The sequence below is a fragment of the Bufo bufo genome, chromosome 6, assembly GCF_905171765.1.
Source record: "Bufo bufo chromosome 6, aBufBuf1.1, whole genome shotgun sequence".
NCBI classification, from domain to species: Eukaryota; Metazoa; Chordata; class Amphibia; order Anura; family Bufonidae; genus Bufo; species Bufo bufo.
The window spans coordinates 78735025-79023382 of record NC_053394.1 but is presented as its reverse complement, the minus strand read 5'-3'; the positions used below and the strand labels follow the sequence as shown (position 1 = coordinate 79023382).

The window sequence follows — 288358 nt, the reverse complement described above, 5'->3', positions numbered from 1 at the left end:
CAAGGGAGAGGGAAAGGTGGTGACCCCTAACTCACCTTGCGGCTGGCACCTGACTGCCCTGACGTCCCTAGACGGGTTCCTCACCCGTGCGGCGATCGCGTGCCTAAACCCTGGCTTTCCCTAATATGAGCCCTGGATAGTGAACAGGCCGGTGGGATCGCTAGTCCACACCACTATCACTAAGAGGGAAACACCAGGGAGAGGACAGACAAAACATACAAACACATACACCCAGGTGTGCGACCACAATAAACCAAAAAGGTCCAACAGGGATCTGGAGGGTAGCGTACTGGACCAACTACCAGCGAACGCAGCAACACAGCTCCAGAAGGTCAGAATAGATGTCCAGGCAGGAAGCTCTATCTCTGGCAACCAGAGAAGTGTGAGAGAGAAATATAAGGAGGTCTGGGAGTGCTGGACAAGGAACAGCTGAGGAGAAGGAGCTACGGATCCCTGAGTGAGCCAAAAGGGTTTGCTAAGCAAACCCAGAAAGCTACCATAAGGAAAACAGCCCTATCTTAAATAGAGCGTGCAGCCAACCGCTGCGACTTCCTGACCCCGGGTATAACGGAGTCAGGCGTGGTCCTCGACACCCTCGTGACACCCTAGCAATTACCTCAGGTGATATGTCCCTTCATCCAATAAAGTTAGGGTAGAGACTATAGCTGACCATAAAGACCAAGGAACCCTACAAGGCACCCTGGGCCCCCTTCAGCAGGCTTAAAGGGGATTTACCCCAACACAACACAGCCTTAACGGGATTTTGTGTATATTGCTGAGGACATGGGCTGCTAGATGGCCACTAGCACATCCGCAATACCCAGTCCCCATAGCTCTGTGTGCTTTTATTGTGTTAAAAAACCGATTTGATACATATGCAAATTAACCTGAGATGAGTCCATGTCCTCAGCTCTATACACAAAATCCCGGTGACAGGTTCCCTTTAACCTCTATCCACAGCCATGATGGTGGTTCGATTGCTGGGACCCCAAAATCACAAGAATAGGAGTCCTGTACCCCAAATGGATAGAATGGTAGCTTGTGTGTTCTTCTCCCTGCCACGCTGAAATCCAACCTCCAGCAGCCAATCACAGGCCGCAGCAGTGACCTGCTCCCCTTGTGTCACATGACCTTTGTTGTGGCACTAGGTGAACAAGTCACCGCTGCAGCATGTGATTGGCTGCAGTGGCCACTCCCCCCCCCCCCTTCCCAATACAATGCTTTTCTATTTCCAGCAGTCCCATAAAGAGCAGCTGCAGGAATATGCAACCTCAACCTGCATTTCCTTTCATGTGTGGGAAAACCTCTTTAAGAGGCAGGCATTCTATATAGTTTCCCTTTCCATTGGAGACAGCACCTTGCACTTGCCCTTTACTCTTATGGTGTTATATGGTCCCTCTCCTAACTTCCAGTTCCTACCTGCATCTCAGAAACAGTCCACTAGTGGGATTACGGATGCCAGTACCAGTAGCATATTTTATCTGATGTTTGCATATGCTTCTACCCTCTGTGGTGCTATGCTTTTAGCTCTTCTATACAATGTATCTTAAGAGATGCAGACTTCCAATATTGAGTCCTTTCCTCCTTGAAAGCTCTCACCTGGGCCCTTAGGCTCCCCTTGCAAGCACATGCCTTAAAGCACAATATATATTGTGCCTTGTCCTCCACATGATGCTGTACAATATCTTAGACTATCAAAGACTAGGACGTGGCAATCTGTTGTGCAGTTCTTGTCTGTCTATGAACATTAGCCATCCCATGCTCTCTAAATCTACAGTCATCTGTAAATTGTCTTCCTACGTTGGTGAAATGTTGTTCTGTGTAGTCAAAACTACATGGATCAGAGCCCGGCCAACAGAAATATGAGATGGCTCAGTACCCATTCAACATCAGCAAGTTTAGAGGCTTTGCCAATCTCCACCTGATTGCCTTGATGCACAGTATATTTGGTATAAGACAGTCCTCCGTATGGGACATGCAGAGCATCGCTACAGTTATTCAACTTAATGGGGGAGACTTATAAAAACTGGTGTAGAGGAAAACTTCTTAGTTGCCCATAGCAACCAATCAGATTCCATCTTTCATTTTTCAGACCGGTGGAGAGGTGGAATTTGGTTGTTATGGGCAACTAAGCCCGTTTCTCTTTACACCAGTTTGATACATCTCCCCCATTGACTTTAATAGAGCAATGTCCAGGTCAGTGTTCAGTCCTGCTGTTGTCCTTTCTACACTAGGACAGCACCCAGAGGGATAAGCACTACGTGGTTAACTTTAGTTTGCATCAGGTTTTATTCTGCAATATTCATTCTTTCATTTATTTTCATATTATTTTTTTTGATAGGCAGTGTGCAACCTGCTACTAGTTTTAAACCTTTCTCATGCGGGTATTTCCAAGCAAGTAGTACATGCTGGATGTGAGTACTGTGGGTCCAGTGGGTCTAGGATGCTGCTGCCTCTTTAGCCCTCTTCCTCATCCTGCATAGTCTCTCCTGGGTGTTCTCCTTTTCTCCTTTCAGTCTACAGGTGTGTGTGTGTGTGTGTTTGGTAAGGAGCAGGGCAGTAATGCACAGGGTATTGCTTGATATTCACAGATGCCCAGGAAAGCTGCAGAAAACAGTTCATCATTCAGAACAAGTAACCAGACAGATAGCAAGCTTCTCACGGGAAAGTACCGTATCTTTAATGCTGCAGAACAAGCAATTTTTCCAGGATCATTGTGCCCAGTTGACAATGGTGCCTTGTTCCTATCCAGAGCTTTAATCAATTGCACCTTACTTCCCTGCTATGGGGGTGTATTGGCTTAATTGGCAGAGCCTCCTTAAGACCTGCTACTGCCAGAGTTCTCCTTGCAGCTCTCTGATTTCAGTTGCTATGAGTATCTGCTGTCTAACTTAATACCCCTAGCACCAGTCCAGCTCAAATGGATACAAGTAAAAGGCCATGGCCACAGCAGTGACGTACCTCAACAAGTGATTGCCTGGTCTTTTCCTGCATGTCAAGAATGCAACACAAAGAAGAGACCAGATTGGGACCCGGCATGCATTGGAATGGGAGTAGTGAGGGATTTGAGGTGATTATTGCTTGGTTTATTTTTTTCCACACATCAGAGATTTCTGTAAGAGATTTGCAACCCCTAGACAACCCCTTTATTATTCTCGACTTATTAGATCAAATTGTCTTGTAAATATATGTCTCTGAGTCCACTATTTAACCCCCTCCTGTACTCGAATCTAATAGTATGTCAAGGGTCTTAGGTAGTTGAGGCACCTTGACGTAATAGTATGTCAAAGTGTATAAGGGAGGGGAGTCAATGCTTACTGAAGTTATTTTTGGCCCTTGAGTGGTATGTGTGGCTCCCCACCCTAGGATGGCTGAAGCAATGCAGTCGGACACAGGTGGAACTTGCAACAAGAATTTCTACTTGTCTGGCAGATGCCTGTGACGTCATTGCACATCCCACCGTGATCTCAATACACACAGAACGTTGCACCCACATTAGTGAACATTATATCTGCTTACCATGCTGGCTTCTCTCAGTGTTCTAAGGCACATAATATGACATATCTCATAGCATGACAACATGGTGTAGCATATAGGGTGCAATGTTGCAACAGCTTTGCCCTCTCCTACTGTGATTCTCCCATACCATGTAGATTGTGTAAGCCATGTACCGGGGTGGGTTCCCCAGGATACAGTGAAGTCACGAATGAGGAAAGCTACCCCAACACCAGCTTTTGCCAAAACAGAATTTTACTTAAATGTGGCAATAGACACAACCACAAATGCTGAGAACATGCAATCAATTTACATACACCCAGCCCAAAGGCTGAGGCCCTTGTGCTGCACAGCACGGCGCCCTCCGATGGATGCAGGAGGAAAGGGCAGTAATTTACCTACTGGTGGGCACAACTAAACTGCTACACCTTACCTGTTATTACCCTAAAAGTACAAGAATCACTGCATGGGTGTGTGGTACAGGCTGGCCTGCGGTGCAGCACAACAGCTTACAATCTTATACAGATCTACAGTACTCCCCCTCCCATAACTGGTCCTGTAGAGCAAAATGCCAGCCTGGCTTGAGTTTGTGGGGATTTATCAGCTCTCCAATGTGAAATGTCCCTTTAAGTTATGGTCCTTGCAATGAACAGTATTAACACTTATGGCTTGACACAAACAGAAACCCTAACTAACTAACTAACTACAGGCTTGGTCTCAGTCTTTAGGCGCCAACACTGTGATGAGGTGTGTGCACGATCTTACTGACCCGGGTCTGCTTCGCATCCGCTGATGACTCTGAACAGAACAAACGTCTCTCCAACAAGCATGCGGTACCGCAGTGTATGTTGCTTTGTTCCTCTGCTCTCATCAGCGTTCCTGGCCACAATCTTCCTTCCTCTGGACAGGATCAGGGTCTTGGACACTAGTGTTGAGCGCGAATATTCGAAAAGCAAATTTTTTTTGCAAATATCGGCACTTTGAGAATTCGCGAATATTTAGAATATAGTGCTATATATTCGTAATGACGAATATTAGTTTTTTTTTGTTAACACAGTACATTTCAGGTGATCATCCCCCCCTTCTTCTAGCTTGTGGGCCAATTAGAAGGCTTTGTCACAGCTTAGCAACATCCCTAGCAACCAATAGAAAAGTTGCCTACCCCACGCTGATATTTTGGGCGCATTACGCAAATAATACATTGCCGATTTTCGCGAATTCACGAATAGATTACGAATATTCTACAAAATATTTGCGAAATATTGTGAATTCGAATATTGCCCCTGCCGCTCATCACTATTGGACACGATCAGCTTCACTCAGCTGCAGCTCTGGTATCTGAAGGTTGCTCTCACACCTGGATGCCATCAGTCTCTCTGCTCACACAACCCCTTAGCTTCACTTCCCTCTAAAATGGCTCCTCTGTCTTTTTTTTTTTTCCTTTCAGACCTTGTGTAAAAACCCCACCTCTCTCATGAATATGGAGACATATGTGCAGTCTGTAGCTGTGTTAGAAAACAGCGGCATATTGTGCCCAAACAGCAGAATGTCAGTCCAGAACATTTAATTTAATCACACAGTGTTCAGACAAGAAGAGCTGTTTCCCCATCTCACAATTGTAAGCCCTCACGGGCAGGGCCCCTTCTCCTTCTGTACCAGTCTGTAATTCCTCTTGTTCATGCTTTCTTGCAATTGTCTGTATTATGTATGTGCACCCCTTTTCATATGTACAGCGCTATGGAATGAATGGCGCTTTAATAATAAATAATATATAATAACTTACATGTCACACTTAAAGGGTAATTCCCCTCTCAGACAATTGGGGCATATCATTTGCTTTCTTATTGGCTATTTTCGGCGGACCCATAGAAATTAATGGAGGGCAGCCGCGCATGCACGGTGCTCCTTTTGGGACTTTGCCGGCTCCGTTTACGAGATAGGTGTGGATCGAGGAGGTAGAACTCCCACCTATCAGACAATGAGGGCATATCCTAGTGATATTTCCCCTTTGTCTGAGATGACACAACCCCTTAAAGTGCTGGGAGATATAATATAGCATGCACAAACATCACATAAATGTATTGCTGGTGTGTCCCCAGCAATAGTCACATAACAGTATACCAGTTCAACAGAGTCAACAGTAACCCACAGCAATCAACACAGAAACCTATATGAAACGGGAACTGCCGCTATGTAATCACCAGTGAAGCAGTTGAGCTTCTCAATGCTGCAATCCAGCCTGGCCTGATCTCAGCACTGTATAGGTGGCTCCTCTCCTCTGACCTCTCCTTGAGCATCTCAGCTTGACCTTCAGGTATCTACCTATATATGCATATGGAGAGATCTGTCAATCAAGCAGAGGGGCCAGAGGGGAGCCACCCAATGACCACTGCTCCCCGTGAACCACTCTTTTAAACCTGTTTTCTCTGAGTAAAAGATAGTTCTTTATAATGGGACTAATAATGTTAATATTTCATGCTGTCTGTGGTTAAGGCGGCATGAGTGTTCTAAGGCGTGGGACGCCCATCTATGAGCCAGAGTGAAGAACTAATATTGCTTGAGGTATCCTGAGCTGAACCTCTGCTCCAGCTGCATCGGCTCGCCTCTCACATTAAAGGAGCTGCCTGAGGCGAGACAACCCTTTTAAATAGATTTAGTCTCGAAAATACCCTAAAGCTATTAAAACAGAATACACTGAAACTGATAGCATTGTATGCTTGACAGACTAGTCTTTGTGTGGTCCCTATGTACTATAGCTGCTTAAGCCTGGTAGGGTTTACAGTTTATATCCAGTACGTTAGACAGCATACAGGTGTGCAATATAGAGACTGATTCAATACGTGACCTTATTTTTTATTACAGGTCATCACCCATTCCAGAGACGCTCTCTTCTCCTCATACTCTAGCCTAGTATGTGTCTGGTCCCTATGTACTGTAGCTGCTTTGGCCCGGTAGGGTTTACAGTATATATCCAATACGTTAGAGAGCATTCCGAAGGAACAGGGGTTTGCAATGAAGAGGCTGATTCAATATTTGACCATCAGGGGCGTAGCTATAAGGGAAGCAGGGGAAGTGGCTGCTTTGGGGCCCATTCTCAGAAGGGGCCCACTGAGAATGAGGATTAAAAGATTTTATTGTAACGGCCCCCTCAACAGTATGGTTTGAGAGAGTAATCATGACTAGAGGATGCACAGGAGTAGGGGGTTGCGAAGAAGTTGCTTGGGGGCCGGGGCCCCGTTCAAAAATTTGCTTTAGGGACCAGTCATTTCTAGTTACGCCACTAGTGACCATATTCTTTATTACAGGTCATCATCCATTTCAGAAACTCTCTTTTCTCCTAAATACTCTAGCGTACACTAGTCTTTGGTCCCTACGTACTATAGCTGCTTCTGCCTGGTAGGGTTTACGGTATATATCCAGAGCATTCAGAAGGAACATATGTGTGCAATATAGAGGCTGATTCAATATGTTTCAAATAAAAGAAAAGGTATCCCACGGTGTATTCCACCCAAGAGTTGGAGTGATATAGGTTGATCATTTATTTGAGCAAGTGGTACAACGCGTTTCGGGGTTTAACCCCTTCTTCAGGTACAATAGGCTTGCACCTGAAGGCTGATTCAATATGTGACATTATTCTTTATTACAGGTCATCATCCTTTCCAGAGACGCTCTCTTCTCCTCATACTCTACCGTAGACTTTTTATAGGGAAGTATTTAAAAATCTTTAAAGTGAAGAGCTGAGACCATGAGGGGCAGAGGAGCACTTGGTCACTGTTCTGCACAAATATTTGGCAGCATCTTAGAACTGTTATTCTTGTCTATGTAGCAAGCAGGGCGTGTTGTCTGTCCCAAATGAATTGCGGCTTAGTGTTTATTATGTTTAGACCCTTGCTCTTCCCTTCGTCTGAGGGCCTCACTTGTCACATTCTCTTCTCCCGCGCTGTTTGTCATACCAGTGATTCTCAGATGCTCATCACTGGCTATTTTTAGTTGTGTGCTCTTGCCTAAATAAAAACCGTACATGGGGAATGAAAGCCCCACCTCTGTCTTGAGCGAGTCCACATGTACGGTAATAGCTGGAAATGCAACCCCACGAGGTGGACGAGCAATGACACAATAGATGAAACTCTTAAAAGTATCCTGATACATTCACCTTCTACTTGAAGGCATGTAAAAAGTCATTGGTTTAATCTTCTCTGTAGAAGGCCACCACATCTACACCAACAACCTTGACATTCAACAACAATTATATTTGTATCTTCCACGGCTGCCGCTGACATTGCTGAGATGCAAGGCATTATTTACTGACCATGTACTTCAATTAAAGGTCATGCTAATGAAGAAACTTGGCTTGCCCTCAAAATACACTACAGGATCTGATTTGGAATAAGACTGCACAAAGTGCTACGGATGATGGATTCTTGAGGCATCACAAGCCTGCTGAAGTCATTCTGGAAGCTTTGGATAACAGGTGCACTGGCCTGTATTAAAGGAAGGCATGTGGAGGATATTTTAGACATGCTGAATCTTCCTTTGTGGATTTTATTAAAATAACATAATACGGAAAAAGACATGTATAATTATCAGTGTCTCAGGCTCTTAGGGTGGTTTTTAGTCTTCTGTAGATTAAAGGGGTTGTCTCACTTCGGCAAATGGCATTTATCATGTAGGTAAAGTTAAAACAAGGCACTTACTAATGTATTGTGATTGTCCATATTGCCTCCTTTGCTGGCTGGATTCATTTTTCCATCGTATTATACCCAGGGGTTACAGCCACCGCTGTAGCACAGTTACGACGTGAGCTGCTGTGAATGCAAGCCTATACCAGAGAGGCCGATGCTTTTTCCTATACCGTGCAAGCTCAACCACCCCTGCCGGAGTGCTGGGTGGTCATACCTGCTGGGTACAAGCAGTGTATGATGTGATGGAATAATGAATCCAGCCAGCAAAGGAGGCAATATGGCCAATCACAATACATCAGTAAGTCCCTTGTGCTAACTGCATCTACATGATAAATATATTTGATTTTAGTTGGAGGGGTATTCTGGTTTACAGAACGTTATCCCCTATTCACAGGATAAGGGATAACTATTAGATCAGTGGGGGTCCTACTGCTAGGACCCCCACCGATCATGAGAACATGGATATAACTGAGCGCTATCTCTGGCGCTCCCATAAAAATTAATGGAGCAGTGGTGTATATTTCTGACCTGCATCTCCATTTATCTTAGAGGGGATCTATGGGGTATGGGGTCTCAGCGGTAGGACCCCCACTAATCTAATAATTATTCCCTATTCTGTGGATAGGGAATAACTTTATGTAACCGGAATACCCAGACTCAGATCAACATTGTGAAAAAGTAACTGCCCCCTTAAAAATAATAACAGCGTTCACCTCATTTAGCATGCTGCGTTTTTCTTTCCATTAAGGGATGCGGAGCAAGACGGATCCATCATGACCCACAATGCAAGTCAATGGGGACGGATCCGTTTTCTCTGACACAATCTGACACAATAGAAAACGGATCCGATCCCTAATGACTTTCAATGGTGTTCACGAGGGATCCGTCTTGGCCATATTAAACATAATACACCCGGATCCGTTCATAACGGATGCAGACGGTTGTATTATCAGTAACGGAAGCGTTTTTGCTGGTCCATGACGGATCCAGCAAAAACGCTAGTGTGAAAGTAGCCTTAAATGGTTACTTCAACACACTTTGCATAAAATCCTAGTAACAGCAAACATCAGAAATTTGCGGTCTTACATTTAGACTTTTTTCTGCGCCTAAAACCGACGTATAAAATGGTAAATAAGATGGGCCTACCGGCCTGTCCCCGCCCACAGTTTTAGACCTGGCGTGAGCGGCAAGAGGTCGCAGTAATTTGTGCCTGAAATACACCTAATATAGGCGTATTTCAGCATAATAAATGACCCCCAAAGACCCTGCTGCTCCTGATTCTAGTGCTAGCTACAACATTCAGTACTAATGTATGCCGTTTTCCATGCTGTTGCTGCTTCTAGGTGTATGTATGAGAGAGTTAGGGTAGCAGGATATCCTCTTCTTCCTCATCTGCACATGCAACATCTTATTTTGAAATGCCAGGTTAATGGGACAGGTCCTTTTTAAAGATATTTTCCCAGAATTAGCATTTTTTTCACTTATCCACAGGATAGGTGATATGTGTCTGATCTCCCCACCACATTGTCATTCTTGTTAAGGCATTTGATTGTGATATCATTTATGGGCTGTATACCAATAGTACTTGAACACTGTGTGGCCACATTATTTGGGATTTTCATAGCAATTTTATATACACTGTTCACTCTGTGATAGTACGATTCGCATTGGGGGACATTTATCAATAATGGTGTAAATTTCGGCAAAGAAATACTAACATTACAAATCGAGAGTGCTGATTTGTTTCACCTCATATATCAAATGGTGCACGCCACTTTAAAATGTGACTTTTTTAAAATTTAAACTTGATTATTCGCCTATTTCTCACGATTTGCGACATTTGAACGCCAATGGCACCAAAATGCGACTTTTTTCAACAGAAATGTGCCATTTCAGCCAATCCTGCCTGACCACACTTGCGACTTTTGAAACATATTTGTGACTTTAGAGGCATATTTACGAAATTTCCAGTGGTAAATTGCAACTTTTATCTCAGAATCGGGACGTTTTTGTCATTGTTTTGTTTTTGTTGAATGTCAATTTACTGAGAAAACCCTGTTGTTTAGCTCATTTATATTAGATAAAAATAAATACATCCTGTTTTAATACTTTGTCACTTGTTCCCACAAAAAGTCGCATCTTTCTGCCATAAATGCGACTTTTTACACAAAACCCCACCACAGAAAACTGGCTTAATTGTCCGCAACAATTTGAGCCATTTCTGCCGATAAGAGGAGGATAAATGAGGTGTAATATGCGCAAATTTAATAGCCCCGCCCACTTTGACATTTATAGCTTATTTCTGGGGTTATGCATTCTTTATGATGAAAATTCTGGAGAAAACAGTTGATATATTTGGCACAAGTCAAAACACCATTCTTTTTGGCGCATTTTACGCCATAATTCTGGAGCAACATGCTTAGTTAATGCCCCCCATTGTGTGTGCAAATTAGTATTTCTGACTTTGATGTTCAAACATCCCTAACGTGCCCTTTACACCCCCAGATTTTCCCTGTCCCTCTCCATATCTTCATTTTCTTCTCCTTTGTCCCATTACCCACCTTTCTCTTTTCCTAAGCCTCTAATACACCTTTTACGACTCCACAAAAGATATGATCATGATCATACTCCTACTAAATCCTAAACAGGAGGAACACTTTTTTTTTATAAATGGAGGTAAAACCATATTACGAGTCAGAAGAATCCAGCTTACTGTGATTATTTCTCCAGCCAGAACAAAGTGGCCCCAAACAATAACTTTGAAATCAGTCATTCTTACTTGTCTAATTGGCATTCCCAATAAATTTTCTTTAGCCAAAACTAAAAACATTCGCAGTTCTTTGGTTATTATAGTGGGATATGTGTGATTTCCTTGATGAGTTGTCCCAGCGCCCGTTTAGTAATTCTGGCAGGACAGCTGCTTCTGAGAATATATACAATTCTGGGGAGATTTATTAAACTGTCTAAAAGAAAAGCTGTCTTTGTTGACAATAACAACTAATCACCAGACACCTTTCATTTCTTATTCTGCTGGCAAAATATTAAATCTGTGCTGTGATTGGTTTCTAAAGGCAAAAAAGCCAATTTATCTTTGAGACAGTTTTCGTGAGGCTCAATGTATTAAAAGCAAAAGAAACAGCTTGTAGCCCATTACAGATGTATGTATCAGTCTAGATACTGTATATTTGTTGGCATGTCTTTTGAAAATCCCAAAGTTTTCCCACGGAAACACTGTTCTGACTACTTTACCCCTGTATTAAAGGAAACTTGTCACATTGAAAATGTGAACTGATCTGCAGGCCTCATGTTATAGAGCAGGAGGAGCTGAGCAGATTGATATATAGTTTTGTCAGAAAAGATTCAGTAAAACTATTTCATTCATTTAAATTCCTGCTCATTCTGGGCTTTGAAGTCCAGGAGGCGGTCCTATCAGTGATTGACAGCCTGTCCTCTATGACTGTGTATGCAGGGAGAGCTGTCAATCACTCATAGGACTGCCTCCTGGACTTCAAAGCCCAGAATAAACAGGAATTTGAATGAATAAAATACAAGTTATACTGAATCTTTTTCCCATAATACCATAGATCAATCTTCTCAGCATCTCCTGCTCTATAATATGCTGCATTCAGCTCAGACACCATGTTCAATGTGGCAGGTTCCCTTTAAGAATCACTACATAGTCAGGTTTAGTGTAAGCCGTGGTTTAGAGAAGGTTGCGCTTCTGCCCGGTTGAATCCTGAGTGGCAAAAATATATGCAAAATAAATAGTTTTTATGAACTTCATAAACAACCTATAATTGTTCAAAGGTCACATTATGGGGGAAGTTGCGGTAAGGTGGATGCACACAGTTAGGGAAGAAAAACGTTCTTCATGGATCTCACTTTTATCACACTTCATAAATGACTTTATGCTGTATTTCAGAAGATGTAAGAAACTACAGAAGAATTAAGGTTTATTATTTCTGGCTGGAAGTGTAAAATTCGAAATTACTTTTCTAGTTAAACTACTCAATAAATTTACGCTTTTTATGAAAATTCTTGGCACTAAATGAAACATAGTAGAGCACCACACCTAGGTTAACTTGCCTGAAACAATGGAAAATAATAGAGCTTATGCTTCATTCTCATCGTCATAGGACGTTTTCACATATTCCATAAAAAATGCTGGACAAAATTACCAACGCAGTCTAGTGGAAACCAGATGACCCCAGTGTAGTCAGTCCATCAGGTGCTACTGGTACCTGTCATATCACAGCTCCAGCACTGCCAATAATTTTGCTTTTCTGTTCCTATTATGAAAGTATGGCACATATGTGAACCGAAACTTTATGAGTATGTATAGAAGCTTAAATATACATAAATGGTCACTAACTTTTCACACAACTTTGCATAAATCAATAGTACAAGTGACTGTAAGAAACTTTGTGATATATCTCAATCCAGGAGCAACTCACTAAGAGATCAGATTACACGTGTCAATACTAGTCTATGGAAACGGAGGGGGGGGGGGGAGAGCAGAAACGCAGAGACACAAGAGAGACACAAATAGCCAAAGAGACTAGATACACAGTTTCTGTCTCAGTCAAAATGCTTTATTCACATCAGTATGGGTCAGTACTTCTCTGTAATGTCTTCTGTGATCCTGGGGCTGCTTTTCAGTGAATGTGATAAAGTTAGAAAGAAGATTCTCCTCTACTTTCTGTGTACAGTGAATGGGTGCTGGTCTCTACCTACCAGATCTGGGAGAACTTCAAACTAAAGTTGTATCATACACAGGAGAAAACTGCTTAAAATGCCAGATATAAGTCATATAATTGCCTAATTCTCATGTACATACACTGTACTATTGATTTAATACAAAGATTGTTAAAAGGATAGGTACACTTTGACTCATTTTAATGTTTTCTTTCTTGATGAGCAATTACTTTAAATACCACAGTATCTTGTAGATTAACCCCTTAGTATTAATGCAGTGGTGGAATTTAACAACCAGTGCGGCACATGAGCTATGGTTACTCAAATATGCCCTTGCACTGTGATGTTTCATAACACAGACTAGTATAAAAATATATATATATATATATATATATTTCTCTATAGAGCACAAAATTGGGACCTCAAATGCCTTTTGCTATTGTGAAAATTTAGTCCTGATTCACAGTTATGCTCACAGCTAACATAACTGAGGACTATATAAGCAGGACATCTAACTCACAAGTTTCACATAATGAGATGATTAAATAATTTTTCTTCTAATAGTGAATGTATTATTTATATCTATATCTTGGTGTATTTTTAAATCTTTCATGTCGCTATCTATTAAAAAAAAAAAAAGAAATACACTAGCCACTCACAATAAGCTGACACTTTCTATTTTGTACAGATCAATTTTCAGCTTGGCTGCATACACTGAAAATGTGGTCAGCAGTCACCTCATTACCATTACAGACAGGATTACAATGAAAGGTAACTCCTCTGTTATACAGCTGGATGCAGATCACATAGGATCAACCAAAGAGATTACTTCTGCGCAGATCACAGAGCATGCCCACAGCACACTCCGACAGAGTCAAAGAGACATTTTCGGTTTTCAGTAAAGCCAATCTCTGCATCTGCAGTTTGCAGTTTAGCAGATGGCTGCCCACATAATTATGTAAAGAAAGTAGAATAGAATAAAAATTGAAAAAACAGAATAAAAATACATTAAAACAAAAAGACAAAATACATGATACAAGAAAGACTAAAAAAACTAACAGTGTTGGCTGGGTATTTGACCATCATACCAGGACTAGGTAGGTTTAAATTAGGATTCCAAACAATAATGGCTGCCTGAAGACCATCAGTAACAAAGACTGGGGAGCTGGTAGAGGTCATAATGTATATCTGACCAAAATAAAATTTTCATGTTTGAGCTGGAGACTGCATACAGTGAGCAATAATCCACATATTTTACATTCAGCAATGAAACTGTGAACATACGATTTTGATGATAGTTGCCGGCCAGATTCCTTTAATTGTTTTACTTTCTCTAACACATCCCTCCCTAATTCTTGGCTTAGGTTTAGCTGTTCGCACCCACCTATACTTTCCCAAAAACGCTCTATGAACCTCTCAATGCTCCCTTAAAAGCAAGGTTTTGCCAAGAATGTAAGGATATTAATCTTCTGCTGGTATTCAGAATGGGAGGGACCCACATTCCAGTACAGACTGTCCTACAGGTTCCTTCTTCTATTTCTTTGAAGCAGTACAATTATTTGGATGGACTAAAGCGTAGTTTAATAAAACCTCTAGGAAAGACTGATATTATATAACCAGACAGTGCTCAGAGGGATCCGTGGAGGCTTTAAATGAAGGCATTTCATTGTGACATAAGACGTAAGACCCAGGACCCCCACACCATTCAAAGGAAACAGCACACCGTTCAATGCAGTAAATTTGGCAATGATTCAGGACACTTATTAGGATAATTATTATATTCAAAATAGTAAGTCTTTTGGGGTGTTCCCTGCATGCATTGGTTAATAACTACTAAAACTAATGTAAGGAACGACAATCAATGAAAGAGCAACAGGGTCCTGGCAGCTCATTTCTTAGGGTACTTTCACACTTGCGGCAGAGGAATCCGGCAGGCAGTTCCGTTGCCAGAAATGCCTGCCAGATCCGGCAAAATGTATGCCAACTGACTGCATTTTAAGACTGATCAGATCAGGATCTGTCTTACAAATGCATTTCAAGAACGGATCCGTCTGTTTGTTTTGATTTTTGTCCGTTTGGATCTGGCATTCCGGTATTTTGAATGCTGGATCCGACACTAATACATTCCTATGTAAAAAAAATACCGGATCCGGCTTTCTGGCAAGTGTTCAGTTTTTTCGGCCAGCGATAAAACCGTAGCATGCTGCAGTATTATCTCCATCCTGATCAGTCAAAAAGACTGAACTGAAGACATTCTGATGCTTCCTGAGCGGAATGCTCTCCATTCAGAATGCATGGGGATAAAACTGATCAGTTATTTTCCAGTATAGAGCCCCTAGGACGGAACTCTATACCGGAAAAGAAAAACGTAAGTGTGAAAGTACCCTTACTGATGCATTTGGGGAGCATGTCCAATTATGTAATTTTTATCTTCATACTGGCTTACATTCCGACACTGTGCACCCACAAACCAGCAGTAAAATGTTTTGAGGGAACTCCTCCTGCTTTGGTGTCCTCTCCATTATGTCTATTATGAGTTTGCGAGTCCTCTCAATGCATTTTACAGGTGGTTTGTCAGAGCACAGAGTCAGAATGCAAGCGAGTATAAAGATAAAAGTTAACGTAATTTACTATATACCGCTTACTCTAGTTGGTGGGGTGTTTCAGAGCTGACAGATTACCTTTAACCCCTTCAGGACCCTGCCATTTTTCACCTTAAGGACCAGGCCATTTTTTTGCAAATCTGACATGTGTCACTTTATGTGGTGATAACTTTAAAACACTTTTACTTATCCAAGCCATTCTGAGATTGTTTTCTCGTCAGATATTGTAATACATGACACTGGTAAATTTGAGTCAAAATATTTCATTTTTATTTATTAAAAAATACCAAATTTACCAAACATTTAGAAAAATTAGCAATTTTCAAAATTTTAATTTCTCTGCTTTTAAAACAAATAGTGATATCTCCTAAAATAGTTATTACTTTACATTTCCATATGTCTACTTCATTTTTGGATCATTTTGTAAATGATATTTTCTTTTTTTGAGACATTAGAAGGCTTAGAAGTTTAGAAGCAAATCTTGAAATTTTCAGAAAATTTCCAAAACCCACTTTTTAAGGACCAGTTCAGGTCTGAAGTCACTTTGTGAGGCTTACATAATGGTCCATTTTAGAAACTACACCCCTCAAGGTATTCGAAACTGATTTTACAAACTTTCTTAACCCTTTAGGTGTTCCACAAGAATGTAAGGAAAATGTAGATGAAATTTCAGAATTTAACTTTTTGGGCAGATTTTCCATTTTAATCCATTTTTTTCCGCTAACAAAGCAAGGGTTAACAGCCAAACAAAGCTCAATATTTATTGCCCTGATTATGTACTTTACAGAAACACCCCATATGTGGTCGTAAACTGCTGTACAGGCACACGGCAGGGCGCAGAAGGAAAGAAACGCCATATGGTTTTTGGAGGGCAGATTTCACTGGGATAATTTTAAGTTGCCATGTCACATTTGAAAACCCCCTGATGCACCCCTAGAGTAGAAACTCCCAAAAAGTGACCCCATTTTGGAAAATACACCCCTCAAGGTATTCAAAACTAATATTACAAACTTTGGTTACCTTTGAGGTGTTCCACAAAAATTAAAGGAAAATGTAGATGAAATTTCAGAATTTCACTTTTTTGGCAGATTTTCCATTTTAATCCATTTTTTTCCGCTAACAAAGCAAGGGTTAACAGCCAAACAAAACTCAATATTTATTGCCCTGATTCTGTAGTTTACACTATATATTACACCCTATATGTGGTCATAAACTGCTGTACAGGCACACGGCAGGGCGCAGAAGGAAAGGAACGCCATATGGTTTTTAGAGGGCAGGTTTAACTGGGATAATTTAAGTTGCCATGTCACATTTGAAGACCCCCTGATGCCCCTAGAGTAGAAACTCCCAAAAAATGACCCCATTCTGAAAACTATGGGATAAGGTGGCAGTTTTGTTGGTACTATTTTAGGGTACATATGATTTTTGGTTGCTCTATATTACACTTTTTGTAAGGCAAGGCAACAAAAAATAGCTGTTTTGGCACCGTGTTTTGTTATTTACAATGTTCATCTGACAGGTTAGATCACGTGGTATTTTTATAGAGCAGGTTGTTACAGACGTGGCAATACCAAATATGACAACTTTTTTAGTTGTTTGTTTCAGTTTTACATAATAAAGCATTTTTGTCTCCATATTCTGAAAGCCATAGTTTTTTAAATTTTTTTGGCGACTGTCTTATGTAGCTGCTCATTTTTTTTCGGTATGAGACTACAGTTTGTTTGGTACTATTTTAGGGTGCATATGACTTTTTGATCTCTTGGTATTGCACTTTTTGTGATGTAAGGTGACAAAAAATGGCTTTTTTGAAACCGTTTTTATTTTATCTTTTTTGCGGTGTTCAACTAAGGGGTTAGATCATGTGGTATTTTTATAGAGTAGGTTGTTACAGACATGGCAATACCTAATATGTATACTTTTTTAAAAAAATATTAAGTTTTACACAATAACAGCATTTTTGGAACAAAAAAAATCATGTTTTAGTGTCTCCATATTCTGAGAGCCATAGTTTTTTTTATTTTTGGGAGATTGTCCTAGGTAGGGTCTCATTTTTTATGAGATGAGATGACGGTTTGATTGGTATGATGTTGGGGTGTGTATGACTTTTTGATCGCTTGGTATTATACTTTTTGTGATGTAAGGTGACATAAAATGGCTTTTTTTTACACCATTTTTTTTATGTGATATTTTTATACAGCAGGTTCTTACAGATGCGGCGATACTTACTATTTATACTTTTTGTATTTATTTTTAAGTTTTCCACAATAATATCATTTTTGAAACAAAAAAAATAATCATGTTTTAGTGTCTCTATAGTCTGAGAGCCATAGTTTTTTTATATTTTTTGGGCGATTGTCTCACATAGGGGCTAATTTTTTGAGGGATGAGGTGACGATTAGATTTGTAGGGTATAATTTTTGCACTATGAGATGACGGTTTTTTACTTTTTTACTTTTTGATCGCTTGCTATTACACTTTTTGTCATGTAAGGTGACAAAAAATGGCTTTTTTTACACCATTTTTATTTTATCTTTTCTACGGTGTACACCTGAGGGGTTAGGTCATGTGGTATTTTTATAAAGCAGGTTGTTACGGACACGGCGATACCTAATATGTCTACTTTTTTATTTTTTTTACATTTAACACAATAAAAGCATTTTTGAAAAAAAATAAATCATGTTTTAGCGTCTCCTTAGTCTGAGAGCCATAGATTTTTTTATTTTTTGGGTGATTGTCTCACATAGGGGCTAATTTTTTGAGGGGTGAGATGACGGTTAGATTTGTACTATTTTGGGGGGCATACGCCTTTTTCATCACTTGGTGTTGCACTTTTAGTTATGTAAGGTGACAAAAAAAGTTTTTTTTTAGCACAGTTTTTATTAAATTTTTTTGACGATGTTCACCTGAGGGGTTAGGTCATGTGATATTTTTATAGAGCCGGTCGGTAAGGACTCAGCGATACCTAATAAAAAAATAATTTTTTTCCCTATTTTTCACAATTTCTTTTACTTTATTTTGGGAAAAGGACACTTTTGTTTTTTTACTGAAAACTTTTAATTTTTTTGTAAAACTTTATTTTTTTAACTTCTTTTTTCACTTAATTTTTTTCGGGTCTGATCCCCTTTACAATGCATTACAATACTTCTGTATTGTGATGCATTGGCTGTAAGTGTATTACACAGTGTAATACTCTTACAGCTTCCTAAAAGAACGGGGGGCACTCAATCTGTACCAGTAATATAAACCCTTTTATTCCCAAAAAAGTTAGAAACCTATAGACAATAAAATGGACTATATCTCATATCAATACAAACCTAAACCAATTATAAACCATAGATAATAAAACAAAAAATTAAAAAAAAAAAAAAATTATTTAAACATTTTTTAAAAACTATTGTTTGTGCGGTCTTTATCAACTATCTCCATATATATATATTATGAGTACTGCACAGTGTGGTTCCAAGTTGTATGAATAGACCCCTACTATTGGGGTATAATCCTCCCACAAATATTGGGGGTACTGGACTGTGTAGACTCAATTATAAATACATAGTATCAACCAAATAGATGCACATCCAATGATCTTCTACTTAGACTATCCACCTCTGTATGAGTAGCTTATTGTGGCAATATACCAGGTAAGTTTTTTAACTTGTAAATGTCTGTTATCCAGACTGCATTCATCAAGGAGGTGATATTTAGTTGCAGCAATCTTTAGACCCCCCCCTCTGTAGTAACTTCATCCACTCTCCAATTATCACGGTTAACAACAAGATAGAAGATGTACGGGCGGTACCTGAAGTAAGACCAGTTCAGTGCAATGAAGGATAGATAATTAGAGGCTCTCAATACTGTAGACCATTAATATTATATTAAGATCGGGAATTATATCTCTAATCAAAAAACGCATAGGAATCGCACTTGCGTTTTTCTGTGTTGCACTGTTTTTTTGTACATCAATTAGATTTTTATACAATAACTATAGTTATATCTACAGTGGGATGCGAAAGTTTGGGCAACCTTGTTAATCGTCATGATTTTCCTGTATAAATCGTTGGTTGTTACCATAAAAAATGTCAGTTAAATATATCATATAGGAGACACACACAGTGATCTTTGAGAAATGAAATGACGTTTATTGGATTTACAGAAAGTGTGCTATAATTGTTTAAACAAAATTAGGGAGGTGCATAAATTTGGGCACCACAAAAAAGAAATGAAATCAATATTTAGTAGATCCTCCTTTTGCAGAAATTACAGCCTCTAAAAGCTTCCTGTAGGTTCCAATGAGAGTCTGGATTCTGGTTGAAGGTATTTTGGACCTTTCCTCTTTACAAAACATCTTTAGTTCATTCAGGTTTGATGGCTTCCGAGCATGGACAGCTCTCTTTAAGTCACCACAGATTTTCAATTATCTTCAGGTCTGGGGACTGAGATGGCCATTCCAGAAAGTTGTACTTGTTCCTCTGCATAAATGCCTTAGTGGATTTTGAGCAGTGTTTAGGGTCGTTGTCTTGTTGAAAGATCCAGCCCCGGCGCAGCTTCAGCTTTGTCACTGATTCCTGGACATTGGTCTCCAGAATCTGCTGATACTGAGTGGAATCCATGCGTCCCTCAACTATGACAAGTTTCCAGTCCCTGCACTGGCCACACAGCCCCACAGCATGATGGAACCACCACCATATTTTACTGTAGGTAGCAGGTGTTTTTCTTGGAATGCTGTGTTCTTTTTCCTCCATGCATAACGCCCCTTGTTATGGCCAAATAACAAAATTTTAGTTTCATCAGTCCACAGCACCTTATTCCAAAATGAAGCTGGCTTGTCCAAATGTGCTTTCGCCCACCTCAAACGGCACTTTTTGTGCTGTGGGCGGAGAAAAGGCTTCCTCTGCATCACTCTCGCATACAGCATCTCCTTGTGTAAAGTGCGCCGAATGGTTGAACGATGCACAGTGACTCCATCTGCAGCAAGATGATGTTGTAGGTCTTTGGTGCTGGTCTGTGGGTTGACTCTGACTGTTCTCACCATTCGTCGCTTCTGTCTATCCGAGATTTTTCTTGGTCTGCCACTTCGAGCCTTAACTTAAACTGAGCTGTGGTCTTCCATTTTCTCAATATGTTCCTAACTGTGGAAACAGACAGCTGAAATCTCTGAGACAGCTTTCTGTATCCTTCCCCTACACCATGATGGTGAACAATCTTTGTCTTCAGGTCATTTGAGAGTTGTTTTGAGACCCCCATGTTGCTACTCTTCAGAGAAAATTAAAAGAGGAGGGAAACTTACAATTGACCCCCTTAAATACTCTTTCACATAATTGGATTCACCTGTGTATGTAGGTCAGGGGTCACTGAGCTTACCAAGCCAATTTGAGTTCCAATAATTAGTTCTAAAGGTTTTGGAATCAATAAAATGACAACAGTGCCCAAATTTATGCACCTGCCTAATTTTGTTTAAACAATTATAGCACACTTTCTGTAAATCCAATAAACTTCATTTCACTTCTCATATATCACTGTGTGTGTCTCCTATATGATATATTTAACTGACATTTTTTATCGTAACAACCAACGATTTATACAGGAAAATCATGACGATTAACAAGGTTGCCCAAACTTTCGCATCCCACTGTGTATTCATGGAAAGTATACAATATGTATTCTTGTTGTGATTGTGTATTTTTTATGCATGGATATTTTACAACTACCAACTGGTGGTCCTCATTAGAAGTCCTATGAGAATTGGACTGCCTGTACCACTTAGAACGATCCGGTAACCCAGGTTCATGCAAAATCCAAACTCCACACATTGAGAATCTCTCAGTGTCCCAGTAAGCATTGCTTTATCCCTTACACATCTATAAAAGGAAGCTCCAAGACACTCACTGTTCTACCACTGAGGAAGGGGCAAGTTTAGCCCCGAAACGCATCTGGTACAGGACAGTGAAAGAAATATCAGTGCCGATACGACTCCAATACGAATATATCCTGTGGACTTTGAAGTCACTATAGGCCAGGACTAACAGATACAGCTGCTTCATTTTCCGGTCCGGACACTAGGACCTAGTGAACCTTCACCTGCCTCCGTCACGTGGGACGCCACGAGGAGGCCTGCGGACCACGTGGGACGCAGTGTAGGTCCTGGCAGAGCAAAGGAAAAATACATCTCTTAGGAGGTTTCGGACATTAAAGTATAACAGAGGACGGAACAGGAGTGGTAAAGTACTGAATATACAGTTGCAACTTACCGTATTTTAATTTCACATATATACAGCTGATTGACCGTACATTTTGGTATACCTACGGCATAAAGATTGCTGCAACTAAATATAACCTCCTTGATGAATGCAGTCTGGATAACAGACATTTACAAGTTAAAAAACTTACCTGGTATATTGCCATAATAAGCTACTCATACAGAGGTGGATAGTCTAAGTAGAAGATCATTGGATGTGCATCTATTTGGTTGATACTATGTATTTATAATTGAGTCTACACAGTCCAGTACCCCCAATATTTGTGGGAGGATTATACCCCAATAGTAGGGGTCTATTCATACAACTTGGAACCACACTGTGTAGTACTCATAATATTTATATCTCTCTATAAGGAGATAGTTGATAAAGACCACACAAACAATTGTTTTTTTTTTATTTTTTATTTTTCGGCTTTATTATCTATGGTTTTTATTTGGTTTCAGTCTGTATTGATCTGAGATATAGTCCATTTTATTGTCTATAGGTTTCTAACTTTTTTGGGAATAAAAGGGTTTATACTACTGGTACATTTATAATAATCCATGTATTACTAGTTATTGAGTGCCCTCTGTTCTTTTAGTTATTTATTCTTTTCTTCTCTTACGGCATTGGGGGTGCCGTGGGGTGCGCATCGGTCCATTTTCTGGTATCTGGGTGAAGCCGCGAATATTTCATTTATTAATCTTACAGCTTCCTGCCTGTGAGATCCAGGGGGCTGGATCTTGCAGGCTGTCACGGAAGGCAGCCACTATGCCTAAGGAAGGCATCGGGCTGCCTTCCCTGCCATCCCCGTCACAGCATCGCAGGTACCCGAAGGCCACCCCGGACCATGCAGGATCCCACACGTGACTACCGGACCCCTGCCTCTGATCGGGCGCAGCTCCTGCACCTACCCGATCAGCGCACTGTCCATGTACGGCGCTGGTCCTTAAGTCACGTTAACCTTTTAAGGACCCGGCCCGGGTCCTTAAGGGGTTAAAGAATCTTCTGCTAATGTCTTGGTGACAGATACCACGGGACAGATCCAACATCTTGTGAGTCAAAGCTGCTTTGGCAACACAAGGGAGACCTAAGCTGATATACAGAGCAATGATCGAGAATGAACTACCATATTTTTCGCCCGATAAGACACACCGGCCCATAAGACGCACCTAGGTTTTTGAGGAGGAAAATAAGAAAAAATATATTTTGAACCAAAAGGTGTGCTTTGGTGCGCTTTGAACTAATGGTAGCCTGTGAATGACACTATTATGGGGGATCTGTGGCTGACAATGTTATGAGCGTCTGTGGATGGCACTGTTATGGGGGTCTGTGGATGGCACTGTTATGGGTATCTGTGGATGGCACTGTTGTGGGGGTCTGTGGATGGCACTGTTATGGGTATCTGTAGATGGCACTGTTGTGGGGGTCTGTGGCTGACACTGTTATGGGGGTCTGTGGCTGACACTGTTATGGGGGTCTGTGGATGGCACTGTTATGGGGGCGTCTGTGGATGGCACTGTTATGGGGCGTCTGTGGATGGCATGACACTGCCATGGGGGGGGATCTGTGGATGACAGATAAATAGCATCCCATGTTATGTCATTCACAGATCCCCCCCCATAACAGTGTCCCTGTGAATGACTCCTAATACAGGTGGTGGGGGCTGGCAACTACAGTAGTTTTGCAATGGCAGCGGGGCCCAGTGCATTCATTGTATTCTATTGCACAGGGCCCCGCTCACTGTACTAATCGTATCTAACTGCAGGCAATGTTTAACTATAGAAAATCTTTAATCCAGCAGCCTGTACTTACGTCCGTAGCAGGCAGGAGGCTGGGCGGGCGGGCACTGGCAGCGTAACTCACTACGTCACGTGCCCGCGCCGCCTGCTTCATTCATAAAGTGGATCTTCATACATTTTTCCCAGTAACCCAGAAGAACATTCACTGGTTTATGATACTCCTCATGCATAATCGGTACCTTACATAAGATGAAATGCTACCCCAACCAAGGCCTCTCGGACGGCCAAGCAAAGTTTCTTTGCTCAGCAATGTTAAAGGGTAGTTATCCAGAAAGAGCTGGATTCCTGGTATGAGTTTTTTTTTTTTTTAAATAAGCTAGCTTGTATGTTATAAGCATTATGTGGTGATTCGAACACAGCACTATATAAATATCTTATTATGAGAAAGCACTGATTGAACAGCTTGAAGCTACCACAAAAAACTTAGTAAAAAAAAAATAGGGGAAAATTGAAAGCACGGAGACATATATTCAATTTTATAAATTTGAAATTCATTTTGAGCTTTGTAAAAAATTTGGACTTGAGATTTGAGATGAGCAAACTTCAAATTTTACAAAGGAATAAGGGGGCACACCTACATCTGGATTCACACAAAACACTAGCCAATATATTAAAGTAATTTATTTAATATAACAAGGTACCTAATTAATCACACTAAAATAACATAAAATACAATGGTTAAAATAATGTCACATAAAACCACACTAATGAATTGGTTTGTAATTGGATCACAAACTTCAGTCCTAGATGCAATGTCTAGTTCAAAGTTTTGGATTTCAACAAAAAAAATAATAATATAGTGAGTGCGGTTTCTTTTAATGGTCTGCAGTATACCTGCGGTTTATTCAATATAAACGATTCCACTATTTTAGGGATTACTGAATATAACAGCCTCTTGGTTTGTGGTATATCGTTTCTCACTGTTTTGACTTTGGTTTAACAGTTACAGCCTTGCTGTGATTGGTTGCAACAAGTTACTCACTGTTTAGCAGCGATGGAGTATTCGTCTTTCTGTGCTTAGCGTGGCGTCCCACGTGTTATCAGCACATGCGGTCTTACCTCCGATCAGCTTTAAAAACAGTTTGTAAGCCAGGAAACAGTCCGCTTTAACGCCGGGGTCAATAGGTGGTTGGACCCGCTTTAAAATCCAGCGTACCTTTGTGTCTTTTTGAGCAAGGCAAGGCAGGACTTTCGTTTCTTTTTGCTGTAGGTATTTGGATATTTTTGCGAATCCCAAAGCGGTGCGCAGAAGGTATGCTGCGGTTTTCTTCTTAGCTTGGAGACTTGTGTACACCAGACACGTTTCGGAGTTAGCAGGACTCCTTCCTCAGTGAACGTGTCTGGTGTACACAAGTCTTCAAGCTAAGAAGAAAACCGCAGCATACCTTCTGCGCACCGCTTTGGGATTTGCAAAAATATCCAAATACCTACAGCAAAAAGAAACGAAAGTCCTGCCTTGTCTTGCTAAAAAAGACACAAAGGTACGCTGGATTTTAAAGCGGGTCTAACCACCTATTGACCCCGGCGTTAAAGCGGACTGTTTCCTGGCTTACAAACTGTTTTTAAAGCTGATCGGAGGTAAGACCGCATGTGCTGACAACACGTGGGACGCCACGCTAAGCACAGAAAGACGAATACTCCATCGCTGCTAAACAGTGAGTAACTTGTTGCAACCAATCACAGCAAGGCTGTAACTGTTAAACCAAAGTCAAAACAGTGAGAAACGATATACCACAAACCAAGAGGCTGTTATATTCAGTAATCCCTAAAATAGTGGAATCGTTTATATTGAATAAACCGCAGGTATACCGCAGACCATTAAAAGAAACCGCACTCACTATATTATTATTATTAGATTTTTTTTTTTTGCTTGAAATCCAAAACTTTGAACTAGACATTGCATCTAGGACTGAAGTTTGTGATCCAATTACAAACCAATTCATTAGTGTGGTTTTATGTGACATTATTTTAACCATTGTATTTTATGTTATTTTAGTGTGATTAATTAGGTACCTTGTTATAATAAATAAATTACTTTAATATATTGGCTAGTGTTTTGTGTGAATCCAGATGTAGGTGTGCCCCCTTATTCCTTTGTATAATTTAATTCTCCTAAAGGTTGGGGTTACCTTTTTTAGGGGGAGCACCCATTCCCTGCAATTTGGAGGGTGAGGCATTCCAATACATCCAAACTTCAAATTTGTTCCAATTCTTCAAACTTTTGGAGAGTTCAATTCAGACCCAAATTCTGGACTAATCAAATATGTGTCAATTAGTCCATTTTTTTTTTCTAAAAAGCCGTACCAATTAAGCATGAGAGTAGAAGAAAGACCAACCCCACCCAATATTCAACTGAACACGATACATTCAATCCAACTTTCCATTAAAAAAAACTAGAATATTCCACCAGAATTACACTTCTTTCAATGTGACATGCTAACTTTCCTTACAGAAAACCCCAAAAAACAAAATGTTTCAACAGAAATTTGCCTTACTTAGCTGACTGGCCTTCGGAAGTACTTTTTGTGGTGTTCTTTATCATTAGGGAGACCAAAACATATTAATGATGATTATGTATGCCAGGCAACACTACTCTTGGTTTCTAGGAAGAATATATGCAAATTTGCATATCATGTCTAATGCCAGCAGATTTAAAATATGCAAATTTGCATCTATTCTTTCCAAAAAGTGGAAGCAGTGTTGCCTGGCATACATACTCATCAAGAATATGTTTTGGTCTCCCTAATCATAAAGAGCGCTACAAAAAGTGCTCCCCAAGGCAAGTCCGCTAAATAAGGTAAATTTCTGTTGAAAGACAAAGAAAAAAAAAACACACAATTTTTTTTTAGAAGAAAGAGTGTTAGTCGAAAGTACCTTCTTGGGGGTCCCCAAAAGGTCTTAAGATAACAAGCAAGGCGCCCCTGGGGGGAAAAAAAGGGTGGTGTCAGGTGTGTATAGGGAAGTGTACAGAGGGAAAGGCTGCCAGTGGTGGCTGAATGAGTAGATAAAACTACTGTAAGATAAATGAAGAGAGAGAAAAAAACAGAACGGCACCAAATTCTCTGTTATTCACTACGTAAAGACTATCAATCTAAGTAAAACCAGAATAGCAGTAGTGGAGAACCTTTAGAACGGTCCAAGTAAATTCAAGTAAAAGCAAGTAAAGCTCTTGGTAAAATCAAATTGCATGTATTAAAATAAATGGAATGACTCACTTCACTGAGGAGGAGGTCTATGGAATAAGCTCAAAATACCCATAGACGCAGCCTCCCCCGCCAGGATTGCTCGTAGTTTGACAGGAAAAACACGGCAGTGTCCAAAGGTTACTTCTGGTGATTTCCTTTTTTATTCGTATCACAGGTGGGTTAAACGCGTTTTGGGGGTTCACAAAAGTAAATATAAAAACATCAGAGAATGGTGTCATAAATATGTCACTTACCAATAGGCCTTAAATACTCTATTTTCCAGGGCCATGTGGTGAGGGTGGGGGAGATAGAACACCATTTCCGGAATCAGAACCGGAAGTATTCGTTCCAGCATGGAACGCATATTTAAATTGCTAATTTATTGGTAATGGTAGCTGAAAAAATGTATAAAAACATTATAAATAGCAGTAGCCTGATTCATAATGTCCCCATATGGCAGGGGATCGCAAGGCAAGTGGGGGAAACTGTAGAAAAAATAAGTAGTGAGCAGGATGGGCCGGCACTTCCGGTCCCGCTCGCAATGGAACGCACCGGTGTAATGCAAGGAACTTCCGGTGTGGTAGAGCGCGCGGAAGCGGCTGAGCCTGAAGTGCTTCCGTGAAACGCTCGGAACAAGCGTCTGATCTTCCCTGCTGAATGGATACCATATTCTAGGAGGGAGTGGAACTATATATGAGGGAGGAAAATATCCCATGATGTGGGAGTATGGGCTTATATATGGCATATTGGTAATTCAATAAATATATGTATGACTACAATTGTCAGTGCATAATGCAGGTGATACAGGGAATAAAACTCAGCACATAAAGGCGGCGAACGTCCGTTTCGCGTCGTGTGACACTTTCTCAAGGCCTGTATCGTGCACTGAATTGAATAAAAAGCACTTTCTATGATGGGGTGAGTGCCATGGGTATGTTTTTTGTTTCTCAGTATTTCTGTTATGGAGACCAGTTAATATATGTGATGAGTGATGACTATTGTAGACTAGGCAATGCTCCTCTTAGTTTCAAGGAAAAATATATGTAAATTAGCATGTCTAACATCAGCTTGCATCAGAAAGAATTACCTTTCTCAATCTTTTTGTCAGAAAATACATTTAAATATTTTCCCCAAAACAAAGTTATGCAAATTTGTTTTCCCCACAAAAATATATTCTTCTTTCTGATGCCAGCTGATATTCGACTTACTAATTTGCATATATTTACAGTAGTTTCCCAGAAACCAAGAGGTGCATTGACTAGCCTACAATAGTCATCACATAATAAAAATAGTATCTAGTGTGGGGGTTTGCTCTGGTAGGCAGATTTGCGGATACAGTACAGAGGCAAAAACAAAGTCTTTGACTTAAAAGGAGTCTGTCACCTCCAGATGGCCATATACAGTGCTTACATGGCTTTGTAGCACACCTATACAGGATTGTAACGGTACCTTTGTTCTTCTCTTTAGGGCTTTAGGGCCTGCTTCCCAGCAATGGGGCTCTCAGCCCTTTAGCACGGCACACATCATGCAGATCCCAAACCACAGAGATTCCACAGATATTCACTGTGAAATGGAGGATAATCCACACCCAGCTGAGACTGCTGGCTGGGTTTTATATACCTAACCAAAACCTGGCCTGGAACGTGGGGAACAGCCACCCACCCTGCACTTTGGCTGCTCCCAGTAAGAGCCGGCCCGGATTGGCTTTGCAGCCACACTAAATAACCAATAGTGTCAGTCAGCACTAGCTGCCACTGACAATTAAATTTACCGTCTCTTACCTCACTGAGGCCAGGAACCTCGGTGACACATATCTTCTGTGTCACGGTAGGTAAGATAAGGGAAGGAAACAGAACAAGGCAAACAAAACAACTGACTAGGCCCCAAATGCTAGGGAACAAAGGGGTCACCTCCTAGCAATCCCTAAAACACTTTCCCTAAGCTGCTATGCCCATGTGCATATCTCGATGGAAGATATGCACATGCACATGCCCACAAACCTAAGACTGTAACACACTGAACCAACCCCTCAGCTGTAGGGAAGAGGGAAAGAGACACCCAGCTCCTTCAACAACCGAAGGAGCTAGCGTCACCCTAGAGGCCTAGTAAAAACAGAAACAGAAGGAAAAAGGGAAAAGGACTTATCTAGAGATGTGTTGGAGAAAACGATCCACCAAACTTCCAGAGCTCACACAAGGCAGAACTATAACCCGCAAAGGCTATAGGGAGAGGGAGGAATAAATAGCCTCACCGATTACCTAAAGAACAACACCTGGGAGGAGGTGGGATTCCGTTCAAACCCACAACAAAACAGACTGTCAGATCGAGTCACGTGCAGCAACTCTGACAGATCTCCTCAGAACACCCACAGGGCAGGATGTGACAATACCCCCCCCCCCTCTACGGGTGACCTCCAGACACCCAGGTCCAACATTATCTGGGTGTGCCCTGTGAAAGGCATTGTCAAGGCGGCTACCATTAACATCGGTAGCAAGAACACACATTCTTTCTTCTGGACTGTATCCCCTCCAATGCACCAGGTACTGAAGGGAACCCTGAATAACACATGAGTTGAGAATTCTAGAGATCTGAAACTCCAGATTACCATCAACCAAAACAGGAGGAGGAGGCAAAGGAGATGGTTCGGCAGGTTCCACATATTTCTTCAACAAGGACCTGTGAAACACATTATGGATCTTCCAGGTCTGCGGAAGTTCCAGACGAAACGCCACCGGATTGACACTGGCCGAGATTTTGTAAGGGCCAATAAATCTTGGACCCAATTTCCAAGAGGGTACCTTCAGCTTAATGTTTTTAGTGGACAACCACACCAAATCACCCACACAGAGGTCCAGACCAGTCATATGTCTCTTGTCAGCCGTTTATATCTTTCACCCATTTTTTTCAAATTAACTTGAATCTTCCGCCAGATAGATGACAAAGAGGAAGAGAATCTCGGTCCCATAAAAAGTACCAAACTGAGGGTGAAAACCATATGCGCCAAAAAATGGTAACTATCAGTTGACTCCTGCCTACGGTTATTCAAGGCAAACTCAGCTAAAGACAAGAACGAGGACCACTCATCCTGATTCTCAAAAAACACCTTTTAATGGGTCTACAGGTTTTGGTTAGTGCGCTCAGTTTTGCCATTCGACTGAGGATGAAAAGCCGAAGACACCACATCAGAGGGAATGCCATGTAATTTCACAATGTTATCAATAAAAACCTGAGCAACAGTTTTCGCATTGGGCAAACCTGATAATGGTACAAAGTGAGCCATCTTGCTGAAGCGGTCCACTACCACCAACTCGGCAAATCAGTAATGAAGTCCATTGACAAATGCGTCCAAGGACGAGATGGGATGGACAAAGGAAGAAGAAATCCTGATGGCTGAGTGTGAGCCACTTTCGAGCGTGCACAGGTCTCACAAGCTGCTACATAACCCTCAACACTTTTATGCAACCCTGGCCACCAGAATCTCTGGGAAATAAGATCTACAGTGGATCTACTTCCAGGATGTCCCGCAAGGACAGTATCATGATGTTCCTTGAACACCTTGTATCGCAGTTTAGAAGGAACAAACATCTTGCCTGGAGGACAAGAATCAGGTGCCTCCTCTTAAACCCCCAACACTTCTGTCTCCAGCTCGGGGTAAAGAGCGGAAACCACCACCCCATCAGCCAAAATCGGAGCAGGATCCTCTGAATCTCCCCCCCCCCCCCCCCAGGAAAGTTACGTGACAATGCATCCGCTTTGACGTTTTTAATCCCAGGGCGATAGGTGACCACAAAATTGAGCCTAGTAAAAAACAATGACCATCTAGCCTGCCTAGGATTTAAACGCTTTGCTGATTGCAGGTAAGCTAGATTCTTATGGTCAGAAAATACCGTAATCGGATGGGTAGCCCCTTCTATCCAATGCCGCCACTCTTCAAAGGCCAATTTGATGGCCAACAACTCTCTATTCCCAACATCATAATTTCTTTCGGCGGCTGAGAGTTTCTTGTAGAAAAAAAGCACACGGGCGCCATTTGCTAGGAGATTGACCCTGCGACAAGACTGCTCCGACTCCCACTTCTGACGTGTCAACCACCACAATGAAGGGTTGAGACACATCAGGTTGCAGAAGCAAAACATTTCTTAATAGCAGAAAAAGCCAGTAATGCCTCATCCGACCAGACAGAGAAGTCAGCGCCCTTCCTAGTCATATCTGTCAAAGGTTTGACAATAGTGAAATAATTCAGGATACATTTTCTGTAGTAATTAGTAAATCCTAAAAACCGCATCAGGGCTTTCTGAATCTCCGCCAGTCCCATTCCAGTACGGCACTGACCTTTTCGGGATCCATACGAAAACCGGAGGCAGAAGGCAAGTACCCCAAAAACGGCAGCTCCTGAACTGCAAACACACATTTTTCCAACTTAGCAAACAATTTATTCTCCCGAAGGATCAATAGCACTTGTCTCAAATGATCCTGATAAGTTTTCATATCGGGTGAGTAAATTAGTATGTCATCGAGGTAAATAACAACGAACCTCCCCACCAAATGATGAAAAATGTCATTGATAAAGAGCTGAAAGACTGCTGGAGCATTAGTTAAACCAAAGGGCATGACTAGGTTCTCGAAGTGACCCTCGGGGGTATTGAAGGCCGTTTTCCATTCATCTCCTTCCCCGATTCTGATCAGATTATAAGCTCCTCATTCAACTTAGAAAACACCTTGCCACCAACAATCTGATCGAATAGATACGGAATCAAGGGAAGGGGATAAGGATCACGGACTCAGTAATGAGATTCAGTTCCTGGAAATCTAGGCACGGTCTAAGGGATCCATCCTTCTTCTTTACGAAAAAGAAGCCAGCGGCCATAGGAGACTTAGATGGTCTAATATGTCCCCTTGCCAAACTCTCGGCAATATACTCCCGCATAGCTAATATTTCGGGTTGAGAAAGATTATATAACTGAGATTTTGGCAATTTTGCTCCGGGGATAAGATTGACCGGACAATCATACTCTCAGTGGGGGGCAACTCCTGAGCTCCACCCTCCGAGAATACGTCCGAAAAATCAGAAAACACCTTAGTGGACACCCCTGAAATAGAGGCACTAAGACAGTTGTTCATACAAAATTCACTCCAATTACTGATTTGTCTTGTTTGCCAGTCAATGCTAGGGTTATGTTTTATTAACCAGTGTAAACCCAGAACCATCGGAGCAGGCAAACCTTTCATAACAAAGCAAGAAATGAAGTCAACATGAGAATCACCCACCCTCAAATGAATATCCTGAACAATATGAGTTAGACATCTTTGCGAGAGGGGGGCGGAATCTATAGCAAACACTGGTATCTCTTTGCTTAATGCGCTAGTTTTAAAACCATGACTGAGGAGGGACTGATTCTCCACCAGACAGCACCCCCTTCGCGAAGGGAACTTTGCATCTCTCCCTAAAACGTCTATCAATCCGTACGGCCAAAGACATGGCCGCCTCCAAAGAATCAGGTTTTTCATGAAATGCAAGGGCATCTTTTAATCTCTCAGATAGCCCCTGACAGAACTGACTACGGAGTGCAGGATCATTCCACTCCGAGTCAGTCGCCAATCTTCTAAATTCAGCACAATACGACTCAGCAGTACGTTCTCCCTGGCACAAGCTGCGCAACTTAGATTCAGCCATAGAGACCCGGTCTGGGTCATCATAAATCAGGCCCAGGGCTCCGAAAAATTTATCCACCGACCGGAGGGACTGTGAACCGGTCGGCAGAGAAAAAGCCCAAGACTGAGTGTCACCTTTTAGCAGAGAAATAATAACCCCTACTCTTTGGTTTTCGTCTCTAGATTAAATCGGACGCAGACGAAAATACAGTTTACAGGACTCCCTGAACCGAACAAAGTTATCACTTCCCCCGGAAAACCTATCAGGGAGAGCGACCTGGACAAAAAAAAATGGCTGCATGCAACATTATTTTATTCGGTAGAATGGTGGAATGCATAACGGAAACCCAGATCTCAGTATTATCAATGGGATCCAGTAGGTACCATAGGTGTCCGCCATGTGCCATATCTGCAGTTTTTCCTCTTATACCGGAACAGAAAAACTGAACGACACCACAGATGTGAACCTAGCCTAAGAGGAGGTAAGTGTATTAATCCAAAACACACAAAGAACTTGCAAGGCTACCACTGTCTAATAGAGAAACTGGCCTAATTGCAGTGCAGCTTTCAATTCCATACAGTAATCTACAAAATGATTTGATTAGTTTATATGGGCTATAGGGTCATTTTTATGTTCAAGATTTTTTTTATAAATTATGTGTTAACTGTTTAAGAATATGTTCCCTATAGAACAAAATGTTACAGTATATACATACTCTGTACTGAATGTATATCATCTACATAAGAGGTTGAGTACGCACGTTGTAAATGTATTGCATTATATATGTATACCGAAAGCATTTTATTAATACATAACATGCTCCGAGTCTGGTGTTTTTCTGGCATTTCCCATAGGTCTCTCCATAGGCCTCTAAAAACACCCAAAAAATGTAAGCCCCCTTATGTTCAAAATGTTAAAAACACCTCTATGGGTCACAAACTCATATATATTGGAGTTGTCCACAAGGTGGCGATATGTACACATTCAGATAAACACTTGCGTTAAAAGGGTCAAGATTGAACTATTCATCATTTTATATATACACTGCGTGCAGAATTATTAGGCAAATGAGTATTTTGACCACATCATCCTCTTTATGCATGTTGTCTTACTCCAAGCTGTATAGGCTCGAAAGCCTACTACCAATTAAGTATATTAGGTGATGTGCATCTCTGTAATTAGAAGTGGTGTGGTCTAATGACATCAACACCCTATATTAGGTGTGCATAATTATTAGGCAACTTCCTTTCCTTTGGCAAAATGGGTCAAAAGAAGGACTTGACAGGCTCAGAAAAGTCAAAAATAGTGAGATATCTTGCAGAGGGATGCAGCACTCTTAAAATGGCAAAGCTTCTGAAGCATGATCATCGAACAATCAAGCGTTTCATTCAAAATAGTCAACAGGGTCGCAAGAAGCGTGTGGAAAAACCAAGGCGCAAAATAACTGCCCATGAACTGAGAAAAGTCAAGCGTGCAGCTGCCAAGATGCCACTTGCCACCAGTTTGGCCATATTTCAGAGCTGCAACATCACTGGAGTGCCCAAAAGCACAAGGTGTGCAATACTCATAGACATGGCCAAGGTAAGAAAGGCTGAAAGACGACCACCACTGAACAAGACACACAAGCTGAGACGTCAAGACTGGGCCAAGAAATATCTCAAGACTGATTTTTCTAAGGTTTTATGGACTGATGAAATGAGAGTGAGTCTTGATGGGCCAGATGGATGGGCCCGTGGCTGGATTGGTAAAGGGCAGAGAGCTCAAGTCCGACTCAGACGCCAGCAAGGTGGAGGTGGAGTATTGGTTTGGGCTGGTATCATCAAAGATGAGCTTGTGGGGCCTTTTCGGGTTGAGGATGGAGTCAAGCTCAACTCCCAGTCCTACTGCCAGTTTCTGGAAGACACCTTCTTCAAGCAGTGGTACAGGAAGAAGTCTGCATCCTTCAAGAAAAACATGATTTTCATGCAGGACAATGCTCCATCACACGCGTCCAAGTACTCCACAGCGTGGCTGGCAAGAAAGGGTATAAAAGAAGAAAATCTAATGACATGGCCTCCTTGTTCACCTGATCTGAACCCCATTGAGAACCTGTGGTCCATGATCAAATGTGAGATTTACAAGGAGGGAAAACAGTACACCTCTCTGAACAGTGTCTGGGAGGCTGTGGTTGCTGCTGCACGCAATGTTGATGGTGAACAGATCAAAACACTGACAGAATCCATGGATAGCAGGCTTTTGAGTGTCCTTGCAAAGAAAGGTGGCTATATTGGTCACTGATTTGTTTTTGTTTTGTTTTTGAATGTCAGAAATGTATATTTGTGAATGTTGAGATGTTATATTGGTTTCACTGGTAAAAATAAATAATTTAAATGGGTTTATATTTGTTTTTTGTTAAGTTGCCTAATAATTATGCGCAGTAATAGTCACCTGCACACACAGATATCCCCCTAAAATAGCTAAAATTAAAAACAAACTAAAAACTACTTCCAAAAATATTCAGCTTTGATATTAATGAGTTTTTTTGGGTTCATTGAGAACATGGTTGTTGTTCAATAATAAAATTAATCCTCAAAAATACAACTTGCCTAATAATTCTGCACTCCCTGTATATAGTGTTTATGCAATTTATTGTGAATTTTTCTCTATTCAGATGGCTTCCTGTCATTAAGGTTGCTTGGAAATAATGGGTAAGGGAAATCCTGCACTCTCTCTTGAAAGATTGGCTAAACGGTACTGTAGGTTCCTGTCTAGTACTAAGGGTATTATATGCCCGCTTCTATGCATATATATGCCTGTGAAAGGGCCGCATACACCCGCAGAACCAGGGATGGAGACTGGATATAGATGATGCTTCTATCCCACTTGAGGCCCATCTTGGACAACTGGACATCTTGGGCCATTTATATAAAGCTATCATGCACCCCTCAGCCTTCTCTTCTCCAGAGTAAACATGTTTACGTTTGATAACATTTCTTCGTAACTCAGATGCTCCATGTCGGGGGCGGATTAGGAACTTAACCACTTCCCATCTGGGCCCTTTGCCCCCTTCCTGACCAGGCCAAATTTTGCAAAACGGACATATCTCACTTTATGTGGTAATAACTTTGGAACGCCTTTATTTATCCAAGTCATTCAGAGATTGTTTTCTCGTGACACATTGTACTTCATGATAGTCATAAATTTGAGTCAAAATATTTCACCTTTATTTATGAAAAAATCCCAAATTTACCCAAAAATTTAAAAAAAATCGCAATTTTCTAAATTTCAATTTCTCTGCTTTTAAAACAGAAAGTGATACCTCATAAAATATTTATTATTTAACATTCCCCATATGTCTACTTTATGTTGGCATCATTTTGGAAATGTCATTTTATTTTTTTAGGACGTTAGAAGGCTTAGAAGTTTAGAAGCAATTCTTCAAATTTTTAAGAAAATTGCCAAAACCCACTTTATAAGGACCAGTTCAGGTCTGAAGTCACTTTGTGGGGCCTACATAGTGGATACCCCCATAAATGACCCCATTGTAGAAACTACACCCCTCAAGGTATTCAAAACCGATTTTACAAACTTTGTTAACCCTTTAGGCGTTCCACAAGAATTAAAGGAAAATGGAGATCAAATTTTTAAATTTCACTTTTTTGGCAGATTTTCCATTTTAATCAATTTTTTTCTCTAACACATCGATGGTTAACAGCCAAACAAAACTCAATATTTATTACCCAGATTCTGCGGTTTACAGAAACACCCCACATGTGGTCGTAAACTGCTGTATGGGCACACGGCAGGGCGCAGAAGGAAAGGAACTCCACATGGTTTTTAGATGCCATGTCCCATTTGAAGCCCCCTGATGCACCCTTACAGTAGAAACTCCCAAGAAGTGACCCCATTTTGGAAACTAGGGGATAAGGTGCCAGTTTTATTAGTACTATTTTTGGGTACATATGATTTTTTGATCATTCAATATAACACTTTATGGGGCAAGGTGACCAAAAAATTGGTTGTTTTAGCACAGTTTCTATTTATTTATTTTTACAGCGTTCACCTTAGGGGTTCAGTCAAGTGACATTTTTATAGAGCAGATTGTTACGGACGTGGCGATACCTAATATGTATACTTTTTCTCATTTATTAAAGTTTTACACAATAATAGCATTTTTGAAACCAAAAAATTATGTTTTAATGTGTCCATGTTCTGAGAGCTATAGTTTTTTTATTTTTTGAGAGATTTTCTTATGTAGGGGCTCATTTTTTGCGGGATGAGGTGACGGTTTTATTGGTACCATTTTGTGGGACATACGCGTTTTTGATCACTTGGTGTTGCACCTTTTGTGATGCAACGTGACAAAAATTGCTTGTTTTGACACAGTTTTTTTTTTTTTTTTTTTACGGTGTTCACCCGAGGGGTTAGGTCATGTGATATTTTTATAGAGCTGGTTTTTACGGACGCGGCAATACCTAATATGTATACTTTTTTTTATTTGTTTCACTTTAACACAATAATAGCATTTTTGAAACCAAAAAAATTATGTTTTAGTGTCTCCATGTTCTAAGAGCTATAGTTTTTTTATTTTTTGAGAGATTTTCTTATGTAGGCGCTCATTTTTTGCGGGATGAGGTGACGGTTTTATTGGTACCATTTTGTGGGACATACGCGTTTTTGATCACTTGGTGTTGCACCTTTTGTGATGCAAGGTGACAAAAATTGCTTGTTTTGACACCGTTTTTTTTTTTTTTTTTTTACGGTGTTCACCCGAGGGGTTAGGTCATGTGATATTTTTATAGAGCTGGTTTTTACGGACGCGGCAATACTAAATATGTCTATTTTACTTTATTTTTTCTATTTTAATTTTTTTTTTTTATTCCTAACTTGGGAACTTTTTTTTTTTTTACATGTGAAACTTTATTTTATTTTATTTTTTCAACCCTTTATTTATTTTATTTTTTTTTACACTTTTCGTCCCCCATAAGGTCATACAAGACCTCTGGGGGACATTTGCTTCACTTTTTCTTTTTTTTTTCACAGTTGATTTCTCCTGTAACTGGGGCTGAGATAGTAGCCCCAGTTACAGGACAAATACACCCCTAGAGAGGCTGTACAGCAGCAATCCTGCGCTGTACAGCCTCACAGCAGGGCTGATCGAGGTCTCTGAGAGACCTCACACAGCCCCTGCACTCTCCGGTCACGGCGGTCACATGACCGCCGGGCCGGAACAGGAAGCGCACAGCGCTTCCTTCTCTGCAGACACAGCGCTCGGTGAGCGCTGTGTCTGCAGCGATCGTGAAGGCAGGGACACCTGGGAACTGTCCCTGCCTTGTCTTAGGGTTGCCCTGCTGTCACTGACAGCGGGCAACCCGATCAGCAGCTGCACGATTAGCGTGCAGCTGCTATTTCTGACAGGACGTTTTAAAACGTGCTGTCAGAAATAGACGTCCACCCATAGGACGTTTATATCCTATGGGCGGACGTGAGGCGGTTAAAGTGGATCTGGAAAAAATTTGGTCGGGTCCAAATTTAGGGCCAGATATACTGTATTGTGGCACACTATACCACCCCAACAGAGCCGAATACCACAGTCCATCACAAAATACTGCCAGCAGCACAAAATACATCCCCAAAAACTTCCACTGTCCGGCTGTGAGGAGGGCTCACTGTAAGGTCTATGGCCAATCCGCCCCTGGCTCCGCTCCATGTCTTAGTGTTGAGCGAACTTGTGGTTTTAAGTTCGGCGTACAAGGTTCGCTCAACACTATCCATGTCTCCTATTAATTTGGTTGACCTTCTTTGAACTCTTTAGCTCTGATATCTTTTTTTATGGACTGGTGACCAAAACTGAATTGCATGCTCAAGATGTGGTCAAACCAGTGCTTTAGGGTCCATTCACACGTCCGTGAATGTGTCCGCATCCGTTCCGCAAATTGCGGAACGGGTGCGGACCCATTCATTCTCTATAGGGCAGGAATGGATGCGGATAACATTTCCGCAGCGTGCCCCCGATCTTCCGGTCCGCGGCTCCGGAAAAAAATCGAACATGTCCTATTCTTGTCCACAATTGTGGACAATAATAGACAGTTCTATGGGGTGCCGGCCGGGTGTATTGCGGATCCGCAATACACTACGTACGTGTGAATGGACCCTTATAAAGGGGTAAGATAATACTTTAATCTCTAGAAGCTTTCCTAATACAAGACAATATCTTGTTGGCTTTTGGGCAGCAGACTGGCATTGCATGCTAATTTAAATTATGATCAGCAATTACAGTCATCCAATTGTGATCCATCCAGGGTACAAATCGCCTATTTATTTTTTCTGCAAATGCATAACCCTATACTTATCAATATTAAACCTCATCTGCTAGTTTGCTGCCCATGTGGCCAAGATGTCTAGGTCACCCTGTAGGGACTGGACTTCCTGTACTGTATCAATTACACGACAGAGCTTTGTGTCATCTGTGATTGCAGAGAGAGTGCAATGAAGTTCAATGCCTGAATCAACAGGTTAAAAAGTAAAGGTCCCAGTACAGACCCCTGGGGCACTCCGCATGTAACCCATTTATGACCCATCAACGACACGTTACGCTGAAGCCAATGGTTGGCTGTGGGGAGCACGTGACCATTCCCAGCCAGAAGTAAAGCTGTGGACAGGAAGATGGGCATGCATGAGCAAGCACGCAAGACCGGAGTGGTGGGGATAAGTTAAAGGGATAGAGGATTATTATTATACGGGTGGGGGTCCCAGCAGTAGGACCCCACCGATCTGATAGTTATCCCCTATCTTGTGGATAAGGGATAACTTCTAACAACCGGAATACCTCTTTAAAGGGAACCTGTCACGAGTTTTATGGTGTCCTAACTAAGGGCAACATAAATAAGTGACTGATTCTCTTAGCAAAATGCTGGGTCACTTTCTTTAATTGACCCAGTCAATCTGCCAACATCTTGTATTGAAAAGCTCCACCTGATAATGATGAGTCCTGAATATTTATGAGCTCCTGACTCTCCCCGCCCACCTGCTGCTGCAGCAGGTGGGCAGGGGAGTGGCTATAGCTCTGAATTAAGTATACGCTGGACTCAATGACATCACGCTGGACTCAAGTCAGCCCCATTAGTATGCGGCATCTTTGTGTGTATATTATGAGGTAACCATCTGTCACACCAGTAAGTGAATACATCTAAGGTACTTTTTAGTAGTTAATGATTGTATATAATTAGTTAGATTATAATCAAATATGCAGCAGGTGGGCAGGGGAGTGGCTATAGCTCTGAATTAAGTATACGCTGGACTCAATGACATCACGCTGGACTCAAGTCAGCTCATTAGCATGTGGCATCTTTGTGTGTATATTATGAGGTAACCATCTGTCACACCAGTAAGTGAATACATCTAAGGTACTTTTTAGTAGTTAATGATTGTATATAATTAGTTAGATTATAATCAAATATCCACATGACAGGTTCCCTTTAAGTATGAATCTTAAAGGCAGACTGCAGGCATCCCTGAAAAGTAAGTTATTCAGGGACAACCCAGTTAAGTTTGCAAAGCTGCATCTGAACAAACCACAAGACTTCTGGAACTGTGTTTTTCCGATGGACAAGACCAAATTTGAGATGTTTGACCATAAAGCACGGTGCAACATATGGTGAAAACCAAACACAGCATTTCAGCACAAACACTGCATACCAACTGTCAAGCACGGGGATGGATGAGTGATAATTTGGGCTTTTTTCAGAAACCATAGTACCTGGGCACCTTGCAGTCATTGAGTTGACCATGTTCTAGAGTCAAATGTGAGGCCATCTATCCAGCAGCTGAAGCTTGATAGGAACGAGATCATGCAACAGGACAATGATCCCAAGAAAACCAGCAAATCTCCACAGAATGGCTGAAAATGAAAAGAATGAAGATGCTGTAATGCCCAGTCAAAGTCCAGACCTCAACCCAACTGAAATGCTGTGGAGGAACCTTAAAGGAAATCTCTCACCTCCAGTGAGCCCTAATAAGTACAGTAATAGATGTAGACAACACCCGCCACTGACTCGGGGTCAGTAATTTGTATGTTGATATGCACCTCATTCCCCTGCTGTTGCCCATAAAACAGTCATGAAATGCATTAAGAGGACTCCTGGGCATGCAGACATAATGGAGAGGACTCCAGGAGAATGCCTTTCTATGCATTTCACAGTGGGTTTGTGGACACATAGAAGGGCAATGGGAAGTAGTATTGACATACAAATTAATGATCTGGTGTTACTTTCAATAGAGGCAGACCACGCAATTGCTATGAGGCCCGGGGAGTAGGGCGCAGGCCTGGCTCTGAATCCCTTTTTCTTTGCCCAACAAGAGAACACTGCATTTTCATGCAGCCGCCACTACAAGGAGCTCAATGCCAAGAGATTATTTGAGCTTTCGTTTCAATAACTGGCAATTGTCTAAATTCCTATACACTGAGCTCCCCCTAGTGGTGGCTGTAGGCAGCCAGCTTTGATAATAGATGAGAAGCAGGAGATTTATCAATGTATTTATGACAGTTGTCTGGCGTGAATACATTGAGAAATATGGTGGTATATTTCTAAAGCACTTATTCCACTTTTATATACACAGAAATTGGATAAAGTGGAGGTGGAGGGTGACTTTTTTTATTCCATTTTTTAATTAAAAAAATGTTTCTACTTAATAAAAAAAAACATAAATTGATCAGATATCAGAGCTAGAGAGTTCGAAGAAGGTCAACCAAATTAATAGGAGACATGGATAGTGTTGAGCGAACCTTGTACGCCGAACTTGAAACCACAAGTTCGCTCAACACTAAGACATGGAGTGGAGCCAGGGGCGGATTGGCCATAGACCTTACAGTGAGCCCTCCTCACAGCCGGACAGTGGAAGGTTTTGGGGATGTATTTTGTGCTGCTGGCAGTATTTTGTGATGGACTGTGGTATTCGGCTCTGTTGGGGTGGTATAGTGTGCCACAATACAGTATATCTGGCCCTAAATTTGGACCCGACCAAAGTACCGACCCGGTACTGGCACATTGGGTGGGGAAGGGGGGCCCATAGTACATTTTAATATGAGGCCCTATGAATTCTGCGTACGCCCCTGGCAGTAGGTGTTCTATACGTGTATTATTGTACAGGACTTGCCAGAGGTGACAGATTCCTTTTAAAAGGGTTATACCATGATTAAAGGGGTTATCCCATCATAATGATCACTGTTAAATCTGTTAATGATTTGACAGTGATCATTTTTGTAAATATATTTGATTAATCAATTCCCACTGTTTAGGAGAAAATTCATCCCCACTCACCTCATTGTTGTCATTCGGTCTCCCCTGGTTACGGCCACGGCTCTTCTCCGGAATCCCGATGGCCGCGCTTGCGCAGAAGACTCTTTTTCTCCCGGCCGGGCCGCTCGCTGTCCTGAACGTGCACGCCGCCGTGCATGCGCGATGGTGACTTCTTCCTGGCCAGAATAGTACAGAGCCGCGAACGTGCACGCCGGCTCTGTACTATACTGGCCAGGAATAAGTCACCATGGCGCATGCGCGGCGGCGTGCGCATTCAGTCCAGCGCACGGCCCGGATGGGAGAAGATTTCAATCAAGATGAAGCCCGCCCTCAGCCAGAATCCTGTAAGTACAGGGCGCACTGGCAGCAGGTAAGGGTCCATTCACACGTCCGTTGTTTCTTTCCTGATCTGTTCCGTTTTTTGCGGAACAGATCTGGACCAGATCTGGACCCATTCATTTTGAATGGGTCCTAAAAAAAAAACAGACATTGAGCTGTCCGATTTTTTTCAGGACCCATTGAAAATGAATGGGTCCAGATCTGGTCCAGATCTGTCCTGCAAAAAACGGAACAGATCAGGAAAGAAACAACGGACGTGTGAATGGACCCTTAGTGTGAAAATGCGAAATGGGATAACCCCTTTAATGTACAAAGCTGGAACCAACCCTATGCCTCACATGGATTCAGAGATTTCCCCATTCGTTCTCCAACTGGTCTATTCAATTTATTTCAAGCAGGTAGTTCAGAGCGTGAGTCCTTTATCAAGGGGTGTGTCCTTTCTGCTGCAGCTCTCTCTGCCTATAATTGTCACATCTTGGATCATGGAATTGAGTATGTCCAGGTGGCACTATACAGATATTGACTGAGTTTGTATACTAAATTTTTAATTTAATTTAGAAGAGTCTGGAAAATCTGGGTGTTGTGGTAACCTCGCGGCACCTGCTGGAGAGCAGCCCTAAGGCTCCATTCACACGTCTGCAATTTCGTTCTGCATTTTGCGGAATGGAATTGCGGACCCATTCATTCCTATGGGGCAGCACGATGTGCTGCCCGGACACGGAATTGCGGGTCCGCACTTCCGTTCCGCAAAAAAATAGATTGCGGACAAGAACAGGCATTTTCTATTAGTGCCGGCAATGTGCGGTCCGCAAAATGCGGAACGCACATTGCCGCTTTCCGTGTTTTGCGGCTCCGCGGCTCCGTGTATCCGCAAAACACGTTGCGGACGTGTGAATGGAGCCTAACTCTGTGGGGCACCAGGATGCTGCGTCATGACACAGGCCCAAAATCCAACACACACTGAGGTGGCGGCACAGATGCATGTAAAGGGGCTAACTTAAAAAGGGGGTGGTCTATGTCCAGAAAAAAAAGTGGTGATCTCATCCCTTCCTGAAAGCTCATCCAAAATGTTGGTAAGTAGGCACATGGTTGAAGCATATGACTTTACATGTTTCACCTGTACTTGCCAGGTTGCTGAAAACCACATGGCAAAACTGAGGCAATTTGCATAGTTTTGGCTGGGAGATTCTAGGCAATATGGCAAAGATTCTACATGTACCAGCACCCTCAGACTGTAGGAACACACTTTAATCACAAGGGAAATGGTAATGCAAAGTTGTCTATTTATGCTTTTCAGGTGGAATACCAGAGGAACAGCACAATGCAGAGTACTAGGAAAAGATGCTCCAGAATTGTTATCCCATGGGGAATTTAAAGGGAACCTGTCACCTAAAAACCGCCTCCCAACCCACCAGCATTACCTTAAAGTAGCCAGCAGTATGTTCCTAAAGATCCTTTTCTTCCTCCGGCCAGATGCACCAAAATCTTGAAAAACTAACTTTAATCCCCTGCACGCGCTATGTAACAGCAGAGTTTGAAGTCAAGGGGGCAGCGGACTCCTCGCTTCAAGTCAAGCTAAGCCCGCCCCTTACCCGCCCTCCCTTCACTGTGATTGACATCCTGCTGTGAGGCTGGGATCGTGCAAGTCTTGCGCATGCGCGGTGCACTCCTTGTCACTGCGCGATCCTGTCTTCTGCTCCCGCACTCAGCCGGCCGCTCTTCCCAGTCTGCGCATGCGCCGGGCACGCGCGCACGATGGAAAAGCCTGGCGCATGGGCAAAGAGAGGAAAGCGGCCGGCTGAGTGCGGTAGCCAGAGACGGGATCGCGCAGTGACAAGGAGCGCATGCGCGAGACTTGCACGATCCCAGCCTCACAGCAGGATGTCAATCACAGTGAAGGGAGGACAGGTAAGGGGTGGGCTTAGCTTGACTTAAAGCGAGGAGGCTGCTGCCCCCTTGACTTCAAACTCTCCTGTTACATAGCATTGAAATTAATGGGTCTGCATCTTATCTGCAAAAAAACTAAACGGAATGGACACGGAAACAAAATACGTTCGTGTGCATGAGGCCTTAGGCCTCATGCACACGACCGTTGTTTTGGTCCGCATCCGAGCTGCAGTTTTTGCGGCTTGGATGCGGATCCATTCACTTCAATGGGGCCGCAAAAGATGCGGACAGCAAAAAAAATATAACCTGTCCTATTCTTGTCCGTTTTGTGGACAAGAATAGGCAGTTATATCAATGGCTGTCCGTGCTGTTCTGCAAATTGCGGAACACACACGGACGCCATCCGTGTTTTGCAGATTCGCAATTTGCGGACTGCAAAACACACAACGGTCGTGTGCATGAGGCCTTAGGCTACATGCACACGAACGTTGTTTGTCTCCTTGTCCGTTCCGTTTTTTTTTTGCAGATTGGATGCGGACCCATTCATTTCAATGGGTCCGCAAAAAAAGCGGACAGCACACCGTGTGCTGTCCGCATCAGTATGTCCGTTCCATAGCCCCGCAAAAAAAATAGAACATGTCCTATTCTTGTCTGTTTTAGGCATTGTTACAATGGATCCACAAAAAAAACGGATGCCATACGGATGTTATCCGTTTTTGTTTGCGGATCCACAATTTGCGGACCGCAAAACACATACGGTCGTGTGCTTGTAGCCTAATGCCGTGCGCCGAGCGGTGTCCAGAACAGAGGATCACACACGGAGCGTGATTTCCGGAATGCACACACTCGTGTGAAAGAGCCCTAAGGCTACATGCACACGACCGTATGCGTTTTGTGGATCCGCAAAAAAAAACGGAGGCCATCTGTTTTATTTGCGGATCCATTGTAACAATGCCTAAAACAGACAAGAATAGGACATGTTCTATTTTTTTTGCGGGGCTAAGGAATGGACATACGGATGCAGACAGCAAATGGTGTGCTGTCCGCATTTTTGCGGACCCATTGAAATGAATGGGTCCGCCTCCTATCCGCAAAAAAACAACTGAACAGACCCGGAAACAAACAACGTTCGTGTGCACAAACAACGTTCGTGTGCAAACTGGTGTAAAGTAGAAATGGCTTAGTTGCCCATAGCAACCTATCAGATTCCACCTTTCATTTTTCACAGCTCCATTGGAAAATGAAAGGTGGAATCTGATTGGTTGCTAAAAGGAACTAAGCCATTTCTACTTTACACCAGTTTGATAAATCTCCCCCCAAAGTCTTTACTAAAATAATCTTATCGGGATAGATGACAGGTCCTCTTTAAAAAGTCATGCAGCCGAACGCCTGGACTGCTCTGCCTTATACAACTGTTTATCCCTAGCAATAACTAAAACAATACATCATTCTGGGCCCCGGACTGAGTTGAAAATAACGTCTCGCCCCCTGATTTTCTGTTCCTGTTGTCCTGTTATAAACAGGGACGTTAAATTGCCTCTCTAAAGATCCATCCATCGATGAAGCCGCACGTATTAGACTGGGGCAGCTGTCCCTTTACGTGTCCGCAGATACAATCAGGACGCCTTCCAAGGGAATGAACTCACGGCGCGTCTTTTTGTGCCAGGATAAATTCATCTTAAAATGTGACGCTTCTGTAAAGTGTCCCAAGTTCAAAAAAGGAGGGGAAATGTTTTTTTTTTTTAAATTTTTTTTTTTAAACTTCCGTCTGCACAGTAGGACATCTGAATAACACTTTCCATAAGGAAAATACAATTCTACTCATTTCTGCTCATGCATGGATATGAAAATACAGTTTCCACTTGTGGTGACGAAGCTTTCCAGATGCTGAAGCTGCTGGAGTACCTGCCCTTGGGTTTATACGCCAGGGTAAATATTCTTCTCCTATGCAGCCCACACTTATACTTAGTGCATGTTTTTACAGCGTCCCGTATATATATGGGTCCCACACACCCTCAGTAGGAGCACGGGTTATAAATACGACGTTAGTCACACAGGATGACTTGATGTCTCCCACTACTGAGGAGAATGAGCGGTTCTATTGCCTTTGGCTGGTCAGGATATGAGCACAGGCTGAAAGTATGTCATCTCCCAGCCTGTGCCAATCTGCAACCCCTCATAGCAATTAGTGCAATGTCCTCTCTATGGGGGAAGATACAATCCTCAGACGTGGTATGGAAAGGGTGAGGACTTCTGGCCTGGACCCAGGATGAGCCGGCTGAGCTATCATCACATGCTGGCAGACACATCTGCAGGGAGGGCCCTACACAGCAGCCTCCAGATCCTGTTACACGCGTTCCCTATTCACGAAAGGAGCCTACGCAAGGAAATGCAGACCTCCCAACTTCTGAAAAGCCCAAGGAGGGACAATAGCAGCCGCGCACGTAAAGCACCACTGGAATTGTTTTTAAAACTAAGCCACGCCTCTAACTCCGCCCAATGCTTATCTATACACACCCCAATCCCACCCAGTCCCCTTAGTGTCCCCTCACAGTAGTGCTTCCCCCTCACAATGATGTTGCCCCCTTAGTGCCTCCACACAGTATTTCTGCCCATATGCAGTAGTTATGCTCCCCTTACAGTAGTGCTGTCTCCACAAAATAATGTTGCCCCCTTTACAGTAATGCTGCCCCTCACAGTAATGTTGCCCCCATGCAGTAGTTATGCCCACCTCACAGTAATGCTGCCCCCTCACAATAATGTTACCCCCTTAGTGCCCCCACACAGTAGTTATGCCCCTTAGCACCCCCAAACAGTATTTATGCACGCTTAGTACCCCCACACAGTAGTTATGCTCTCTTAGGCTACTTTCACACCTGCGTTAGGTGCGGATCCGTCCTGACTTTCAATGTAAGTCAATGGCACAATATGGTGCAATTGAAAACGGATCCATCCGTTTGGCTCTGCATCGCCTGGCGGACACCGATCCGTTTTCTCAGACAACATTGCTATGTTAAAGATAATACAACCGGATCCGTTCATAAAGAATGCAGATGGTTGTATTATCAGTAATGAAAGCGTTTTTTATGAACCCTGCCGTATCCAGCAAAAACGCTAGTGTGAAAGTAGCCTAAGGCCTCATGCACACGACCGTATTTTTTTGCGGTCCGCAAAACGGGGTTCCGTTTTTCCGTGATCCGTGACCGTTTTTTCGTCCGTGGGTCTTCCTTGATTTTTGGAGGATCCACGGACATGAAAAAAAAGTTGTTTTGGTGTCCGCCTGGCCGTGCGGAACCAAACGGATCCGTCCTGAATTACAATGCAAGTCAATGGGGACGGATCCGTTTGACGTTGACACAATATGGTGCAATTTCAAACGGATCCGTCCCCCATTGACGTTCAATGTAAAGTCAGGAGTTAATATACCATCTGATCAGAGTTTTCTCCAATCCGATGGTATATTTTAACTTGAAGCGTCCCCATCACCATGGGAACGCCTCTATGTTAGAATATACCGTCGGATTTGAGTTACATCGTGAAACTCAAATCCGACAGTATATTCTAACACAGAGGCGTTCCCATGGTGATGGGGACGCTTCAGGTTAGAATATACTAAAAGAACTGTGTACATGACTGCCCCCTGCTGCCTGGCAGGTGCTGCCAGGCAGCAGGGGGCAGTCCCCCCCCTGTAGTTAACACATTGGTGGCCAGGGCGGCCGGCCCCCCCCTCCCCTGTAGTTAACTCATTGGTGGCCAGTGGGCCCCTCCTCCCTCCCCTGTAGTTAACTCGTTGGTGGCCAGTGGGCCCCCCCTCCCCCCCTTGTAGTTAACTCGTTGGTGGCCTTCTCCCCTCTCTCCCCCTCCTAATTAAAATCTCCCCCCTATCATTGGTGGCAGCGGAGAGTACCGATCGGAGTCCCAGTTTAAACGCTGGGGCTCCGATCGGTAACCATGGCAACCAGGACACTACTGCAGTCCCGGTTGCCATGGTTACTTAGCAATTTGTAGAACCATTATACTTATCTGCGAGCTGCGATGTCTGCGTCCGGTCGGGAGCTCCTCCTACTGGTAAGTGACAGGTCATGTCACTTACCAGTAGGAGGAGCTCCCGGCCGGACCTGGCCACCAATGAGTTAACTACAGGGGAGGGGGGGGGGGGGGGCGGCCACACTGGCCACCAATGTGTTAACTACAGGGGGGGGCTGCCCCCTGCTGCCTGGCAGCACCTGCCAGGCAGCAGGGGGCAGTCATGTACACAGTTCTTTTAGTATATTCTAACCTGAAGCGTCCCCATCACCATGGGAACGCCTCTGTGTTAGAATATACTTTCGGTTCTGAGTTTTCACGAAGTGAAAACTCAGCTCTGAAAAAGCTTTTATGCAAACGGATCTTCGGATCCGTCTGTATAAAAGTAACCTACGGCCACGGATCACGGACACGGATGCCAATCTTGTGTGCATCCGTGTTCTTTCACGGACCCATTGACTTGAATGGGTCCGTGAACCGTTGTCCGTCAAAAAAATAGGACAGGTCATATTTTTTTGACGGACAGGATACACGGATCACGGTCTCGGCTGCAAAACGGTGCATTTTCAATGGGTCCGCGAAAAAAAAACGGAAAACGGCACAACGGCCACTGATGCACACAGCGGTCGTGTGCATGAGGCCTTAGTTGCAGTATGTTTGATTGCTCCATCTTAGTGGACATAACTAGGTGGGGGTCATTATATATACTAGGGAACTATGTGGTGGGTATTATATTTACTGGGGAACTATGTGGGGGCATTATATATACACTCACCTAAAGAATTATTAGGAACACCTGTTCTATTTCTCATTAATGCAATTATCTAGTCAACCAATCACATGGCAGTTGCTTCAATGCATTTAGGGATGTGGTCCTGGTCAAGACAATCTCCTGAACTCCAAACTGAATGTCAGAATGGGAAAGAAAGGTGATTTAAGCAATTTTGAGCGTGGCATGGTTGTTGGTGCCAGACGGGCCGGTCTGAGTATTTCACAATCTGCTCAGTTACTGGGATTTTCACGCACAACCATTTCTAGGGTTTACAAAGAATGGTGTGAAAAGGGAAAAACATCCAGTATGCGGCAGTCCTGTGGGCAAAAATGCCTTGTGGATGCTAGAGGTCAGAGGAGAATGGGCTGACTGATTCAAGCTGATAGAAGAGCAACGTTGACTGAAATAACCACTCGTTACAACCGAGGTATGCAGCAAAGCATTTGTGAAGCCACAACACGCACAACCTTGAGGCGGATGGGCTACAACAGCAGAAGACCCCACCGGGTACCACTCATCTCCACTACAAATAGGAAAAAGAGGCTACAATTTGCACGAGCTCACCAAAATTGGACTGTTGAAGACTGGAAAAATGTTGCCTGGTCTGATGAGTCTCGATTTCTGTTGAGACATTCAAATGGTAGAGTCCGAATTTGGCGTAAACAGAATGAGAACATGTATCCATCCTCTGATGGCTTCTTCCAGCAGGATAATGCACCATGTCACAAAGCTCGAATCATTTCAAATTGGTTTCTTGAACATGACAATGAGTTCACTGTACTAAAATGGCCCCCACAGTCACCAGATCTCAACCCAATAGAGCATCTTTGGGATGTGGTGGAACGGGAGCTTCGTGCCCTGGATGTGCATCCCTCAAATCTCCATCAACTGCAAGATGCTATCCTATCAATATGGGCCAACATTTCTAAAGAATGCTATCAGCAGCTTGTTGAATCAAAAGGGGGTCCAACACCGTATTAGTATGGTGTTCCTAATAATTTTTTAGGTGAGTGTGTATATATATATATATATATACTGGTGAACTATGTGGGGACCATTATATAAAGTAGGAAACTAGGCGGGGGCTATTATATATACTGGGCAACTATGTAGGGGCCATTATATATACTGGAGAACTATGTGGGGTCCATTGTATATACAAACCGGATTCCAAAAAAGTTGGAACACTAAACAAATTGTGAATAAAAACTAAATGCAATTATGTGGAGATGGCAAATGTCAATATTTTATTTGTAATAGAACGTAGATGACAGATCAAACATTTAATCCGAGTAAATGTATCATTTTAAAGGAAAAATACGTTGATTCCAATTTTCACTGTGTCAACAAATCCCAAAAAAGTTGGGACAAGTAGCAATAAGAGGCTGGAAAAAGTAAATTTGAGCATAACGAAGAGCTGGAAGACCAATTAACACTAATTAGGTCAATTGGCAACATGATTGGGTATAAAAAGAGCTTCTCAGAGTGGCAGTGTCTCTCAGAAGCCAAGATGGGTAGAGGATCACCAATTCCCACAATGTTGCGCAGAAAGATAGTGGAGCAATATCAGAAAGGTGTTACCCAGCGAAAAATTGCAAAGACTTTGCATCTATCATCATCAACTGTGCATAACATCATCCGAAGATTCAGAGAATCTGGAACAATCTCTGTGCGTAAGGGTCAAGGCCGTAAAACCATACTGGATGCCCGTGATCTCCGGGCCCTTAAACGACACTGCACCACAAACAGGAATGCTACTGTAAAGGAAATCACAGAATGGGCTCAGGAATACTTCCAGAAACCATTGTCAGTGAACACAATCCACCGTGCCATCCGCTATTGCTAGCTGAAACTCTACAGTGCAAAGAAGAAGCCATTTCTAAGCAAGATCCACAAGCTCAGGCGTTTTCACTGGGCCAGGGATCATTTAAAATGGAGTGTGGCAAAATGGAAGACTGTTCTGTGGTCAGACGAGTCACGATTCGAAGTTCTTTTTGGAAATCTGGGACGCCATGTCATCCGGACCAAAGAGGACAAGGACAACCCAAGTTGTTATCAACGCTCAGTTCAGAAGCCTGCATCTCTGATGGTATGGGGTTGCATGAGTGCGTGTGGCATGGGCAGCTTGCATGTCTGGAAAGGCACCATCAATGCAGAAAAATATATCCAGGTTCTAGAACAACATATGCTCCCATCCAGACGTCATCTCTTTCAGGGAAGACCCTGCATTTTTCAACAAGATAATGCCAGACCATATTCTGCATCAATCACAACATCATGGCTGCGTAGGAGAAGGATCCGGGTACTGAAATGGCCAGTCTGCAGTCCAGATCTTTCACCTATAGAGAACATTTGGCGCATCATAAAGAGGAAGGTGCAACAAAGAAGGCCCAAGACAATTGAACAGTTAGAGGCCTGTATTAGACAAGAATGGGAGAGCATTCCTATTTCTAAACTTGAGAAACTGGTCTCCTCGGTCCCCAGACGTCTGTTGAGTGTAGTAAGAAGAAGGGGAGATGCCACACAGTGGTGAAAATGGCCTTGTCCCAACTTTTTTGGGATTTGTTGACACCATGAAATTCTGATTCAACATATTTTTCCCTTAAAATGGTACATTTTCTCAGTTTAAACTTTTGTTCCGTGATTTATGTTCTATTCTGAATAAAATATTAGAAGTTGGCACCTCCACATCATTGCATTCAGTTTTTATTCACGATTTGTATAGTGTCCCAACTTTTTTGGAATCCGGTTTGTATATATATATATATATATATATATATATATACATACTTTGCGCAAAAATGTAAACGCAACACTTTCGGTCTTGCTCCCATTTTGCATAAGCTGAACTCGATTTGGCAGTACATCCAACCGGCATCACAACCGCAGACCACGTGTAACCACACCAGCCCAGGACCTCCACATCCAGCATGTTCACCTGCTGATCGTCTGAGACCAGCCACCCGGACAGCTGTAGCAACAATCGGTTTGCTTAACCAAAGAATTTCTGCACACACTGTCAGAAACCGTCTCAGGGAAGCTCATCTGCATGCTCGTCGTCCTCATCGGGGTCTGGACCTGACTGCAGTTCGTCGTCGTACCTGACTTGAGTGGGCAAATGCTGACATTCAAAGGCGTCTGGCACGTTGGAGAGGCGTTCTATTCACAGATGAATCCCGGTTTTCACTGTTCAGGGCAGATGGCAGACAGCGTGTGTGGCGTCGTGTGGGTGAGCGGTTTGCTGACGTCAACGTTGTGGATCGAGTGGCCCATGGTGGCGGTGGGGTTATGGTATGGGCAGGCGTATGTTATGGACCACGAACACAGGTGCATTTTATTGATGGCATTTTGAATGCACAGAGATACCGTGACGAGATCCTGAGGTCCATTGTTGTGCCATTCATCCACGACCATCGCCTCATGTTGCAGCATGATAATGCACGGCCCCATATTGCAAGGATCTGTACACAATTCCTAAGCTGAAAACATCCCAGTTCTTGCATGGCCAGCATACTCACCGGACATGTCACCCATTGAGCATGTTTGGGATGCTCTGGATCGGCGTATACGACAGCGTGTTCCAGTTCCTGACAATATTCTCCAACTTCACACAGCTATTGAAGAGGAGTGGACCAACATTCCACAGGCCACAATCAACAACCTGATCAACTCTATGTGACGGAGATGTGTTGCACTGTGTGAGGCAAATAGTGGCCACACCAGATACTGACTGGTAAGGCAAAAATGTGCACATTTCAGAGTGTCCTTTTATTGTGGGCAGTCTAAGTGTACTTTCACACTTGCGGCAGTGTGATCTGGCGGGCAGTTCCGTCGTCGGAACTGGCCGCCGGATCCGCCGCTGACTGAAAGCATTTGTGAGACGGATGCGGATCCGTCTCACAAATGCATTGCAAGGACAGATCCGTCTCTCCGCTTGTCATGCGGCCAGACGGATCCGTCTTGTATCTTTTTTCACATTTTTACCGGTCTGCGCATGCGCAGGCCGGAAGGATGGATCCGGCATTCCGGTACTTTAAATGCCGGATCCGGCACTAATACATTCCTATGGGAAAAAATGCCGGATCCGGCATTCAGGCATGTCTTCAGTTTTTTTCGCTGGAGATAAAACCGTAGCATGCTACGGTTTTATATTTTGCCTGATCAGTCAAAACGACTGAACTGAAGACATCCTGATGCAAACTGAACAGATTACTCTCCATTCAGAATGCATGGGGATTTGGCTGATCAGTTCTTTTCCGGTATAGAGCCCCTGTGACGGAACTCTATGCCGGAAAAGAAAAACGCTAGTGTGAAAGTACCCTTAGGCACACCTGTGCAATATTCATGCTGTCTAATCAGCACCTTGATATGCCACACCTGTGAGGTGGGATGGATTATCTTGGCAAAGGAGAAGTGCTCACTAAGGGTACTTTCACACTTTCTTTTCCGGCATAGAGTTCCGTCACAGGGGCTCTATTCCGGAAAAGAACTGATCAGTTTTATCCCCATGCATTCTGAATGGAGAGTAATCCGTTCAGGATGCATCAGAATGTCTTCAGTTCAGTCGTTTTGACTGATCAGGCAAAAGAGAAAACCGCAGCATGCTACGGTTTTATCTCAGGCGAAAAAAACTGAAGACTTGCCTGAATGCCGGATCCGGCATTTTTTCCCATAGGGATATATTAGTGCCGGATCCGGCATTCAGAATACCGGAATGCCGAATCCGTCCTTTCGGTCTGCGCTTGCGCAGACTGAAAAAAAGGTGAAAAAAATAAATGCCGGATCCGTTTTGCCGGATGACACCGTGTGCAGATGAAAGCTGTGTGCAGCGGGTGCCCCGGAGACTCTGAATCACCTGTGCCAGGTGGAGGTGGGAGACACTCCAGCGGAGGCTCTGTTGGACTCATGGAGTCTGGTGACCCTGGTAAGGGCTCCCCTGGTACGGTCCACTGAGTATACTGGCCGGAAAGTCGGGGTCATGTGTATTCATGGAGACTTAAAAGACTACCCCACTGCTATGGTGTCTCTATCCACGGTTGCCGGCAGGTGGACCCACGAGGTGGCTGTCGCCACCAATCTACACTACGAACTTATAATAAGGAGAGTCTTCCCGGGCTTCCCGGCACTGTGGCCTGCTACGAGAGTGACTGATACCCATGAGACAGGGGTAACCCTAGCAGAGTGGCCCGGTTCAGGGGGGAGACCAGAACCCTGGGAAACTGAGTCCGAAGGGCCAGCGGTAGGGGTGACCGCCACTTCGGTGGAAGAGGGGGAGACAACCCCTCTAAGTGTGATGGTGGGAGACATGGAGGACTTGCCGCCGGGTCCTGAGCTGGCAGACCTCAATGTCTCCGCGGATAATTTTGGTACCGCCCAACACTGGGACCCAACCCTATCCCGAGCCTGGGAAAATGTATTAAGAGTAGATGGTGAACCACAACAACCAGGGGCAGAGTCGGTGTTCCCCTGTTTTGTGGTTCATCAGGAGATGTTGTACCTGGTAAACCAGCTGCGAGGTGAATCCATTGAACAGTAGGTGGTGCCCCAGGCTTATCGCAAACTCGTGTTAGAGTTAGCCCACCAACATGTTCTCGGGGGTCATCTGGGAATGCAGAAGACACAGGACCGGATACTACAACGGTTTTACTGGCCCAGTGTGTTTAGGGAGGTGGAAGAATTCTGTAAGTCTTGCCCGACCTGCCAGGCAACTAGCCCCCAGCACTTTTTTCGCAGTCCCTTGGTACCTCTTCCGATCATCGAGGTGCCGTTTGAGCGAATTGCTATGGACCTCGTAGACCCAGTACCGAAGTCTCCTAGAGGACACCAACACATCTTGGTCGTCCTGGACTACTCCACTCGGTACCCGGAGGTGGTGCCACTGCGACATACATCGGCGAAAATTATAGCTAAGGAGCTAATGGAGATGTTCTCCCGAGTGGGGCTACCTAAAGAGGTTCTGACTGACCATGGGAATCCTTTTATGTCCTAGGTCATGAGGGAACTCTGTAAGTTGCTGCATATCAGACAGTTACGAACGTCCGTGTACCATCCGCAAACGGACGGTCTGGTAGAAAAGTTTAACAAAACTCTAAAAACTATGTTAAAAAGGGTGGTATCTAAAGATGGGAAGGATTGGGACCTTCTTCTGCCCTATCTCATGTTCGCTGTGCGAGAGGTGCCCCAGGCTTCTACTGGGTACTCGCCCTTCAAATTGCTTTATGGTAGACATCCTCGTGGTCTGTTGGACGTAGCCAAAGAGGCGTGGGAACAGCAACCCACTCCGCATAAAAGTGTCCTGGAGTATGTTATCAAGATACAACAGTGGATAGAGACCGTTTTGCCTCTTGTCAGGGAGCATAATGAGGCTGCTCAGCGAGCCCAGAGTCGGATCTATAATCGGCAGGCTCGGGTCCGGATCTTTAACCCGGGTGATCGGGTTTTGGTTCTGGTACCGACCGTGGACAGTAAGTTCCTGGCTAGATGACAGGAGCCATACGAGGTACTCGAGAAAGTTGGAGAGGTAAATTACAAGGTACACCAGCCAGGGCGGCGTAAGCCGGAGTAGGTTTACCATGTTAATTTACCTAAACCTTGGAAAGATAGGGAGACCTGTACTGAAGATAGCCTGCGGACGGGTTTTCTAGGGGAAGAGATTCCGGCTTCTATGTCTGATGCAAGGGAAGCGGTTGCCACAGTAAAAATTGCTGACAGCCTCTCCTTTAAACAGGCTCAGGAGACCAGGGAGTTTGTTAGTCGGAACACGGATGTGTTCTCGGATCTCCCTGCACGCACTTCCGTCACTGAGCCTCAGGCAAAAGTCAGGTTAAAGCCATACCGGGTACCCGAGGCTCGGCGACAAGCCATCTCGGAGGAAGTGCAGCTCATGCTGCGGCTAGGCGTCATCGAGGAGTCTAAAAATGAGTGGGCAGTCCTATAGTCTTAATACCCAAGCCGGACAGGAAGTTACGGTTTTGTAACGATTTTCGTAAGCTGAACGAAATATCTAAATTCGATGCATATCCCATGCCTCGGGTGGATGAGCTTATTGAAAGGTTACGCCAGGCTCGGTATTTTTCTGTTTTGGACCTTACCAAAGAGTACTGGCAGGTACCAAAGAGAAAACTGCCTTCATTACACCAGAGGGGCTGTACCAATATAAGGTGTTACCCTTCGGTCTGCATGGCGCCCTGACACTTTTTAACCTCTAATGGAAATTGTGCTTCGTCCACATCGGCTATACGCCTCGGCTTACCTGGATGATATTGTCATTCACAGTATCGACTGGGAAAGTCACCTGCCCAAAGTACAGGCCGTAGTGGACTCCCTTAGGAAGACTGGTCTAACAGCTAACCCAAAAAATGTGCGATAGGGTTAGAGGAGACCAAATACCTGGGGTATGTCATTGGGCGCGGAGTCATCAAACCCCAAGTAAACTAAATAGAGACGATAAGGAATTGGCCCCGACCTGTCACCTCTAGGCAAGTAAAGTCGTTCTTGGGAATGGTGAGCGATTATATGAGGTTCGTTCCCCATTTTGCCACTTTAGCAGCTCCATTGACAGGGCTCTTGAAGGGACGGAAGTCCGTGATGGTCCGCTGGAATGACCAGACGGAAGAGGCTTTCTCTGCTTTGAAGTCGGCCCAGAGTGGGTCCCCGGTTTTGGTGACGCCCGACTTCAAAAGGGAGTTTATAGTACACACAGATGCCTCCGAAGTAGGCCTCGGTGCTGTACTGTCTCAGTAAGTCAACAGGGAGGAGAATCCCGTTGTCTTCCTCAGCCGTAAGCTCACCCTAGCCGAGACCCGGTACAGTATAGTGGAGAGAGAGTACCTGGACATCAAGTGGGCACTCGAGTCTCTCTGCTATTATCTGTTGGGGAGAAAGTTCCGTCTGGTGACCGACCACTCCCCTCTCAAGTGGATGAGCCAAGCCAAAGAGAGGAATGCTCGGGTCACCAGATGGTTCTTGTCCTTGCAAAACTTTAAGTTTACAGTAAAACACAGGGCAGGCCGGTTACAGGGAAACGCGGATGCCCTGTCCCGAGTACACTGTCTGGCGTGTGTTCACCCCCTCAGGGTTGAACAAATGGGTGGGGGGTATGTGACATAGCAAGGGGATTTGTTTGGGAAGGCAGGTATTTCCCTCCCAACATGGGCAGCTGGGCTGATTTCCAGCCAGGTAAGATTAAATACCGGACCAGAATTTAAGTGCCGGTACGTGTTTTGGCAGCACCTGGCTGTCCTTTAAAAAGGCAGCTGGGCTCAGAATCGGAGTCTCTGTTTCAGGATCTGAAGCATGGTGCTGTGCTGGAAGGCTGAGAGCCGCATGAGGGCTGCACGCTGGGAAACAGGCCCCCTAAAGCCTGCTGTGAACTGCCGGGGATAAAAGGGCTAGAAAGGTGACGTGTCTGTTCTATGGACTTTTCAATGTGTGAATTAACAACAAGACTGTAATAAGTCATTTTTCTTTTGCCTTTTGTGTGAATAAACACTGACATTTTGATTTATGAACTTGTTTTGCCTCTGTACTGCGTCCGCTTACCCTGCCTACCAGAGCAAATCCTCACTATATATACACTCACCTAAAGAATTATTAGGAACACCTGTTCTATTTCTCATTAATGCAATTATCTAGTCAACCAATCACATGGCAGTTGCTTCAATGCATTTAGGGGGGTGGTCCTGGTCAAGACAATCTCCTGAACTCCAGACTGAATGTCAGAATGGGAAAGAAAGGTGATTTAAGCAATTTTGAGCGTGGCATGGTTGTTGGTGCCAGACGGGCCGGTCTGAGTATTTCACAATCTGCTCAGTTACTGGGATTTTCACGCACAACCATTTCTAGGGTTTACAAAGAATGGTGTGAAAAGGGAAAAACATCCAGTATGCGGCAGTCCTGTGGGCAAAAATGCCTTGTGGATGCTAGAGGTCAGAGGAGAATGGGCCGACTGATTCAAGCTGATAGAAGAGCAACGTTGACTGAAATAACCACTCGTTACAACCAAGGTATGCAGCAAAGCATTTGTGAAGCCACAACACACACAACCTTGAGACGGATGGGCTACAACAGCAGAAGACCCCACCGAGTACTACTCATCTCCACTACAAATAGGAAAAAGAGGCTACAATTTGCACGAGCTCACCAAAATTGGACTGTTGAAGACTGGAAAAATGTTGCCTGGTCTGATGAGTCTCGATTTCTGTTGAGACATTCAAATGGTAGAGTCCGAATTTGGCGTAAACAGAATGAGAACATGTATCCATCCTCTGATGGCTACTTCCAGCAGGATAATGCACCATGTCACAAAGCTCGAATCATTTCAAATTGGTTTCTTGAACATGACAATGAGTTCACTGTACTAAAATGGCCCCCACAGTCACCAGATGTCAACCCAATAGAGCATCTTTGGGATGTGGTGGAACGGGAGCTTCGTGCCCTGGATGTGCATCCCTCAAATCTCCATCAACTGCAAGATGCTATCCTATCAATATGGGCCAACATTTCTAAAGAATGCTATCAGCACCTTGTGGAATCAATGCCACGTAGAATTAAGGCAGTTCTGAAGGCAAAAGGGGGTCCAACACCGTATTAGTATGGTGTTCCTAATAATTCTTTAGGTGAGTGTATATATACTGGGGAACTATGTGGGGGCCATTATATATAGTGGGGAACTATGTGGGGGCCATTATATATAGTGGGGAACTATGTGGGGACCATTGGATGTCCAGGGGCACTATGGGGAGCATTATGAATACTGAGGGAACTGCAGGTGTTTTTTTTTTTTTTTAAAGTGAACTACATCTGTTTTTAATGGATGCACACAAGGATTCAAAATGGCCATGACAACTGACAGTATGTCTGTTTTTAACAGCCTTGAAAAAATGATGCAAATTGGATAGAAAACATCCCTTAAAAATGGACAGATAGTTAGAAAATGGATGCAAAATGGCCATGAAAAACTGACAGTGTATCCATTTTTATAGGCTGTCGTCTGCATGCAGCCTAAGTCCATGAACTGTCTGTCAAGGGTGTAGTAAGGCCTCATGCACACAGCCGTTGTTTGCTGCACTCTGTGTGCTGTCCGCATCTGTTGCTCCGTTCCGTAGCCCCACAAAAAAATTAGAACATGTCCTATTCTAGTCCATTTTGCAGACTATAGGCCGGGCGGCATCTGTGTTTTGCGGATTCTGCAATTTGCGGATTGCAAAACACGAAGCGGTCGTGTGCATGAAGCCTGATACTGAGAGTTTATATGGGAAAATATGTGATCAATTTGAAGAGAACTACTAGTCCCAGCAGGATAGGGCTTGTGCAGTGAAGATCAGTGCTCTCTGGGAAGGCGCCCGTACACATGCACACGGCACACACTCCACTCTGGTGGCTGGTGGTACTAGATTATCATCATTTCACAGCTCCCAGTAACTGCTGGTAATAAGTTCTCCTCAGTACACTGAGCCATAGACATGTATGACTTATAATAATCGTTATCAGTTATTATGGTTTTACAATTTGTCCGGAAAACTGTTGGCTGTCTGTGATTTTAGAATAAGTTGTCCTGAAAAAAAAAAATTAAAAAAAAATATCTGGTTGCCAACCCTGTCCTAAAGGCAGCATCAAGGTTTCTTCTAAAACAGCCTATGTGAAAACTACAACTCCCAGCATGTCCTGGTAAGCATCAACAAAGTGGACTGGAGGTTTTTAAGAAGTTGCAGAACTCCCATCATGCTCTGTCAGCCAGGGAAGGTTTAATACTGTAGCCTGAACCCAAACTAAGATTATAACTCCCAGCATGCTCTGTCAATGAAGGGCTAAGACTAGGGCTACACGACATTTGTCGCGCGACACTTTTTATAAAGATAGTCTATGGTGTCGCACTGCGACATGTGACATGCTGTGACAAGATGGCTTTGTCTGTGACTATCGCGTCGCAGTCGCAGCACGTCACATGTCGCAGTGCGACACCATAGACTATCGTTATAAAAATAGTTGCGCCACATCAATGTCGCGCGACACATGTAGCAGTGTAGTTGTGCCTTATGTCGTGCAGTCTAAACCCATACTAAAACTATAACTCCCATCATGCTCTGTCAGCCATAGGCTTAATACTGTAGTCTGAACCCGAACTGAGACTATAACTCCCAACGACTGTAGTCTGCAACCTGAAAATCTGCAGCGGTTGTGAAACTACAACTCCCAGCATGTTCGCACAGTCTCCTAATCTGCATGCTGTCGCTCTCCAGAACGCTGTGAAACTACTACCCCCAGAAGGCGCTGACTACAGTAACCTCAAAGGCTAAATGCTTGGCAGCTGCTGTGGAACTACAACTCTCAACAAGTTCTGATAGCCTTAGCACCCTGCGCTGCATGCCCCTGTCGTGGGACCATAACTCTCATCATGCTCTGGCAGTGACGGGAAGGGGGGGGGGCATGCTGGGCGTTGCAGTCCTCTCACAGCTGTGGGAACACTTCGCATAAACACTCGTAACTACAACAGCAGCGGCAGCCCAGCCTGGCCCCGCCCACGGCACCACGTGACTGCTCCAGTGACCATGACGTCACCGGGGGTCCTTTAGCTGGCGTGTGAAGCGTTTCGTGAGAGAAGAGTTCCTTTCATGGGCAACTCTCGGCGGCGCGACAGCAGCAGGCAGCGAGCGCTGGACGAGCCCCATGGGGACGCTGCTGGCCGCCTTTGCCTGTGACATGCCGGAGGGAGGCGAGAGGTCCTCCGCTCTGCTCCTGGACTGTCAGCTCCTGTGGTGAGGATGTCTCTGTCTGCGGGATCCGCCGAAAGCCAGATGGAAGAGGAGCAGCTGGAGGAGAAGCAGAGGGACAAGCTGCCCCCCATCCTGTGTGCAGCCAGCGCAGCCTCCTGCGGGGTAATCAGCCTGACTCTTCATCTGTTCCTGGGAAAGCTGAGTGACCGACAACATGGTGCCTGTCATAGGGGCTGTCACTCAGCCTTCCTGGGAAAGCTGGGTGACAACCCTCAGGGCAGCTGTGCAGAAGTTTTAGCAACCAAGTTGTCAGGAGAGGAAGGTCTGTGCTACTGCTCCCTGTTATCTCCACACTGGGGGTCATTTACTGAGCTGTCCGTGCTCCAGAGCCGAAATCTACTGCCGCCAGGAGACGGGGTGATGTGTGCCAGTTTTATGTCGCCTCGTTCCTGCCCGCTTATTGTTTTTTGGGAAAAGTGGCAATGGTGTCGGAAACAGCTTAAAAAGCTGCAAAACGACACTTGCGACAAATGTGATTATTATAGATGATGACCCCCAGTGTATGAATAACGTGCAGTTTAGGTGCAGCGCCCCTTTATGTGGTAGTAAGGGCTGAAGGGATAGTGGTGGATGGCACGCAGTGGGCTCCTGAGGAGAGGCTGGACTCGAGGGGTCCCCTGCGGGGTCCGCTCACCAGTGTCCCCTCATGATGATGATCCCGGACAGATCTTCTGATGTGGTGTTGAAGATGTAGCAGAGCTGATTTCCATATTTCGTACGGATTTATTTAAAGATTAGGCGCCAATTTACTGCCTTAAGAAACATTGCAAATTTTGATGCGTGCCATATTGACTTTTTTTCCCCCCCTCTCACCATTTTTCATAAGTGGTGAGAAAAATGGAGGGGGAGGGGCGTTAAAGGGGTACCCCCCCAAAAAAAAAATCCTATGGCCATCAAATGGCTAAAAAAAATGCAAGTGGGTGGCAATGTTGCCCCCTGTCAATCAGTGGCTGAGGGCGTTCCCAGGGGATGTCATCAGGAAGTGGAACGCCTCGGAGGGGGATCTGCAAGGTGAATATAAGCTTGAATTTATGGTTATAACCATTTGATGGCCAGGGGGCACTTTTTTTTTTTTTGGGCACACAAGACTTTTTGATTTCTTTTTATGCTATTTTTTTTTTTTTTGAGTGGTGGATAAACAAAAAAAAAAAACGCAGACTTTTTTTATTTTAATTTTATTTTTTTAATTTGATTTCAGATCATTGCTCTGTTTTGATACCAATTATGTGTTTTCTTTTTTTCCCCCATTTTTATTTTTAACAATTCCTGCAAGAGGGCTTTGACGTGTGATCGTTTGGTTGCTTACATAATATTATTGTTATGCTTCTAGTGGTAAACTGGGGGCAGTGTATTAGGCCGTGCCCTGTGGGCTCATTCACATGTCCGACAGTCTACAGAAGAAGGCCCCATGCACACGTCCGTTGTGCTCCGTGTGCTGTCCGCATCCATTGCTTTGTTCCGTGGTCCGCCAAAAAATATAACCTGTCCTATTCTTGTCCGTTTTGCGGACAAAAATAGGCAGTTATGTTAAAGGCTGTCCGTGCCGTTCCGCAAATTGCGTAACGCACACGGACGCCATCTGTGTCTTGCGGATCTTGATTTGCGGACCACAAAACGCACAACGGTTGTCTGCATGAGGCCAAACACTGATGTCTGAATACACATTCAGTACTGTGCAAAAGTTTTAGGCAGGTAAGTGGAAAATGCTGCAAAGTAAGGCTACTTTCACACTGGCGTTTTGGTTTCCGTTTCTGAGATCCGTTCAGGGCTCCCACACGCGGTCCAAAACGGATCAGTTTTGCTCTAATGCATCCTGAATGGAAAAGGATCCGCTCAGAAAGCATCAGTTTGCCTCCGATCCATCTCCATTCCGCTCTGGAGGCGACACGTTTTGCTGTCCGCTTGACGAAACTGAGCCAAACGGATCCGTCCTGGCACACAATGTAAGTCAATGGGGACGGATCCGTTTTCTCTGACACAATCTGGCACAATAGAAAACGGATCCGTCCTCCATTGACTTTCAATGGAGTTCATGACGGATCCGTCTTGGCTATGTTACAGATAATACAAACGGACGGATCCGCCCAAAACGCGAGTGTGAAAGTAGCCTAAGAAGAACGCTTCCAAACGTAGAAGCCTTAATAGTGTTTTATTTTTATCAATTAACAAAAGGCAAAGTGAATGAAATATAAATCCAATCAATATTTGCTGCGACCTCCTTTCGCCTTGAAAAAGAGATCTAACCACAGATCCCCTCTGGATATAGGCTTAGGCCTCTTTCACACTTGCGTTGTTGGGATCCGGCATGCACTTCCGTTGCCGGAGGTGCCTGCCGGATCCGGAAAAACGCAAGTGTACTGAAAGCATTTGAAGACGGAACCGTCTTCCAAATGCTTTCAGTGTTACTATGGCAGCCAGGACGCTATTAAAGTCCTGGTTGCCATAGTAGGAGCGGGGAGCGGGGGAGCGGTATACTTACAGTCCGTGCGGCTCCCGGGGCGCTCCAGAATGACGTCAGAGCGCCCCATGCGCATGGATGACGTGATCACATGGATCACGTGATCCATGCGCTTGGGGCGCCCTGACGTCACTCTGGAGCGCCCGGGGAGCCGCACGGACGGTAAGTATACTGCTCCCCCGCTCCCCACTACACTTACCATGGCTGCCAGGACTTTAGCGTCCCGGCAGCCATGGTAACCACTCTGAAAAAGCTAAATGTCGGATGCGGCAATGCGCCGAAACGACGTTTAGCTTAAGGCCGGATCCGGATCAATGCCTTCCAATGGGCATTAATTCCGGATCCGGCCTTGCGGCAAGTGTTCCGGATTTTTGGCCGGAGCAAAAAGCGCAGCATGCTGCGGTATTTTCTCCGGCCAACAAACGTTCCGTACCGGAACTGAAGACATCCTGATGCATCCTGAACGGATTACTCTCCATTCAGAATGCATTAGGATAATCCTGATCAGGATTCTTCCGGCATAGAGCCCCGACGACGGAACTCTATGCCGGAAGACAATAACGCAGGTGTGAAAGAGCCCTTACTCAAATCCTTCTGTCTCTTCATGTAATCCCAGACAGACTGGATGATGTTGAGCTCATGGCTCTGTGGTGGCCATATCATCGCTTCCAGGACTCTTTGTTCTTCTTTAGGGCTCATTCAGACGTCCGTATGCCGTCCGCAAAAATGCGGACTTTTTTTTTTTTTTTTTTTTTTGCGGACAGTTCAGCATGTCCGCAAAAAAAAGGATTGCATTCTGTTTTTTTTTTTTTTTTTTTTTTGCTGATCCACAGACTTCAATAGGGCCATATTTTTCACTGACAAGTATAGGACATGTTTCATTTATTTTTTATTTTTTGCTGAGCCGTGCAATGGAAGTAAAGGGTCCCATAGAAGTGAATAGGACAGCATCTAATCCGCAAAAAAAACGGATCTGCATTTATTTGTGGACAGCATACGGCCGTCTGAATGAGCCCTTATACTGAAGATAGTTGTTGCCGAGTTCCTTGACAAGCTGTCTGCAAGAGTCCCCAGAAGAACTGATGCTGGGGTCCCAGCAAATATAGACCTGATTCAGATTTCTCTTTGATTCATTCACTCTGCATTTTGTTAATTGGTAAAAATAATCTATTAACCCTTCTATTTTTAAAAAAAACTTCTTCTTAGGCTACATGTACATGAACGTTGTTTGTTTCCGTGTCCGTTCCGTGTTTTTTTGTCTTTTTTTTTTGCGGATAGGATGCGGACCCATTCATTTCAATGGGTCTGCAAAAAATGTGGACAGCACACCGTGTGCTATCCGCATCCGTATGTCCGTTCCGTGGCCCCGCAAAAACAAATAGAACATGTCCTATTCTTGTCCGTTTTAGGCATTGTTACAATGGTTCCACAAAAAAAAAAAATGGATGGCAAACGGATGTCATCTGTTTTTTTTTTTTTTTTTTTTTTTGCGGATTCGCAATTTGCGGACCGCAAAACACATACGGTCATGTGCATGTAGCCTTACTAGCTTTTTCCCCCACACCTGCCTACAGCATTTGCACAGTGCTGTCTAGAATTCAAGGGATCTGTGGGGTGTCCGTGGAGAACACAAGCAGCACATGATTTATTGACTTGTAATTAAGCCCTAAAGTGGTTTTCTGAGATTTTATTTTTTTAACTGTCGACCTATACTCTGGATAAGTCATCAGTATCTGATCGGTGGGGGTCCGACACCTTGAGAAGGCATTGGTGCTCGCGGTAGCCCCGCGGTCTTCTCCCTGCTCGTCAAGCACAGCGCCATGCATTGTATAATGGCTGAGCTTGGTATTGCAGCTCAGCCCCATTCACTTCAATGTTTGTTTCAGTGTATCAGTCTATACAGTCACTTGAATGGAAACATTAACACTTTTTACAATTACAGAAGATATTTTGAAAAGATGATAAATTGAAACACAAAGTATATTCTATAAATAAAGTACCTTGTGTAAGCTTAAAGGGGTATTCCGGTTATACCCCTGGGACCCCCACCAATCACGAGAACAGGGGCTCCATACTTCGAAATGGATGGAGCGGCTGTTCGGGAAAAAAAATCACGCCACCGCCCCCAATCCATTTCTGTGGAAGTGCCGGAGATAGTGGAGTACAGCGCTATGCTATTTCCGGCGCCCCCATAGAAATGAATGGAGCTGCGTTGCGTTTTTCCGACCAGCTGTCTTGTCTATTTCAGGGGGGCTCCACGAGATGTGAAGCTCTCGTTCTAGTGACAGGTGGGGGGCCCAGCGCTAGGACCCCCACTAATCTAATAGTTAAGCCCTAGCCTGTGAATAGGGGATACCTTAAAATACCTGGAAGACCCCTTTAAGTTACATAAGACTGGAGAAGTCTTTGGAGAACATTCTTTGACGTGTCGCATCCGAGGACTAACAATAAGACTTCATGGCAAGCTCCTAGCCCAGAGATGAAGACTGCGGGCATCCCTGTGCCAATGCCAGCCCTTCATTCCCCTTCTCGGATATGACGCTGCCATCTAGTTATTCAGAACACATGCGGAGACTTGGCATATTGTCATACTGTAAGTCGCCAGATAGCAGCCGACGGAGACTAAGCGAGCGCTTTACTGATGTGTAGAGATGTCAGAAGATGGTATCAGTGGGGCTCCAGTGTTAAAGGGGATTTCGCATTCCTTTGTCGGTGAGGGGGCACTGAGCTCTGGCTGGGCTTACGGAGACAGCCGAGGGGGCTGGCGGTCCGCGGTTTTCTTAATTCTCATTGCAATAAATAGAAGCTACGCAGACAGAGTAGCAGAGCAAGCTAGATGAATGAGGCTCGCCGAAACAACCACACTCGAATGAATGGAGCTGATTTTCAGTAGCAGACATTACTGCGACAAAATCTGCCATGTGTGGTGGCGCCCTGTTTTTTTGCGAGCTGAGGTGCACGATTTACTGTACCATGTCAAGTATTGGGACGGAATGGAAAAGAAAACACAACTGTGACAATGATTTTTGGGTTCAGTTTAAGCAGCGTTCAATGTGCGGCATAAGGCCTCGTTCACATTTCCGTTTTTCACGGACCTTTTCTTATTGCATTTTCCACAGACAGCACACTTAGGGTCCATTCACACGTTCGTTTTGGTGTTCCACATCCGTTCCGATTAAAAACGGAACGTTATGCGGATCTATTCATTTTCAATGGAATCCGCAAATAATCGGAGAGCACTCATGGTGCTCTCCGATTCCGTGATTCTGTTCCGTTCCGTGGGTTCTGTTATTCGGATCCTGGAAAAAAAATATACCCTGTCCTACTATTTTTGCTAAAAGCATCCTCATGTCATCCAGATTTTCGGATCCGCAAAAAACAGGAACGTTTATCTGGAAAGGTAAAAATACTGACGTGTGAATGCACCCTTACTCACTGATTTTAATGTGTCCACGTGTCCGGTATTTTTTTGACTGTTGGTCAGTGTAAAAATCACGGAGACATGCACTGCTTTGGTCCGCGAGGTGGAACACACACGCCCATTATAGTCTAAGGTTCCGTGAAAAAACTGACCACTGATAGGAGATGTTCTGGAAATTAACTGTCAGATGGGCAGTGTCCGTGAATTACAGATGACACAAGGAGGGCAAAAAACTGACACATGGACATCTTCAGCGACTGATTTATTTATTAATTTTTTTCTCACAGATATCAAGTGGACACGGAAATGTGACTAAGGCCTTTTTTATTTCAGATTTATCTGACCAGATTTCCTGCAACAAAACAGTTAGGCCTCTTGAAAGTCACTGCAACAGGAATTTGTATTATTCTACAGTTATATAATCTCCTTTAGTTTATGGTAGCGGTCATCCCATAGAAATGACTGGGGTCGCAGCAAGAGTCTCACCTGTGCCTCGACCCCTGAATCGCAAAAATTCCAGGAGAGTTGGATTTTTTTTGTGATTCAGGGTTCGCAGTCGTGGCACACACGTGGCTCGTGCTGTGATCCCATTCATCTCCACGGGCTCATCACTACACTGCCGAGTCCCTGCTATTTTGTAAGTGCCGCACAACGGGCAATACGGATGCAAACAGTACCCAGGGTGCTGTCCGCATGTTTTGTGGCCCCATTGAAGTAAATGAGCCCTTTCGTTGTATTTCGTCTTTGTGTAGATATAACATCACATGTAATGTAAATAGAAACCCTTTATGTGAATTGACATGCACACGACCGTATTTCCGCGCTGTCTGCGTCTGTATGTCCGTTCTGCGGCCCCGCAGTTCCTATCCTTGTCCTAGGCATTTTGTAACATAGTGCGGGTCCTGCGGAAGAGGTAAATGTGGGATGCACACGACCATATCCGTCTTGTGGTCCATAAAACACGGTTCCCGGGCGCGTGCATCCCGCATTTTCCTCTTCTGCAGGTCCCGGCTTTCTCCTGTCCTTCTCAATGGCTGACAGACGTAAGCTGGAGTTATAATGTCCCCCTTGTTTTCCTTCTGCGTGCCATGTGTAGTAGGGAGGTCCTGGTGGGTTGCTACGAGAAGCAGGGATGGAATTCTTCTGCCGTCAGGCCGTGATTCATGGTGTTAGCTCATCACCCGAGCATCAAAATGTAAGACTGCGATGCTGGAAAGCAAACTATCCGCAGAAAGTGTTCTTAGCAGACGCACTACCCAAGAAAACTAAGGCTACATGCACACGACAGTGAAAAACGGACATGTGATGTACATTTTTTTTTAACAGCCATCACACCTCTGTTTTAAGACTAATGTTAGTCTATGGGGTTATTCACACGGCAGTTTTTTTGACTGTCTGTAAAAAAACGGACGTCAAAAATGTTCTGTTTTTCACGGACAGCCTGCCCCCATACAATTGAATGGGTACATTTTTAACATCCGTCTCTCAGAAAGGCATCAGTGAAATAAACGTCCGTTTTTAAAGGACGTTTTTTTTCACTGTCGTGTGCGTGTAGCCTAACTTCTCTTCATTCCTCCAGCAACTATACTAGAGTAATGTCATATGTTGTTGTTTATGTATTTATTTAAGCTTTTTGTATTGTTATATGGGCCTACAAATTTGGCTCATGCACACGACTGTATGCCCTCCGAGACATGCGGGCCATATGTCCCGGAGCGGGATACATTGTGCGCATGGGAGCGCGCAGCATCATAGGTTAGTATGACGCTGTGCGCATCAGGCTGCCCGCGGGGCTATTGTCCCGCGCTCATAATATCATATATGTAACCTATGATGCTGTGCGCTTCCGTGCGCACGATGTATGCCGCTCCGGGACATATGGCCCGCTCACGGACCGGAGGGCATACGGTCGTGTGCATGAGATGCCCCATGTACTGCCATGTGGGGCTCTGGCACTGTTAGAATAGCTCTGTAATACAGTATCCAGTGGAGCAGGACACAATATAGTCTTCTGTCGGATTCATATGAAATATTTGACACCAGGGGGAATAAGGACGAATAGTAGGGTCCCATAGAAGTCTTTGGGTGCCATATTATGGCTCAGTAAATGGAGGTTATTTGAAGCTCTGATGTGCTTGTACGTATGAATGCTGTGCCAAGAGTGATGAATGCTTAATGGGCATCTGTTGGCAGATTTGTACCTATGACACTGGCTGACCTGTTACATGGGCACTTGGCAGCTGAAGACATCAGTGTTGGTCCCATGTTCATATGTGCCCGCATTGCTGAGAAAGATGAAGTTTTAATATATGCAAATGAGCCTCTAGGAGCAACGGGGGCGTTGTCATTACACCTAGAGGCTCAGCTCTGTCTGCAACTTGTGCGCCCTCTGCACTTTGATAGGGCCAGGTGTGATGACTTTTTCACTGCCTGGATCTGTCAAAGTGCAGAGGGCGCACAAGTTGCAGAGAGAGCAGAGCCTCTAGGTGTAATGACAACGCCCCCGTTGCTCCTAGAGGCTCATTTGCATATATTAAAACTTAATATTTCTCAGCAATGCGGGCACATATGAACATGGGACCAACACAGATGTCTTCAGCTGCCAAGTGCCCATGTAACAGGTCAGTGTCATAGGTACAAAACTGCTGACAGATGGGCTTTAATTTACAGCCCATGTACTGGAGGCCACACTTGCAGACAACATTACTGCTATCGGAAGTAATCCTCTCTTGTATCTCATTCCATGAGTTCAGAGCGTTTCTCTATTGAAATAGGGACTAGCAAAAGCCAGAAGTCATTTGAAGAAGCAGTCCTGAGGACTGTGACAATGGCAGGATTTCTTGGGCTTTGTTGAAATTGGGAGCCAGGGACTTCTAGGTGGGAAATTAGTGAATTGGGATCGGTGGTTTTGGTAGTAAAGAAATGCGGTAGCTATGATAGTGTGAGAGGTGACGCCCTAACTTCTCGTCAGTATATTAGGTATTTGGTGTGGAATTCAAACCACTTTAAGCATCTACAGATGGACAGGGATTGTGAGTTTAGCTCTGGCTTTGAAATAGGAAAGGAGTTATGTATCTGGTGGGAAGGTTTGGAGGTATTTCACCAGGGACCACGCTATCCAAATGACACATAGCTGTAGTTCACCTGATTATGGCCTCATGCACACCAGCGTAGTTTCCATCCATGCGGATAGCACACTGACCCACTCATTGCTATTGCCATTCACACATCAGCCACACAGATCCCCAATCGTAGAACATATCCTGTTCTGGTCTATATCGCAGGAATAGTCCTTTCTGTTGATGGAAGTGAGAAAAATGTGGAATGCACTCGGATCCATGGTTTGCGGACTGAAATATGAACACTGTCTTGTGCATGAGGCCTTAAGCGTTGTTTTACTTATGTTGATCAGTGGCTCCGTTCCCAAGTTAAAGATACTTTTTCCAAATATGTAAATTAGGTGTTTTGGTGCACCGAGGGTGTCATTGTTGCTCTCATTGCACCAACATTCCTCTACTTTCTATGGCCCTCTAGGAGCCTCCCCAGGGAAAGATATAGAGGTTGATCTTTGGAGATTGCGGTATCCGGAATTGCGGCAGTACTCTTGTTACTCAAGTTCTTATGGCCTCTGTCTTGGATTGATCTGGCAGTGGGTAATCAAGTCCTTCCCATTGTACAATATATTGAGTATCTGCCGTGTAGCATATCAGACCATTCTCCTATATTGCTCACACTAGAACTTGGACAAGGGGTGAGGGACAGTAGAAATGTTTGGCACCTTTTGGCTCCAGTTTCTTTCATCCTAGGTCCTAGGATGTCTTGTTAGCAGAGATGAGAGCTTTTAGGCCTAGAGTTTTCTGGGAGTTTTATACTGATGACCTATCCTCTGGATATGCTGGACCTTAAACTTCTATTATGACGGAATGCAATACGGAATGCCACTTCTAGTCTTCCATGGTGCATGCCATTATACAATTCCGTTATGGTCCATGGTAACGGAATCCATTACGGAATTCTTAGATAAGCCGAATGCCGAACCTGCAAATCGCAAGTTCACTCGACACTAGTCTTCAAGTTTCTGCTGCACCCAGACAATGTATACTTGGCCTTTTGGGTGGTGGGGTTGCCACTTGTGTGCTCATGATTGGGATACAATGAATTCTCTATCAATCTACGAAATTAATAGCCAAACATTGCATCCAGCCATTGTAAGCGAAACATTGTCAGAAAGCTTGGACAGGTCTGGGGCCCCTGGATAGATACTCGGGGCTACCATCCACCTACCTACTAGGGATCAGATTAAATGGCGGAGAGTCTGTAGCTTGCTGATTGATGGGGAAGTGGTTGGTTTAATACCAATAATTTGTAGAGACAATGGGGCTGATTTACCATAAGCACCAGTTTTTTTGCGCAATCTGCACCAAAAAAGACTGGTCTGCGTGCTTTGCATCACATTTAGTAACTGTTTGACACACTTTTCAAAGCTGTTTACGCCTCGTCCAGCATGGGTACGTGGCTTCATGGGAAAGGGGATGGATTCGCTGGAAAGAGGCATGGCCTAAATGGGGCTCCATGCGCCAAAAATTCTCCAAAATGTTGGCGCAATTTTGGAGTAAAAATAAACCAACTTATAGATAGTGTAAACTTGGAGTGTATAATATATATATATATATTATATAATTATTTTTTTTTTGCACATGAACAGAATTCTAGCGTAAATCTGGTGCAGGATTTATGATACTCCAAATTTACAGAGGTCCATGGCCAGAATAGTAAATTTGTCAGACACTAAGAATGTGATTTTCATATAAATCTGCCCCTATGAGTTACCCTGGATGTCACCTAAGATGCCGAAAAAGGTGTCATTAGTAGGGTACGACCCTTTGTGTGGTACATGACTTCATTCAAAGGATTATATTTGCAGGATATAAGTTCTCCCTGGGTGGTTTTGTAGGAGTGTGTATATATATATATATATATATATATATATATAAATATAAAAAATAACAAAGTATAGCAGCTACAAGAACACAAGCTGTGTAATATGTGAACATCTGGGGTGTTGCCCGCATTCTTGTGTGTGTGAGAATGTACCTAGATGAGCCATATGCCCTTCCTGGGATTTGCAGAAGTTGATTTTAGGTAGAAAACCATGAAAAAAACCATGTGGAGCTGAAAAGTTCACTGGTTGTCTTTAAGCAAAAGATGTCCTTTGTCATTGTCTATTGAGTATTCTCGGAATTACAAGGGGGCTCTGGCATTCTATAAGCACCGCGAAAACCAGTGTGATTCCATGTATTCATGCTTCACAACTGGAACCTTCTAGTCACGTAAGGTTTTCTCAGTATGGATTTCATAGCCTCCTGTTTAACGTGTTCTGAAAGGAAGACGTGTTCCTTTAATTCCCACGCGTTTAGTTTTCTTCCTCTGAAACATGTGCAACCAGGAGCTTTTGTTACCTCCGGTGTTCTTCACTACGCCGCAGGCAGTGGAGCGCACGATCTTCACCACAATATGCCACAGAGCTCGAGAAACCCTGGCAAATAAAAGGCCCGCTCCGTCATTGTTGTTAACACGTGCTGGAAGCCGCAGCATTCAAGAATATATTGATTTCTCTCAACAGGTGTCAGTTTTTAATGCGATTAATGTACTTTTACTTCATTTTTGACTCTTACTAGGACACTGAGACATGGCCCATCTGTTCAGAAAAGTCTAAATATCCATTAAAGACAGTATAACTATTCATAAAAAGAGCAAACCCATTTCTTGGCTGTCAACTAAAATAATGACTAAACTGAATAGAATAGAAATGTATTTCATATTGTGCCTTCACTGAAAGAACGACTCGCCTCCTGAGGATCTCAGTGTGGAGTTGCCTTCCAAGTTTTTGGAGGGTCAGAGAGGAACTCTGTGATTATTGTATAAAAGTTCTACTTTTTCTTACAGATTTATACAAAAAAAAAGTTTTACATTTTCTGTATATGTGTTATTAACACGACTATTAATTATGTAAAAAGACTTGTTCATCAGTCCACCCCAGAAGTCATCCCCGGGGCCTGACTGCTGAAATTGACAGCAGCTAATAACGTTCGAAGAAGCTGTGGATGGTGGGGTTTATGGTACCATTATTGTCAGTCCAGAGACTCCAGACCACCATGAAGTTTGCAGCTCAGATTTAAATTTCATATATTTTAGCATGTTCATTTCAGAGAAGGCTAGGGAATTCTTCAGATGCAAAAATTTACTATAGCCCTTCCTCAAGGGGGTCTGTCTCGGGCTAGACTCTGTTGCAAATGTTGTTGTGGGGTTCGTAAAATAATAAAGGTAACTTACCTCACCTTCATCAGCCCCTCCAATCTGCCATTCTTCCTCTCATTCAGACTGCAGCCAATGACATCCTGTATACTGTTTCAGCCAATCTCTGGCCTCAGTGGTCTCTTATTGTACACCGCTAAGGGCAGTTATTGGCTGTAGCAGTAATCCTCACTGAGACGTCACTGCTGCAGCCCAGAGGAGAGGAAGGAGCTGCGGTGCTGGATCGGAAGGGCTGGTGCAGGTAAGGTAAATTTTCTACATTATCTTATTGGCCCCACAACGGGTTGGCATAATGTTTCAATTGGACATCCCCATTTGACCCCCCCACAAAGAAGTATGGAGTAGGCTGTCCCCATATTAGTCACTGATTGGTGGCAGATGCCCTGATGACACTGAATTTTAGTCAGGATCGTAGCCAAGGGTTGGCCTACCATGGCATTTAAATTTTATTTTTAAAGAGGTATGTACCAGTGGGCAAGTCCCCTCCATGATTTGTAGAGTACGGTTTGACCTGTTTATGGGTCAGTGCTGCTGCAAAGTTACATTAAATACATATTTCTCGTAGTCTCCAGTACCATTTTTTATTTTTTTATGATTGTTGATGTGCTACAGTACCAAAGATAATTGGCAATGTTTCCAGAAATGTGGGTGTTCACATTGTTAGTTCTATATGTTGCTTTGTTCTTGGTCTCTTTGGATGTTTCTTAAGGCCCTTATAGACTGGCCGATGTTTGGGCAGATGACAATTAACGAGCATTCATACAAATGCTCGTTAGCGATAACCTAACGGTGTAGAGGTGTGGCCGATAGGATCATTGGTGCGGTCACCTAAACAATGAGTCTGTATGGGGACGAGCACCCCTTTTGCCTTTACTCATCTTAAGGGTGCCAGTTATTTTCTCTATGTAACTTCATAGCCGAGGGTTGTCGCCTGTAAAATGGTCAGGATGTGACAAGCTGCAGGATGAGATGTTGTCAGAGCACGAAACTAAGGAAAGAACCAGGAGTAGGAAAACGGATAACAGGTGGCAAATTCAAGGGGCGAGACAGAAATAAAAACCAGGATCGAAGACCAGGTCAAGAGTCCGAGTGAAATAAAAAACAGAAATAGGATCTCAACAGGGGTGCTCCTCAATCCGCAGGATGGACCGAATTACCATTCAGATAGTGTGTAAGGACCAGTTTCGTCAAGTTGTGGCAGTGACAGACGAAAGCTTGTAACCAGGATCAGCAGACCAGCTGGAACGGGAGAAGTAAAAAACATTGACAATTATTTTTTTTTTTTTTCTTTCAATGAAACCAATATCTATACGTCTGAGATTCTTCTGTTTTGTGCTTTCATATTTCTGTAGCATTGAATCGCTCCCACTTCATCAGTTTGAATGACCTGCTAAGAATATCCCTGGACTGTTCTTTCGTCATTGCTTACTCTGGAATGACATCTGTTGCCGAATGCTGGTAATTTCTTCAGTTAACGGCTGACACACCGGAACAGACTGAGATGGAGCAGAAGAATAGCTACGTTATGGTTGACATCAACAAGGATGTACAGGTGAAACTCGAAAAATTAGAATATCGTGCAAAGTTCATTTATTTCAGTAAAGCAACTTAAAAGGTGAAACTAACATATGAGAGAGACTCATTACATGCAAAGCGAGATATTTCAAGCCTTTATTATAATTTGGATGATTATGGCTTATAGCTTATGAAACCCCAAAGTCACCATTTTTTAGGTACCCTTTGCTCAGGGGGTATGGATTAATTAGTTAATTAGCTGACTAGAGTGTGACACGTTGAGCCTAGAATATTGAACCTTTTACACAAAATTCTAATTTTAAGCTGCATTAATGCAATTCCTTTTAAGTTGCATTACTGAAATAAATGGACTTTTGCACGATATTCTAATTTTTCGAGTTTCACCTGTAGGTTGTTTTATCGTTTTTTTTTTTTTTTTTTTTTTTTTTTTTTCTAGAGCTGCAAAAATTGAATTCGTCCTTCAATTATTTAAGCATTTGAAGAATTGAACGATGTGTTCATGCCATGAATATTTTACTCTTTATTATTACTATGCAACAAAGCTGAAAAGAAAGGGATGCAAGTGAGCTTCTAACAAGCTCTGCCCCTGATGCCACCAGATGTAAGGCAGCTATCCTATAAGTTAGTGTTTGACCCTTTTAAAAGGGTTATCTGACCGTAACAAATGCTCCCCCATATTCTGGGCCCCTCACACTGATTCTACTTTCCTGGCTCGCCACGACACTCCTGGTCCCCGCACCGCCGCTGCTGCTTCTCCCCATGCGCGGATGAAAACATCAGGTGGGGGGGTGAGCCAATGGCAGGCGGTGATGGGGACGAGCCTCCCTAGTGTCACCTGCAATACTAGGAAGGCTCGTCCCCGTCCTCTCCTACCATTGACTGCTTCCCCCCCAACACCAGATGTTTTCATCCGCGCACAAGAGAAGCAGCAGCGGCGATGCGGGGACCAGAAGCGACGCGGAGTGCCGGGTAAGTAGAATCAGTGTGAGGGGCTCGGCACATGGGGGAGCATTTGTTAGTCGGATAACACCTTTAAATAGACCTTGAGACATGACTTGGATATTAAATAAGCCAGCACCTCATCTGCAGACAGTTGTTTCGGAGTGATTGCCCCTCATCAGTGCAGAGCATAAAGTACTGGCTTAACAGGGTGAGAGGCCTAAGTCAAGATTTGGGGGTACTATCTCTCCTTGGGAACAGAGTGCCTTAATCAGCGTGAGAAGACTTATAGGCCATACATGCTCCTCTAGAATTCTGGAAAGAAAGGGATGCAAATGATCTCTTAACAAGCTCTGCCTCTGATGCCACCTAGAAGTCAATGTTTGACGCAAAGCTGAAAGACACTTGGCTTCCTTCAGCCTTATCAATGCTATGGGTCGTGAATTTATTGAGCAAATGGCTAGTCACTTGGTGGCACCCTGCAGTTTGCAGACTATAGTTTACTAAGGGTGACTGGAAAAGAAAGAAAAATAAATTTAAGCTTCCTTCCTTGCCATGTTTTTGGAAGCAGGATGATAATAAATATAGTATTGTTGTTTTTCTTTTCTTTTTTGATGATGCCACTCCTCATTAACGGGTCTGCTTATGAATACAGAGGCACGCTGTAATCCTCTTCTGATCCAAAGAGCATGTAGCAAACCATGAAGTTACTGACCTTATGGCCGGTGTCTTCAACGCCCCAAATGAAAGAATCAGACAGTGTTTCATAGTAACAATCCGTGTAAAATATAGGCTTGAAGGAGAGGAAAAAATGTCCAAACTGTCCCCCCTCCCCCCATTGAACTGGAAGATGGGAAAGATAAATGTTGATTTCTCATTAACATGAGGTTTATTTCCCATGGTCTGGTCTCTGTTGTTTTAAAACCAATTGATCTTATTATAAAGAAAAAGAACCCGTTGATGTTTTGGGCTTTTATCTGTACTTGCTCATAATAATTCACCTCTCAACAGATTATATTGGAATCATTTGCATTGTCACTTTCATGTATAGATAGCAGGGGCAGACTGGGAATTTAAGGTGGACTGGAAAAAAGCTAAAAGTGGCCCTGTGTTGTAGGCTGGTCCAATTTGACAGAAGGCAGGACCAACACAAGGACATGGGGCAACTCAAGTAGGCGGGGCAAGCAAGACCCTAGTGCAGCCCCTGCAGAACCAAATACCACAGTGCAGCACAAATTTGATGTCCCAGCAGCACAAAATAGCTCCCCAGAAGCTCCCAATCTGTGGTGGCCAGTGCCACTACCACATTCTGTCCTCCTACACCTACTCGGGTTACAGTAAATTCAGGAGTCAGAAGGGCTCCTGCGGCTGCCAGCCAGTTACTTAAGTAGTTGACGCTCCCAGCATTAAATAACTCTGGGTGCGTCAGCTCATTACTTACTTAGCTGGCATCTGTGAGGAAGACTCAGGTGGCCCCTGGACATTGGCCAACTGGGAAGTTTCCCTGTAGGGTCTATGGCCAGTCTGTTCCTGATGGATAGCAATATGATATATTAATTTTAAAAAACCACTGTATTTTACAAGAAATACACTTGTGACGCTGTAGTGTCTTGGGTTGAAGGTTAGGTAGTTTTCCCATGTGTGAGCATGGCACAGGTATGTCATAGATGAAGTGATGGCACAGGCATGACTTTCATGCAACAGGCGGCAAAGTTAGGAGAACTGGCAGATTCACAGATCGCCTAATCAGGAAGTAATGTACAAGAAATACAACTCTTCTCTTGGGGAAAGAGGGGCCATCTTGTAAAACTCTGCAGTAACTTCTCAACAATGACAGCAGTGGTATCAGTGGTTCCCCATGTGGTATGGCAGTCTCTTGGCTTCCCTGCTGAAGAGATTCCGAAAGATGCTCCTTTTGGCCTGCAAGGATGCTGGCCACCAGGCAACTTCTCGGTTATCAGTAGCCTCCAACTGTTGCAGACCTAGTACCATTAGCTCCAGTCACAGTTGTGGTCAGTCTGAACAGTGACGGCGGGCTTCTTAGCCGATTCCCAACAACTTGACTTAGCAGAAAGACTTCAAGTTCTTGCCAAGTCCAAGTGAGTAACTTGACTCATGAACACCTTTACATCCTCAGAGTGACTATGGCGTGATCCCTACCAATCGTGGTGTCGAGAGCTGTTCATTCCTGGAACCATATTGGATGGCACATGGCCAGATCTGAACACCGGAGAACTTTTGTACTGTCTCATTTAACATACATGATTGCAAAGCACATAAATCACAAATAACATTGTATTGTTCAGCATTTTACATACAGTACATGGTAATCAAAGCTGTCTAAAGTTAGGCTTGGACAAATCTTAGTCCTGTCTACTAGTTAATTCAAAATTTCCAAATGTTAGCCACCAGCAATGATACACCGTAGGTTGAGGTCTAAAATGCCCACTGTGAGGTGTTATTGAAGCAGAAAAAAATGTACACGAGAGCTCGGCCATTTACAACAATTCAGTTATTAACCCCCTGGTGGAGTAGCTTCAATAGAGTCTTGTTTTAAGGGGCTATCCTCTTAAAAAAAAAAAAAAAAAAAAAAAAATTTTTTTTAAAATTATGGAACTCAGACATCATCTAGTACACGTTTCACAGTAGCGTTTTTCTTTTCCGTACTAGTGGCTCAATACCGGAAAAAAACTGATCAGTTTTATCCTAATGCATTCTGAATGGAGAGCAATCCGTTCAGGATGTCTTCAGTTCAGTCACTGTACGGTTTTTGGACGGAGAAAATACCGCAGCATGCTGCATTTTTCTCTCGGGCAAAAAATCCTGAACACTTGCCTGAATGCCGGATCCGGCATTGCACTCGCGCAGAAAAAACTGAACACAATCGCAGACAAAACTGACTGAACTTGGTGCGAATTTCACTGAATGCATCCGGAGCCAATCCGTCACGCTCGTGTGAAAGAGGCCTTATGGCGCCTTCAGACGCGTCAGAAAATTCCACGACTGAAAATCGGTTCCATTCATTTGAATGGGGCAGCAAGCACATGGATTTCTGCAAGCCGCATTAAGGTGAATGGAACTGATTTTCAGTCGTGGAATCTTCTGCCACAAAATCTGCTGCGCGTGAAGGCGCCCTTACCGTGTTCTTTCACAGCCATGTGACAGATATCAACATTCCATCGATCTGGTAGTAACAAAAGTGTCCGCACCCCTCTGTCGGCGGGGGCTGCCCATTCCTGGTTTAATCCCAGCATTACTATGCCTTTGTGCAGTTACATCAGTCTATTCAAAATCCGCCATGTGGAAGTGTCTGTTTTATTGTAATAGCACCGCGCAGTTCATTTGCCGTTCAGTATATTTTGCACTAATTGCTTCCTTTAATTACAGGGGATGGAGAGAGCAGCGAAGGGTCAGTTCTCAACGTTCAGCAGTTTCATTTCGACCATCAACCAAAAGAAGGAAGCCGCTGGGAACAGATGCTCACCTACGCAGCTTGTTATACCCAACAGCAAAAATGGTAAATGAAAGTGTTTATATACGCAGCTGCTTCCACAAAAACGACAGCATACACCATGGCGGGAAACTGCCGGATGAATAGAGCTGTGATAAAGCCAATCTGCATGAATTTGTTCCTTTTTTTTTATTTTTTTTATTTTATTTTTTTTGCGTTAAGAACTAATGACAGTTGTTTTTAAGTGGAACTCCACATATGTTGTCGTGTGAGCAATTCCCATACAGCCGTTTAGGAGGAGAGGAGCAGGTGTTTTTGTTTTATTTTTTTGGCCATCTGCAGGGTCTAAAGGCCCTATAGATACAGTCGTCATATGTGCTTTCCTGGGCCATTTACCAAAAGTACATTGCATTGCAGGGGCGTAGCTAAAGGCTCAAGGGCCCTGGTGTAAGAGTTCAGCTTGTGCCCCCCTTCTCTCAGTGCTTTGTGGCCAGGGGCACCGACTCCTTAGGCAAAAATTTAAACGGAACCCCTTCCCCATGCCAAATTCTTGACCTAACCCCTTCCCTCCAGCCAGAGGTGTAACTTGACCAGTATGCACTTTCTATAATACTGGTGTCTTTTTATGCGCCACAAGGGTCTGGGGCCCCCTCAGGGTCCTGGGCTCGGTACAGACTGCTACCTCTGCACCCCTATAGCTATGCCCATGTTGCATAGCATGTTAGGGCATTGAGGTGCTCATATACCTTTCAACTATCCTCTTTTTTTTTTTTTTTTTATGGGGTTACCTGTTGAATCACCTGCTTTTCCTATCCAGACACACGACCGCTGCAGCCAGTCTCTGCCCTCGACGTTGCACCTTTTGAGGACTGCTATTAGATGAATCTGTCAGTTGCGCTGATGACTAGAAGAGCGCCACTGGAGCAGGGGGCGATTTCACAGTTGAGGGAATGTTCACTGTTAGGGTTGGGCGATATCGAAAATATTCAGACGATAACGATATTAAGAAATGTATCGCGATAACGATATATATCGCGATAAATACCCGTTTAAAAGAAAAAAAACAAGGAGACATTATACTGTATGGGGGCAACCACAAGGAGACGTTATACAGTATGGGGGCCACAAGGAGACGTTATACAGTATGGGGGCCACAAGGAGATATTATACTGTATGGGGGCCACAAGGAGATGATGTTTTGTATGGGGGCCACAAAGAGACATTATACTGTATGGGGCTTATACTGGTGAGACTCATGACCTGTATATTCCCCTTGGGTATAGTATATCCCCATCTATGTGCACTGTACAAAGTACACTGTATACAGGGGTGGCCGGGTGCTGTACACTGTATATGGGGAGGAGTCGGGGGTTCATGTGTATATGGGGGGCAGTAAATGGTAAAGTGGTATATTTCTGTTTTGGGTGCTATTTCTCAACGCTAGAGCTGGCACTGCCTTATGCAGGGGCTCCTGCAAATACCGATGAGCCTGCCAATAGATGGTAAAATAGGATAGGAGATGGTATTACCTAGTAGACATGTTTATTCATTACCCTAATCCGCATTTGTTTTCCCCGCTGTGGACAATGGTACAGGCCTGGCTCGCAGCTGGCCTGTGAGGATGCCGTTGTCTTTTCTCCTCTCTCATTGGCTGCTAAAGTTTGGGCCTTCAGGGTGGCCGTAGCGTGGCCTATGAGTGCCAGTTCTCGGGTCGGTGGGTGAAGTCCAGGTACAGTAGGAACGAGGAGGGGGCGGTTGCAGTGAGAACTGGCAAGCAATGTGCACAGGCAGCCGAACGCAGACGTTTTAGAAGCGGTCAGTGCAAGTGCGATTGCTTCTATGACGTCACTAATATACCGCGGTAATTAAGGAACAGTGATTTCGCCATATCGCTGTTTCTTACTACCGCGGTATATCGTTAACACCGGTATATTGCCCAACCCTATGTTCACATCTGTGTGCAAAATCCGGCAGGCTGTTCCGGCAGAGGAACAACCTGTTGAAGTTCACCATATTCAGCAGGATAACGCCGGGAACTACCAGATCCCACTATAGTTAATGGGGGATCTAGCGGTTCTTGGGTTTTGGCATGACAGATACCACTGTATGTGATGTTTTTGTCTGGCCGTTAGCCAGCATTTATGTTGAAACAGACTGCCGGATCTCCTAACGCTAGTGTGAACTTAGCGTAAGTAATGGTTACTTTATTTTTCACCTCCCCTGTTTGTGCCACACTTTTACTAATCTGGAACCACAATCAGAAGCTGCAAATAGGGCTTGTGTCACTTCCAGTCATGGCCAAAATTGTTGGCACCCCTGAAATTTTTCCAGAAAATTTAAGTATTTCTCCCAGAAAATGATTGCAATTACACATGTTTTGTTATACACATGTTTATTTCCTTTGTGTGTATTGAAACAACACAAAAAACTGAGGAAAAAAAGGTAAATTGGACATCATTTCACACAGAACTCCAAAAATAGGCTGGACAAAATTGTTGGCACCTTTTTCAAAGTTGTGGGTAAACAACTTTTTTTTATCGCAAGTGATGCTTGTTCAAACTCACCTGTGGCAAGTAACAGGTGAGGGCAATATAAAAATCACACCTGAAACCAGATAAAAGGGAGAAGTTGACTCAATCTTTGCATTCATTGTGTGTCTGTGTGCACCACACTAACCATGGGACTTGAGAACCAAAATTGTGGAAAAAATATCAACAATCTAAAGGTTACAAGTCCATCTCCAGAGAGCTTGATGTTCCCTTGTCCACGGTGCACAACATAATCAAGAAGTTTACAACCCATGGCACTGTAGCTAATCTCCCTGGACGTGGACGGAAGAGAAAAATTGATGAAAGGTTGCAAAGCAGGATAGTCTGGATGGTGGGTAAACAGCCCCAATCAAGTTCCAAAGAAATTCAAGTTGTCCTGCAGGCTCAGGGTGCATCGTGTTAGCGTGAACTATCCGTCTAATTTTGAATGAAATGGGACACTATGGCAGGAGACCCAGGAGGACCCCACTGCTGACACAGAGACATAAAATAGCTAGACTGCAGTTTGCCAAAATGTACGCGAGTAAGCCAAAATCCTTCTTAGCATTAGCTCTACATCTGCCGGACACGCCGTGTGGGTTCCCCAGTCAGTCATCCTTGGCTGAGTTTTTCTCTATCGGGATGTATACCCTACCCCACTACCGGTTCGGGAGCTAAGTATTATCCATATATATCTTGTTGCTCATAAAGTTTTTTCATCCCTACATGTCTTTTACTATATATAATTTTTTTTCATAACCCCCTGATGAACCTCAAGGTGGAGGTGAAACGTGTTGTGATGACTTTATTTACGTTTTGTTTAATTCTACATATTTTCTTATATCTAATAAGAGACTATAACTATCTCGTACTTGTATGTTCTATGACCATTGGATATATTAAGGTAGGGTCTGGATAGGGAATTTCCAGGTTCTAGGAACGAGGACAGGGATCCTCCACCATCAGGGGGTGATCCTGGGCTGAGAAATATTTAGGGTAAAACGGGGAAAGTTTTACCCTACCATCCTCTTCCTGATACTGAGATCATATTTTTCTTAATCGTTTTTTCTTTTTGGGAAATTCTTTTTCGTAAAGCACATTATTCTACAAAGAAAAGAACACTGTACCTACAGTCAAATATGGTTGAGGTTCAAAGATGTTTTGGGGTTGTTTTGCTGCCTCTGGCACTGGATGCCTTGACTGTGTGCAATACATCATGAAATCTGAAGATTACCAAAGGATTCTGGGTCGCAATCTAGGGCCCAGTGTCAGAAAGCTGTGTTTGCGTCCTAGGTCATTGTTCTTTCAGCAGGACAGTGACCCCAAACATACTTCAAGTAGCATCCAGAAATGGATGGGAACAAAGCGCTAGAGAGTTCTGAAGTGGCCAGAAATGAGTCCGGATCTAAATCCCATTGAACACCTGTAGAGAGAGATTTTTAAATTGCTGTTGGGAGAAGGGACCCTTCAAATATGAGAGAACTGGAGCAGTTTGCAAAAGAAGAGTGGTCCAAAATTCCAGTTGAGAGGTGTAAGAAGCTTGTTGATGGTTATAGGAAGTGACTGATTTCAGTTATTTCTTCTAAAGGGTGTGCAACTAAATATTAAGTTGAGGGTGCCAGTAAATTTGTCTGGCCTATGGAGATTTTTGTGAAATTATATCATTTTTGGCTTTTTCTTCTGTTTTTGTGCTGTTCCAATACACACAAAGGAAATAAACCATATGTTTAAGTGTAATTGCAATAATTTTCTGGGAGAAATTATTTTACCTTACGCCAATGACGGCACCTTTGAGAGCCCCCCCCCAGCCAGGACAGGAAACAGGAACTTTCGTGGAGAGCTCTTAAGGAGGGGTTCTACCCCTATACCACCAGTTCCTGTTTCCTGTCCTATGGACATCCCCTGCTGCAAGGGCCGCATGGGAACGCCGGCAGGTACCCGACCTAGGGTATTTAAACACTTCAGCGCACGGTCAGAAGGATCCCAGCCAGCCTGCAAGCATCTGTGGATCCACTTATGGAAAACTCTCTATACCTGTCTGGTACCATGGAGGAAGAGGGTAGTCAGCGTGCTGATGTCCAGGAGCGCCATGACGCCAGACCGGTATTCCTGGTGGGGTAAGGTAATCCATCCCCACCTTTTATTTATCCCTTCAGTGTCTAATAGGGGCTTATTCTTTTATTTTACTTTAGAATCTCAAAGAGGGCCCTAGGAAAGCTACCACTAAATCTATAGGAAGAGAGTCTGCTGTATGCAAGAAAAAACTAGCTCCTTCCTGGTCTAAGCTGTTATGTCAGCATTGTGTGAACAAGGTGATAGAGGAGGAATCCCCATCACTACTTCAGAGTATCAAAGATATTGCCAAATCTGAAGTTTCTGATTGAATGAAAATGTTTAAAAAGTGCCTCCCTTCCTTAGCCTCGGGCAAGCAGGGTCACTCTAATATACGGTAGTATCCGATTCGGAGTCTTCAGACAAAAATGAGCAAGCAGAAATTCTAGAAGATTGAAGCTCTTCCTTAGATGAAGAAACCACGGGTAGACCTTTATTTTCCCCTGAGGATACGTATTCTTGCTCAAGGCTATTAAAGCCACTATGAAGGTGGATTAATCTAGGGAACAAAAATCTTTTCAAGATATAATGTTTGGTGACCTGGGGCACAAAAGATCAAGAGTCTTTCCGTTAAATGAAAATATAAAATATTTAATTCAGAAAGAGTGGAAAAAACCTGACAAGAAGTTTTTTTTATCCCTAGAAATGTTAAAAGAAAATATCCTTTTGATGAGGGCGAGTCCTCCTACTGGGATAGGCCTCCTAAATTGGATGCTCCAATTGACAAGATTTTTAAAAGGTCTGCTTTGCCTTTTGAGGACCTCGGTGCCTTGAAAGATCCGATGGATAGACGGGCAGAAGTATACCTTAAAAAAGTATGGGAGGCCTCTATGCAGGCATTTAAACCAAATATTTCCACTACCTCTACTGCCAGGTCTTTAAAGGGAACCTGTCACCGGGATTTTGGGTATAGAGCTGAGGACATGGGTTGCTAGATGGCTGCTAGCACATCCGCAATACCCAGTCCCCATAGCTCTGTGTGCTTTTATTGTGTGTAAAAAAAACAAACGATTTGATACATATGCAAATTAACATAAGAGTCATATCTTACTTGTGTAACCAGAGAAGAGTCATATTTTCAAGCTCTAATTCATCTCAGGTTAATTTGCATATGTATTAAATCGTTTTTTTTTACACAATAAAAGCACACAGAGCTATGGGGTCTGGGTATTGCGGATGTGCTAGCGGCCATCTAGCAACCCATGTCCTCAGCTCTATACACAAAATCCCGGTGACAGGTTCCCTTTAAAGTTATGGAGTTAGAATCCCATATCCAGAATAAAACCTCAAAAGACCAGTTGCTAGGGGTGTTTCCTACCATCTTTAAAGCGGTGGACTTTATTTCGGATGCTTCTGCAGATGCATTAAGATTAAATGCCAGGTTAGCAGCTCTATCTAATTCTGCTAGGAGGGCCATTTGGCTTAAAGGCTAACTGTCGTATATATTTTTTTGGAGTATTGGATTGTGGTGATTAATATCACCTTGGTGGCCCTATTTCAACTTTTCACTGTGTATAAAAAATAAATAAAAAAAAAAGACAGAGAAAAGGAATTGATCGTGCATGCGCGAGAATGCGCAAGCCTGTGGGGCTGTATACAATAAAAAAACAGGAGGATAGCGCGCAAGCGCGGCTACTGCGCCGGTATCTCTGGGGTGGCCATAAGTAATAACATCCATAAGTAAATAAGGCTGGAAAAGAAGGTCAAATATAGGAAAGGAAGAGGAATTGCTAACAACATGTATTTGTTAAGTTGCTGGTGGTGGCATAAACAACACAATTAAAGAGGACCTTTCACCAGAATAAAATGTGGAGCCTAACTATAAAGATACCGGAGGCTATACCGGGCGAACAGAGCGGCGCCCAGGTATAACAGTAAGTGCAGGGGGATCCCTGGGCGCCGCTCTACATGTCTGTATAGTTAGTTTAGATGTTATTCTGGTGAAAGGTCCTCTTTAAGCATACTTCAAAACATGGGATAACCCCTTTAAGGGTTGGTCTGGTGACACGGCTTCAAAAAATAAACTTTGCTCTATTCCATGCCAGGGAGATTTCCTTTTTTGGGTTGGTTTGGACGACCTTTTAGAAAAGGGTTCTGACAACAAAAAAGCTTTCCTGTTTCCAGACCCCCCCCAAAAGACAAAAGATTTTTCACAGAAACCGAAATATTTTCAATATAACACACAAAAAGCAGAATAATTGCAAAGAAAACAGAGGTAGAAAGGATAAGGGATTCCTCTTTAATACCCAGTCCACTTCAGGGCGCAAGGCTGGTCCACATTGACGGTTACTGTCCCATGGGGGGAAGACTTACTCTCTTTTCTCGGGCTTGGGAAAAAATCTCGGCAAGCCCTTGGATTATTTGTATTATAAAAGACTGGTTCCCTCTATAGTTTCTCTTCCCCACCGGAAAGATTTAAAAATTTACAAATTTGGTTCCAAATGCTGGAAGAGACTTAGCACTAAAACAAGAAGTTTTTTCCCTTTTTAAAGAAAAAGGTTCTTGTTCCTGTTCCAGACTCAGAGAAGGGGAGGGGTTTTTATTCGTCCCTTTTTTCTCGGACCCAAGCCAGACTGATCATTGAGAATGATTATAAACCTGAGAGACTTAAATCAGTACCTAAAATACAAAAAATTCAGAATGGAATCCGTACAGTCTGCAATAAAACATCTCTTCAAAGACTGTGCTACCATAGACATAAAGAATGCCTGTTATCACATCCTAATTCTTGCAGATTTTCAAAAATATCTCAGAGTGGCAGTGTTTATGGAAGGCCAAGTTCATCATTTACAATACAGAGCACTTCCGTTTGGAATATCTCAGGCCCCCAGGCTCTTTACGAAACTGATGGCAGAAGTTATGGCCCACATAAGGGAAAGAGACATTCTGGTTATTCCTTATTTGGACGATCTTCTAGTGGTGGCAGAATCCGGAGACCTTCTAACCTCACGTCTTCCAGAAGTAATAAAAATTCTAGCAAAGCTAGGGTGGCAGATAAACTGGGAAAAGTCAAACCTGACCCCTTCCCAAAAATGTGTTTCTAGGACTGATTCTGGATTCTGTGAAGCTACATTGCATCCTCCCTCAGCGCAAGATATCCCAAATAAGAGATGATTTGTGGTCCCTGGTAGCCTCAAAAAAATCGAACCATCATGCAAGGGATGGCAGTATTGGGCAGAATGACCTCCACGATACCTGCTGTCAATTGGGCCCTGTTTCACTCCATGACGCTTCAAAGTCAGATTCTAAAAGATAATTATCCCCATTGGATGCCCCACTTCCTCTCACCCCTCAGGTGATACAATCCTTAACCTGGTGGCTGGAACCTACAAATCTAACTCAGGGCCTCCCTTGGGATCTACAGGAGCAAATAAGCATCACCACGGATGCCAGTCCGACCCGGTGGGGGGTTCTGCAGGGAGTGTGGAGTTCGACAGAGAGTCAGGATTCCCAGAATATGAGGGAGTTGAGAGCGGTTCTGTTGGCCTTAAGAGAATTCCTACCCAAAATACGAGGAAAGGGAGTAAAAAACTTTTCAGACAGCGCTGCGGTGGTATCCTACCTAAACGGGCAAGGAGGGACAAGGTCAGAAAATCTTATGTCCTTAGCCGCAGACATTTTTTCTCTAATCATTCCTTACGTTACTTTCATCTAGGCAGTACGCTTAAAGGGAACAGAAAACAAGGTGGCGGATTATCTAAGCAGAAACCATTTGGATCAGGGAGAATAATGTTTAAACCAAGAAGTCTTCAGTCAGATAGTTCAACTTTGGGGCCAACCTCAAGTAGACCTTTTTGCAACCAGACAGAACAAAAAATGCAACCTACTCTTTTCTCTAAATCCGAAAGATTTTCCGTCAGGGATAGACGCCTTCTCCCTTCCATGGCCGGATCAGCTTCTGTATGCCTTTCCTCCTCTAAGACTTCTTCCGAGGGTATTACAGAAGCTGAGGCAGGAACAGACGAGGCTCATTCTAATCGCCCCTTTCTGGCCAAGGAGAACTTGGTTCACTTGGTTGAGGAAACTATCTCTTGCAGATCCCTGGATTCAAAACCTTCATCTAACAGCCTGGTATTTGAAGGGGAAATCCTAGAGCAGGGCTTGACAAATTTCCTTGGAATCTAGGAGCCAGCCAAAAAAGTTAGGAGCCAGGCGGAGCCGCATCATAAAGCCCCTAATAGGTGCCCCCATAGTGCCCCCCCCCACTTCTCCATAGAGCCCCCCCAATAATGCTGTATACCATGTTACATATACTGCCGCTCCATCCCCAGACCCTATTGACTATAATGGGGACGGGGGTGCAGCTCCGGCGCAGCATGGCAGTTCGCGGTGAGAGGCCGCCGGACTAAAAAGTTGGACATGCAGGACTTTTAGTCCGGCGGCCTTTAACCATGCACTGCCGTGCTGCGCCAGAGCTCTGCCCCCATTATAGTCAATGGGGACAGAGCTGCGGTCCGGCGAAACAGCGGAAGGACGGATCTGACAGGGTGAACAGCCTGCCAGATCCATCCTGCCGCAAGTGTGAAAGTACCCTTAGTTCTATAGCTACTGAATGAGACAGAAGAAGGGATGCCTTTAACATATACATCTCCTTGAGAAGCCAATTTGATCCTAAAGGGTTAATTCAAACTGTAATCTAAACTGTGTCCTGTCACTTCTCTAATCTCTCTGCTCCTGTCCCTAATCTTATCACTACTGCAAAAGCATCAGCCTCAGTGTAACCTGTTCTAGAGTCTGACTGACTGTTCTTTTAACTCAAAGAATCGAATGAGTCACTAACTAATCGGATCTTTAGATTCTTTTAACCTGTGACTCATTCGATTCTTTCTTACTTAGACTCCTCCTGTACTTGTGTCAGTGACTCGGGCTCAGAGCTGCTAGTGCTTGCAGTGCCTGAGCTCTGATTGGTTGGTGGACGGGGAGGGGAGGGGCTGGCAGAAGCAGCTTCCACTCTAGGATCAGATTACACTCCTCCCGAGTCCCTCCCCTCCCTGCTGCCAGCGTCTCTGCTATTGTGTGCTGTGACGGAGCTGTTTCACACGGTGCTGCCTCCGGACAGAACGGCAGCTCCTCACCCATCGCCCGGGCACCTTTGAAAACGGGCTGACAAATACCCAAGCGCCAGGACTAAATTCCTGGTCGCCATGGCGACCTGGCGCCTGGGATTTGTCGAGCCCTGTCCTAGAGCGTAGGGGGTCTATCTAAGGATGTTATATCTACCCCTTTATCATGTAGGAAAGAAGTAACCTCTACTATTTACCTCAGAGTATGGAAGACCTTCTTAAATATTTCTAAATTCCCGGTAGATCCCTTGAGTTCTCCTCCTATGTCCAGAATTTTTATTTTTTTATTTTACAAAAGGGTCTTGATAAGAACATAAGACTTGGCACCCGTAACGTTCAAGTTTCTGCCCTTAGTGCTTTCTTTGATTTTCCTATTCCCAATTACCTGTGGATTAGGAGGTTCTTTAATGCAGTTAGTAGGATTAAGCCTGTGATCAGATCTTCCGTTTCCCGTGGGATCTTAATCTAGTTTTGTCTAGAATGATGGAGCCTCCTTTCGAACCTCTGCAGGATTTATCTATTAAAACTTTGTCTTTCAAAACTGCTTTTCTGGTGGCTATCACCTCTGCCAGGCATGTGGGTGAGATTTCTGCTTTTTCAGCCTCTCCTCCTTATACTAACATCCTGGAGGACAGAGTGCTCATTAAACCAGATCCTTTCTTTTCTACCTAAAGTGGTCTCCCTGTTTCATAGTACTCAAGACATTGTTCTTCCATCCTTGTGTCAATCTCCAAAGAACGAGGAAGAGAGGAGGCTCCATTGTCTAGACATTAAAAGATTCCTGTCTGAATATCTGAAAGTCAATGGAGGAAATCCTCTAGACTTTTTGTACAGTTTGGTGAAAGAAACAAAGGTAATAAAGTTTATTCTAGAAATCTATCCAGATGGATAGTGGGGGCTATCGCTTTAGCCTATTCCTCAGCGGGGAAACTCCCCCGTTGGGATTTGGTGCTCACTCAACTAGATCCATTTCTACTTCTTGGGCAGAGAGGGCTTATGCATCTCTAGAACAAATTTGTAGGGCTTCTTAGATGTGTTTTAGGACAAGTTCTTGCAATTAACTGGTGGTATAGGGGCAGAGACCCTCCTTAAGAGCTCTCCACGAAAGATTGTGTTTCCTGTCCTGGATGGTGGCGGTCTCTCAAGGGTGCTGTCATGGGCTCATGGAAAAACGATTACCGGTAAGTGTAATCCTGAATTTCTGGAAAAATATCAGGGGTGCCAACACTTTTGGCCATACACGCTTTTTCCACAGGATTTTAAATAGTATCTAAAAACAACATGGGGAAGTCTGCCTTGTCGCTCTTAGCACCAAATTTATCAAAAGTGGTGTAAAGGAAAACTGGCTTAGTCGCCCATAGCAACCAGTTGGAATAACCCATTCATTTCCCTAAGGAGCCCTAAATGGAGGAATCCGATTGGTTGCTATGGGCAACTAAGCCAGTTCTACTTTACACCAGTTTTTATAAATTTGGCGCTAAGAGCGCCAATGCAGACACCCCCATGTTGTTAAAATTTGGTGGATCTTTAGACATAACATAACATTTTTGTCCAGAACTGCTACTTCAATTTTTACTCCAATCCACTGAAGCAAGTTTGCAATTTTTTTTAAAATAAATAAATAAAAGTTGCACAGTAATAAATCTGGAGTGAAAGGAATTGGCATAGCTAACCATGCCCACTTAACCAGCTTTTCAAAACTGGAGCAAGTGGTGTAAAAATAAAGTCACATATTTTTTTTTTCTCTTGCAAATAAGCCCAAAAAGGGCCCTATATAATATTTCACTATAGACATCTGGCAGAAACATGACAAAGGGCTATGTGAAAGCATCTTAAAGGAGTTGTACAGGGCGGTGCATGGTAAGTGCCCGGGAGGCCACCGCAGCAGCTTCCCGAAACAGCAGATCGGTGGGGGTGCTAGGACTTCTATCTTGGATAACCCCTTTAATAGGAGGCCTGTCATTATTAATTATTGACTTCTATGATCAAAACTCCAATAGCAAATGATTATTAAAAGTCGGAAACCTAATTGTAGATATGGGCTGCAGGAACGCCTTCTGGACAGTGCTGCGTGCAGATGGCAGCAGTATCCGGCTCCGTGCTAGCTAATCTCTTTCTGCTTGAGTCGTACAAGTCCTGATTCAGCAGCTCCAAGGTGTCTGGGGGAATATGCCTGACTCTTAATAGAACGACACTGAAAACACGTACGTGTGCGGCCTTGCCACGTGGATATTTAACGTTTTCTCCTTCTCCGCATTAACCTTTCTTATTACAAAAGGGGCAAGTGGGTGAAGAGTAAAAAAAAAACCTGTTTACTCTGAAGTCCTTTTTTTTTTACTTTCCTTTAAATCCAAGTCCCTGTGATGTTTTCCAGTAGCTGTGAAAGCGGAGGGTAGTCTTTCTGTACAATCGGCGGCGCTGATGGCTGCTGGTGTGTGGGTTTGTGTGATTCATGTTCTACACTCCGGGGCTGGCGGCTTCCCATCTGTAATACTTGCTCTCATTCACAAATTCGGAACAGTCGACGTACTCCATCCCGGTCTCCCACTATAGCTGGAAGAAAGCTGGAGCCATCTGTACAGGCCGCAGGGGATTAAAAGAAAACAAATGCGTATAAGGGTGGATTTATATTTTTTTATTTAAAGTAACCCACCTTTAAAAGGGAACCTGTCATCAACTTTAAGCCCGTATTTTTGGTCCACATTTTTGCGGATCGCACACAGGCCCATTCGTTTCTAATTGACAGAACACTGTTTACTGTCCACATCTGTATGTCCGTTCCGCAAAAAAGAACATGTCGTATTCTTCTCTGTTTTGCAGAAAAGAATAGGCATTATTACAATGGATCCGCAAAAAAACAAAAAAAAAAAAACTGATGCAACAAGGACGTCACACGGAGGTCATCCGTATTTTTTGCGGATTGCATAATACATACGGTCATGTGAATGCACCCTTAGGCCTCATGCACACGACCATAGCCGTTTTGCGGTTTAGTGTCCTTCTCTTTTTTTAACCGTTGACTTCGGTGGGCTTGTGGTCCGCATTTTGTGGCCAAGAATAGGACATGTTTTATCCTTCTGTGGAACGGACACATGGATGCGGACAGCCCACAGATGACATCCGTTTATTTTTTTATTTTTATTTTTATAGACCAATGGAAATGAATGTGTCCGTTTGCAATCCTCAAAAAATTTGGATTGGGCACAGGTACAAAATACAGTCATGTTTGAGACCTTGGGGCTCATGCACACAGCTATGTGTTTTGCGGTCTGCAAAACGCAGATCCTGGCCGAGTGAATGGCCATTTATTTTTTCTGTAGAAATGGACAAGAATAGGACATGTTCTAACTTTTTTGTGAGGCTGCAGAACGGACGTGCGGAAGGTGGACAAAATTAGGTTTTATTATATGCAAATGAGCCTCTAGGAGCAATGGGGGTGTTACCATTACTCCTAGATGCTCAGCTCTCTCTGCAACTGCCGCACCCTCTGAACTTTGACAGGGCCAGGAGTGATTACATTAAAACTGCCCAGTCATCTTAATCATATTGCAGGCAGCACGGCAGTTGCAGAGAGAGCTGAGCCTCTAGGTGTAACGGCAACGCCCCTATTGCTCCTAGAGGCTCATTTGCATATATTAAAACATCATTTTTCTCAGCAATGTGAGCAGATATAAACATGGGACCAACACAGATGCCTTCAGCTGCCAAGCGCACATGTAACAGGTCAGCCGGTGTCATAGGTACAGATCTGCCCTTTAATTGTTTGTTACCCCCTCTGCTGGGGTGGATTATGATCTCAGGTGTCGTTTTCAGTTTTTACACAATTCTGTACACTGTACCGTAATTAATTTTAAATTCAGTTTTAGAACATACATTTAGAACTACATTTTGTTTTTTGTTTTTTTAATTAAAGCCACAGTTCCATGAAAAAAAAAATATGTGGTTGACTTAGCATAATGGAAACAGTATGGGGTTCATGTGAGGCTTTCTTCAAAGCACATTCAATAACACGTTCGTCTTATTTGTATGCAAATCACTTCCATATTGCTCAGGTTAGCTGATAGGTCATATAAATTATTTAACATTATTAAAAGAAGGCAGGTTTATTGCAAACAGCAATATCACCTTGATGGGAGAGAGAAGTAATCCAAATGCTTGCACAGCTTCCCTATCCTCTTCTAGCGGACATGTCCCTTCTCCTGACCAAGAAAATACTTGTGTTCCCCATGAGATAACCCATTCTTGACCACATTTTCCTCAAAATCTGTATTATGTTGCTCCTGGTTTATTCCTGCTAGAAATGTAGGAATAAGTTTTACCACTTAGGGGTTTGCCCTTGCCTGACTCTGTCCACTCAGTACTGACAGTATTAGTTTGGGGAGGCACAGACGAGGGATCAGTCTTTTAATAAATGCAGCACTGAGGATTTACAACCTCCTCTAACCTAAAGTGTCATTTGTCTTTGTTTTTCAGTAAGGGACCTTCCGCCAATATGCCTTGATGTTCGACAAAAGCAGCGAATCTCCATTGATACGCTACCTGCAGAGATGAAAGCCCCTATCCTACCCGAACCTCCCATTCCAGTACGGACCAAAACCCTAAAGGATTTCCAGTGAGTTCAATGCAATTCCAAAATCGGATATTTTTTTTTTAGGAAATAATCTTGCTGTCTTCTAAAGAACCCTGGATCAGGTTAGGAAGCCCAATCCTAAAACTGTCTAGCGACCACACATGACTCCGGTAGTAGTCGAGCCACGTCAGTTGGAGACACTGTGTTGTTCGAAGCTCTGTTCCTGTAACCACACTGCTGCGCCAGAACCATCGTATGATAACTGATACTGACGATGCCCAATAGTACCCCATTGGCTCATTATGGGTTCCTTGAGCAGTTCTGTTGCATTTAGCATTTAGCAGAGCTTGCAGGATTTATTCTTGCTGTCAAAAACTAAAGAGACCCCCCTACAAACCCCATCTGATGCCTCCTATGTGGCTGGCGCTATGTACGTAAACCACAGCACTTTAAAGCACTTTTCACCAATGCTCTGTTAAAGGGGTTATCCAATCCTAAAAAGTGCCCCCCCCCCCCATATGCCGGGCCCCCCACCCTGAATATACTTACCCGGGTACCTGCTCCCTGCACCGTTCCTGGTCCCCACACCACCGCTGCTGCTTCTCCCCATGCCCGGATGAAAACAGCCGGGGGCGGGGGGGGGGGGGGGGGGGCGGCTGGGGTGTTGGGGGATTGTGGGAGCAGCCAATGGCGGACGGGGACGAGCCTCCCTAGCGTCACCCACGATGTTAGGGAGGCTCATCTCCGCCTGCTATTGGCTGCTCTCCACCCCCCCACCGAATGTTTTCATCCGGGCACATGGAGAAGCGCTGGTGTGGGGACCCGGGTAAGTATATTCAGCATGAGGAGACTTTTTTTTTTTAGGATTGGATAACCCCTTTAACAGAGCTTTGGTGAAGGTGAAAATCCTCTTTAAAGTAGTAGGAGTTCTCATTTTTTAAAACGCGTGGTATCTCCTTTAGGCTGGGTTCACACGTGACTGATTAGCTGCGGATTTTTTTCATGGATTTTCATGCAGTAGATCTGCAGCGTTGTACAGTACCAGCAAAGTGAATGAGTTTTTAGAAATCCTCATTCACACGTAGCAGAACAAATCCACAGCAGAAACTGACTTGTGTTGCGGATTTTAAATCTGCAGCATGCCAATTTATACTGCGGATTTTACGCTTTCCAATGCAAGGAAAGAGATCTGCATCTAATTTGTGACTTTTCTACAACAGAATCGGTGACGAAATGCAGCATTTGGTGTGTTTTTTTTTTTTTTCTGCTGCAGAAATTCCACAGCTAATCGGTCATGTATAAACCCAGCCTTAAGGGTAAATGCACACGTTCAGGATTTATGTGCGGACAATTGGTGCGTATTTTCCGCATGCAGATTTTGAAGTGAATGGAGAAAATCCGGTTAGGAAAAGTAAAATAAATTGACATGCTGCAGATTTTAAAAATCTGCATCGTGTACATGAGAATTTCAAATTGTCATAGAATACAATATACATGATCTACGGTGCGGATTTCCGTACGCAAATCTGCACGCAATCCAGATCGTGTGCATTTAGCCTAAACCTTATTTTTTTGGGGTGGGTTGAAACCCCAACCCTTTAGGCGGACCTGCAAAGGGATGCATACTTTGCTGATTTCTGCTCCTCCTCTCGCCGGCCTTGGCTGCTCCACCGAGCTCCCAAGATGTAAATTCTGCTCCTCTTGTGTCATGTGAAATGGACAGGTCACTGCTGCCACCAGCAACTGGCTGCAGCAGTGTTTAAAGGGAAGTTTACATGCTAGAAGCTCAGTGGAGGAGGCGAGATGGGGAAGCAGGTAAGTAAGGGGGTAAGTATACTCTTTGCAATACTCCACACCCGACCAGTGGCGTAGCGTGGGTTGCCAGCACCCGGGGCAAGCCAAAAATTGCGCCCCCCCCCCCCAGCCCGTGGGCACACTCCTTTTTAACAGATAATGTGGTAGATCACTTGCAGTCCTATGTAACACCACAGATAACAGTGATAACTCTCCGTGTACAGATAATGTAGTAGATTCAACTGCAGTCCTATGTAACACCTCAGATAACACAGTGATAACTCTCTGAGTACAGATAATGTAGTAGATGGGTGTGAGCCCCCAGAATGCAGAACACGCACAGTGTGACCTGAAGTCTGGGGCCAGGATGTGGCAGGGTGGGCCATATTCTCAATCTGCTTCCCCAACCCTACCGTAAAACAGATATGTGGATGGAGATTATTATTACAGTAGAATACAGCACCATACCTGTTACATCCAGTGACGTCTCCTGTGATGTAGACTTTCCTCAACGTCTTCATTCAGAGATAAGACCTCCATGATACCTTCTTTCAGCCGCTTCTCGTCTCTGCAGAGTTTCACAGAATTTTTTTTAGGTTCCTCGCTTTATTATCATCCTCTCCTTCCTGGTGTCTCAACACTGTCATCCTGCTGCCCCCCAATACTGTGCTAGAGCCATACAGATAGTCCCCCATTCCCCATAATATTACTCCCCCTGTATATTATAATGGCCCCCTCTGTATTATTTAAATAATGGCCCCCTCTTTTTTTATTAATATAATGGCCCCCTCTTTATTATTAATGTATTTGCCCCCTCTTTGTTGTTAATGTATTATTAAAGTAAATTGCCCTCTGAGATTCTCAGTGAGGCCTGGCTGGGGTATGGGGCCTAATGAGGACTAACAATGGATTAATACTAAGGATTATTACTGTGGAATCTGCTGCACAATAGGCCTATGGGAAAGAATATTACTAGTACTACTCACTGTGCATATTCCACCTAGGCCCCCACAATAATAATCCTCCATTATTAATACTGTCCAGTATGACTCCTCCTGAGCCTGGGCTGAGACACATTTTCCCCACAAAAATTACCTCTCTGGGCAGCAAGCAATCGTAACTGAAGAAATACAACTACTGCTGCCCTCTACTGACTGGTCTGAGTGGTGCAGCAGGCCAGGCACTGTTTACTTTATAAAATTGTGCCTCAGCTCAGTAGCTTAGGGAACTTTCACACTAGCGGCAGGACGGATCCGACAGGCTGTTCACCCTGTCGGATCCATCCTGACGCTATTTCGCAGTGCCGCCGCTCCGTCCCCATTGACTATAATGGGGACGGGGGCAGAGCGCCGGCGCAGCACTAAAAGGTCAGACATGCAGTACTTTCAGTCCGGCGGCCTTTCGCCGTGCTGTGCCGGAGCTCCGCCCTGATCCCCATTATAGTCAATGGGGATGGAGCGGCGGCACTGCGAAATAGCGGCAGGATGGATCCGACAGGGTGAACAGCCTGTCGGATCCGTCCTGCCGCTGGTGTGAAAGTAGCCTTAGGGTCCATTCACACGCATTTTGCGGGAACGGAATTGCGGACCCATTAACTTCTATGGGGCAGCACAATGTGCTGCCCAGATACGGAATTGTGGACCCACACTTCCGGGTCCGCAATTCCGTTAAGAACATGTCCTATTCTTGTCCGCAATTGCGTACAAGAACAGGCATATTCTATTAGTGCCGGCAATGTGCGGTCCACAAAATGCAGAACGCACATTGCTGCTGTCCATGGATCCGCAAAACACGTTGCAGACGTGTGAATGGACCCTTAGGCTGAGCCTCAGAGGGACTTAAACTTGGTCAGTGACTGTCTGGACCTGAGACTGAGAGGAGGGCAGACCTGGCTGCAGCCCTGAAGCTTACAGGGACCCAGCTCAAAACCTGATTCCAAAGCAGGATATAAAAGACCAAGAGGAAGCTGAAGTGCCATGAGAGCCAGTCCAAGCAGGACCATGGCAGTCAGGCGGTGCTGGTGAAGGATGACCAGAGACAGTACTGCCCATCTCTGCTGTCCACTCCATATACCAGGGTAGGCCTGGTATATGGGCAGCAGAGATGGGCAGAAACTGCAGATGGCATCCCAGAGAGGCATACTGTCTCTCTGTCAGTGTCCCTGGGCTGGTCATCCTTCACCAGCACCCTGACTGCCATGATGCCATCTACTTGGCAGTCTTGGCCTGGCTCTCATGGCACTGGCACAGTGGCACTTCACTAGTTCACTCATATATTACCCATAACGCCTACCCTCAGCCCATGCCAACATACACACTGTGACTGACTGACCTAATTCACTCAGGGTGGGACTGGGAATGACACTGACTGCAGTCACGTACTCTGTCAGGGTCGCTTTCAGGCTGGGTAGACTCTCTGACCTGACCGCTCCAAGTACTGAAGCAGGGACAGTGCGGCAGCCATCTTCTTGCTCAGGCTCCGCCCACCTTCCAGGCAGGAAAGACAGTGCGGAGCCAGGAGCCAATCAGTGTGATCGTACTGCGCCCCGCCTCCTCGCTCTGCTGTGCTGTGTGAAGAAAAAAACACAGCATCAGCCATTTAAGATTTTGTTGTTGCAGCGGACAGCGCCCCCCTGCAGTGTGGCGCCCGGGGCAACGGCCCCCCCCCCACGCTACACCCCTGCACCCGACAAAGGTGTACAACCCTTTAAGCTTGCTCTTCCTTTAAGAGTCTTGAATTCAACTATTACAAAAACATTTTTATGCCCAGTGCGTCATTCAGCAAGTGTGACTGCGCGGTGTCATAATGATTTGTCCATTCTTACTAGCCTTTGTCTGCGTGGAATTCTCTGTACGCCAGGCTCCATTTCTGTATACCGCTGACGACTTCAGCTGTAATCAGAAATGTCACCGCATTACAGTAATCTGATAAGTGGGAAATGAAATACAAGGTTGTGCCTCTAGCCTTTCATTAAACTTTACATTCTCGCTGAAAACACAGGCTTCTGTCCAGCAATGTGATTGTCTTGGTGAGTCAGGCACTCTCTGGATTGTACTCCCGCTTTTTCTGAAAGTGGCTGGGCCTAAGTCGGAAAGGTGTGGATGAGGCAAAATGTAGAAATTTCTCCTTACATTTTTAGGCCTCATGCACACGACCGTATTTTGTTTCCGTGTCCGATCCGTTTTTTTTTTTGCGGATAGGATGCGGACCCATTCATTTCACCGTGTGCTGTCCGCATCAGTATGTCCGTTCCGTTGCTCCGCAAAAAAAATAGTGCATGTCCTATTTTTTTTTCTAGTTTGCGGACAAGGATAGGCATTATTACAATGGATCCGCAATTTGCGGACCGAAAACACATACGGTCGTGTGCATGTAGCCTTAAGGAAAGAATTGTCTTTTGTATTTACCATGTAAGACCTCATGCACACGACCGTTGTGTGCATCCGCGTCCGTTCCGTCATTTTTCACAGTTTAGCGGAGGTCCCATTCATTTCTATAGAGCTGTGAAAAAAAACTGATAGTCCTCCGTTTTTTCTCCGCATCCGTGAACCGTGATTCCAGTCCGTCAAAAAATATAACCTGTCCTATTCTTGTCAGTGGAAAACGGAAGACGAACCCATTCAATTCAATAGTCCATAAAAAAAAACGGATGCACAACTGGTATGTCATCCGTGTCCGCTTTTTTTTTTCTACAAGACCTTGGTGCAATAAAATTACACTTTTCATTAACCTTCCTTTTTTCCCCCCTGTCAGACAAAAAAAAAAGGAAGACACAAGGAAACACAACTGAAGCAAAATCTGACGCGGACCACTGAAGCCAAATCACTGACAGTGAAAAAACACTGTCGTGTGCATGAGGCCTAAGTGAAAGGTTCAGGACACAGTGCCTGCATCTGTGTTGGTCCCATGTTCATATGTGCCCGCATTGCTGAGAAAAATGTTTTAATATATGCAAAAGAGCCTCTAGGAGCAATGGGAGCGTTGCCGTTACACCTAGGGGCTCAGCTCTCTCTGCAACTGCTGCACTCTCTGTACTATGATTGATTGACAGGGGGAAAAGTCATCAAGTCTGGCCCTGTCAATCGAGGTAGAGAAGGCACAGAAGTTACAGAGCCTCTAAGGGTCCATTCACACGTCCGCAATTTCGTTCTGCATTTTGCGGAACGGAATTGCGGACCCATTCATTTCTATGGGGCAGCACGATGTGTTGCCCGGATCCGGAATTGCGGATCCGCACTTCCGGGTCCGCAATTCCAATCCCGAAAAAAATAGAACATGTCCTATTCTTGTCCGCAATTGCGGACAAGAATAGGCATTTTCTATTAAGTGCCGGCGATGTCAGTCTTTTGCGGATCCACAGATCCGTGGATCCGCAAAACACACACGGACGTGTGAATGGACCCTAAGCGTGATGGCACTGCCCCTGTTGCTCCTAGAGGCTCATTTGCATACACTAATACATCATTTTTCTCAGCAATGCGGGCACATATGAACATGGGACCAACACAGATGCCTTCAGCTGCCAAACGCACATGTAACAGGTCAGCCAGTTTCATAGGTACAGATCTGCTGACAGGTGCACTTTAATATAAAACACTAGATTTTGCTTGACTTATGATCTTATGCGAATATTACTACTGACAGGGTCTTTCCAGGATATGACTGATGGCCTATAGTTAGGTTAGGCGTTCAATGTAGAATCTTGAGAGTCTCACCCCTGAGTTGTCCACTGATCAGCAGAACAAAAGATCATTGGTGCTCATCAGAGAGCCGTGACCCTTCTCTGCATTACCCAGCGTGGTGCTATGGCTGTACCTGGTATTGCACCAAGGTCAGTCCTCAGCCCTGTTCTCTTAAATGGACTGAGCTGCAGTACCAGACACAGTAACATTCATATGGATATCACTTTGACGGGTACCCTTCGTTTTCCTAATCAGTGGGGTCCGGCGGGTGGATTCACCTCGGATCTTACGATATGCTCATGCAATATCTTAAGCAAGGGCCATCAGATGCCTTTATGAATGTCACTCAAGACAAACTTTGGTGAGGGACAGTGTCCAGTCCAATGTCCTCCTCCTCTTACTTCCACTGTAATTTAAAGGCTATTGACAGCTTCAGGACATTTTTTATGATTGCATTTGACTCATTTTGGGCTGAAAATCATTGTTTCAATTGGTCTTTATTTAAAAAAATATTGGGCTGTTCTGTTACAAAGGGCTAACTGTTTGTCTAGCTGTGTGACTGGTACTTTCACTTTGTGCCCGTCATCTAATAACCCTCATCTCTAAATTACTAGTAGCTCAAAAACACTTATTTAAAGGGAGTCTTTCACACCGATTGACCCTATTAATTCAATGCGCACGCGCCGATATCGCGGTCATCGGCGCATGCGCGGGATTACGGACAGTAGGAAGAAGGATAGAGAAGAGACCAAGGGCGGGCAGACCCGGCGGATGGGCGGGCAGAAGCGGCGGAGGGGGAGTGGATTGGTATGAAAATGACCCAGGGGCCTGGGCACCGGCCGTTGTAAGGCCGCCCCTGGGCACCTTCACAGCCTAATTTGCATACGGAATAAAAGTGTTTTTCGGACGAACGATGCTAGCAGGGAACTAACGGTAAGAACAGTTTTAATAGGGGGGATGCCGTGGACATAAGTCTGTTAATAGGGTCAATCGGCGTGAAAGACTCCCTTTAAGCCACATTATGATCAGTAAGATAAAAACTAAGCTATAATAAGTGTAAATAAGGTCAGAGATAAGGAGCCCCCAGCTGAGGTGCCTTATGGAAGAGAGTAAAAATACAGATGCTGCTACTAGAGAATGTCAAGGCTGTACAGAGAAAGGGGCTCAACATCTAATATATAAAGCTGAGTGTATGTATGTATGTCCGCTAAAGGAATCCTCATTGTCGCATTTACATCATGAAATTTGAAACACAGGTACATCAGGTGTCCGGGAAGGTTTTCGACCAGGTCTCCGCTCGCTAGGACGTACCGTTCCTGAGATATTCCCAAAAAATGCATTATCCAATAGAAGCTTGGTCACATGACCCTTATCAGCTAATAGAAGCTCGCAGGCCGTTAGTCTCCACATACACAATTTTACTCCAGGGTTCCATAACAACCCAGCCATTTTTTTTTTTTCACTGTTGTAGGTCAGCTTTAAAGGAAATCTGTCACCAGGATAATCGCTATTGAAGTAAAGCCATGGCCTAATAGCACTTAGTACCTTATTTCAATATGTGCCTTTGTTTCAGCAATAGATGTTTTTATCCTCTGAATTCCAGTTTATTTGGTATGCAAATGAGCCATTAAGGTGCCCACAGGGACGTCACTCTTGCAGGAAGGAGCTCGGACACGCCCCATGCCACATTGTGTCAACTCTCAAAAGACCAACTTAAAACCCCGCCACCAGGTCCTGCTAAGACACGCCCCCGATCTGGTTAGGCCACGCCCCATCCCACTCCTCAGCCGAGAGGGATTGAAAAAATAAAGTTAAAAATCAACTTCTGTCAGCTGCAGGGGTGGGAGAGGCAGTGACTTTCTTCCTGCAGCTCACACTCGGACAACACAGTGCTGCTGTCTGAGAGTGAGCTGTTCAAAAGGACATCCTTGTGTCCGTCCAGGCCCTGCGCCAGATGGAGGATAGGGAATCTGAAAGCCGGACTGTCCGGCCTAAAACTGGACCTCTAGGGGCAGGCTGCTGTGGAGGTCAGTTAAGGGGATGGTCCGCTATGGAGGTCAGTGTTAAGGGGGCTGGCCCCTGTGGAGGTCACTGTCAAGGGGGTGGTGTGCTGTGAAACTGACTGTTAAAGGGGAAGGTTGCTGTAAAGGTCAAAGTTAAGGGGGTGGGCTGCTGTGGAGGTCCAATTTTAAGGGACTGGGCACTGTGGGGAGGAGGGGGGGGTCAGTGTTAAGTTGTGGGGGGCTGTGGAGGTCACTGTTAAGGGGGCGGGATGCTGTAGATGTCACTGTTATACAGGGAGTGCAGAATTATTAGGCAAGTTGTATTTTTGAGGATTAATTTTATTATTGAACAACAACCATGTTCTCAATGAACCCAAAAAACTCATTAATATCAAAGCTGAATATTTTTGGAAGTAGTTTTTAGTTTGTTTTTAGTTTTAGCTATTTTAGGGGGATATCTGTGTGTGCAGGTGACTATTACTGTGCATAATTATTAGGCAACTTAACAAAAAACTAATATATACCCATTTCAATTATTTATTTTTACCAGTGAAACCAATATAACATCTCAACATTCACAAATATACATTTCTGACATTCAAAAACAAAACAAAAACAAATCAGTGACCAATATAGCCACCTTTCTTTGCAAGGACACTCAAAAGCCTGCCATCCATGGATTCTGTCAGTGTTTTGATCTGTTCACCATCAACATTGCGTGCCGCAGCAACCACAGCCTCCCAGACACTGTTCAGAGAGGTGTACTGTTTTCCCTCCTTGTAAATCTCACATTTGATGATGGACCACAGGTTCTCAATGGGGTTCAGATCAGGTGAACAAGGAGGCCATGTCATTAGATTTTCTTCTTTTATACCCTTTCTTGCCAGCCACGCTGTGGAGTACTTGGACGCGTGTGATGGAGCATTGTCCTGCATGAAAATCATGTTTTTCTTGAAGGATGCAGACTTCTTCCTGTACCACTGCTTGAAGAAGGTGTCTTCCAGAAACTGGCAGTAGGACTGGGAGTTGAGCTTGACTCCATCCTCAACCCGAAAAGGCCCCACAAGCTCATCTTTGATGATACCAGCCCAGTACTCCACCTCCACCTTGCTGGCGTCTGAGTCGGACTGGAGCTCTCTGCCCTTTAGCAATCCAGCCACGGGCCCATTCATCTGGCCCATCAAGACTCACTCTCATTTCATCAGTCCATAAAACCTTAGAAAAATCAGTCTTGAGATATTTCTTGGCCCAGTCTTGACGTTTCAGCTTGTGTGTCTTGTTCAGTGGTGGTCGTCTTTCAGCCTTTCTTACCTTGGCCATGTCTCTGAGTATTGCACACCTTGTGCTTTTGGGCACTCCAGTGATGTTGCAGCTCTGAAATATGGCCAAACTGGTGGCAAGGGGCATCTTGGCAGCTGCACGCTTGACTTTTCTCAGTTCATGGGCAGTTATTTTGCGCCTTGGTTTTTCCACACGCTTCTTGCGACCCTGTTGACTATTTTGAATGAAACGCTTGATTGTTCGATGATCACGCTTCAGAAGCTTTGCAATTTTAAGAGTGCTGCATCCCTCTGCAAGATATCTCACTATTTTTGACTTTTCTGAGCCTGTCAAGTCCTTCTTTTGACCCATTTTGCCAAAGGAAATTAGTTGCCTAATAATTATGCACACCTGATATAGGGTGTTGATGTCATTAGACCACACCCCTTCTCATTACAGATATGCACATCACCTAATATGCTTAATTGGTAGTAGGCTTTCGAGCCTATACAGCTTGGAGTAAGACAACATGCATAAAGAGGATGATGTGGTCAAAATACTCATTTGCCTAATAATTCTGCACGCAGTGTAGTGGATAGTGTTGATATATTTTAAACAAATTAAATGAAATAGATTAAATATACCCGAACAAAGCCGGATCCTTCAGCTAGTTTTTGATAAAGACCAATTATAAAAATGGCTTTTAGCTCAAAATGAGTACAATGCAATAATAATAAAACAAAATTACCCCCAAAGGTGTACATAGCTGTTAGATAATAATAATAATAATAATAATAATAATGTGCCTACATCTCCCAAAGCTCAACTTTCTCCTCTTGTCACTGAAAGAATTGCAGTGCATCACCTCCAGACAGAGACCCTGTGTCAGCATAGACCCGGCATGGTCTTATGTAATCGGCCAGCAGTTTCCATCGCTGGTCAGTGATCCATTTAACCCAAGGGTGAACCTAACCTAAGCAGCAGTCCAAAATTTCGGAGCCACTATTTAACGTGATTGGAAAGAGTTGTAAAGGTAGTAACATGGTATATAAGGCCGAAAAAAGACATATGTCCATCCAGTTCGGCCTGTTATCCTGCAAGTTGATCCAGAGGAAGGGAACAAAAAAACAACTGTGAGGTAGAAGCCAATTTTCCTCACTTTAGGGGAATAAAAAATTTCTTCCAGACTCCAATCAGGCAATCAGAATAACTCCCTGGATCAACGACCCCTTTCTAGTAGCCATAGCCTGTAATATTATTACACTCCAGAAATACATCCAGGCCCCTCTTGAAGGTATTTGCAGCAGTCTGTTTAAACAGGGCTACTTTGAAGTTAAAATATTGGTCATTTTGTTGGCAGCAGGCTACAATCAGTGCAGTTATAGGAACTGTAAAAAGCTCTCTGTGGACTTTATACTAAAGTGGTCATGAGCTATCATACAGAGTGACATTCACCCGCTGTTATAATGTACTGTACGAAATTCAGTCTGACCAATTAAGCTGGTGCTCAAAAAGTAAGTGGGATTCTGAAGATCAGGGCCTTGCTGTATGCTAAAATTGCAATTCCTGAATAACCAAATGTAATTTGTTCCTCTGTCCCACAGGGTGGACATGCGAAAGATTTTATGCTGCGAAATTGCAGGTGGGGAAAAACACTTTTACAGTCGCAGCAAAGTGGATGGGATTTTACAAGGTCTCATCCACTGTTGAAAAAAAATGTTTGCGGAAATTAAGACCTTAATCTTTGTTGCTGATGTTCGCTGAAGACTTCACACTTTACAATGCATAGGGTGAAATCCGCAAATTTCACTGCGAATCTGCAGCGGTTATGGTTAATTGACTCCATATCAATGATTTTATGCAGGGTAGAATTATAGGGCAATTAAAGGCTGATTAAACATAAATGACATATCTTGTCCCTGGAGCTGTGGAATTACTAGTATCTGGCTCAGGGTTCAGATGGATGGAAAAATCAAGTGGAAGTCCAAGAGTAGTGTTGAGCGAACTTCTGTTTTAAGTTCGGCGTCTAAAGTTCGGCTTCCGGTTAGCGGAGAATCCCGATATGGATTCCGAATTCCGTTGTGGTCCGTGGTAGCGGACCACAACGGAATTCGGAATCCATATCGGGATTCTCCGCTAACCGGAAGCCGAACTTTAGACGCCGAACTTAAAACAGAAGTTCGCTCAACACTATCCAAGAGTAATCTCCATTATATGGCCAGCTATTCACTGGTGATATGGGACCAGAGTTCCTGTTTATGGATGCAAGAGCATAATGCTGGCCTACAAGTCCAAAGCCTTGAAGGGCAGGTTCAGGTGAATGTAATGATGCCTTTCAATGCTGCTTTATTGTGGAAGAAAAGTACTTTGAATCCATATATAAATGAGCAGTTAAGTGCACTGAATGTGGGCCCTAGCCACTCTGTGCACTCTTACTTCCTCTGCCAGTCCTAGCCTCTCCTTGATTGACAGGGCCAGGTGAGATGGCTATGCAGGAACCTGGCCCTGTCAATGAAGGAGAGGGAAGAGCTGGCAGAGGAAGCAGGAGGATCAAGAGTGGACAGACTGGCAAGGGCCTGCCCTTGGTGCACTTAACTGCTCATTTGCATATGGATTAGCATGGAGAATGAGGCAATAGATCGGCAAGTGAAATTGATCATTGCATTTAGCTGATCTAGCCCTATAAGGCATTGTGCCTGCTTTAACAGAGAATGTCTTGGTGACAGACAGAATACATTTAAACAATGCATTGAGGTGGTTTATGATCACAAACTTATCAGTTAGACACACCTTCCTAACTTGGAGTTTTCCAATCATTCTCTGTGTACATATGATAATGACTGTGATGTCACTATATCACCCAGACTGCATTTGTGCTGTTGGTGTAATGTTACTCATTCGTGCCTAGGTGGCACTATTGCATAAACTATTAGCATCATACTAGTAAGGGTTAAATGTCCAGGTCTGATTTTGTCTTACATTCCGTACACATAACATCTGGAATCCTAAATCAGAGCTAAGGAATTATCATTGACACATATACTGATAAAATTTATGGTAAGAATCGATAAGAATATAATAGACCTTGTACTCTCACAGACATGTGTGCCTCCTCTATCACTTCAACGGGTGATTAATTGTTAGTTTAAATAACACTATCTTGCTAACAAAGTTTACACTTAAAATTCTTCTCATCATGCTTTAAGAGTGTATGTATTCCTAGTGAGAAATATATAAGATAATAGATGCATTGACGTCCTTCATAATATTCAACATAGTACAATACGTATGTCCTATTGATTATCTTATACTAAAACGTAATGTTCATTATACATATACATCACAGATTTTCTGCTTCATCAATAGACATTAGACGATAGGGATAATTAATACCAGATGCGTCTAGAAAATTTCCTTATCTCAGTCATAAATCTATAAGGAGAAAAGAATGACTCTTCTCAGACTGGTATACGCAGAAATCTGCAGCACTCTTTTCCATTTGTGCAAAAATGTAAATTGGTTTATTTCAAATCAGCAGCATGACAGCGAAGTTTTGACCATCTTTGGTCTTTATCTCTTGATAAAGACCAGAGATGGTCGAAAAGTTGCTGTCATGCTGCTGATTTGAAATAAACCAATTTACATTTTTGCACAAATGGAAGAGTGCTGCGGATTTCTGCGTATACCCTTAGCCAGGATCTCTATCTGCGAGCACCACCTCACCTATCAAAGGTAGATATATTTTTTCCAATTGTTGGACTCTGTAGTGCTGCTTATCTTTCATCATCTTCTCAGACTGGCACATTTAATAGAGAAGAAACCTTATGAATCGTGTCCTTTCCATGAACCTCTTTCAGCCTATTCTAAAAATACATACACAATGGTGAATATATCACAATATGGCCTCTTTTATATAGAATCCACTATAATTAGGATATTTAGATATAAATGGTTTATACCTATGAAAAGGCACAACAGGGCACAATAGTATACCTGAGGGCTGTCCACATCCGCACTTCCATTCCACAGTCCCGCAAAAAAGAGAGAACATGTCCTATTCTTGTCCATATTGTGGACAAGAATATGCATTTCTGTCATATAGCAGGAAGTTCTGATCCACAAAACATGGATCGCACACAGTACTGTGAATAGGCCCTAACAGTGAGTGGACACCAAAATTGCTAGAAGGGAGAGCCCTAGTGATGGGGATTTCAATTTTTTTTTAGGGTGAATTCTTAGGGTACTTTTACACTTGCGTTTTTCTTTTCCGCCATAGATTTCCAGCATAGAGTTCCGTCCTAGGGGCTCTATACCGGAAAATAACTGATCAATTTTATCCCCATGCATTCTGAATGGAGAGTAATCCGTTCAGGATGCATCAGGATGTCTTCAGTTCAGTCTTTTTGACTGATCAGGCAAAAGATAAAACCGCAGCATGCTACGGTTTTATCTCTGGCCAAAAAAACTGAAGACTTGCCTGAATGCCGGATCCGGCATTTTTTTCCCATAGGAATGTATTAGTGCCGGATCCGGCATTCAAAATACCGGAAAGCCGGATTCGTCCTTCCGGTCTGCACATGCAAAGAAAATCTAAACAGATCCGTTTGTCCGTATGACATACGGACAGACTGATCCGTTCTTGCAATGCATTTGTAAGACGGATCAGTCTTAGAAATGCAATCGGTTGGAATACGTTTTGCCAGTTCCCATGATTTTATATAAAATATATATGTAGTACATGCCAATCTTTCTAACAAAGCTAGAACCAGCCCTGTACCTCCCATGGATCCAGAGTTGCCCCCATTTGTTGCTCCAAATGCTCTGCAAGATTTATTTCAAGCTTGCAGCTCGGGAAGAGTGTGCTTTCTTTTTGCTGCAGCTCTCTCCTTCTCACAGTTTGGGGGGGGGGGGGGGGGGGGGGCGCTGTCCTTTCTATTGCAGCTTTTTCCATATAACTGTCACAACTTCTAACAAAAGATACAGCTGGTGGCAGTTGATGAATGGAACTGAGCATGTGCGACCAGCTTAGCAAGGTGGACAGAGAGATGAGGAAAATAACAAAACAGAAGGTGGCGCTATATAGATACATTTTATTGAATCACTCAGCGGCTATACAAAATTTATAATTACATACATAGTTTGAAAACCCCCTTTAATCTTTTCATCACCAAAGTATTTTGAAGGGGTTGTCCTGTGTTATTATTGGGTAGAAGTGGTGGTCATGTATTTATGGGTCCACTACAGGGAAAGAGGCTTTGTGGGTTTGCACCAGGGCTGTGAAGTCAGAGTCAAAGCTAATTTTAGGTGGAGTCTGTAGAAATGTACTGAATCGAGCTTTTAAAAAAAAATTATAGATCTTTTATTAATAGTGTAATTTATTAACTTTCATATAAATTTAGAAATGTTAATCAGAAATATATTGTATGCTCTATCAATTTAACGCCCTTACTTATCTAGCACGGTGATAAGCAGGGTGTTCTAGTCATGATAGAAAATCATTTCTCACCTCTCCTGTCCCTTAGGCCTAATTCACACGAACGTATGGCTTTTATAGTTTTTTGCGGTCCGTTTTTCACTGATCCGTTGTTCCGTTTTTGAGTTCCGCTGTGTTTCCGTTTTTCCGTTCCGTTTTTGCGTATGGCATATACAGTATACAGTAATTACATAGAAAAAATTGGGCTGGGCATAACATTTTCAATAGATGGTTCAGCAAAAACGGAACAGATACGGAAGACATACGGATGCATTTCCGTATGTGTTCCTTTTTTTGGCGGACCCATTGACTTTAATGGAGCCACGGAACGTGATTTGCGGCCAAATATAGGACATGTTCTATCTTTCAACGGAACGGAAAAACAGAAATACAGAAACTGAATGCATACGGAACACATTCCGTTTTTTTTGCGGAACCATTGAAATGAATGGTTCCGTATACGGAACACAAAAAATGGCCCGTACACCCGCAAAAAAAAACGTTCGTGTGAACTAGGCCTTATACTAGGTATCTTCGTGCTGCTCCAAGGCCCTTAATAACAATGTCTGAAACTGTGCTGCACATGCTCAGTAGAGAAGACCAGAGGAAGAAGTTCAGTATTGGGCATGACTGCAGACAGAAAGGGAAAATCGTATTAAAGGGGTTGTCCGGGGATAAGTAACTTTCCACAAGTGCCCTCAGTCTGCCTCTGCTATGGAAAGCATTATACTAACCTGCTTATGATCAGACCCCTAAGATCCTTCAGACCTCAGATCAAACCTAAGATCAAACATAAAACAATAAATGAACTTACCTCTCCTGCTGCAACTCTGCATATAATGCGGTCCCTCCTGCACTCACCGCTCCCTGGTCTTCTTCCGGCCCACGCAACACTTTGACCTAATGTCGCTCCGCACATTAGTATTCACTCCATAACACGCACTGTCATTCCCTCCCTCCCCTATTTTTTTTTGGGGGAAAGTGCGTCCTATGGAGCAAAAAATACGTTCCATGGTGGTCAGAAAAAGCTCTGTCACCATTTATGAAGGAGCTGGAGTGTGATAAAATGCAGAAGTTGGAGTCAGCCCTGGTTTGCACTCTAAAGCAGAGCTGATATAAGGTGGTCATATTCAAATATAATTCTGTCCCTGTAATAAGCCTATGAGGACTACCGGGATACAGATAAAGTATAGCCACGAGGACATTACAGTTCAGGTTTCTCTGTGTCTCTAACCATAAGAACAGTTTAATGTATAAAAATAGCATTATTGTGTATGTACAGCAATTAAGGGTCATTTACGTAACACCTTTGATAGCACCTTTTTATGATTGTAGAGGGGAAAGGACATAAATAGACCATAATGTGTTTTTCACAGTTCGTGAAAAAATTGTAAAAATCTCGCTGGGGAACATGACTGATCTGCTGTATTGTGGCTCAAGGGTCTCATCACATTTTATGGTGGAAAGCAGAAAATCACGACACAAGCGTTTTTTATCAGTAGGGTTCATTTTCTGTATTACTTTTCTCTTGGAAAAGCCATTTTCGTTCTCAGACATTAGGGACACAAATTACAGGTAATTATGGTCAGTTTATAGGACAGACACGACTCAGCTGTGAAAAAAAACGACGGTATATTTTTTACTGTGCGCCAATATGTATTCTTGGGATAAAGAAGTGTCTGGATGGAACTTTTAATACTAAGTAGTAATTTGCTTTAATGATAGCTGGCATAGCTAGAATAATTCTTCGACATGAGCACTTACATACATTTAAAAGCAAATTGCAGAGTATTATGGAGCCATAAGCACTTAGTGCACCTCCATATGGTGCCTCTGTGTGGCGCTGTATTATCTCCTAGAAGCAGTGCTGCATGCTGAAATAATGCATGGTTCTGAATATGGTTGTGTGAGACCGGCCATACATAAGATGTCACATCTATTTTCACTGATTACCTAATACACATTATGTTCATCTTGGCCACACATACACATTATATTAATGGACCTGCATACTAGGGCATAATGGAGGAGGTATCCATGTTCAAGACCCCTTTCTATGAGCCAAAACAGAGAGCTCCCATTGCTCCTAGAGGCTCATTTGAACATATTAAAACGTCAGTTTTCTCAGCAATGCGGCCACATATGAACATGGGACCAACACAGATGTCTTCAGCTGCCAAGTGCCCATGTAACAGGTCAGCCGGTGTCATAGGTACAAAACTGCTGACAGATGGGCTTTAATTTACAGCCCATGTACTGGAGGCCACACTTGCAGACAACATTACTGCCATCGGAAGTAATCCTCTCTTGTATCTCATTCTACATTCTCTAACCTATAATATACTGTACAGTGATCCCTCTAGAAACAATGGCCTCAGGATACAATATTTTCAATATACAATGGTATTTTCTGACCCATCGTAAGTTGAAACCAGACTCAACATAAATGACTCAGATCCAACCAATCAAGGCCACTTTTCTGGTAAAATCGCTGTATTAGTTGCTAGTTAGCAGCTATTCCTGACTGTTATATGTAAGATCTTGTTTAATCTGTCTTAGTTATCTGATTATATTCCATAAATATTCATTTTCTTTTATCGTGGATAACATTTTGGGGCTTTGGAACTGATTACTCAAGTTACAATGATTTCAACATACAATGATCTTCCTGGAACCAATTAATATTGTAACTTGAGGGACCACTGTATATATTTTTGGGGGTTTAAAACACGGCACACTTTGCATTTCTTACAGGGGAAAGAAAAAAATTAAAACAAATCATCTGCACCATAGTGACCAGACGAGTGGAGAGCCTGTGGAGTGAGAGTCGGCACTCAATCAGGGTGCTGAAGAGGAAGGAAGAGGGGGGGGGGGAAAAAGTGTTATGCATGGTGGCAGTAGGTGCTCTCAAACTCTCCTGTGAACTCTTATGCAGCCATCATTTGTATCAAGGCCGAACCTGCTTTCATCACTGAACACTGTTGTTAGATATTGATTAGCCACATAAGAGTTTGCAGGAGGGCTGGAGAGCACCTACTACGATTATGCATTTGTGCAGAGACACACAAGACCACTACTAGGTGTCATGGTGTGGAGTTCCATTAGTTACTATCTAGTGTTTGTGGAGGCAACATTCACCAGCCTTTGGTATGGCCTGGACATACTGCCTTCTTTGACTCAGGAGATGTGGTGTTCCAACAAGATAACATCTACCCACACACTGCCAATGCTACACAACATCATGCTCTTCAGGATATCCAGCAGCTCCCCTGGCCAGCACAATCACCAGATCTCTTCCCCATCAAGAATGGATTGGGCAATGTGTCTCGCAGCTGCCGCTGTTCTAATAAACGTTCCCGGCAGGGTCTCATTCGCTTTCCTCTGCTCTCCCTTGTGAGATCCAGCAACTGGGCCTGCTCTGTCTCCTCGTGAATGCTGCGGCCTGCTTGCCAGTCAGTCTCTTTGCTGCACCTGTGTGCTTTCCCCTCTCGCTCTTAAAAGGCAAGCGCGTGCCCTTACCAAACTTCACCAGCCAAAGGCTGGCAACCATGGGGTAGTTTATGCATCTTTCCCAGTGAGAAAGTGTCTGAACAATAGGTCCCTTATTGCCAAGTTCCTTCAAAGGTGTTTCTGGCCTTATTTCTGCCCATGTACCGACCTGTGTCCTTTTACCTGTATTGACCCTCTGCTGAGTACTCCGACCTGTGCCTGATTACCATATTGACACTGGCTGCCGGCCCTGACCTCAGCCTGTTATTTATCAGTGCTCCGTACTAGTGTCTCTGACCCTGTGGGTCAGCTGTCAACCAGTTTGGGACTATTCCAACTGGTAACGGCTTGATGGCTCCCTTGCAGTGAACTCCTAGATTCCTGTGTAGGCTTAAAGGATGAATTTAAGGGAACTGCCCGGATAACACCCTTAGGTTTAGCCCAAAGTGAAACCAGTTGGTTGACACAGTGGTTCCACACCCACTGCTGTAACAGTTTGTTCAGGCCATGGAACGCTTGTCTGATCAAGATGTCCAATTTACCTCAAAATTTTTGAAAGCCATCTGCAAACTGTTGGATGTCAAACTTTTTCATCCACCTACCATCTGCAATACAATGGTCAAATTAAGTGTATTAATCAGATTCTGGTAAACTACCTGCACATTTCACTTCTGCATGTTATGATGAATGGGTTTCTATACTTTCCTGAGCAGTATTTTCATATAATAACCATTCTAGCCCTTTCTTTATTGTATGTGGCTGTCAATTAAGGATTTATTTTCCTATGACTGTCTCCTCTGGAGTCCCAACAACTGATTCCACTGTTCCACTATTTATCCCAGCATTTACCAGATTTGTCAAGAAATCAAAACTTCTCTGCTTTAGGCTTCTGCTCATATGAAAATGGCTACTGATCACAAGCACAGGTCTCCCCCTGAGTTTGCTCCTTAAGATAAGTTCTGGCTTTCCACAAACATCAGTTTTAAAAAAGAGTTGTCTCACATGAAATATTGGTGACATATTGTATTGCATTTGTAACACTCCACTGAATTCTACCGACACAGATGAACACACCGTAAGGCTTCATGCACATAACTAATACGGTACTTATGGACAGACTGATGGGTCACTTCATTTTTTTTTTCACCAAGAAAAAGTTTGGTTCAGTCTTCATCATATAATTTAAAGGACCGATCCCAACTGAACATTCCACACTCTGAAGGCGGCTACACGTTTAACCTTTCTGTTATGCAGCACCCATTTAAATAAATGGACGACCATGGCCGATAGTAGATGTTTGTGCTGAGTCCTCCAGAAGAGAGCAATTCTTTCAAAGAAATCCCTGCTTTGGCTAACAGAGAGGAGTAACAAACAAGTAGATTGCAGTGACAGCAAGATGAATGTAAAGATAATGAACCCATAAAGGGGTTATCCAGGAATTCATATTGATAACCTAACCCCAGGATAGATTATCAATATCAGATCGGCAGAGGGTCCGACACCCGGGACCCCCGCCGGTCAGCTGCTAAAAGAGGCCGGGAGCACTGCGACCTCTTCCCAGGCCATGCTACATTACTGTACATTAATGACATGGCCTAGTTGCAGCTCAACCCAATTCAAATCAATGGAGATGAGCTGTGATACCAAGCACAGATGCTATACAATGTATGGCACTGTGCCTGGTAAGCGACCGGAAGACCGCCACGGTCACTAGAGCCCCAGTGAGCACCGAAGCTTACCAAAACAGCTGGTCAGTGGGATTGCTAGGACTCAGACCCCTGCCGATGGGATATTGATGACAACCTCTCGATAGATCATCAGTATTATTTCCCAGATAACCCCTTTAAATATATGAAAAAGAAAATGCAGGCAGAACTATAATTTGGTGTTTTATCTAATTTTTGATCAGCACATCCAATCACGTGAAATGCTGGATAGTCGACAGTGCAATAAATGCCACCGTACACCCCATGATCAGGTTATTTGTCTGCCGAAGTCGCTCAGGAGATTAGCAGCAGGACTGTTGATCCCAGGATGCTTGGGATGACAGCTAGCAGTCCCTGTAAAATACTGTTGCATAAAACATTAGGTTACATAACCTTTAATGTTCAGGTCCTTTATTACAAGGCTAGGCGGCTGTATACCCGCTCTGAAAGATTGCCAATCTCCTGTCTACCATTGGAACAATTCTAGACCATCGCCCCAGGCAGCAGCTTCATGATAATTCAAGTTCAGTAATCGGTATACAGTTTATTTACAGGATTTCTTTGCTCAAAAACTTTTTAAGTTATTCTGCACATTTTACTATTTGTCTGCATCTGAAAGTTGCACACAGTACATTCTTATTAACTAAAAAATATACATTGAATCTGGTAAACATTATTATTATTCTCTATGGTTGCTCCTGGATGGTATAATTTGATGCTTTGTGGGTCACTTTTCTGAAATGTCAGCAGATCTCAATAGAAAAGAGAATTACGATTTTAGTCCTGCTTCTTTCCCATGGTATCCGTTTATTACTTTAGGTAGTTATGGGGATTTCAGTCTTCTACAGACCGTTCAATCATCTGTCGTGTTCAATGTGTGATTATGTAGAGAATGTTTTTATCTTGTGTACTGTTCCTTGAGAAAGTATTCACTCCCCTTGCAGTTTCTTTGTTTTGTTGCATTGCACCCTGGTAAAAAAAAAAAAAAAAAAGGTTATTTGGGGGGTTTGTACTATTCGATTTACACAACATGTCTACCACTTTGAGAGTCCAAAATATTGTTCACTATGACACAAACAATAATTTGAAGGGGTTGTCCACTTTTTTTTTTATATGGATGACCTATCCAGATAGGTCATTAATATCCGATTGGTGGGGTTCCAACTCCGGTCACCATTTTGAAGAGAAAACAGCTCTTGTTCAAGTTCAGCCTTCTCTTCACTGTTTACCTGCTCGCCATTGCAACTGCAGCGATGAGCAGGTGTAATTACAACCATGCCGTCCCCATTCACTTCAGTGGGATGCCTCCTTCCTATTCACCTCAGGTGAATGGGGATGGCAGAGTTGTAATTACCCCTGCTCACCGCTGAAGTTGCAATGGCGAGCAGGTAAACAGTGAAGAGAAGGCAGCACTTGTACGAGCACTGCTTTCTCTGATATTGATAACTTATCCTTAAGATAGGTCATCAATATAAAAAAGCGGACAACCCTTTTTAAGAAAAAAGAATTAAAGTTTTTACTTATTGGAAAGAAGTACTTTGTTGCGCTTCCTTTTGCTGCAATTACAGATACAAGTCTCTGAAGGCAAGTTTCTATTAGTTTAGCACATCTAGACACTGGAATTTCTGACTGTTCTTCCAGGCAAAACTTCTGTAACCACTTCAGGTTAGATGACTTGAAGACTGCTGTAAACCAACACGACTCAAGTCAGAGATTGAGGTCTGGTTTGACTAGGCCAGTCCAAGACATTTAAATGTTTCCTCTTATACCACTCTAGTGTAGCTTTAGCAGCATGTTCAGGGTCATTGTTTTGGTGGAAGGTGAACCTCCATCCCAGCCTCAGCTTGATGGCAGACTGAAACAGGTTTTCTTCAAGAGCTGACCTTTATTTATTGCCATCCATTTTTCCTTCAATCCCGACCAGTTTTCCATTCCCGTCAATGAAAAGCATCACCACCACCACCATGCTTCACTGTGGGAACGGAGTTCTTTGGGAGATGGGAAGTTTTGGGTTTGCGCAGTACATAGGGGCACGTTTATTAAAACCAGAATTTTAGACGCTGGTCTTCCCCTGCGCTGGCGGTTGATCGCCAAAGCTAGGTAGAAGTGCTGGCCTCTGCATAACTTTGGCGTATACACCGCTGATTCTAAATGTAGGACAACTTCCTTGCTGTCTTACATTTAGACCAGGGATGCCCAACCTGCGGACCTCTAGCTGTTGCAAAACTACAACTCCAAACATTCCCTGATAACTGAAGGCTGTCCAGGCATGGTGGAAGTTGTAGTTTTGCAACAGCTGGAGGGCCGCAGGTTGGGCATCCCTGATTTAGACCATTTTCTATGCCTAAACCAGGCGTAGAAATTGATGAATGAGACTGGCCTGCCGGCCCGTCCCCTTCCCACGCAAAGCCCCCCTTTTTTTAGACCTGGCGTGAGCGGGGAAGAAGTCAGTTTCTGCCGCAACGTGGCGTGCGACAGAATCTGCGCCAGATATATGCCACAAAAGTGGCGTATATCTGTTCGTATAAATGACCACCATAGTTTTTTTCCATGATGGCCAAAAAATTCTATTTTGTCCTTGACTGGCCAGAAAACCTTCTTCCATGGGTTTAGGGAGTCTGACACCTGCTGTTTGGTTACCTCCCAACATGTTTCTTATGTTTTTCTGTAAGCAATGGCTTTTTTTTTCTGGCCATTCTTCCATAAAGGCCCACTCTGTGGAGTCTATCACGTACAGTGGGCCTGTGGACAGATGCCTCCATCTCCGCTGTGGATCTTTTGGAGCTCCTCCAGTGTTATTATTGGTGTCTTTGAGTCTCTGATTAACGTCCTCTTTACCCAATCTGTAAGTTTCTTGATGGGCAATATTCTCTTGTCAGGTTTATAGTTGTGCCATGTTCTTTCTGTTTTGTTATAATGATATTGTTGATTATATGAAATCTAAATTAAAGTCTATTTTAATTGGTTGTAATACAATGAATCAGAAATACTTTTGCAAGGCACTTAGGGCTGCAACGATTAATCGAAGTTATCGATAATATTTGATAACGGGATTCGTTGTCGACGAATCCCGTTATCGAATAATCGGCCGATTCGATGTTATGCGGAGGTCAGGCGCTATGCCTGCGGGTCCTTAACCGGCAGTAACTTTTACTTGAACTTTAAATCAGCGCATCTTTATTACCTTACAATGAAGCTCCGGTAACAGGCAGAGCGGGTGGTGGCGTAACGTCACTTACTCACGTGACGCGCCTGCTCCGCCTGCCTCATTCATAAAGTGGGCGGAGCAGGCGCGTCACGTGAGTGAGTGACGTTACGCCGCCACCCGCTCTGCCTGTTACCGGAGCTTCATTGTATTTGTAAGGTAATAAAGATCATAGCGCTGATTTAAAGTTCAAGTAAAAGTTACTTCCAGTTAAGGAATACTCTTTAGATATTATACTGCTTTTATGGGGGAGATCTGTGGATGACACATATAGCACATATAGATGCTATATAGTGTCATCCACAGATCCCCCATAACAGTGTGTCATCCACAGATCCCCCATAACAGTGTGTCATCCACAGATCCCCCATAACTTGTCTTTTTTACATTATAATGCAAAATTTTTATTATGTAACACCTAAATTTGTTTTAATATGGCCTTTGAACATTATTTTTCAAGTAAAATCATATAAACCCCTTTTTTTTGTCATTTTGGTGTTTTTCCCCGAATTAATCGATGAAATTATCGACAACTAATCGATTATTCCAATAATCGTTAGCTGCAGCCCTAAAGGCACTGTATATACTGTGACCACTCTTTCTAGTCATCTTAGTGTTTGTATAGTAGGAGAAGCTTACTTAGAACTATCTCACTACCCCCCCCCCCCCCCCCCCTTATTAGATTTTAGCATTTGCTCATTGTGATATGTGTCTTTTGCTTCATGACAAAACTTTCTAAAATAAGATGTTAAAGGCATCTTCATTGATACAAGATACAAACGGTTTGATTGGGAAGTCCTTTAGAGCTGGCCATACACTTTAGATTGCTGTTGGCCTAAACCAGCTTAGTTGCTAACTATCTCTATAAATGCCCATATGGACATACATGTTTGAGTCGGCCAAGTGTGCATAGGTCTGAAGTGAGAACAAAAAGATTGGGCAAGTTGAAATCCAACAGCTTGAATTATTTTATTTTTTTCTTTCCCCTGCCATCTGTCCTCAGGGGAAAGTCAGGACATGAGAGTAGATGCAAGTTACTAGCTGATCTGGTCAAGGTTGTTGCCTGAAGCACAGAAGTCACTCCAGTAGTGTAGAAAAGTCCAAAAAGATTTATCCAGCTCCACAGGGATTAAAATGTCGTCATTTTATTTATTTTTTTAAAACAACCACAGCATGCAGTAAGGACATGAACGCCTAAGGGTTTCAATCACATCTGCGATATTACTCATGGCAAAAAAAAAAAAAGATTAAATTTTAATTCCTGTGGAGCTGGATAAAGCTACTTTCACATCTGCATTTTTCCTTTCTGGTTTTGAGATCTGGCAGAGGTTCTCAAAACCAGAGGAAAAAGCTTCAGTTTTGTCCCCATTCATAGAATGGATTCCATTCCGTTCCAGTTTGTTGCGTTCCGATGACGACACAAAATTGCTGCAAGCATAATTTTTGTGTGCGGCATGGGAAACTCAACATGCCGGATCCGGCACCAAAACCATGTAAGTCAATGATGCCGGATCAGTTTTTTTCAGACACCCAAAAAAAAAACTGATCTGGCGCCCATTGGCTTACAATGGTTTTAGTGCCGGATCCGCTATGTTCATTTTCGATATGATACAACCAGATCCATTTTGAACAGAGGCAGAATTATTCAAACGGATGCGTTTTGCTGTGGTTTCGATATCCCGTGCTGGATCTCAAAACCGGACACCAAAAATGGTAATCTTAAAGTAGCCTAAATCCTTTTGGACTTCTCTACACCACTGGAGTGACTTCCATGCTCCAGGCAACAAACTTAACCAGATCAGCTGGTAACTTGCATCTACTCTCAAGTCTTGACTTTCCCCTGATGGCAGATAGCAGGGAAAAAAGAAAAAATATTGGATTTTAACTTGCCCAATCTTTTTGCAGGTATGTAGCTGGTAATATATAGTAGCCAACCCCTTTAACTACTCCTGTGAATTACTATGCATTTATTTCTGTGGTATAGAGGGGTACCCAAATATATAACTCCCCGCATTTAACTGTGCAATCTCAAGCCAAGTAAAATAAAGGATGCTGGTGTATTATAGTGTGTCGGGCCATACCTCATGGCTAAGGCAATTGGGATATTTGGTCACACGTGGAGGTTTCATGTTGGCCTGAAGGTGTCTACATAGGCCAGTAGGGGGTGTCAGCGGGCCTCCAGCTGCATTTAAAGTTTGTCCAGCATCTCTCTGTTCTAACGGTTAACCTATTAACGAATCATAAAGGACAATAAACAAGTTAAAAAATAGAATTGGGTCAAGTGAGAGGTCAGCGGCTGAAAATGTTAGCGAAAAAGACTGCTGAAAATGATAGTAATTGTATGGTTCCTTTTATCTTTCCAAGGAAATTAAGACATTTACTTCAACTTGTGCCAGTTCACAAATGAACAGAACATGCTGGGAGTGACTTTGATTTTTAGCTTTGGAACAAATTTTAACATATATTTAAGGATAAGCTCTCTCCTGGAATAATTCCTACCAAATATACTGTGCATAGATTACAATTGCTAAAGTTAAAGCAACCCTCCAGGTCAAGAAAAAATAAATAAAAAATTCACACTAACTGGGGAACAAACAGAACTCTTACCTGGTGACTTGCCTTACTCCTTTTTATCTACTTCTCAGACTATGTGATGCACACTGTGTATTGGTCGCCAAAGACACTGCCTAGTTGCCCAGCCCTGCTCCTGGATTGGCCAGCACTGTTCAAGGGGTTGTCTTATGGAAAGAAAAAAAGGACTGTAAATCTTCTGGTCAGCAACATATACATAAGCTAAACAAGTTTTAGGCAAAAGTAGATTAAATTCTATTTCCTCATTTCCCTAAATCTGTTCTGGCCCTTTGTTGACATGTAGTTGCAGAGCTGTGGGGTAGTGTAACAACAATGTCTGAGGTTTTCCTTATGAATATTTGTTGGTGTCAACCAAGACTGCCTTTCCCCTCCCCCTGCTCTGCACAGGTAGTGAATAAATATGCTGGCATGTCTTCAGTCTGACTGCTGGGATACTCATGTTGTATGTGTGGGACTACCAGTCCCAGCTGTACAGTACAATGACATTGCTGATACACACAGGATCTTTCCCCGACCTGTTCTTGTGCAATGCTCTGCAGACACTTCACAGCCAGTAGAAGAGTACAGAGAAGAGGACTCCTCTGGTCTTTGTCAGCTCTGTATCTGCAGGGTGAGGAGGGAGGGAAGGATCCTGTGCACAGCATTTGTCTGTTCAGTGCCTGGAGAAGAGGAAACCCTGCAGCTGCTCAGTACTGTGCTGCTGATGGTAGAAGGGGTCAAACCTTGCTGAAGAATCCAGTGGGAGGAGACAGGGCAGACAGCTCAGCCAGCAGATCGGGAAGTGCAGGGGGGGGTGTGTGGCCAGCAGATCGGGAAGTGCAGGGGGGTGTTGCTTGGTGCTCCAACCAGCACAGCCTTCACAGTGAGGTTCGGTGCACAGAGGCAGACCTGCTGCTCCTTCGACCTCAGATGAAGATGACATCACAGGTCATGTGACCCTCAGCTATGTAGAAGAACAGGGCCATTGGAGATTAACGCATTGCACCCGCACTGAATCTGGACCCATTCACTTCAATGGGGCTGTGCAGATGAGCGGTGATTTTCACGCATCACTTGTGCGTTTTGCGTGAAAATCACAGCATGTTCTATATTCAGCGTTTTTCACGAAATGAATGGGGCTGCGTGAAAATTGCAAGTAAGTGCAGATGCGGTGCGATTTTCACGCATGGTTGCTAGGGGATGATAGGGATGAGCAACCCCGGACCCCATTAAAGTCTATTCACTGTATTATTTTCCCTTTATAACCATGTTATAATGGAAAATAATAAAATCTACAGAACACCAAACCCAAACTTCATAGAAGAAGTCTGGGTTCGGGTCTGGGTAACTGCATTCAGTTTTTTTTCTCATGCGTGTGCAAAACGTATTGCACTCGTGCAGAAAAAACTGAACAACGGAACGCAATCGCAGTCAAAACTGACTGAAATTGCGTGCCTACTCGCACGATTTTCCATGAACGCACCTGCATCGCATCCGGCCTTGTGTGAAGGGGGCCTTACTTGGTTAGAAACCTGCAAAACAATTCCTCTGCAGAAAGTCTGCAACTTCCCTGCCCCGTGTGTCTCCTCCTATTCATGGGGGTGGACTAACGGCCTTTGCCGACGATTGACAGCTTTCCCCAAATACTGTCAATCGGGGCAGGGTATCAAGAAATCCACGGCATGTGCACATCATTGAGAGGGCTTGAGCACTCTGGTCTCGCTGCAGCTAATAAGTATGTTTTTTTGAAAACTATAGCATCTTCACAAGTAGTTGACCCAGCGATGGAAGGTCACATAGGACAACATAAACCTGGTGATGGATTCCCTTTTGTCATCAAGGATCTTGATCACTTGTGTCTCGTGACTGGGGGAGTTTTTTATTTTCTTTTTTTTTAAATCTGTACAATGGGAATTACTCAGTTATTTATAATTGCCCCACGCTTATTATTGTGTGCATTGTGTTTTTTGCAGGATAGACTTGGACAAAGCGAAATCCACGGGGGAATGGAAAGTTGTGCACGATTTCTATTTAACCACATTTGATTCCTTCCTGGAGCTGAATGCTGCATTCAAGGTAATCTGTAATATTCTGTGTAAGCCTTTATTAGCATGGTGAATAATGGCTTATAAAGATTATTCCTGGCTGGTGTGTAAAAGGACTCCAGTGGGATAAAGAATATACGAGCACACAAAAAAAATGCATTGCTTTACATGAGCACTGCCCTTAAAATCAACTACTTGTTTTGTCCTCTTGTGTGAAGTCCTTTTTTTATTCTACTCCGCTTGTTTCCTACGTGTGCCTTAGATTCCACCGTCTGTCAATCGCTCATGGCTGCCGTTACAGTGTCCCTAGGTCTTTTACCAAACTTCTTAAAATTATGATTGACATGTGAATCTGCTTCTGCTGACACCTGGGACGGGTACCCTGAGGATTTGCCATTATGGATTTGCATGTGGTAAATCCACAGCACAGTACCGGTAAAATGGACGAGCAGTTATTAGCAAATCTCATGGATTCTCTGCGTACGGCCTCATGCACACGACTGTTGTGTGTTTTGCGGTCCGCAAAACACGGATGGCGTCCGTGTGCATTCCGCAATTTGCGGAATTTAAATGGCTGTTCTGGTTTCGTGATATTGATGACATCACTATCAGATCGGTGGGTGTCCGACTCCCGACACCCCCGCCGATTAGAAGGGTCCATATTAACGCTGCATTCACTTCAGTGTGCACGCTGTCTACATTGTAGCAGCGGTAGGGTAATTACAGCTTCTTCTCCCATTCAAGTGAATGGCACGAGAAGCTGTAAGTGCCTGGTGGCATCAGGTGCCCGGAGGCACATCCCCACCAATTTCACGTTGATGAACTATCCTGAGGATAGGTCATGAATCTCGTGAAACCAGAATACCCCTTTAAGTCCACAACATTTCAATCTACAGTGCATAGTGTGAAATGCGCTGCAAATCTACAGCTAAATCTGTGTCAAAATCTGCATGTAGGTCAATGAAGACCTCTAGGGTACATTCACATAGGACAGTCTGCGCTGTGCATTTGTTGCAAATTTCCCCATGGATTTACAGCAAAATGCTCACCAAAATACATCCCTTGTGGATGTACCTTAGAGGCCTTTATTGAGGCCCTGCTGCTACGACAGTCCCATGGGCCATAGACACGGTGGTCTGGAGGGGACCTCATTGACTTCTATGGGAGAGTGTTCTAGGCATGCTCTGTGCCCTGTGCAGAGGTCATTGTACAAGGAAAAACTAGATAAGCTCTTACAATCACCTTTTGTAAATGGTGGATAATGTCTTATCTGTAAATAGAGGTGATATAATTACAGGCGGGCTTAGTGTGACAGATAAGCAGGTAACTGCAGTAAAGTCATCTGTACAGACCAAGAAGTGGCGCCTATTATTAGGCTTAGTGGCCAGTGGGAAAGCTGCAGGATTTTATATTTTTTTTTTGTTTAAATATAGATATTGACATGGAAAATTAACCACCAAAAATTATTTACAAGTATTACAAGTAATATGTGATTAAGGCCTCTTTCACACTTGCGTTGTCCGGATCCGTCGTGCACTCCATTTGCCGGAATTACACGCCGGATCCGGAAAAACGCAAGTGAACTGAAAGCATTTGAAGACGGATCCGTCTTCAAAATGCGTTCAGTGTTACTATGGCAGCCAGAACGTTATTAAAGTCCTGGCTGCCATAGTAGGAGCGGGGAGCGGTATACTTACAGTCCGTGCGGCTCCCGGGGCGCTCCAGAATGACGTCAGAGCGCCCAATGCACATGGATGACGTGTCCATGCGATCACGTCATCCATGCACGTGGGGCGCCCTGACGTCACTCTGGAGCGCCCGGGGAGCCGCACGGACGGTAAGTATACTGCTCCCCCGCTCCCCACTACACTTTACCATGGCTGCCAGGACTTTAGCGTCTTGGCAGCCATGGTAACCATTCAGAAAAAGCTAAACGTCGGATCCGGCAATGCGCCGAAACGACGTTTAGCTTAAGGCCGGATCCGGATTAATGCCTTTCAATTGGCATTAATTCCGGATCCGGCCTTGCGGCAAGTGTTCAGGATTTTTGGCCGGAGCAAAAAGCGCAGCATGCTGCGGTATTTTCTCCGGCCAAAAAACGATTTCTCTCCATTCAGAATGCATGGGGATAATCCTGATCAGGATTCTTCCGGCATAGAGCCCCGACGACGGAACTCTATGCCGGAAGAAAAGAACGCAAGTGTGAAAGAGCCCTTAAACAATAGGTAATTTTTTGATGACTTATTCCCTTTAAGCTTTTTTGCAGCGCATGAGATTTTGAAAGGGCAGACTTGGCTTAACTCAACATTGTAGACCTGCATCAATACTCCATTATATGGTAGTGGGTTTCATAGGGGTCAACACTTTTTGACTGTGCAACCAAGATATACAACCCGGTCACAGCACACTTCATGGAGCTTACATCAACGTTTCCATGTACTATACCAGTGATGGTGAACCTTTTTAAAGACCGAGTGCCCAAACTGCAACCCAAAACCCACTTATTTATTGCAAAGTGCCAACACAGCAATTTAACCTGAATACCAGTATAGTACATCTTCCATGTACTTTAGCATTTAGCTATAATGTGCTGCCCGTGCCGTTCATAGTGCGCTCTGCGCTGATGAATGGCAGGAATAGTCTAGGGCATATTGGTACACCTTAGACTTTTTCTAGGATGTGGGTGCCCACAGAGAGGGCTCTGAGTGCCTGTGCCATAGGTTCACCACCACTGGGCTATACTCTTTATTAACATACTATTTCTGGGGTTATATTCACACTTGAGTCGGAAGCTCAGTCGCCAGTTTGACCAGAAGAATACTGCTGCATGCATTGATGTTTGTGCTGTCAAAACAATGGACACCCTGAAGGACCATATTGTAAGTCAATGGGGTCAGACAGCCGCCATTTCTATCCGGCGTACAACTTTGCCTAAGGGAAACTAGTTTGTGGAACTTGGATGTAGCCGTACTGCAAAATGCTGCAGTATAGCCAGTATTTATCAGTATTATTATGTCTTGTTTGCAGCGAGATGTGAGTGCCTCTCTGAACACTATTGAAGATTCCAGAATCAATACAAAGTTTTTGAACGCGGTTTATGATGCCCTATTAACTACTGTAAGTATCAGAAATGAAAGGTCCAGTCTGTGAATATCCACCTTATGGGTCTGTTTAGTAGTGGTGGAACAGTAGGGACGTGCTCATGAAACTCTGATATTCTTAGCACTGCCGAGGTAATTTCCATCCCAACATTGGAGCTCCCTAGCCACTATACAAACACCATCCGTCGCCAAATATTATTGACATACCTCTTTATGGGCCATATATCAATGATACAGTGAGGTAATCTCAACCAGTGATTTTAGTGAAGAGTCTACAAGTCGCAAAGGTAGGTTGTAATTATTAAGTAGAGGGGTTGGCTTATCTCAGACACTGGTGGCATATTGGTAGAATATGCCATGAATGTCAAATAGGTGCAGGTCTCACCTCTGGGATCCTCTCCTATCTCCAGAATGGCTCTCCCAAAGTGAACAGAGAGCAGCCCGGCATGCCTGCCCACCCTCCATTTAATGCTATAGCAGTTCTGCGAGTAGCTGTGCGCCAGCTCCACTATTTCTGGTGGTCCGATAGTGGTGAATGGAGAGGTGACCGTACATGGACTGTGCACTCTTCATTCACTGCTATCGGACTTCCGAAAGCAGCAGAACGAGCTTGCCTAACTGTTTTCTTGACTTCCATAGTGATGAACAGAAAGCATCGACATGTGCGCGGCTGCTCCTCTTCACTTCGGGGGCCCTGTTCTGGAGTTGAGAGTGGGTCCTAGAGGTTGGACCCCACCTATGTGACACTCATGTCATATTCTAGAGATATGCCATCAGTGTCCCAGTTTGGACAACCCCTTTATTTCAGATTACTTACGAGAATAATAAAGTCTTGTTAATACAATGGCATTGGACAGCTGGCCATACACATTAGATCGGGTTTACACAGCCTGCAGCCAGGGGCCACATGCAGCCCATAAATGCCTTTTTGTTTGGCCCCGTTCAGTCACAGGCACACTTACCTGTGTCTGGTGGCTGCTCAGAGATAAGGAGTGCCACACAGCGTGTGAGTAGTGACATGCAAGTATTAATGATTCACTGTGTGGTCAACTCTAGAATCTCCATATATTGGCAGAATGGGGGTCTCCGGAACCCTCTGAGATCGAGATGGATAGGTGACACTGTAGTTTTTTGGAGTAGTGAACTTAAACTACAATGAAGAAAGTCACACGTATGCGTGACCAACATATTAGCTCATCTACTCCTTCCCGATTGCCACGCAGGGTTCAGGACACTCCTATTCTGCTGATAGATGGAGATCCATGCATAGTCTTAAATTAAGGGGGGCCCTCATTCTTCAGATAGGTGGAAGCTGACCCTTCCGCTATTAGACATAGCCCGGGCTACTTGAGAAACCTTGGCGTGGTGCCCGGGCTTAGACATGTTCTACACTGTAGGACATGTTGACTAATCTCTCAATTTTAACATCAGTTTGAGGATTTAGTAAGACCGCAGAGTGCACCTGTCTTTGCTATTATTTTGTTATATTGATTAAAACATCCACACAATTGCTACCTTGTGTAGGATGTCAATTGTGGTACTTGTGGTTCGCCGCGGGCATCCTCCACCGTATGCATTTTTGTTGGGGATCGCCATTAGCAACGGGACACAAGTGCAGGATTTGCTCCCCTATATATATGCACGACTGCATTTGGGTTTGAGCACCTCCTGCTAATACCACGCTAGTCTTTTTAACCTTGTGTAGGAGTAACATGTGGCCACTGAACCACCAGAAATCTGCTGAGAGGGGCTAATGTTTATAGTAGTGGGGGGATTGTGCCATATGTTTAGCCATTAATGATGTGGTATATTTTCCAGACTCAAGATATCCAGAAAACAGTACTAAAAGGAATAATTAACAGTCTCTTAAGGGAATGGAAAGGGTAAGAGTTATTCCTATATATATAGTATATACATGTTGGTAATGGTGTACCTGCTTTGTGGAGGATGTATTTCATATTACTGTTTCAGCTTATGTACGTCACGTATTTGAGTTACTCCCTTTTAAAGGGTCCATGAAGAGAGCCAGAGAGGTTGATCCAGTTTACCTAGATCTGTCAATGGGTTGAGGGGGCTATCCATGGAAGATCATGACAGATGTGGTTGGGTTAATCATAATAGGCTGACATTCCCTGCTACATTCCCTTTGATCCGGGCTCTAAGTATAGTAATAAATATAATGTATGAAATGGTTAGGAAAACAAGTTTCTGATGCCAGATGAGCGGGTAGGACTCCATTCCAAAAGTGGTTGTCTCCAAAGATAACTGGCTGGATGTTTTTTGGCCACATTGAGTGATTTTGGGGCACATGGCCTTTGTTGCCTATTTAATCTGATATATTTATGTTAGGTGATTTATTTTTTATTTTTTCTCAGACCAAGAAATAAAGATGACCTCCGAGCCTACTTTATGCTGACACAGGTACCGGAATTCTTCCAATCTTCCTAGAATGCTAGCTTGACTCTGTCTAATGTTTTTCATCTTAAAACCAAGATCTCACGATTGATGACTGTGTTTTCCACCTTTTAGAATCCACAGTTCAGCAGCGCCTCTACTTATGTCATCTACGCTCATCTACTGAGGCAAATCGCCACCTTGTCCGATGCCGACCACAATTTATTAATTCACTGGTTCAGAAAGTAAGGCTTGTTCTTATTTTTTTTAAAAACAAAACGTTCTGCAACATCTAATAACTTAACAAATCGAGCAGAGAGAGGGCACAAGGCAGCCATTAACAACCATGAAATTGGTATTTTCTACCTTTCTACTTTTCACTTTGGTGTCAAGGACCATGACTTATCCGTGGAGATTTTAATTTCTTCCATGACTCATGAGTAAATGAGGTCGTATTTAATTATATTTTAGTTTTTATTTTACGATTTCATAATGCATTGATTATTCTCTATTTTTTATTTTATTTTTTTACAATTTTCTGAAATATAATGTATGTATTAGATCCTGATAGTTTTTAAAATCTCTTTGCAATCATTCAATTGGAACCTTCATTGTATACTTCCAGGTGATATAATGTTATCTTGCACATACAGTTACTCGGCTTGCTCCACCGAGCTCTGTAAAGGCCCCTTTACACTGCCCGAACAATCATGCATATTATTGATAACGAGTGTTCATACGATTGCTCGTTAGTGATAATCCGCCCATACTGTGGGGGAGATCGCTGCAGGGTCGTCTTCACTGACGGGCAGCCGACTGTTATGAAGGAACTCTTCCTTCCCGACAATTACCTGCTAAATGGCCGTATGGTCAGATACTATGAACATTTTCTACTGGAAATCCGACAGAATCTGCAGGTTAAACCACTCTAAATTATGCTGATTTTGCAGCTGAATTCCCCTTTGTGGAAAAATAAGCAATATACTCACCTACCAGTCTCCCCTGACATCAGTGTCCCGTCGGTCTTTGTTTTCTGACTTCCGGCAATGACATGTCAATCCCTGTGATCCCTGCAGCCTGTGACACATGAGAGCCCAGAGACAAACACTGGTGGAGGACCATGGAAATGGAAAGACGGGGGCATCGGGGACTTGGAAATTGAGTATACAGTTTTTTTTTTTATGGAAGAGTTATCTACACCTAAGGATCTTACTGCAGATCCCTGTGTAATTCCTGAAAAAATCCACAGCAAATGGGTTTTGTTGTAGACTTAGACTTACTGTACCCTTTAAAGACAACTGAAACAAATCTGTATCCATGACAGATATTGGCACGCTGTGGTTTTAATAATCAGCGCTGCAGGTCAGTTTCTCCAAATATTCCACTGCACGTGGATGCATCCACAGGGTTGGTACTGTAGTAGGCTGCAGGTTTTTTTTCGTTGCACGAATCCACTTGGAAAATCTGCAGCACTCTAGACCTGTGTGGCTATACCACGACTGATGAGCCATGCATCTGGGTGTCCAGACCTGACCAGGAGGAATGTACAATGAGTGACCTCTATTTGCTGACACCAGAATACTTTATTTTAATCATTTGATGTGAACAAGCCCTAAAGCTGTAACTTCACATAGTATCCTTCCATTCGTTCTGATGAGGATCCCGCCATCAGGGCCTTCATCTATTAGCTAACGTCGGCTCTCGAGGATCAGCAGCAGCCATTGAAAACAATGGACATTGATTACTTGGAGCGTGTGCTGTGCAAGGCTTTGTTTACCCTGCAGAGGTGTAAGTTTACAGCCATCATCCTCAGAAAACCGTGGGGGCCCATTGATTTTGAGAGGCGCCATGCATTGCTGCTTTTTCCATGCAGCAATGGGGGGTGACCGATCTCTTTATAACGTTCTTGTTCACAGTAGGTAATGTTGTTTGCCAATATCACATGCTGATGTATTATGATGTGTTTGTTACATGCATTTATTACTGCCATTTTCATGTTGCTTATTAAATAAGAAGTAACGTTTTACTTGTGTCTTTGTCCTGTTCTCTGTTGATCAGGATGTCACAGAAGAGATTCAAACAGCTGGTTGACCGACTGCTGCAGTTTATCTCCTTGCGCCTCTTTCCTGCAAAACCTGAAGAGTTTCCACCTCTTGCAAAATGTACATGGTGGATTCCATCGGCAACCAAAGTGTTAGCGATACTAAGTAAGTTGATTGACTCAAGTGTCGTCTTGTGATGAAATAAGAGGAAAGGAGTTTTTACCTTGAAGACAACTTATCCCCTATCCAGAAGCAGGGGCCGATCTTGAGAATGTGGGCCCATGTTCCCCGTTTGAGTGGAGTGGCAGATGTGCGTGAGTGTCTGCCGCTCCATTCAACTCTATGGGACTGCCAAAGATAGTAGAGTACTAGCGCTCTATCTCTGGCAACCCCATACAGCTGAATGAAGCAGCAGTGCACATGCGAGACCGCCATTCCATTTAAACTGGAGAGAACGTTCTCGTGATCGGCACCTTTCCCCCATTCTCGTGACGGAACACTTATCTCCTATCCTGTTGATAGAGGATAAGTTGTCCTCATGGGACAGCCCTTTTAAAGGTGGTAGCTAATGTTGAAATCTGAAATCCCAGGTATGGTTGCATTTAACCATCCTTTCACACTGAACTGTGCTGGTGGTCGTCACAAAGTAATGTCTCTACAGAGGTAAATTGTTCACGGTTGGGGGTAAATGTGATAAAACAATAAAATAATCATTATTTACCCATTCAATCCTGTTCTTTTGCCACCACCCTGGTCCTTTTCATCGGTCTGTTTACTTGGCTTCAGCAGGGATGTGACCATACCCCCACGTGGCTGCTGCGGCACAAGACCGCGGAGGCTAGTGATTGACTGCAGCAACCATGTGTTTGTACAGACACTTCCTCGCTGAAGCCAAGTAAACAGAGACTGACTGGGAGGACTGGAGTAACAAACATAGGCCTCATGCACACGCTCATATTTTTCTGCCGTTTTTGCAGATAGCATGCTGACCCATTCATTTCTATAGGGCCATGCACACGTTTTTTTTGCTCCTCCTTTTAACCGTTCCACAAATGATAGAACCTGTTCTGTTCTGTTCCGTATTGCGGATGAGAACAGTACTTTCTATTGATGGGAGCGAGAATGATGTGGAACGCACACGGAAGGCATCCATATTTTGCGGATCCATGGTTTGCGGACCAAAATATGGACACAGCCGTGTGCATGAAGTCTAAGGTGAACATTCCCATGTTTTAGGGCAAGCTGTCAATTCATGCACATTGCCAGAGATTAAGGGGATGTAAACTGGAGCATTCGGCATACAGATACCGTTACATAATACCGGTCTGTTTTTTTTTTTCCCGTTCATGTTTCCTAATTCTTTGCTGACTCCCCCTGCAGATGCAGCGAATATGCTTTGTAACCCACCGTTAACCCCTTACTCTGATTTCTATAACTCCACGTTGGATCATATTGATCTCATGGAAGACTATCAAACCTGGCTATTCTACGGGAACACGCACAGGTCAGCATTAGACGTTCCTTACTGTTTTTTATGTGGGAAAAAAAGAGAACTTTCTATTTGTTCCTCAATGTTGTTTATTTCTTTAGGGCAGAATTTAGCTAAGATTTTTTCATGCCTGAAGAATACTATGCAAACGGCTTTCTGAAAACTTGTAATTGATCAATGAAATTATTATTTATGTGCGAATTAACCAATACAAAAAATGTTAATTGCCTATAATTAGTGTTGAGCGAACTTCTGTTTTAAGTTCGGCGTCTAAAGTTCGGCTTCCGGTTAGCGGAGGATCCCGATATGGATTCTGAATTCCGTTGTGGTCCGTGGTAGCGGAATCAATAATGGCCGATTTATTGATTCCACTACCACGGACCACAACGGAATTCGGAATCCATATCGGGATCCTCCGCTAACCGGAAGCCGAACTTTAGACGCCGAACTTAAAACAGAAGTTCGCTCAACACTACCTATAATCATTGAAGGGGCTATCTCATTTGTCGAAGCCTATCCGACGACCTTATTGCTGTAAGGCCAGATTCAGAAGCCTGCTGAGATCCTTGTGTTGGGGAAAGCTGCAGCCAGACATACAGCATAAAATCACATGCCGGCCATTCACATGAATCGCCAAGCATGGAATACGTGGACCTGAAGGGTCGGGACTCCTTCTAGGAGAGGATGCCGAAGTACATACAAAGTCCGATGCAATCTGCCACAATTTTGTTGTTGTATTTGTATGGAATTGTCATATTCGTATGGAAAACTCTGTCTTCATATGCTCCCGTATAGGGTTCATGAACCTGTAGGGGGGAAAAAAGAGCTGTAATAGATCTGTGTGTAGGAAAGCCAAGGCACTGTCTAATCCTAAAAGATGAGTGCAAAATGAGTTCACCCAAGTACCACCCCACAGCTGGGTCCAAAGAAGTGTACGGAGTTCTACAGTGTATGAGACAGTGAGGTTGATGGCATCTTTTTGCATGAAAAAAAAAGCATGATGACCGATTTTCCTACAATCTGTGTCACCGGAAGACTTCAGACAGCAGTGGATTTCTGCCATTTGTTCTATTAGAGATAAAATGGTGTTATTTAGATTGCAGATTATAGAAATGAATGGTGCCCACCAAGTCTCATTGACCATAATGGGGTCCATATGGCTTCTATGCTATTTCTGCCCAAGGAATCCTCCAGCCCAGATCTGAACAGCACATAACTTGGACTCTAGAACAAGTTATGCAACCTTTAATAAACCTGTACTGGAAAAGACTGGCCACATGGTGGCAGAGTATGACAAAGGATCGCTGTACGGTTACTATACATGGCGTGTAATGTGGATCAGACGGGTTTATTCTGCATATACTGTACTCCGATACACACTACAGGTTTAAAAGGGTTATCCAATTCAAAAAATGTCCCTCCCCATGCCCGGGCCCCTTATGTAGATTATATGTAGCCTTCTCCCCGGCATCCGCATCACTCCGGATCCCTGCACGGCCGCTACTGCATCTCCCTGTGGCACGGATCAAAACATCCGGTGGGGGTGCAGCTAATAGCAGGCCCTGACGGTGATCAGCCCCCTTGTATCACGGGTGACCTCACTTTACAGTTGTAGCCCTGACTTTGACTGGCTTAGGCTACTTTCACACTTGCGGTCGGGGTTCCGCTTGTGAGTTCCGTTTGAAGGCTCTAACAAGCGGCCCCAAACAGATCCGTACAGCCCCAATGCATTCTGAGTGGATGCAGATCCGCTCAGAATGCATCAGTCTGGCAGCGTTCAGCCTCCGCTCCGCTCAGCAGGCGGACACCCAAACGCTGCTTGCAGCGTTCGGGTGTCCGCCTGGCCGTGCGGAGGCAAGCGGATCCGTCCAGACTTACAATGTGGGACGGATCTGTTTGAAGATGACACCATATGGTGCAATTTCAAACGGATCCGTCCCCCATTGACGTTCAATGTAAAGTCTGGACGGATCCGTCTGACTAACTTTCACACTTAGAATTTTTTCTGAACTATAATGCAGACGGATCCGTTCTGAACGGATCCCAACGTTTGCATTATAGGAGCGGATCCGTCTGTGCAGACACCAGACTGATCCGCTCCGAACGCATGTGTGAAAGTAGCCTTAACATGTTAAGAAAAGCAATTTACAGTAATACAATAAATCATGTTAAAGTGAAAATCCTTGTGCAGCGTCAAAATAACACTGGCTTCATCTGTACATAAAATATTAGTGCAAGAGGTATTTCCCAAGGAAGAGAACCATCTCGCTAACGCCACCTTGTGGACGTTGCTTCTTATGAGTCATAATCCAACTTTTTAACAAGCCTTGGAATATTACAAGGGAAAATGCCAAGCCACATATCCATCCCTTGACAGCTGTTTTGGGGTGCTTGCCCCTCATCAGCATGTAGTAAGATTCTGGTTAGCTGAGTGCAATGCCTTGGATGCAGCTTAAGCAGAGTACTGGCTCTCCTTAGAGACCAACCGTGTATGGAGACTTACTGGAAGTGCTCCTTGGTACGGAAACTTATTGGCAGTGCTTCATGTGTGTATCTCCCAAAGAAAGAGAACCATCTTGCTAGCGCCACCTAGTGGGAGTGGCTCCCTGTGATTCAAAATCCGACTTTTTAACAAGCCTCGGAATATGTGCAAATTTTTTTAAAGGAGTTGTCTGGTTTTACATGAATACACCTTAAAGCCACGTTTTTGTCACCATGGTGCCATATGTGTAACACTCGCAAGAAATCCAACCCTGCTGCAAAAGTAACCTAGTGAACGTGCAATCTGTGGTCACAAGATTACTGCAAATACAGTGAAGGAGTTTAAGCATGCATGGGATAGGCATAAGGCCATCCTTCATATAAGATAGGGCCAGGGGCTATCCATAGTATTCAGTATATTGGGCAGACTAGATGGGCCAAATGGTTCTTATCTGCTGACACATTCTATGTTTCTATGTAAGACTGGTGTCCTGGCCGAGATTGCTGTGTAGCCCCAGCCTTATGTATTCTAGCTTGTGCTTGATCTTTTCAGTGTAGTAACAATGTTCAAATTTATTTCTTCCTTTTTAGATTTTCATTTTGTCAGTTTCCATTCATCATATCCATTGCAGCAAAAAAAGTCATCATTCAGAGGGACTCGGAGCAACAGATGATCAGCATTGCACGGGTACGAGCTTCATGTGTATGGGCAGTGGGAATCTTAGGTCATTGCCCAGTCAGTGGTAGATCTTGAAATTTTGCCCACTCTCTCTCATATACGGTCATATACAGAGGGATGCTTCACAGACATCATGCTTTTAGACCCCTGAAGCAACATATGAAATATATCGATCCGTATCAAGATCGCTGTGTAGCCCCAGCTTTATGCATTCTAGTTGTCCTTGATCCTTCCAATGTAATAGCAATGTTCAAATTTATTTCTTCTTGTATTGCACCAAAAAACAGACCCTGTGTTGTCCTCATTAACACCACAGCCATCTATATGATTTCATTGCGCAGAATTTGTGCAGTGCAGTTTACAAAACGCCCATTCATTGGGTGAAGCAATCGACTAAGTGTACACCTCAATCATCATTTGGGGGCAGCAGATGGTGCTGTCTAAGCTACCCAGAGGATGAGTTCTGACACTAGCGATCGCTTTTTCCCATACAGTGGAAGGGATTGATCCATGAAAATGCTGCTTTTGACTCCACTGACGAGCAGGCAGGTGTCAGGAAGGAACGCTTCCTTCCCGACAATCGCCTGCTCCATCGGGCCATGTAGACTGGCCTTAAAAGGGTTGTCTCGCCTCAGACACTGGGGGCATATCCTAGGGATAGGTGCGAGTCCCACCTCTGGGACCTGCACCTATCTTTAGAATGGAGCCCGCAAAATGAAGGAGAACGCACCGCGCATGCATGGCCGCCCTTCACTCATTCCTGTGGGAGCGCACAAAATAGCTGGCTCTCTTCGTCAGCTCCATAGAAGTGAATGGAGCGGTGGCCGCGCTGGAGCAGTTCGCTTCCCATTCATTTCAGTGGGACTACCGAAAATAGCCTCCTTCACTTTGCGGGCTCCGTTCTAAAGATAGGTGCAAATCTCACCTGTGGGACCCGCACCTATCAGACATTGGGGGCATATCCCCCAATGTCTAAGGTGAGACAACCCCTTTAAAAATTTAGTTGACAGTTACAGATACACTAATGAAAGTTTTCCCCCTGGCTTCCTGCCAGTTTTGATACTTCTACCAGATGTCAATTACTTCCTGTACCAGTGACCACCATGTAATGAATGTAATAACTTTGGCAGCAAAGCGGGACCACTCGTGGTTTCAGAAAATGGTATGATAGTGCCTGGGCACTATGTTCATTAAAAGCTAGGATATGCCCCCATTGTCTTGTAGGTGCCTGTCTCACTGCTGGGACCCGCACCTATATCGCGAACGGATCCCCGCAAAGTGGTGGCTGGAGGACTCCGGTCCGGCCACCACCAAGCGCGCTCCCCATAAAAATGAATGGGTGGGCACCGTGCATGACCGACCACTGCTCCGATTCACTTCTATAGGCCCGACGGAAATAGCCGAGCCAGTGTTTGGCTATTTTCGGCGGCCCCATAGAAAATAAATGAAGGGTGGTTGCGAATGCGCAGTGTGCCCCTCCACTTTTCGGGCTCCGTTCTCGATATAGGTGCGGGTCCCAGAGGAAGGACTCGCACCTATAAGACAATGGGGGCATATACTAGCGATATGCCCCCATTGTCTGTGATGAGATAACTGGCTTGGATCCGCCAAAGTTATGGGGAGGTGCAGGCCTCTACATAACTTCGGCGTATCCTGCGCCAGTTTAAATTTAAGTCAGCTTCCTTGCCATCTTACATTTAGACCATTTTCTACACCTAAAAAAGGTGTAGAAAATGATAAATGAGACGGCCTGTTCCTCTTCCCTGCCCACGCCATGCCAACTTTTTTAGACCTGGTGTGAGTGGGAAAAGTCACAGATTGTGCCGCAATCTGCGCCAGGGGTTGATGCCATCCTGGACGGAGACACATTGGGTAATTTTACAGTTTTTTCAATGTCACTTCAGACAGTATTTGCACTTTCACTTTACCTCCGGTGTTTTGATAAAATTTACTGTATGATATTGCCCACGTGGTTTTTAAACCTTTCTAATTATTTCCTTGTATTGTTTAATAAAGTGTTTTTGATGATAATTATGCGGACTGGCAATTTATGTAGGTTTAGTTGTATGATTTGTTGCCAAAGGCATTCCTTTACATGCCTTGCATGGTCACACTGTTTCCCAGTAGGTGAGAACAGTGCCACTGGTTTCCAGTGTTTTTGTGATGTGGTGTACTTGCTAATTAACATACACAACTGTTGGCGGTTTTGTTTGGTTTCTGTGCCAGGAATACATCTAATATAGGCGTAATTCTGGATAGTAAATGACCTCCATCTATGTGATGTTTTGTTGCATTTTAAAAGGACACTTCCATTAGATATGAGTATTGTTCTTTACACAGAATATTCATAGAAACAATTTTTTAAAATTTATAGTCTTTTTTTAAAGAGGACCTTTCACCTGGAAAAACATTGTGAACTAAGTATGCTGACATGGAGAGCGGCGCCCGGGGATCTCACTGCACTTACCATTATCCCTGGGCGCCGCTCCGTTCTCCCGTTATGCCCTCCGGTACCTTTGCTCTGTAAGTTATAGTAGGCGGTGTCTGCCCTTGTCCTGTGGGCGTCTCCTTCTCCTAGGCTCCAGCGCTGGCCAATCGCAGCGCACAGCTCACAGCCTGGGAGTTTTTTTTCTCCCAGGCTGTGAGCTGTGCGCTGCGATTGGCCAGCGCTGGAGCCTAGGAGAAGGAGACGCCCACAGGACAAGGGAAGACCCGCCTACTATAACTTAAGAAGCAAAGGTACCGGAGGGCATAACGGGAGAACGGAGCGGCGCCCGGGGATAATAGTAAGTGCAGTGAGATCCCGGGCGCCGCTCTCCATGTCAGCATACTCAGTTCACAATGTTTTTCCAGGTGAAAGGTCCTCTTTAAATTTGGTTAATACTATGCCTTTGAAGATAACATGTAAAATATTATGTACAGTAGCACTAATCATAGAGAGACAAAAGTTCTCAATGGGAGAACAAAGTGTTCTCAGTTTATGACTGCTGCACAAGGAAGGGTTCATCTGCAAGGTCATTCTTATTGGAATAGTAGGTGGTGGCCTGGAATGACTGACATAATAACAGCTCTATTTTCTCTCAATACCAGGCCATAGGCTTGGATGAAGATGCAAACAGAAAAGCAGTGCATTAGTATAATAATAGAAGCCCTGACCAATCACACTACTGAGATAGTGTAGAGATGACTTGGTGCTCTAATTGAGTCACTGCCCCTCACTCCTCCCTGGTCTGACTGATGGTCTGGCACAGAGTGTTACGTGAGACTCTCTGCTGAGCGGAAGTTAAAGGGATTCTGTCATGAGATTTGAGGCCTATATCCTAAACATATGGCCAGGTCCCTACTAATACCCTGAATCCGAAACTGACCTTATTAAATGTGCCTGTGGCTCTATAATCCTATAAAACAGTTTTTTTTTATAACCTGTCACTCAAGTACCAAATGTGTCCAAGGGCACGTCTCATCATGCAGGGTGCCCGGCTGCAGCCGCCTTCTGACTAGAAATCGCCGCCCTCCCTTTCAATAGAGCCGCCTACCTCACCTCATCGCCGCCTCCCTCACCTCAACGCCCCCTCCGAAATCGTCTGCTTTCCTCAGCCAGATCCCGCGCATGCGCACTTAGGTATAACTCGAAATAGATCAAAAGGGAGCCTCTGTAGAAAAGCAGCCTGTGCGCTCCGAACCTCCGAATAGCTTTGCACCCGGCTGTAAGAGGTTAGATGGCTGCAATAGAGCGGTCAAGGCAGGTTTGAGTGAAGTGCGCCGGCCAGCGCATGCGCACTTAGCTCAACGAGGCCGCTGCCAGGAGTCCGCACGGGCGCATCAGGTTATACCTAGTGCGCACGCGCGGGATCTGGCTGAGGAGAGCGGACGATTTCGGAGGCGGTGCTGAGGTGAGGTAGGCCGCTCTATTGAAAGGGAGGGCGGCGATTTCTAGTCGGAAGGCGGCTGCAGCCGGGCACCCTGTATGATGAGACGTCCCCTTGGACACATTTGGGACGTGAGTGACAGGTTATAAAAACCTGTTTTATATGCTAATAGAGCCACAGGCACATTTAATAAGGTCAGTTTCGGATTCAGGGTATTAGTAGGGACCTGGCCATATGTTTAGGTTATAGGCCTCAAATCTGATGACAGAATCCCTTTAAAGACTCTAGACAGGAACATGGAGTGTGTTGAAAATTATTTCCATAAAAACCATTTAAATTGCATAGAATATTCACATATAGGGTAAAGGGGTTTTCAGAAATTTTAATATTGATGACCTATCCTCAGGATAGGTCATCAATATCAGATCGGCGGGGGTGCCAGGTGTAGGACCCCCGCTGATCTGATATTGATGTCTTATTCTGAGGATAGGTCATCAATATTAAAATCTCGCAAAACCCCTTTAATATGTAATGTAAATTGGGTGTAAGTGCCCCTTTAAAGGGAACAGTAGGCCCACTCTAAGGGATAATTTATTGCTAAAGAAACAAGGGGAGCACTGACCTCTCTGGCTTTCAATACACAACATTGTGAAATCTGGAAACGTGTTAAACGGACATAAACAGTGTCTGTCTTTTTTTATAGTGAGGCTTAGTTAATCTCTGATCCATTATCTGGTTATCCTCTGACCTTGTCTGGTGATCTCTCTGGTGTTTTTTTTTTTTTTTTTTCTCATTCTTCTCTTTTTTTAATTAATCGGTTGCATTTTATTCATTTATTATATTAAAATGTTTTACATTTATTTCACTATTGTCTATATAGATATTTGGGAGGATCGTTTACGCCAGGTATCAGGTCTTTTTTGCCCAATAAAACCAACAGTATTTGCATGTATGGGGCCTAAATACATGTACAAGCATACCTCTGTGACTGCTGATTGACTTGTCATTGCAGAGCTTTAATTGATTGATATTATATAGCCTGTATTGATCTGTAATATACTTAAAGGGGTTGTCCAGCTTTGGCAGCCTTTTTTTGGAGCCCCCTCCCCCTTCCAACCTTGCCGGATGTGCAGATGGAAAAATACTTACTGCTTACCGCTGATTGGTTTGGGTTTCTTTGGTCCACCGTTATTGTCCCTGCTTACAAAGATCCGGAGTGGACGGGGGTCACATGTGCCACCGCAGCCAATGATTGGCTGCAATAGTTAAACGTCCCCCAAGTGGCCAGTCAGTGCAGATTTAAGAGGAAGAAGAAAGGCCCAACACAGATCTAAGAAAAGATGCTCTAGAATTGTTATTTCATGGGGAATATAGAGTTTACTAAAACAGGTCCTCTTTAGCATGTTTTGTGCTGGCATGAGGCAAACACCATGACGTCGAATTTTACAAAAATGGGGCTGATTTATCAAAACCGTCTAAAAGAAAAGTTGTCTTTGTCTCCCATCAGACCTCTGCTTTAGTTTTTAAACTGCTCTGGTAATATGAAGGCTGAGCTGTAATTGGTTGCTATAGGCAACAAAGACAATTTTTCCTTTGAATATTTTTATTAAATTAGACCTTAATGGGGGATTTTATCAAAACTGGTGTAAAGGAAAACTGATTTTGTTACCCATAGCAACCAATCAGCTTCCACTTTTCATTTTTCAGAGCTCCTTTGGAAAATCAAAGGCGGGATCTGATTGGTTGCTATGGGCAACTAAGCCACTTTTCCTTTGCACCAGTTTTGATAAATCTCCCCCAACGTGTTTAAAGGGGATGTCTCACTTCAGCAAGTGACATTTATCATATAGACAAAGTTAATACAAGTCACGTTTACTTTTATTGTCCATATTGCTTCCCTTGCTGGCTTGATTCATTTTTCGATCACATTACACACTTCTCGTTTCCATAGTTACGACGGCCCTCTAATCCAGCAGTGGTGGTCGTGCTTGCACACTGTAGGAAAAAGCACCAGCCTCTCTGGTGAGACCTTGGGATTGCGCATAGGCTGGTGCTTTTTCCTGGATTACAGGGTGGTCGTAACAACGGAAACGAGCAGCGGATAATGTGATGGAAAAGTGAATCAAACCAGCAAAGGAGGCAACATGACCAATCACAGTACATTAGTAAGTGCCTTGTATTAACTTTCTCTACATGATAAATGTCATTTGCTGAAGTGAGACATATACCACTTACTAACGTACTTGAATTAAAGGGTCACTGAGTTTTCATAAAACATAATGCTGTCAGTTCCTATCCAATACATTCCAGAACTCTAAGGGTTACATAGCATCATAAATAAATATGCTATGCGACCCCGTCAGTGCTGGGCAGTCAGGACGGGAGCTGCCGCATACTCACGCTGCGAGTCTGGAACTCGCTTGTCTGAAAGGGACCTCTCTGTCCTCACTCCAGAGGATGGAATCGAGATGGGTCCATTGAGCCCATCTGCTGCAGTGATGAGAGAGAGTGTGATATGCGAGCACTTCTCTCTCCTCCTTCTAGTGATCGTGGGGGGCTTAGCACTTAAACCTCCACCAATCAAAACTTTTGATATGTGTCTGACATATCAAAAGTTTTATAAAAAAAAACACATTGTGGCTCTTTAACCCCTTCACGCATTTGGACGTTACTGTACGTCCAAATTGCAAGTGACTTACTGCATTTGGACGTACAGTGACGTCCAAACTGCTTACCGGGGCTGTGACACTATAAAGTGTCACAGCCCCGGAGTCTCTGCTCTCCCCGAGAGCAGACACACCAGGGAAGCCGGCAAGGGACCAGTCAGAGTGCCATCAGTGTTTTGCGGATCCGCAATTTGCGGACCACAGAACACACAACGGTCGTTTGCATGAGGCCTTAGTGTAAGTGTAGCACTGACTATACAGTGCATTGCAATAAATGACTAGTGTAATGCACTGTATAGTGATCAGGCCCACTGGATCTTCAAGATCCAGATGGGTCTTGATAAATAAAAAAAATGTTTAAAAAAAAAAAGTGAAAAAAAAGTAAATAAATAAATAAAAATTGTATTTTCTCATATCCGTTCATTTATATCATAAAAAAAATGAAAAAAATAAATAAAATACACATAATTGGTATCGCCGCATCCGTGACGACCTAATCTATCAAAGTATCATATTACTAATCCCGCATGGTGAACGCCGTAAAAAATTATGTAGAAACAAATGACGGCATTGCTGTTTTTGTCACCTCATGTCCACCAAAAATATATAATTGATCAAAAAGACATATGTACCCCAAAATTATAGCAATAGCGCGTCCTGCAAAAAACAAGCCCCCATACAGCTACATAGGTGAAAAAATAAAAATGTTTTGGACTTTACTATATGGCGATGCAAAATATCATTTATTTTTAACACAAAGGGGATTTTATGCTGAAAAAGTAGTAAAACATAAAAGAAACTATATAAATTTGGTATCGCCATAACCATATCAACCCACAGAATAAAATAATCATACATTAGTTACCACGAGAAACCCCAAAAAAAGAAAAAGAAAAAACACTGACAGAATTACCATTTTTACCCACTTCACTTCCGCATAAAATGGTATAAAAAGTGATCAAAAAGACATATGTAAACAAAAAGGATACCAATAGAAACTACAGCCCGTCCCGCAACAAACAAACCCTCACACAACTACATTGGTGAAATAATAAAAATTTTATGGGCCCTAAACTAATTTCAGCAAATTACATGTTAGAAAATCCAGATGCCGCTCCTTCCCTTCTGAGTGCTGCCATGTCCCCAAACAGCGGTTTATGACCACGTATAGGGTGTTCCCGTATTCTGGAAAAAATGCATAACAAATTTGTGGGGTGCATTTTCTCCTGTTACCCCTTGTGAAAATGAAAAATTTGGGGCTAAAGCAACTTTATATTGGAAATAAGTTAATTTTTCATTTTTACAGCCACGTGTTTCTAAATTTTATGAAACGCTTGTTGGGTTAAAGCATTTACTTCACCCCTAGATTTATTCCTTTAGGAGTGTAGTTTCCAAAATGGGGTCACTTTTTGGGGTTTTCTTTCTAGGGGTACCTCAGCGTCTCTCCAAATGTGACATGGCACCTGAAAACAATACCAGCAAAATCTGCCCTCTGTTAACCATACGGGGCTCCTTTCCCTCTGCACCTTGCCATGCGCCCATACTGCAGGTTACAACCACATATGGGGTGTTTCTGTAAACTGCAGAATCAGGGTAATAAATATTGAGGTTTATTTGACTGTTAACCCTTGCTGTGTCACAGGAAAATGTAATTTAAATGGAAAATCTGAACAAAAAAAAAATATGAAAATTTTAAATTTCCCCGCCAATATGCTTTAATTCTTGTGGAACACCTAAAGGGTTAATAAGGTTGGTAAAATCAGTTTTGAATACCTTGAGGGGTGTGGTTTCTAAAATTGGGTCATTTATGGGTGGTTTCTACTATGTAAGGCTGCTTTCACACTGGCGTTTTGGTTTCCGTTTGTGAGATCCGTTCAGGGATCTGACAAGCGGTCCAAAACGGATCAGTTTTGCCCTAATGCGCACTTCGCTCAACGAAGCCGCTGCCAGGAGTCCGCGGCGCATCAGGCTGAGCCTAGTGCGCAGGCGCCGGATCTAGCAGAGGGACGGAGGATTGCGGAGGCGGGGCTGAGGTGAGGAAGGCGGCGCTGGACACCAGACGGCGAGGGGTGCGGGCGGGCACCCTGGGTTAACGTAAAACCCCTTGGGCACCTTAGGTAGGTGAGTGACAGCTTATAAAAACCATTTTTTTGGGCTAATAGAGCCACAAGCAGGTTTAATAAGGGCAGTTTAGGATTCATGTTATTAGTACGGACCTGGCCATATGTTTCGCTTATAGGGCTCAAATCTCATGGCAGAATCCCTTAAAAAAAATGTGGGTTTTGGAAGTTTTCTTAAAATTTTCAAAATTTGCTTCTAAACTTCTAAGCCTTCTAACTTCCTGAAAAAATAAAATGACATTTAAAAAATGATGCCAACATAAAGTAAACATATGGGGAATGTAAAGTAATAACTATTTTATGAAGTATCACTATCCGTCTTAAAAGCAGAGAAATTCTAATTTTAAAAATATCGAATTTTTCAAAATTTTGGATTTTTTTTTATACATAAAGGTAAAATGTATGAACTAAAATCCACCACTAACATAAAGTATGATGTGTCACGAGAAGTCTCTGAATGGCTTGGATAAGTAAAAGCGTTCCAAAGTTATTACCACATAAAGTGACACATGTCAGATTTGAAAAATGGGGCTCCGGCATTTGGTTCAAACTGGCTGTCTCTTAAAGGGGTTAATACAGGTGCCCAGATCTCCTGCTTTTAGCTTTGGCCCTGGGTCCATGCACATCCACCACCGGCCTGTGCTCCTCACAAGAATGAGTTTCTGTTTCAGGAACTTCTTTCTCACATTGAAAACAAGCCAGAAGTGGAGGTGCTGGGAACATGGCCGACAGTGGTACATTAGTAAGCGCTGTATGTTTTAGACTGGTCTAGTGTAAGCACTGATAAGATATGTTTTTCTAGCTGGACAACCCTTTTGATACCACCAAAGCTTACATACCAGGGAAATGACAAAACAAAAAAAGTATTGACATTAGTTAATTGTAACTGAATATTCCCATCCCCCAAGTCTGTGCTCTGTCTTACAACACAAACATGAGGCAACGCTTGCACAACAATGGCAATCAATTCACAGTGCACACATTGCAGACTCCACTGATATGTAAGTGAACTTCAATTAAACTGGAGTTTCATTATTTAAAGTGTCCCTGTGCTTAAAAAAAAGTATAGAAGAGCTGCCTCACTGGAAAAATCAATGGGAAATTTATGAAAACTGGTGAAAAGGAAAACTGTCTTAGTTACCTCTAGCAACCAATCAAATTCCACCTTTCATTTTACAGAGCTCCTTTGGAAAATGAAAGGCTCAGTCTGATAGGTTTCTATGGGCAACAAAGCCCGTTTTGATAAGTCTCCTAAGCTCGGCCTGTCTCCTACAGAGCTATGTTTGAGCAGTTCTTTCTCCCCGTTTTAGAGATTGTTGGGGGTCTCCACACTCTGACCTCCCAATCAAAACCTTTGACATGTCACTATCAGATATCAAAAGGTTTTTTTTAACCCCTTGACGACCATTGCTGTAAATGTATGTTGGAAGTCGTCACTTAAAAGATGGCGCCTCACTTGCGAGAGCAGGGGATGCCACAGCCACCAGGTTTCTGCTGTTTGCAACAGAAGAGGCCCAGGACTAATGTCTGAGATCGGCCCTAAGGTCGATCGTGGACCTTTAACCCCTCAGATGATGTGGTCAAATGTGACCACAGCATCTGAGTGGTGAAAATGCCTTCCCCAGCTGAGATCCAAGAAGCAGTTACATTGCAGTAATAGGCCAGAGACTGCTTGAGGCTCTAATGCCTATCACTGGTATATTCCAATACAGGCCTGCAGGTGGCAGCACTGGATTGGAATATACTGTAATGGATAAATATTGATTTTACAGAATACAAATAGCGATCTAATGATTGCTTGTTATAGTTGCCTATAAAAAAATAAGTTTTTAAAAGTAAAATATATAACATTTTAACTCACCCCCGTTTCCCAAACATCAAAATAAATAATAAAAAAAACATCATGGGCATCGCTGTGTCTGAAAACGCCTGTACTATTAAAATATAAAAAAATATTTATCCCATACAGCGAATAACGGAATGGAAAAAAAATTCTAAATGGCCAATATGCCATTTTTTTTATCACTTCACCTCTCAAAAAAATGATCAAAAAGTCATAATTACTCCATTGGTATTAATGAAAGGTACAGATTGCCCCAAAAAATTAGCCCTCACACAGCTCCATAGATGTGAATATAAAAAAAGTTATGGGGGTCGGGGTCAGAATATGGAAATTAAAAATAAAAAATTTAATTTTTTATTTTCAGTATTAAAACACAAGGAAAAACTATATAAATATGATATCTCTGTAATTGTACTGACCCAGAGAATGAAGTTAACAGGCCAGCTTTAGGGCTCTTTCACACTTGCGTTCTTTTCTTCCGGCATAGAGTTCCGTCGTCGGGGCTCTATGCCGGAAGAATCCTGATCAGGATTATCCTAATGCATTCTGAATGGAGAGAAATCCGTTCAGGATGCATCAGCATGTCTTCAGTTCCGGAACGGAACGTTTGTTGGCCGGAGAAAATACCGCAGCATGCTGCGCTTTTTGCTCCGGCCAAAAATCCGGAACACTTGCCGCAAGGCCGGATCCGGAATTAATGCCCATTGGAAGGCATTGATCCGGATCCGGCCTTAAGCTAAACGTCGTTTCGGCGCATTGCCGGAGCCGACATTTAGCTTTTTCAGAGTGGTTACCATGGCTGCCGGGACGCTAAAGTCCTGTTTGCCATGGTAAAGTGTAGTGGGGAGCGGGGGAGCAGCATACTTACCGTCCGTGCGGCTCCCCGGGCGCTCCAGAGTGACGTCAGGGCGCCCCAAGCGCATGGATCACGTGATCGCATGGATCACGTCATCCATGCGCATGGGGCGCTCTGACGTCATTCTGGAGCGCCCGGGGAGCCGCACGGACTGTAAGTATACTGCTCCCCTGCTCCCCGCTCCTACTATGGCAACCAGAACTTTAATAGCGTCCTGGGTGCCATAGTAACACTGAAAGCATTTGGAAGACGGTTCCGTCTTCAAATGCTTTCAGTACACTTGCGTTTTTCCGGATCCGGCGGGCACCTTCGGCAACGGAAGTGCATGCCGGATCCCAACAACGCAAGTGTGAAAGAGGCCTTACTGCATAGGGAACATCTTAAAAACAAAACCTATAAAACTGGCGAAATTGCTTTTATTATTATTTTTTTTTTTTCAATTCCACCTATTTGGAATTTTTTTCCAGCTTCTCTTTACATTTTATGCAATTTTAAATGGTGGCATTAGAAAGTACAACCTGTCCCACAAAAATTAAACCCTCATATGGCTATGTGAACTGAAAAATAAAAATGTTATGACTCTAGGAAGGCCAGAGGAAAATCGCCCAGTCCTCTAAGGATTAAGGTACAGGTGCGGTCTGAAGTCCATATATGACCTGGCTTGGTCGGTGTCTGGTCGATTTTGTTCAAAAATTGATACAATAAAACATTTAGAGACTTGCTAAAAGTGTTCACTATAAATTGTTCTTTTATTATTTCAGCAAAGTCTCGTGGATAAAGTTTCTCGGAGGCAAAAACCTGATATGAACATGCTGTTTCTTAATATCAAGGTCAGAAGATTGCAGCTGGTCAGCGATTCACTGGACGAGGTAATAAACCTGAAACTCATGAAAGGTTCTTAAAGGGACCGGTTTTAAACAGATCACATTGTTCAGTGGGACACAAAGACATGACACAGATGTTACCTGTGTTTGGTTTTTAGATCCTTCAAATCGCCCAAAAAGTCGTTTTTATGTTATGCTAATGAGCCGTCGCAAGTGCCCAGGGGCGGAGAGTTTGCTGAAAGTGCCCAAGTTCCCCTGCCTCACTCGTGCCCAACTCCACCCCTCAGTAAACTCCGGTGTTCTGTCATTCAGGTGGACCTTATCAAGATGTAATTCTCCACTAGCTGCTTTCACACACCCGGAAATCCACCAATCAGCAGCTTCACACACAGTAACACACCTCTTCAAATCCTCCAATCACTATCCTGAAACTTTTTACTATTTGCATATCCTGACACATCTATATTAAAATACGAGGAGACGGCCAGGACGTCCAGGACCCGCCTACATTTGCATAATGCATGCTCAGTGTCCTGTGTGTGGAAAACTGCTGTATCAAGCTAGTAGTCCTAGGTGAGAGAGGCGAGGGGGAGGGGGGCTGTGCGCTTATGTGGATAGGGGGGGCTGTGCGCTTATGTGATAGGGGGCTCTGTGTTTAGAGGGGCTGTGCACTCATGTGATGGGGGCTTATGTGATAGGGGGGCTCTGTGCTTAGGGGGGGCTATGCACTTATGTGATAGGGGGGCTCTGTGCTTAGGGGCGCTGTACGCTTATGTGATAGGGGACTTTGTGCTTAGGGGGCTGTGCACTTATATAATAGGGGGGTTCTGTATTTAGGGGGGCTGTGCGCTTATGTGATAGGGGGGCTCTGTGCTTAGGGGCGCTGTGCGCTAATGTGATATGGGGGCTCTGTGTTTAGGGGGGATGTGCGCTCATGTGATAAGGGGGCTCTGTGGGGCCCGCACCTCCAAGGCGTAAAGGGCAACCTCAGGCCATGTGAAACACAGAACCCCCTATCAAATGAGCGCACAGCCTCCCTAAACACAGATCCCCCTATCACATAAGCGCACAGCCCCCCTAAACACAGAACCCCCCTAAGCACAGAGCACCCCTAGCACATGAGCGCACAGCCCCCCTAAACACAGAACCCCCCTATTAAATGAGCGCACAGCCCCCCTAAACACAGAGCCCCCCTATCACATAAGCGCACAGCCCCCCTAAGCACAGAGCCTCCCTATCCACATAAGTGCACAGCCCACCTAAGCACACAGCCCCCCTATCACATAAGCGCACAGCAACCCTAAGCACAGAGCCACCCTATCCACATAAGCGCACAGCCCCCCTAAGCACAGAGTCCCCTATCACATAAGTGCACAGAGCCCCCCTATCAAATGAGCGCACAGCGCCCCTAAACACAGAGCCCCCCTATCACATAAGCGCACAGCCCCCCTAAACACAGAGCCCCCTATCACATAAGCGCACAGAGCCCCTCTATCACAGAAGCTCACAGCGCCCCTAAACACAGAGCCCCTCTATCACATGAGCGCACAGCGCCCCTAAGCACAGAGCCCCCCTATCACATGAGCGCACAGCGCCCCTGAACACAGAGCCCCCCTATCACATGAGCGCACAGAGCCCCCCTATCACATGAGCGCACAGCCCCCCTAAATACAGAGCCCTCTATCACATAAGCACAGAGCCCCCCTATCACATAAGCACAGTCCCCCTAAGCACAGAGCCCCCCTATCACAGAAGCCCCCCCATCACATTAGCGCACAGCCCCCCTAAACACAGAGCCCCCCTATCACATAAGCACACAGCTCCCCTAAGCACAGAGCCCCTCTATCACAGAAGTGCACAGCTCCCCTAAACACACAGCCCCTCTAAGCACAGAGCCCCCCCTATCCACATAAGCGCACAGCCCCCCTAAACACAGAACCCCCATCACATAAGCGCACAGCCCCCCTAAACACAGAGCCCCCCTATCCACATAAGTGTACAGCCCACCTAAGCACAGAGCCCCTCTATCACAGAAGCGCACAGCTCCCCTAAACACACAGCCCCTCTAAGCACAGAGCCCCCCTATCCACATAAGCACAGAGCCCCCTATCCACATAAGCGCACAGTCCCCCTAAGCACAGAGTCCCCTATCACATAAGCGCACAGAGCCCCCCTATCACATGAGCGCACAGCGCCCCTGAACACAGAGCCCCCCTATCACATAAGCGCACAGAGCCCCCCTATCACATAAGCGCACAGAGCCCCCCTATCACATGAGCGCACAGAGCCCCCCTATCACATAAGCGCACAGCCCCCCTCCCCCTCGTCTCTCTCACCTAGGACTACTAGCTTGATACAGCAGTTTTCCACACATTATGCAAATGTGACATCATATTTCCCTATAGCCCGTTCCCACATCACTGCCGGGCTCGGGCATGCGCAGTGTTCTGCCCACTGTGGGAAGAGGCACACAAATATGCAGTGTGCATGCGCCGATTTCACACCAGTAACTGGCACTGCATATCTGTGTGCCACTGCCCGGGCCCGGCAGTGATGCGCGAACGGCCTATAGGGAAATGATAGTAAACTCCGGCCAGCCCTGTGGCTCTGTGACGAGGGGCGGAGTGAGGCAGGGGAACTTGGGCACTTTCAGCAAACTCTCCGCCCCTGGGCACTTTTGACGGCTCATTAGCATATCATAAAAATGACTTTTTGGGCGATTTGAAGGATCTGAAAAACTAAACACAGGTAACATCTGTGTCATGTCTTTGTGTCCCACTGAACAATGTGATCTGTTTAAAACCGGTCAGGTTGGTGACAGACTCCCTTCAAAGGGTTCCAATATCATTGGGGGGGAGCAGCCAATGGCAGGCAGGGACAAGCTTCCCTAGACTAGGGAGGCTCGTCCCCTCCTACCATTGGCTGCTCCTTCCCCCCCCAGACATCGGATGTTTTCATCCGTGTACAGAGAGAAGCAGCTGCGGCAGTGCGGGGACCAGGAGGGGAGCGGGGTAAGTATACTACCTGTGAGGGGCCCTGCACATGGGGGGGGGGGGGGGGCTGTTGATGAGATTGGATAACCCCTTTACCATTTTACTTGTTTGCTGGGATGTGGTCACTTGAAGTTGCAGGCCCAAAGCCTGAGGCTGCACTGCTGACAGATTTTGATGAGCTTCTTATTTCTGTTACATACACCGTGGTCATGGAGACCTTACGTAGATTCACATAGTTGCGTTAAAATGGGGCTTGAGTTGAGACAAGTTACAAAGAACATCTCGGCCCTGGCACATTCATACGTTACACAGACAGGCCATTTTTGTCAGCAAAATGTGACAATTTCATTGATTTCTGTAGTTGTTCAGCAGCCACAGGGTAAAGGGACTCTGTCAGCAGTTTAGACCTCTGAAGACTGCAGGCAGAGGTAGATAGGTGAGGGCTGACGCTATTTCACCCTGTATCGGTGGGTGCTCATGTTTCTTGCATGAAAATTTTAATGACCCCGGCACCACAATCACAAGTGCCATGGAGGCAGTCTCTTCATGTGTCCCGTGCTCTCTGCACCTGAAGATTTCCAAATAGTTGATGGTTCCAACTAGGAGACTGCTCGAGCTGTGGGGATGGGTTTGCAAGCCTCGAGGGCAGAGAGCATGGAACACTGCACATGAAGGGATCACCTTGATGACACCCGTCACCCATGTTGTTTACTAGAAGGCAGGGGGCTGGTCGCTACAGTAAGGAGGACAAGAAGGAGAGATAATGGTCCATAGGCAGCACTCGTTGTTGCAATCTTTTTGATACAAGTTTGAGATGGTCTAAAGTTGATCAAAATGAATGATTTCAACCAAAACAACTGTTCGTCTGTTGAAATTTAAAGAGGCTATCCCATAAGTAATGTAAAGAAAAATGAAAATCAGACATTATATTGTACGCAACAGTCTATTTCTAACAAACTTCGAAACAGCCCTGTACCTCACATGGATCCAGAGATCTCCCCATTCATTGCTGCAATTACTCTGCTAGATTTATTTCAAGCTAGCAGCTCAGGGGCCTATCTTTTCTCAGGCGGTGTGTCCTTTCTGCTGCAGTTGAAGGATGGAACTGAGCATGCACTTCTATCTCCGTGAGCAGGACAGAGAAATTGGAAACAGAGCAAACGGCAGGTGGCGCTGTACAGATAGATGTCAGTGAATAACTCACTGGCTGTACTAAATTTTTAATTACATGCAATTACAAAAGTATTCAGATCCAGGTGCTGGTTTGAAAAATTTAGAATATTTTTCGTGGGACAACCCCTTTAACAACAAACAATTGTTTTAGCCGATGGTAGACCACTATCATTTGAAAAGTAGTCGGCCACGCTCAATATTTTTAGCCAATAGTCCATGAAAGCTCTTTTGTTCAAAGAAGGATCATTCATGAACATAAGATCTTTCTTTGAAAGGATCTCCCCAGAAAGATCCTTCGTCCATCGCCCAGGTTACATTGAACATCTATCGGCAGTTGGATCCACTGTAACGGCCAATATAGACTAAAGTGTGTATGGCCGTGTCTGAAAAACGAGCGATTGTTTAAACACCAGTGGAACAACCATCAACCGACTTCTATCTAATGTGTATGACCACAAGCCGAGGATGTATGCAGATGTCTTTCTAGTGGGCATCCACTTGCAGGTGTAACGTTATTTGAGCCACGCGACCTTACACTTTTGCACAGTCTTTTGAAAGTCTGGTAGTTCTTGAAGTGTTGGATCACTAGGCGCAGCTAGATTACACAAAAGAAGATTGATGATCTGCCAATATCAGCATGCACGGTTTATCTTATTAGACAGACACACAAGCTTGGGTCAAAGTGAGAGATTTATTGAGCTGGACATTTTACCTCCTTCTATTGAAGCTGCGGTTTTGGCAATGGTTTATCCTGATTAAATACCTTTTGTGAAAAGCTTTCTTTTGATTAAACAAGCCATGACCATGTAAGCTCCATTAAATCTCCTGTTTCCACAGCTTACAAGAAAACGAGCTGATCTGAAGAAAAAGTTGAAGGTTACCTTTGTAGGTGAAGCCGGCCTTGACTTGGGTGGCCTGACAAAAGAGTGGTTTCTTTTGCTAATCAGACAGATTTTCCATCCCGACTATGGTAAGTCTGCTCGAGCACCAGGCACAATTTACACAATTTAAAGTATTAAAAGTGGAGTAATGGAGGCTTCACTAAACCTGGTAATAGGCGTCTTTGGACTTTTTTTTTCATACAACAGAAATGTGTATATCTAAAATAAAATCATAAAGCACTTGAATCTGTCTTTTGACATACATTAATGCTGAGGCTCTTGATGACTAGAATGTAGGTTCCTTTGGTGCTATGCCAAGTACAATGCCCCTTCTTCTCATATCATAGCTCAAATCTGGGAGCTATGAGTCAAACGGGCCTATCGGTTGGTAAAGAGCCACGGACACTTAAAGGGGTATTCTGGTTTTTATTTTCTTAATTTTTTTGTTTTATATAATAGGTAATCATACATTTTTCTAATGTACATGTATGACAAATTCTGCATACATACCTTTAATATATCAGGCGGTTAACCCCTATATGCAGTAGAATGGTATAGCTCATGTATCAGTTCAATGTAATGTATCCATGGCCTAGCTGAAACATGGCAACAGTCTTTTGACACTTTTCACATCATATACTCTCTGACATTCGGTAAGCAGCAGTGTTACATGACATTTTATGCTGGGCCAGCAAACAGGACACATTCATGTAATAATTAAATAAGCTACATCCCTGTGTGTATTTACATAGCTGCCTGCCTCTAGATGATGTTGTAAAATGGTTGCCTGTCTATAGGAGATGTCATGTTGTTAATAAAGTTTATAAAAAAAAACACACACACACACATATCTGCTTCTACACAGACACTGATAGACATGATGAGATGCTGCTGCAGGTAGTAATAGTATATTTACTGTGTATGTTCTGCTCCCCAATACACTATTATTCACCGGTTAGATATCTGGGCGGGTCACATGATGGCTCACATGACTGACGCCATGCATAGTCCTATCCAGCTCTCCTATGGATGCATTTTACAGGACTAAAGTGGGCCGTACCATTTTTTTCCTTTAGGGAGAGGCTACTTATGGATATGATAAAGGTCTGCGAGCAAAATTTTAAATAGATGTTTATTAGAAAATTGTTCAACATCGTATTCTCTACATAAATAAATGTAATTGTGAAAAACAGAATTCCTCTTTAAGTTCCAGTGTTTTTTGAGCGTCTCGGGTCACAATGCAATGAGTTTTCATTTGCATGTCAGAGGAGAGATAAATGCATTGATAATTTGTAGCACGATGCAGAAGAATTGGGGGGGGGGGGGCTGTTTCCATTTTAGCATTCTTTAGGGCCCTTACTTGTATATTTCCTAGACAGGGGACTGGTAAGGCAGTAGCTCTCTTCTGGCTCATGTTCCAAGTGTTGTAGCGGCGATCACCCTTAAGTTTTGCTCGCATGTCCTTTTCAGAATGTCAGCTGGGCATGACAAACAGCACCCCGTAGGTCTAATGGGCATCTAATATTTAAAGCCCCGATGGGGTAAGCAGGAGGTAAATCCTTCCATGCCACACCACAACATCATACAAGGGCTGCATGTATGTTAATAGGATCTAACTGCTAGCCCTAATATTATAGCCGCAGCTAGCATTTAAAGTCATGATGACATACGTTCTTGGTAGCGAAATAGTTAATAACGCTAATGCCAAAATCGAGACTGTATTGTTTAATACATTTAATGAAGTTATCTAGTTTGGGCAACACTTGCTCACGATGTGGTAGCTCCAGAAATGGCTGTTCATGGACCCCCTGCCCATTTCGGATAGGAATGGTGTACAGTGTGTATTATTATTGAAGCTTCTCACACCGGACATTGCATCATTGGGCTACAGGGATGAGCAGCAAGAGACGTTCCCGTCATAACTCTGCTTGCTCTAGAAAGACGCTCTCTTTGCTGCCATGATCTATTCTATGACTACACAACTTACATTAACTGGTTTCAGGAATGGATCTTGGTGGGGATTAATCTTGCCTCTGTATTTCTTGCAGGTATGTTCACGTATCACAAGGACTCCAACTTCCACTGGTTCAGCAGTTTTAAGTGTGACAACTATTCAGAATTTCGTCTAGTTGGAACTGTATCCTTTTATTGGGGCAAATTAAAGTAGCTTGTCTAGTAATATCCAGTGTGAGCAGAAGACGGTTAAAGATTTGTGTTTTCTGTACGACTTCTGCACGGAAGGAGACAGAAGACACCTTTTAAATACAGGCAGAGGATATGGTGGCTGAGTCCTCTTGAGCACCAATCACAGAATAGGGATCCTGAATAGAAAGACTCCCCCCCCCCCCCCCATTACAATTTCCATTTGCTCATAACAGTGCATTTGGGAAGGGGTTATCCCAATGGAAAAATCTGTTTAAAGAGATTGTCCAAGATCTTGAAATTGATGGTCTATTCTCAGCAAAAGTCACCAATGTCTTATCATTGGGGGTCCAATTCTCGACACACCTGCCGATCAGCTGTTTGAAGAGGCTGCGGTACTCTGGTGAGTGTTCTGGCCTCTTCCTAGGCCAATGACGTCACATTCGTCAGTCACATGGCCTAGGCACAGCTCAGTCCCATTAAAGTGAAGGGGGGTGAACTGCAATATCAAGCACAGCCGTTTTGCTTGGTAAGCTGCGAGGAGCACAGCGGCCTCCTCAAACAGCTGATTAGTGGGGGGGCACCGGATGTCATACCCTGCCAATCTGATATTGATGAGGATAGGTCATCCAAAATAAACACCCAGAAAACCCCTTTAAAGTATACTTGTATTTAAAAATCTATTTTAGTTCTTGAGCGCATGCACAACAATTGGATTTTTTTCACAGTCCCTGCCGTGGCTGCTCATAACTGTGTGCTAGGCATTATGCATTAGGAGTCAGAGCAGGACACAACACAGGTCACAAGCAGTCCATACTTCTATTTTGAGCATTTTCAGTTGTCTGTTATTTTCTTATTAATGCGCTGAGCATTAGAGTGTAATGCGCTGTTATATTGGGGGAATTATGGTATGTTACTGTCTAGAATCCTCAGCATCATCAAAGAACATTTGGTTCCTACTGTTGACCAGAATCCTATGTCCTGCAGATCCATCGTCAGACTACAGTTAGTCCTTCAGTGGCAGTTTGGAACTGCAAGCTGAGTCCAAACAGCTGATCAGTGGGAGTCCCGGTTGTTGGACTTCCACCGATCAGATGCTGATGACCTGTTTAGAGCAGGCATGCTCAACCTGCGGCCCACCAGCTGTTGTAAAACTACAGCTCCCACAATGCGCTGCTGTAGGCTGTTCAGGCATGCTGGGAGTTGTAGTTTTGCAACAGCTGGAGGGCTGCAGGTTGAGCATGTCTGATCTAGAGGATAACCCCTTTAAGGAAGAACATTATTAATAAATGACATGGCTCAGTGATGACATCTGTATGGCGTGTGTTTATACTTAACATGTCCAGTTGATGGGGCTGGCTGTCTATAACAGCATCACTCTAGATATCCGCTTTCCACCTTGCTGCTACAAGAAGCTGTTGAGTCCTCCCATAGTACCTTCTGACCAGAACATACCTGTAGGCATTGCATCTGTCACACTAGATGACCTGTATCAGATAATGCCAGTGAGTAGAACTTGGGTTTGTTGTACGCTAATATTAATTTCACAAAACCTTACTAAAAGCCTGACTCCATTTAGAAGCTGGGGTCAGTGCTACTGTTTGTTTGGGGACTTGTACTGAGAAGCTGCATTAGATGAACCTGTGCATGCAGATTATGAAATTGAAGCAACAATATGATCACACATAAATATACCCCTTACCCCTCAACAAATGTGTGGCTCTGCATGGCTGAAAAAGTGAAGCTGACCTTTGGATCATGAAAAATCACTATTATGCTATTTCTATGTGGCCACAGGAATAACTCCCTGTACTCTGTGTTGCAGTAAGGATCCTAAAAACTTTTATCTTTCAGATTTTAAAGGGCACCTGTCAGCAGATTTGTACCTATGAAACCGTCTGACCTGTTGCATGTGCACTTGGCAGCTGAAGACATCTGTGTTGGTCTCATGTTCATATGTGCCTGTATTGCTGACAAAAATGAGGTTTTAATATATGCAAATGAGTCTCTAGGAGCAAAGGGGGCGTTGTCATTACACCTAGAGGCTCTGCTCTTTCTGCCGTGCCCTCTGCACTTAGATTGACAGGACTAGATGTGATGATGTTTTCACTGCCCTGCCCTGTCAATCAAAGTGGAGAGGGCGCAGCAGTTGCAGAGAGAGCAGAGCCTCTAGGTGTAATGACAACGCCCCCGTTGCTCCTAGACGCTCATTTGCATATATTAAAACTTCATTTTTCTCAGCAATGCAGGCACATATGAACATGGGACCAACACAGATGTCTTCAGCTGCCAAGTGCACATGTAACAGGTCAGCCAGTGTCATAGGTACAGATCTGCTGACAGATGGGCTTTGGGTGGGTAGAGATATATATATATATATATATATATATATATATATATATATATATATAGGCATTGTGACATGTACACAGACTCTTCAATCAAGTTTCACAGAGGGAACCCTCATCTGCCCAGACACCTAAATGTACTAGATGCCAGCCATTCAAATGAATAGCCAGCTGTGTGATACACGGATGGATGGGAGTCGCTCTTGCTTAGCAGCTGTCCGCTGTGGCCCATTGGGGGAATCTCAAGCTGGAGACTTCCTTATGTGATGTACATATATCCTTATACAGGATATGAAATACAGAATCCTCATTGAAGAACACAATAGTCATGATTCTATTTTAGTGTCCTTTGATACTGTATTTTGCATACATTTCTGTAGGGAGCACCCTTCATTTTTAAGGGTGCACATATGGTAGGGGCAGCCCTTGCTATTGCCACAAGTTACTTGAAAAGGGCTGGACCAGTGTTATATCAAACCCATAGCCCTTTATCTTTCAGGTGACATGACCCTACATAAGGATAGTACTTCCCACAACAAGTCTTGAAATGTTAGGAAATCGGTGAGGTTTACAACTGGCCATAGTCCCACCACTTTTCCATCACTTGTAGGAGGAAACTGTGGTATAAGCCTGAAGAAGATCCTTGCCTTGAGGCTGGGCCACACTTGGATATCTTCATATCCTAGAAGCTTGTTAATGTGCACAATCGGTTCTATTATTACCGTGTTCCACCATCGTCATGTTATTTATAATATGTAAAGATTCTAAAATATCAGGTCAGATACAATAACATTTATTTCATTATTGTGCTCAGGAACTTGCTCATGGATTAAATGAACTACTAACATATGAAGGCAACGTGGAGGAAGATTTCTATTCTACATTCCAGGTTTGTGTCAGGAACCTTCTTAAGGTGGCCATACACATTAGATAGAATATGGTTGAACAAACAATCGTCTGGTGAACATTCGTTTCACGGACACGGCCATACACATTTTAGTCCATATGTGTCCATGTTGTTCAAGTTGCCCATAAACATTCAATGAAGCCAGAAGACGGACGAAAGATCTTTCTGGGAACATACTTTTATCGAAACTAAAGATCTTTCGTCCAACTACCGGACCCAAATATTACACGGGCAGGGTTCTTTTCAAACGATAATGCTCTCCCATCAGTCAGCTAAAACGATCATTTGTTTAGTTTCTACCGATGAACGTTTGGTTTGGTTGAAATCATTCATTTTGATCAACTTTAGACTGAATCCTGACCCATTCATTTCATTGGGTCTGTGCACATGAGCATAGTTCTTCACGCATCATTTCTGCATTCAGAAAAAATGGCAGCATGTTCTATGTTCTGCGTTTTTCACACGTCTCTGGTTCCATAGAAGTGATTGGGGCGTCAGTGAAAAAGTGAAATCTGGATGCAATCCGGGTCCAGTGTGTTTTTCACTGATTGCACCCTGGTTGCTAGGAGATGTAGATTGTTCTGCTTCAGTTTTTTTTTTTCACATGGGTTAAAAACACATCAAAAACTGATTGCACCTGCGCAGAAAAAACTGAAATCGCAGACCAAACTGTCCGAACTTGCGTGCAAAACCATCAGTTTTTTCCTGAACAGACCCTGAGAGAGAGTGCACAAAAATAGATATCAGCAGCTCCTTAAAGGGGTTTTCCCAGAATGATGGCATATCGCTTGATTATTCCAAATGAAGCATTGGGATGCCACAGCCTTCTTGCCGCTTCGCAAGCACAGTGCGTCCATTAGATAGCACTCATACAGCTGACTCCTGGGACCCCACTGATCCCCTATTGATGGATAGTTTATCAATCTGATAATCCTAGAAAACCAATTTAGAGGTCTTTTATATTGGCTGATGTTTGCCCAGTCAGTGCCCCATGTGAACATGCACCCATTTGCTGACTGATTGCATCTTTTATACGGCATAAAAAATACTCGTTTGTCAGCAGCTTGTCACCCTGTGTAAGCGAAAGCCGCGTGAAGACGAGCGATTGTATAACCGTTGGATTGTCCACATACTACGATTGCTCCATATAAATGCAGAGAGCGAGGGGCAATCAACCTGCTGTTATCATATCCTTCATGGCATGTGGATATTTTATCTTCTATTCATATATATCATTTCTACTCTTCAGGTGTTTCAAGAAGAATTTGGTGTAATTAAGTCATACAATCTTAAACCTGGTGGTGATAAAATCCCAGTCACCAATCAGAACAGGAAAGGTAAGTAGAATTCAAGACGCTGATCTGTGAGGGTCCATTATAAAATTGGTGTCTTTAATAAATGGCGTGTTCCTCTCTTTTCAGAATATGTCCAACTTTACGTAGATTTCCTACTTAATAAATCCATTTACAAGCAGTTCTCAGCATTCTACTATGGGTTTCACAGCGTCTGTTCTTCTAATGCATTGATGGTAAGACTAGCACTCTGTAGAATAATATAAATGGATAAATGATTCCCCTCCCCCACTGTAGAATAATATAAATGGATAAATGACCCCCCCCCACTGTAGAATAATATAAATGGATAAATGATTCCCCTCCCCCCACTGTAGAATAATATAAATGGATAAATGACCCCCCCCCCCCCCCACTGTAGAATAATATAAATGGATAAATGATTCCCCTTCCCCCACTGTAGAATAATATAAATGGATAAATGATTCCCCTCCCCCCACTGTAGAATAATATGAATGGATAAATGATTCCCCTCCCCCACTGTAGAATAAGATAAATGGATAAATGATTCCCCTCCCCCACTGTAGAATAATAAAAATGGATAAATAATCCCCCTCCCCCACTGTAGAATAATATACACTGCTCAAAAAAATAAAGGCAACACTTAAACGACACAATGTGACTCCAAGTCAATCACACTTCTGTGAAATCAAACTGTCCACTTAGGAAGCAACACTGAGTGACAATCAATTTCACATGCTGTTGTGCAAATGGGATAGACAACAGGTGGAAATTATAGGCAATTAGCAAGACACCCCCAATAAGAGTGGTTCTGCAGGTGGTGACCACAGACCACTTCTCAGTTCCTATGCTTCCTGGCTGATGTTTTGGTCACTTTTGAATGCTGGCGGTGCTTTCACTCTAGTTGTAGCATGAGACGGAGTCTACAACCCACACAAGTGGCTCAGGTAGTGCAGCTTATCCAGGATGGCACATCAATGCGAGCTGTGGCAAGAAGGTTTGCTGTGTCTGTCAGCGTAGTGTCCAGAGCATGGAGGCGCTACCAGGAGACAGGCCAGTACATCAGGAGACGTGGAGGAGGCCGTAGGAGGGCAACAACCCAGCAGCAGGACCGCTACCTCCGCTTTTGTGCAAGGAGGAACAGGAGGAGCACTGCCAGAGCCCTGCAAAATGACCTCCAGCAGGCCACAAATGTGCATGAGTCTGCTCAAACGGTCAGAAACAGACTCCATGAGGGTGATATGAGGGCCCGACGTCCACAGGTGGGGGTTGGGCTTACAGCCCAACACCGTGCAGGACGTTTGGCATTTGCCAGAAAACACCAAGATTGGAAATTCGCCACTGGCGCCCTGTGCTCTTCACAGATGAAAGCAGGTTCACACTGAGCACATGTGACAGACGTGACAGAGTCTGGAGATGCCGTGGAGAACGTTCTGCTGCCTGCAACATCCTCCTGCATGACCGGTTTGGCATTGGGTCAGTAATGGTGTGGGGTGGCATTTCTTTGGAGGGCCGCACAGCCTTCCATGTGCTCGCCAGAGGTAGCCTGACTGCCATTAGGTACCGAGATGAGATCCTCAGACCCCTTGTGAGACCATATGCTGGTGCAGTTGGCCCTGGGTTCCTCCTAATGCAAGACAATGCTAGACCTCATGTGGCTGGAGTGTGTCAGCAGTTCCTGCAAGACGAAGGCATTGATGCTATGGACTGGCCCACCCGTTCCCCAGACCTGAATCCAATTGAGCACATCTGGGACATCACGTCTCGCTCTATCCACCAACGTCACGTTACACCACAGACTGTCCAGGAGTTGGCAGATGTTTTAGTCCAGGTCTGGGAGGAGATCCCTCAGGAGACCGTCCGCCACCTCATCAGGAGCCTGCACAGGCGTTGTAGGGAGGTCATACAGGCACGTGGAGGCCACACACACTACTGAGCCTCATTTTGACTTGTTTTAAGGACATTACATCAAAGTTGGATCAGCCTGTAGTGTGTTTTTCCACTTTAATTTTGAGGGTGACTCCAAATCCAGACCTCCATGGGTTAAAAAATTTGATTTCCATTTATTTTTTTGTGATTTTGTTGTCAGCACATTCAACTATGTAAAGAACAAAGTATTTCAGAAGAATATTTAATTAATTCAGATCTAGGATGTTATTTTTGTGTTCCCTTTATTTTTTTGAGCAGTGTAAATGGACACATGATCCCCCTCCCCCACTGTAGACTAATATAAATGGACACATGATCCCCCACCGTATAATGTAATTATTTAATGAACCAATACCAGACTACTCTATGGATATACTGCATATGTACATAGAAATTAGTGGAGTGTAAGAAGTTGTCTTAGGCTACTTTCACACTAGCGTTCAGAGCGGGTCCGTATGATGTCTGCTCAGACGGATCCGCTCCTATAATGCAGACGTTGTATCCGTTCAGAACGGATCCGTCTGCATTATAACTTAGAAAAATTTCTACGTGTGAAAGTAGCCTGAACGGATCCGTCCAGACTTTACATTGAAAGTCAATGGGGGCGGATCCGTTTGAAGATTGAGCCATATTGTGTCATCTTCAAACGGATCCGTCCCCATTGACTTACATTGTAAGTCTGGACGGATCCGCTTGCCTCCGCACGGCCAGGCGGACACCCGAACGGTGTCAGGTGTCCGCTTGCTGAGCGGAGGCTGAACGCCGCCAGACTGATGCATTCTGAGCGGATCCGCGTCCACTCAGAATGCATTAGGGCTGAACGGATGCGTTCGGGGCCGCTTGTGAGCCCCTTCAAACGGAGCTCACGAGCGGACACCCGAACGCAGGTGTGAAAGTAGCCTTATAAAGACGCCCTCTTTCAATATGGAAGGTGTAGAGTGTCCCTTCTATGATCCAGGGCAGACAGGAGCTCAGTAAGAGCAGCTCCCTCTGGTGGATCTGCTCCGTCATTGTTTTACATCATTGGCCATAGATGAGATGCAGTATATGGCCTGGTGAGATTTCAGCTCTGTGATCAGAGGATTACTAGGGTGACTGATATTAGAGTAGTGGTTGTCTTCATGAGACAAAACCTTAATAGAGAGGTTCTCTGAGGCTGGGAATTCCTGTGGAGCTGGCTGGGCAGGGTGCAAACTGCAAAAGAGAAAAAGAGGAAAAGAAAAAAAAAAGTTCTTCAGTTGCAGATGCTCCGGGTCCAATTCCAAGCTCCGTTCTCCTCCACTTCCAGTCCATGCTCCCCCAGAGTTGTGACATGCCATCTACATGCACATCACCACTGCAGGCCAATCAGTGGTCTCAGCTGTGGCAGCGGTCACGTGCTGTGCCTGAATACTTCACCTGTGAAGCCATAGATGTGGCCAGCAGCAGTGACGTGCATGTCAATGACATTTTACACTTCTGGTCCAGCGGGGACTGGAAGCAGAGGAGAAGGGAACTTGGTGCTAGACCCAGGGCACCTGTGACAGGTGAGACTTTTTACCTTGTGCACCCTGACTGCAAATAGTTAAAAGCTGGGTACACTTATATATGCAGAAACACATCCATGTTTAGATTTTTCTGCCCACATTTGTAGACAACACGGTTGGATCCCGAATAACATATTGGGAGAGTGGAGGAGTTGCCCATGGCAGCCAATCGGGTTGCTGCTTTCATTTTCTCAAGGGCCTCGGAAACATGAAAGGCGGAATGTGATTGGTGGATGTGTTACAGTGGGCAACTACGCCACTAGTTTTGATAAATCTCCCCCATGGCCTCTTCCAGACACACACTAATCAGAGAGGCAAACTGTTAGGTAAGAGCTCAGCTTATCACAATGAAAGTGGATCTAGTGCTGCTATGTAAAGAATTAACAACTCTACAATGAGAAATGAATCTCTAGGCATTGCCAGTACTGGAGAATTCTGCTGATATTTAAGATGTATTATCCCTGTTAGGGTACATTCACACGATCATATGTGTTTTGCGGGTACGCTGTACAGAAGTACGGATGCCCCATTGAGATGAAATAAATACGGTTGTGTGAATGTACCCTTCAAAAAGGCGTTCTATTCTTTGTTCCAGTTACTGCGCCCAGAAGAAGTAGAGATACTTGTGTGTGGGAGTCCGGAATTAGACATGCATGCACTCCAGAAAAACACGCATTATGACGGCTACCAGAAAACAGATCTTACCATTAGGTAAGTTCAGTTTATTTGTGTAAGATTTGGAAGTGGATTGCACAGAGCTATTGGACCTATAAGTATACCCCATATTAATCAATGACGTTTCCAAAGACAAATATGTCCATGATGGTGAAGGTCTCAATGGGTACAGTCATCAGATTTTGTGTAAAGGTGGTTTCACACAGTGTCTTTGAGCCTGAACCAGAAGGAGGAGGAGATATGTCTTTGCCCAAGTTAAAGTCACTTTTTTCCATTGGAAAAAAAGATTTTCAATAAAAATAAACTGCAAAAATATAATCTCCACATATTTGGTATGCTGCATCTGTAATGAATGACACACACTACACAAATATGTACGGATGTAGCAGTGGTAACACACGCACTTGGTGAGTTATCACATCTAGTTAACTCTTTATGACTGTGACTGTTAAGTCTGTATCTGTAATTTATCTTATATAGTGAATGCTGTAATAAAACATTTCAGAATTGTTTTCTTTGCTCATTCGCCACAAAATAAAAATAAAAAACCTGAATAAGGCTACTTTCACATCTGCGTTTTTGCTTGATCCTTCATGAATCAGCAAAAACGCTTTCATCATGATAATACAACTGGCTGCATCCGTTATGAATGGATCCAAGATTGTGTCCGAGAAAACGGATCTGGTATCATTGGTTTACATTGTGTTTCATGCCGGATCCGTCTTGCTCTGCATCCATCTGTCCAACATGGGAACGCAACCAAACAGAATGGAAGGCATTCCGTTCAGTTGTGTCCCCATTGACAATGAATGGGGACAAAACTGAAGCGGTTTCCACCTCTATTGAGATCCTTTGACGGCTCTCAATAGCGTAAAGGAAAATGCTAAAGTGAAAGTAGCCTTAAAAGCGATCAATAAAAGTACAAGTCAGCCTGTAAAAAAAAACTAAATTAAGCCCTCACAAAACTCCATAAACCTATTATTTATACTGCAAAATAAAAGCCGCAAAATTTACAATGTAAAACCTCAGTGGCGGTATTGCTGTTTTTTTTCCTATCGCCTCAGAAAAAGTTAATAAAAGTTAATCAGTAAGTTATGTGTACCCCATTAAAAATTACAACTTGTCCCACAAAAAAACAAGCTCTCATACAGCTAGCTCTTGGAACTATACGATGAAAAAAATTGCTTGGTCATTAAGGCTGGTCACCAAGTGGTTAAGACCACATGAAAACATGATGGCAAACTTTGATTGCGGAATAAACAAATGTTTCACAATTTCCACCTTTGCAAGTTGGAATGGAAACAAACAGGTTCTATTTCTTCAGTAGGCAGACTCTGATGATGGTTTCAATCCGGTCTTCTCAGAGCCAAGGCAGTGTGAATACAAGTGGTTTTTTATACATAAAACCTTCTCCATCATTTTCATTTTGGGATCATTTTATAAGGTTACATTTTAGCCCTTCCATCTTCCCTCCCTTTTTGAGGTCCTCTAGACTGTACTGCATTTGGCTTTGCAGATCTGTCATCTCTATTGTCTTGTAACCCGTTCTGTAGAACATGTGTCCTGTAGCTCCTAGGGGGTGTCCCTGGTTTACTTCTCTGCATTGCTTATACGATCAGTTGCAGGAGTAGCAACAATGGGCCATGCCTAAAGTATGTAAGACTGCAGCCAAAGACAAAAAGGATAAGGTGAGGACTGATAGTAAGCAGCTGTTGGTGGGCAATTCTATCATAAGAGGTGTGAAGTTTGAGGAAAATTGGTTTTGTGAGATGTCTCCCTGGTGCTACCGCTAGCAGGGACAGACGACGCATTCTTAGTATTGTTAGGGAAGCAAAGCAGGAAAGGGAGGTGGATGTTATGGTCCATCTTGGGACAAATTATCTGGCTTGCAATGAGGTTTCAAAGGTGAAGGAAGCTTTTCACACACTTGGAAATGATATATGGGAGGTTGCATCAACTGTTTGATTCTCTGCAGTTTTGCCTGTGCATAACCTTCAGCATGACAGGAAGATGCGCATTAAGGAATTCAATGTATTGCTTGGTGAATGGTGTCTGAACCAAGGGTTTGGCTTTGTGTCTCGTGTTGGCTCTCGTTGGAATGGAAAAGAACTGTACAAGAAAGATGGTTTGCATCTTTCTCTCAAGGGAACGAATGTCCTCAGTGAACAGTTCCAAGTATTTGCTAAGGAGCATTTAAACTAGGAAAGGGGGGCAAAAGGGTGATAATCCAGCAGTCCGACTGCCCCACGGGACAATGCCAGAAGATGCCAGTAGCACAGAGGTTAAGAAATGACAAGCTCAGAGTCTTGTCTACAAATGATCGCAGTTTAGGGAATAAGATCAATGAACTTGAGTCTATAATGGCATCTGAGAATATAGATTTAGTGGCTGTTACTGAGACATGGTTCAATGGGAGTAATGACTGGGATATAACAATACCAGGGTTCTCTCTATATAGGAAAGACAGAGCAGATTTATTTAACCAATCACTGGTAACAGGAGTCGTCCTAGAAGATTGGAAATTAGCAAATGTTTTGCCCATTCACAAGAAAGGTAGTAGGGAGGAATCGGGCAACTATAGGCCAGTAAGCCTGACATCAATAGTGGGGAAATTAATGAAAACCATACTTAAGGAGAGGATTGTGGAACATCTAAAATCCCATGGATTGAAAGATAAAAAACAGCATGGGTTTACCTCAGGGAGATCATGTCAAACTAATCTTATAGATTTTTTTGATTGGAATACTAAAATAATAGATGGCAGAGGTGCAGTTGACATCGCTTACCTAGACTTTAGTAAGGCTTTTGATACTGTCCCACATAGAAGGCTAATCAATAAATTAGAGTCTTTGGCCTTTGACTCCCATATTGTTGAATGGATTAGGCAGTGGCTGAGGGACAGACAACAGAGAGTTGTAGTCAATGGAGTACATTCAGACCATGGTCTTGTTACCAGTGGGGTACCTCAGGGATCTGTTCTGGGACCCATATTGTTTAATATCTTTATCAGTGAAATTGCAGAAGGCCTCGATGGTAAGGTGTGTCTTTTTGCTGATGACACAAAGATTTGTAACAGGGTTGATGTTCCTGGAGGGATACACCAAATGGAAAAGGATTTAGGAAAACTAGAGGAATGGTCAAAAATCTGACAACTAAAATTTAATGTTGATAAGTGCAAGATAATGCACCTGGGGCGTAAAAACCCAAGAGCAGAATATAAAATCAGTGAAGCAGTCCTAACCTCAGTATCTGAGGAAAGGGATTCAGGGGTCATTATTTCAGAAGACTTAAAGGTAGGCAGACAATGTCATAGAGCAGCAGGAAATGCTAGCAGAATGCTTGGGTGTATAGGGAGAGGCATTACCAGTAGAAAGAGGGAGGTGCTCATGCCGCTCTACAGAGCACTAGTGAGACCTCATTTGGAGTATTGTGCTCAGTACTGGAGACCATATCTCCAGAAGGATATTGATACTTTGGAGAGAGTTCAGAGAAGAGCTACTAAACTAGTACATGGATTGCAGGGTAAAACTTACCAGGAAAGATTAAAGGACCTTAACATGTATAGCTTGGAAGAAAGACGAGACAGAGGGGATATGATAGAAACTTTTAAATACATAAAGGGAATCAACAAGGTAAAAGAGGAGAGAATATTTAAAAGAAGAAAAACTGCTACAAGAGGACATAGTTTTAAATTAGAGGGGCAAAGGTTTAAAAGTAATATCAGGAAGTATTACTTTACTGAGAGAGTAGTGGATGCATGGAATAGCCTTCCTGCAGAAGTGGTAGCTGCAAATACAGTGAAGGAGTTTAAGCATGCATGGGATAGGCATAAGGCCATCCTTTATACACTGCTCAATAAAATAAAGGGAACACAAAAATAACACATCCTAGATCTGAATTAATTAAATATTCTTCTAAAATACTTTGTTCTTTACATAGTTGAATGTGCTGACAACAAAATCACACAAAAAAAAAATGAAAATCAAATTTTTTAACCCATGGAGGTCTGGATTTGGAGTCACCCTCAAAATTAAAGTGGAAAAACACACTACAGGCTGATCCAACTTTGATGTAATGTCCTTAAAACAAGTCAAAATGAGGCTCAGTAGTGTGTGTGTGGCCTCCACGTGCCTGTATGACCTCTCTACAACGCCTGTGCATGCTCCTGATGAGGTGGCGGACGGTCTCCTGAGGGATCTCCTCCCAGACCTGGACTAAAGCATCTGCCAACTCCTGGACAGTCTGTGGTGCAACGTGACGTTGGTGGATAGAGCGAGACGTGATGTCCCAGATGTGCTCAATTGGATTCAGGTCTGGGGAACGGGTGGGCCAGTCCATAGCATCAATGCCTTCGTCTTGCAGGAACTGCTGACACACTCCAGCCACATGAGGTCTAGCATTGTTTTGCATTAGGAGGAACCCAGGGCCAACCGCACCAGCATATGGTCTCACAAGGGGTATGAGGATCTCATCTCGGTACCTAATGGCAGTCAGGCTACCTCTGGCGAGCACATGGAGGGCTGTGCGGCCCTCCAAAGAAATGCCACCCCACACCATTACTGACCCAATGCCAAACCGGTCATGCTAGAGGATGTTGCAGGCAGCAGAACGTTCTCCACGGCGTCTCCAGACTCTCACGTCTGTCACATGTGCTCAGTGTGAACCTGCTTTCATCTGTGAAGAGCACAGGGCGCCAGTGGCGAATTTGCCAATCTTGGTGTTTTCTGGCAAATGGCAAACGTCCTGCACGGTGTTGGGCTGTAAGCACAACCCCCACCTGTGGACGTCGGGCCCTCATATCACCCTCATGGAGTCTGTTTCTGACCGTTTGAGCAGACACATGCACATTTGAGGCCTACTGGAGGTCATTTTGCAGGGCTCTGGCAGTGCTCCTCCTGTTCCTCCTTGCACAAAGGCGGAGGTAGCGGTCCTGCTGCTGGGTTGTTGCCCTCCTACGGCCTCCTCCACGTCTCCTGATGTACTGGCCTGTCTCCTGGTAGCGCCTCCATGCTCTGGACACTACGCTGACAGACACAGCAAACCTTCTTGCCACAGCTCGCATTGATGTGCCATCCTGGATAAGCTGCACTACCTGAGCCACTTGTGTGGGTTGTAGACTCCGTCTCATGCTACCACTAGAGTGAAAGCACCGCCAGCATTCAAAAGTGACCAAAACATCAGCCAGGAAGCATAGGAACTGAGAAGTGGTCTGTGATCACCACCTGCAGAACCACTTCTTTATTGGGGGTGTCTTGCTAATTCCCTATAATTTCCACCTGTTGTCTATCCCATTTGCACAACAGCATGTGAAATTGATTGTCACTCAGTGTTGCTTCCTAAGTGGACAGTTTGATTTCACAGAAGTGTGATTGACTTGGAGTTACATTGTGTTGTTTAAGTGTTCCCTTTATTTTTTTGAGCAGTGTATAAGATAGGGCCAGGGGCTATTCATAGTATTCAGTATATTGGGAAGACTAGATGGGCCAAATGGTTCTTATCTGCCGACACATTCTATGTTTCTATGCACAGAAATTGCAAAAGGAAGAGAAGCTTCTATCGGTAACTACTCCACTTGATTTGTTAAAAAGTAATCACACTTTTTTAAAACTTTTGCTATGTCATAGGGACATATCAAGTGTTGATTGGCAATGGTCCCAGCGCTGAGACCCCCGCTGATCTCTAGAACGAGGAGTCAGAAGCGCTGAGCCGAGTGCTGCTTTTCTTCGCTGCTGAGCGCGATAGTGAAGACGGTCTCATTGTCTTTTTTCAAAGGAGCAATGGAGCTAGAAAGGGGCTGTGTCCAATTTTCCATCTGCAAAAAAAACAAAACGGACAGCACATGCATGGCTTACATTTGCATTCCATTTTTTTTTCTCACTCCCATTTATTCAGCGGGAGAGTCTAATCCGCAAAGAAAGGGGCTAGAAAAGAACTTGCCTGGAGTTTCTCTGATCAGGCACATGGAACCGTGAAAATAGTTAATAGCCCCATTGAATTGTGAGGGTCAGGGTTCTGTCCATTTGCAACACAGACTGCATGCAGAAGCAAAAAAATAGTCATGGAGGTAAAAAAAGGCATGCAACAGTGTAAACTGTGCACGTATTACTTATATCTATACTTTGACAAGAACTGTGTAAAGATGAACCCTTTAATTAAAGGGGTTCTCTGTGCTATTTATAAAAACGGTTCTTTCTAATATCCTGTGGAAGGAACATCGTTGGGTTAATACTTTACTTCAGCAGCGTTTCAGTTTTTTCACCTCAGGCAGCAGAAAGGCCAGGTGCACCCCTGGTGAGCACAGCAGGGAAGGTGGCATTGGCGGAGTGAAAAATAGTAAAGTCTTAACCTAACTAGGCCTGCAGTAAACGATTATTTTAGTAATCAAGTATTCTACCAATTTATTTTTACAGTTAATCGAGTACTCTAATAAGAAAATATGAATTAATAGACTGTTTTCCTTTATAAAAACTCATCAGACCCCAGAACCCTTCGTATCCCCCTGTGTGATCAGCCCAAGTGCATCAGTTCCCCCCAGTGCCATCAGCTCCACTATCCCAAGTGCCATCAGCTCCGTTCCCCTAGGGCCTTCAGAGCTCCCCCACCCCAGTGCCATCAGCTTGCCCCTCTAATTACCATCAGCTTGCCCCCTCCCCTGTGCCATCAGCTTGCCCCCCTAAGAGCCAGTCAGAGTGAAGAACCAGGCGGCAGCGGTCCAGAGTGCCTCGGACAGCAGGAGGTAAGTCATCCCGCCATAGAGCATGACTCGGTGACATATATTACAGAGAAGAAGCAGTGACACCCCCCCCCCCTCACATGTGTCAGTCTTTACTGTAGTTCCGGCATTCTGTTCGGTCACAATCCACCTGTGATGAGGACTTCACTCTTGAGCACTGATTTATGGGGGGCTCCCTATAGTAGTTTCCATTCCTATTATTTCTGAGCCTCCATGCTGACTGTGCCCTTCTCCAGACTTTTCAGCTTCTTGCTAATCGTTCCATTGACTGCGGAGTGTTATTGCCGCTTCCTCGCAATCCCGACGCTCAGTCAAGATGATTTTCATAGATTATCTGTCCGGGCTCTGGAAGCCCTGAGCTCAGCAGTAATGAAGCTCACAAGTGCGCATTGCCTGCAGTCCCCGGCTGCCCGGATCCTCCTTGCCCGGCCCATGTCACCCCAGATCTCTGCAGTGTGCTCATGGCAGCGTCCTCACTCCTGCTATGCTGTTTCTTGCAGTGAGGTTGTGGACAGCTCCTCTGTCGTCTTCTCCGCGTGCTGCACTGCCGTCCTGATGTCACACAGCGTCGGGTCATAGTGCACGCATACGTGCACTATGTTCTGACGATGTGTCAGGATACAGTGGAGCCCGCAGGCCGGCGGGTGACCACAGAGCGGTAAGTAATAGCAAGCGCTTCACTCCCGCTCCGTGGTCACATGACACAAACGAATCCTTGATGTAAATTTCATTGAGGATTTTTTTGTGTCGAATTACTCTATTCAATCAAGTAATCGTTTCATCCCTAAACCTAACGCTCTTCCGCATGCCATTAGAACTGGTTTTTATAAATACCGTGGAGAACCCCTTTAACTACTGGTCCCATGTGTTTTGACTACCTTATCATAAAGCCATGTGTATTGTGTACAAGGCCTACACACCCTGCATTTGGATAACTTTAGAGACTAATGCCGTGCATTCATTTTGCCAACATTTTTACTCCTGGTTAGTAAATACTCATTGTAAATAATAAAGTGAGTCATCTTACCTGCTTGTTACCTGCACCGATAACTGGAGTCCAAACTTCGGTAACACATTATATTAGAGATTTTCCGTGTGCAGTGTCCATTGTCATCCTGGAGAAGAGGACAATCTAAAGTTTTGGAAATGTGTCCTTCGGCCTGCTATAATGAAACATAAACGTATCATTCCCTTTTAAAGCTTGGTCAATGATCTTGTAGCAGAACACCCAAATTGTTTTGCTGTGAGTACATAAACCAGGGCATTGGTGGGGCAAAATGATCTGTGTCCACATCCTCATGGAGAAAGAACTTTTTTTTTTAAATACCCTCCTGTAGGCTTTTCTCATCCTTGCTTCCTGGAGCATGTGGTTTGTTCATGCGTTCCTTCACTTGGTAGATATTGATGAAAGTATTTCTTATGACACCACTGTGGACGTTCAGAAAGTAAAACTACTAGTATAAGCAGTAACAGTTATGTATATTGATATTATAAGACCTGAACCATATCTTCCAATAGATAACTAAAGATAACAACTAAACTGTAAAATAATTAATTTTGCAGGTATTTTTGGGATGTTGTACTCGGGTTCCCTCTTGACCTTCAAAAGAAGTTTCTACATTTTGCAACAGGAAGTGATAGAGTGCCGGTGGGAGGCATGGTGGACTTGAACTTCAAGATATCAAAAAATGAAACTTCAACTAATTGGTAATAATAGAAGCTACTCATCAATGATTTTTTTCCCCCCACAGGGATAGAATGTCTTGTCCAAATCTCATTGTAATGTACAATTTTTTTTTTTTACAAACGATCTAAGGAATGTATGGCATATCTATATTTTTTGTAGTTTTCTGTTTCGGCAGAGGAACAGCCTACTGGAGTTCTCCAGATCCAGCTTAGCAGGATACTGCTGTTCATTGCCGGGGGCCCATTGACCATAATGGCAATTGGCAGAAATCCATCCGCTCCCTGGCATTTATGCCGGAATTTGACCGGAGAAAAGCTGTTTCGCTCAGCGATATTTGTCGGGCCGAATCCTGGCATAAACGCAAGAGCCCAGCTGGATCCCTGCTGGATCTCATTATAGTTTGTGGGGTCCAGATCTGGTGAACTCCGACAGGCTGTTCTTCTGCCGGAAAAGCCTGCCTGATTGCTTTCACGCTAATGTGAAACTAGTCATGAAGTGATTGCCCGCTTATACTATATTAATGACCTATTGATTTACCAAGCATGTAAACAGTAAAGAGAAGGCAGTGCTTGTATGAGCTCTGCATTCTCTTCATAAAGCTGATCGACGGGGTGCCAGCAGCAATCTTTGGGATAGGTCATCAATATAGGATAAGTGGACAAACCCTTTAAGTACTAAGATACTGTTCTCAGATCTGTAAGTTAACCCCTTAACAGTCACATTCAAATTGGAAAAACTGTCCCTAAAATGTCACTTTTATTAGATTTTGAATTTACATCTAAAGTAAATATTGCATAAATACTATGATAACTTGATTCTGTGGGACATTATGATTATGGTGATACCAAATTTATATATATTTTTATACTTTTTTTTATACTTTTTTTCTCTTCTCCCTGAAGCCTGTCAACTCTCCCTCTTTCCCCCCTCTTCCTCCAGGCTGGCTGAGATCACAGCTAGCTTTAGGGGGGAGGTCTGTTTTAACCCTTCATATGCTGGGTGTGTAGCAGCTAGAGATATGGGCATCCTAGAGATGGGAGCCCAGAAGACTGGGACATTCTGCACTATTTAATTGTTCTTTATAGAATTGGAGCTACACTTTAACCCCTTAACAGTTTTTCCCGACATCTGTTCAGGCTTTGAGAAAAGGGTTTGGCAGTTGAGCCCCAGCATAGCTTTTGCAGCAGGGTGAGGGGATGCTTTGACCCCTTTATATCTCAGGATTGGTAACAGCTATAGATATGGGCCTGTTTGAAAGCAGATAGTCTAAGCGTTATAAAAAGACAAGAATCACAGCATTATCTCCACTACATCGTTAGATATAGCGGTTAGAAATCGGGTTGGGAGTGCGAGCATCTGAATCCTGCTTTCACTTTTAGCTGCTATCACTCCTGATCTGATTTCTAACAGCTATATCTTCCAAAGTAGAGGAGATAATGCTGTGATTCAGGTCTTGTTTCAAAGCTTAGATTTCAGACAAGCCCACCATAGCTCTAGCTACTACTGTTCCCGAGATATGAGGGGTTAAAGCAGCCCCCCTCACCCTGCTGTCTGAGCTCTACTTGGGCTAAACTGTTAACCTGTTTTCTCAAAGCCTTAGCAGGGCTTTGAAAAAAACATTATGGGTGTTAATCTCATTTATGTATGTATGTTGGGCAGCAAGTTTCTTTCATACATAATGTATATCAGAATTATTATTTTTTTAAATGATTGTTTGTTGCAGGTTGCCAACAGCACACACCTGCTTTAACCAGCTGTGTTTACCTCCCTACAAAACGAAGAAGGAGCTAAAACAAAAGCTGGCCATTGCTATTTCCAACTCTGAAGGTTTTGGTCTCCAATGAACACTGGAGACTTTGTAATTTCTGCATCCATTGAGTACTGGTTGTGGTAGGGAAGAAGCAGTGCTGACTACCCCGCCATTGTACTACACACAGCTGGTGCCAGTGTCAGACTGTACGGGAACCTTTCCTTTGAGAGAGAGAGAGAGAGCACTCCACTGAGAATGATGTGGGAAAGTTTGAAGAATTTGTCTTGTAAAAACACAAATTTTTACTTAGTAATAAAACTTCATGCAGGTCAGCAAATCTTGAAGAAGCCGCTTTATAATCCTGCCATGCATTTATACTGCTTTATTAATGTAGAATATGTTTATAATGAGTTGTAAAAGAGACGTGTAGATAGAATTTTTACAATTTTCTACTTTGTGGCATTGCAGGGAATGGACGAGAACAGCAAGCATTTGTCAGCATTATGTTCTATTATGTGTATTTATGAATTTACAGTGCGTTGTCTCAGTCACATGTCATATTTATTTTATAGATCATGAAAATGAAGCATGTTTGCCTTTTACATGTTTTTAAACTCTCCACGGAATAGTTATGACATTTACCTACTTAGTATGGCACCACCTAGTTTCCAATGTGTATAACCATGTGCAACTCCATCTACTGTATTTCTGCATGGTCGAGTCACATTATTATGACCAGCAGCCAATATCCAGAGTAAATGCTGTGAACAGGCTGGGAGTGGCATTATTATCTGTTCATTTACATCTGGAACGACTTTCATTTTCTTTATATGTATTGTGTAAAGGGAAAATAAGCTTCATTCTCTATGACCTATAAAATGAATACAACATGTAGTAGTGGGATGACCCTTTCACGTTTATTTACCAGTGAGGGACTACCGGTGATTTTATCACTTACATAGGAAAAATGCTTTGCTTTTTCTATAAAGGGTATTGGTTTCTGCCTTTTTAACATTGAACATGAAGCGTTTTACATATGTATGAACTTTGTTACTTTTGTTGAATGCCAAAATGGCAGGGAGTTTTGGTGAGCATATCATTTGTAACTTTCTACCAATGCCGAATACCGTATGTATGTTCTAAAAGTGAAGGGGTGTCAGGGACACCGTTTATATGTATATAATAGGAATTTTTTTGGGGTGGCTTATATACCATTGTTGCATTGTTAAATGTCCCCGACAACCCCTTTAGCAAGTTGCTGAGAATGCCACTGACAGTTTAACCTAGAACGGCACTAGAATTACGGTATGCCACCTAGTCACAAGCGCGTTATGAGAAAAGAGAAGCTGCAGGCTTTTCGTTCTAGGACCAGGGACAGACTGGGAACTTAAAGTGGTCCTGGAAAAATAAACTGAAAGTGGCCCCATGTTGTAGGCGAGTCCAAATTGAGAGAAGGTGTGGCAAGCAATACCATATTGCGGCACAAAATACCACCCCAGAAGAACCAAATACCACAGTGTGTCCTAAAATAATGTCCCATCAACACAAAATACCTCCCCAAAAGCTGCCCCTCTGTAGTGGCCCTCGCCTGCGGGGGGCAGGATGTGGCAGCTCCAGTTGTCTTAAGATGGCAATATCGTTAAAATCTGGAGTCATGAGGGGAGCGTCAGATATTTATTTAACTGGCTGGTAGACCTGCGGATGGCTCAGGTGGCCCCCTGGCCATTAGCCCACCAGGAAGTTTCCCAATAAGGACTATGGTCAGTTCGTCCCTGTCTAGGACTCCCACTCGCAGTCCCATGTAAGCGCTTACATTATTATCTGTTTACTTATATCTGTAACGACTTCCATGTAGGTAAAGTGGTTGTCTGGGACTTACTTTTGTTTTTTGCGTTACCTGACGTACAAGAGCATCTTCTGCCATAGGAAACACTTTTTGTTTCATTTTGATATGGGTCAGGAGGTTATGATGATTGGCAAGCGGCACCATCGAGGGAAATTCATGTGCCGTACAATCGGACTGCAATCTTCCATTGAAGGGAGACACCATGTACATCAAGGGCTGTGTCAAACAGCGCATGCGCAAGATTTTCTGGCTGCATTTGTGCGGTCACAAAAGTCGAGTCCAGAGGATCTTGTATATCATGTAGGTCACGTCAAATTCTTACTTTCAGTGGCTGTCCCTTTTTCATGTACATGGTCTGCAAGTCATGTCCCAGTGTCCAAGCTGCACCTGGGCAATTTTCTGTACTTGCCCAAGAGGGCAGATACTGTTGGAAAACAAGGGGTGTTTTGGGTGGATCCAAAGCAAAGAGTTTGAGCACATGCTAAGAATTTGGGGTTTTGTAGTTTGAGGCTGTGTTCATTACAAATCCCATGCCCGTTATTTTCCGATTTTGTAGATTTTTAAAAAAAAAATTTAAATTATATTTACTAAACATGATTATGGGGGCAGCCATCTTGTCAGATCTGTTCTTAATAGCATTTATAGAAAAGCTTTACAGAAGCCACCATGGGCCATAGACACAATGGAGAGGAGGGGACCACATTGATTTACATGGGGAGCATCCTCTAGGCATGCTGTATGCAGAGGACGGGGAGTAGATGAGCTTTGATAGCAACTATTGCAAATGGTGGATCCTGTGTTATCTATATATGCAGTAGATGATATCGGTCATTGTAATCCTGCCAGGATTTTTTATGAGATAACTGCAGAAAAAATTATCTATACAGACCAAGAATTGGCACCTATTATAAGCCTAGTGGACAGTGTGAAAACTGCAGGATTTTAGATTTTTATTTTTTTTTTAAATATAGACAGTGACATGGGAAAAAAAACAAAAAAAATAAATAAATATCCTTTCAAAATACGAAATATAAAAACGTAATTTTAATAACATGACACATTCCCTTGAAATCTTTTGCCTTATGCCATTACATAAACCGACAGCAAGACTAGAATAATGAGTAGGGTAAAGCAATATGTACTAGGAATAGTAAGGAGGTGGTCTATATGACTTGGCCGCCTGTTTGTATATAGATTATGTAAAATAGATTCAGTGGCAGAGATATATTTTTGGAAGAATTCATGACAAAGAGAACTTTATTCTGTATCTCTGAAGTTTTTTTTTTTTGAAATTATTGCTACTGAGTAATACTGATCACTGAAGACGTCTGGAGTTGTAGTGAGACTTCAGTAAAATATTTAACTAGTTAGAATAACTACGGTAATGTGTTGCATGAGAAGTCTTGCTGGATGAAGACTATTTACAATAATGATGAAAAGAACATTTCGGTGAATGGAAATACATTACATTCCTGGTCACCCAATGGCGTTCATGTGTTTATGGCATAGTTTCATGTAGTTTCGTATGTAGCGATTTACAGTATGTAACAAAAGCAAATGTTATGATCTTGCTGAGATATCATGTCCTTTTACACGTTTATATAGTATTTGTATGAAATTCAGCTTGTCACGCCGCCTTTTGTGCCTGTTATAGCAGACGTTACCTGGGAGCTGAGGCTTCCACCCAGTTGGCTGTTTTTCTGACTTTGAGTCTGATAGAGCTGTTGGCTTTCTGCTAGAGTAATTTTATTTTAAGACTGATGTATGCCAACATCTTGTTTTCATTGCATGTTTCTAGCTATTGGATCCTGGGGCAAGACTTTCCATTCCATTGATTCCTTTTGATCCTCAGATGGTGGAATGGCTAAGTGACTCATTTCATAGGGAATTTCATCAGCAGGTCGATTTTAGGTGTACTATTCTGTACTCATAAACTTCTTAAAGGGGTTTTCCAGGACTTTAATATTGATGACCTGTCTTTAGGCTAGGTAATCAGTATTGGATCGGTGAGGGTCTGGTTCCCAGAACCCCACCAATCCACTGGAAGCCAAGCACAGCTTCATACACCATGTAATGGCTGTGTCTGTGCAGCAAGCTGTATTTTGCTGATCACTCTTCTGTCTTGTCGCACTAATGCTTTCTGGAAGCAGTATTCTTGATTTGACGATCTCTCTGGAGTGTTAATCTGACAGGAGAATAATATCTGGTTCTAAGGAGTAGGAGCTTTTACATGTACTTCCTCTCTCTTCTCTGTGTGAACTGGATGTCCACCATCTGGTAGCCCACTGCTACCAAGAGGAGAAGAACAGGGTGGTTGGCCCTTGTTCCTGCCAACCATACATTTCCTGATGGAACACGTGGCCAAAACAATAAATACTTAACATTACACATTGCACAACTATAAACATTTGCAGATACCCCCCAGGTGAGGGGTACTGAATCTGTTGCTGCACTCCTCCTGTTTAAGGAAATGCGAGAAAGCTGTAGTAACCAGGCATATCCACTATATAGTGTACGGAGCTGTTCCTGCACACAGCTGTTTGGTGGAGGTGCCAGGGATCGGACTTCCACTAATCTGATATTGATTACCTAACCTAAGGAATAGGTCATTAGTCTTCCTGGAAAGCCCATTTAATTATAGCTTTATAGTTTTTCCCTGATAACAGACAAATTCCGTGCATTGGTAGAGTATAAGGTCAAATCATGGCTGTCCATAGCTGCCACTAGGTGGAGCCTACTGCATAACTGTTTCATTATTGAGTTCTTTGTGTAAACTGTAAGCTCCTTCTAGTGGTGGCTGCAGGTAACTACAATGGTATAATTTAGATTTATGTGTACAGGGTATTTGGAGCTCTGTATCAGAATAGAAATTGATCTCCTCATTAGAGATGAGCGAATTTCATATTCTATAACGGAATGCCTTTAGAGGCATTCCGTTATTCATTTCGTCATAATAGAAGTCTATGGGCTGCAAAACGGATCTGTTCCGTTTCCTTTATGCAGAAGAGGACTCCCCTGCATAACGGAAACAGGAAGGATCCGTTTTGCAGCCCATAGACTTCTATTATAATGGAATGAATAACGGAATGCCTCTAAAGGCATTTCGTTATGCATTCCATCATAGAATTGCGTTATGGTCTGTGGTAACGGAATCCGTAACGCAATTCACCTTTTACCACCAAACAAAATGTGAACGAATTTCAAAATATGAAATTCGCTCATCTCTAGCCATAATGATATTGATACATTCATTAGCCTAAAATTTTGGACCTTTTTAAAATATAAAAAAAAGGAAAAATGGTGTTCAAGCCTTCAAGGGTGGACTTCATCATGTGGGCTCTAGGGAACTTACATTTTATTCCTATATAAATCACATTCCTATTAAAACACATCAGTTCTTTTTACATTTTTCTTCTACTCTCAAAGCACAGTGTGGGTCCCATGTCCAAATTATATTTGGACTAGACAACAACTTCTTTCTATGGGAATATTCCTACAAACACATGGACAATGTGACATGTTATTCCTCTCAATGCAGCGTGATGGATTTGGTATGACTTTTCCCATACAACTCATTTTGTGCTGGAGAGGGTGAATATTCTTGGATATTTTGCTATATTCTCATACAGACCAAATCTACGTTCATGGGAAACTACCCAGAATTGGGCCTGGCTGTTATGAATGAGAGTCTCATAACCCCTGGCATCAGTCATGCGCCATGCTGGGCAGCTTCCACTGTACATATCTACAATAATAAGAGAATGCCAACGCTGTGGTTGCTGCCCAGTGTGAGCTGTTCAGTTTATTGAGAGTTCAATCCTACATTATGCGTCCGTTTTGGACTCATGAGGCTATGTTATTTTACTACATTGTGCCAAGTAATGAATTTACTTTTTTATGGTAAAAATGTAATTCTAAAATGACACTTTTCAGTGCCCCCTTGTTATATAGATTAAGCTCCTTACTGCAGCTGAACTCCGCTGGTCACAGATGGATAATGCTGTCAAATTACTGTCTCCTGTGAATCAGATTTAAGTAGATTATCAGGTCTTTACGTCATCTCAGCAGCTCTGTGTTATATCCTGTCTGATGTACATTCATGTGAACCTGTGGTGTTTCCTGTCCACTGCAAAATGATCCAAACATCACAGCGTTCCTGCTTTCTTCCATAGCACTACAGTGCACCCAGAACTGTACCGACTCCCTACAGTGCACCCAGAACTGTACCGACTCCCTATAGTGCACCCAGAACTGTACCGACTCCCTACAGTGCACCCAGAACTGTACCGACTCCCTACAGTGCACCCAGAACTGTACCGACTCCCTACAGTGCACCCAGAACTGTACCGACTCCCTACAGTGCACCCAGAACTGTACCGACTCCCTACAGTGCACCCAGAACTGTGCCGACTCCCTACAGTGCACCCAGAACTGTGCCGACTCCCTACAGTGCACCCAGAACTGTACTGAAATGCATGTTTAGAGATCCACTCGTTGGTCACACTGTATGATCAATCTGGTTCAAGGCTAGACACTTTTAGACAACTTTATACTAAGACTGCTTTCACGCAGTCAGTGTATGATCAGTGTTTCCATCAGTGATTGTGAGTAGGGATGATCATAAAATTTTTTGTTGTATTACTGTACGGATCAGGAGCTCCGTACAGTATTAGAATGTATTGGCTCCGATGAGCCGAAGTTATTAAGTCTCGCGAAACTTCGTGTTATAACTTGGTAAATTAATGATTAATGTAAAAAACCTTGATACCGAACTCTGGTTCGATTCCAAGGTACCGCCTAGGTTTTTTACAATAATAATTAATTCACAAAGTTATTACACAAAGTCTCGTGAGTCTTTGCGAAGTAATAACTTCGGCTCATCTCAGCCAATACATTTTAATACTGTACCGAGCTCCCGCTCTGTACAGTATAACAAAAACGTTTTATGCAAATTGACTTTGGATGAAGCATCCAAAGTCGATTCGCTCATCCCTAATTGTGAGCCAAAACCAGCTGCGTGTCAAAAACACAGAACAGGTGCAGATCTCTCCATTATGCCTCATCTCTGCGTAGGCTCCAGTTTCTCTGCGTATGCTCCACTTCTGGTTTTGGCTCAGAATCACTGCTGGAAATCTGGAGGGGAGCCCTGCCCAGCTGTAGAGCTGTAGCCGAACTGCTTATAGTGGGGCTTAGCGGATTGATGGGGGGTGGGACCTAGCTGTGCAACAGGGTGAAGCTGAGGGCTCTAAATGTGCAGTTTAGAGGTAGATTGGGGGTCCCCAGACATAACGTTGCAGGGGAAAGGAGAATAAATGCCAAATCCGCCCCTGCATGTATCAGTGACTTCCTTGTTTTCTCCATGTTCTGTGCATGCACGGGGAGAGCTAAGGTTATGTTCACATGGCAAAACCCACAGCATGTTTAGTGGCAGATTTGGAATTTGGTGGAGATTTTAGAGGCAGTTTTAGAAGAGTTTTTCTGCTTCCTCATTGATTTATGGAATGCACAATCAAATCTGCTTCTAAGAGGTAACCTGTCACTTCTCAAAATGCTTCAAATCGGCAACTGGAAAAAAAAAACTCTACCATTGGACGTTATTGGAGTTTAGAATGTGGATTCAGCAGCAGAAAATGTCTTTTTTTCCACTGCTGAATCAGTGGCAGATTTTTGCCACGTGAGAATAACCTTTAAAGGGGTTGTCACTTCAGCAAGTAGCATTTATTATGTAGAGAAAGTTTACACAAGGCACTCACTAATGTATTGTGATTGTCCATATTGCTTTTCCATCACATTTAACGCGGCTCGTTTCCATGGTTGCGACCACGCTGAAACCCAGCAGTAGTGGCTGTGCTTGCACACTATAGGAAAAAGCACAAGCCTATGTGTGCTCCTGTGGTCTCTGCCACCAGAGAGGCCAGCACTTTTTCCTATAGTGTGCAAGCACGGCAACTGCTGCTGGATTTCAGGGTGGCTGTAACCATGGAAACGAGCCATGTATACTCTGATGAAAAGTGAATCTGGCCAGCGAAGGAAGCAACATGGATAATAACAATACAAGCCTTGTATTAACTTTCTCTACATAATAAGTGCCATTTGTTAAAGTGACACAACCCCTTTAAAGGGGTTATTCTATGATTAATGTAAAAAATGAAAATCGGAGATCACATAGTACACGACAGTCTCTAACAAAGCTAGAACCAGCCCTGTACCTCACATGGATCCAGAGATCTCCCCATTCATTGCTCTGCTAGATTTACATCAAGCTGACAGCTCATGGGGAGTGTCTTTTCTGCTGCAGCTCAGGGGGCGTGTCTCAGCTCTCCCTATCACAGCTCAGGGGGTGTGTCTCAGCTCTCCCTATCACAGCTCCGGAGGCAGGTGAAGGATGAAACTGAGCATGTGCGACCTTCTCACTGAGCAGGACAAAGAAATAAGAAAAAGAACAAACAGCAGGTGATGCTCTACAGCCGGGGCGGACTGGGAACTAAAAGTGGCCCTATGTTGTAGGCAGGTCTAAATTGACAGGAGGCGAGGCAACATATTTAGGCAGGGAAAACAGAAGTAGACAGGGTCAGCTTTGGTAAGTTATGTCCATGCCCTGCTGCTCCAGTTCCTGCAGCTGTGATGTCATGTTTATGTGACCACTGCATCCAGTCACAGGCTTCAGCAGTCACGCTCCATTCATGCACATTTGATCGCCCCAGGATCAGAGGGGCTGCACTGCTGTGACAGGACATTTAACAGACGAGTAATGTGTTCTTTATACTATAGTCTCCTTTTTTGGACAATTTAAAAAAAATCTTGGACAGACTTTTCAACAAAATTTGTAGGTTAACGACTGGTTACTCTCGGATGAACTAAATTGCACCTGATGTAGGAAATAAAATACTTTATACTGTTGTGTTTGCTTTTTTTAATTTGCGGAGGAATTTGGGTCTGACTTCAAATGTTTATGTATGAAAACCTTTTGAGTATGTTTCTAGCTGATGATCACGACATGGAGACAACTGTTGTTGCCTGTAGTCCTGAGAAGAAAAGCTTTATTGTTGACCTTAGCGATGTAATAATTGCCTTAGGATACTTTAATTTATTAACGAGATGTTCTGTTTACTGTAAAAGTAATACCTCACGAAAACCTGCTGTTTGCATAAATTATAAGTACAGTGTTAGGGACACATTTTATACTCTGTACAAAAAAGTAATAAATCTGTCTGCACTTTGTACTTGTCTGTTGTGTGTTTTTTTATTTTTTCATAGCTTAAAATCGCCCTATAAAAGATGAACATTAGGCCTCATGCACACAACTGTAGTTCTGGCACTTTGTTTGCTGTCCGCATCCGTTGCTCCGTTCCGTGGCCCCGCTAAAAAAATATAACCTGTCCTATTCTTGTCAGTTTTGCAGACAAGAATAGGCATTTCTACAATGGGCCGCCCGTTCCGTTCCGCAAATTGCGGAAGGCACACAGGCGGCTTCCCTTTTTATGCGGTTCCACGGTTTGTGGACCGGAAAAAACGGCACGGTCGTGTGCATTTAGCCTTAGGCTAAGTTCACACGAACGTGTGTGATCCGTGGCCGTATTGCGGCCCGCAAATCGCGGGCCTCAATACACGGGCACAGTTCCGTGTGAATTCCACATCACGGATGCGGACCCATTCACTTCAATGGGTCCGCTAATCGGGAATCGCGGAACGGCCGCACTGGACGGGACCCCTCGGAAGCACTACGGAGTGCCTCCGTGGGGTTACGTCCCGTACTTCCGTTCCGCAAAAAGATAGAACAAGTCCTATCTTTTAGCGGAACGGCCGGATCGCGGACCCATTAAAGTGAATGGATCCGCGTTCCGATGCGGCTAACCTACGGCCGGCGATCGTGCATTGCGGCCCGCTATTTGCTGGCCGCAGCACAGGCACGGGTCACACACGTTCGTGTGAACTCGGCCTTAGGGAGGATCTGCTTTGTGGCATGTTGTCTTTAACCGCTTCATTACCGGGCTGTTTATCCCCCTTCCTTACCAGGCCATTTTGTATGACAACTATATGTATCTAAGCTATATGACAGCTATATCTATGTATATGTATCTAGGCTGTATGACAGCTATATGTATCTAAGCTATATGACAGCTATATGTATCTAAACTACATGACACCTATATGTATCTAAGCTATATGTATGACACCTATATGTATCTAAGCTATATGACCGCTATATGTATCTAAGCTATATGAGACCTACATGAGGGACAATGATTTACTTTGTAATGTTCCTGGGGTGGTTTTGTTTCTGATGGCCAGTGGAGTAGGGCAATGGTAACTTGCCGTCACTGGTAATTGAACCATTGAATCTTGCCGCATGGCTGCCGGCACTGGTAAGGATCGTGCATGCGCGATCCCTCACAGGAGCCGCGGCAGCCAGAGGAGAGAGAGCGGTCGGGCACACAAGGCTCTTCCCTTTCGTATACAAAGCCGGGCCACTCCCTAAGGGAGGGAGAAGCCTGTACACGAAACGTCACCTCCGGAGTTTGGTGGATGACGTCAGTGGTCACGTGACCCGCATCGGCCGTGCAGAAACACGGCAAAATAAATTATGTGAGTAAATTACAAATGTATTTTTAATAATGTTATGAGCCACCGTAACATATAGATATAACGACCTACAAGAACCGAAGCCAAAGGTACAAATGCAAAAAAAGTGTATAAGCTTTATTAAATAACATGATTACATACATATAAGACGTTATGTTAAAAAGAAATAGCAGCAGGAAAAAAAACACCATCCCGGTGGTACACTACATTAAGAATAATGATACCATATACATGACAATTATAAATCTATGTAATATATGCCAGAGTCTCCTATATAAATATGTTCGATATCCCTATGTAGGACAAGGGAGTCACTACCAGGGAAGTAACAACAGTCAGAACTGCAAATAAAGCCGGACCACATGGAAACCAGGTGAAACCATGGCGCCTAGCAGAGTACCGACCAGGAAAACAATAATGAACATATATAGGGGAGACTTACCAAGCAAAATAGTGTATCCAAACCGGGATGGCGTTACCGGCATGCGATCCTCCCCCCAACCGGCGTCACCTCGCACCGCCCATGACGTCTCACGTCATGCGGCCGGCCGGCGTCAAGACGCCAGGTGGGAGGTGTCACATGCCGTTTTGTGCATAATCTGCACACATCACAGGGGAAGAAAATCAAATCAGACAAGTGCTACGCAGTGCCTGCACAGGGATATCTCTCATATACGCTGTTTCTCATCACTACATAATTATATATGATTACACTGTGTGCATTGATCATAAGACATAGGAACCAATATCATAAAATACGTCAGAATTAATTTTATAGATACAATCACACAATATCTCTTATACATGATAGCAACAGTGTATACAATGATACAGTATGTACATAGCAGCAACATAAAATAATATAATGCGCAGTTAAATATATATACATGTTCATTCAGTCCAACAATTAATATTCAAATATATATACAATCAACATATTATATAAAATCACACCGTACATGATTATAAAAGAACTTCATAATACATGATTGCATATAATATAGATGACTAAATGAATGAAAAAATATAGAAATAATTAAATAAAAAATATATATATATATAAAAATAAAAAATTAAAATTGAAAAAAGTGAGACATAAAAAACAATAATAAATGCATGTGAGGTGCGCAAAGAATATATATCATGATAGGATCGGTATGTACAAAAATAATGTTTCAGTGAAAAAAGTGCATTGTGAAAATGAAGACGACATCCTCCATGGTGAATGAATGAGAACATTATAATAAATATGATATGACACAATTTGAGTCACATGCCATGGGCGGTGCGAGGTGACGCCGGTTGGGAGGAGGATCGCATGCCAGACTGTTAATCAGGTCTTTGCCGCCAAACATCCAGGTGACTAAAATATTCAGTGATTGAATGCAATTTGATTGGAGAGGCCTTTATAACCTTTGATCCACGGTGATGGCGCTACCCCCTGACAAAAGCACGCCGAAACGCGCGTTGGGGTAACGCCATCCCCGTTTGGATACACTACTTTTCTTGGTAAGTCTCCCCTATATATGTTCATTATTGTTTTCCTGGTCGGTACTCTGCTAGGTGCCATGGTTTCACCTGGTTTCCATGTGGTCCGGCTTTATTTGCAGTTCTGACTGTTGTTACTTCCCTGGTAGTGACTCCCTTGTCCTACATAGGGATATCGAACATATTTATATAGGAGACTCTGGCATATATTACATAGATTTATGATTGTCATGTATACGGTATCATTATTCTTAATGTAGTGTACCACCGGGATGGTGTTTTTTTCCTGCTGCTATTTCTTTTTAACATAACGTCTTATATGTATGTTATCATGTTATTTAATAAACCTTATACACTTTTTTGCATTTGTACCTTTGGTTTCGGTTCTTGTAGGTCGTTGTTTTGTTAAAGGAGCTGGTACTTTTTTGTACTCTATAATAGTTGACCCCCTTTATATTGCCGCAACATGTGTTGCATTGGCTCATTGTAGTTTTGACATGGCAATCAATGTTGGTCTTATAATCGGTATTCATATATAGATATAACTCGGACAACCGCTTTAAGGAAAAACTGAAAATTATGAAAAAATAATATTTTTCAGCATTTTTTTTTTTTTTTTTTACTTTTCACTTTTACTAACTCACTTTTTAAGTGAATTAACCCCTTCTTGCCACAGTCAGGGCAGGAAGGGGTTAACTCACAGCCAGCAGGTGGCATTCTTAAATGAGAAAAACAAAAGCCGGCCGGGAGCGCTTTTCAACACTGTGATAGATCCTTGTAGCAGGGTGTCACAGCATGACCACTCCTGCTTGTGTCGGCACTTCTTCCTGTGACCGCAGCTGTCTAAGGACAACACGGTCACAGCGATCTGCAGCGGCACGGGCCGCCGGCAGATCGTGATTGTAACGGTTCGTTTCAGCAGACAAGGGGTTAAAATCCGTTTAGGCGATATGCCCCTTTCTGAGAGACAGGCACAGCTACTGCAGAACACCAAACTCCCAAACTGGATACAAAATAGCACTCCAAACTGGAACCTCACGAATAGCTGATAGCAGACGAACAGGAATCAGCTTACACTCCTGGCAATCAGTCTCCTAACAGCATACAGTGGATCCCCCCAATAACGAGACAAGGCTCCGTGTTGAGGGTCAAGCAGTGGTCTCAGGTGCTGGCACACCCAGCCTGGTTTTTATTACAGTTGTTGCAAATACAGGACCGCCCACAGGGTTTTGAAATACAACCAATCAATATGTTACAACACATACAATGTAAGTACACGCCCCTAGGGGACCAGAAGGAAGACTGGGACACAGGACAGATATGCAGCACGGCAGGATACACAGAGACAATACATCCCCACAATGCATCATGGTTTCCTCCTCTGCCCTGGAGACACCCGAGGAGTAATCCAATTATCTCTCAAGACAAAGAGAAATCACCAATACACATGTGGGGACAACAGAACAGAAATCACCATTTAAACATACAATGTCACAACCCTTTTCAATACACAGACATTTAACATCCCAAAATGGCACGAATTAGACCAGGAGTTCAAGTTAGTTCAAGTCCTTTGTGAACAAATGAGGCCTGGCTGATGAGAGGGCCCATAATCCTGGGGCAAGAGGCCAGCAGCCAGGCCCCTCCAAAACCCAGTGGCGAGGTTGGTTTCGCCACAGTGATGTAACCTGATGATTTCATATGTCGGATTACAGATAGGAGCCTACCGCCACAACGTATAAAGACGCGGAAGGATGTACTGTGTCTTTAGGGTACATGCACGTGGCAGTGTAGTTTATTTTCCACACTTATTTTCGTGTGGATTTTGCTGTTTTTCTGCACCAGAATCCACATGATTTTGAAATGGATTTTGACCCATGATCTCACACTTTGCATTGCAGAGCAGCTGCAGGATGTCTGCCTTCCATTGTTTCCAGTGGGAGGGGAGGGCCAAGCCGCCATTCACACAGCTGGTTGTTTAGAGTTACTGTACTTTCACACAATTTCACTTTGTTTAAAAAAATATGCTTGCATCCACCTAAAAAAATCTGTAAAGTCATGCCCACTCTGGGCAGTCCACAGCTGGTCATGCACGATCCCTGGTAACAGACTCTGAAGATGGCTGAGAGGAAGTAGGGGTGTCTCAGAGCTAGCTGAAACTGTGAGTCTGATAAAACAACTGCTTCTAAATAGCTGAGAAGCTCTTGTGTGTAAGTGTGATTTATATAGTATAATACAATGGCTCACCCCTTGTTTATTTATGGACTTAGGTGCACTGTCATAGGTCCACTGCCAATTTAAAGAACAATAGAGGAAAAAAATCAACAAAATGACAGGCACACTATCATCTAGGAATACATGAACAATTATCAATTGGTATTATTCAATATTTTAATGAAGATGAAAATATATATTACTTGTGATCATGGCTACGGCCAAGAGATATCCAAAGAACCCTAGGGAGAGAAACCACGGGAACAACCTAACCCAGCTAGGCGTGTCTTAGCTAACCTGACTAAATGGCTTGTTGTGTGCCCTAAGCCATGATTGTGGGTAGGCCTATAAGTGGGCATACCCTGTGGAAATGAGAAGATAAGGGAGGGAGGGTGGGGCACCTGAGAACGCACGCCTGTGAGTGAGGCTGTGGCTCGTATATGAAGAGCCTCCGCCCCTCCCACAAATGCAAGCTGACTAATCAGCCTTACCAACTTGTGGTCATGGCTACGGCCAAGAGATATCCAAAGAACCCTAGGGAGAGAAACCACGGGAACAACCTAACCCATCTAGGCGTGTCTTAGCTAACCTGACTAAATGGCTTGTTGTGTGCCCTAAGCCATGATCGTGGGTAGGCATATAAGTGAGCAAAAACCAAGCCAAGTAGGGTAGAAAAGGAACTCGAATGGCATGTGCAAACTAATCCCCAAGCCAACTGCGAGGCATCAGGGATCTAGAGCGAAAATTCGGGGTGTATGAGGCAAGATCAGAAGGAGACCTACAACCCATCTTGTGGATGACAAGGCCAGAGACATGATGCTCAATATTGCGGATACTGCCCCAAAGCGGAATAGAGGATCGGGAATACGTTGTGAAATGGATCATGAAAACCAACTGAACCTTGTAAAGTTTTGGTTCTAGTGCGAGTACTGGCAAAGCCCTAGCCTCAGGAGATCGTGGGACCAAAACCTAACTGCCTAGACTATGCAGGAATGAAGGCCAAAAAGAACTATGTAGATAGGAAGAGAATCCTTGGATAGTTCCCCAGACAACAGCTATCTGCTAGCCGTGGTCCGCGCGTTGTTCTACTGTGCACCCCTGAGAATTGTTTTAACGCTTGAGACGTGAAGACCGACCTACTATCTGAATCTTCTACCGTGAGGAAATGCTGGACCTTGTCCAAAACCCGATTCAACTTGGTTGTAGGGAGTCTGAGGTTAGTGCGGCAAGAAGCTACGAAGCCATAATATACAAGATTCTGTCTATGCCCTCCCATGAGTGAGGGAATGCAATTGTAATGAAGCTACTGGCGAAAATTAATTCCTGGTCGTGGTAAAAAGGCAAAGACTTTGCGCGGGGACCTGGTTGACAAGATATGATCGACTACGATCAGAGACTAAAATGCTAGAGGGAATTGCCCTACTTGTTCATCCTCTGGCAGGACCTGAACGAAGCATGAACAATTAAAGTAAGACATGACAATGATGCTGTAGGGTGAACCGGACCAGTTTGCAGTCAAAACATAAAGTGAGCGATCAACATGGATTATTAGGAATTTAGGGAAGCAGGTATGTATGTGATACATATGGGCCAAATCAGCCCAGATGCACAGATGGACAACCAACCAGGCAATCAGCCCAGCAGGACTGAAAACAGTCATCGGGCCCCCGAAGCCATGGGGCCAAAGCTGTCATCGGGCCCCCAAAGCCATAGGGCGAAAGCTGTCATCTGGCCACCAAAGCCATGGGGCCGAAGCTGTCATTGGGCCCCTGAAGCCATGGGGCAGAGTTTTTTTTTTCTCAAGAAATTATAACTATAATAAGTGACCTGAATAAGGTGCAGGTGAAATTAAACCACGAGCCTAACCGATGTGGCAGGCGATACCCAAGATAAACTACGTGGCCTGAATAACATGCAAGGCAAAATATCGTTAGAAACGAGACCTGACCGACGTGAAAGGTGACCCCCAACATGAATTCAACTGCATGACCTGAAAAGACGAAGGGAAACGTGACAGAAAATGGAGATAATAACCTAAATAACATAAGCTGGCAAGCAGGTAAAGATGTGAGTCATTCAAAACCAAAAGCATAGCTGCACAGGTGGACAGACAACCATTGGTCGGACCCCTGAAGCCATGGGGCCGAAGCAACCACCAAGGTCCCATGGGGCCGGGCAGCCGCCGGGATGCGAACCTTAAGAATTAAGGACGGCTGGGGAAAAGATTGGGGCTTAACCCGACGGGTTTAGTAATCAACCGGGACTCAATAACATAGAAAGACAAAGACATTGGGTAAGCTTCTTAATGAAATGAGTCTGAAATGAACCGCAAGTACTAATCTGTAAAATATAAATGAACAAAAGAAAAGTTCTGAAAGGTGTGCCATGGAAAATAGTATCAGATGGCCGTATGACCTACCAATGTCGATGACAATTGTGAAATCCTCTAAGCCAAGAGCCACTCCAGCGAGCCTCTTATGGCAGGAGCCATGCGTGAAAGTCTCTTATGGCGGGAGCCATGCGTGCGAGTCTCTTATGGCGGAAAAAAGTATCAGATAGCCGTGCGAACTACGAATGACGATGCCAGTCGTGAGGTCCTATAAGCGAACAGCCACTCGTGCGAGTCTTTTATGGGAGGAGCCATGCGTGCAAGTCTCTTATGGCAGGAGCCATGCGTGCGAGACTCTTATGGTGGAAAAAAGTATCAGATGGCCGGGCGAACTACAAGTGTCGGTGCCAATCGTGAGATCCTATAAGCGAAGAGCCACTCGTGCGAGCCTCTTATGATTTTTTATTTTTTTAAATAAACCACTTATGCAGCACCAGAATGCTTTGGGGACTCGCATAACCATGACCCCCTCAGACAGCAAACCTGGGACACTAACCAGCCTACAACCATGTCGTACCCCTAACAAACAAAACATGAAAAACGGTCATGGGGCCCCCGGAGCCATGAGGCCGGATCAGTCAGCGCCAGAGGCCCCCGAAGCCAGAGGGATGACGTTGCAGTGACGATAAGTAATTAAAACGTAAGCCGGACCTGATGGAATATGCAGCGACTTGAATGATTGGATTGGCTAGAAGGTGGCCTAAGGAACATAACTGCCAACAGGCGTTTAAAATATAGACATTAGTAATCCGAAGCACGTGCATACATAAAACACTAACCACCGCGAACCATGAAACGTAAACATGAAATTGAAACAGAGATGGGAGAAAAACAAGAGCCTGAACGATTGCAAGTTCGTTAAGAGAAGTCTCTTATCGTGACAAACAAATGAACAGCTTGTGAAAACATAGCAGGAAACTTACTCCTATTGGCCCACTGACCTCCGCTGAGGAACTGTTTGGTGAACTAGGGCAGGGGACCAATCTGAGTGAATACGAACCAGAAGTAAAAGGAGACTAGTCTGAGTGATTATGAACCAGGATTAAAGAATCCCACAGAGGTGAACAGAAAAGTAGGCCTATGGAATGTAACAGACCACGAGGAAAGGAACGTAAGCCTGAAAAGAACGCAGTTATGTTTGTCGGGAGAGAGGTACAGAGCGGTGGGTGCAGACTGCCCCGTGAGATTATTGAGTAAACCATGACGTAGCAATGAACAGGAGAATGCAGCTTTGAGTCTGAGCAGAGTACAACACATGATGTAACAACAAATGGGTGAATGGAGCTTTGGATGTGAGTGGTACCTAAAAAACATGGTATGGGTAGCGCATGAAAAGCATGGTATAAAGCAGATGTATAAATGCAATCTGAAAGTGAGCAGAGTATTGACGTGATGCGAGTATTGACGAGACACGTGAACGCAGCTCTAGTAGTGAATGGAGTATAGGACAAGATCTAAAAGCAAACATGCGGACACAGCTTTGGATGTGAACGGAATATTAACTTGATGTGACAGCAGACATGGAAAGCGGCTTTGGTGAGTGGGGTATACGACCTGGTGTAGCAGTAGAAGTGTGAACACAACTATGGGTATAAGCAGAGCATGAAATTTGGTATAACAGCAGCTCTGGTTGTGAACGGAGCATAACATAGATGTAACAGCGACGTGAATACAGTTCTTGAAATGGGCCTGGAAAGAACCTGTAATAGCATAGGACGTGTGAACGCAGCTCTAGGTGCGAGTAGCGCAAACATGATATACCGATAGACGTATGAATGCAACTCTGGTCGTGGTTGGAGTGCAAAAAATGATTTGACAGCGTAGTGTGAATGCACCTCTGGGTGTGGCCGAGAATGAAATTGGTAGAATAGCAGCTCTAAATGTGAGTGGAGCATAAACATGATGTAACAGTGAATGTGAATGCAGCTCTGAAACAAGCCTAGTATGAACATGTTGTGACAGCGGACATGTAAACACAGCTCTCACAGTAAGCAGAGCAAACATGGTATACCAGTCGACGCATGAATGCAGCTCTGGTTGTGAGTGGAGCAAGGTGTGAACACCAGGGTGGTGCGTCCAGAGAATAAAAATGGAGTAACAGTAGCAGCTATGGCTGTAACCCGAGTATACAACATGTAATAACAGGCGTATAATACGGATCCGGCTGTCGGCTGGGTACGGAATGAGATGTAACAGCCAACAGGTGACCGCAGCTTGAATGTGAGACCAATCTGAGTGAATACGAACCAAGAGTAGGAAAGTGCAGGACAGTAAGGACGTGCGGATGCAGCATAAGACATTAAATAAAAGCCGAAAGTGTAAATGCCGCTCAAGATAACAGCAGAGCATAAAAGTGTGGCAGGGTTTTTAAGTACATGGAGCAGTGAAATACGTGTCTAAAGATGGTGGTAGCGGGGGGAGGGGGGAGACACGTGGCAAGGAACAGCTACAGCAAGAGGCCTAAAAAATAACGGCTGCGTCCGATCTCCAAACATGTCACGTGCAACCCGGGTAATTCTTCCTTTAAAGCAAAACGGCTGAAGTAACTTTTCATACGAGATGAACAAAGCGAAGTAAAACTTGTAAGATTTATAGGAACTAACTCCTATTACCAACAAACAAAGTTGAAAAGAAATAGAAGTATTTAGCCCCAACGAGCAAACCTGAGGTAGCAGATTCTGAGGCGAAGCCTCCCGTTCGCTAGCAAAGTCGGTTCCAACCGCCCAGGAGAGACGGCCGCAGCCCAACCTACTTACGTAGTATGGCGCGTGCATGCCACGGTAGCAGAGAGCAAAATAACGAGCTCCATGCTGCAAAGAAAGAATCCTACCACCAGAGAAGCTAGTGCTTGTGCTTGTGCGTTGCGTGAAAATCGCAGCAAGCTCTATTTTGTGCGTTTTTCACACAATGCAGGCCCCATGGAAGTGAATGGGGCTGCGTGAAAATCGCAAGCATCCGCAAGCAAGTGTGGATGTGGTGACGCACGGTTGCTAGGAGACGATCGGGATGGGGACCCGATCATTATTACTGGTATTTTCCCTTATAACATGATTATAAGGGAAAATAATAGCATTCTTAATACAGAATGCATAGTACAATAGAGCTGGAGGGGTTAAAAAAAAAATTATAATATTTAACTCCCCTTAATCCACTTCTTTTCTGGCTTCATCTTTGCTGTGCACATCACTGGTGACGTCACTGCGCTCATCACATGGTCCGTCACATGATCTAGCAACATGGTAAAAAAGATCATGTGATGAGCGCAGTGAGGTCATCAAAAGATCCTATTCCTCAAAGAAGAAGACAGAAGAGAAGCCGGCTGCACGAACAAGTGGATTAAGGTGAGTTAAATTATTATTATTTTTTTTACCCCTCCAGCCCTATTGTACTAAGCATTCTGTATTAGGAATGCTATTATTTTCCCTTATAACCATGTTATAAGGGAAAATAATACAATCCACACAACACCTAACCCAAACCCGAACTTCTGTGAAGAAGTTCGAGTCTGGGTACCAAACATGCCGATTTTTCTCACGCGCGTGCAAAACGCATTACAATGTTTTGCACAAAAATCGTGCATTTTCCCGCGACACACCTCGCATCTTATCCGGGCCAAAAACATGACGCCCGTGTGAAAGAGGCCTTAGGGATAAGCGAATTTCATATTTTGAAATTCGTTTTCGGTTAGTTTTGTGGTATTTACTGAATTGCATTATGGATTCCGTTACCATGGACCATAAATCAATTCCATGACTGAAAGCCCATAATAGAAGTCTATGGCCTACATAAAGGATCCGTCCCGTTTACGGTTGCTTTGTGTCTACACAGTATTCAATATCAGTTTTTGTTTCAACTTCTGGCTTTTTTAATATACTAAAGTAAGTTGTTCAGCCGTGTCATTGGTCACCTTCTCCTCCCCTGGGGTTAGAAATGATCTACTTGTACCTTGAAACAGAGAAAATAAAGAAGGTCCTTTCTCTCCTCTTTTTGTGATGCACATCTACCTGCAATAAGGTAAAGAGGCTCGTTTTACAGGACTTGAAAGGGTCATCTGTATCTTCAAGCCTAATTGCTGTAGGTTGTCTCAAAAAGCAGGGGTTACAAATGGGCCACAGCTCTCTACATATAGTACTGTACCTAGCAAAACTGTTCCGGTCCACAGGGGTGATCAAAGCAGACAAAATTAGCAACCACAAATAAAGAGAATATTTAACTAATGATGGTTTCTCTTTGGAAGAAAAAAACTAAATTGTATGTAACATTGTTTTTGCATTAATAATCCACATTATTGTGATCATCTTTCTGACCACCATCAACCTTGAAAATATATTTACTAAATTATAGGTGCATTTCTATTTTGCGTTCACCTAACACAGGCTTCTGGCACATGGAGGAACAATGCGCCACAGCTTATACTGTACGCCAGTGCATACAGCAATTGAATGTAGCTAAGATATGGCCTGACATTTCTCATGAGACTGAAACCAAAAATGGTTTTCTGAATTAAGTAGAACCTAAATGTACACATCTTTCATATGAATTTAGCAATAGTTTTTATGAACTAATAAATAGTGTGTAAAAATTCTAAGGATACCCATTCTGTTAAAAAAAAATAACCTTTATTTTGCTCTTAAAGGGAATCTGTCACCTGCTTTAACCATTTTTAAGCTGGCACCATCACTATGTGGACTAAAGTACCTTATTTCCAGCAGTCTTCTTTTTACTTGATTTCGTTTTGTAGTTTTGATATAAAAGCGTTTTTTCTGATATGCTAATTAGGGTCCAAGGAGCCCAGAGGGGCGTTTTTTTCCCTCTTCGGAGCCCAGTGACGCCCCCCTGCAGTGCCCAGCCCGCCTTAATTTGAATTCCAAGAATGCCTCCTGATCATCAAATAACCTCCCACAGCCCAGCAAATGGTTCCGCCCCCTCCCCACGTCATAGTCTACCTTATAGAAATGCCCCGTCCTTCTTCCTGTCTGCGGCCCGAAAACTCGCGCAGGCGCAGTACCGCCTGCGGCCTGCGCGATCATCAACGTCCTGAGGGCAACAGCGCTCAGGTCACATCACTGGGCTCGGCGCATGCCCAGTGAGACTTTTGAGGCTGTTGCCCTCAGGAGGTTGATGATCGCACAGGCACAGGCCGCAGGCGGTACTGCGCCTGCGCAAGTTTTCTGGCCGCAGACAGGAAGAAGGACGGGGCATTTCTATAAGGTAGACTATGACGTGGGGAGGGGGCGGAACCATTTGCTGGGCTGTGGGAGGTTATTTGAGGATCAGGAGGCGTTCTTGGAATTCAAATTAAGGCGGGCTGGGCACTGCAGGGGGGCGTCACTGGGCTCCGGAGAGGGAAAAAAACGCCCCTCTGGGCTCCTTGGACCCTAATTAGCATATCAAAACTACAAAACGAAATCAAGTAAAAAGAAGACTGCTGGAAAAAAGGTACTTTAGTCCACATAGCGATGGTGCCAGCTTAAAAATGGTTAAAGCAGGTGACAGATTCCCTTTAAAATATCCAAAAAGAAAAAACAACTCAGTGATTATTAACAAAAAAATGTGAGATTAAAAGTTATCAAAAGCATTAGTATTATCTATTTTTGTTTGTGATATATATGATTATAATCTCTATTGTTTTTTCATATATATCACTTATAAGAGGGTTATAATTTGGACTTAGTTCTATATAAGAGCAATAGGATATGTTATTTTTCACACTATCCTTGCTCTTTATTAATTGTCACTTTTCACCCTGCTTCTAATAATCACTGAGTTGTTTTTTCTTTTTGGATATTTTATTTAAAGGGTTTCTATCACTTCGTATGACATAATTAGCTCTCAGACACTAGCGATCCGCTAGTGTCTGCTCTGCCAAACCATCCTAATATAATTGCTTTTGGGGCAGCCGTTTTGCTAAAAAAAGAACTTTTATTAATATGCTAATGAGCCTCTAGGTGCTATGGGGGCGTCATTAGCACCTAGAGGCTCGGTCTACCTTTGCAAACTGCCGCCGCCCAGCGCGTCCCTCCAGCACGACCATCTCCTCCGGAATGCGATCCTCCCTGTGAGCGCCTGTATTCGGCGCATGCGCAGTGAATGTCTGACCGCTTCCCTGCTCAGACATCTCCACTGCGCCTGTTCCTCGGAGCACTATGACGTCATCGCGCAGGCGCAGTGGAGATGTCTGAGCAGGGAAGCGGTCAGACATTCACTGCGCATGCGCCGAATACAGGCGCTCACAGGGAGGATCGCATTCAGGAGGAGATGGGCGGGCTGGAGGGACGCGCTGGGCGGCGGCAGTTTGTGAAGGTAGACTGAGCCTCTAGGTGCTAATGACGCCCCCATAGCACCTAGAGGCTCATTAGCATATTAATAAAAGTTCTTTTTTTAACCAAACGGCTGCACCAAAAGCAATTATATTAGGATGGTTTGGCAGAGCAGACACTAGCGGATCGCTAGTGTCTGACAGCTAATTATGTGAAACGAAGTGATAGAAACCCTTTAAGAGCAAAATAAAGGCTATTTTATAAAAGAAGGGAAAATAGGCCAAAAACATAACTTTATAGCTTTGGGTTATTATTAAAGACACACTCTTATATGATACTGTATTTTGTCTGCAGCCCCGATGTTGATGGACTGTGGCTGCCCTGGGACATAGTCCATGGCGTAAAGAATTATTGGCGTGCTTACATCCTTGCGTCTATGAAATACTATATACACACACATTTAACAGACCTAAATTGGGGACAGGGAACAGATTGTGCACAGTCCGCCTCACTCCGGGGGAATACGATTACATACACTGTACTGTATTAATCCCTTGCAGACTGCAGAGAAGAGGTTGTGGCTTAACTGTATTACACGATTAAGGGTACTTTCACACTAGCGTATTTCTTTTCCGGTTTTGAGTTCCGTCCTTGGGGCTCAATACCGGAAAAGAAATGATCAGTTTTATCCTAATGCATTCTGAATGGAGAGCAATCTGTTCAGGATGCATCAGTTCAGTCCCTCATACGTTTTTTGGCCGGAGAAAATACTGCAGCATGCTGCAGTTTTCTCTCCGGCCAAAAATCCTAAACACTTGCCCGAATGCCAGATCCGGCATTAATTTCCATGTATTAGTGCCGGATCAAGCTTTAAAATTGCTGCATTGACGGATGCATTCTTCCGGTCTGCGCATGCGCAGACCTTTAAATCTGTGAAGAAAAAAAATATACCGGATCCGTTTTTCCAGATGACACCGGAGAGACGGATCCGGTATTTTAATGCATTTGTCAGACAGATCCACATCCGGATCTGTCTGACAAATGCCATCAGTTTGCGTCTGGATTGCCGGATTGTCTGGATTGCTACAGAACTGCCTGCCGAAATCCTCTGACGCAAGTGTGAAAGTACCCTTAAACCTTTTGAAGTTTTGATTATTTTAGACGTTTGCAAAGAGTTATTGCTCAGGATATTTTTTATTAACTCTTTCAGCCCCTTGAAGGTTGCCCATAGCAGCCACAGTTACAACCTGATAACAACGATTTTTTATATTTTTTTTTTCAGTAGCTCCTGGTGAAGTGTCAGGAAGCACCCGCCTCCAGAGCCACGCCGTCCCTGCACACAGCAGCCGCCCTCACCGCCCTCTACCGGAGACTGAAACCTGCGGCGCTCAGGGCCGGCCTGCGCTAAATAGCTAAAACTTTACAGACCCAAAAGTCCTTCTAAGGACTATTGTGTGTGGCAGCAATATCTACTTTTAGCGCATCCTGCGCTAAATAGCGTACAATAGTTAGGCCGCTGCAGACAGTGACATTAGCTGCACCACATCTCCAGTGTAAAGTGTGCGCATCCCAAAAATATCTGTGACATACAGTGAACTTTTTCAATAGATGGTGTCCGCTGCGGACAGTGACATTAGCTGTGCAACATCTGCAGTGTAATGTGTGCACTTAAAAAATTTATCTGTGACATACAGTGTACTTTCTCCGTAGACGGTGTCTGCTGCGGACAGTGACATTACCAGGGCCACATCTCCAGTGTAACGTGTGTGCTTCAAAAATTTATCTGTGACATACAGTGTTCTTTTTTGCGTAGACGCTGCGTACACAGGGCAGTGCAGGACACCACTGTTGAAGTCAGATCAGTGTGACCATGTGGTCGGTTGTATTCCAGTTGGTTAAGCACCACCCTGTCTTCCACCAAGTCCAGTCTCAGTAGCCAAGAGTCTGCTCAACCCAATCCTCACCCTGATCCTCCTTCCCTCCACCATGGAGAGTCTGGGCAAACAAGTGATCCCATACTCGGATATTCCGAGGAGCTCTTTTCAGCGCCATTCCTTGATTTGGCCCTCTCACCAAGCACGCTTGAAGAGGGTGTAGCGGTCAGGGGAGGAAGAGACCGCAGGGCAGGGTTCAAATACAGTGCAGCAGATGAGGAGGCTGAAGTAGATACCGGCTTTATTAAATAGCAAAATATAACGGCCGGAAAATCGGATTAACAGTATTGTGCCGATACACCAATGGCGCAATCGACAAATGACAGGAACAGTGTTAACAAGTTTACAGAAAGGGTAACTGAACCGTGATATACTAAATGCACTCCAACCAGCAAGCACATACAAATACAGGCTACTCTCCTCTACTATTTTCCTGTCTGAACCTGCTAACCAGGGCACGTTTCTACAACGCTCTGACTAAAGTATCCTACTCTATGCCTTATCTCAGATTAGAACCAGTGCACACTCACGGTTCTGTAGGTAGCTGGGCAGAGATCAGTCATGTCACATTCTCCCACGAGGTAGCTGCTTGTCTTGGTCTGGTACGTGGGGGCAGGTGTAGTCTGGCTCCTGATCTGGTCGCTTGCTTGTCCCAGCGCGTTGTCTTTTCCTCTCTCTGTCTAGATTACAGGTGCAGGCATCCACATAGTTCAGCTCTGCCAGGAGTCCCCGTCGTTCACAAGTCTCTGAATTGGACAATATCACTCCTCTCAGACACACTTTACAGTCTCTGTTGCTCTGTCCAACAGCAGCCAGGAAGAACCACTTTACAGTCTCTGTTGCTCTGTCCAACAGCGGCCAGTGTCTCAGCTCACATCAGCCAGGAAGAAACATTCCAACACAAAACCAGGGAACTTAAACTCCTCCTACATCCTCTGGGACAATCAACTTAATTTCTTTCTTACTCAAATACACAGCGGCCTCTTGTGGCTGGAAGGAGGCATTACAGTCTGTGTGAAACATTATCACTAGCAATGCATCAAATGTAACTTACAAGGTACAGATCTTGTGCCCTGATTCCCAAACTCTTGAGCATCCACATTCACAAGAAGATGACGGTGGGGAACGGCAAATACTGTTTAATAATGAGGTAGATGATGATGAGACACAGTTGCCAATAACTCAACTGCAATTACTGTCTCAAGAGGTTGTTGACACAGTAAATCACTGAGGTAGTGGTTAGGTCAATAAGTCAGGAGGATGAGCAGAGTAAGGAAGTGGAAGAGGAGGTGGTGGACAATGAAGTCACTGACCCAACCTGGGAAGGTGGAAAGCCGGGCGAGGACAGCAGTACAGAGGGGGAGGGATCTGCTGAACCGCAACAGGCTGGAAGAGGCAGTGGGGTGGCAAAAAAGAAAAGGCGGACCACATCAAACAGGATCGCAACTGTTCCATGGAGCACCCCCTTGCGAAAATCTCCCTTGCCAAGGGGTAGGTGTTCCGCAGTATGGCGCTTTTTTGAGGAAAGTGCGGACGACAAAAGAATTGTAATTTTCAACCTGTGCCATACAAAAATAGCAAGGGCGTGAACACTAGCAACCTCTCTACCACCAGCATGATCAGCCACATGGCATCAAAGCACTGTAATAGGTGGGCCGAACACTTGGGTCCAAAATCTGTGTCTGCGGGTCACACCACTGCCTCCTCTTCCCCTGTGTTACGTGCTGGCCAATCCCCTGTCGAAGGTGCAGGCATGGATGCCTCCCGCCCTGCACCTGGATCTTCGCAAGCACCAACCACAACCAAATCCACTTCCGTGTCCAAGCGCAGCATACAAATGTCCTTATTCCAGGCATTTGAATGCAAGCAAAAATAACCACCCACCCACAGGCCTTAGCACTAAATGCGCAGCTTTCCAAATTACTGGCCCTGGAAATTTTTGCCATTTAGGTTTGTGGATACTGAAGCCTTCCACAGCCTCAAGTCGGCGGCCGTCCCTTGTTACGCAGTCCCCAGCTGCCACTATTTTTCAAGGTGTGTCGTGCCCACCTTACATCAACATGTGTCCCATAACATCACACGTGCCCTGACCAATGCAGTTACTGGGAAGGTCCACTTAACCATGGACACATGGTCAAGTGCATTCAGCCAGGGACGTTAAATTTCCCTGACAGCACACTGGGTGAATGTTGTGGAGGACGGGAGCGAGTCGTACCCTGGGATGGCACAGGTGCTACTAACGCCAAGGATTGCGGGCCCTACATCGATCAGGGTTTCCACCAGCACCTACGTTAGTGGCTCCAACCCCCACTTATACTCCTCCACTTCCACCTCCGAATTATCCTCTTGCAGCACCAGGCAGTCATCAGTGGGTAGCTGGAAGCAGTGTAGTACTGCAGTGGGGAAGCGGCAACAGGTCGTGCTGAAGTTGATATGCTTAGGGGACAAACAGCACACCGCCGCTGAGCTGTGGCAGGAGATAAGAGACCAGACTGAGCTGTGGCTCTCGCCACTCAACCTAGAACTAGGCATGGTTGTGTCTGATAATGGCTGTAACTTGGTGGCGGCTTTGGAGCTTGGCAAGCTCACACACATCCCATGCCTAGCCCACGTCTTCAACTTAGTGGTTCAGCGGTTTCTCAAAACCTACTACAATTGCCCAAGCTACTGGTGAAGGTAGGCCACATGTGTGCACATTTCCGCAAGTCATTGACAGCTTCAGCCGGTCTGTCAACGCTGCAGCAGCGCTTGAAATTGCCAGCTCACCGGCTGTTGTGCGACGTGAGCACGCGCTGGAACTCGACGTTCCACATGTTGGCCAGGCTTTGTGGGCAGCAGAGGGCAATAGTAGAATACCAGCTGCAACATGGTCGTCGCCTTTCCAGTCAGCTTCCGCTATTCACAAGCAAGGAGTGGGCATGGATGTCTGACCTCTGTGAGGTTTTAAGAAACTTTGAGGAATCAACACAGATGGGGAGCGGCGATAACGCTATTATCAGCATACCCATCCCACTTCTGTGTCTACTCAAATGCTTGCTGCTCACAAGGACGACGCTTTGCATGTGGAAGAGGTGGAAATGGGGGAAGACATTACACAGGGTGATAGCCAGACCAACCTAAGTTCGTCTTCTCAGAGTGAATTGGATGATAAAGAGGAGGAGGAGGAGCAGGAGACTGTTGCCTCCGCTACAGAGGGTACTACCCATGGAAGTTTAATTCCATCTGTTCAGCATGGTTGGGCAGAAGAGGAGGAAGCGGATGAGGAGATTGAGAGCGATGCTCCTGATGACGACAGCGAAGTCTTGCCTGTTGGCACGTTAGCACACATGGCTAACTTCATGTTAGGCTGCCTATTCTGCGACCCGCACGTTATACGCATTTTAGAAAACACGGATTACTGGTTGTTCACCCTTCTCGACCACTGCTACAAAGAGAACGTGTCATCTCTCAAAACGGTGCAATACTAGAAGATCCTTGTTGAAAAATTGCTCCAAAAATTTCATGCCATCTGACAACGCTGGCGGCAGAGTCCGTAGTTCCTTTGCCAACCGAGGAGGGGAGACAAGGTGAACACACAGCAGTTCCAACAGAGGCAGGGCAACACTCTCCAAAGCCTGGGACAGTTTTATGACACCCCGCCAGCACCCTCACCCTGATGCGCGGAGGGAAAAATTTTGGAAGATGGTGAAGGAGTACATAGCAGACCGTGTCAGCGTCCTCAATGATCCCTCAGTGCCTTACAACTACTGGGTGTACAAGCTGGACACGTGGCACGAACTGGCGCTCTACGCCTTGGAGGTGCTGGCCTGCCCTGCTGCCAGCGTTTTGTCTGAGCGGGTATTTAGTGCTGCTGGTGGCATTATAATTGATAAGCATATCCGCCTGTCAACTGAAAATGCTGACAGGTTGACTCTTATAAAAATGAACAAGGCCTGGATTGACCAAGACTTCTCGACTCCACCAGAGGAAAGCTGATGAACATAAAGGCACTTTAAATGTGTTGTTTATAATGTACTGAATACACTGTATTCCCATGCACCCCTTCCACCACAAACAAGGGTATATGGTTTAATCTTTTTTTTTTCATCCTCCTCCTCCTCCTCTTCCATCATATCAACATGCTTATTCGTCACATATAATGCCCTCGCATATATGCCCTTTGCATATAATGTTTTACAGGGTCAGCTCAGCTGCAGGCCCTCGCATATAATTTTTTAGAGGGTCAGCTCACCAGCAGGCCCTCACCTACAATGTTTTACAGGGTCAGTTAAGCTGCAGGCCTCACATATAATTTTTTAGAGGGTCAGCTCTTCAGCAGGCCCTCACCTACAATGTTTTACAGGGTCAGCTCAGCTGCAGGCCCTCGTGTATAATTTTTTAGAGGGTCAGCTCACTAGCAGGCCCTCACCTACAATGTTTTACAGGGTCAGCTCAGCTGCAGGACCTCACATATAATTTTTTAGAGGGTCAGCTCACCAGCATGCCCTCACCTTCAATGTTTTACAGGATCAGGTTAGCTGCAGGCCCTTGCATATAATCTTTTACAGGGTCATCTCACCTACAGGCTCATGCATATAATGTTTTACAGGGTGAGCTCACCTGCAGGCCCTCACCTACAGCCTTTTAGAGAGTTGGCTCACCTGCAGGCCTGCAGCTAAAATCTTTTACAGGGTCAGGTCACCAGCAGGCCATCGCATATAATGTTTTACAGGGTCAGCTCACCAGCATGCTCACACCTAAAATCGTTTACAGGGTCAGCTCACCTATAGGCTCATGCATATAATGTTTTTTAGGGTCAGCTCACCTGCAGGCCCTCGCATATAATTTTTTAGAGGGTCAGCTCACCAGCAGGCCCTCACCTACAATCTTTTAGAGGGTCAGCTCACCTGCAGGCCCTCACCTACAATCTTTTACAGGGTCATCTCACCTGCAGGCCCTCACATAATTATATCTAATAGGTAATTTGCGCACATGCTGCCTTGCTTGGAAGTGGTAGCCGTAGCTGTTTCTCAGTCTCCCTCCCCGTGGTTCGCTCTGAAAATAACATTGACAGTTGATAGGGCAGACATCCGAATGGATCGTCGCCGTCACGGGGACGTGCGATAGGGCCCAGGTTATCTAGAGTCACCAAAGCGGCAGCAGGCCCTCGCCCATAATGTTATAGATGGTCAGATCAGCAGGCCCTTGCTCCAAATGTTTTTGAGGGTCACCAGCAGGCCATCAATCATAATTTTTCAAGGCTGTGTATGATGCCCTCCTTTTTATGTGTAACAAAGGGTGTATTGTAGTGCCAGTTCCTTGTAATTTTTGGCAGCCCTTTCACTTAGTGATTAGGCTTTATGAGTGTAGGAATCCCTCTACCTAAACAATTGTACCACAATGTGAATGAGGCCCTCCTTTATGTGATAGCCAGGTCCATAAATATTGGGACATCGACACAATTCTAACATTTTTGGCTCTATACACCACCACAATGAATTTGAAATAAAACGAACAAGATGTGCTTTAACTGCAGACTGCCAGCTTTAATTTGAGGGTATTTACATCCAAATCAGGGGAACGGTGTAGGAATTACTACAGTTTGCATATGTGCCTCCCACTTGTTAAGGGACCAAAAGTAATGGGACAATTGGCTTCTCGGCTGTTCCATGGCAAGGTGTATGTTATTCCCTCATTATCCCAATTACAATGAGAAGATAAAAGGTCCAGAGTTCATTTCAAGTGTGCTATTTGCATTTGGAATCTGTTGCTGTCAACTCTCAAGATGAGATCCAAAGAGCTGTCACTATTAGTGAAGCAAGCCATCATTAGGCTGAAAAAACACAACAAACCCATCAGAGAGATAGCAAAAACATTAGGCATGGCCAAAACAACTGTTTGGAACATTCTTAAAAAGAAGGAACGCATCGGTGATCTCAGCAACACCAAAAGATCTGGAAGACCACGGAAAACAACTGTGGTGGATGACCGAAGAATTCTTTCCCTGGTGAAGAAAACACCCTTCGCAACAGTTGGCTAGATCAAGAACACTCTCCAGGAGGTAGGTTTTTGTTTGTCAAAGTCAACAATCAAGAGAAGACTTCACCAGAGTGAATACAGAGGGTTCACCACAAGATGTAAACCATTGGTGAGCCTCAAAAACCGGAAGGCTAGATAAGAGTTTGCCAAATGACATGTAAAAAAGCCTTCACAGTTCTGGAACAACATCCTATGGACAGATGAGACCAAGATCAACTTGTACCAGAGTGATGGAAAGAGAAGAGTATGGAGAAGGAAAGGAACTGCTCATTATCATAAGCATACCACCTCATCAGTGAAGCATGGTGGTGGTAGTGTCATGGCGTGGGCATGTATGGCTGCCAATGGAACTGGTTCTCTTGTATTTATAGATGATGTGACTGCTGACAAAAGCAGCAGGATGAATTCTGAAGTGTTTTGGGCAATATTATTTGCTCATATTCAGCCAAATGCTTCAGAACTCATTGGACGGTGCATACTGCAAAAGCAACCAAAGAGTTTTTTAAGGGAAAGAAATGGAATGTTATGCAATTGCCAAGTCAATCATCTGACCTGAATCCGATTGAGCATGCATTTCAATTGCTGAAGACAAAACTGAAGGGAAAATGCCCCAAGAACAAGCAGGAAATGAAGACAGTTGCAGTAGAGGCCTGGCAGAGCATCATCAGGGATCAAACCCAGCGTCTGGTGATGTCTATGCGTTCCAGACTTCAGGCTGTAATTGACTGCAAAGGATTTGCAACCAAGTATTAAAAAGTATGCAACAAAGCGATGCTGACCACAACTACCGTCTACAGAACAGAAGATAAAACCTTTACTTCGACTTAAAAGGATACCCTTTGCGTGAGAATGGTATTATACAGACTGCCCTAAGCCAGAAACTCCTAAAAGGTATGGTGATACTCCACACATGCAGCATAACAACACAACGGGTAGTATTGGCACGAACCAGGCCGCAATGGACTTCGCTAAGTTCTTCGCTAAACGGGAGCTGGTTATCAATGGCCTTATAAAGTTCACCGATCGCTCCAAGAACTACAGGGCGTGGCGAGCCTCCTTCCAAAACGCCATAAGAGACTTAGATCTTTCCTATAGTGAGGAATTATATCTCTTGGTAAAGTGGCTTGGAAGCGAGTCTGCTGAACACGCCAAAAGAATCAGAGACATTAACATAAACTATCCTGGCAAAGGCCTAAAGATGGTGTGGGAAAGACTTGATGAGTGTTATGGGTCAATAGAAGCTATAGAAAATGCTTTATTTGAGAGAATTGACCATTTCCCCAGAATAGTGGGTAGAGGTCACCAGAAGCTCAGGAAACTCAGCGACTTGTTAATAGAGGTAAAGGTTGCTCAGGCCAAGGCTAGCATTTCTGGAGACCGCCAGAGGTGTCAACCCGATTGTCCAAAACTCCCTTATAACCTACAGCAGAAGTGGATCGCGCATGTTTTTAATTATAAACAGGTTCATAATGTACAATTTCCCCCCTTTGTGGTGTTTGTAGACTTTGTTACTCAACAGGCAAGGATCAGAGATGATCCCATTTTTGATTTTACATTGTCATGTCCTACTACCCCTGGTGTCAAACCTCATAAAACACCAGTGGCAGTCCACAAAACTAACGTTGCTTCCACAGGTTCTCCTTACAGCCAGTTTAAGTCTCCTCAAGAAGAGAACAAACACAAAGATCTTACCAAAGAATGCCCCCTGCAGAAGAAACCACATTCTCTACTAAAATGTAGAGCCTTCAGGGAGAAGTCTTTAGAGGACCGCAAAGAATTCCTCAAAGAAAACATCTGTTTCAGGTGCTGCGCTACAACATCGCACTTCGCCAGGAACTGTAAGGTTAGTGTGACATGCACAGAATACGGTAGCACAGGACACAACATGGCTTTACAAGCAGAGGAGCATGATGAAAAGCAGAAAGACACTGACAGAGACACTGCAGTAGTCACTTCTCACTGTACTGAGATCTGTAAAGGAGTCGCAGGAGGGATGTCCTGCTCGAAAATCTGCCTTGTTAGAGTTTATCTGGTCGGTCACCAGCAATCAAGATATATGCAATCTTAGATGATCAAAGCAACAGGTCTTTAGCTATATCTACCTTCTTCGACACCTTCAACATCCCAGTTCTTAGGACATGTGCAGGTACCGTTGAGTCGGCGGGGAGGAAAGCAACTGGGTACAAAGTGGAGTCCATAGATGGTCAGACCTGCTTGTCCCTACCAACCATACTGGCCTGCAATCACATACCTGACAACCGGTCTGAGATACCAACACCAGATGTAGCAGCATACCACCCCCACCTGAGGAGTATAGCTCATCTGATACCAGAATTGGACCCAGAAGCCCCAATAGTCTTACTCCTTGGAAGAGACATACTACCACAAGGCTAGAGGACAGATTAACGGTCCCCAGAACGCTCCATACGCACAGAGACTTGACCTAGGATGGGTCATCATAAGAGACATCTGATTACAAACCAACCTCAGTCAATAGTATGCTCACCAACACACTTGAAAATGGACGTCCTTCCCTATTCCAGCCATGTCACAGCAGTTTTCTAATAAAAGGATTGCCACACAGAGCTCCTGTGCCTTGTCCTTTCGCAGATACCTCCTGTGAAGACCACACCTGCGATGGTGAGCAAGGTCACTTAGGGTGCACAGTTTTCCACAGGACAAAAGAAGACAACAGGGTCGCAATGTCCATAGAAGACAGGCTGTTCTTGGAAATCATGGATCAAGGAATAGTAAAAGACAAGTCAAAAAGCTGGATCACACCTTTACCGTTTAAACCCCGGAGACAACGCTTACCTAATAACAGAGAACTTGTCTACAGTCGATTTATCTCCCTCAAACACAAACTTTAGAGGATACCAGAGACGAAAGAACATTTCTTTACTTTCATGGAAAGAGTATTCCAGAACAACCATGCAGAAATGGCACCTGCGCTCCAAGACTTCGAGGAGTGCTGGTACTTACCCATATTCGGAGTGTATAATCCTAAAAAAAACAGGGCAGTATTCGACTCTTGCGCCAAGTGCGAAGGTGTTTCGCTAAATGATGTCTTACTGTCTGGTCCAGACCTCAACAACAGACTTCTAGAGGTACTTCTACGCTTCCGCAGAGATTCCGTAGCATTTATGGCCGACATACAACAGATGTTCCACTGCTTCCTCGTCAAGGAAGAACATAGAAACTATTTGAGGTTCTTCTGGTACCGCAAAAACGACCCCAATGAAGACATTATAGAGTACCGAATGAGAGTGCACATCTTCGGAAACAGTCCTTCCCCTGCAGTGGCTATCTATGGTCTAAGACATTCAGCCCAAGAGGGTGAAGCAAAGTAAGGGTCAGATAGGGATCCTTTATGGATAAAGATTTCTACGTGGACGACTGCTTGAAATCCACACCCACGAACGAGACCGCAATCAGTCTCCTGAAAAGGGCTCAAGAAATGCTTGCACTATCTAATCTGAGGTTGCACAAAATCGCCTCCAATAGCCGTGAGTTAATGGAGGCCTTCTCACCCCAAGACCATTCAAGTGATCTAAAGGACTTGGAGCTTAGCACCAACTCCCTTCCCATGCAGCAGAGCCTCGGTTTGCTCTGGGATTTAAAAGCAGACACATTCACCTTCCAAATCAGCAAGGAAGAAAAGCCCTTCACACGTAGAGTCCTGTCCACCATAAACAGCTTATATGATCCTCTGGGATTCGTAGCACCTGTTACCATCCAAGGTAAAATTATGCTAAGGGACTTCACCACAGAGACATCTGATTGGGATGACCCGCTTCCCACAGAGAAAAAGGACCTGTGGACAGGTTGGAAGAAGTCTCTCAAAGCTTTGACCAGACATCATGTGGCACAACCATATGCTTCCGTGCCATCTACTGAAGTCAAGATGCAAAGACTATACATCTTCTGCAATGCTTCAGTCAAGGCAATTGCACCTTGTTTACTTGCTAATAAAGATTGCTTTCTGGGAGGTGCTAGGCATTGTGGGTAGTGCAAGGCATTCTGGGTAGGAGAAGCCCAGTCTTCTGTCTACATACAGACTACAGGACATCAGCAGAGTTGTTCCATGCAGTTCTCCATCTTAAACTCCATCTTTGTGCAAGTATATCTAGTGAGTGAGATCTACCTTGTTTCAGGGGCATTATGCTCTGCAGAGCTGTTTAGTAGTGTTGAGCGCGAATATTCAAATCGATGATTTCAATCGCGAATATCGCCACTTCGAGAATTTGCAAATATTTCGAATATAGTGCTATATATTCGTATTCACGAATAGTGTTGAATATTCTAATCGCGAATTACATTGCCGATTTTCGCAATCAAGTAAATAATGACTGGAGATCACCAAATTCGCAAATTTATGGCAAATATTCGACCAAAAATTCGCGAAATATCACGAATTCGAATATTACCTATGCCTCTCATCACTACTGTTTAGCTAGGTATAAGTGTCACTCAGGGAGTTATTTCTGTTAGCTAGACATGCAGTTCTATGTATAGGCAGCCATTTTGGACATCTGCTTTCTCTGTTAATGTTATATTGCATGCCATCTATGCTGTATGCTGATACATGCTATGCTTTATTATTATACATGTCATTTATATTCTTGTAGTTTTTCCAAACAATTGATCGCACATCAATTCACAATCCTGTTGACCAATAAACAAGTTAGACTACAGAAAACAGTCCTCTTATTTGGAAGATAGGAATGATTTATACTGAATGTCAGACTGCACTGTGTGAACGTGTATGAAGAGAGAACATATATAAAAAGGATATATATATTTAATTATTCTTAATGTCTGTATATGTATATATATATATATATATATATATATATATATGTATATATAAACATATATATATATATATATATATATATAAAATATTAAAATAAAATAAATAAATGTATCAAAGGGTTGGTGTGTAAAAATATTCACTTTGTGTGAGAAGTAGACGCTTTTTTTTATTTTGGGGGGTGAAGTGGTTATTATTCTTAGAGCAGGGATTTGGATGCGGAGCCATTGTCAGCGCTGGAACTAAACTATTTAATTATTCTTAATGTCTGTATATGTATATGTATATATATATATATATATATATATATATAATATTAAAATAAAATTAATAAATGTATCAAAGGGTTGGTGTGTAAAAATATTCACTTTGTGTGAGAAGTAGCCACCTTTTTTATATTTTGGGGGTGTGGTGGTTATTATTAAAGACACACTCTTATGATACTGTATTTTGTCTGCAGCCCCGGCACCGATGTTGATGGACTGTGGCTGCCCTGGGACATAGTCCATGGAGTAAAGAATTATTGGCGTGCTTACATTCTTGCGTCTATGAAATACTATATACACACACATTTAACAGACCTAAATTGGGGACAGGGAACTGATTGTGCACAGTCCGCCTCACTCCGGGGGAATACGATTACATACACTGTACACTGTATTAATTCCTCGCAGACTGCAGAGAAGAGGTTGTGGCTTAACTGTATTATACAGTTTTGATTATTTTGGAAGTTTGCAAAGAGTTATTGCTCGGGATATTTTTTATTAACCCTTTCAGCCCCTTGAAGGTTGCCCATAGCAGCCACAGTTACAACCACAATGCACCTGATGACAATGAGTGGAGTTTTTTTTGGTGGCTCCTGGTGAAGTGTCACAGTTAGGAAGCACCCGTGTCCAGAGTCGCGTCGTCCCTGCACACAGCAGCCGCCCTCACCACCCTCTACTAGAGACTGAAACTTGCGGTGCTCGGAAAGCGTTCAGCGGGAAGTTGTGTGCCAGGCTTATCATGGCTTCATCAGCGGCGGGCAGCTGGTGGGTGTAGAAAGGCTGGAGGGGCCGTAAAACGGCCAGGAGCCGTGCCTGAGCGCCGCTCCTGCACGGAGCGGATACAGTGCATTGATAAATATCAATTTGTCAGACCACTCTGTGAGGGTGACCACCTGCAGTATAGCATCCTCCTCAGTCTCTGAGCTGCGTGGTCCGCGCAGCTAACATTTGTACATTATGGATCATCTACTAGGCTTAATACTGACAAATACTAGTGTATGAAACTGCAGTTCCATGCGCCATCTGCTGTTTACAAACCCAAATTGCACCCTGAATTTTCTCACTACTCTTTTTACGCGGCTTCGTTAAAAGGATATCGCTATGCGCTCACGCGATCCTACTGTGATCACTAGCGCATGCTACATCTGTATCTTGGTCTTGTTTTAAAGGTTACATTAGCTTTCATAAAAGACCTGACTCATATACAGCTAGAGATAAAACCAGTGGTAAAATTGTGAATTTAGCAGAGCCCGAGGCTCCCCTCTTCCAAGTGCTCCAATAATAGTCTGGCTTTGGCTATGGTACTTTAGTAGGCCAGTCCCAAAATACTAGTTCGCCAATTTTTTATGATCAAAATTGCACTTTTAAGCTTAGGAAAATGTTAAATCTTCTTGAGAGCATGTATTTAGTCATTATTTGCTGCTCCAGCAATCTGGGCAAGTTGTCACTTGTTTCTGAAATATTCACGCATTAACTTAGCAAGGACTTTAGTTGCTGCACCTCTTTCATTATGTGCAACTATTTAAATATGTGGAGCTTGGCAGCTCAAAAGTATATTCATGTAGAAATTAAAATTCAGTTGTTCCAAGTATATATTACCTACTGTGGGGATTCACTCTGGTAGGCAGCTTAGCGGACGCAGTAGAAAGCAATCACAAAGTCTTTAACTTAAATAGTTCAGTGTTTATTCACATAGAAGGCACAACAAAACATAAACGTTCACCTTGTTAGCGGTTTTTCATCAGCCATCCACAGCAGGCTTTGGGGGGCCTGTTTTCCAGCAATGTGGCTCTAAGCCCTTTAGCACGGCACACCTCATGCAGATCCCAAAACCACAGAGTCTCCAGAGCTTCACTGTGAAATGGAGGATAATCCCCACCCAGCTGAGACACCCAAACCAAAATCCGGCCTGGAACGTGAGGAGCAGCCACCCACCCTGCACTTTGGCTGCTCCCAGTAAGAGCCGGCCCGGATCGGCTCTACAGCCACACTAAATAAATAGTGTCAGTTAGCACTAACTGCCGCTGGCACTTAGGAATCTCGGTGACACATACCTTCCATCAATGACGGACCCTTGCGCCTTCCTACACTACATAATCTATGGCTGTAGAGACTAACATGCTGTAATCTTATTTTGGAAGCTCACAACTTTATTCTATAATTTTAATAATTTTTTTGCAACACAATGTGTACAGTAACATTAACATTTCTGTATTTACTCCACAAACATTATATGTGCACAATATATAAAGTGTCAAAGAAAGTTTGTGCCTTGCAGTTGCCAGCGGTGATGGGAACCATATAAGCTTAGCATACCATAAAAAAATTACATCATGAGCCCTATGTTTGCTATATACCATAGGAAAGATCCCAGTGTGTCTGACAAATGTGTCCATAAGGCTTATCAGTGGATGCCAAATGATTTTTATTTATTTTTTGCTGAATAGAATAATGTAGTACACTATGATATTCTATATAGAAGCATTAAAAAAAAAAAAAATTTAAAATATATGTTACATAGTTAATTTTTTTACATTTTTTTTTAACATGGGAACCTATGGTCACGTAATGCCACTGCATGGACACAATGGCATACATTAGAGGTATATATCGAGAACTGCTTCTGATGTACACCCCAACGAGAGGCCTAAAAGTCATCAGATCAGAGACTAACAGGAAGTATAGAACCAACTGTGGAAGACAAAGTGGTACAAATGGTGCTGATTAGTGTTTTAGGGAAAATTTGATTTGCCACGAAGCCAAATTTCCTCGTGCTTCGTGGTAGCGAATCGATTTTTCTTGAATGGTGGTAAAAAACTAAGAAAATCATACTTACCTCATCCATTTGCTCGTGCCTGGCTGGCCTCCGCCATCTTGATTGAAGATCTTGCATGAAATCCTGTGCACTGTGACGTATGACGTCACCACGCTGGCCGATGTGGTGATGTCATCACGGGCCGCACAAGATTTCGCGCCAGATCTTCAATTAAGATGGTGGTGGCCGGCCAGGCACGAGCAAATGGATGAGGTAAGTATGATTCAATTTATTTTTTAATTTAATTTTATACCATGTTATTAATGTCAGATACCGTGATCAGCTATGAACGCAGCATCTAAGGGATTCAATGATGGGAGCGGCGCGATCGCTGTTCCCTGTCATTGCACCCACTACTTACAAAGAAATGCCCTTCATGACAAAGTAATTCGTCACAAAGCGAATTCTTTTTGTAAAATTCAATGAAGCTGATGATTGTGTGATCCTTTTAGGTAATGGGTGGGGGTGCTTATCCTGCTTAGTGTTTTAAAACAATAGACATGTTAGTCTAAGGCTTTACATCACATTTGGGGATTAAAGGGGTTCTCTGGACTACAGATATTTATGACCTATCCTCATCAATATCAGATCAATTGGGGTCTTCAGGATAGGTCCTCAATAGCTGTAGCCCGGACAACCTCTATAAGTTCAGACTTTACAGTACCACCAAACATTTGCCCCCAAACATATTCAACTATACATTTACCATTGAAAAATGTATACCACATACTACATCTTTTGCAGCATCCAGTTATATAAAAAAAAAGCATCTATGCTTTTTAACACACAGTACAGACAATGGTATGCAGGGGAAACATCGACCAAATATATGGTCTTTCCAGCATACATCTGGCCAATAGAATTCTATGGGAAAATTAATTCCAAGTTGTACAATTTTTAACTACATAAAGGTTAAAAATAAAAACGTTATTTTTTGATACGTTGTGACAAATTATGACTGGATTTCTCTTTTTGTGCTACATTTGTCACATCATACATGACTTCCATTTTTTTTTTAACATAGGCTAAAATTATATGACTTTTTGGACCTTGTCCAAGTACATATATAATAGAGTTACTGTATGCCTTTTTTCTTTTTTTTTTCATAAATGTGTCTAAATCCAGGACAAGCGGCAAGCCTTGCGTACTTTATACTCCAATATTACAAATTGATTTGCATGGTGCATTTCATTAAATACTGGCACAAATGTTTAAGAAATATGTTGGACAGCTGATATAAAATTTCCCAGAAAAGTGTGAATATAAATGTAGCCCTTTGCTTTTAATTTCATAATAAAAGTGAGATTTTTCTGTTGTTAAAGGTATCGATCAGAGAGAAGAAAATTATGGGTTAAAAAATCTCCTGCCTCTCCTTCCCTCTGGTATTTATTTCCTGGTCTTGTCTTGACACCGGAAAGGTCCACTCAGCCAACCGCAGGCTGCAATGGTCACCCGTCTGAGACAACATTTCCTGTTGAAGGGGCCAGGAAATCTAGACCAATGGGGGACGGGTAAGCATTGGAATGGGTGCAATGAGGAGGTTGAGGTGAGTATCGCATCTTTTTTTTTTTAACCTACTCTGAGCCAAGGACATCACCCAGAAACCCAACAGTGCCAGCTGGGCAGGGTGCATACAATATGAAGGGTTTTGGAACCGCGCTGCTCTGGACCAAGTCTCCCGATAAACGTGGATGGCAGAGGATGAGCCCCTTTCTCCCAAGGGGCTCATCCTCTGCCATCCACGTTTATCGGGAGACTTGGTCCAGAGCAGCGCGGTTCCAAAACCCTTCATATTGTATTCACCAGTGTGTATGACCTACCACACTACTCCGGGACCAGCAGCAGCGCAAGTAATTTGTCGGTGTTGGGACACAGGACTGACTTTTCATTTTGCTTTTTGGGCAGGGTGCATGACTATAGCATACATCTTGAGACAAAAGCCATTGAAAAGCAATTGAAGGTGTTTGCTTAGATTAGGTAACACAACTCAGAAATCTCAGAAAACAGGAGTGTTAACTCTGCTCCATCCATACATGAGCATGGTATGTAAACTATGAAAGGTGTGACTTGTGAGAACCTGCTATATCTTCTCAGCTGTCATTTTGGCTAAGATCACATACACCTGTCACAGCAGTTTATGTCAAATTTCATTACACAAAGGTATTTCATTTTGGCACAGGGTTATTAATTTAATGAGAAAATTATTTTAGACCTTTGTGCCAAATTCGAATTGCAGTTTGCAGAAATAGTTTGGATCTAAGATGTTGTTAAGTAAAACCACAACAATTAGGGTGAACTAATTAGCTTATTATGTTTGTGGTCATGGCTACGGCCAAGAGATATCCGAAGAACCCTAGGGAGAGAAACCACGGGAACAACCTAACCCAGCTAGGCGTGTCTTAGCTAACCTGACTAAATGGCTTGTTGTGTGCCCTAAGCCATGATCGTGGGTAGGCCTATAAGTGGGCATACCCTGTGGAAATGAGAAGATAAGGGAGGGAGGGTGGGGCACCTGAGAACACACGCCTGTGAGTGAGGCTGTGGCTCGTATATGAGGAGCCTCTGCCCCTCCCACAAATGCAGGCTGACTAATCAGCCTTACCAACTTGTGGTCATGGCTACGGCCAAGAGATATCCGAAGAACCCTAGAGAGAGAAACAACGGGAACAACCTAACCCAGCTAGGCGTGTCTTAGCTAACCTGACTAAATGGCTTGTTGTGTGTCCTAAGCCATGATCGTGGGTAGGCCTATAAGTGGGCATACCCTGTGGAAATGAGAAGATAAGGGAGGGAGGGTGGGGCACCTGAGAACACACGCCTGTGAGTGAGGCTGTGGCTCGTATATGAAGAGCCTCCGCCCCTCCCACAAATGCAGGCTGACTAATCAGCCTTACCAACATGGCACTTCAACAAAGTCAATTGATATTCTGGCTTTATGGAGTCTTTTTCAAGCCCCACTGTGGAGCTGAAAGTTCGCTGTGTACCGTGGGTAAATAAAACCTTAAAGGTAATCTGTCACCTAGTTTGAGCATATTAAGGTGTGTAAGAAGGAACAAGGGGCCGTCATTGATGGAAGATAAGTGTTACCGGGGTTCCTGGCCTTGGTGAGGTAAGAACCGGGTTTTTCCCTGAAGTGTCAGTTTTGCAGTCTGACACTTCAGCTGTTAGTAGGGCTGTAAAGTCGATCCGGGACGGTTCTTATTGGGAGCAGCCAAAGAGCAGGGTGGGTGGCTGTTCCCCACGGTTCCAGGCCGGGTTTTGGCTGGGATATAAATCCCAGCCAGCACGTTCAGCTGGTGTAGATTATCCTCCATGACAGAGAAGCTGTGGAGTCTGTGTCTTGGGACCTATGAATCTGTGCCGTGCTAAACGGCTGAGAGACGCATGCTGGGGAAACAGGTATCTAAAGCCTGTTGTGGACTGCGGGTGGAAAACTACTGACCAGGTGAAGGCTTTTTGCACTGTGGACTTTGTGTGGTGTGAACAGGCACCAAAACTGAACACCATTACTTTTGGCTTGTTTTTCCTCATGTGTGAATAAACACTGAACTTTGCTTTACAACCTTGTTTTTGCCTCTGTACTGCGTTCGCTTACCCTGCCTACCAGAGCCAATCCCCACATTTGGTGTCGGATGCGGGCAAACGCAGTGAGGCAGGCCTGAAGGCCGAAAACGTCGAGACCCATCTGGCGGTATTCGAAAAGGTGGCCGTGAGGGAAAAGTTACCCCGAGACCAGTGGGCTGAGGTCGTCGCTCCGTTCCTGGCGTCTGGACCCCAGCAAGTTTTTTTTTATCTCCCTGACTACCTGACCGTAAAAGGTGAGATCCTGGTGAGACTGGGGGTGAATGTGTTGGTCCGGGCCCAGCGGGTGCATCAGTGGGAATTTAACCCGGCTGAACCTGCCAGACCACAGTACTATGAACTGTTACACAGGTTGCAAAAATGGCTGCAGCCTGACGTTTTGACTCCCACTGCTATGCTGGACCGTCTGCTGGCGGATGTGTTCTGGAGGCCTTTTCCGTACCCTCTCCAGCACTGGATCAGCCAGGTGTCTCCGGATAATGCCTTAGAGATGGTCGAACTGGTGGAGCGCTACAAGGCAGGGGGGTTCTTTTGGGGGGGGGCCAGCTAAACCCCGGAAATCTCAACTCCAAACCCAGCGGCTGGTGCCAGCCAAACCCACCCAGGACGTACCCCCTGCAGACCCAGCCCTGGTGGTCTGCTGGCGGTGTCACGAGCCTGGACATATATAAGAGCCGACTGTCTTCATCGGGGTGAACCCATGGATACCAACTATGGCTACCGCCACTCATTGTATGCCAGGAAGCTGTGAGCCACAGGTACCTCCGAGACTGTAGACAATAGTGAGCTGTGCCAGGTGGAAGTGGGGCCACTCTGGCGGTGGCACTGCTGGATTCAGGGAGCCTGGTGTCCCTGGTAAGAGCTGCCCTGGTGCAGCCAACCGAGTATACTGGCCGAAAAGTCGGCATTGTCTGCATTCATGCAGACTTAAAGGACTATCACATCGCCCTGGTCTCTCTGTCAATGGTGGCCGGCAGGTGGACGCATGAGATGGCCGTCACCACAAAGTTACTGTATGAGTTAATAATTGGGAGACAGATGTAAAGTTACCGATACCCAGGAGACAGATGTAACCCTAGCAGAATGGCCCGGCTCAGGGGGAGGCCAGAACCCTGGGAACCTGAGTCCGAAGGGCCAGCAGTAGGGGTGACCACCACTTTGGTGGAAGAGAGACAACCCCGCTAAGTGTGATGGTGGGAGACGTGGAGGACTTGCCGCTGGGTCCTGAGCTGGCAGACCTCAATGTCTCTGGGGATAATTTTGGTACAGCACCAGGACCGACTCTGTCTTGAGCCTGGGAAAATGTGGTAATAGTTGAGGGTGAGCTGCAACAACCGGGGGCCGAGTCTCTGTTCCCCCGTTTTGTGGTTCAACAGGAGATGCTGTACCGGATTAATCAACTACGGGGTGAACATATTGAACAGCTCGTGGTGCCCAAGGCGTATCGCAAGCTCGTGTTGGAGTTAGCCCACCAACATGTTCTTGGGGGACACCTAGGCCAGCAGAAAACGCAGGACCGGATTCTACAGCAGTTCTACTGGCCCAGTGTGTGCAGAGAGGTGGAAGAGTATTGCAACTCTTGCCCAACCTGCCAGATAACCAGCCCCCAGCCACATTTCCATAGTCCCCTGGTCCCTCTTCCGATTATTGAGGTTCTATTCGAGCAGATCACTGTGGATCTCATAGGCCCAGTACCGAAGTCCGCTAGAGGGCACCAACACATCTTGGTAATCCTTGACTACACCACTCGGTACCCAGAGGTGGTGCCACTGCGTCATACATCAGCCAAACTCATAGCTAAGGAGTTAATGGAGATGTTATCCCGAGTGGGTCTGCCTAAAGAGGTTCCGACTGACCAAGGGACCCCTTTTATGTCCAAGGTCATGAGAGAACTCTGTAAGTGTCTCCACATAAAACAGGTGCGGAGGTCTGTCTATCACCCACAAACGGACAGTCTGGTGAAGAGGTTTAATCAAACATTAAAAAATATGTTAAAAAGAGTGGTGGCTAAGGATGGGAGGGACTGGGACCTTCTTCTACCCTATCTTATGTTCGCAGTGCGAGAGGTGCCCCAGGACTCTACTGGGTTCTCACCCTTTGAACTGCTATATGGCAGACACCCTCGCGGTCTGTTGGATGTGGCCAAAGAGGCGTGGGAACAACAACCCACACCGCACAAAAGTGTCGTTGAGTATGTCACCCAGAGGCAAGGACGGATGGAAACAGTGTTACCTCTGGTTAGGGAGCATATGGAGGCAGTGCAGCGATCCCAGAGTAGGGTCTATAATCGGAAGGCTCGGGTCCGGAACTTTAACCCGGGTGATCGGGTATTGGTGCTGGTACCAACCGTAGACAATAAGTTCCTAGCTAGGTGGCAGGGGCCCTATGAGGTACTTGAAAAAATTGGAGAGCTAGATTACAAGGTACATCAGCCGGGTAGGCGAAAGCCGGAGCAGGTGTACCATGTGAATCTTCTCAAACCCTGGAAAGATAGGGAAACCTGTATGGAAGACAGCCTACGTCCAGGGTTTCTAGGGGTAGCGGATTCGGTCCCTCTGAAGCAAGGGAAGCGGCTGCCACAGTGAAAATTGCTGATGGCCTCTCCTCTAAACAGGCTCAGGAAGACAGGGAGTTCGGTAGTCGGAACACGGATGTGTTCTTGGACCTTCCTAGACACACTTTCATAATCTAACATGACATTATCACTGAGCCTCAGGCAAAAGTCTGGCTAAAACCATACCGGGTACCCGAGGCTTGGCGACAAGCCATCGCGGAGGAAGTGAAGATAATGCTGCAGCTAGGTGTCATCGAAGAGTCAAAAAGTGAATGGGCCAGTCCGATAGTCTTAATACCCAAGCCAGATGGGACATTGCGCTTCTGTAACAACTTCCGCAAACTGAATGAGGTGTCCAAATTTCACGCATATCCCATGCCTCGAGTAGATGAGCTTATTAAGAAGTTAGGCCAAGCCTGGCATTTTTCTCTGTTGGACCTCACCAAAGGGTACTGGCAGGTACCCTTGACGGAGGCTGCCATGGAAAAAATGGCTTTCCTCACGCCAGAGGGGCTGTATTAGTACAAGGTTTCAAAGGTTAATGGAAATGGTACTCCGTCCACATAGTCAGTACGCTTCGGCGTACCTGGACGATATCGTTGTCCATAGCACCGACTGGGAAATTTACCTACTCCCTTAGGAAGGCTGGCTTAACCGCTAACCTAAAAAAGGGGGGGGGGGTTAGAAGAGACCAAGTACCTGGGGTCTGTAATTAGGCGCGGAATTATTGAACCTCAGGTAAACAAAATTGAGACAATTCGGAATTGGCGACGACCGGTCACTACTCGGCAAGTAAAGTCATTCCTGGGAATGGTGGGATACTATATGAGGTTTGTCCCCCACTTTGCTACAGTCGCTGCACCATTGACAGGACTTTTGAAGGTGATCACCCCCCTGTCATTGATTACCCCCCTGTAAAGCTCCATTCAGATGTCCGCATGATTTTTACGGATGCACTGATAGATGGATCGGATCCGCAAAACGCATCCGGACGTCTGAATGAAGCCTTACAGGGGCGTGATCAATGACTGTGGTGATCACCCCATATAGACTCCCTGATTACCCCCCTGTCATTGATTACCCCCCTGTAAAGCTCCATTCAGATGTCCGCATGATTTTTACGGATGCACTGATAGATGGATCGGATCCGCAAAACGCATCCGGACGTCTGAATGAAGCCTTACACGGGCGTGATCAATGACTGTGGTTATCACCCCATATAGACTCCCTGATCACCCCCCTGTCATTGATCACCCCCCTGTCATTGATCACCCCCCCTGTCATTGATCACCCCCCTGTCATTGATCACCCCTCTGTAAGGCTCCATTCAGATATTTTTTTGGCCCAAGTTAGCGGAATTTTTTTTTTTTTTTCTTACAAAGTCTCATATTCCACTAACTTGTGTCAAAAAATAAAATCTCACATGAACTCACCCTACCCCTCACGGAATCCAAATGCGTAAAATTTTTTAGACATTTATATTCCAGACTTCTTCTCACGCTTTAGGGCCCCTAGAATGCCAGGGCAGTATAAATACCCCACATGTGACCCCATTTCGGAAAGAAGACACCCCCAGGTATTCCGTGAGGGGCATATTGAGTCCATGAAAGATTGAAATTTTTGTCCCAAGTTAGCGGAACGGGAGACTTTGTGAGAAAAAAATTAAAAATATCAATTTCCGCTAACTTGTGCCAAAAAAAAAAAATTTCTATGAACTCGCCATGCCCCTCATTGAATACCTTGGGGTGTCTTCTTTCCAAAATGGGGTCACATGTGGGGTATTTATACTGCCCTGGCATTCTAGGGGCCCCAAAGCGTGAGAAGAAGTCTGGTATCCAAATGTCTAAAAATGCCCTCCTAAAAGGAATTTGGGCACCTTTGCGCATCTAGGCTGCAAAAAAGTGTCACACATCTGGTATCGCCGTACTCAGGAGAAGTTGGGGAATGTGTTTTGGGGTGTCATTTTACATATACCCATGCTGGGTGAGAGAAATATCTTGGTCAAATGCCAACTTTGTATAAAAAAATGGGAAAAGTTGTCTTTTGCCAAGATATTTCTCTCACCCAGCATGGGTATATGTAAAATGACACCCCAAAACACATTCCCCAACTTCTCCTGAATACGGCAATACCACATGTGTGACACTTTTTTGCAGCCTAGGTGGGCAAAGGGGCCCATATTCCAAAGAGCACCTTTAGGATTTCACAGGTCATTTACCTACTTACCACACATTAGGGCCCCTGGAAAATGCCAGGGCAGTATAACTACCCCACAAGTGACCCCATTTTGGAAAGAAGACACCCCAAGGTATTCCGTGAGGGGCATGGCGAGTTCCTAGAATTTTTTATTTTTTGTCACAAGTTAGTGGAAAATGCTTATTTTTTTTTTTTTCATACAAAGTCTCATATTCCACTAACTTGTGACAAAAAATAAAAACTTCCATGAACTCACTATGCCCATCAGCGAATACCTTGGGGTCTCTTCTTTCCAAAATGGGGTCACTTGTGGGGTTGTTATACTGCCCTGGCATTCTAGGGGCCCAAATGTGTGGTAAGGAGTTTGAAATCAAATTCTGTAAAAAATGACCTGTGAAATCCGAAAGGTGCTCTTTTGAATATGGGCCCCTTTGCCCACCTCGGCTGCAAAAAAGTGTCACACATCTGGTATCTCCGTAATCGGGAGAAGTTGGGGAATGTGTTTTGGGGTGTCATTTTACATATACCCATGCTGGGTGAGAGAAATATCTTGGCAAAAGACAACTTTTCCCATTTTTTTATACAAAGTTGGCATTTGACCAAGATATTTATCTCACCCAGCATGGGTATATGTAAAAAGACACCCCAAAACACATTCCTCAACTTCTCCTGAATACAGAGATACCAGATGTGTGACACTTTTTTGCAGCCTAGGTGGGCAAAGGGGCCCACATTCCAAAGAGCACCTTTCGGATTTCACAGGTCATTTACCTACTTACCACACATTTGGGCCCCTAGAATGCCAGGGCAGTATAACTACCCCACAAGTGACCCCATTTTGGAAAGAAGAGACCCCAAGGTATTCGCTGATGGGCATAGTGAGTTCATGGAAGTTTTTATTTTTTGTCACAAGTTTGTGGAATATGAGACTTTGTATGAAAAAAAAAAAAAAAAAAAAAAATCATCATTTTCCACTAACTTGTGACAAAAAATAAAAAATTCTAGGAACTCGCCATGCCCCTCACGGAATACCTTGGGGTGTCTTCTTTCCAAAATGGGGTCACTTGTGGGGTAGTTATACTGCCCTGGTATTCTAGGGGCCCAAATGTGTGGTAAGGAGTTTGAAATCAAATTCAGGAAAAAATGAGGAGTGAAATCCGAAAGGTGCTCTTTGGAATATGGGCCCCTTTGCCCACCTAGGCTGCAAAAAAGTGTCACACATCTGGTATCCCCGTACTCAGGAGAAGTTGAGGAATGTGTTTTAGGGTGTCTTTTTACATATACCCATGCTGGGTGAGATAAATATCTTGGTCAAATGACAACTTTGTATAAAAAAATGGGAAAAGTTGTCTTTTGCCAAGATATTTCTCTCACCCAGCATGGGTATATATAAAATGACACCCCAAAACACATTCCCCACCTTCTCCTGAGTACGGAGATACCAGATGTGTGACACTTTTTTGCAGCCTAGGTGGGCAAAGGGGCCCATATTCCAAAGAGCACCTTTCGGATTTCACAGGTCATTTTTTACAGAATTTGATTTCAAACTCCTTACCACACATTTGGGCCCCTAGAATGCCAGGGCAGTAGAACTACCCCACAAGTGACCCCATTTTGGAAAGAAGAGACCCCAAGGTATTCGCTGATGGGCATAGTGAGTTCATAGAACTTTTTATTTTTTGTCACAAGTTAGTGGAATATGAGACTTTGTAAGAAAAAAAAAAAAAAAAAAAAAAATCATCTTTTTCCGCTAACTTGTGACAAAAAATAAAAAGTTCTATGAACTCACTATGCCCATCAGCGAATACCTTAGGGTGTGTACTTTCAGAAATGGGGTCATTTGTGGGGTGTTTGTACTGTCTGGCCATTGTAGAACCTCAGGAAACATGACAGGCGCTCAGAAAGTCAGAGCTGCTTCAAAAAGCGGAAATTCACATTTTTGTACCATAGTTTGTAAACGCTATAACTTTTACCCAAACCATTTTTTTTTTACCCAAACATTTTTTTTTTATCAAAGACATGTAGAACTATAAATTTAGAGCAAAATTTCTATATGGATCTCGTTTTTTTTTGCAAAATTTTACAACTGAAAGTGAAAAATGTCATTTTTTTGCAAAAAAATCGTTAAATTTCGATTAATAACAAAAAAAGTAAAAATGTCAGCAGCAATGAAATACCACCAAATGAAAGCTCTATTAGTGAGAAGAAAAGGAGGTAAAATTCATTTGGGTGGTAAGTTGCATGACCGAGCAATAAACCGTGAAAGTAGTGTAGGTCAGAAGTGTAAAAAGTGGCCTGGTCTTTCAGGGTGTTTAAGCACTGGGGGCTGAGGTGGTTAAAGGCAGCAAAGAGAATCTTCTAGAACCAGGAGTGACATTTACAACAAGCTATTTCGTAACCTGCCTGGTTACATGATCTTCAATGCTTATGTTCTTCATATGACTTGTGATTTATATGTTATCTGCTTGTTATTTGCACCTGCCCCTTACTTTTTATAAGACTAAAATATAGCTAGCTTTCAAACTGTAATGTATACATGGCATGTAGACTGAATTTACATACCACGCATACACCAATCAGCATACATCTTCATTTATAGAAGCCTTGCTATCAGATTTCAGGTAACCTTTCAAACACGGCAGGCCACAAAGTAGGTTTGTGCAATCGAAAGTAACATAATAGTCAAATATTTATAGGTGCAGAGATTATTAGTTACTGTATATACATTTTTGGGTGAGTGTATCTGAGGATACAAACAGATCATCTCCCCTGATATATTAAGCTTAGGCACCCAATAACTGAAAACGGCAATTAAAACATGGAACTAGAGATAAGCGAATTTATTCTAAATGAAACGGTTCATTACGAATTTCACAAAAATGTGTCTAACAAACGAATCTGAGGCTTTTGAGATTTGCTCCGGAGGAATCGTGTGAAAACGATGCCCAGCAACATTTCACTGTTAATGCAGGAGGGAAAAACCATGAGAGAGGAAGAACATGGAAGATCACATGACACTGGGAGGAAGTGAGGGGGGGGGGCAGAATTCAGGAAGGTCTTTTGCTTACCAAACCCCCTGCGTGAAAAAGAAACTTTGGACAGACAACAAAAAACACTGAGCAATTGCACATTTATTTTCTTCTAAAAAACATTTCACTGCATTATACCTGTGTTATTAAACGCATTGCATTTTACTACAAGATAACGTTCAGTTATAGTGAAAGCATTTTATAGCAATAACACCATTATTATACCTGTGTTATTAAACACGTTGCGTATTGCTGTATGATAATTGGTATAGCAAAAGCATTTTATGGCAATAATTCCATTATCATACCCAACAGGTACTTACAGCAAAAGCAATACTGCAATAATGGCATTTAAATGCCCATGTTATTGAACGCACAGTTCAAAAACATTTTACTGCAAACATAGTATTGTTATATCCGGATTAGTGAAAACATCACTGCATCAGACCATGTAGTACAAATACATTTTACCTCCAAAATTTCATTGTTATACCTGTGTTAGTGAACGCATAGTTCCAAGACATTTTACCGCAAACATTGCCTTTTTATATCCTTGTAAGAGAATGCATTACTGCATCAGACTGTGTAGTTCAAACACATTTTACTCCACAAACTGCATTATTACCATAGTAAATTGCCAATACCAGTATGCAGTGTGCTTGTAGAAAGGGAGGGACAATTAATTGCACCTCTGTCTTTAAATTACAGAAAAAAAAACTTACAATTTTGCTAATACTATTTAATAATCTGTGTACCAAATCAGTGAGTATAGCAAACAAAAGACTTTTAATTTACTGGCTTCAATAAAACGTCTGAATAATGGAAGAGAGGAAAGCGAAAGTCCCAGGCCTCATCATTCGAGAGTTAGAATGTGGGTAGTAGCAGCACCAGCCATCCGGCCACTGGTAGCAGTAGGCCATAGCTCTCCCTGAGGTATGTTATTAAAGACAAAGCGGATGAGATTGTGGACCGGATGGCTCACTGCTCCTCTCAGTCACAGCAGGACAATGTGGATGTCACTTCTGAGCCTGTCACTGTGCCTTGGAGCCAAAGGTCTCAGTATTTCTCCTGCTTCTCCTTCTTGTCTTCACAGCCTTATGGAAATGCCTACTCAGTCAGTCAATAGCTAACACAAGTCACCACTGTGGTTAGTAAATTGAAGCAAAGCCGAGCTCCAAGTGCCGAGGAGGCGTCAACAGGCTTGGGTCCCGTTAAGAAATATTTGTGACGCCAGTTGCAATGAAGCAACAACGGGACAGAGTCCCTTTAAGAAATGGTGTTGGTGGTACCCAGGTGTAGGAATGGCCGAGTGGTATAGGGTGGCCTATTAAGTAATGTTGTGTCACGGTGCTCCTACCTGGATACGCTGGACCCCAGGCATTGGCTCCGAAGCTGAAAAAGGGGAAAAGTTAACTTGGGGATGAAGAATAAATTGAGTCCAGACCTTGTGATGAAGTTGAAAAGCAGCTTTACTTTCCATAAACGTTTCTCCAAACGTAGTGTGAACCTGCTTTCATCTGTGAAGAGCACAGGGCGCCAGTGGCGAATTTGCCAATCTTGGTGTTCTCTGGCAAATGCCAAACGTCCTGCATGGTGTTGGGCTGTAAGCACAACCCCCACCTGTGGACGTCGGGCCCTCATATCACCCTCATGGAGTCTGTTTCTGACCGTTTGAGGAGACGCATGCACATTTGTGGCCTCCTGGAGGTCATTTTGCAGGGCTCTGGCAGTGCTCCTCCTGTTCCTCCTTGCACAAAGGCGGAGGTAGCGGTCCTGCTGCTGGGTTGTTGCCCTCCTACGACCTCCTCCACGTCTCCTGATGTACTGGCCTGTCTCCTGGTAGCGCCTCCATGCTCTGGACACTACGCTGACAGACACAGCAAACATTCTTGCCACAGCTCGCATTGATGTGCCATCCTGGATAAGCTGCACTACCTGAGCCACTTGTGTGGGTTGTAGACTCCGTCTCATGCTACAACTAGAGTGAAAGCACCGCCAGCATTCAAAAGTGACCAAAACATCAGCCAGGAAGCATGGGAACTGAGAAGTGGTCTGTGGTCACCTCCTGCAGAACCACTCCTTTATTGGGGGTGTCTTGCTAATTGCCTATAATTTCTACCTGTTGTCTATCCCATTTGCACAACAGCATGTGAAATTGATTGTCACTCAGTGTTGCTTCCTAAGTGGAAAGTTTGATTTCACAGAAGTGTGATTGACTTGGAGTTACATTGTGTTGTTTAAGTGTTCCCTTTATTTTTTTGAGCAGTGTATATAGGATGACATTCAGGTTAGACCAATAAAGACAGTAGCAGGGTGCAGAAGTGGTAACACCACTCTGGGGTGTTATAGATTGACTGAAGGGGCATGTGCAGTCATTTACTGTTTTGAGCCTGGACTAGAGAGCAGCAGAGACCAGAGAAGCATAGGAACAGGGATCTGTGAGGTAATGTGAACCAGTGAGGTGGAACCATTTTCAAACAAGGACTTGAAAATGGCTCCACAGAGGACCTGAAACATCCCAATCTATTGGGTGAATAAATCACTGGATTTTTCTTATGAAGTTTTGAGTGCTACTTAATAAATAACTTATGATCATCATAGAGCACCATGGATATTATATATCAGTATTACCCATTCATCACTATAAACTTAGGGTACTTTCACTCTTGCGGCAGAGGATTCCGACAGGCAGTTCCGTCCAGACGCAAACTGATGGCATTTGTCAGACGGATCCGGATGCGGATCCGTCTGACAAATGCATTGCAATACTGGATCCGTCTCTCTGGTGTCATCCAGAAAAACTGATCCGGTATTAATTTTTTTCACAGATTTAAAGGTCTGTGCATGCGCGGACCTGAAGACCAGATCCGTCAGTGCGGCAATTTTAATGCCAGATCCGGCATTAAAACATTTTAATGGAAATTAATGCCAGCAAGTGTTGAGGACTTTTGGCCGGAGTGAAAAATACAGCATGCTGCGGTATTTTCTCCGGCTAGAAAACGGGACTGAACTGATGCATTCTGATGCATACTGAACGGAATGCTCTCCATTCAGAATGCATTAGGATAAAACTTATCCAGCCGCAAGTGTGAAAGTACCCTAACAGTAACACTGTCACTGTTATAAATTACTTAGAGGTTTACAATCTTATCACTGAATGAGAAAATACCACCTTTAATTTATACGATTTAAACAGCCACATTACTTTCACTATATACTACACATAAATATCATATACATATTTGGCATCAAACACTCTTGATATGGGTTCTATTCAGGTAAATGGGATCAAGGTGGGGCTGGATAAATATTGTAAGCAGCGTGTCTTTATTTACAGTTACACCTGATTTGATTTTACACCACCAATCAGGATCAGACTACAACGTGGATATTTTCTCCACAGGATTTATCTTTTTCTTCTATCAGAGTTCCTCTGTTCCTTTTAGATTCCTGAAGAGAATGGGGTCTATTTGTGAACCCTATATTTGTGCCAGGCTTCAAGAAGTTGGATCCCAAATTGTGTTCCAACGCGTTTCTCCAGTGCCTAGGATATACTGGTTCCTCAGGGGACCTTAAATTCAATAGGCTAGGACAGACAATGCTGCATCGAGATCCATTGGCCTCCTCAGATGTAGGATAATAAGCAAGTGTGTTTATGCCCCCCTGGATCCTTAAATACCTTCCTTACCCACTACCATTAATTTCCCTAATTTCCTTAATTGTTATTTTTTACTTCTGAGTGCGCTCCATGCTGGAACGAGCGCCAGAACTCCTCATTTACTCCTGGTGGAACTTTCCATTGGAGTACATCTGCGCCTCGTGTTCTTTCCCCACAACCCTAGGGATGTAATTTTCTCCTTCTCCCCATTCACTTCAATGGGTCCAGGATCCGGGATATGAGTGCTACAGTGTGCTTCCGTGGTGCTTCTGGCTGTGCCTCCGCACCGCAAAAAAGTAGTGCATGCGCCCGGATCCTGGACCCATTGAAGTAAATGGGTCCTTGATGCGGGCTGCACACGGCCGTGTGCAGCACGCATCATGGACCCATTCACTTCAGCATGCGCTACTTTTTTGCGGGCACACGGTCGTGTGCATGAGCCTAATAGTCCTCACTGGTACTGTTGATGCAATATTTTAGGTTTTAAAAATGTGGCTCTCGAAAGAAATTCCAATCGTGGTTTTGGCGATATTTGGCTCAGTTGACAAAAAAGGTTGCCCACCACTGATTTAGGCAGATGTACTCCAATGGAAAGTGCCTCATCTTCATAGTCATCTGTATCGCCGTCCTCAGGAGATGTATTGACTTCTGTCCAATATCCAGCATGTTATAGATACTAACTATTAATTTAGATTCACTGTAGACCTTTCAAGTAAGACATTGTTATAATATTGAACTTACAAGTGGTCTTTTTGTCCATTTTCTATCTGTGTCGTGTATGCAGAGCTTTGCTCCTCCACTGCTCATTACAGGAAAAGTCTTGTTATAGAGATTTCCCCTTCTTGTTTCACACTCGCCATTGAAAGTCAGTATGAAATTGCATGAGGATTTCAGGTGCTGAATTTAGCAAACAGAGAAGCTCTTATTTCACAACTTGGCCAAACTGTAGGAAAAGTACAGCATGTAATTAATCAGCTACTAGGCTACAAGAGTATATTAATAAAGCATGGTCTGATTTTATATGTAGATTTCTTTGAGGATGATGACAAACATTTTAATATGGTTTTATACAATAAGCTGGTTGTTCATGGGCTCATTAAAGGTGTTGCATCATCTCATACATTGGGGGCATATCGCCAGAATATGCATATCGCCAACTATTTTCGTCAGTCCCATTGAAATGTAAGGGAAGCACACTGGCAAGGCTATTTTCAGAAGTCCCATAGAAATAAGCGGAGGGCGGCTGTGCATCACCAGAGGTGGGACCAGCACCTATCAGACATTGGGAGCATATCCTAGCAATAGGCCCCCAATATATGAGATGATACAACCCCTTTAAGTCAATATACTTTAGGCCCTTATGAATGTAAGCATGTAAGGCCCAGATGTTTATAGGTATGGCAAATGCTGGGTAGCATTTATATATACTATCCGTTGCCCCTTTGCTGAGTAAATAATTTTAATTCATATGCAAATGACCTAACTGGAGCACCAAGGGGCTGGCCAGAGCCCTCCAAACACCAGTCTGTTACACCCCTTCAGCTTCAGTCCCTTCCCCTGGAATGATAGGGCAGTCTTCTTGCGCCTGTGCCATGTCTCCTGGTCTCGGCACTTGCTCAGTGGATCTCCTGCTGCGCTCCAAGCAGTAGATTCCATCTGCTCCAGTTAAGTTGATTAAGCTGACAGATGGTCTTTAAAGTTTGATGATTTGAGCAGGAATTACTTACTAAACCATAGTTCCCGATCATTGCCCCATATAAACATCCCTTGATCAACAGACAAACAATCAAACTGATCAGATATTTTAGGCGGTGTCAGCACAATAGGCAGGAACACACAGACATTGAGCCTTAACTGGAACCCAGATCGCTTCCCCTGCCTACTTGCAGTGCAAACACTAGGTGGAAAGTCTGCAACTGGTTGACATTCCTTACTCTGCTAAGTGCATGACAGACACGCACACAAACAAAACCACACAGAGACGTATTGGTACGGGAATGGGTCGGAACTGGGCAGACAATGCAGTACCAAATCAGAAGACAGCAGGTAGTCAGAATAGCCAAGCTGAAGTCATAACCAGATGGGAAACACAGTACCAAATCATGAGACAGAGAGTGGTCAAGACAAGCAGAGGTCAATACGATAAGCAATCCAAAGCACACAGAACAGAACCGGGAACACAGCTAGGGAGAGAAAACCTATAACTGACAAGGATGTATTGCGAGCAGGTGATTTAAATTGAGCGCCGAACCCTGGATTGGAACCTGATAGGTCTAGGGACTCGGTGACCCATTGGACCAGAACACAAGATGCCCTGACATAGGCAGGCTGAGAAGTCACTCAGCCTGCATCAGAATCATGCACAGCTAAACCATATTACAGCTAATCTCCCTCAGTGTGGATGCGTTGCGGGGAGGAACAGATCGAGAGCTGCATTGCTACGGATGCACTTGCATCTCCAGGGGGCATGGTTTGCCCTCAGAATTAGCCTGATGTGACTGAAAGCTACAGGTCTCCTCTTTTTCACCAGTTGGAAGAATAGGTCTAGTGACTGCACTCTTTCTTCAGATCAGTCAAGAGGTGGCTGTACAACAGAGATCAGAGCAGTGGGTTATGCACAAGTTAGAAGACTTCTCAATTGAACTGCATGGAGAGTGCAGAGATTGGGAATTGGCAAACAGGAGTCACTGGGTTCATGTTCTCCTGTGGTCAGAGTTTCAGAGACAGCACCTGTATCTTATAGGTATTTATGGTGCCGTATATCCTCTGACTATGCCATAAATGCTAAAGATAAGAATTCCCCTTTAGGAAATTGTTTTATAGTAGGATGTGCATGTCCTGCAAAGTAAGCCAACAGCTTGTTTTCTGAAAGCAGTGAGTTACTATCCTACCTACCTATATCACGCTGTTGAGTTGTGCCCAATTCTGATTAATGAGAAAAAAATTACTAAAGGTAGATAAGTAGGTGTATGTATTAAAGCAATGCCAACCCATCAATACAACAACCTGCAGCTCATCCAGCAAGCACGTGCACCTTATCAGGTGAAGATAAAGAAAATGCTAGTCATCGCCCTCTAACAGTAATTATTTGGTTTTTGAAACAAATTGCAAAAAGCTAGTTTAGTGATTTATATATTACAGCTAAATAAATAGTGCCAGAGGCCCTTGTATTTGGGCCAAGGTGGGATTGGCTTAAGGTGGAATTCATCACAATACCACCAGAAATTCACTATTAAGGTTTGTTTCACTTCTGCGGTTCGAGATCCGGCAGACTGTTCTGGCAGGGAACAGCCTGCTGGATCTCTCTGCATTCTAGCATTGCCGAAAGTAACTGCATCGCTATCCGGCCCTATTCACAATAATGTAGATCCGGCTGCAACCCGACAAATATGCCAAGGAACGGTCAGACAAATTGCGCTGCTTGACAGACTGCCGACAGTGTGAAACAGGCCGAGACCAGACAAAAAGCCTTGTAGAGCTAACTGCAATGATATCTTTCACTTAGCGATCTGATTCTGGAGATAAAAATATATTTTAATCTATATGCAAATGTGCAATTAAGTGCACCCTTGCTTCTCCTGCTTTCTCTGCCAGACATTATTTTGCCTTCTTGATTGACAGGGTCAGGTTCCTGCACAGTCATCTCGACTGGTCCTGTCAATCAAGAAGGAGAGAGAGTGGTTGGCAGAGGAAGCAGGAGGAGCCAGGGTGCACAGGGTGGTGTGGGACTGCCCTTGGTGCACTTAACTGCTCATTTGCATATGGATTAAAAGTAATTTTTCTTCAGAGTGATGCAATGGATCACTAAGTGAAAGATATAAATACATTCAGCTGAGCTAGACCTACAAAGCATTGTGCCTAATATAGCAGTGAATTTCCCTCTAAGAGAACCTGTCATTAGTTTTATGCTGCCCTAACCACGGACAGATTAATCAGCGACCATCTCCCTCTTTATAAATAGCTATGCTGTGGCATTTCAGATAAACTATAGTATTAAAAGAGCTCGGAGAAGTCTCAAAAACCTGAGCAGATGAAAGAATCATGCAAATTTTTTTTTTTTTAACGCATCATCACTTCAGAGTAAAACTTAGTTGCAATGATCGGCTGCCCAGGCTGGCATCCCTCTCACTTCCCACTGCTCTCCTCAGCTTGCCCGCCCTTTTGCCTGGTATTCTTTCAGCTCTTCCCAGTGTCCCCACTCCCTGAATTCTCTCCTCTACTGAACACTGTGGACTTGGACTTCTATTGCTAATCCTAGTACACACGTTGACCCGGACTTCTTAAAGGGCTATCACTTGCTAATACCACCCTACCCCAGCCTAACTCTAAGCTATTTAGGGGACAGTCCCCCTTTACTCTGGCCCTCAGCAATAGGTTCCATTGTCTTAAAACTGTGTACTATGGTTATACGTCATTTGGCTAGTTCTGTTCCTGACCCAGCTTGTTATGACTATGTTTTGCCTGTCCTTTACCTGCCCTGAGCTTCTGCCTTTCTACCATACTGCCTGAACCCTGCCACACCTGACAATCAGAATTTGAATTCTGACTATTGATTTTGTACTGCATCCAGGTGTCACCACCTAACGTCATGCCTGCTGTTGTTAATGGAGACCAGGGGCATATTAAGTGCATGATAGGCCCGGGGTTCTCTACCGAACTTGGGCCCCTCCCTCTATTTTAGTTTTTATTTTATTTTATTTTTGTATGAAGAGGCTGCGGTGCTTCGTGAGCGCCAAAGTCTCTTACTAAGCTATATGACATCTCCAGACTAAAAATACCCCAAATTTGCTCCTAAACTGAAAAATGTGGTCACCATTTTATGTGGAATGACAAGATTGAACAGTTGAACCACCATCTTAATCATACCGCCATTTTGTGATATCTTTTCAACACGTGTTATGTACATGGACTATCTGCTGCGGAGACGGCAGTGTTATATGAAGAAAAGTTGAAGTTAATAAAGAAGTTATTTCAAGCATTTGGTGTGCTCTCTAAACCTACTGTTTCCATAGAACGGCGCTAGAAGAATTACAGAGTAATAGACAGTCTGGTTAGACTAAGAGGAAAGGAAGTTCTGGTCAGGCGCAAAATCACTGGTGAAGCAGGTCTTTGTAGATCAAATCTTCTTTATTTCATAGATACCATATGTACATAGAACTCTATGAAATAAAGAAGATTTGATCTACAAAGACCTGCTTCACCAGTGATTTTGCGCCTGACCAGACCTTCTTTTCCTATAAGCATCCTTTGGGGGATTGGGCATCCGGTCCCAAAGAAACTTCTTCTGCGGCTGCATTCCTGGATTAAAAGTCTATATCTTTACAAGTCTACAATAGTGTTGTGCCTATCTTTAGCACAACCCTAAAAGGTGAGCACCTTTGTCTTTCAATCAATTTACTGTTGAGTTGAACGTACTATCCTATTGTGTGCCCCCCATACCTTTTTTTTTCTTTATTCCCCTCGTGACCGAGTGGAATTTAGATTCGCCCGTGGTTTCAAGACTGGTTAGACTAAGAGTCAGAGATACCAAAACTCTTCTAATCCCACAGCACAAAAGGCACTTCATAGTGCTGTGCCTGCCACAGTGGAACTATTGCCCTCAGAGGGCGACGCGATAGCGCTCCTCAACTTGCACAGTAAAGAGCGCATTAGAGCAGCGGAACACCAGCATATACCGCCACGCAGCAACTGTTCCCTGAGTGAGCAAGCAAATACACCTCAGCGGAGCTACCATAAAGGCCATAGAACGTGTGCATTAATCAAACTGTAGCCGACTCTTAAAGTGGCAGAACGGCAAAGGCAAAATAGTCAGAGAAAGAGTGCCAACCCTCCTGCGATCCCTAGAGAGAGAAAGAGACGCATGGTGTGAGGCCAAAGTCCAGAGCTAGAGTGCCTGCACTGCTATCCACAGAGAGACCACGTTCTGCAGCCAGCTAGATTCCCGTCACTAGGCCCAAAGCCTGCAGCAGCGTATCCAAGCCAGCGCATCGCAAGTAAGCACAAAGCATCGCAAGTCTGCACAGAGCATCGCAAGTCATCACAAAGCATCGCAAGTCATCACAGAGCATCGCAAGTCTGCACAGAGTATCGCAAGTCTGCACAGAGCATCGCAAGTCAGCACAAGCATTGCATCATATCAAGAAAAGACACGTCTCCCTTAAGATTGACATTTGTTCCTGCTCTTCAGAATAAGGTCAGAGCTTTCCTTTTATTACTTGCCAGTATTGCATTTAAAGTGAAAGGACTCTTAATATTCGTATTGATTGTCAGTATTGCATTTAAAGTAAAATGTCTGAACCTAGTATTACCATGCCACTGTTAGAGGATACAAAGATAGATAGAGTAGAGGGGGAAGAGCAAGTGAACCTGTCTGAGGTAGAAGAGTCTGATGCAGCATTAGTCTTGCCTCAAACAAATATAGCCCAATCAGATGAACTAAGACGTTCATCACGTGCCAGAAAACTGACCCCAAAGATGCTGGAAAATTTGGAGCAAGAAGCAGCACTGAAAGGAAAAAAGTTTGCCAGAATGTATGATAAATGGAAATTATACATTAAAGACATTCGTAAAAAGCTAAAGCAAGAAAGTATAAAATGGAACTCAAGTGATATGGTAAAGACAGTAGAAGAATCTGAATCAGAGCTTGTGGCAGCATATGTCAACCTGCGGTCATTTCCGACACCTTCCCAGGATATTGTAAGGAACATGGACACATTTACTGCGGTCACTAAAGATTTGGTAAAGCTCATGAGAGAACTATCATCTGCAGAAAACTATGATGAAGTTAAAGCAAGAAGTAGAATGAATGAGCTTTTTATGAGAGACTATGCTAGGTCCTTAAGTGGTACCACAATCTCAAGTGTGACCTCCTTCGTTAGCAGAAGTGCCACCCATATATCAAAGTCCTCAAATACTTCAGCCAAAAGAAAGGAATTAGCTGAACAACTTGCTGTCAAGAGAGCAGAAATTGAAATGGAAGCTGCCATCGAGGCGCAGCGCCAACTGATGGCTTAAAAAGAAGCTGAAAAGGATGCACAACACCATCAGATAGAAGCTGAAATCGAGGCACAGCGCCAACAGATGAAAAGTCTGGAAAGTCAGAAAGAAGTTAAGATCATAGAAGCCAGACTCAGAGTGCAGGAGGAGGATATGAGTCAGAGTAGTCATAGGTTTAAATCAGTACTAATTGAAGAAACAGACTCCTACTTTCCTTCATATGCCCAGGAGAATGGAAGTAAATCTCCAGCATGTAGTGAAGAAATAAGTTATTATCCTTCCATCCCTGCTTATAAAAACAAAGAGAGGCCTAGTCCAGTGTTAGGGAAAAGGTGTGTGAATTTACCCTCTATCTCTACCGGAAAAGATGAAAAAAAGGACTCACCTAATTCAGAAGTTAGTGAGAAAATAGAGCCGGATGATTCTATTTCTAGGTGCCATGGCAATGCTCAGGAGAGTGTTACAACCATTGTCCCAGCAAGACCACAGAGAACAGTCCTAGCTAGACTTCCCGTTCCGGGACCCACTGTATTTTCAGGAGACGTACTAAAGTTCATAGAGTGGAAGGCAAGTTTTGAAATGATCATTGAGCATCATTGCTTCAGTCCAGTTGACAAGTTATTCTACCTTCAGAGATATGTTGGCGGAGAAACCAAGGAAGTTCTTGAACGTAACTTCTATAAAAAACACGAAAAAGCCTACAAATAAGCTTGGGAAAAATTGAATGCAAGATATGGTCATCCTTTCTTAGTACAAAGAGTCTTTAGAGAGAAATAAGTGAATAACTGGACTAAAATAGGTCCTAAAGGACACTTCAGACTCCAAAAGTATGGTGACTTCCTGCAAGCATGCAGCAATGCTATCCCATATGTTCAAGGACTGGAAGTACTGAACGACTATCTAGAAAACCACAGGATGTTAACTAAGCTACCTGAAGAAGTGGCTTCTAGATGGAATCGCTATGTGACTAAAGAGTTAGATCTAGGCAAGAACTTCCCAAGTTTTAAAAAATTCTCTGAGTTCATCAATAAGAAAGCACGGATAGCATGTAATCCAGTAACAGCATCTTACGTCTTAAAATCCTTAGAAGAAAGGCCTGTGAGAGATATAAGACGCACAAGAGCAACTAGCTTTGCAACTAACACAGCAGCTAAAGGTCCAGATACTTACGAGAGCAAGTTTAAAGTAACTACTGGGATCAGTAGAGAGAGAGAACCGACAAATCTTCAGACTACCTTCAAGTGTATGTTCTGTGGAGAGAACCACTCTATACATAAGTGCCAACAATTGAAGGCGAAGTCCCCAGAAGAAAAGAAAACATTTGTGCTGGATAACCAACTGTGTTTCGGATGCCTAAGAAAAGACCATGTTACTAATGAGTGTAAGAAAAAGGCCACATGCAGCGTTTGCAAAGGACGCCATCCTACACCACTACATGAAGAACGTCCAAAGAAAGATAAATCCTCAATACCTAAAGATACTGAGGAAGAAAAGAAAGTATCGGTATTCTCTTGCAGAGTGAGGGAAGGAGAAAGCAACAGCACATCAATGGTTGTACTAGTTTGTATTTCAAATCCTAAAATGAGGAACAGGAAGGTATACGCCTATGCGCTACTGGATGCCCAGAGTGACATCACCTTCATTGATCAAGAAATCTGCAAGAAATTGCAAGTGGCTACAGAACCACTGAAGCTCAAACTCACCACAATGACGGGGAGAGACTCATTAGTGAACAGTCAAAGGGTCAAAGGACTGAGAGCTAAAGGACTTCATTCAAACTGCACATTGGATCTACCTCCAGCTTATACAAAAGACGATATACCTTTAGATTGAGATAGCATACCTACCTGTGAAACAGCCAATGAATAGGAGCACCTATCTGTCATATCTCATGAAATGTCCCCGCTGAAGAAGTTTGGTGTTGGACTGTTGATAGGCTACGATTGTCCCGAAGCCTTGGTACCACAAAAAATATTCACAAGAGGAAAGGGTGAACCCTATGCTGTTCAAATTGATCTAGGATGGGGTGTTGTTGGAGGAAAACAGAAGATCGCAAACTCAAGACAGGCGACAGGATTGTGTCATCAAATATCTGTCCAAGAGTTACCAACTGTAAGTCCAGCAAAAGTAATCAAGATCCTTGAATCCGACTTTGCAGATATAAGTTCTAAAGAAAAGAGTGTATCCCAAGAAGACAAAGTTCGTACACACTCTAGAAGAAAATATTCAGCACAATCAACAAGGTCATCTTGAAATGCCCTTACCTTTTAGAGAGCGACCTCGTCTGCCAAATAACAGAAATCTTGCCCTAGCAAGATTTAAATGTTTGAAGAAACAGATGGGAAGAGATCCCAAATTCAAGCAGGATTATTTGAAATTCATGGAAGGCATCCTCGAAGAAGGACATGCAGAGAAAGTTAATAACAAACCTAAAGAAGGAGAAGTGTGGTTTATCCCACATCAAGGTGTTTACCACTCAAAGAAACCAGTTAAGATTAAAGTACTATTTGATTGCTCAGCAAAGTACAATGGTGTTGCATTGAATGATCATCTACTAAAAGGATCAGATCTTACAAACACTCTGCCTGGAGTACTCTGTAGATTCAGAAAGTATCCCGTAGCGGTCATGTGTGACATTGAAAAGATGTTCCACCAGTTTCATGTAAAAAATAAAGATAGAGACTTCCTGAGGTTTCTATGCTGGGAGAATGGAGATACAGGTTCAGAGCTGGCATAATACAGAATGAAAGTACACTTGTTTGGAGCAGCATCATCTCCAGGTTGCGCCAAATATGGTATGAAGTACCTGGCTAATCAAAATGAAAAGGATTGCCCATTAATAGCAAATTAAGTCCACAGAATCTGCAATCAGACTAGTGAAAGAAATTATGCGCAAGAGGAAACCTGCGCCTTCACAAATTCATCTCAAACAACAGAGAGGTACTGGAATCCATCAGTGACTCTGAACGTGCAGCAACAATGAAGAATGTAGATCTCAATTATGATCATCTTCCAGTTCAGAACGTACTTGGATTGGGATGGAATGTAGAGAACAACAAGTTCTTCTTTGAAGTATCTATTGAAGAGAAAGTTGCAACTAGATGAACCATTCTTTCCGCAGTGGGTTCTATATTTGATCCATTGGGATTCTTGGCCCCAGTAATCCTCAGAGCAAAAGAAATACTGCAAGAATTATGCAGACAGAAGTTGGGATGGGATGAGACCATACCTGAAAATTTGAGGCCAAGGTGGGAGAGTTGGATTAGAGACTTGCAAAACTTGAGAGAAGTTTGGATACCCAGATGTTTTGTACCTCATGATTTCGGAAAGTACAAGAAAATAGAACTTCATTATTCAGATGCCAGTAGTTATGGTTATGGTCAGTGCTCCTACATCAGAGTACTAGGAGAAGAAAAGATACACTGTGCCCTGGTTATAGGGAAGGCCAGAGTTGCACCTACCAATATTCAGACAATACCAAGACTTGAACTGACAGCAGCTGTAGTTTCAGCATCATTAAGCAAGTTTCTGAGAGAATAATTGGAATTGAAAATAGATGAAGAATATTTTTGGACAGACTCACAAGTTTATCCTAGGATACATAAACAACGAAGATTCCATATATTTGTCGCCAACATAGTTGAGAAAATTTGGAAAATAACAAATCCGGAACATTGGCATGACATTGACACAAAGCATAACCCAGCAAATCATGCTTCAAGAGGCCTGAATGTAACAGAATTGAAAAATTCAAATTGGTTTGCAGATCCAGAGTTTCTTTGGGAAAAGGAAATCACGCCCAGTGAAGGTTACACAGAATTGTCTATGGGTGATCCAGAAGTAAAAGTTGTACAAATATTGAGCACTGCTGCCAAGTGTCAAGTTGACACACTTGGAAGTTGAGAACCTGATTGAAAATTCCTCAAATTCATGTTCAAGTCCTACCACTAAGAACGTAGAATTATAGGTAATTTTGGTGGGAGTGTAGCTGGCCAGCTAAGAGCTATCCTAGGTTGCTAGTATAGCTTATATTTGTATACAGCTAGACCTGCCAATAGCCTTAATACAGTTCCTATGTTTATGTGTTAAAGACAAAAGCAGAGTTATTTACTGTGACATCATGTTTTGGATGTCATATAACTGTTATATTTTGTGTTCACAGAAGCAGAAAAAGATAATATGCCTTTAAGATTCATTTTGTAATTTAAGGTAAGCTCAGTGACACAGCAGAAAGCATAGTGTTAATCTGTTGTTGCTAGGCAGAAGTCTAGACCAATCACAGCCAGCTTCTCACACAGCAAGAGTTTTCACCAATCACAGCCAGCCTCACAGACAGCCTGTCTGGGAATTCCCCTAGCAGGAGCTGCTGGAATCATTACTCACCAGGGAGAGGAGCTGAACAGACACATAGTTCCAGTCAAAGTCCAGTTTTATGGGAACAAGAGGCCAAAATAGGTATTTAGAACAGTTATATAATGTTCATATTGTTAGTATTGTGTTTAGAACTGTATACTGAACTAGATATATATGTGTTTACTTACAGTTCCACCAATTGCAAATACAATTGCAAATGCAAACTGCAAACCAAGTTGAGCAAGCAGAACTATTAGTTAGACCTCAGATATACCTCTCAGAGAGATCATAAAGTGCTCAAATAACTTAAAGTGAGAGTACAGATACTCAAGAGAGAATAATATCCACCATTTTACGTTGAATGACAAGATTGAACAGTTGAACCACCATCTTAATCATACCGTGATTTTGTGATATCTTTTCAACACATGTTATGTACATGGACAATGGATATATGAAGAAAAGTTGAAGTTAATAAAGAAGTTATTTCAAGCTTTTGGTGTGCTCTTTAAACCTACCGTTTCCATAGAACGGCACTAGAGGAATTACAGAGTGATAGACACAGTCCGGTTAGTCTAAAAGTCAGAGATACCAAAATTCTTCTAATGCCACAGCGCAAAAGGCACTTCTTAGTGCTGCGCCTGCAACAGTGTCCCCAAAAATAATGTCCCTGTAATAGAAATGCCCCTACAGTGCCTCCCCAATAGCAACATCCCCCACACTGCCACCACATAGTAATTTTCCCCCACATAGTGATCCCGCCACAGTAATTTGCCCCCACACAGTAATTTCCACCACACTGCCCCATATAGTAATTTCCGCCACACAGTAATTTCCACCACACTGCCCTATATAGTAATTTCCCCCACACAGTAATTCCCACCACACTGCCCTACATAGTAATTTCCCCCACACAGTAATTTCCACCACACTGCCCCCATATAGTAATTTTTCCCACATAGTCATTTCCACCACACTGCCCCCATATATTAAATCCCCCCACACTGTAATTTCCATCACACTGCCCTATATAGTAATTTTCCCTGCATAGTCGTTCCCACCACACTGCCCCATATATTAAATTCCCCCACACGGTAATTTCCATCAAACTGCCCCATATAGTAATTTCCCACACAGTAATTTCCACCACACTGCCCCATATAGTAATTTGCCCACACACAGTAATTTCCACCACATAGTAATCCCCCATAATAATTTTCCCCCACATTGTAATTTGCCCCCACACAGCCAGCCCCAATATATAATCTTCCCCCACACAGCCAGCCCCAATATATTAATCTGCCCCCACACAGCCAGCCTCAATATAGTAATCTGCCCCCACACAGCCAGCCCAATATAGTAAATTGCCCCCACACAGCCAGCCCCAATATAATAATTTGCCCCCACTCAGCCAGCCCCAATATAGTAATCTGCCCCCACACAGCCAGCCTCAATATGGTAATCTTCCCCCACACAGCCAGCCTTAATATAGTCATTTGCCCCCACACAGCCAGCCTCAATATAGTCATTTGCCCCCAAATAACTGTCCCTTAACTAATATGTCCTCCTGTGCCCTCCCATGTCCGCCATAGTTGGCACATTAAAAAAAAAAAAATAAGAAAACTAAAAAAGCTAAATACTCACCTATGTGTGTCCAGGCGCGCACACATCACTGTGCTGCATCCCGTCACGCAAATTTCACTACCACATAGGCCTCAGGCCTACTACGCCTGAAGACGATGGCGGTGATCGGCGGCGGGGCAGGGAACTATGCACTCCCAGGCCCCGCCGCAGTATGTACGCCCCTATTTTAATCCACCATTGATGTAGACCACTCATGTGGTCGTGATTCCCTATGGCGAAGACCAGATCCCTGAACAGGGATTATTAAGCATTATTTAGTGAGAAAATTACTTATACTCCACTCTCAGGTTTAGCCCATCTTAAAGCCTTATTCACACATCAATATCACTGAAAAACCAATAATGTCCAAACTCTTGCAAGAACTAATAGGGATATCACTGAAGGCAAGAATCTAAAACGTAACTTTTATTACATACAATAAAATCATATAACTTGGATCCATAAAGGTCCTATACACCGCAATAAACTATCACCAAAAACCACATGGGCTCAAGCAGTGGGATGAGTACTCAGGGAGACTATGTGAAATAATATATAAGACTGTCCCTGATCTCACCCTCCAAACTGCTCAGCCCGGGGACGCACCTTAGTGGTAGATGCTCCCCGTCCTCGTGACTAGGACTGCACTTTCCTTATTATGTCCTTGGCCTATCCTTATTATAACCTATTATACCTAAGTACAGCCAGTCCCAGAATGCACACCTATAATAGTCAGTCCCGACGCGTTTCCTCCTCCAGATGGACAGAGGCTTCCTCAGGGGATTAGACCGAAAAGTTAAACGGCAAAAAACAATAAGATACAATGGAACCAGATCCACAAATAGTTATTCATACCATGTGTCATTATAAGGCCACCATATACGTAGAGGATAGCAGATAATAAGGTTATCCCACCATTATGCTGGGTGTTGCCAGATGAGTCATATACTCACAGACCCAATATGTGGATCAGCAGATGTGGTTCCTGGGGCAGATGATAGAATCCTTTGTCCATCTGGAGGAGGAAACGCGTCGGGACTGACTATATAGGTGTGCATTCTGGGACTGGCTGTACTTAGGTATAATAAACAGTGTCCGAAGGATAGGCCAAGGACATAATAAGGAAAGTGCAGTCCTAGGCACGAGGACGGGGAGCATCTACCACTAAGGTGCGTCCCGGGCTGAGCAGTTTGGAGGGTGAGATCAGGGACAGTCTTAAATATTATTTCACATAGTCTCCCTAAGTACTCATCCCACTGCTTGAGCCCATGTGGTTTTTGGTGATAGCTTATTGCGGTGTATAGGACCTTTATGGATCCAAGTTATATGATTTTATTGAACTTATTCACACATCAGTGCTTGATCAGCGATTTCCATCAGTTATTGTGAGCCAAAACCAGGTGCAGGTTAAAAACACAGAGGAGGAGCAAATCTTCCATTATACCGTATCTCTGTGGAGGCTCCACTCCTGGCTTTGGCTCTCAATAACTGACCAAACACTGACTGTGTGAATAAGGCCTAAATCCATTGCAATGCAATGGTTCTATACGTGCTTGAAACCAGGGGAGCACCCAGGAATTTTGTCTAGGGGGGTCCAAAAGGCAAAAAATGTGGCACGTGTAGCACGCTGTGCCAATTCTTTTGCCTGACCATTTTTCAAAGCCCACTTCATATTTAAAAATGCGGGGTGCGTAGTGTGCTGCACGATTCTTTTGCCTGGCCATTTCTAAAATCCTTGTAGGATCTTTAGCCCTGCCCATTATTAAAAGCCCCTCCTACATATAACAAGCCACTCCCAACAAACACTGTACAGCTGAAATTCTATTGTTGAGGCCTGTCTCTACACATCATACGGAGAGGGGGGCCTGTCCTGGCTGCACTGCCTGCTTCACATTATACAATAAACAGCAGGCTACAGCCAGGAAGCTCCTCCGCTCTCCTCCCTCCCCAGATCCTGCTCAAGGCTTGTGGTTCCCCCCACCATCTGCCACCCGCCCGTGGCCTGCTGCCCCCTTTGGCCGTCCTCACCCAGCTCTGAATCCTCCTCCTGCAAATGGCAGGGAGAGGAGCCGGAGCATCTCTTCTCCTACATAGCGCCCCATACATCTTACATCCAGTGATGTCACCTTTGTTGTAGACATTCTCTTTCCTCGTCTTCTCCATTCAGACCAGACCGCCATGATGATTTTTCAGCCATCTCCCGTCTCTGCAGAGATTAACAAACAGACATTAGTTTCCCACATTTCCATCATCTTCACTTCTTCTGGACACCCTTTCCTGTCACCCCTAATACTATACTGCAGAAACAGTCCCCCTGGAAATACTGCTACCACACAGATAGTGCCCCCCTCAGCAATTATTGGCACACAGTGCCCTAAAAAATAACTGTGCCCAGACACTTATAGTATAAAGATAATGTCCCCCAAAAATTATTGTGCTCAGGTGATACTGTGCCAGGGTTCCCCCCAAAGTAACAGTCCTCCCCAAAATCCCCCCAATAGAAATAATTCTCTGCCAGAGCACACTTAGTAGTAATAATGCCCCTATAGTGCCCATACTAGTAATCATGTTCCTCATAGCCCCCCAGTATTAGTAAAGCTCCCCATAATACCCCCTAGTAGTAATAATTCTCCTTATAATATGACAGTACATGAAATACCCCGGCTTAGTGCCCACAGTTGAGCTAATGTCCCCATGGGCACTAAGTCCCCTATACAGTGCCCCAGTAAATCCCCTCATAGTGCTCCTCTCCCCCTTCCCCATAGTGTCCCCCATAATATGCCAGTAAAAAAATTCCCCTTTTTAGTGCCCCTATAGTGCTCCTCTCCCCCATAATGTGCCAGTAAAAAATGCCCTTAGTGCCACCAGATGCCCCAATAGTGCTCCACTCCCCCATAGTGCCGCTCTCCCCTATAGTGTCCCCCATAATGTGCCAATAAAAAAAGCCCCTTTAGAGCCCCCATATGCCCCCATAGTGCTCCTCTCCCCCATGGTGCCCCCCCCATAATGTGCCAGTAAGAAATACCCCCATAGTGCCCCCCCCAAAAAAAATAAATCAAGAAATAAATGCCCCTAGAGTGCCACCCCCCAAAAAATGGGGCTGTAAGAAATGCCAGATGCCCCCATAGTTGTCCCCATAGTGCCAGCTCCCCCCCCCCCCCCCCCAAAAAAAAGGGAATGTGGATGAGAATATTATTTGGCTTCATGTGCTGGTATTCCGTTGTAATCATTCATTCTAAATGTGTGTCTTTACATAGATATATGCAGAATTGGAAAATAAAAGAAAAACTGTTTGCAATTGGTGGGCAATGGACTTTATATAGCTTTTTTCTCCAGATCCCTGACCAAAGATGGCGGCTTACAATCTCAGCAGACATGACTCTGCACTTCTAGTACTAGTCAAAAGCAGGTTAGACCCAAATCCTTGACACTGAGTCCACTAAGGTCACTCAGTTCACCAGTCAGTGACTCTACAAATATATCTCATATACAATGATCTCTCCACTTTTGCTTGCAGCGTATATACTCCTGTAGAACAGAAGACAGAGATTTGTTAGAATACACATCACATATATTTTGGTAATTTTAGTACGTTGGACTTTGCACAAGCTTACCTGGTTAATCTTCTTGCCCGGGTCACTTTAATAGGATGTTGATTCTTATCCATCTTGCTCTCTAAGAATCCACAGACAGAATATAATTAGCCTTGGCAGGACTAATGCTAACACAATGACAGTACTACTACTATTACTACTACCACCATTATTGTTCAGTACTATCATTGCTAGTCATAAATTACACCATCAGATTTTACATGTGTGTGTTCCAGTTCTTTTATTCACAGTAAGGGCCTGTGCACCTGGACGTAGTTTCGTTCCGCATCCAATCCACAATTTTTGAGTATCGTATGTGGACCCATTCAATTCAATGGGGCCACAAAATATGCGTGCTGTCCTCATTCACATGTCCGTTCCGTGGCCCTGCAAAAAAATAAATAAAATAGAACATGTCCTATTCTTGTCTGTTTTGCGGTCAAAAATAGGACTTTTTTAGACCTCCAAACACTTATATTTGTGTGCATGAGCCCTAACAGTACTTCACATCTGCATCAAGCACTCTTCTCTTCTGTTCCACCATATAGTGTGCCTGTCATTGTACCAGACAAAATGCTGCCCTATTTGGTCCACCAGTTTTGGAGGACCTCCTAACAGAGCCGCCAACACAGATGCGAACCAAGCCTACAACAAGAGGCTAGAAAAATCAGGCTTGTCCAACCTGGATCTCATTTAGGCCTCATGCACATGACTGTATGTATGTTTCGGTCTGCAAATAACAGATCCGCAAAAAATACAGATGATGTCCGTGTGCATTCCGTATTTTGCGGATTGGAACAGCTGGCCCCTAATAGAACATACAGTACTATCCTTGTCCGTTATACGGACAATAATAGGAGATGTTCTATTTTTTGGCGGAACTGAAATACGGACATACGGAAACGGAATGCACATGGAGTAACTTTTGCGGATCCATTATAATGAATGGTTCCGTATACGGTCCGCACCGCAAAAAAAACGGAACGGCCACGGAAATAAAATAGGTTCGTGTGCATGAGGCCCTAGGCTACGGCTACACGGTGACATGTGTTGCGCAACATTTCATATAATGTAAGTCAATGGTGTAGCAGTGTCTCATGCAACACAGTGTAATGTTGCAGTCACACAGAATCCAACTCTGCTGGAGTTTGTGTCACAAGTCGCATGTCGCACGCAACTTTTACTCCATTGACTTCAATGTAACTCACACGCGACACTCGACTGCAACATGGCTGTGATTTGGCTGTGTTCTTGCAGCCAAGTCCCAGCTCTAAACTATTTTCCTGCTGTGCAACTTTTCTGCGACTTTCTGTCAACACATGTCGCGGCAAAAAAAAAAAAAATGCATAAAAAAAACACAAAAAGGACATTCCTGCATTTATATTGTGTTTTCTTTAAGCAAAGGGAAAACACACAACAGACTTACAGCAGACTTGATGTAATTAACGTAATTCAGTTTTGCTATGTTCTTTTTTCTTTTTTTTTGCCCTTTGCTGGAAGAAAACACACCATAAATGTACGTATGTTGTTACAGAAACTGCAAAAGTTTTTTTTTTTGGCATGTTTTTTTCTGCATCAAAAACATATTTGCTATATGATGCAAGGTTAGTACAAAAACTGGGACATGATTTATCCTTTACAAAAACTGCATAAAAGACAGATGGCATTCATTACACGCGCAGGAAGACAATGTAGACATAAATATTGGAAAGGGTTCTTTAGAGTTAGAGCAGTCAAGTTGTGTAAATACCCTGCCATAAGAGGTCGTAATGGAAGATACTACGACAGCATAAACAAAATGCTAATAGAAATTATATTGAAATTTATGATGGGAAAGGTAGCGCTCACAGGAGTTCCTGTACCTTCTCAAACAGCTGATCGGCAGGGGTCCCGGGATTTCGGACTCCCACTGATCAGATACTGATGACCTATCCTGAAGATAGGTCATCAGTATTAAAATCTTGGAAAACCCTTTTCATTTTTAGTTTTTGTGTAATGAAAGTTATATAATTCTCCAATATACTTTCTATAAAAGTTTCTTAAAGTGGTTATCCCATGAAAAGTATTAATATGCAATAAATAGGGCACTGCAAATGAAGTATTATTGCATTTTACGTAATAAAAGTATTGTAAGATTTTTTCATGTACATTTTCCTCTCTGATAGCGCCCCCTGCTGTTTATCCTTTTCGTCCACCTTCTGAGGTGGACTAACATGCTCAGTAGCTATCTGCTGCTGCCCTCTCGCTGTAACTGTCGCAGCTTCTAACAGAACATATGGCTGGTGGCAGTTGAAGATTTAAACTGAGCACGTTCGACCAGCTCTGGGAGAAGGACAAAAAATAAGGAAAAGAACAAACAGCAGGTGGCGCTATACAGATACATTTTATTGAATAGCTCGCTGGCTTCACAAAATTTTTAATTACATGCATTTACAAAAGTATTCAGATCCAGGTGCTGCTTTGAAAAATGTAGAATATGTTTCATGACACAACCCCTTTAATAGTCTAAACTGTGGTTATTTTCTCACCTTCATCTCTTCTTTAGGCTAGGATTACACAGTGATGTGTTGCGCAACATTTCACGTAATGTATGTCCATGGTGTCGCAGTGCTACATGCCACATGCTGCGATGCGACACAAATAAGGTTACTTTCACATCTGCATTAGCCTCCGTTTTGTCCCAATTCATTGTCAATGGGGACAAAAATGAACTGAAGGGAACAGAGTTCACCAGAATGCATTCCGTTCCATTTGGTTGTGTTCCCCTCCCGGACAGAAAACCGCTGCACGCACCGTTTTTCTGTCTGGCATGGGATGCGGAGCAAAAAGAATCCACCATGACACACAATGTAAGTCAATGGGGACGGATCCGTTTTCTCAGACACAATAGAAGACGTATCTGTCCCCCATTGACTTTCCATGGTGTTCATGATGGATCCGTCATTGCTGTTAAAGACAATACAAGCGGCTCCGATAATAACTATTAAAAATAACGGAAGCAATTTTGCTGATCCCTGTGAAAGTAGCCTAATTAAAATAAAACTACAACACGCTGCGGTTTTTGTCCGGCCGCCTCTCGGCATGTTTGACTTGCTGAGGACGGACATCCTGCCCGCCCCCATTATAGTGAATGGGGCAGGAGCGGGCTTCCGCCAGCACGGTGGACTTGCGGTAGCACGGATCCGGCAGACTGTTCCCCCGCCGGAACAGCCTGCCGGAAAAGGCTACCGCCAGTGTAGCCTTAGCCTGGATTTAGTGTTGCAAGTCACGCGTGACATTCATTCCATTCAGTTCATGCGACATGCAACTCACCTTTTCACAGCCAAATCACAGCTCTAAAATAGTCGCGTGACAGCAAGTTGCAGACAAGTCGCACATAATTTTGTGTCTCGCATCACATGTCAGCCATAGCCTTATTGTTTCATCAAGAGCATAAAATGTTCACAATTGTAAGGCTCCCTGGTATCTCTCCAAAACTTAAAGGCGAAAAGAAGGGAAAGAGTGCTAGCTTGGCAGAAAATTATTTCTGGGAGAAATTGACAAGGTAATCTGTACTTTAAGTGAAGGAAAGTCAGATGAATTAGTGCTGCGACCTTGGAAATACCTGAGCCTTATTTTCTCCTAATAATCCATTAACGTCAGCAGACTGGCTTATTGGAACAGATTTAGGTGAGCGATCATATATATATATAGATTAGTACTAATGGGCCGGTCTGCTGCTGGGTAAGGGTGATGTAATCAGTCGTGACCACCTATATATAGGCTATACTGATAGTGCAGTTAGTACATGGGGAGGGCGTCTGACACCTGCACAGCTTTATGGTTGTTCACAGCAGGAAAATTTATTTTGTCTTAGTTAGGGAAGCACAAATGTTGTTTCTGGCAAGAAGTTTGTAATTCTTGGTGACATTTTGTCTAGCACATATGGCACACATGGTAAAATGATGTAGGGCAGCCAAGCATGGAAACAGGTCCACTTTCTAAGAGGTCCAAAAAATATTGGATCGATAAAAAAATGTACCAGGCACATAAGGGGGACATTTAACTCATATACACCACTTTTTGGAGTATTAAAGTTGCAGAATTTGTCGCACTGCATTCTTACAGCAAAATCTGTGACTTTTGCAAGCTCACGCGTCATTTCCAGAGTACCCAGAAAAAGGAGCGTGGCAGGAAGGGTTTCGCCATCAGGCTAAAATCGACATCAAAGAAAAAGACACAAATGCAATGGCACTCTGCAACCAGCACTCTGCCCTGCCTCTATGCTGGATGAGGCATTGGTGTACATTTTGGCCAAAGCGTAATAAGCCACTCACCACGTCAAGGTCGCCCTGGATCCGATGAAAGCTGTAATGGCACCGGACGGGGTTAAAAGCAGAGTGTGCTTGGCGTACATGCTGTACCTGCGCTCCCTGGACTAGTGTTAGGGACCACTCCATAGAGGCGACCTTGACGTGGTGAGTGGCTTATTACGCTTTGGCCAAAATGTACACCAATGCCTCATCCAGCATAGAGGCAGGGCAGAGTGCTGGTTGCAGAGTGCCATTGCATTTGTGTCTTTTTCTTTGTATATGTATTTCGCCATAGCAATGTGCACCTACATATAGGGTTGTGCTGATTGAATCCCCCACATTTTTCTTTGCAGTATATATTGGAGGCGTGGCGATCTCCTTGGAGTCATGCACACCTGACCAGTCAATCTGTCCTGTAGGCTGGTTTTAAAGTCAGTATAAAACTGAGTCTGCATAGCACCTACCAGTAGCCATTTGGCTCCAGGAGAAGTCTATAGTGGGCTCAGCATGTATGTTGATACTTGCATCCCTGGATCCGATGAAAGCTGTAATGGCACCGGACGGGATTAAAAGCAGAGTGTGCTTGGCGTACATGCTGTACCTGCGCTCCCTGGACTTTGTGTGGCTATCATGGCCCATAAACAGGTAGGAACTAGTGTTAGGGACCACTCCATAGAGGCGACCTTGACATGGTGAGTGGCTTATTACGCTTTGGCCAAAATGTACACCAATGCCTCATTCAACATCCAGCATGGAGGCAGGGCAGAGTGCTGGTTGCAGAGTGCCATTGCATTTGTGTCTTTTTCTTTGTATATGTATTTCGCCATAGCAATGTGCACCTACATATAGGGTTGTGCTGATTGAATCCCCCACAAAATCGACATCAGCAAGGCAGCTGGCATAGATTAAGGTCTGCTGCACGGCCTGCTGGAGGAAGCGCCTCCACATAACTTTGGCGCTTCCGCTGGCAGTGCAGAGGAACAAGACTGGCGTAGAAAATGCCAGTCTTAATAAATGTTAATAAGTGTCCCTAAATGTGTATTTAGGAGAAGAGCACTCCTGCTGCCTCTTCGTACCTCCCCCTGCCTCTCCGCACCTCCCCCTGTCTCTTCACACCTCCCCCTACCTATCCGCACCTCCTCCTACCTCTCCGGACATCCCAGTGGCATACATAAAAGAGATACACCAGGGGTGTAGCTATAGGGCATGCAGGGGTAGCAGTCGCTACCGGGCCCAGGAGCCTGAGGGGGCCCAAAGACCCTTGTGCCACATAAGAAGACATTGGTATTATAGAAATTACATGCAGGTCAAGTTACACCTCTGGCTGTAGGGAAAGGGTTAGGTCAAGAATTTGGCATGAGGGGGTGCCATTTCAATTTTTGCCTCAGGCAGCACGAAGTCTATGTGCTTCCCTGGCCACAAAGTACTGAGGGAAGGGGGGCCCAAGCTGAACTCTTGCACCAGGGCCCATGAGCCTTTAGCTACGCCCCTGGGAGACACCCATTAGGCCACTATCAGTCACCTATGGGAGCATACTTTCTCCCATTACAACAAAGAATCAAGCATGTTGAAATCAAATATGCACAACCCTTCTTTCTAGCAACATCTGCCATGAAGGAGCAGGTTCAGCCAACCTTTGTATAACACATATGGGCACCTTTAGACAGCGTCAGACTGGCCTACTAGAGTACCAGAGGATCCTCCAGTAGGCCCAGGCTCTGATATCATAGTGGGCCCCAAAGGTCCAGGAGAAAAAACATTTGGAGATGCTTTTGTGGCCAGTAACTTACCACTAGGGTCTGTTTCTTTGAATCAAAATCTGTTAGACATTACTGATTATATGGGGTTTGGGCCTGAGAATAATGTCCTCTGGAGGGCAAAAAAAAAAAACAGTCTGACACTGCCTTAAAACACCCTGGTACATATGATGCATATAATTAAATGAGTTGTGCCACTTTTTGAACTTATCCCCTATAGACAGGAAGGGTCTGATTCTGAGAATATTGGTCCTGTTCCCCAATCTAATGAAGAAGCATTCTCTATGGGACTGCCTGAGATGAGTACAATGCTCAGCTATTTCTGATGGACAGGGGTGACTTTAAAACTTGGCACAACCAAATAGATAGTAATACCTCAAAAATAGTAATTACTTTACATTTCCCATATGTCTACTTCATGTGTGGATCATTTTGAAAATGACATTTTATTTTTTTGGGACGTTAGAAGGCTTAGAAGTTTAAAAGCAAATCTTAAAATTTTTAAGATTTCCAAAACCCAATTTTTTCAGGACCAGTTCAGTTATGAAGTCACTTTCTGGGGCTTACATAATAGAAACCACCCATAAATCACCCCATTTTAGAAACTATACCCCTCAAGCTATTCAAAACTGATTTTACAAACTTTGTTAACCCTTTAGGTGCCCCACGAGAATTAAAGGAATATGGGAATGAAAGTTAAAAATTTCACTTTTTATAGCAGATTTTAAATTTTAATCTATTTTTTTCTGCAACACATCAAGGGTTAACAGCCAAACACAACTCAAAATCTATTACCCTGAATCTGGAGTTTAAAGAAACACCCCATGTGTGCTCAAAAACTGATGTATGGGCGCACAGCAGGCTTCAGAGTGGAAGGAGCACCATATGGCTTTTGGAGAGCTGATTTAGCTGGAATGGTAATTGGGAGCTATGACTCATATGAAGACACCCTGAGGTGGCCCTACAATTGAAACCCCAAAAAAGTCACCGCATTATGGAAACGACACCCCTCAAGGAATATTTCAAGGTGTGTAGTGAGCATTTTGACCCATCAGGTGATTCACAGAATTAGGAAACGCTTGGCTGTGAAATTGAAAAATTAATTTTTTTTCCAGAAAAAGTTGCTTTACACCCAAATTTTTCACTTTCACAAGGAGTAACAGGACAAAATGCACCCCACATTTTGTTCCCCATTTCCCCCCGAATACGCCAACACCCCATATGTGCTAAAAAAATTATGTATGGGTGCATGGCAGGGTTCAAAAGGAAAGTAGCGCCATAGGGCTTTTGGAGGACAGAGTTTGCAGGATTGGCTTTTGGGAGCTATGTCACATATAAAGACACCCTGAGGTACCCCTAGAGTGAAAACTGCCAAAAAGTGACCCCATTTTGGAAACTACACCCCTCAAGGAATATTTCAAGATGTGTAGTGAGAACTTTGTCCTCAAAGGTGATTCATGGAATTGGCTGTGAAAATTAAAAATTAAATTTTTTTCCAGAAAATTAACTTTAGGCCCAAATTCTTGACTTTTACACTGGAACTGGAAAAAATGTACCCCCTAATTTATTGACCATTTTCTTCTGATTACAGCAATACCCCATATTTGCTTGTATACTGCTATATGGGTGTACCACAGGGGTTACCAAATGGCTTCTGGAAGGCAGATTTCACCGGAATAATTCACAGTCGCCATCTTGCAATTGAACACACCCTGAGGTATCCCTAGAGTGGAAACCCCCAAAAAGTTACCCCATTCCAGAAACTACACCCTTCAAGGAATATTTCAAGGTGTGAAGCGAGCATTATGACCCATCGGGTGTTTCACAGAATTAGAAAACACTTGGCTGTGAAAATGAAAAATTACAATTTTTTTTTAGAAAAAGTTGCTTTACATCCACATTTTTCACTTTTACAAGGGGTAAAAGGACAAAATGCACATTTTGTTCCTCATTTCCCCCCGAATATGCCCGATAGGTGCTCAAAAAATGATGTATGGGCGCATGGCAGGGCTCTAGAGTCAAACAGCTAAATGTGGATTTTGCTGACCTGAATTGGCAGACATGGATTTTAGGCGCTATGTTGCATTAAATAAATTCCTGAGGTCCCCAGAAAAGAAAAACCCCAAGAAGTGGCCCCATTTCGTATGAACATTTGAAGTGGTAGAAAGGGTACTTTTCAGCAAACAGGTGTCTCACAGAAGACAGAAATACTTGAGAAAGCATTTCAAAGCACACATTTGTAAAAATGATAAATTACTAGCAGAGCCCAATTTTTCACTATTACAAGGGGTTAAAGGAGAAAATGCATCCCAGTATATGTTCCCCATTTTCTCCCCTTTTTGCAAACACCCCATATGTGCTTGTAGCCTGCTGTATGGGCGCACAGCAGGGCTCTAGAGGCAAAGTGCAAAATATGTTTTTTGCAGGCCTGAATAAACAGACATAGATTTTAGCTGCCATGTCGCATTAAATAAATTTACTGAGGTCCCCAGAAATGAAAAACCCTAAGAAGTGACCCCATTTCGGAAAGAGCACCCCCGTACGAACATTTGAAGTGATGGAAAGGGTACTTTTCAGCAAACAGGTGTCTCAAAGAAAGCCGAAATACTAGAGAGGATTTTAAAGCACATATTTGTAAAAATGAAAAATTACTAGCAGACCCCAATTTTTCACTTTCACAAGAGGTTAAAGGAGAAAATGCACCCCAGTATATGTTCCACATTTTCTCCCCTTTTTGCAAACACCCCATATCTGCTTGTAGCCTGCTGTATGGATGCATAGCAGGGCTCTAGAGACAAAGTGCAAAATATTGTTTTTGCAGGCCTGAATAAACATAGATTTTAGCTGCCATGTCGCATTAAATATATTTCCTGAGGTCCCCAGAAATGAAAAACCCAAAGAAGTGACCCCATTTCGGAAAGAGAACCCCCATACGAACATTTAAAGGGGTGGAAAGGGCACCTTTGACTTAACAGTTGTCTCAAAGAAAAGAATATGTAGTCGTTGTTGGAAAGTGGATATGCAAGCAAGGTGGACTAAATCAGAGATATAAAGTGGAAATATTACAGGGAGCATAAAGGATGAAATTAAAAATCCATGGATGAGTGGTAGGTTCGGAAACAATCCTTTATGTAGAGGCCAGGTTTATCTGGGCAGGTGTCGCACTGATAAGTGGTGTTTTTTCATATTCCCCTTTTGTAACAAGCCCAACATCTTTTTTGGGTCTTACCCTTCTTTGCTGTTTGTGGGACTTCACCAGGGAAATGTTGTCCTGGTACAACACGGGAACCATGACCTCCTGAAGTACTCGGGCCCTCCCCTTCCTGACTTTGGAAAATTAGGGCCTTGATGACCACCTCTTGGAACTGAATGAATGTTCCTATGTGGCCTGCAGCTCTATGTAAAGTGTATGCATTGTACAGTGCCATAAACTGCTGGGCGTATAAAAATCTATTTCTGTGAAGTCCGTGCAGTCAATCTGAATTCCAGAGTTTCCTTCAAACTCTGGAATTTGGGGCTCATAATCCTCAGGTGGTGTGGTCCATGGGGATCACTAGGGGAGGAGCTACTTCATCTCTCCTGGGGAGTCTCCTTGAGGGTCCCTCATCACCAGATGATGATGATGATGAAGGAGTAGAGTAGAGGAATGTGGCATCCTCTTCTCCCTCACTTGCAGACTCCGTTTCAGAGGCAAGAATGGCATATGCCTCTTCAACAGGGTACATTCTCTGGGATGGATGGGACATTTTTATTTTTATTGGTGTGTGTAAAATGAAAAGTGTCAGGGGGGTGTATGTAGTGATTTAACACGTGAGGAGGCTTGTAATGAATTTTAAATAAAATTTATGATAAAAAAAAAGAGAAAGAAAGAAAAGAGAAAAAGAAAAAAGAGAAAAAGATAAGTGAAAGAATAAGATAAAAATTTAGAAAAATAAAGCTAAAAAAAAAAAGCACTGAAACCTGAGCAGACGCTGTCAGTAATTGACAGTACTGACCGGCGCTCATCAGGTGCAGGACCCACGCACGCAGACGGCACATGCGTGGGTTCAAAAATCAAACCTACAGTCGTGGCCAAAAGTTTTTAGAATTACATAAATTCTGGAAATTGGAAATGTTGCTGCTTAAGTTTTTATAATAGCAATTTGCATATACTCCAGAATTTTATGAAGAGTGATCAGATGAATTGCATAGTCTTTCTTTGCCATGAAAATTAACTTAATACCAAAAAAACCTTTCCACTGCATTTCATTGCTGTCATTAAAGGACCTGCTGAGATCATTTCAGTAATCGTCTTGTTAACTCAGGTGAGAATGTTGACGAGCACAAGGCTGGAGATCATTATGTCAGGCAGATTGGGTTAAAATGGCAGACTTGACATGTTAAAAGGAGGGTGATGCTTGAAATCATTGTTCTTCAATTGTTAACCATGGTGACCTGCAAAGAAACGCGTGCAGCCATCATTGCGTTGCATAAAAATGGCTTCACAGACAAGGATATTGTGGCTACTAAGATTGCACCTCAATCAACAATTTATAGGATCATCAAGAACTTCAACGAAAGAGGTTCAATTCTTGTTAAGAAGGCTTCAGGGCGTCCAAGAAAGTCCAGCAAGCGCCAGGATCGTCTCCTAAAGAGGATTCAGCTGCGAGCTTGCTCAGGAATGGCAGCAGGCAGGTGTGAGCGCATCTGCACGCACAGTGAGGCGAAGACTTTTGGAAGATGGCCTGGTGTCAAGAAGGGCAGCAAAGAAGCCACTTCTCTAAAAAAAAAAAAAACATCAGGGACAGATTGATCTTCTGCAGAAAGTATGGTGAATGGACTGCTGAGAACTGGGGCAAAGTCATATTCTCCGATGAAGCCTCTTTCTGATTGTTTGGGGCATCTGGAAAAAGGCTTGTCCGGAGAAGAAAAGGTGAGCACTACCATCAGTCCTGTGTCATGCCAACAGTAAAGCATCCTGAGACCATTCATGTGTGGGGTTGCTTCTCATACAAGGGAGTGGGCTCACTCACAATTTTGCCCAAAAACACAGCCATGAATAAAGAATGGTACCAAAACAGTTTGGTGAAGAATAATGCATTTTCCAGCACGATGGAGCACCGTGACATAAGGCAAAAGTGATAACTAAGTGGCTCGGGGACCAAAACGTTGACATTTTGGGTCCATGGCCTGGAAACTCCCCAGATCTTAATCCCATTGAGAACTTGTGGTCAATCCTCAAGAGGCGGGTGGACAAACAAAAACCCACTAATTCTGACAAACTCCAAGAAGTGATTATGAAAGAATGGGTTGCTATCAGTCAGGAATTGGCCCAGAAGTTGATTGAGAGCATGCCCAGTCGAATTGCAGAGGTCCTGAAAAAGAAGGGCCAACACTGCAAATACTGACTCTTTGCATAAATGTCATGTAATTGTCGATAAAAGCCTTTGAAATGTATGAAGTGCGTGTAATTATATTTCACTACATCACAGAAACAACTGAAACAAAGATCTAAAAGCAGTTTAGCAGCAAACTCTGTGAAAACTAATATTTGTGTCATTCTCAAAACTTTTGGCCACGACTGTAGTACTAACAAAAATTGTTATATATATATATATATATATATATATATATATAAGACCACGTACCCTGCCACTACCCTGGTATGATCACCCTTGTTTTTTACCAGATTAGTCACTTTAATAATTCTATTACATCATGGTCTTGGTATTTGGGAATATATTTAGATCAGTGCTCACTGACACATTTTTTAGAGGGGATGGATTTCCCTATGTATTTAATCTAGTGTGCACTGATCACATTCCCTACAAAGTATCTCTCCATTGGCCATAAATATTAATGTGCATAAATTAGGTTAGGTGGCGCTGTCAATTAGATGTCTCTACACATGTTGACCACTATTATGTATTTGGTATGAATATGTTTTGTCTTTTTATCTTTGTTTTTTGAATAAATATTACATTTTAAATTTTTGGGAATTTAATCTACTCTTTGTTGTGGTATATTTTATATATATATATATATATATATATATATATAGGTGAGTGTATATATATATATATATATATATATATACAGTACAGACCAAAAGTTTGGACACACCTTCTCATTCAAAGAGTTTTCTTTATTTTCATGACTATGAAGGCATCAAAACTATGAATTAACACATGTGGAATTATATACATAACAAACAAGTGTGAAACAACTGAAAATATGTCATATTCTAGGTTCTTCAAAGTAGCCACCTTTTGCTTTGATTACTGCTTGGCATTCTCTTGATGAGCTTCAAGAGGTAGTCACCTGAAATGGTCTTCCAATAGTCTTGAAGGAGTTCCCAGAGATGCTTAGCACTTGTTGGCCATTTTGCCTTCACTCTGCGGTCCAGCTCACCCCAAACCATCTCGATTGGGTTCAGGTCCGGTGACTGTGGAGGCCAGGTCATCTGGCGCAGCACCCCATCACTCTCCTTCATGGTCAAATAGCCCTTACTTTCAAAGTTTTGCCAATTTTTCGGCTGACTGACTGACCTTCATTTCTTAAAGTAATGATGGCCACTCGTTTTTCTTTACTTAGCTGCTTTTTTCTTGCCATAATGCAAATTCTAACAGTCTATTCAGTAGGACTATCAGCTGTGTATCCACCTGACTTCTCCTCAACGCCACTGATGGTCCCAACCCCATTTATAAGGCAAGAAATCCCACTTATTAAATCTAACAGGGCACACCTGTGAAGTGAAGACCATTTCAGGGGACTACCTCTTGAAGCTCATCAAGAGAATGCCAAGAGTGTGCAAAGCAGTAATCAAAGCAAAGGTGGCTACTTTGAAGAACCTAGAATATGACATATTTTCAGTTGTTTCACACTTGTTTGTTATGTATATAATTCCACATGTGTTAATTCATAGTTTTGATGCCTTCAGTTTAAATCTACAATTTTCATAGTCAGGAAAATAAAGAAAACTCTTTGAATGAGAAGGTGTGTCCAAACTTTTGGTCTGTACTGTATATATATAGCTGGCACAAAAAAACAAACCACAAGTGCTGATCAGCACTTGCCAGTCACAGCTCGCACACAGAAAAAGTGGTGCAGAGCTGGAAAAGCCCAAAAAAAAAAAAAAGGACAGACTGGAGTCCGCCGGGGAGGGGGGACAGGTCAATGGGGATCTGAAACTGCTGCAGATGAGCAAAAGATCACTACAGCTGTGCCAGATGTTGCTGTTGTTCTTCTTCTTCTGAAAGTAGTGAAAGCACTTATTTGTGGTAGTACCACAAGTCCCAGCCGACAACCAGCAGCACAGTGGGGAAAAAGTCCTCTATGCAAGCAGTCACCAAGCTAGAATGGCTGCCTGCAGAGAGGAACCAACTGTTCTTTCAGCTGCATAGCGCTGCCATTGGCTGGAGTGTTGTTCTAGCCAATCGCAGAGCTGGGAGGGGACATCAGTGTCTGATGTCTGCTCCCTGACCTCGGAGGTGACATTGGCTGATGTCATCAGATCCTCCCACCTCTAGCCAAGCCCCCCTGCAGCACCATACATTGCCGACGCTGCGATGAGCTGTCTTTTACTAACCGGCCAATCGGGGCTGCAGGGGGGCCGGAAAAACTCCTCCTCGCCCTCAGCTAAGATGGCTGCCTGCCGATTAGTGCAGCCATCTTATTCCGGTCACCGCGCGATGCAGCGTGGTGGCCGGAGTTAACCATGACGTACTATTACGTCATGATGCAGGAACGCACTGGCTTCCATGAGGTAATAGTACGTCATGTGTCCGGAAGTGGTTAATACTGGATTACAGTTCTCGTTAAAAGCACAGATTTTCTGTTTTTGGGGTGAAGGAGAGAGCAGCTTCTCCAGAGCTCTGTAAGAGAGCCCCTGTACAACCTCATATTGCTCACAAGTTCTCACTATTGAGAACCCATAGGAACTAATTACATCATTATCTTAAGAATATAATCAAATATCTAAGTTAAACAACAAGTTCAAAATATGCATCCGTGCTTAAAGCCCATCTGTCAGCAGATCTGTACCTATGACACCGGCTGACCTGTTACATGTGCACTTGGCAGCTGAAGGCATCTGTGTTGGTCCCATGTTCATATGTGTCTGCATTGCTGAGAAAAATTATGGTTTAATATATGCAAATGAGCCTCTAGGAGCAACGGGGGCGTTGTTGTTACTCCTAGAGGCTGTTCTATCTCTGTAACCACCGCGCTCTGTACTTTGATTAATTTTAGGAGAAGTCAGGGTTAGGTGTGATGCCATTTACACTGCCTGGCTCTTTTAATCAAAGTGCAGAGGGTGCAACAGTTGCAGAGAGAGCTGAGCCTCTAGGTGTAATTACAACACCCCCTGTTGCTCATAGAGGCTCAATTGCATATAATAAAACCTATTTTTTCTCAGCAATGCGAAACATAGGAACATGGGACCAACACAGATGCCTTCAGCTGCCAAGTGCACATGTAACATGTCGCCAGAGTCATAGGTACAAATCTGCGCTACTGAACCATAGGAGCCGAGGAAGGCCTTGACAGGCCAAAACGTCCGGTCGCCAATTCTAATATATGTGATACATTTTTGCTTCTGAGATATAACTGGATCATGAATCCCATGTGATGTAACACGAATAAAATGCCATAAATTGCAGACAAAAAAAGCCATGTGCACTGGCAATTACGGTGTGCGGTGCTGCATTTTCCTTTTTTGTGGACAGCATATGAACAATTAATTTCCATGGGACCATGCACGCATCCATATTTTTTGTGGATCTGTGTGTCCATTCTGCAGTCTCAGTGCAAGTCTTATTCTTGTCCGTATTTGCGGGTGAGAATAGCCTTTTCTATTGATGGAAGCGAGAAAAATACAGAACACACACAGAAGGTGTCCTCATTTTTCAGATGCATTTTTCGTGGACCATAGTACAGGCCGGTTATGTACATAAGCCCTTATTTACTGCAAGCTCATAAAACCAAGCTTACAGATTTTATAGCTACTGTATAACCAAAAATAACTTCAAGAATATAAAGTAGGTCAGCCAGCCGGTAACACATAGAAAGCATGCCTAATCCTGACGAGGGACAAAGGACAATAGGGACATCTGCAGACCAGATCAAGCTTAGCTAAATTTAGTTGACAGATCACATAGAGAAGATGCTTCTCTCTCCGCTGGGTGTTTTATGTACTGGGTTGTTATGTTTTTGCTGCTATTAGTATAGGTTTGATCTTTTATCTATTTGTGAGTAAATTTCTTTTTAGTTTTACATGCATCATGATTTGTATTACAGAAGTGACAATGATGATCTGTTGATCTCTGTGATGTATCCTGGACCCATTTCACAACCATGTCATGTTGTACCCAATGCCATATTATGGAGGTTTCGTTATCCCTATACTACTGTGCCATATGGAGGCAACATACTGTATAACAGAACTCATATCAATGTCTCTAAACTTCATATAGACTATAAGTGCATGTCTTTTCTCTCTGTCTCTCTCTCCTGCATATAGCATTCTCCTGAATCGAATCAAAAGTTTTTAAAAGATTTGGCTCAAATTTTGATTCTAACTAATCAGTTCTTTCATCTCTAATATAAATATTAACCTTATCTTATAACCCCAAATTAGTCCTGAATATTGTAGGATATTTTTTTTAAAGAGACTTCATCATAATTATTTTAGGAGCTATTATATCTTAAAGAGGACCTTTCACCAGAAGAAAGCCTCTAAACTGACTATACAGAAGTGTAGAGCGGCGCCCAGGGATCCCGCTGCACTTACTGTTATCCCCGGGCGCCGCTCCGTTCTCCGGTTTCTAGCCTCCGGTATGTAAGTAGTTAGGCTCCACCCACTTGATCCTGCCAGCGTCTTCTTCTTCTATGCTGTAGCACTGGCCAATCGCAGCGCTCAGCTCATAGCCTGGCTCAGCTCATAGCCAATTGTCTATGCTGTGAAGATACGAGATGTGCAGCACCTGAAACTACGGATGCTGGAAGCCTGTGCTAGCATTTCTCCTGCGGTGTTGCTATCAGTGTGTGAAGAGTGGGAGAAGAGGGTTGCATTGACAATCCAACACAATGGGAAACACATTGAACACATTTTATAAGTGGTCAGAAACTTGTAAATAACTCATGAAAGAATAAAGTTACGTTAAAACCAAGCACACCATTGTTTTTCTTGTGAAATTCCCAATAAGTTTGATGTGTCACATGACCATCTTCCTATTGAAAAAACAAAAGTTGGATTAAAAATGGCCGACTTCAAAATGGCCACCATGGTCACCACCCATCTTGAAAAGTTTCCCCCGTCACATATACTAATGTGCCACAAACAGGAAGTTAATATCACCAACCATTCCCATTTTATTAAGGTGTATCCATATAAATGGCCCACCCTGTAGTTAATCAGTCTGTTAGTTCGGTGGGTGACATATTCCCATTTTTGGTGTGAGGCACACCTACACTGCATACGTGACAGTGAAATTAATATAGTTAATCCATCTGTTAGTTCGGTGGGTGACATATTCCCAATTTTGGTGTGAAGTACACCTGCACTGCATATGTGACAGGGAAATTAATATAGTTAATCTGTAATGCAAACTGATCCGTTCTGAACGGATACAAGCGTTTGCATTATAGGTGCGGATCCGTCTTCGCAGATACCAGACGGATCCGCACCTAAACGCAGGTGTGAAAGTAGCCTTAGAAGACTGGAGGGTAAGGAGTGATGTTATTTATATGGGACTATGTGCTGGAGGAGGGTAAAAGAGGGGATTTAAGTTATTTACATGGGACTGTATGTTATAGAGAACTGTAAGAAAGAGAAGTTATTTACCGTATTTTTTGCCCTATAAGACGCACCTACGTTTTTGAGGAGGAAAATAAGATTTTTTTTTTTTTTAAACCAAAAAGGTGTGCTTTTGGTGGGTTTTGAACTAATGGTGGTCTGTGGATGACACTATTATGAGGGATATGTGGATGACACACTGTTATGGGGGTCTGTGGATGGCACTGTTATGGGGGCATCTGTGGATGGCACTGTTTTGGGGGCATCTGGGGATGGCACTGTTATGGGGGCATCTGGGGATGGCACTGTTATGGGGGCATCTGGGGATCCCCCCATTACAGTGTCCCTGTGTAGTGAATAACCCCCAATACAGGGGGTGGGGGTCGGCATCTTGTTTTGTAATGGCAGCGGGGCCCGGTGCAGTCACTGTATTCTACTACACCAGGCCCCGCTCACTGTAGTAATCATATAGGCAATGTTAAACTGTAAATTTATTCATCCAGGCTGTAGTACGGTACTTACTACTAACTTCCATAGCAGGCAGGAGGCCGGGCGAGCGGGCGGGAGCCGGCAGCGTAACTCACTAAGTCACATGCCTGCGCTGCCTGCTTCATTCATAAAGTGGACGGAGCAGGCGCGTGACGTAGTGAGTTGCACTGCCGGCTCCCGCCCACTTGCCCGGCCTCTTGCCTTCTTGCTATGGAAGTTAGTAGTAAGTACTGTACTACAGCCTGGATGAATGAATTTACAGTTTAACATCCCACCGGGCCATGTTAAAGTGCAGAGAGCGGAGCCTCTAGGTGTAAGGGTAATGCCCCCGTTTGCATATAATAAAACATAATTTATCTCAGCAATGCAGGCACATAAGAACATGGTACCAACACAGGTGCCTTCAGCTGCCATGCGCAAACGTAACAGGTCAGTCCTTTAATTGTCCAAGTGTATGAGGGAGTCCTGAGGGATAGCTGAAGGCCTAGGGAGCATTTTACCATCAGCTATGGACTTCATTGGGGGGAGAAAGCTGACACTAAAGTGCCTAGGACAGCATCAAATCTAAATATGGACCTGGCTCCACAGCAGTAGCAGGATGTAATGTCACACATCACACTGCTGGTCTGTGTACGAGGAGGAGCGGTGCGGCCGGGAATCTGCTGTGCTCCTCCTCCTACACCGACCAGCCGAGCAATGTGTGATACTACATCCTGCTACTGCTGTGGAGCACCAGCGGCTGAACTGTGATCATGAGGAACTAGGTGAGTATATTTTTTTAACTTCCTGTGAAGGGGCACATATCTGACCATTACTACTGTGAGGGGGCACATATCTGGACATAACTACTATGTACTGGCACAAAGGGGGAATAATTACTGTGTGGGGGCACTAAGGGGACTGGGTGTGTATAGTTATGCTTTGGGCAGAGTTAGAGGCGTGACCTAGTATGAAAAGAATATATATACATATTGTAAACATATTCACAAGATGTTTTTTTTTTGCACATATATATTTATATTTGTATGTGTGGTTTGGTGGGGGGGCCCAGGTACATCCTTTGCACAGGTGCCCTTTGCTGCCTGTGTCTTCCCCTAGCCCTGGTGCTGCTGGTGCAGGTGGAACACCTGTTGCAGGGTGAGGATGTGGTCATTCTGTGCCAGCTACACGCCGAAGTAAAACACCTTCCTCAGGTGCACATAGGCGACAGGACGTTCAGAGTAATTTTGTAGGCCCGAATACCGGTGTACGAATGGTGAGGCTAGAATGGTGAGGCTAGTTCCCTGGCGTGTCAGTTCTTCAGACAATGTGCTGACGTCAAGACGCGAGTGGTTTGCACGCTCTGCATTCAGAGCCTGAAGCGAGGCATAAATGTTCTAAACCTGAGCACCACCTGCATGACCAGGCATCTAAATGCAAATCACGAGCTACAGTGGAGTACACACCTGAAAAACCACAAAAGATCGGAGACTCCTCTTGCTTCCTCTTCTGCTGCAGACTCGGCCTCTTCCTCCCCATCTGGAGTGACAGTGGCACCTGCCACTCTGCAAACCGAGGATAAGGCAGCAACGCCACCACGTCCGTCGCCATCACCAAGCATCTCCACAATGTCCCATGGAAGTGTTCAGCTGTCCACCCCCCAAGCACTGAAGAGAAAAAAAAAAGTACCCCCCTACCCACCCGCGATCCCTGGTCCTGAATGCCAGCATTTCAAAATCCCTGGCCTTTGAAATGCTGTCATTTCATTTGGTGGAGACAGAGACTTTTAAAAACCTGATGGCGGTGGCTGTCCCGCAGTACATGGTTCTCAGCCACCACTACTTTTCCATGCAAACCATCCCTGCCCTGCACAACCACGTGGTCGACAAAATCAGGTGTGCACTGCGCAATGCCATCTGTGGCAAGGTCCACATAACCACCGATACGTGGACCAGTAAGCACATGCAACGACATTATATCTCCCTAACTGCACACTGAGTAAATGCAGTGGCGGCTGGGCCTTAGACGATGGCAGTTTGGCGCATGTCCTACCTCCACCGAGGATTGCAGGACATTTCTTGTTCCCTCCTGTTGCTTACTCCTCCTACTCCGCTTCCTTCTCTATCTACTCCTCATCCAGTCAGTGTAACAACTTCACAACGAACTTCAGCACAGCCAGGGGTAAACGACTGCAGGCAGTTTTGAAACTCATCTGTTTGGGGGGAAAACCCCACACCGTGCAGGAGCTGTGGACGGGCATGGAACAACAGATCGATGAGTGGTGGTGTGCAATAACGGGCAAAATCTCGCAGCAGCTCTGGGGCTAGCCGGTTTGACGCACATCCCTTGCCTGGCGCATGTGCTGAATCTGGTGGTGCAGAGGTTCCTGGAAAATTATCCTGATATGTCATAACTGCTGCTGCTCACCTGTCTGCATTGCAGAGTAACTTCGGCCTTCCCGCTCACTGCCTCAAATGCGATGTACCCACAAGGTGGAACTCCTCCATGCACATGCTGGAGAGACTGTGCGAGCAGCAGCAGGCGATAGTGGAGTCTCAGCTGCAGCACGCACGGGTAATCCGCTCTGTGGAACAGCACCACTTCACCACCAACGAGTGGGCCTCCATGCGGGACGTGTGTGCCGTGTTGTGCTGTTTCGAGTACTCCATCTACATGGCCAGTGCTGATGACGCAGTCCTCAGCGTTACTGTCCCACTTCTATGTCTCCTTGAAAAAAAACCCACTTTGGGCGATGATGAAAGAGGATGTGGCATAGGAGGAAGAGGAGGAGGAAGAAAGATAATTTCCACGGTTATCAGGCCAGTCATTCACAAGTGGCTCGGAGGGTGGGTTCCTGCATCAACAGAGGCCACGTACACAACTGTCCAGCCAGGGCACAGTTCTGGAGGATGATGAGGAGGAGGAACCGTGTTCACAGCAGTGTGGCACCCCAAGCAGCTTATGGGCATCAATGGAATGAAAGAAAACCGAGGGCTGGGCCCACAGGTACAGAGGGTACACAATGCCACACAGACACAGACAATGGTTCTTTCCCAGCAGTTGAGTTTACTGAACAATGTAGTGAAAAAGAAGCTGAGAATCTATAAAACAGTTTGGTACACTGAGAATAAACCAACAGTAAATGTAACACTGTCTAACAATAAACCAGTAAATTTTATGTTTTCCCCAAAGTCCAGCTGCACTTGTATGTTCCTTGACGTGTTCCTCGTTGGGGTGCACCCTAAGTATTGCACAATACTATTTGTAATCCACAGGGAAATGATGTCTGTCTCTTGTAACTTTAATCCTTACTCCAGTTTACAGCATATAACACCCTATGAGCAGCCAGTGAGATAGGAAGGTGTCCCTTAGGGCCATGCATTAGTTCATCGCAATGTAACTGTACTTGGAGTGTTATTGTATGTCCAAATGCCACTTCAACAGTGTGGTGCAATGTGACGCAGCAAAACCGCACTTACAGTTCCTTGAGCAGGTTCTTGGTGCTTTTTCTTATTTCCTGGTCCACTCCAGAACTGGATCCTACAGACACGACACTCCTGGGGTCGTCGCTGCAAATCTCCCCTTCGTGCTGTCGCCAGTCTCCACTGTGAGCCAGTCCATTCCCTTCCAGATTCAGCAGAGATGATCCTTTGTGGTTTCCAGCAGCACCAAGCCTCCGTCTAATCACTTCCTGCTTCAAGAGGAACCTCCTCCCCTGACACAGGGAGAGTGTGATGCAATAAGTCATTTGCTAAGTGCAGTGTCAAACCTGTATATTTAGTTTGCTATCACACTTGTAAGGGTCCAACACAGCCAATAAATTAGCTATTTTCCAACTTTGCAAACTAAATAGGTTATTAGTATTCCTCTGATAGGCAGCTCCAATGAAGACTTTTATCATCTTATCCTTTGCTGCCATCTACTGACCAAAGTGAGATGTTGCAGTAATTATACAATTTACAACATAGCAGAGTAATACATTTAAGGTCCCTTGCCCCACATTCTTACAGGAGAGTGGCTGGGGTCTTCCCAAATTTATATATAAAAAAACTGTGTTGGCTACCTCCTCCTCCTCCACTGCCGCTTCCACCTACATTGCCACATCCACCACCTCCTCAACCTCCTACTCCACTTTGACCTCCGCCTTATTATTGTTATTTTAAGTAATTTCCCTATCCACATTTGTTTGCAGGGTAACTGTCCTGCTCTTACCCCCATTTTGCTTCCTTTTGCAGCCCTCTAGCCCTTACTATGACTATTTTACAGCCATTTTAGTGCATCAAAGTTCAGGTCCCCATTAACTTCAATGGGGTTTGGGCTCGGGTTCGAGTTCGGGTCCCGAACCCGAACTTTGACCCAAAGTTGGGCCAAACCCGGCGAACCGAACATCCACGGATCCGCTCATCCCTAATCTTAACATGTTATTTCTAAACAGTCATCCTATACATACTACTAGACCGTCAGAGAGCGGTATTGGTGTAGTGTGATGGTCGAGACAGCCACAATCTGCTTCATTGTGGAGACCTGTTGTTTCCCTGTTCACTAAGCTCACTAGTTGATGACTAGATGAGCGAATCGAAGTTGAATTTCAGGAAAAATTCGATTTGCACCGAATCCGAATTTCCTCATGCTTCGTGGTAACGAATCTAATTTTTTCCTAAAATGGCTGCTGCACATGTTAGGACATGGAGCAAGGAACTCTGGGAATGAGGGATCACCCATAATGCCATGCATGCAGCCAATCAGCAGCCAGCCCTGTGACATCACAGCCCTATAATCTTGGATTCAGCCATTTTCTAGTGTACTTAGTGCAGGATAGGGAGGAATTATTCCACAGTATTTAAGCAGAACAGGGTCCAATAGGGCAGTGTACAGCCTGGGTAATAGGAGTGTCACAGTGCGCTTCTCTGTGCCTGAGTTGCTGCTTAAGCTGGCTGCTTGTCCTCTTGTGTACTGGCTGCAGGCTGCCCTCCTGTGTAGGCTGGTTACTTAGGGCTGCATGCTGGCTGATCATACCTTATTGTGGATGCAATTAAGGGGTGACATGGTGTCATGACGCCTGTTAATTGCATGTGCAATTACTTATACTATGTGGTTTTTACCTGGTAACAGATGCCAAGTGGTGCAGTCTGCAGAACTTATGCGGGAAACATCTTCACCTGATAGGAGGTAATCCAAGCTGGCTCGTGAGTACCTATAAAAGAGAGAGAATGACAGTTGGTACGCATTCAGGTAACGGCAGCGACGAGACCCGGACTGGAATCTGAAGACTCCGACATGGAAGAACTCCTCAGGGAAGTTATCTGCAGAGCGGAATCATCTGGAGGAGAAACGTGGCTCAAGAGGTGCCTGGAAATGCCTACTGACTCTCATCCGGATCTTCAATCAACTGATCCGGTCTGCGCTGCCTATCCTTTTAGGAGTGCAGAGCCGGCTCGCCACTCTGACATCATTGCAGAGCGACTCGATGTTGAGGCCCCGCCCCCGCTTCCTCCGGTCGCTGAAAAGAAAGGAAAAAAGAAGCTATTCACCCCCTCAGCCGGCTGTAAAACGCAGGAATAAAAAGTTCGCTGCGCCACACAGCTCGAGGGAACATCAGAGAGGCAGTTACAACTGTGATCGGTCTCCTGAATTAACTGCCAGGACCACCGCAACCGTCAATAGCAGACCAGCAACGGATGATACTAGGAATGGTAAGATTAATGACACTCATGGATGACACTGTACTACAAAGCAATTTACATCTTAGTACTTAGACATAGTGCAGAGTCTGTCTGGTCTTCACCAGATAGTGACTCAGTATCTGTGGTTGCGCATGACAAAATTAATAAAAGTAACGAAGTTCAATTTCCAAGTGAAAACTAAATAAGAATGCTAGAGGATAAATGTTTTATCCCATCTTTAGAATCTGGCATGGGCATTAAGGAAATGTCTTTAAAAGAAGCAATGCTGTGTCAGATCTCACCATTGGGATTTCATTTATCCCAATTTCCAACAAATAAAGGAAAAAATTTGGAAAAGGGAATATTTAGACTTATTTACTTTACTCCCATCTTCTAAAGATACTGTTAAATCTGATAAGAAAGATGAGGAAGAAAGGAAAAAGAACCCTCCAACCATTTATGCGGCGGTTTTACATTGTAGTGGATTATTCCAACATTTAGACAGTATCTTGGAAGCCTATAAAAATTTTGGTGGAACAGCTTGGATTAATAACGAGTTATTCAGGCAGAAATTGGCGCTATATCCTGAACTGAAATGGGGATATAAAGATGTTGGGCTGTGGATAAACTTAATGTTACCACAGCTTAACAATCTTTTTCGTCAACAATCTGTTAGAAAAGGTATCTGCTTTGCATTCACCAAATCCTTTTGTCGCTGGAAAACAAATTGCAGGTACAGGCATGAAAGCAGTTTTTGTGCCGGCAACAAAGTGTTTTAAAAAAACACGGACACCCGTCTAATAAGGAGACAAATAGAGGAGGTGACACCTTTGAACCTCCCAAGGCTCATCTGCCATTTAAAACAGTATCCAGACAAATTGAAGGCCCAATTGTTAATTGATGGATTTTCAGTAGGATTTTTTGTCCCTACTTTTATCGGTTCTGGTTGTTTAGTAGTTGAGAATGCCAAACATATTGTTAGAGAAAAAATTGATAAAGAGATTGCTGAAAATAGAGTGGCTGGCCCCTTTTTATTCCCGCCTTTTCAGAATTTTAGGATTTCTCCATTAGGTTTGGTACCTAAACAAGAAGTAAACTCATATCGGCTTATTCATAACCTCTCCTATCCCAAAGACTATTCGCTGAATGATATGATAGATAAAGAAGCGGCAAGAGTACGTTATGCATCTTTTGATTTTGCACTTTCTTTACTCCGTAAAGCGGGAAGTAATGCTTTATTGGCTAAAACAGACATTAAATCAGCATTTAGACTGCTTCCCATAAACCCAGATGGTTATAACTCCTTAGGGTTTAAATTTGATAAATATTATTACAATAAGGCTCTGCCAATGGGACTTTCACTTTCAAGCTATTACTTTGAAGCATTTGCCACCTTCATTCACTGGCTGGTTGAATGTCATTACAATTCAGGATATGTTATTCATTATCTTGACGATTTTTTATTTATTGGTCAGGTCTAGAGTTGAGCGAACACCTGGATGTTCGGGTTTCGAGAAGTTCGGCCGAACTTCCCGGAAATGTTCGGGTTCGGGATCCGAACCCGACCCGAACTTCGTCCCGAACCCGAACCCCATTGAAGTCAATGGGGACCCGAACTTTTAAGCACTAAAAAGGCTGTAAAACAGCCCAGGAAAGAGCTAGAGGGCTGCAAAAGGCAGCAACATGTAGGTAAATCCACTGCAAACAAATGTGGATAGGGAAATGAATTAAAATAAAAATAAAAAAAATAAAAATGACCCAATATCAATTGGACAGAGGTCCCATAGCAGAGAATCTGGCTTCACATCAGCAGAGAATCAGTCTCTTTATGCCATAGCAAAGAATCTGGCTTCATGTCAGCAGAGAATCAGTCTCTTCATGCCATAGCAGAGAATCTGGCTTCATGTCACCCACCACTGGAACAGGCCACTATCACATATTTAGGCCCCGGCACCCAGACAGAGGAGAGAGGTCCCGTAACAGAGAATCTGGCCTTATGTCAGCGCAGAATCAGTCTTCATGTCATAGCAGAGAATCAGGCTTCATGTCACCCACCACTGGAACAGGCCACTGTCACACATTTAGGCCAAGGCACCCAGGCAGAGGAGAGAGGTCCCGTAACAGAGAATCTGGCCTTATGTCAGCACAGAATCTGTCTTCATGTCATAACAGACAATCAGGCTTCACGTCACCCACCACTGGAACAGGCCATTGTCACACATTTAGGCCCAGGCACCCAGGCAGAGGAGAGAGGTCCCGTAACAGAGAATCTGGCCTTATGTCAGCACAGAATCTGTCTTCATGTCATAGCAGAGAATCAGGCTTCACGTCACCCACCACTGGAACAGGCCACTGTCACACATTTAGGCCCCGGCACCCAGACAGAGGAGAGGTTCATTCAACTTTGGGTTGCCCCGCAATATAATGGTAAAATGAAATTAAAAATAGTATTGAATGAGGAAGTGCCCTGGAGTAGAATAATATATTGTTAAGGGGAGGTAGTTAATATCTAATCTGCACAAGGGATGGACAGGTCCTGTGGGATCCATGCCTGGTTCATTTTTATGAACGTCAGCTTGTCCACATTGGCTGTAGACAGGCGGCTGCGTTTGTCTGTAATGACGCCCCCTGCCGTGCTGAATACACGTTCAGACAAAACGCTGGCCGCCGGGCAGGCCAGCACCTCCAAGGCATAAAAGGCTAGCTCTGGCCACGTGGACAATTTGGAGACCCAGAAGTTAAATGGGGCCGAACCATCAGTCAGTACGTGGAGGGGTGTGCACAGGTACTGTTCCACCATGTTAGTGAAATGTTGCCTCCTGCTAACACGTTCCGTATCAGGTGGTGGTGCAGTTAGCTGTGGCGTGTTGACAAAACTTTTCCACATCTCTGCCATGCTAACCCTGCCCTCAGAGGAGCTGGCCGTGACACAGCTGCGTTGGCGACCTCTTGCTCCTCCTCTGCCTTCGCCTTGGGCTTCCACTGGTTCCCCTGTGACATTTGGGAATGCTCTCAGTAGCGCGTCTACCAACGTGCGCTTGTACTCGCGCATCTTCCTATCACGCTCCAGTGTAGGAAGTAAGGTGGGCACATTGTCTTTGTACCGGGGATCTAGCAGGGTGGCAACCCAGTAGTCTGCACACGTTAAAATGTGGGCAACTCTGCTGTCGTTGCGCAGGCACTGCAGCATGTAGTCGCTCATGTGTGCCAGGCTGCCCAGAGGTAAGGACAAGCAGTCCTCTGTGAGAGGCGTATCGTCATTGTCCTGTGTTTCCCCCCAGCCACGCACCAGTGATGGGCCCGAGCTGCTTTGGGTGCCACCCCGCTGTGAACATGCTTCATCCTCATCCTCCTCCACCTCCTCCTCATCCTCGTCCTCCTCGTCCTCCAGTAGTGGGCCCTGTCTGGCCACATTTGTACCTGGCCTCTGGTGTTGCAAAAAACCTCCCTCTGAGTCACTTCGAAGAGACTGGCCTGAAAGTGCTAAAAATGACCCCTCTTCCTCCTGGGCCACCTCCTCTTCCATCATCGCCCTAAGTGTTTTCTCAAGGAGACATAGAAGTGGTATTGTAACGCTGATAACGGCGTCATCGCCACTGGCCATGTTGGTGGAGTACTCGAAACAACGCAACAGGGCACACAGGTCTCGTATGGAGGCCCAGTCATTGGTGGTGAAGTGTGTCTGATCCGCAGTGCGACTGACCCGTGCGTGCTGCAGCTGAAACTCCACTATGGCCTGCTGCTGCTCGCACAGTCTGTCCAGCATATGCAAGGTGGAGTTCCACCTGGTGGGTACGTCGCATATGAGGCGGTGAGCGGGAAGGCCGAAGTTACGCTGTAGCGCAGACAGGCGAGCAGCGGCAGGGTGTGAACGCCGGAAGCGCGAACAGACGGCCCGCACTTTATGCAGCAGCTCTGACATGTCGGGGTAGTTGCGAATGAACTTCTGCACCACCAAATTCAGCACATGCGCCAGGCAAGGGATGTGCGTCAAACCGGCTAGTCCCAGAGCTGCAACGAGATTTCGCCCATTATCGCACACCACCAGGCCGGGCTTGAGGCTCACCGGCAGCAACCACTCGTCGGTCTGTTGTTCTATACCCCGCCACAACTCCTGTGCGGTGTGGGGCCTGTCCCACAAACATATGAGTTTCAGAATGGCCTGCTGACGTTTACCCCGTGCTGTGCTGAAGTTGGTGGTGAAGGTGTGTGGCTGACTGGATGAGCAGGTGGAAGAAGAGGAGGAGGAAGCTGAGTAGGAGGAGGAGGAGACAGGAGGCAAAGAATGTTGCCCTGCGATCCTTGGTGGCGGAAGGACGTGCGCCAAACAGCTCTCCGCCTGGGGCCCAGCCGCCACTACATTTACCCAGTGTGCAGTTAGGGAGATATAGCGTCCCTGGCCGTACTTACTGGTCCACGTATCTGTGGTTAGGTGGACCTTGCCACAGATGGCGTTGCGCAGTGCACACTTGATTTTATCGGACACTTGTTTGTGCAGGGAAGGCACGGCTCTCTTGGAGAAGTAGTGGCGGTTGGGAACAACATACTGTGGGACAGCAAGTGACATGAGCTGTTTGAAGCTGTGTGTGTCCACCAGCCTAAATGACAGCATTTCATAGGCCAGTAGTTTAGAAATGCTGGCATTCAGGGCCAGGGATCGAGGGTGGCTAGGTGGGAATTTACGCTTTCTCTCAAATGTTTGTGAGATGGAGAGCTGAACGCTGCCGTGTGACATGGTTGAGATGCTTGGTGACGCAGGTGGTGGTGTTGGTGGTACATCCCATGTTTGCTGGGCGGCAGGTGCCAAAGTTCCTCCAGAGGCAGAGGAAGAGGCCGAGGCGGCGGCAGCAGCAGCAGAAGAGGCCGAGGCGGCGGCAGCAGCAGAAGAGGCCGAGGCGGCAGCAGCAGAAGAGGTAGCAGGGGGAGCCTGAGTGACTTCCTTGTTTTTAAGGTGTTTACTCCACTGCAGTTCATGCTTTGCATGCAGGTGCCTGGTCATGCAGGTTGTGCTAAGGTTCAGAACGTTAATGCCTCGCTTCAGTCTCTGATGGCACAGCGTGCAAACCACTCGGGTCTTGTCGTCAGCACATTGTTTGAAGAAGTGCCATGCCAGGGAACTCCTTGAAGCTGCCTTTGGGGTGCTCGGTCCCAGATGGCGGCGGTCAGTAGCAGGCGGAGTCTCTTGACGGCGGGTGTTCTGATTTTGCCCACTGCTCCCTCTTTTACTCCGCTGTTGGCTCGGTCTCACCACTGCCTCTTCCTCCGAACTCTGAAAGTTAGTGGCACGACCTTCATTCCATGTGGGGTCTAGGACCTCATCGTCCCCTGCATCGTCTTCCACCCAGTCTTGATCCCTGACCTCCTGTTCAGTCTGCACACTGCAGAAAGACGCAGCAGTTGGCACCTGTGTTTCGTCATCATCAGAGACGTGCTGAGGTGGTATTCCCATGTCCTCATCATCAGGAAAAATAAGTGGTTGTGCGTTAGTGCATTCTATCTCTTCCACCCCTGGGGAAGGGCTAGGTGGATGCCCTTGGGAAACCCTGGCAGCAGAGTCTTCAAACAGCATAAGAGACTGCTGCATAACTTGAGGCTCAGACAGTTTCCCTGATATGCATGGGGGTGATGTGACAGACCGATGGGCTTGGTTTTCATGCGCCATCTGTGCGCTTTCTGCAGAAGACTGGGTGGGAGATAATGTGAACGTGCTGGATCCACTGTCGGTCACCCAATTGACTAATGCCTGTACCTGCTCAGGCCTTACCATCCTTAGAACGGCATTGGGCCCCACAAAATATCGCTGTAAATTCTGCTGGCTACTGGGACCTGAGGTAGTTGGTTCACTAGGACGTGTGGCTGTGGCAGAACGGCCACGTCCTCTCCCAGCACCAGAGGGTCCACTAACACCACCACGACCATGTCCACGTCCGAGTCCGCGTCCCTTATTAGATGTTTTCCTCATTGTTCCCGTTCACCACAATTTTGAGAATGGCAAATTTGGGAATAGTTTTTCAACCCAGAACAAAAAGTGTGCTTTTACGGTCACTACAAATAACTTGACCAGCTAAAACAGTACAGATTTGGTTGAATAGAAATGTCAGGCCTGTTTTTTTTTGCGCTGTGTGACAGGTATAGGTTTAATCACAGAATCAGACTTCTATCTGCACGGTAGCGTGTGTCTTAGGTTTTTCTGAATGACACTATCAGCACCTTCAATGTAAGATATCCTTTTTGGGATAGATTTCAAGTAGGCCTCATATACCAGAAACTAGTTATTTTGAGAATGGCAAATTTGGGAATAGTTTTTCAACCCAGAACAAAAAGTGTGCTTTTACGGTCACTACAAATAACTTGACCAGCTAAAACAGTACAGATTTGGTTGAATAGAAATGTCAGGCCTGTTTTTTTTTTGCGCTGTGTGACAGGTATAGGTTTAATCACAGAATTAGACTTCTATCTGCACGGTAGCGTGTGTCTTAGGTTTTTCTGAATGACACTATCAGCACCTTCAATGTAAGATATCCTTTTTGGGATAGATTTCAAGTAGGCCTCATATACCAGAAACTAGGTATTTTGAGAATGGCAAATTTGGGAATAGTTTTTCAACCCAGAACAAAAAGTCTGCTTTTACGGTCACTACAAATAACTTGACCAGCTAAAACAGTACAGATTTTGTTGAATAGAAATGTCAGGTCTATTTTTTTTTTGCGCTGTGTGACAGGTATAGGTTTAATCACAGAATTAGACTTCTATCTGCACGGTAGCGTGTGTCTTAGGTTTTTCTGAATGACACTATCAGCACCTTCAATGTAAGATATCCTTTTTAGGATAGATTTCAAGTAGGCCTCATATACCAGAAACTAGTTATTTTGAGAATGGCAAATTTGGGAATAATTTTTCAACCCAGAACAAAAAGTGTGCTTTTACGGTCACTACAAATAACTTGACCAGCTAAAACAGTACAGATTTGGTTGAATAGAAATGTCAGGCCTGGTTTTTTTTTGCGCTGTGTGACAGGTATAGGTTTAATCACAGAATCAGACTTCTATCTGCACGGTAGCGTGTGTCTTAGGTTTTTCTGAATGACACTATCAGCACCTTCAATGTAAGATATCCTTTTTGGGATAGATTTCAAGTAGGCCTCATATACCAGAAACTAGTAATTTTGAGAATGGCAAATTTGGGAATAGTTTTACGGTCACTACAAATAACTTGACCAGCTAAAACAGTACAGATTTGGTTGAATAGAAATGTCAGGTCTATTTTTTAGGCGCTGGGTGACAGGCTCAACTTGCCCCTGATGTAGTATATGGCCAAAAAATAACCACACTATTGATGGTTAAATGCACTTGGGTGACACAGGCTCAGCCTGCACCAGATGTAGTATATGGCCAAAAAATAACCAGACTGTTGATGGTTAAATGCACTTCGGTGACACAGGCTCAGCCTGCAGCTGATGTAGGATATAGCACAAAATAACCACAGTATTGATGGTTAAATACACTTGGTGATAGCTTGTGCTGGCGCACCACAAGTCACAAAATGGCCGCCGATCACCCCAGAAAAAAGTGATCTAAAAACGCTCTGGGCAGCCTCAAAAAAGTGAGCAAGTCGATATTAGCACTTCAATGATCCACAGCTGCAGATCGATCACAGAATGAAGTCTTTTGGAGGAGTTAATCTGCCTAATCTCGCCCTAACGTCGCAGCTGCAACCTCTCCCTATGCTTGAATCAGCAGAGTGCCGTGCAGCGCTACGTGACCCAAGCTTATATAGAGGCTGGGTCACATGCTGCACTGGCCAATCACAACCATGCCAATAGTAGGCAAGGCTGTGATGGCCTCTTGGGGCAAGTAGTATGACGCTTGTTGATTGGCTGCTTTGCAGCCTTTCAAAAAGCGCCAAGAAAGCGCCGAACACCGAACCCGAACCCGGACTTTTACAAAAATGTTCGGATTCGGGTCCGTGTCACGGACACCCCAAAATTCGGTACGAACCCGAACTATACAGTTCGGGTTCGCTCATCCCTAGTCAGTACAACTCTAATGATTGCATAAATTTAGTGAATACATTCAGAGATATAGCTGAATATTTTAACATCCCGTTGGCAGAGGAAAAAATGGTTTTACCGACTAGATATATAAAATTCCTTGGAATTTATATAGATTCTGTGAATATGGAGTTTAGTATCCCGGAGCAAAAGATTAATACTACTAAGATACAATTACATAATCTGATGTTATCAGAAAGGACTACTTTGAAGCGTATTCAATCTGTTTTAGGATCCTTAAACTTTATATCCAGGGTAATACCAATGGGGATGTAGTGTCCCACTAGATAAGCGTGGGCACTACACAAGGGTCAATTGGTGTGTGCGTTACTCCTCCTCCCAAGGGACAGGAATGTTATATTTAATTGTGCACCTTATGTATTTTATAATGTATTTTTGTATGCAATGTCCCCCTGTAATATGCAAGAGCAGGCCTAGTTGGATGCAGTTAGTCATCCCAGACGTTAGAGGGAGTTAGATAACTCCTGGTATAAAGGTCCAGGCCTAGACAGGGAGTGGGTGTGCAAGGTCAGGAGTCTGCAGAGACAAGTTAGGAGGCACAAGCCAGAGCCTTCTCCTGACATGCAACTAGACAGCCCAGGCTTCTAGTTGTTACCAGGAGGCTAGTAGAGGGATCCTAGCCTACCTGCTGATCAAGAGAGCCATGGTTAGCTCAGAAGATTTACCCCAGGGGAAGAGCTTGCCTCCTGGGAGAAACCCTGCAGTTCCCACCACGTCAAGCAGAGTCAGCATGTCCAGCTAGTACAAGTAAGCTGAAGGGCAGAAAAGGTAGTAATGTAAAGCAAGGATGAGTACCTGAGGAAGATTGTTACAAAGGATAAAAGCCAACATTGAGGTATTCGGGCCTTGGGATCAAAACCAGACAGGAGTTCTAAGGAACAGTGTACACTATCTCCGAGGAGACGGTACAGCCTGCTTCTGCGTGTATTGTTGTTTACCCTCTGAGTATCTTGCAAGGAAACAGTATACCTGCCATAATTGTGAAACCCTGCTTGTGAAGTGTACTTGATATGTGGAACTGAGTTGACATCCAACTGTATAAAGTTGAACTGATTACAGTAAAGCAAAGTTTGGTTCACCATACCATCTGTGTACCTCACTTATTAAGACCATCCATCGGTGTGCCACCGTTACCGGCACTGGCGTCACGAACCTTAAAGGGACCTTGCCCCAGGCACATAAAACACCTGCAACATCCAGGGCACCTCATCCACCACCAGGCCTAGTCCCTAAATACAGAGTGTGCCCCAGAGGACTCCTGTGCCAGCCTCTCCTTCACTGCTGTATGCCTGCCCAGGGTTTCCCTACAGAACTGTGAGTAACCCTCGCTTGCCGTTAACTGTGACCTCACAATCGCAATACCCTGCGGGTCTGGCGTGCTGCAGGGAGAATCTTCTCTAAAAGAATGTATGAAGCTACCGCTGGTAAAAAAAAACATCCCATGGATCATATCAGAATAACTGTTCAATTGAAGGAAGATATATCTCTTTAGTTACAGCTTTTCGAAAAGTTTAATGGTATAACCATTTGGCAGGGGGAATTTATAGATTTGGACTCCCTGCGTTTATTCACAGATTCTGCTGCATCTATAGGTTATGGGGCTAGTTTTCAAAATCAATGGTCGGCTGAAAAATGGCCTATCACTTGGTTGGGAAAACAATTCATGAAGAACATAAAATTTTTTGAACTATTCCAAGTTCTAGTCGCCTTAACTATTTGGCAGGATTATTTTAAAAATAGGAGAATTTTGCTGTTTTCTGATAATAAAGGTGTTGTATTTTCTATAAATTGCCAAACAGCAAAAAATGGTCACCCACATAATCGGACAAATTGTTTTGCTTTGTTTACACAATAACATATGGTAAAGGCTAAATACATTGAAGGGAGATCTAATATAATAGCAGACTCTGTATCCCGACATAATTTTTCAATGTTCAGAACACTCGTCCCAGAGGCAGACAGATTCGGAATCCCATGCCCGACCAGATTGTGGAACTTGACTTAAAATTTATGAGCAATCTATTATCCAATTCGTTGGCAACATCTACATGGGCTGCATATGCAGTGGCATGGTATAAATGGCAAGTCTTTTGCTCAATTAATAATTTTAATGATAAAGAGAATAATTTTTGCTCTCTTTATACAAAATCTCTTGAAGTCTGGGAAAAGGGGAGCTTGCATTTCAAAATATTATAAGCGGTATCTCCTTTTTCCAGAAGATAATTAACGTTACACCGTTTACTTCAAATTTTCTTGTAAAACAAATTATTAAAGGGTTGAAAAGACTGGGACATAAAAAGATTTGGACCAAACCATTGTCATTTGAGAATCTGGAAAAGTTTATAGAATACTTACCTTAGGTATGCTCCTTGCAATATGAGTCCTTGTTGTTCAGGGCGGCTTTTTTTTACTTCCTTCTTCGGAGCTCTCCGTATTAGTGAGATTTCAGCTAAAAATAAAACATCAGTAGCTCCATTATTATTCAATGACTTAATCTTACATAGGAATAGTATCAGTTTATTAATTAAAAGATCTAAGACTGATCAACTTGGAAAAGGAGCATGGTTACATCTAAATAAATCCCGTTCTATTAAGTTGTGTTCTGTCATAGCAATGAAAGAATGGGCAGTCGTTAGGTCTAATACTCCAGGACCATTGTTTAAGCATCTGGACAATTCTCCGTTGACTGCTTTCCAGTTTAACTTTATCTTGTCAAAATGCAAGGAACAATTTAATTTATCTGAGAAAAAGCTTTCTGCATACTCTTTAAGGCTAGGAGCAGCCACACATGCTTATAGACTAGGTTTGAATGATAGCACAATAAAGAAGATAGGCAGATGGAAATCTAAGAGATATTGTTTATACATCAGACTTGAACTGTTATCTTAATTCTTTTACAGAATTGAAGATCGTATGGATCATAGGGAATGAACTCATCACAGCGGCCTACTATGAGGTTCAAATCTGACAATTTGGGTTTTGGGAATAACACTATAATATTTTGGAGAGGTATACCAGGTATTCGATTACACAAAATTTATTCTTTTTGTGTTTCTGTCTCTGGGTTTTGGCCAGAACCCAGCTTAGTTATATTTCACGTAGGCACCGACGATATAGGAAGAATAAGCACACACTTGTTCTTAAAAGAATGGAAAAACACTATGTTTAATGTACAAGCGTTATTACATCAGTCTAAACTAGCCCTGTCAGATATTATTCCTAAATGGGAATGGAAATCTGGTCAGCTATCATTCATGGAGAAGATAAGAAAGCGTGTGAATAGAAACATGGAAAAATTCATGATTGATAATAATAACCTGTCTTGCAGACATCAGGAATTGGAGGGTCTCGTTGAAGGTTTGTACAATGAAAGCAAGCTATAGTTGTCGGACATAGGTTTAGACATACTTAACATAGGTTTACAAAACTTAATAGAGATAGGCCATGGTGTGTCTTAGCCATTTAGCTATGCTTTATGGCGTAAGGGGGAATAGTCACTCTTTGAGTGGGCTATGTGATGATGTTTATTGGTCAGTTTCATGAAAGTTGTGTTATTGGTAGTCATTTAATAATTAAAAGTAACATATACAACACTGTGGCCTATATTATCCATTTAAATAAAGATTATTGAAACAATGAAAGTTGGAGTAATCATTGAGTGCATATTTATATAAAGTGATTAAGAAAGATACGGTTTGGAGTAAAGGAGTTTATGACACCATGATCATACCTTATTGCGGATGCAATTAAGGGGTGACATGGTGTCATGACGCCTGTTAATTGCATGTGCAATTACTTATACTATGTGGTTCTTACCTGGTAACAGATGCCAGGTGGTGCAGTCTGCAGAACTCGTGCGGGAAACATCTTCACCTGATAGGAGGGAATCCAAGCTGGCTCGTGAGTACCTATAAAAGAGAGAGAATGACAGTTGGTATGCATTCAGGTAACGGCAGCGACGAGACCCCTCCCTCCCTCCCCTTTTCCTTAATTGTCACGGTGTATAGTATGGGGGAATAGTCACTCTTTGAGTGGGCTATGTGATGATGTTTATTGGTCAGTTTCATGGAAGTTGTGTTATTGGTAGTCATTTAGTAATTTAAAGTAAGATGTATAACACCCTGGCCTATATTATCCATTTAAATAAAGATTATTGAAACAATGAAAGTTGGAGTAATCAATGGGTGCATATTTATATAAAGCGATTAAGAAAGATACGGTTTGGAGTAAAGGAGTTTATGACACCATGTGGTATCCGTGTTGAACCGCCTGTGTATGTTTTCCCTCCCTGATTGTGTTCTGTGATTTGTTTCTTGTGCCCGGATTGTTGTATGCCCTCACGTTCTGGCAGCGGTGTTCCATGTATGCCGGTTGCCAGGGGCAACGTCCGGTGCTTCTGCTTGTGTTCTGTTCCTGGCCTGATAGGATTAATCCTCCTGAGTTGTGGGTGGGCCTGTTCCTGCAGGTGCACTCGTTTAGCACCTATTTCTCCCAGTGTGTCCTGTTCCTGTGGTCAATTCTATTTTGTCTGTTATTTTGTCCTGTTCCGTTCTAGGTGTAGCTCCTTGCTGTTGACCCAAGGGGTCTTACCATCTGCCCGTTTGTATGGTTCTGTCTAGGTTTTCATTGTTGTATTCTGTATTTTGTTTATGCCATGTCCTGTTCTGTCTGTACCTGCCCTGTATTATATCATGATATGTCTTAATCTGTTCTGTTCTTGCTACGTATCTTCTTATGGTCTGTTCCCTGTTCGCCTAGCAGTGCGTAACTGCGTCTGAGAGCCTGGCAGTGCTTAACTGCTTCCGATTTATCCTGCCCCATGTCTGTCCTGCTGTGTCCATTAGCTTAGCAGAGCTTATCTGCGTCTGTTTCTGTTCTTGTCAGTGTCTGTCCATGTCTGTAACTGCTTGTTTTATGTCTGCCTTCAGAAGAGGGTCCCTGGCTTCCCCCAAGGGGGAATCGCCATCCGTGTGCAGCTCTGCCTGGGGCCGCTTAGCTTCTATCGCTTGCAGAGCAGGTAACTGCTTCTGCCTTTGCTATGCCTTGCCTGTCTGTGGATCTGGATCTACCCTGGCAACTACCGTGGCTCAAGTCTATCCTCACCACCAGAGGTGCAAGTGAAGACCTGGTGTTGCTTAGTTACGCCCCTCCAGAGTATTGCCGGTCAGTGGCACAGTGGGTACGCACCAGCTGGTTTGTTACAAGGAGAAATCCTATTACACCTTGCTGCACTGACTGTGGATCCAAATTGTCATTATACTGCTGCTTTCAGGTTTGGAATAGATGATACTTCTGTAATTCTAGCAAACAAAAAAGTTTCTAGTATTTGGGGTAAAAGCGCTGTGTGATACAGCCATTAACAGGGTGTATTGCTAGGAAATATTTCTACGTCTTATTAGCCCTTGTGTGGTGCAGTTATATGTTCTAAAGCAGGCATGCTCAAACTACAATTCCCACAATGCCCTGCTGTAGGCTGATAGCTGTATGCTGTTTGGGCATGCTGGGAGTTATAGTTTTGCAACAGCTGGAGGGCCGCAGGTTGAGCATGTCTGTTCTAAAGCCTTTTTTGGCGTGTATAAGTGGGAAAGAAAATAAGGGCTTATTTGCTGTTCAGTGGCGCAGTTATATATTCTAAAGTCATTTTTGGGGTGTATTAGTGCAGAAAAAAGGGCTTATTAGCTGTTGTGTGGTGAAGTGAGAAAATTACAGCCTTTTTAGGCGTGTATTAGTGGAAAACAAAAAGTATTATTTGCCGTTCAGCGGTGAAGTTATATGTTCTAAAGCCTTTTTTGGGGTGTATTAATTTCCTTTTTATTTATTTATTTCATCTAACAGTATGTCAGACAGAGAAGTGACTAGCTCTGCACAGGGGAGGGGCAGAGGCCTAAATGTTTCTGGTGCAGGCACAGGTCGCAGCAGAGTGAAGGGGAGTGACAGGAGGGCTCACTTCAAGAGGCCTGAGCTCCCGGTGTCATCTAGCGGTAGTGTCTTGACCAGCAACCCAGTCGTTCTTGAATGGTTGACTCAGTCATCCACTTCGTCCCAAGTGACATCAGACACCCCCAGCCAAGAGTCGGTGGGTTCCTCAGACACAACCTTTAGTTGGCATGCCCTGGGAGCAGGCCCTGTGCACTCACCTGTCCTCAACCTGCCTCTGTCCTTATCTGTTCCCTCAGCCAGAGAAGAATTATAAGCTGTAGGCTCAGCTCCACTATACAGTGAGGACAGTCAGCAGCTACTGCCCAGCTAAGATCTGTAGGAGACATCCACTGCTTCCTCCGCTAGGCGGGCAAGTAGTGATGAGGATAGTGGTGTGGGAGCTGGGGTTGCAAGCGGTCAGGCTCTTGGCTCAGAGACTGTTGAGGAGGACATCAGTAACGTGCATACAGTACTCGATGATAATGTAGTCGAGCACAATTGGGAGCCGGGTGATGAAGGGGCTTCATCATCATCGAGAGAAGAGGGTGGCAGCTTGTGTGTGAGCCAGCGGCGAAGCCAACAAGTCGGTAGCGTGGTCGGGTGGCAGCAGTGTGGCAGCAGTGTAAGGTCGGGAGCCAAACGTGCCCGGGAGCCTACCTGCCCGGAAAGTAGTGGTGCAGGGGTTCACGGAGGCAGCGGTGGTAGCAGTCACTCAGTGCGGAGTGTTGAAGGTAAAATTAAACAAACACTGGCCGCATGGCCCAAGGAAACCCCAAAAAATGCACATCCACTATGTGTAAAAGCAATACAAGAATTTTATTAGGCTACAAAAGACAAACACACATATTTAAAAAAAAATATACAATAAGTCAGGTGCTGGTGCAGAATCTGGCTACCTGCCTTAGCTACTATTCTGATGCTGCCACCCGCCCGATGCCGCACATCTGATACCAAGTGCTCCTTCTTACGCGCACCATCGTCAGCAGGTACTGTTATTTCCACCCACCTCCCCACTCTGTCACTGGGTCACTCTGTGGTCTCCTGATGCTGCTACCACCTCACCACTCAGGTCTCCTCATGCTGCTGTTGCCAACTCCACACTATGTCATTGTGCCACTCTGTGGTCTCCTCATGCTGCTGCCACCTCCACACTATGTCACCTTGCCAGTCTGTGGTCTCCTCATGCTGCTGCCAACTCACAACCCTGTCTCTGGGCCACTCTGTGGTCTCCTCATGCTGCTAGTAATGTTGATCGAGCATGCTCGGCCGAACACCAGTTCGGCTCGAGCATCTCGATGCTCGACACATGGCAGTATTCAGCCATTCATGTCCTACGCAGCCAATAAACGTGCAGGTAAGTACTGTCCTTCACTGTAATGCCGTAGCCATGTTGGTTACTGGCATTACAATGATTGGCTGGCCAGAACACCTCATTGGGTGCTATGTAGCACCCGATGACACGTGTTCAGCTCAGTGTTAGTCAGGGAGAGCTGTGCTGAAGAAGGGAAGGATAGCGTAGGGAGTGAAATTTTCTTTTTTTCAGTAAAAAAACTTGTCAGAGACCCAAAAGTCCTTTTAAGGACTATTGTTGTGTGTAGCAGCAGCAATATATACAAACCGGATTCCAAAAAAGTTGGGACACTAAACAAATTGTAAATAAAAACTGAATGCAATGATGTGGAGATGGCAAATGTCAATATTTTATTTGTAATAGAACGTAGATGACAGATCAAACGTTTAATCCGAGTAAATGTATCATTTTAAAAGAAAAATACGTTGATTCCAATTTTCACGGTGTCAACAAATCCCAAAAAAGTTGGGACAAGTAGCAATAAGAGGCTGGAAAAAGTAAATTTGAGCATAACGAAGAGCTGGAAGACCAATTAACACTAATTAGGTCAATTGGCAACATGATTGGGTATAAAAAGAGCTTCTCAGAGTGGCAGTGTCTCTCAGAAGCCAAGATGGGTAGAGGATCACCAATTCCCACAATGTTGCGCAGAAAGATAGTGGAGCAATATCAGAAAGGTGTTACCCAGCGAAAAATTGCAAAGACTTTGCATCTATCATCATCAACTGTGCATAACATCATCCGAAGATTCAGAGAATCTGGAACAATCTCTGTGCGTAAGGGTCAAGGCCGTAAAACCATACTGGATGCCCGTGATCTCCGGGCCCTTAAACGACACTGCACCCCAAACAGGAATGCTACTGTAAAGGAAATCACAGAATGGGCTCAGGAATACTTCCAGAAACCATTGTCAGTGAACACAATCCACCGTGCCATCCGCTGTTGCCAGCTGAAACTCTACAGTGCAAAGAAGAAGCCATTTCTAAGCAAGATCCACAAGCTCAGGCGTTTTCACTGGGCCAAGGATCATTTAAAATGGAGTGTGGCAAAATGGAAGACTGTTCTGTGGTCAGACGAGTCACGATTCGAAGTTCTTTTTGGAAATCTGGGACGCCATGTCATCCGGACCAAAGAGGACAAGGACAACCCAAGTTGTTATCAATGCTCAGTTCATAAGCCTGCATCTCTGATGGATATGGGGTTGCATGAGTGCGTGTGGCATGGGCAGCTTGCATGTCTGGAAAGGCACCATCAATGCATAAAAATATATTCAAGTTCTAGAACAACATATGCTCCTATCCAGACGTCATCTCTTTCAGGGAACACCCTGCATTTTTCAACAATATAATGCCAGACCACATTCTGCATCAATCACAACATCATGGCTGCGTAGGAGAAGGATCCGGGTACTGAAATGGCCAGTCTGCAGTCCAGATCTTTCACCTATAGAGAACATTTGGCGCATCATAAAGAGGAAGGTGCAACAAAGAAGGCCCAAGACGATTGAACAGTTAGAGGCCTGTATTAGACAAGAATGGGAGAGCATTCCTACTTCTAAACTTGAGAAACTGGTCTCCTCGGTCCCCAGACGTCTATTGAGTGTTGTAGGAAGAAGGGGAGATGCCACACAGTGGTGAAAATGGCCTTGTCCCAACTTTTTTGGGATTTGTTGACACCATGAAATTCTGATTCAACATATTTTTCCCTTAAAATGGTAAATTTTCTCAGTTTAAACTTTTGTTCCGTGATTTATGTTCTATTCTGAATAAAATATTAGAAGTTGGCACCTCCACATCATTGCATTCAGTTTTTATTCACGATTTGTATAGTGTCCCAACTTTTTTGGAATCCGGTTTGTATTTTTAGTGCAACCTGCGCTAAATTGCTAAAACTTTACAGACCCAAAAGTCTTTTTAAGGACTATTGTTGTGTGTGGCAACAGCAATATATATTTTTAGTGCAACCTGCGCCAAATTGCTAAAAATTTACAGACCCAAAAGTCCCTTTAAGGATCGTTGTGTGTGGCAGCAATATCTATTTTTAGCGCAACCTGCGCTAAATAGCGTGCAATAGTTAGGCCGCTGCAGACAGCGACATTATCTGAGCTACATCTCCTGTGTAACGTGTGCGCATCCCAAAAATATCAGTGACATCCAGTGTACTTTTTCCGTAGATGGTGTCCGCTGCGGACAGAGACATTACCTGGGGTACATCTCCTGTGTAACGTTTCCACATCCAAAATACCAGTGACATTCCCTGTAATTTTATATTAGCTGCTGCTGACATCAGCGACATTATCTGCGGTATATCTCCTGTGTTACGTTTCCACATCTCAAATACCTTTTTTTATTTTTTTGCGCATACACTTACAAATCCTATGCTACTGTACGTGTGACATACTTTCAGGCATATATAACATTTAATATAAAGAAGGCGAGCAGTAAGGAACAGGGAAGTGGACGTGATGCTGATGGTGCACTCAGAGGCCGTGGCGCTGGGCACGTTGAAACTGTGCCTTCTGCCAGAGCACAACAAAAACAATCATCCACGATACCTAGCTTTATGTGCCAGTTTACAGGGCGGCGCAGGACTCTTGAAGTCAGACCAGTGCGACCAGATGGTCGGTTGGATTGCAGCAGATAATGCTTTCAGTTGGTTAAGCACCACCCTATCTTCCACCAAGTCCAGTCTCAGTAGCCAAGAGTCTGGTCAACACAATCCTCACCCTGATCCCACCATGGAGAGTCTTGCCAAACAAGTGATCCCACACTCGGATATTTCGAGGAGCTATTTTCAGCGCCATTCCTTCATTTGGGCCTCTAAACAAGCCCGCTTGAAGAGGGACATGAGATCTTGTGCCCTAATTCCCAAACTCTTGAGCATCCACAGTCACAAGAAGATGACTGTGGGGAACGGCAATTAGTGTTTCACAACGTGGATGATGATGATGATGATGATGAGATGATGAGACACAGTTGCCAAAAAGCCAACGGCAATTAGTGTCTCAAGAGGTTGATGATGAGGATGAGACACAGTTGTCAATAACTGAGGTTGTTAGGTCAACAAGTCAGGAGGATGAGCACAGTGAAGAAGTGGAAGAGGAGGTGGTGGATGATGAAGTCACTGACCCAACGTGGGAAGGTGGCAAGCCAAGCGAGGACAGCAGTACAGAGGGGGAGGGATCTGCAGCACCGCAACAGGCTGGAACTTGAAGAGGCAGTGGGGTGGCAAAAGGGAGAATGCGGGCCACAACAAACAGGCCCGCAACTGTTCCCTGGAGCATACCATTGCAGAAAACTCCCTTGCCAAGGGGTCGGTGTTCTACAGTCTGGCGCTTTTTTTTAGGAAAGTGCGGATGACAAAAGAATTGTAATTTGCAATCTGTGCCATACAAAAATTAGCAGGGGCGTGAACAGTAGCAACCTCTCCACCACCAGCATGATCTGCCACATAACATCAAAGCAATAGGTGAGTCCACAATCTGTGTCTGCGGGTCACACCACTGCCTCCTCTTCCCCTGTGTTACGTGCTGGCCAATCCCCTATCGAAGGCGCAGGCCCAGTTGCCTCCCGCCCGGCACCTGGACCCTCGCAAGCACCATCAGCGACCACATCCACTTCCGTGTCCCAGCGCAGCATCTAAATGTCCTTACCCCAGGCATTTAAATGCAAGCACAAATACCCAACCACCCACCCACAGGCCATAGCACTAAATGCGCCACTTTCCAAATTACTGGCCCTGGAAATGTTGCCATTTAGGCATGCGGACACTGAGGCCTTCCGCAGCCTGATGTCGGCGGCTGTCCCTCGTTACGCAGTCCCCAGCCGCCACTATTTTTCACGGTGTGTCGTGCCCCCCCCCTTACACCAGCATGTGTCCCGTAACATCACCCGTGCCCTGACCAACACAGTTACTGGGAAGGTCCACTTAACCACTGACACATGAACAAGTGCTTTCGGCCAGGGACGCTACATTTCCCTGACGGCACACTGGGTGAACTTTGTGGAGGATGGGAGCGAGCCGTACCCTGGGATGGCACAGGTGCTACCCACACCAAGGATTGTGGGCCCTACTTCCATCAGGGTTTCCACCACCACCTACGTTAGTGGCTCCAACCCCCACTTCTCCTCCTCTGCCTCTTCCTCCACCTCAGAATTATCATCTTGCAGCACCAGTCAGCCATCAGTTGGTAGCTGGAAGCAGTGTAGGACTACAGTTGCGAAGCGTCAACAGGCCGTGCTTAAGCTGATCTGCTTAGGTGACAAACAGCACACCGCCGCAGAGCTGTGGCAGGGGATAAGAGACCAGACTGAGCTGTGGCTCTCGCCACTCAACCTAGAACCAGGCATGGTTGTTTCTGATAACGGCCGTAACTTGGTGGCGGCTTTGGAGCTCGGCAAGCTTACGCACATCCCATATTTATAAAATTGCACAAAAAGGAATAAAAATAAAACAAAAACTAAAGTCTCAAACCGTAATTCCTCCTGGAGTACAGCAAGTCTATGGTGAGGTAGGTTCAGGTTCACACTTAGTCCCAAATGTTGTATAAAAGACCACGCAGCTCCTAAATCCTCAGTGGAAATGTCAGTATTCAAAGGTACACAGACAGCATCCTCCGATACAATCGATCACTAGATTGAAATCCGAACTTCAGCTCCAGTCGAAGCTTTTGCCTCCTAGATATTAGGCAAGACAACTCGACATAGTGAAGTACCGCAGATGTTCTAATGAACATGCTTTTTTATTATACTAACAATGATAAAACAGGTAGATTCATATAAAACCAATTTAAATGAATCTGGTTTCTCTGCCTGCCCGACCCGGGTTTCGCTCTTGCTTCGTCAGGGGCAACTCGATACTAAGCTAAAAACAATTCCTTTTATAATGCTATGGGCGTTGTCAATAAAACCTCTATAATCAAATAGCTGAATAACAACAATTTGCCTTCTAAATATCCTGGCAACCTCATAATTAATGCTCACCTCACATACCTTCTCAACCAACTTATCGCCACAACTATTCCCTCAATTAATTTATCCACATAATAATAAAATCACATACCTCCCTCCCACTTCTCTATTCCGATCATGTTATGCAGTCCCTTCAGTTCCCGATCTCTCATCCATTCAAAAGGGATCCCAATGGTTGCACTCATCGCTCTCCACCAAACATAAACTCAGACATTAAACCCCAAGATGTATGTTACACTTATTACTCACTTTATACAGGTCTTAATATCAAACTTAACATTAAATCCGGTCAGTTGTAATGTACCCAAACGGTAAATCCATTCGACTTCTTTTTTATAAATTTTTTTCAACAGGATTCTCCCCCCTCCACTTTGTTTGCATTTTTTCCAACCCCACAAATTTTAAGCCTACTGGATTTTTATTATGTTCCTCCTTAAAATGAGCTGATACACTGTGTTTCCACACCCTTCTTAATATTGCGGATGTGATCCTGCACACGTGTTTTTCATTTCCTCAAGGTCCTCCCTACATACTGGAGACCACACGGGCACTATAGCATGTACCGTATTTTTCGCCCTATAAGACGCACCGGCCCATAAGACGCACCTAGGTTTTTAATGGGGGAAAATACTTACTAAATGTCCTGTAGGCTGTAGCAGGCAGAGCAGGGCGGGCGGCCGGCCGGAACTCACTGATGTCATGTGCCTGCACCGCCTACTTTATGAATAAAGTAGGCGGCGCAGGCCCGTGACGTCAGTGAGTTACGGCTGGCCGCCCGCCCTGCTCTGCCTGCTACAGCCTACAGGACATTTAGTAAGTAGTACAGATGGGGCTGGGATCGGATCGGAACTTCAATGAAAGCTATTATTAAAAAAGGTTTAGGCATTAAGGAAGTGAGTGAGCGGCGGGGCCGGAGTACAGTGACCGCACTGCCCCGCCGCATTTGCATGACACTGGCCCCTCCTCCAGCTCATACATCGCAGACTGCGATGTAAAATGGCAGCATTTGCCCCATAAGACGCAGGGGCATTTCCCCCCCACTTTTGGGGGGGAAAGTGCGTCTTATGGGGCGAAAAATACAGTAGATCACATTTATATTCATATAATAATGACTGATAAGCGCTTCTGCCTGTAAACTGAAAATGCTGACAGGCTGACTTCTCTACTCAACCAGAGGAAAGCGGCTGAACATAAAGGCACTTTAAATGTTTTTGTATAATGTACTGAATACACTATATTCCCATGCACCCCTTCCAAAGGTTATACGATTCAATCTTCCTTTTCTCGTCGTCCTCCTCCTCCTCTTCCATCATATCAACATGCTTATTAGTCTGCCCTCGCTCCTAATGTTGTAGAGGGTCATCTCACATGCAGGCCCTCGCATATAATGTTTTAGAGGGCCAGTTCACCTGCAGGCCCTCACATGTAATGTTTTAGAGGGTCAGCTCACCAGCAGACCCTCAACCATAATGTTTTACAGGGTCAGCCCACCAGCAAGCCCTCACATACAATCTTTTAGAGGGTCAGCTCACTTGCAGGCTCTCGCATATAATGTTTTAGAGGGTCAGCTCACCAGCCGGTCCTCTACTACAATCTTTTAGAGGGCCAGCTCACCTGCAGGCCCTCGCATGTAATGTTTTAGAGGGTCAGCTCACCAGCAGGCCCTCACCAACAATCTTTTAGAGGGTCAGCTCACCTGCAGACCCTCACATATAATATAACATATAATAATGTTTTTGAGGGTCATCTCACCAGCAGGCCCTCACCTACAATCTTTTAGAGGGTCAGCTCACCTGCAGGCCCTCGCATATAATGTTTTAGAGGGTTAGCTCACCAGCAGGCCCTCACCTACAATCTTTTAGAGGGTCATCTCACCTGCAGGTCCTTGCATATAATGTTTTAGAGGGTCAGCTCATCTGCAGGCCCTCACCTACGATCTTTTAGAGGGTCAGCTCACCTGCAGGCCCTCACATGTAATGTTTTAGAGGGTCAGCTCACCAGCAGGCCCTCACCTACAATCTTTTAGAGGGTCAGTTCACCTGCAGGCCCTCGCATAGCAGATTTTTGAGGGTCAGCTCACTTGCAGGCTCTCGCATATAATGTTTTAGAGGGTCAGCTCACCAGCAGGTCCTCTACTACAATCTTTTATAGGGCCAGCTCATCTGCAGGCCCTCGCATGTAATGTTTTAGAGGGTCAGCTCACCAGCAGGCCCTCACCAACAATCTTTTACAGGGTCAGCTCATCTGCAGGCCCTCACCTACAATCTTTTAGAGGGCCAGCTCACCTGCAGGCCCTCGCCAATAATATTTTAGAGGGTCACCAGCAGGCCCTTGCTCCTAATGTTTTTGAGGGTCACCAGCAGGCAATCAATCATAATTTTTCAAGGGTGTATGATGCCCTCCTTGATGTGTAATAAAGGGTGTATTGGAGTTCCGGTTCCTTGTAATTTTTGGCAGCCCTTTCACTTAGTGCATAGGCTTTATGAGTGTAGGACTCTCACTACCTGAACAATTGTACCACAATGTGAATAAGGCCCTCCATTATGTGATATACAGGTTGTATCGGAGTGCCTCTTCCTTGTAATTTTTGGCAGCACTTGCACTTTATATACAAGTAAATATACAGGAAAGAATGTTTCCTAACAATTTTTCCTCTAAAATCGATTTTATGTGCATATTATTGTCAGTCTGTAAAAGTCGCGTACTACCTGGACAACATCGTTCCCAGCTTCGACCTGGGAGTGCAAGATGCATCCAGACATCCTCCCCATGCTGTTCCCGAACCATTTCAGTGGTGTTGCCATCAATTTCTGACCTTTTCTTATGAACCAGACACCCTCCCTTATTCAGAGCAGGGGGTGCCTGGTTTAATGCTCGGGTTCTCCCATTGACTTCCATTGTGCTTGGGTGCTCGGTAGAGCACCTGAGCATCCCGAGGTGTTCAACCTGAGAACCTGAACACCCGAGCACTTTGGTGCTCGATCAACACTAGCTGCTGGCACTTCACCACTCTGTGGTCTCCTCATGCTGTTGACAAATCACCACTCTGTGGTCTCCTCATGCTGCTGCTACCTCAGCACTATGTCACTGGTCCACTTTGTGGTCTCCTCATGCTGCTGAAAACTCACATCTCTGTCTCTGAGCCACTCTGTGGTCTCCTCATGCTGCTACTAACTCAACACTATGTCATTGGGCCCCCTGAAGAAGCTTGCGTGAAACGTACGTTGGGGTTGCTGGAGCATTACACAGGTATATTGTTTATGGCTTTATAGTGAACTATTCAGCTCTAGTTATTCATGTATTCTGCGATATTTGCACTATGCCCTTTATATTTATATCCTGTTTACAGTGTATGAGATCTCTACTTAGCTTTTATAGTTCTGCCTGATTATATGTATTTTTGACATCCTGTTTGGC

The 288358-nt window shown here is 44.0% G+C and overlaps 1 protein-coding gene across 1 annotated transcript; it reads left to right on the top strand.

Moving 5' to 3' along the window:
• Positions 1-60387: 60387 nt before the first annotated feature.
• Positions 60388-176270, top strand: HECTD2 (HECT domain E3 ubiquitin protein ligase 2). Its single transcript, XM_040439066.1, has 21 exons — positions 60388-60526; positions 78481-78610; positions 92721-92859; positions 120974-121076; positions 124073-124162; positions 125965-126029; positions 126522-126567; positions 126676-126785; positions 128599-128747; positions 129963-130086; positions 133144-133240; positions 145347-145454; positions 150413-150545; positions 152505-152593; positions 153945-154103; positions 155761-155835; positions 157103-157190; positions 157275-157381; positions 161217-161332; positions 169593-169736; positions 171440-176270. The coding sequence occupies exons 1-21, from the start codon at positions 60413-60415 to the stop codon at positions 171558-171560; spliced, it is 2307 nt and encodes a 768-aa protein (XP_040295000.1). The 5' UTR covers positions 60388-60412; the 3' UTR covers positions 171561-176270.
• The last annotated feature ends 112088 nt before the right edge of the window (positions 176271-288358 follow it).

Bases quoted from the DNA above. Each gene is read 5' to 3' on its own strand.
- HECTD2 (XM_040439066.1), top strand. From the start codon at position 60,413: ATGTCTCTGTCTGCGGGATCCGCCGAAAGCCAGATGGAAGAGGAGCAG. The intron at 121,077-124,072 runs GTAATCTGTAAT...TCTTGTTTGCAG, and splicing joins AGCTGAATGCTGCATTCAAG to CGAGATGTGAGTGCCTCTCT. The intron at 126,786-128,598 runs GTAAGGCTTGTT...TCTGTTGATCAG, and splicing joins TTAATTCACTGGTTCAGAAA to GATGTCACAGAAGAGATTCA.